This window comes from Triturus cristatus, chromosome 2_1 (assembly GCF_964204655.1).
Source record: "Triturus cristatus chromosome 2_1, aTriCri1.1, whole genome shotgun sequence".
NCBI lineage: Eukaryota > Metazoa > Chordata > Amphibia > Caudata > Salamandridae > Triturus > Triturus cristatus.
This window is the reverse complement of record NC_140581.1, coordinates 749,624,446-749,912,803: the sequence shown is the minus strand read 5'-3', so window position 1 is coordinate 749,912,803 and position 288,358 is coordinate 749,624,446. Positions and strand designations below refer to the sequence as shown.

General features: G+C 43.5%; 1 protein-coding gene across 4 annotated transcripts; it reads left to right on the top strand.

Annotated features, from left to right (window-relative positions):
• The first annotated feature begins 138,283 nt into the window (after positions 1 to 138,283).
• On the top strand, positions 138,284 to 267,384 carry ZNF608 (zinc finger protein 608). 4 transcript variants are annotated; one of them, XM_085632686.1, is made up of 10 exons: positions 138,284 to 139,557; positions 140,125 to 141,040; positions 205,989 to 206,244; positions 244,396 to 244,483; positions 250,530 to 252,981; positions 255,792 to 256,212; positions 257,018 to 257,193; positions 259,898 to 260,051; positions 264,635 to 264,713; positions 266,406 to 267,384. In XM_085632686.1, the coding sequence occupies exons 2-10, from the start codon at positions 140,351 to 140,353 to the stop codon at positions 266,410 to 266,412; spliced, it is 4,323 nt and encodes a 1,440-aa protein (XP_085488812.1). In that variant the 5' UTR covers positions 138,284 to 139,557; positions 140,125 to 140,350; the 3' UTR covers positions 266,413 to 267,384. The 4 variants fall into 4 exon arrangements, with proteins under 4 accessions (XP_085488812.1, XP_085488810.1, XP_085488811.1 ...); XM_085632684.1 differs by having other exon boundaries at positions 255,789 to 256,212; XM_085632685.1 differs by having other exon boundaries at positions 139,039 to 139,662; positions 255,789 to 256,212.
• The last annotated feature ends 20,974 nt before the right edge of the window (positions 267,385 to 288,358 follow it).

Genomic DNA, 288,358 nt, shown 5'->3' with positions numbered 1-288,358 from the left:
TTTATATATTTATTATTATAAAAAAAAGTTTGAAAAAAAATTAATAATGTTTTTGGTTGTTCTCTTAACTGCTGTGTGACTCTTTCTTGTTCTTATTAGTTATTTGATGGAGTCCACCATGGTGTTAAATTTTGGGGCACTTATCGCTGGAATACTGGTGATATCTGCAGTTTGCACCAACTTCTGAATAGTGTGTTAGATTTATCTCAACTTTACTTCCGTTAAAGTGCTGATAATGAAATGGAGAGTAGCCGTTCCCGTGCAAAAAGATAAGAGGTGCACCTTTGCGATTTATTCTAAATACTAAAATCCTATATTGTATTGCACTGAGGTATTGGCTGCAGTTACAGTGTACACACAATATCTATTAAGAAATCTCATTGTATTTATATTGATTGGGAATAGTGCGTCAGGTGCTGGATCTTGACGAGATACACTGCTCAGTTCGTATATTGTTGTGCACACGGAAAAAATCACATCACAACTTTCACACCAATTGCAATGCGAAACAAATTCTGGCGATAAGACACGTTAACACCAGGGATTTTACACCTGCTTCCTGCTGGTGTTAAGCAGGACAACTACCTGCACCATGAAAGGGAACACAGCCAGGAGCCACACCGGAACACCCACAGGTGCCATAGAGTCAATGAGCATGATACAGGGATACCCATGAGGGCCAGAAGACTCATCTCAACAACTCCAGGACCAATGCCCCCCAAACCCACATCTTAGTAAGTGTGTCCCTGTGGTTATTGTCTTAGCATGATAGGCACAAGCCCTGCAACATCACAGTGTGCTGTCACCTCAGCATTGGCAGTGTGCCAGGATGTGTAGCTACGTACGCATCCTCCTGCATGCACAACTGGCGTGTGCTGGTCTGTCGTTCACAGGTCAGTGCAGGGGTGTGCCTATCCGGCAAGGGGAACGGGGTGTCTCGGACATGTCCGTGTACAGGAAGTGCGGTAAGTATGTCTCTGTGTTCTGGTGTGGCCTGTTACAAGAGCCGCAGCAGTCGATGCTGTAAAGTGGCATGCACCACCTCCAAACGGCACTGTGATGTTGTAGTTGGAATGTAGCAGGACATGCGCAAATAGGCATTACAATGGCGTGCCATACGAGTGCACGAGATACAACAGCTCACCGTACAAAAGTGTGGGGGCTCGTGGGTGGGAGGAGCAGTCGTTTGCCAACATAACACTCAGTGAACTCGACCATGTGCCACATGCTGGGCATCTCTTCCATGATGACAACGGTCGCAGACATCCCACAGTACCAACGACTGGCCTTTGTACACATCCTGTATGAATGCAGCATGGTTTTCACTTCTATGCTCGTTCAGTGGTGTGATGTTGGCAGGTTGTGTGACTTGTGCTCCTTGTTTGTGTGTTTCGTTTTGGCCATCTCCCTCCCTCCCCCCACTCCCTGCTTCTTCCTCTTCCTAGTGCTGTTGTGTCTATAATTTTGTTGCTGCACACATAAATACATGTAAAGAATAAATTAGAATAGTTCCTTGATTCTTTTAGGTTTCAAAACTTCTCTATTGGTTTCTTTTTAATTTTCCATATGAACCGTTTTTTTTAATATTCAACAACACATAGAAGTCAGAAGTGCAACGTATTCTATCAACACACTTTCTAGAACATTCTATAATACGTGCAGGTTAAAAGTTCATCAATTTTTAAAAACTTTACGATATTTTTTTGTAACATTTTCTTGAACATTTAACGACACGTGCAGGTTAAAAGTTGACGATTGTTTTAAGTTCGAACAGTGCCTTCCAAATGCAAGTAGCAGGTGTGGTTGAGCTGAGCAAATGTTATCCTATGATATGTACTCCACGTTGAAACTGCTTTTTCTTAACCAATCACAAAGATGCTTTTCCACAAAACTAATGTGCACCCTACTTTTAAAAAAGAATGCTTTTCATGATATCTTCAGAGATAAGTTATAGATAGGAATTAGCATTTAAAAAACCTTTTAAATTCACTGAAAAAACCATAGGTTTCATGCACGATATAGTTAGGAATTGGCATTTAAAAAGCCTTTGAAATTCACTGAAAAAAAAAAGGTTTCAGGGGCATTATAGTTAGGAATTGGCATTTAAAAAACCTTAGAAATTCACTGAAAAAACCATAGGTTTCAGGGGTGTTATAGTTAGCTGGACATTTCCCTCGTACAAAACCCTAGAAATTCCCCTGTCATAGTTAGTTCAGCTAACTATAACTCGCGCCCCCGCAATGCACTGCTGATGACGTCACATATTACATCACTCATGACATGGTCAGTGACATCACTGATGACATCACTGATGACATCACTGATGACATCATCCATTGAGTATGTGTTTCTGAACAGTTTTATTATGTTTAATATATATAGGGAAAGGCCTGTTGAAAAATAAGTGGGTGTACAAGTGTGTGAATGGATGAGGTGCGTAACTGAGTCTATAAGCGAGTCATTAAATGTATCTTACTGCAGACTAGTGACTAAACTGTGTGAATGTCTGTATGTGTCTGTGTGTTGGTGTATATGTGGCTGCATGGTTTTGGGAATAGCTATACGAGTGTCTATATGGGTTATTGATTGGTTGTCTGAGTATCTGTATGGGTGCCTGAGTGTTTGTGTGGGTAGGGTGTGTGTGACTCTGTGACTAGATGTGTGAGTGGGTGATTCAGTGGGTGCATCTTTTTAAGAGTGCATCTGTGATGGACTGTATGGTTGGGTGAGTGTATGTATGGGTGTGTTAGTGATTGAATGTATATCTCAGTTGTACATGTGTCAGTAACTACATATGTGAAACGCAGTGTATATCTGTGTAAGAGTATATAACTATCTATATGTGAGAGTGTGTGATTTTGGGAGTGGCTGTATGCGCCATAGTGCAAGGATAACTGTGTCATGTGCTGTTTGTTTTTCTGCAGGAAGACACAGAATTTGTTAGTATTTTTATGAGTAAGTGAACTTGAGTGTTTTTAACTGTATAGGTGAGTAAATTTTACTGTGATTAATTATTTGCATGACTGACTAGATGTGTCCTTACCTCAATGGATGATTGACGGTGTGTGAGTGTCTATATAGGTGTATAAATGCACAGAGAGACTGTAAATATGAGTGACTGTACAGGTGAGTGAGTGGAGATGTATGTAGACCTAAAAGTCAATGAGTGGGTGAGTAGTTATTGGTATTGGAGTATCTATGGTTGTCAAAATGGCCGTCTGAAATTTTGAGTCGCTGTATCAAAGGTTATATTAGGGTGTGAGAAGATGCACTAATTTATCACATGGATGACGTCATCAGTGATGTCATCAGTGATGTCATTTGAGATGTCATCAGTGATGTCAACAGTGATGTCACTGACCATGTCATGAGTGATGTAATATGTGACGTCATCAGCAGTGCATTGCGGGGGCGCGAGCATGTAAACCCCGAGATGGACTACAATGGGATTAGGGAGGCAGAAGCCAAGGGGGTTGGGCCAGTAAATTGCTCCAATCAACGAGAATCTATGAACAACGAGCCTCCAGTTGGTAAACATCGAGATAGTGGAGCGGGCACTGAAGAAAGCCGTAAGGCTGAAACGCGTCTGCCCTAGCGTTTCGCTATTTTAAGTAACAACGAAGCCTTCGCTGCAATAAAGTTTCCTTTGCCATGGAGCATGTGTCGGACCCACTTCTTGAAATGGGATTGGTTTTTCATATATATATATATATATATATATATATATATATAAAAAAAAAAAAAAAAAAGTTGAGGCTCAATACTTGAAGTGAAGCTTTATTCAGCGTCCAAGTAACACAGCATGCTTCCCCTTCTGACGTTTCGGCACTGAATGGCCTTGTTCACAGGTGGGAATCAGATTGCGAAATGCTTTCATGCGTGCTTTTAAAGTTGTTACCTCACGTGACTTAGTATGAAAAATACAAATCCCATAGTGCCTTGTTGTAGCATCACAGAATAACAATCTGGAAATCCTCGTATATTACCTCCTTATTGGCAGTCTTTATAAGCACAGGCACATATGTAGGTGTGGAATCTTACAAGAAGACAGTCAGGTGAGTACATATCCGTAGTGTTGTAATTCTACATTTGGTTAGAAAAAGCTCCACATACCAGCACGATCGAAAAAGGAAATTCTCCCTTTCTCGAATCCCTTCCACACGCGCTCGTTTTTTCACTGTAGTAGCATTTCCTCAATAGGGCGAGTGCGTGAGTGGGTCATGCTCCTCCATTTAAAGCACAAAGTTCATTCTCCATTTCCGGAGCCCCCGACCCTTCAGGGCAGCCTCAATCGAAATGGGCACGGAGCAGCCCATCAATTCAACCAAAAAACAAAGTTGAGGCTCAATACTTGAAGTGAAGCTTTATTCAGCGTCCAAGTAACACAGCATGCTTCCCCTTCTGACGTTTCGGCACTGAATGGCCTTGTTCACAGGTGGGAATCAGATTGCGAAATGCTTTCATGCGTGCTTTTAAAGTTGTTACCTCACGTGACTTAGTATGAAAAATACAAATCCCATAGTGCCTTGTTGTAGCATCACAGAATAACAATCTGGAAATCCTCGTATATTACCTCCTTATTGGCAGTCTTTATAAGCACAGGCACATATGTAGGTGTGGAATCTTACAAGAAGACAGTCAGGTGAGTACATATCCGTAGTGTTGTAATTCTACATTTGGTTAGAAAAAGCTCCACATACCAGCACGATCGAAAAAGGAAATTCTCCCTTTCTCGAATCCCTTCCACACGCGCTCGTTTTTTCACTGTAGTAGCATTTCCTCAATAGGGCGAGTGCGTGAGTGGGTCATGCTCCTCCATTTAAAGCACAAAGTTCATTCTCCATTTCCGGAGCCCCCGACCCTTCAGGGCAGCCTCAATCGAAATGGGCACGGAGCAGCCCATCAATTCAACCAAAAAACAAAGTTGAGGCTCAATACTTGAAGTGAAGCTTTATTCAGCGTCCAAGTAACACAGCATGCTTCCCCTTCTGACGTTTCGGCACTGAATGGCCTTGTTCACAGGTGGGAATCAGATTGCGAAATGCTTTCATGCGTGCTTTTAAAGTTGTTACCTCACGTGACTTAGTATGAAAAATACAAATCCCATAGTGCCTTGTTGTAGCATCACAGAATAACAATCTGGAAATCCTCGTATATTACCTCCTTATTGGCAGTCTTTATAAGCACAGGCACATATGTAGGTGTGGAATCTTACAAGAAGACAGTCAGGTGAGTACATATCCGTAGTGTTGTAATTCTACATTTGGTTAGAAAAAGCTCCACATACCAGCACGATCGAAAAAGGAAATTCTCCCTTTCTCGAATCCCTTCCACACGCGCTCGTTTTTTCACTGTAGTAGCATTTCCTCAATAGGGCGAGTGCGTGAGTGGGTCATGCTCCTCCATTTAAAGCACAAAGTTCATTCTCCATTTCCGGAGCCCCCGACCCTTCAGGGCAGCCTCAATCGAAATGGGCACGGAGCAGCCCATCAATTCAACCAAAAAACAAAGTTGAGGCTCAATACTTGAAGTGAAGCTTCATTCAGCGTCCAAGTAACACAGCATGCTTCCCCTTCTGACGTTTCGGCACTGAATGGCCTTGTTCACAGGTGGGAATCAGATTGCGAAATGCTTTCATGCGTGCTTTTAAAGTTGTTACCTCACGTGACTTAGTATGAAAAATACAAATCCCATAGTGCCTTGTTGTAGCATCACAGAATAACAATCTGGAAATCCTCGTATATTACCTCCTTATTGGCAGTCTTTATAAGCACAGGCACATATGTAGGTGTGGAATCTTACAAGAAGACAGTCAGGTGAGTACATATCCGTAGTGTTGTAATTCTACATTTGGTTAGAAAAAGCTCCACATACCAGCACGATCGAAAAAGGAAATTCTCCCTTTCTCGAATCCCTTCCACACGCGCTCGTTTTTTCACTGTAGTAGCATTTCCTCAATAGGGCGAGTGCGTGAGTGGGTCATGCTCCTCCATTTAAAGCACAAAGTTCATTCTCCATTTCCGGAGCCCCCGACCCTTCAGGGCAGCCTCAATCGAAATGGGCACGGAGCAGCCCATCAATTCAACCAAAAAACAAAGTTGAGGCTCAATACTTGAAGTGAAGCTTTATTCAGCGTCCAAGTAACACAGCATGCTTCCCCTTCTGACGTTTCGGCACTGAATGGCCTTGTTCACAGGTGGGAATCAGATTGCGAAATGCTTTCATGCGTGCTTTTAAAGTTGTTACCTCACGTGACTTAGTATGAAAAATACAAATCCCATAGTGCCTTGTTGTAGCATCACAGAATAACAATCTGGAAATCCTCGTATATTACCTCCTTATTGGCAGTCTTTATAAGCACAGGCACATATGTAGGTGTGGAATCTTACAAGAAGACAGTCAGGTGAGTACATATCCGTAGTGTTGTAATTCTACATTTGGTTAGAAAAAGCTCCACATACCAGCACGATCGAAAAAGGAAATTCTCCCTTTCTCGAATCCCTTCCACACGCGCTCGTTTTTTCACTGTAGTAGCATTTCCTCAATAGGGCGAGTGCGTGAGTGGGTCATGCTCCTCCATTTAAAGCACAAAGTTCATTCTCCATTTCCGGAGCCCCCGACCCTTCAGGGCAGCCTCAATCGAAATGGGCACGGAGCAGCCCATCAATTCAACCAAAAAACAAAGTTGAGGCTCAATACTTGAAGTGAAGCTTTATTCAGCGTCCAAGTAACACAGCATGCTTCCCCTTCTGACGTTTCGGCACTGAATGGCCTTGTTCACAGGTGGGAATCAGACTGCGAAATGCTTTCATGCGTGCTTTTAAAGTTGTTACCTCACGTGACTTAGTATGAAAAATACAAATCCCATAGTGCCTTGTTGTAGCATCACAGAATAACAATCTGGAAATCCTCGTATATTACCTCCTTATTGGCAGTCTTTATAAGCACAGGCACATATGTAGGTGTGGAATCTTACAAGAAGACAGTCAGGTGAGTACATATCCGTAGTGTTGTAATTCTACATTTGGTTAGAAAAAGCTCCACATACCAGCACGATCGAAAAAGGAAATTCTCCCTTTCTCGAATCCCTTCCACACGCGCTCGTTTTTTTCACTGTAGTAGCATTTCCTCAATAGGGCGAGTGCGTGAGTGGGTCATGCTCCTCCATTTAAAGCACAAAGTTCATTCTCCATTTCCGGAGCCCCCGACCCTTCAGGGCAGCCTCAATCGAAATGGGCACGGAGCAGCCCATCAATTCAACCAAAAAACAAAGTTGAGGCTCAATACTTGAAGTGAAGCTTTATTCAGCGTCCAAGTAACACAGCATGCTTCCCCTTCTGACGTTTCGGCACTGAATGGCCTTGTTCACAGGTGGGAATCAGATTGCGAAATGCTTTCATGCGTGCTTTTAAAGTTGTTACCTCACGTGACTTAGTATGAAAAATACAAATCCCATAGTGCCTTGTTGTAGCATCACAGAATAACAATCTGGAAATCCTCGTATATTACCTCCTTATTGGCAGTCTTTATAAGCACAGGCACATATGTAGGTGTGGAACCTTACAAGAAGACAGTCAGGTGAGTACATATCCGTAGTGTTGTAATTCTACATTTGGTTAGAAAAAGCTCCACATACCAGCACGATCGAAAAAGGAAATTCTCCCTTTCTCGAATCCCTTCCACACGCGCTTGTTTTTTCACTGTAGTAGCATTTCCTCAATAGGGCGAGTGCGTGAGTGGGTCATGCTCCTCCATTTAAAGCACAAAGTTCATTCTCCATTTCCGGAGCCCCCGACCCTTCAGGGCAGCCTCAATCGAAATGGGCACGGAGCAGCCCATCAATTCAACCAAAAAACAAAGTTGAGGCTCAATACTTGAAGTGAAGCTTTATTCAGCGTCCAAGTAACACAGCATGCTTCCCCTTCTGACGTTTCGGCACTGAATGGCCTTGTTCACAGGTGGGAATCAGATTGCGAAATGCTTTCATGCGTGCTTTTAAAGTTGTTACCTCACGTGACTTAGTATGAAAAATACAAATCCCATAGTGCCTTGTTGTAGCATCACAGAATAACAATCTGGAAATCCTCGTATATTACCTCCTTATTGGCAGTCTTTATAAGCACAGGCACATATGTAGGTGTGGAACCTTACAAGAAGACAGTCAGGTGAGTACATATCCGTAGTGTTGTAATTCTACATTTGGTTAGAAAAAGCTCCACATACCAGCACGATCGAAAAAGGAAATTCTCCCTTTCTCGAATCCCTTCCACACGCGCTTGTTTTTTCACTGTAGTAGCATTTCCTCAATAGGGCGAGTGCGTGAGTGGGTCATGCTCCTCCATTTAAAGCACAAAGTTCATTCTCCATTTCCGGAGCCCCCGACCCTTCAGGGCAGCCTCAATCGAAATGGGCACGGAGCAGCCCATCAATTCAACCAAAAAACAAAGTTGAGGCTCAATACTTGAAGTGAAGCTTTATTCAGCGTCCAAGTAACACAGCATGCTTCCCCTTCTGACGTTTCGGCACTGAATGGCCTTGTTCACAGGTGGGAATCAGATTGCGAAATGCTTTCATGCGTGCTTTTAAAGTTGTTACCTCACGTGACTTAGTATGAAAAATACAAATCCCATAGTGCCTTGTTGTAGCATCACAGAATAACAATCTGGAAATCCTCGTATATTACCTCCTTATTGGCAGTCTTTATAAGCACAGGCACATATGTAGGTGTGGAATCTTACAAGAAGACAGTCAGGTGAGTACATATCCGTAGTGTTGTAATTCTACATTTGGTTAGAAAAAGCTCCACATACCAGCACGATCGAAAAAGGAAATTCTCCCTTTCTCGAATCCCTTCCACACGCGCTCGTTTTTTCACTGTAGTAGCATTTCCTCAATAGGGCGAGTGCGTGAGTGGGTCATGCTCCTCCATTTAAAGCACAAAGTTCATTCTCCATTTTTTACCTTTTCATGTTTCAGACCGTATACAAATCGGGTAAGAGCTCCCTGAATGCTCTGCTTTCTTAGCTTGGATGGCTTGTGCCATCACATAAATATTATGTTCAGCCCCCTGATGAAGGTAGCATACCTATTTCTGTTTTTTCTTTTCACCAAAACGCACATCAGCACAACTCTTCTGTTTTTTAAAAACAATTGTTGACAACAATAGACTGATTATATCGATATTTGTATAAGATATGCATTTATTTATCAATTTAGAGCTTCTTTGTATGCATTTCTATGCATATTGATGCCAATATATTATTGGTCAAAGAATATTGTATAATGAATGTCTGGGACTCTGAACAATGTTTTTAATGTATAGTTTGGATGGTTTTCCTAAGTATGATTGTGTATGGCTGGATTGATGTGTGAGTATGTGGTTGTTTTTGTTTTGCTTTAATAGGGAGCCAATAATAATTTAAAATTGAAGAAATGTTTAAAATAAATGACTATGTACCAAGCAATAACATATAATTTGATTAGATTTGTCTCATGCTATTAATTACTTACTGTGTATATACCTGTTATACCTTTTGTGGGACCGCCATGAAAAGGCTGTCAGAAACTGACGTCATATCTCTACTGCAGTGCCTTTTCATGCACAGCCTTCATTTTAGGGATTAGGCTCTGACCGTCGCCCGACGGGCAGCTTGGGCTTGTCAGAGGTGGCGGTCTTTCCTTCTGCCCAAACCACTCCAACCACTGGTATTGTAATCCGACGGTAAGATCGATACCCTGGACGTTGGGGGGACCGCCACCGACTGTCTGTAGGCGGCAGTCCACCCGGCATCTAATCCCGCCCTAAATGTGAAAACTCAGGTGTTCAAATTGACAATTACAGCACATTTCATGACTGTTTGTTATTTAACTCAAAAAGGATATGAACTGAGTCTACTTTTACCTATTGCAGGCATGTAAAAGTGTGATGAACAATGCTTTTAGTCTGCACTTGAAATGTTAGATGAGATCTTTTAATTTGGCAGGCATTAACTGAATGACCCTGAGCAGATATTTACCTGTGTGTGGTACGGAAAATAATAAATATTTCACTTATGATGTTAACAGGAAAACAATATAATTTTGTCTATGTCAATGGTGAAAGGGAGTATATATGGATTGCAAAATGGCACTCTTCAGGTAAGAAAGGCTGTTGTACAGCTGAAACACGTCCTGTCCGGAGTGACATCATTTAATAAAACATAAGTTAATTCTCTTCTGTCTCATAGTGTTGTTGCTTTCTCAAATGTGGAGATGATTTGACGTATTTTAAATGCACCATCAGCATTTAGATGCATGGCGACAGATACTGCAGCAGTTGACTATATCATCTACTGGCGGTCGCCAGTAGATAGTTATAGTTAGGACCGAGTTCCCATAGGAAATCTGAAAATTCTATTTTGAATAACTTTGGCGCCGGTTGACGAATCCTCGCGAAATTTTCAAAACTAATGGGGTGCTCCGCTCAGCTCCTACCCTGAAAGTCTCTGGGTGATTCGTCAAGCGGGGGCTGAGAAAAAAGGGGGGTCCCAAAACACGTTTTCCCCATGCATTTTCCCATAGGACCGTTAGTCGAAGGTACAGCCCGAACGGCTGAACAGAATTACTTTAAATTTGGCAAAGAGGTAGTCCTCAGGTCAGGCATGTGCCTTTTGCATATATGGTGTCAATCTGTTCAGTAGTTCCTGAGAAAATTGCAGTTAAAGTACATAAATATCTATATGCGCGCACCGTGCACGCACGGTGCCGTGCGCGAGCGTAATTCTGATTGGTGGTTAGATGTCAGTCAACATTCGAATCGGTGGAAATCAGGAAGTGTCGGACGCCATTTTGTGTGTGGCAGTGAAAAAGAAAGGTGGAGAACGTGAAAAGGGGGCGGGGTAGAGAGTTCCTCACCCCCTAGCCTTTGTCAGGGGGTCCCTGAAGGACCCCGAAGGGTGAAAAAAACATATATTTTTTTTTTAAATCACGGGGTGTGCGCACCGTGCGCGCACCATGCGCGCACCGTGAGCGCACGGTGAAAAACCTTTAAAAAAACAAACATTTTAAACTGTTTATAAGTTTATAGAAGATATTAACTATGCTGTTCAACTTTATGCAAATTCCACAAAAAAAAAGCTGAGCCATTCCATATTACAGGATACAGTCAATCTATAACTATATACATAGATAGTTTATTGTAGAATAAATATATAAAAAATATAGTAATACATACATAAATTAGCATTTAAAAAACCTTACCAATTCACTAAAAAAACCATAGGTTTCACACACGTTATAGTTAGAAATTAGCATTTAAAAAACCTTGCAAATTCACTTCAAAAACCATAGGTTTCACACACGTTATAGTTAGGAATTAGCATTTAAAAAACCTTGCAAATTCACTGAAAAAACCATAGGTTTCACACATGTTATATTTAGCTGGACATTTCACTCGTAAAAAACCATTGAAATTCCCCCGTTATAGTTAGTTCAGGTAACTATAACTCGCGCAACCGCAATCCACTGTTGATGACGTCACATATTACATCAATGATGAATTTGCAAGGTTTTTTAAATGCTAATTCCTAACTATAACGTGTGAAACCTATGGTTTTTTAAGTGAATATATATATATGTATATATTACCTACTGGCGGTCGCCAGTAGGTAGTTATAGTTAGGACCACGTTTCCATAGGAAAACCTCAACATTCTATTTTGAATAACTTTGGCGCCGGTCGACGAATCCTCGCGAATTTCTCAAAATAGGTGGGGCGCTACGCTCCGCTCCTACCCTGAAAGTCTCGGGGGGATCCGTCAAGCGGGGGCTGAGATAAAAGGGGGGTCCCAAAATGCGTTTTTCCCATGCATTTTTCCATAGGACCTTTAGAACGAGCTACAGCCCGAACGGCTGAACAGAATTACTCAAAATTTGGCAGAGAGGTAGTCCCTAGGTCAAGGAAGTGCCTTTTGTAGGTTTGGTGTAAATCTGTTCAGTAGATTCTGAGAAAATAGCCTTTAAATCAATATATATATCTGAGCCCGCTTACGGTACGCTTACCGTACGCTTACGGTAAGCGTACGGTGGCGTGCGCGAGCGCGATTCTGATTGGCTCTTAGATCTTAGTAAACATTCGAATCGGCCGAAACCAGGAAGCGGCGGCCGCCATTTTGTCTCTCGCACTGAGTGTTGTTTATCAAACATGATGGCCAAAAACATGTTATGGGGCTGTTTTGACAACTCCCTCCCACATAGTCATGTTGAGGGAGTCCACAAACATCCCCCAAGAGCAAAAACGGTTTTATTTTTTTTTCGGCAATTTCGCGGGGTACGCTTACCGTACGCTTACCGTAAGCGTACGGTAAAAAAATAAAAATAAAAAAAACACTATCCACACTTACCCCACCCCCTGTGCTTTTGGTGGCCAAAGGCCACCAAATGTACAGGGCTTATTAATAGGTAAAAAAAACTAAATTTTGGCAACATGAAATTATAAAATTGAAATAAAAAAAACACTATCCACATTGACGCCACCCCCTGTGCTTTTGGTTGCCAAAGGCCACCAAATGTACAGGGATTATTGAAGTTGATAAAAACCGTGCACGGAACGAACTGCGTTAAGTGGGCGCGCACGCCTCGAATGGCGTAAAGTAACTTAGCATTTAAAAAACCGTACAAATTCACTGAAAAAACCATAGGTTTCACACACGTTATAGTTAGGAATTAGCATTTAAAAAACCTTGCAAATTCACTGAAAAAACCATAGGTTTCACACATGTTATAGTTAGCGGAAATTTTACTGATAAAAAACCAGTGAAATTCCCCCGTTATAGTTAGTGCAGGCAACTATAACTCACGCGACCGCAATCTTCTGCTGATGACATATGTGTCTTTATGAAAAAAAAATATTTGTAATATATGTATAGCTAAAAATGTATGGAAGAAGACATGGGCATATAAGTGTCTAAATACAGTATTAGCATCAGCAGAGGATTGCGGTCGCGTGAGTTATAGTTGCCTGCACTAACTATAACGGGGGAATTTCACTGGTTTTTTATCAGTAAAATTTCCGCTAACTATAACATGTGTGAAACCTATGGTTTTTTCAGTGAATATATATATAAACAACTTCTCATGCTCGGTTGGTGAACAAGCCTGCAGGACAGGCGAAACGCGTCCAACGGCTGAACATTAAATCTGTTTATTTGCAATACAAGGCGTCGTCACCCTGTACTCAAGTATCGGCAGTTTGGAGATTTATATATATATATATATACAAGTGATCAAGGCCAGTCACGGCTGAAACGTGTTATGGCGGATTTGTGTGAGCAATAAATATTTGCACAGAATTTGGGTATGCACTCGTTATTCTCTTTGGAGGAGATTAAGAGTGGCGAGGTCTTTGGATATATATATAGATATATAAAGCTTTATACTTACCTGCTAAACACTTAGGGGCTGATTACGATGGAGGGAGGATCGACACTGCCATCCGCCCGCCATCGTAACCTGATTTACCTCCGCCATATTATAATGGCAGGAGTATCGTGGCGGACGCAAAGTGCGTCCGCCGCTTTTCCACCGGTCGGCAATCATTCCGATTGCCGGCCGGGTGGACTTGGGCCACAATATGGTGGCGGTGCCCAGCAGGCACCGCCATCCATATTATGAGTGAAGTGGAAGGCCTTTCCATGGTGGCGATGCCGCCATAGAAAGGCTGGTGGGGATGTGCTTTTGGGGCCCCCGGGAGGATGGCGGATGGAGGGTGCACTTGGGGGGTACCCATCGTACCCCCTTCCATTCCATACACATGGTGGCAGGCACCGCGCGGTTGTGGCAATCCGCCCGCCATCGTAACCTAATTTACCCCGCCATATTATAATGGCAGAGGGTATCGCAGCGGACGCAAAGTGCGTCTGCCACTTTTCCACCGGTCGGCAATCGTTCCGATTGCCGGCCGGGCGGACTTGGGCCACAATATGGTGGGCACCGCCATCCATATTATGATGAGTGCGGTGGAAGGCCTTTCCATGGTGGTGATGCCGCCATTTAAAGGCAGGTGGGCCCCCAGGGTGATGGGGGTGGGGGTGCACTTGCATTTCCATGCACAAGGTGGTTGTGCATGGAAATGCACACCATGGCACTTACAGCAGCACCCGCTGCAATGTCAAAAATGAGGAATGCGACCGCCAGCCGTGCTGGACCGCTACACATCTGGCGGCCGGTCTCAACACTGCGAGGATGGCGGGCGGATTCAGGTCCGCCCGCTATCCTAATAGGCCCCTTACTTTTTCATTGTAAAGGTATGCGTGGTAAAGGCATAAGCCTGGTAAAAACGTTCATTGTAAAGGCATGCGATGCGTGGTAAAGACGCTGTCTTTGTAATGAACAAGTTGTGAAGGCATCCATTGAAATAGCATGTGTGGTTTCATGTAAGTGAATGTTATTGTGAGTAATTGGTTTTTTTGTTTTTTTCCATTTTAATTTATATTTTAAATTTGTTTTTATTTTTTTAATTAATTAAGTATTTTTGCTGTGCACTGTAATTTATTATGTTTTATGTATTAAAACAATTTTAATAAATCATTTGAACTTTATTGTTATATGCAAGTCTTACAAAGTGCATCACTTTGTTTACTGTTGCTTAAATTGAAGTTGGAATAGTAAATATAACCTCTCCGAAGTCCAACGCTTTTCCTACTGTTGCTTAGACTGGAGAAGGGAATAGTAAATGTAACCTCTCTGAAGTCCAACACTTTCCCTACTGCTGTTTAGACTGGAGTGGAAATACTGAATCTAACCCTTCTGATGTTCATATCTTTTGCTAATGTTGCTTATAGTGGATTGGGAATGGAAAGTGTGACCCCTCCGAAGTCCAACACTTTCACTACTGTTGCTTAGACTGGAGTGGGAACAGCACATCTAACCCCTCCGAAGTGAAACGCTTTCCCTACTGTTGCTTAAATTGGAGTAGGAATAGTAAATCTAACCCATCCGAAGTCCAACCCTTTCCCTACTTTTGCTTAAATTGAATAGTAAATCTAACCCCTCTGAAGTTCAACTTTTTCCCTACTGTAGTTTAGAGTAGATTCGTGATATTTATTATATTGTTGTTTATTGTTATTATTTTTCAATGTGTTTTTGGTTAGAAATGTTTATGTTATTTGTAGAAAAATTGTCTTGCTTTACATCTTAAATTAATAAGTATATATATAAACATAGTAATTTATTTTTGTATTTGTTTTTTTTTAAATGTGTAAAACTATTACATTATTCTTAATATATGTTAAATAAATTGTTTTTGTTTCAAAATTAAATGTACAGCAAAAATAAATACATTTTATTTTAACGTGTACATTTTATTATTTTATTCATGGTAAATGGTTTTGTTGGTAGTATATATGTTTCTTGATTTTTTTATATTTATTTTACTGTTAATATTCAAACTTAAGATATTTCTCAAATTGTTTGTTAATTGTTGACATTTTAAAAAAATCATATATATATTAAATATGCTTAAAAATATATATACATATCATTTCTTTAAAATACACTATGATCATTAAATAAACATGTTATTACATTGAAAGAATAAACTCTTTTAAATGCACTATTTTAAAGTTGATATTTATTTTTAAACAACAATAGATTTACCTGTTTTGATCAATATTCTTATAAGCAATGTTTTTGTCATTAACATTATAAGTATATGACCACAATATCTTTGTTAACAATATTTTTTACACAATATTTCTGTCACTCAATATTTATGATTATGATGTTCTGTCAGGGATCTGTTCTATAATCAAATGGGCAACGACAACAAGCTTCGGAAGATTTGAGAAATATTAGAGACGTGGATAGAGTAGCAATGACACCTCAGACCAATTAGCATCAAGAGAGGTTCATGAAACAGTTGATAAACTTGGAAACTTTGAAATCTCATAGGTTTAATTGAGTAGAAATACTTGCAAGTGTGTTATGTGAATAAGAAACATTTTATTTGTTGTTTAGAAAAAATTGTTAATGGATTAGAACCTTAGCTCTTCAATACAAGTGCAGTTGTTGTAAATATTGAACGTTTCCTCTAATGCTCTGATCTTTATGTACTTTATTGCTTTTGGTGACCTTAGTGTTATTGCTTTGATTTTTCAAGTGCTTTATTTTAAGCGCTCTGATATTCTTGTGGTGAAATCCTCACTTAATAAAACCTGCAATAAATAAAAGAAATGACAACAATAAGCTGGTTACTTTTAGAGGAGGGTGGCAGAATTTCTCACTATATATAATTCCACTTAAGTGCCTCTGCCAAGAAACCTTGACACTTTGGATGAACATATTGTTCAAATAATACCATTGTCACACTAAAGCATGACTATCTAAATATGCCATATTTCACACATAAAATATTGTTTACAGAAGAAGAAGCAGACCACCTCATAGCAGACGAGTTTAGGCGCTTCCGCGGTTTATGGCCATAGGCATGTAGGCCATAGCAATGGGGTACAGTTTCAGGGCCAGCAGCAATTAAGCCACCAAACCATTGTGACACATCAAATATTTCTAGTATTCCCCTTTCTTAGTGATGGCATAAAGCTGCAGGAAGATTTGTTTGCTAGCGGCTGAAAGTGAGCACTGCTAATTTAAGGCTGGCCTCTGCCATGGTTTTTGGCTGACTGGGCTCTTAAATCGTACAAGAGCTCCGCAGTGATATTTTCCCTGTTAATAGTGATAAATAATTGTCAGAGGAATTTTAAAAACATATCTTGCTTATGGCTAGAATTATGACAGCATTTGTTGACATATCTAATATAAACAGTAAAGCCTAACACAATAACATAAACAAAGCAACATAACAACACAACCCATAAAAAGACCAAACACAACAAAACAGTCCAAACAGAATGCAACACAGAAACCGCAAAAGCATCACAATGCTGTAAGCCAGGACAAAAATACAGCAGCACACAATCACAACAAATATGCACAGACATTCTTGCCACACATCAGCTACTACATAAACCTGCATTCATAACACGGTGGTTGGGGGTGCTTGCACCAAGGACTGCCTTAACTTACCACCAAAGACATGAATTAGCTCCAGTCAAAATGTTTTGTGATCTGGCCTGAGGCATCTATCCTGCCTGGGCTCGCTACATCCCGCTCTGAATGTAAATATTTTGGACAGGCTTAACTCAGGGCACACTTTAATGTGTCCGATGAAGAGTGTTCGACAAGGAATCATTTCCAGCCGCTTCCCTGCAAAGAGCCTTCTGAGCTCACTATGCGTATTTATTTTGGAAGGACGCTTGGTGAGGTTAAATATTTGAGACGCAGCCATATTGTTGTAATATGTGGACAGCAGCGCTCCCCCTTCATATGCTAACATGCTAGAGTGTCTCTTTACTTCTGGCCAAGGTGTTCTGCTCTGTGTCCTCCATTAACTTAAACATAATCATTGTATGATTTCATATACTGATTAACTGGAGTTTATCACAGCAAGAATAAGTATGTATAATTAAACTAGTGTGGAAAATGTACAGAACATTTACAGCATGCACAGAAGTGTTTGTTACAGTGCAGAAGATTTATGCCACTAAAACGATGGTAAATTAAAATGCTTTGAAAGAAATTGCCAGTTCGTGTGAGGACACAGATGGATGCCATTTTGCATTAGAATCAGTTTGCCTCGGGCACACTGGAGAATATCACAGCAAACAGATAAACAAAAAGATGAATACGTTCCCTGGCTGTTTGTAATAATGTAAGCAAGCACAGTAGATCAAGTGAGTTTGAATTAAAAGACTATTTTCAAACAATGTCATTTAAAGTCAGACCTGTTACACGGAATAAATAAATAGGCTTGTTTTCCCTTTTTCAAAAGATCATAAATGGCTGCTTGACACGTAAATGATTCACTTGGCTAAACAATAACAAGAGCGGTAAGTGAAAAACGGAATATTGCATACTGGAGACAGCGGTGATTGTAGTTTTGATGTTATTTAACCACCAGTTCATTGCATTGTATTCAATTTGTTGTTTTTAGTGTTTATTGAGTTGTGCATTGTTTCTCCACAAAAGACTTTGGACCTAATTTCCGAAAGGGTTTGTATTGTAAAGCCTGGTGTGTACAAAATTGCAGCAGCGATGTGCTAAACTATGGGTACTCACAAACTTTTTCTCGGGGGCCAAAGAATCAGTCTGGTTTGTGGCCAAGGACCGCACCGATGAGCCTCCGGGAGGGTGCGGGGCTACTAGAGTAAAAACAAATCTTCAGTGTACAGGGCAGGAATGCAAGGGCCCTGTGCTGTACGGTGTATGAGGCACCTATGGTCACAGGACCGTTGTGTATCAGGCAGGGATGCTAAGGCCCTGTGCTGTAAGGTTCATGAGGCACGGATGGTCACTGAGATGTAGTGTATGGGGCAGGGGGGCAGGGGTAGTGTGCTGTACGAGGCAATGATGCATCACAGAGCTGTAGTGTATGGGCAGGGGTGCGAGGGCACTATACCGTGCATGCGATATGGCACAGATGAGTCCATGGGCTGCACATTTACCTAGGTATAGATTGGAAGCAGCAGTGCATGTGGCAGGGATATTAAAACCCTGGATCTGCACCTTTGAGAAAATAAATGAAAACTTGTTTTTTAAAGCAAGATTAATCTAGGTTGGTTAATATTACATGTAAGAGTCCACTCGCTAGTTCTGGGATGCCCTTTGAGTTGGTGGTCGAGTTGTATAAATATAGGTCCATTCATTTCATTCATTAATTCATGGTTGCCCGCAATCTACAGCTGGGAAGGGAGTCAATTATTAGTCAACTTCGCCCTCACTAGGGCACACGTCACTGGGTCACACTTGGACGCATTTCTACTCATTGTGTAAAGCGGGAACTCGGTGACTAAAATGGCACTACATTATTTTGAAAAACAGGGGGACCCCTACTAAACAAATATACTTGCCATGCATAGGGAAAATATAGGTTTTGTGTAAGAGAAACTATGGCAAGCTTCTAAATACAAAAAAGACTCATATGTTCTAGGCGTGAATACAAATCAATTATACAAAATTGTGCAAATCAACCACTACAACTATAAAGAAATATTTTCATTTTATTAATGTTGTACTTTTTTAAAAACAATTCATAAATTGAATGATCATTCATACAATACTTTTTTTCTCTTTCTTCATATGTTTTTTTTTTAAATACAGAAAGGAATATATTCATATACATATAGACTTATAACTAATAACAGAGACAGTTGTATGGGTTTCCAATCAGGATATTCAATGATGGTAACTAGCATGTATTAACATATCTGAAGGATGATGATTTGATGATGGCAAGCAGCAGAATAGAAAACTATGCGCGTTTCGGCACGGCTGCCTTCATCAGGATCACCGTCTATGCACATACATTGAAAATTTGAGGCTTGACAAAAGTGGCCGAGCTTTATTTGATATCAAGAATGTGACAGGACAAATGATCACTTGATGAAGCACACCTTAGGCTGTCCTAATATTATTCATATCTTCATAAATCGTGATTAAAGTCAATGTCGTTCTTATACACAAAGAAAGGAACTTTTTGTTCTCTCACGCTTTTGATAGGCGTGGTACCAATTTCACCCTGTAGAACAACTCTACCAGACCGCAGGTAAATTACAAACACTCATCCGGGTATATATAACGGAAACAAGATGTGGATCACTGAATTTCGGAAACTGCTAAAAATATCAAATCACAAAAGGGGAAAATACTATTAAGTTATAAGAGCTACACCTTTTGTAACGAAGGCACTTCTAGTGAAGGAACACATTCGAAATGCACAAAATATTACTTCATTGCTTGTTATGGTATGACCACCACCAAAGAAGATATTGTTGAAAGTGCAACAAAGCACAATCACCCTCCAAACATGAGTGAAATTCAAGATTCAACGCATAGAAAACCTAAAAAGGCTAATAATTAGAAACAGAAGAATTGCTCCGGAAATACCATGAATACAAATCCCTCAAAATGTAACAATACAACACACTAAGCAATATTTCTTACTACATGACAATGGAACACATGGGCGATGGTCTAAACATTGAAATTGTGTTCAGCACCATTTCCACAAATATACACCATACATGGGCTATACCGTAAAACAAATGTTTCTTTAATATATGCTTACTGCCAAACAAACAAAATGCAATCTGTAGCAAACTCTTAACACTAATTAAACAAAAAGATAAATAATTGAAATCCACAAATTCATTCTTGAGTTTAAAACAGCTATTATTTCCTAAATTCTAACACTGTACCCAAGCACAGCAATACTACTAGTGTATATGGTGACACCTACAGAAAATCGACGGTAAGTATAGTATATGCGACAAATGCAGAACTAGCGTCTGAAGTGAACTAAATTAATACCATTAGCCAGTATCTCTGTCATAGAAGTAACCAAACACTACAGCATGTTAATAGAATCCCCATACCACAGAAATGAAATAACCTCTCATCACTATTGTAATATTTTGAAGGCGCTTGGGTTGGGTGCCTGCACTGACAAGGACACAGGCACCAGTCCAAATTAACTTTCCAGCATTTGTATGATAGCACCATCTGTCAAGAAGCAAAACAAAAAATGGGCTGGTAGGGTGGTGCTGTTCTTTCGCAAAAACACATGGAAGAAGTCACCCTACACTCTATCAATATCTATAAATGCTCAAAAAATAACTAGGCTACTAAGAGCTAGGACTAAAGCACTTCCTTACCCAGCTAAAACCAAAAGCATCCAATCAAACTAAACAAATGCATCAAATGCTACCAAGAAAGTGTAATTATTCATTAATCTCTAAGGCCACCCCTACCTTGAAACAATTGCCAAACCTCTACTTCAAAAACATCACCAGAAAATAGCCCAAACTAAAATCTAACTTATAAACATTAAATAACAACTACCTCAACCATTTTATAAATAATACAATGTTACTTCATGTTATATCTCTGGAAAATAGAGCAAATTAGACACTATTAATTCAGAATGATACAAAATACCATAATTTATAAAAAATATTTTTTTAAATAACACACCAAACATGCTATAATATAGCACACATATCAAAAATACTACATAGTGTAACAAATTGAAATTACACATAATGCACCTACTCACTGCCCAATACAGCGACTCACACATCCAGTTACACAGACATACAGATACTTACACACCCACTCATATACCCATACAGCCATTCTCATACTCAGTCACTTATACAAATACCTACATACCTGCTCACTCACCCATACATTCATTCACACATCCAATCACTCACCCATGCAAATGTTCACACATCCACTCACTTACTCATAGATATACTAATACATCTACTCACTCATCTATAAAGTCACTGAGAGAAGTACATACTCTCCCATACAACTTCTCTCACACTCACTCACAGATACAGCCACTCACACACCCATTCACTCACCCATACAACTACTCACACACACACCCACTCACTCACCCATACTCCCACTTACACATCCATTCATGCACCCAAACACTTATGTACCCTGTCACTCACCCATACAGACATTTATGTACCTGCTCAGTCACCCATTCAGCCACTCATGCGCTTTGTCATTCACCATTTACAGCCACAGACACACCTGCACCCTCACCCATACAGTCACTCATTCATCCTCTCATTCACAATTACACCCACTTAAACATCAACTCACTCACCCATACAGATACTCACACAGCCACTCACTTACTGATACACCCACTGACAACCCCAGTCTTTCATATACACACTCACTCTTGTATACATCACTTACACACCCACTCACTCACCCATATAGAAACTCCCACAGCCACTTACCTTAGAATATATGTTTAACACTCATTACGTTTTAGAAAGCACTCACAATCACTGGATGATGTAATCATGGATGTAATCAGTGACGTTATTAGTGATGTCTTTGAGATGTCATCAGAGATGTCAGTTGTGATGTCATCAGTGATGTCTTGAGGGTTGTTTCTGACCTTGTCATGAGTGATGTAATATGCGAGGTCATAAACAGTGCATTGCTGGGGCATATGTTATAGTTAGCTGGGCTAACTATAACTGCTGAATTTTTCTGGGTTTCTACGAGTGAAATGTCAGTCTAACTATAACATCCCTGTAACTATTCACTGAAAAAAACAAAGATTACTGGGACGTTAAGTTAGGCTCAGGTTTCACCCGTACAAAACCAGAGAAAACCAACAGTTATAGTTAGCTGAGCTAATTATAACTCACATCACTGATGACATCTCAAATGGCATAACTGATGACATCATCCACAGAATCTCTGATGCACCCACTCACACCCCAATATAACCTTTCATACACCCACTCCAACTTTCACACTACTATTTTCAAAACCATTCATGCACCCATATCAAAACACACACCCACTCACTGATTCATAGGTCTAAACTCATATCAACTCAGTCACCCATACAGCCACTCATACACTAACTCACCCTCAAATGCAGCCACTGATATATCCACTCATACTCTGTCAGTCACCCATAGAGCTATTCACAAACCTACTCACTCACCCATAGGATGAATCACACAGCCACTTACTCACCTGTACAGTTATACACACACCCACTCACTTATTCATACAGATAGTAACACAAACTCACTCACCTGTACAGTCACTGGCACAAGCACACACTCACCCAAACAGCCACTCTCACAATCACTTACTCACACATACAGTCACTCATATGCTCTAACACTCACCGATACTGCCTTTCACATATGCAGTTACTCACCCGTATACCACTGACACTTCCATTCACTTACCAACACAGCCATACACACACTCAGCCACCCATAAAGCCCCTCACAGATGCACTCACTAACCCATACAGCCACTGACACACCCACTCACTCATCCATGCAGGCAGTCACACACACCCTCACCCACCCAAACAGGCACTCACACTGCCATACAGGTACTCAGACAACCAATCAATCATCCATACAGGAACTCACCTAACCACTCATCAACCCACATAGCCACTTAGACACCAACTGACAGACTGATACAGACATTTACACAAACTAGTCACTCACCCATACATTCACTGAGACACATAATCACTCGCTTATACAGTCAGTCATGCACCCACTTAATCACCCATACAGGCACTCATACACCCACAGATTCATTAATACACCTTGGTATATATATGTAACACTCATAAACCTTTTACAAACACTCACAGTCACTGGAAGATATCAGCAGTGATGTCATTTGAGATGTCATCAGTGATGTCACTGACCATGTCATGAGTGATGCAATATGTGAGGTCATAAGCAGTGTATTGCGGGAGCACCAGTTATAACTGCTGAAATACTCTGATTTTTTATGAGTGAACCCCGAGCATAACTATACCATCTCTGTAACCTTCAGTTTTTCAGTGAATTTCTAAGATTTTTTAAATTCCATTTCCTAACTATAACGAACCTGTAACCTTTGTTTTTTCAGTGAATTTCTATGGTTTTTTAACTAGTAGTCATGTTTGCAGAGTGGTGTAGAAAGTGGCTGGTCCTCCACCAGCTCTCAGGAATCCCGCTGTGTAGGACTTACAGGATGAACCAGGAGGGCTTCTTGGCCCCAAGGTCCCTCAGGAGTAAAGCAGACTTCATCCCCCAATCAGTATTGCACCACAAGCTGCATTTGCAAACTGGTGGAGAAAAGGGGCATGGCCGCTGAAGACCACGTAGCAATCCCTCTGTGTGGGACTTATTTGAAATAACAAGAGGGATAGTTGGCCCCCGAGGATGTCCCTAGGGACCAACTACACCTCCTATTACCTTCAGTAAGTCCCACAAAGCAGGATTGCTGAGACCTGATAGGAGGCCACGCCCTATTTCTCCACCACTTAGCAAACGCTCCTCCTGGTGCACTATTAGTAAAAGGATGAAGTCCCCTTGCCTATTGATGGTCCTTGGGGGCCAACTACACCTCCTGTTCTCTCCAGCAAGCCCCACACAGTGCGTTTGCTAAGAGGTTTTTGGTGGCCACACCCCATGTCTCCAACTCTCTAAAAACGCACCTCCTGGCACACTACTAGTTGAGGGATGAAGTCCCCTTGGCTCTTGAGGGCCCTTGGGGGTCAACTAGCCATCCTGTTATCTCCAGGACGCCCACACAGGTAGTTTGCTGAGAGGTCATCAGGGCCATGCCCCATTTCTCCACCACTCTACAAACATGCCTTCTGGTGCACTACTAATTGGGGAAAGAAGTCCACTTTACTCCTGAGGCCCTCAGGAGGTAAGTGGACCACATCCCCCCGCCAGCAGTTTGCTGAGAGGCTTGTTTGCAGAGTTATAGGGAAATGGGGTGTGGCCTCTGAACTCTTCTCAGCGATTCCAATGTGTGGAGCTCTTTGGAGGTGACAGGAGGCCTTGTTGACCCCTAAGGACCCTCAGCAGTGAAGGGGAGTTCATCCCCCAACCAGGAGCACACCAGGAGGTGCGTTTTCAGAGTTGAGGAGGTAGGGGGTGTGGCCTCTGGTGAGTCACCAGTTTTTTAAGGGATGGGAGCTGCCTGACCCCTCCTTCCCTGGACCATTTTGGGCCCCGAGAACCCCATTCCCGGGAGCCTGACCTATAAAAAAAAAAAAATTTAAATGGGAGGGGGACCCTATCTCCCAGGCCCTGGCCACTTCGGTGGGGAGCCCAGGGGATCAGGAATATACTTGCAGTCCCTGCCGGCTCCCACCTCCTGTGGGAGCCAGCACTGCTTTAACACGCAGGGAGCTGCTTACATGCAGGTCCCTGTGTGTAAAAGCAAAGTGTGCTCCGCTTTGAGCAAGTGAGAGCAAAATGCTCTTGTTTGCTCGAAGTGGAGCACACTGTTTGCTGTGGCTCCCGCCTTTCCATAGCAAACTGCAATGTCCAGGCGGTGGGCACCCTGAACATTGCTGGAACTGGCCATGGGAGGTGGCGGTCCCCAGGGCCATTTAGCACACCTGAAGTGGAGCCATGCAGCTCCCCTACAAAGTTAACTAAGCCCCGGTGAGGTGGTGGTCCCCGAGGGCCTGCAAGCGACCCCCCTTCATTAATGTATTTGTGCCCTGGGGAGGTGGGGGTCCCCGGGGCAGCAGGGGAGGCCCTACAGCCTCCCCCGCATTACTTAATAAAACAGTGTGCCTCAGGAAGCTGGTGATCCTGGGGGGGCTCATGAGACCTCCACTATTATCGACATTAGCACTGGGGAGGTGGGGGTCCCCGAAGCAGACAGGGTCCGTGAGGCCCCTCATATTGTTTTAATTAGCTCCAGGGAGGTGGTGGTTCCTGGGGCAGGGGGGTCTGCGAGGCCCCCCCCACATAATAGGAAATTGCCCCAGGAAGGTGGCAGTCCCTGGGCAGCAGGCGGGTCCAGTGGGCCCACCTGTATTCATTAAGAAAATAGCCCTGGGGATATGGCTGTCCCCAGGGATTTGATAAGCCCAAGGAGGGGGGCCCATGTGCCCTCTCCTATAATTTGCATATGTCTGCTTGACCTGGGCCATCCTGTGGTTATTTTAAAGCAAGCACGGGAGCCCGTGCTAGCTTTTTTTTTTTTATGTTCCAGCAGATTAGCGGATTCGCTGCAAAATGTTGAAAAAAATGCTATTTGGGACCCGCCTTTTTTCTCAGCCCTCGCTCGATGGATCACCCCAAAACTTCCCGCACAGCAGCTGAACCAAAAAGGGGACATTTTGTCAAATTTTTGTGGAGATTAGTCAAGCGGCACCAAAGTTATTGGCAAACAAAATGCTTTTTTGGTCTTAACTATAACTACCTACTTTATATTCACTGATAAAACCAAGGGTTACAGGGTCATTATAGTTACGCTGATATTTTACCCATACAAAATCGTAGTAATTCAACAGTTATAGCTATACTTATAGTTACAGTTATGTTAAGAAAGTATGACTCATTTCCTTAAGTTATGTAATTGCACGAGTTATGGTTTCTTCAGATAAGTCTAACGGTAAGTATAACTATAACTGCTGAATTTCTATGGTTTTGTATGGGTAAAATGTCAGCCTAACTCTAACAATCATGTAACCTTTTGTTTATTGAGTGGATTTCAGTTTTTTTTTTTTTTAACTGAGGTTTAAATCTGGGGAGAAACTACGGGTTTAAAATTTCATTTAAAAAAATACACAATTTTGGGTTCATAAAGGGTTCATAAAGGATCCATCAGGAACCCCTCTATGTGTCCTATGGGGTCAAGATACCTGTATCCTGACCCCTTGTATGTCTTTTACAGTGTATTTTCACTGGACCCGTCCGATCCACCCAAACAAATGGCACAACTTTTCATTTGGTCTACGGACAGCCAATCACGGCTTTCCTTTCCCCTCTGGATCCTCGGATCATCCGTGTGTGGTTCTGCTGAGTATTCGCCTCCCTATATAACTTTGTTTTTTAACTTTTAATATTTCTAAAACTACTGAATGGATTTACACCAAATAACTAAACACATGATCAGTGTGATCTGCGTAACCAAATCTAGCCAAATTTGATGTAATTCCGTTCAGCGGTTCAGGCTGTAGTTATGTTAAAACAATGCAAAATCCCAATATACTAAAATTGGGGAAAATCCTTAATGCAAAGAAAAGTACGTCCTGCAATGTTGGAAATATTTTACATATGAGGAAATTATGCGAGCACCTTATCAATGAAGGAAAAACTAGATAGAGAGAAACAACAGCAAATTCTACAACAAGCTAAAGCATTTGAATACGATGCTAAAAGAATACAGGAAAACATAGAACAAATAGATAGGGAATTCATACAGAGAAGTGTTTTGTATCTCAAATACAGAAAACAGGCCAAAATGAAGAAGACCCCATTTTAGCACACCTTTTGCATAAGCCACCTGGTATAATATGGCTCGACAACCTGCTCCCCCATTACCCCCAACAATGGATTCCTCCACCAGTGAGGAGCACTCTAAACGCACCTCCACCACCTTCTCCACCTGTTTCCATAGTGCCAAACGTTATTCTGTTTACACCTAATACTGGGATACTGCTGAATACCCAGATTGGGTCCAATATTATTAATACCCCTGTATTACAGACAGTTGGAGGGTCTGTCTCCTCCCATTCTGGTGACTTTACTCAATGGTCTCCCCTTTTTCAGTGGTCTGCAAGTTCTCATGATGCACAGGGTCAAGACCGATTTGCATATAGCTGGGTCTGAACTGGGGTGGTGAAGTGAGTTAAAGAACGATGATGGATTCAACCCAGATCTGTGACTGGGGGTGAGTGTTTGAAAAGTTTCAGCACTCCGTCCATCATCTCCTTGTGTTTGCTTTGTTCAACCTTAGTTGGCAGGGTATACACAGACGTGGGTCCCTTTCTCACTTTGCCAGTGGATTCAAGCTAGCCTGGCTGATGAGAGGTGTTACCCCAAAACCGATTCCAGGATGCTTGTTTCTGGTCCAGGGAAGACTTGGCGTGGCAGTCCAGGCTGGACTGTTCCCATGAGGCACTGCATTGGGACTGATTTGCATATAGCTGGGTCTGAACTGGGGTGGCAAAGTGAGCTAAAGAACGATGATAATTTCAACCCAAATCTGTGACTGGGGGTGAGTGCCTGAAAAGTTTCAGCGCTCCGTCCATCATCGCCCTGTGTTTGCTTTGTTTGCCCTAAGTTGGCAGGGTAACGCCAGACGTGGGTACCTTGCTCACTTTGCCACTGGATTCAAGCTAGCCTGGCTAATGAGGGGTGTTACCCCGAAACCGATTCCAGGATGTTTGTTTCCAGTCCAGGGAAGTCTTGGCTTGGAGTTCAGGATGGACTGCTCCCATGAGAGAGAGAGTCAAGGCTAATTTGCATATAGCTGGGTCTGAACTGGGGTGGCGAAGTGAGCTGAAGAACGATGATGGATTAAACCCAGATCTGCGACTGGGGGTGAGTGAAAAGTTTCAGGACTCCGTCCATCATCTCCTTGTGTTTACTTTGTTTGCCCTAAGTTGGCAGGGTATGCCCAGATGTGGGTCCTTTTCTCATTTTGCCACTGGTTCCAAGCTAGTCTGGTTGATGAAGGGTGTTACCCCGAAACCAGTCCCAGGATGCTTGTTTCCGGTCCAGGGAAGACTTGGCTTGGCAGTTCATGCTGGACCGTTCCCATGAGGCACAGGGTCAAGACTGATTTGCATATAGCTTGGTCTAAACTGGGGTGGCAAAGTGAGCTAAAGAACGATGATGGATTCAACCCAGATCAGTGACGGGGGGTGTGTATCTGAAAAGTTTCAACGCTTCGTCCATCATCTCCTTGTGTTTGCTTTTAATAGATGAATTCTACCAGACAGTTTTGTTTTACCTGTGGTCCAAATGGTACATGGACCAGCACATATTGGAGCAAGTGGGATAGTTTTTTTTTTTTTTTTTTGCAACTACTTAGTCTTGTTTTATTTAGTTATGTGTTTATTGTTTGTATGTTTTTTTTTAAACCGTTTATTACAAGACTCAAAAATATACAAATATGGGCCTACAACCTTCCGGCCGGCCGCTAGCAATGAGAGGAGCATACGATATACATTTATAAAACACGTGGTGCTGCGGAGGAGCATGCACAGGAGTTAACAGCGTTGAGAGCCACACCATCTCGACCCCACTATACGGTTTCATTTTAAATTTGAAGAACAACAAGAAAAACCAAACCCACAAGGCAATCCACAATCGGAAATAGCAGCACGTGCTCCCCTAGAGGGGGGATCCCAACCATCCACAGGAGTCTAAAGAGGGGGAAGAGATCAGGACTAGGGCTGGGGGAAACCCAGTGCCCGGTACTGGGGGATTGAGTCGGCTAAGGGGACGGGGCCGGCGACGGATCGGGCAATAACGGCGGAGCACAGATTCCCCCGCGGTAGGCGTTCCAGGGGCCCCATACTTTGCAAGTGGGATAGTTAACACAATTTTGAGAATATGGGAAAAGAATACAGTCAGAAAGGTGGCAATAGATTTTTGTAAAACTTGTATCATTTGTGTCGAATTGCAGTACCAACAGGTCATTTTCGTATGCCAGACTACCCCTTTGAATGCTTGCAGATGGATTTTATCCAGATGCCTCAAAGCAATGGGATGCGTTATGTGCTAGTTGTGATATGCAGTTTTAGCAGTTGGGTTGAGGCATTTCCCTTAAAAGACAATACAACTTTGAGTATGGCAAAAGTATTACTGAAGGAATATTTTGCAAGATTTTGCTTGCCCCAGAGCATTTGGAGTGACAATGGAGTACAGTTTTCAAATGAAATAATGTATTTGGTATGTAAAGGTTTAGGTATAAAGCAGAAATTCCATTTAGTTTATCACCCTACAGCTGCAAAGTTCATACAAAGGTGTAATGGAACACTGAAGAACAAGTTGTCAAAAACATGTGCATCTAGTGAATTGAGTTGGTTAGATGCACTGTCCTTAGCCTTGTTCTCCATGAGGACAACAGTAACAGTTAAGAATACATTTTCACCAAATGAATTGGTGATGGGTAGGCCGGCAAATGTCCATGGGTTTGCATCTCCATCGAAATTCTGTGATATGCCACATCCTGTATTGCTGTATTATTGTAAAGAACTAACTAACAAATTATCCGAAATTCGCCAACAGGTCAGAGACATCTGACACCCACCCATGGAAGGACAAGTGCATGTAATCATACCTGGGGACTGGGTGCTGACTACGAACTTTTTGAGAGAAATAGTTTGCAACCCTGGTGGAAAGGCCCCGTCCAGGTCTTTTTGACAACCCAGTCTGCAGTGACGTGTGACGGACATAAAAACTAGATCCATCTTTCTCATGTCAAAAGGAGATGGTTTGGGTCTCAGAAGACTGCCATTCCTGGACTAACAGACAACACACTTGCTACACCACACTACAATCTGCGTCCAAGAAGACTGAAGGATTAGATAGGAAAGTGCTTAGAACAGAACAAGCACCAACTGCCAGGTGCTCAAGAGTGCCATCTTTAACCCCTGAGAGATTGTCAATCAAATCATTGTTGCTAGCTCTGCAAAGCCCCTGCAAATCTCAAAACTTCATTTACACCACTTTCTATTATAAGGGTTTGCTTCCATCCTGTGGAAAATAAATATGGTAAGTCTATACACTCCATTCTTCTAATATTTAAAGATACAAATTGGTTATTGTGGACGACACCACTAGATAGTCTGAAGCTGTTCCTCTATGGAATGCCTATATGGTCACCCTGGCCAAAGTAACTATCAAGTTTTGGGAGGGTGCGGGGGGGCAGCGCGGTGGCGCGGTGCTCATGACGGAGCCACTCCGCCATGAGCTACGGTTGGGCTGTGCTCATGACGGAGTGGTTCCGTCATGACTCCGCCCACAGCGCTAATCGCCCGCACAGGCGGGGAATTAGCGTCGCGTGGGCGGCCCGGCCGCCAACGGCCGCAGCATGACGGAACCACTCCGTCATGAGCACACGGCAACCGTGGCTCATGACGGCGTGGTTCCGTCATGAGCACGGAACGAGTTAAGAGACTAACCTGTGCATTGAAGTTAGGAAAATAAGGTCACTGTAGACTATGGTTTTCTTGGAGATGCATCCCTTTGGCTGACCAGTCAATAATGTTGATCTATAGAAAGTAAGCATGTTAGAAACTAATGAAGATGAAAATTTGAAAAAAATTAAATAGATGTTTTTATAGTATTGATTATTTGCATTATGACATTTGCCTTAACCTTGTACCTCAATGTTCACTACACAGTACAAGTGATAATGGCTAAGACCACTTCTGGCTCACACCTATTACAAACAAATTAATATCTCACGAAAATGGTGGGTATGCATGAAACTTCCAGCACATACTGCAACAGGTATGCCATTTCTGTCTCTGTCATTAACTTATAATGATTCCTGTTTTATTCTTTTCTGGACAGTAGTGCGGTATTACATTGTAGATAGCATAGATTTCATGCAAGATTTTAGGGATAACATTATGGTCGCCACTTACTGTAATATAAGGGGAAAGAATTCACCTTGTAAAAGCCTTTTTAACACTTCCTTTATGTCCTACCGATATAAGGAATTCCTGACTAGATAGAACACTACTGCTCCATCCACTGATCCAGCCATTTCCTCCACACCCTCTCTCCAGGTAACTATGTCACCTGGGGAAATATGCCTATAATTTAATGGTTGCCTGTTTTTAGGTGGTAGAGTTTGCAAGGTTAGTTTTTTAAAGGCTAGTGTCTTTCATATTCACCGCGTCCTCTCACCAGGTGAAAGTATATACTTTATTTGTGGTTCCAAAGTTTACTTATGGCTGCCATCAGGGTGGGGGCGATCCTGCTATTTGGGATTGGCTCTTCCTCGCATTCGGGCCCGTCCGTCTGACCTTGAGTTTGCTAAATTTTAAACCTTTTATGGTTGCCACAAAAGAGACAGCTCAAACAGTTCCTTAGTAGATCAGACAGATACTCCTAGACAGCAGGCTTATGACGTTGGATCAGGAATACTACCTATAATTGGGATAGCTATGAATTCCTGTCGTATTATGAGATTGGGACGGTTATTGGAGGCTACGATAAATAAAACAATGTCAGTCTTAGATAATATAACAGTAGAAATGACTGCAATGGGTTCTGTTGTTTTACAAAACTGCATGGTCCTTGATATGCTACTTGCAGAACGTGGAGGAGTATGTAGGGTTTTGCATACTGAATGTTGCTGTTTTATACCGGACAATTCCCAAAAATATACATCAGGCTATTGAGGGCATGCATAGCATAGCCCAACAGGTACAATTGTTTGCAAATGAAGATATATCTTCCCTTTGGGATCGTATTACCTCATTCTTCACTAACTAGGGTGAGAAATTATTGATGATAGTGTTTGTAATAGGAAGTATGATATTAGGATGTAGCCTGTGTGTACAATTATTGCCAATGTGCTGTGGTATACCGTCTCCAACTTGCTGCCCTTCTCCCACACTTATGCGTCAGGCAAATGCAGCAATGGTTCAACAGTAGGAAGTCTTTATCTTAATGGAAATAGATGAATAATTATTTTTTAACCAGTGAAAAATTGTGAACAATTCAACTGAGGACACACTGATGGCTTGGGTTGGATGATACTGAAATGTTCAGAACTAATCTTCTAAGGGTCGATTGTGAAAAACGTATTTTCCCCATTAACCTGAACATCAGTTCTTCCGTTTTGTATTACCCCAAGTTAGTGAAATCACAAACTTTGGTGCCTTTCTATTTTGTTTCAAGTCAGCACAAACAGACTTGCTTTTGACCGTGTCTTCTCCACACCTTGTGTTGCTCTACCTGCTCTTTGCGCATCTAGGGCTTAGCAATGTCCACTTGTAATGTTTATATTGTGATTATTTGATTGTCTTTTTATGTATGGAAGGAACATACAATGCCCACTTGTAACGTTGTTACTCGTTTGTACAATTGTCTGTCAGGAACAAGTCATACCCTTGCTACCTAATCAGGAATTGTTGCTTCTGTAAATATTTTTCACATCCCCAGCCCATGCAACCTGTCTAAATGTCATTGCAGATCTTTGTACGATGTCCACCCTTGTCATGGCCCTTCTAGCACTGTGATTATGTGCACCCGCATGAATATTATTAAATATGAGTTACTTTGGCATACCTCCGACTAATGGCCTCTTTGTTTGTAAAGTGGATTCCACAATTGCATACAAAATAAAACATAATTAGCCTTTAAAATCACGTAAACATACTTTAGGAAATCCGCCTTTGCTGTGTGGTCACCCAACTTTATTGCTTTTTGCTGAACCCTATTTTATTGCTGGTTTTAAGACTACACACTGGGGCACTACTGTCCAGAGCCCAGTGTTTGTGCTCTGGCCCTAAATATGGAGAACCTGGCTAATCCCTGATTGGCATATTTAACTTTTCTATAAGGCCAAAATATCTGCTGCAGGAGTAAACCAATGGCATGATAAGTTAATTGTCACTTGTGGACAGCAGCACTGATTGTGCCACCCACTGGAGTGAAAATGGAAACATGACTTCTGGCCTACCCTGTGTACACTGCTTGCTGCAGTACAACCTAATAAAATAACCCATTTGACAAGTGAAATACTCCCTTTTAAATATTTGTAAGTCACTCCTATGTCAGCCTTTTAACCCACTAGGTAGTTTTATGGTATGTGGACCTGCTGTATGTGGCCTAGGGAGGAACCCTGAAAGACTGGACCTTCTCCCTCTTGCACGCAGCACAAAGATGTGGACTCCAAGGTTCAGTTGGCTGGCCGACTATGTGACTACAAGGAAATAACAAGCTGAATGAGACCTTTCCCTAAAATTACTCAGCTGACCAATGGCAACTGTACCTGGTCTGGCCCTGCTCTTGTTCTCTGCTCGACACCCTGTGATCATTACTTAGGTAACTAGTGCATATCAGGTAAATGCCACTGTAAATGCTGCAAAGAGAGCCATTGATGCTGTAAGCACATAAAGCTGCTGAACTCATGAAACATCTCATCATATCTGCCGCAGTAGCTCTAAATGTGGCAATTGGCACAGTAACTACTTCTCATGTGGCCCTTGCTGCTGTCACTTCAGTAAAGGTGACCATGGGTGCTGCTGTCACTGCAAATGAGGCAATTTGGGGATCACAGCATCCACACATTGAGGGGGACCGATCAACCAGGAGCTGGTGAAAGAAGATACACTTGATAGCCGAATTGAGCAACTGACCAGAGCATTCTGTGCTCATGCAGCTGAATCCATGGTGCGTTTAAAGCTCACACCAGTCCTCCAGCAGCGCACTGCGAAGAGAGCTGTAGATCAGCAATTGGCTCTTCTCAGGGGAGTAGCAAGAGTGCAACAAGCCCAAAAGCAAGCAAGAATAATTGGTCCTCTTGCTGTGGTCAGTAATTAAAAACATCCATAATTATAGTGTAGGTGACCCATCACAGTTCCAGGTTCCAGTGCCACTGCACCTGCGGTATTATTAATGACTACGCCCCTGGCTCAATCCCAGTCAAAATGCGGCTGAAAAGACAATGAGACTGACAGCCTGAACATCCGAATTGTAATGAGTCTTTGAAGCTACAAAGATAAAAGAGCATTGGAACTTAAAGTGATATTGTGAAGCACCGCTAAAGCATTCCTTCCTGCGAAGGGAATGTAACATATTTCCACCGGGGATAGCACTCTTGCATGGTGTATCCAAGTTCCCCAGTGGTGTGAGCCACAGAAGAATGACTTCTTTCTTCCGGGTGTGAGGAAACTTGAATTGAAAAGTTTAACAAATAAATCCGCTGCCTTTGAGCGATCTTTAGATCCTCTTTGATCTCTAGAATGGCCTGTCTCATAGCCGACAATGGACTGGAATCAGAACTTATCTCAGTGTAGGTTGACCCAAGCAAACTATCAAGTTTTGAGAATGATAACCAGTGAGTTCTGTCGACAATTCACCTCACTCCCCAAAGACTGTCCTTGTCTGTGCCAAATGGAATATATCAGATAACATCAAACACTGGAAGGGTAGGGGTATGTGTTTGAGAGAGAGAGAGAAAGAGAGAAAAAGGGAGAGACGGAGAGAGAGAGAGCGTTCCTGTAGAACCACTCTTTCTTATATTGTGTTTTTGGTCCCAATCTCAGTGAAGAGAAAGGAAAAGAGGAAACCACAGCACTATGACAAAGTCAAAAGAGAGTCCAGAGAGCAAGGTCGTCATAACAGGCAAGGAGGTTAAGGAATCATAAATTGAAAAGACAGTAGTATAACAATGCTAAAACAGAAACCTAAGAGCAAGTGCACAGTAGCAGGCAAAGGAGGTCAGAATACTGAGGAACCATAAAGTGGGAAAATAACAAAGGTGAGGGATGGAAATGACGAATGACTAGCAATAAACAAAGAACCAATACAACACAAAAGTTGTCCGGCTGCTTCTTAATGCCTTTGTGATGTTTGAATACTGTTTCTGCCTGTTATGACCCAGACATTCTAAAAGCAAATATAACCTCAATTGTTAATGTTATATTCAGTAAAAGGATACCTTCAACTGTGTGGACCCAAATGTAAAAATGTAACAACACACTCATGGGTTCTTACGATAGACTAGGACTTTTGGGTTTTGTATCATTTTATTCCTCCCTAGTCTAGGAATTCGACTTAGTGAATCAGGAAATAGAGAGGTTATTGAAAAGAGATGTGTTTATTAATTCTTCTTTTCACACAATGTACACAATATTTTTACACATATTCTTAGCATCAACAATTTGAGCCCAGGGGAGAACCTGAGTTTGATCCTCCTCCTAAGTGGCCCCATTCCTTTTGCTTAGAAATCTGATAAACATGCTCGACACATACAATAATTAAGGAACTGTTTTTACATCATGCACACACAAAAAAAGTGATGACAGAGTTGCATGTCACAGTTTTTATTAGTTCTCATGATGCATGCTATCCAAGTGTTTTTGATTCTCCTATCAATCAAGGGGGCTAGTAATACCTACACCCAGGTATACATAAGATATAACTTTTTCAGTTGAGCACGGTCCAATCCCTAGTGTTTGTATGTCAGAAGATGGTTGTCAGAAATATCATCTGGCATAAATATTCTATCAAAAATATCATGAACGAAAATAGTGTCCAACGGGTGCAAATTTTCTATTATTAACCTGAATGCGGACACAATTTTGTAAATTATATTTAGGCCATGATCTGTCAGGCCGCAATTGTTTATTCTAGTTGGATAGTGTCACCGCCTACTAGAGGGTAACATATATAACACTTGCACAGTGAACTTTATCCCTTGTAGTGAATGTTCAAGGTGATGTGATAATGTGCCTCCGAAGTGTAAACGTAAGCAGTGCGTTTTCAGTGAATGTTATCCTGTATGGTCGCACACACAAATGTATGTCAAAAGTCACTGTGTCTGAAAGAAAAGGCAATTTAAGAAATGTGAGCCTGTAAATGGTGATGTTTCTAACCGGGCTTATCCTGACCATGTGACAGTTCAAATGGCACACAATTCCCATTCCAGTAGCTTCAACCTGGAATCAGCAGCAAATTGCATACCCACTTGTACCACGCTCTGTCATATCGATAATTTGTGGTTGCGCAATGTGCAACCATGATTTTCATATGCAACAATGTTTACCTGCCCCTTCCATACCTTTTGAAGAAGGGGCAATGAATCAGGCAAAGTTCAGTGTTAGGTCTGAGCTGGTTTATGAAGCAGATGGGTTAAAAAAAATCTAAGCAAAATTAAAGCAGGCGGGACCATCTCTCTATGGATAAAAGTTATGACCAACAAAATGCATTTCGCAAGTTACTTGCTGAGTGATTACAGAACAGAAAACAGATGCTGGCAAAAATGAGAGGATCGATGTGGAAAGCCAAGGAGAGCGGAGTGTGCATGAATTGGAAAGCAGAGGCCTTTCCCCGCCGCTGCTGCCATGCACAGCAATCTGTGATTGTGTATTCTGAGAAAAAGATGAAGACGTGTCTTACTCGGCAGAGGAGGTTATATTTCAGCCTCGGGGAACCAGTGAAGAGCATTGCAAATCTATCCGGCGTGCTCCAGATTAAACTGCCCCCTGAAACAGAAGATTCTCCGCCAAACACTGCCTATAATGAATGAACACCTTGTGTTGCTACTGTGTGTAAATAATCTGCTTCCTTTGGCAAGCCTTGCCTACCTTGGCATGCCAGAAAAGGACAATTTCACTATTATTATTATTAATGAAACAGTTCAAGACAGTGGTCGAGAACAGGGCTGTCACATTTTGAATTAATGTATATTATTTGGAGAGTATGAACTATGCATTCTATTTATTTCACGGGTGTGATTTTAAAAGCATCACTTCTGTCATATGTCTGAGTGGTTTGTAAATCACACACATCAATCTCTTGTAATCAAAGTAGACGTGGTGTAACATTAATGATGTGCAAAAGATCACGTCTGAAACAGACAAACAGAAGGCCAATGTTGCCGTGTCCTTGGTAAAGAGCTGCAGAGCACAGAATGCTCTTACTCCGGGAGCAGCCAATAGGAAAGCATACCAGCACATTTCCATAATGATGATTGGCTGCCGGTCTGCCGACTCGACTGAGCCTGTGAACGGAATGAATTCAACATATAAAATGAGCTGTGAGGATTGGAAAAAAAGACAAGCCTTAAACAGTTTTTTTCCTGCTGACATTTCAGAACTGCAGGCTGTAAACGAGCTACACCACGCTACTTACTCCGAGCATCATGTAATCAAAAACTATCTTCTTCAAACAGATAAAAGACTATTGCATTCCACACACGAGCAAAACATTAAGTGCTGCTAAGCATTCTTAGTGTTCTGCCTTTGTGTTCGGAAGATTAATTTCAAAGCCGTGGTATAGTCATTGGCGGCGCGGGAGAGGGGAGGCCATTTTTATTAATTACATATTAGAGGCACTGCATTTGTAATCATTGTCAATAGCATTTACTTGCAGCGTTTTTAACATCCTTGCCAACTTGATCTTGAGTATATTCGATAATGTTTGTCATGCGTCTCGTAGCAACAGAAGCAAACTGTATTGCCATGAGTGGAGGTTTTGTTTAAACGGAAGGCAATGGATTCCTTGGAATTTAAGAGGTCTGTGATAATGAAATCATCTTGTGTTTACATGGAAGGCGATGTTTCAGTGACCAAGGAACCTGAAAAATGTGGCGTGCACCGCTCAGCGTCTTCCTTCCCACAAAGGTTCCACTTCTGAAAGCGAAACACTGCGTACATTCACGTGCACGCCCGTGTCCAAGTCCAGCGCGTGCTGTCATTCTATGTCAATTTCATGCGGGCTCTCTACGAGTCTCCTCTACAAAATGTCTGCATTCAGCACGCGGAGGTTGTACAGACTGTTCAGGCAAGGAGAACCATAAGTCAGTGAAGGGGCATTTTGTGGCAGGCACGACCAGCCTCTGACCAGGCTGTGCCCAGCCAACAGACTAGCTATTCACAGGCAGGCGTCCTCAGCCTGAAATTATGTGCTGACCAAAGCACACCACTTCCCGAGGACAACTCCCCATCCTCCGCTAAATGCAATCTGTCTCTCTCTCATTCCAATAATGTGGCAAATTACTGTAATTTTGCAACCAAGGAACAAGCCTAAGTCAAACGTGTCTAAACAGAATTTGACATACAGAGGCCATTCCCTAACATATAAAATATATATTTAAAGAAACGGCGAGGATTTCAGCAGAGCATTGCAGGCAAGGTTTATAGCTCGTTTTGTGACTGCCGGTTTGACCTGCCAAACCAGCGCTTACAGAGAATATTCTCTTTAGTGAAGCGAGAGAACAGCCGAGCAGCATTCACATCGCAATAAATCTTTTTTAGGAAAAATCTGGTGTTTGATGATAAACACATTTTAAGCTATTCTAAAAACTGTTTTTCTTTTCGTTTGAACTCCTCAGTGCATGAATTGCAGCAGATGAATGGATTCCTCCCAAGGGAATCTTGCCAGGCTTTTTAACAAGCGTTTACAGGCAAGCTGAAGTGCAGCCCTCTCCTCTTTTCCTCCAAGGCCAGGCAGCGAGCTTGTAAGAAGAGCATGCATAGCACAGATTCTGTCATACAAATAGGATGTTTTTTTCCCCAGTTCAGCCTATCAAGTGTGTACATGTTATTGACTTCATAGAATCATATGCTAAAATTCTAAATCATACCAGGTGAATGGGAATTAAGAACGGCACCACACAATGATGATTTAACTAACTCGGTGAATTGAAAATGTGGATTTAATTACAGGCTTGAGAGCTAGACTATTTACACTTCTTAATTCCACTTTTCAAATACCAGCAATAAACGCTAACAAGGAATAGACTATCGCATCTAAATCACAACACATAAAAAAGCCAAATAGCTTTCAAACACAATTAAAAAAGAATCGTTCTGTCTGTGGAGAAGTGTGGCTCAATGATTAGAGCGGCAGACCCTAATGCAGAGGTTTAGTGCGGGACCAGTGTTCAATACACCGCCTCGGCGGGTCTTGGGCTCAAAAATTCCACGGACCTGATAATTCTTGCCTCGGTGCCTATTCCAATCATGTTGTCCCACTCTGCAACTCTGGGCAATAGCTTGCTTAATCTCCACAACGCTAAGGATGCCTGGCCTCCACCTTGGGGGTGCCCAGGAGTGGACGCCTCACAGGGAAAGCCAGGATGGGTTCCACAGCGGTATTCGTTCAAGCGCCTTGAGACCCTTGCGGGTGAGTAGTGCGCTATACAAGTATCAAATTTCTCTCTCCTTACTTTTGCCCACCTATTGTACCTCACAGCCTCTCTCTCTACCTCTTCCAACCTCTCTATTTACCTATCTTACACTGTCTCAACTCCCTACATCAGCTCTCTCAATACACCCCTCTCTGCCCCACCACACTGTACCTCTTTTACGACCTTCTCGTTCTCTCTGTCTACCTCTTACCCTCTCTGTGAAGTCCAACTCAGTCTACGCCATGCCTTTCTGAACCACACTCGTTTCCATCTTACCTCTGCATCTATCCTTCATTTACCTCATATCTCCTTCAAACTCATCTCCCTTTACCAGCACTTCTCTCTCGCCTTCTCTGAACATCCCACCCTTTGCGACCTCTCTAAGCCCTTTCATTAAACTCTACCTCATTTCTTACACCTCTCATTATCTCATTTTAATCTATCGCTGTTCTCTTTCTTACTACATAACCTCTCATCTTATCTCACCATTCATTCACTAGCTCCCCTGACCTTTCCACCCCATCCTTATTCTACCTCTGTCACTCTCTACCACACCTCTCTCACTGCCTTACTACTTTCTGACTACCTCACTTTGTCTACCTCTTTTTCTTGCTCTATCATTACATTCTCTCTTTTCTCTCTGCATATCCTTTATTTGAACTCAATCTCCCCACCACTTCTCTCTCACCTCTCTCTAGGTATACCTCTCCATATCACCTGTCTCTACTTCCCAACTCTTTATCTACCACACCCTTTCTCTACCATTGTATCAACCTCATCTCTTTCTCACCTCTGTCGCTCTGCTTCATCTCTTTTCTCTCATCTCCTCTTTCTTTCTACTCTTCAGCAAACTCTTGATGCCTTTCTCCCTACCTCACCACTCATTCTGCCTCGCATTTCTAAGTACTGCTCTCGGTACCTAGCCTCTCAACCCGTCCACTTCTGCCCACTGCTTCTCGTTATCTTGACCTCATCTCTCTTTTACACTTGCCTCTACTTCTAGCTCATCCTCAATGCACTCCCATCTCGTCTCTAGCAATATCTAGTGCTGTACCTCGCTCTAAACCTTACTTATATTGCTGTCTTCATCTATGCTCTACCTCTTTGTATCTTTCTGGCTGCCTCACCTGGATTCTCTGCCTCATGTATACCTCATCTCTCTCACCATTCATTTTACCTCAGTGCCCTCCTTTCTCTCACGCCCCTCCCCATTTCTTTTAAGCAACGAAGTTAGAGTTCACTGTCTTGTGAGAAGCATACAGGTAAAGAGGAGTGGAGAGCATAAAATACTTAAGCCCTGATTTAGAATTTGGCAGATAAATACTCTGTCGCAAAGATGACTTGTATCCTGTCTGCAGTATTACAAGTGCCATAGAATATAAAGCACTTCTAATAAGGCAGGTGAGATTTCTGCCATTTTTGTCACGCAGTAACCCATTTGACCAACTGTAAGTGAAGCTTTTAGGTACAAAATTGTTAGATTTCATACAATGGAATGATAAAATCCGTTGAAGAGTAGTTGATTTTCACTATAGCAGCAAGAATGCATGTTTAACATGGATGTTTTGGTACTTACGAGTACCCTGTAATTAAATTGACTATTTAAGGTGCAATTTGTATATAACTCCTTTTAATATAATGCACGAGGCTCCTGATCATGCCTCTATTCGTCCTCGCCATGTTTTTACTTCCTTTGGAGGTTTCGATACTGAATTCAAGTAAAATGTTGCTGCAAGACAGAAAAAAAATCTAGATTCAAGTGCAGAAGGAAAAGGCATAATCTATGGTTGTTCAAGCTTTCTGTTTGACTGGCAGATGCTGGGCAGATGCTGGGCAGCTTCAGTTTTTAGTTGTCTTGTGTGCCCCATTTCTGAACTTTTATTGTATACTTCAATATTGTTTGTCATTGTGAGGTTCTGGGTTAGTTGAAAATGGGCAATATATAAAAAATTGCCCTGAACATGAGACTCCAAATGTATCATTCCCAGGATAAAAAAAAAAATCTTTAAAATGGCGCTGTTTAATCTCTGAAAACCGAAAGTTTCCAACGTTCCTGATTCAAATGTGAACATATACCCAATTTGCCTCATTTTCTCTCTTATTTTTAATGCTAAGGATGGAAAATGCCAGGGCGAGGAACAATAATTGATTTGTAACAATCTTTAATATAGAATTAGTTGAAAGCTTCCCAGTTTCTTCTTGCCTCAAGCAGGGTTCCAGCTTATTAATTGTGATGACTGCTGTGAAGAGAAGGAAGGGGGTAAAAAGTTCTAAGACAGAGGATACATGAAAGTGGGAGTGAGTGACTGGCAAATTATCTCAAGTGCACAATTTCATACATTGATAGGAGAAGAAATCCGTAATATTGGTGTAAGTGGGCTACTCTTGCTCACTTGGAACAATGCTGAACCACTAAAGAACTTCAAGTTGGGCGATGTTCTAGATTTGTGTTACAGTTTTCATTTGGTTCAATTGCAGGAACCCTGTGAGGGTGGTAAGACTGTTTTTAAAGGATTTGAGATAGTGTCAAAGCCATTAGTCATGTTATTATCAGCTTTGTCTGGAGTGCGGGAGCCTGCGAATGTAGTCGATAGAGAGAGTGGTTTACGCATATTATTAGTTATGCCAAACTTTACACTCTTTCATAATCATCACTTTAAGTAAATCAGTGGCTATGCCACCTGGCTGTGTTGTAATAAACTGTTTACCTCTGAGCTGGCAATAAACATAACAAATATTTGTTGAAAGAAATTGAGCAGATTATCAGCTATGCAAGGCATGTTTATTCCTGGGTGGAGATTCTAATACCGAGTGCAATAGATTACATTTAGGGCAATGATATCTGATTTCTTGTAATTAGGCTTGGGCTGTTCCCAAGCCAGAATGTATTAAAAATTAAAACAAAATCTACTCTACAGGTTCAATCCCTCACCCTCGGCTTGATTATGATTATTTGAGGTGAATAATGAGATAGTCTGAAGAGATTCCCGCCATTCAAGAACCGTGGACTGCTGTCAGAGCATGATAAGCTAGTAAATGTCATAATTAGTACTAAAGAGAAGGATCTCTGGGTAACCCTAGTAAAAGGGTGTAATGTACGACCTGCTAGGACCAGCTGAGATCTGGCTCAAGATAAGCTGGTGGAATGAGAATTACTCTTTTCCAGCACTGATTCTGACCCGTTTTCAATATTTGTACATCGCCATTACATGATCTTTTGAGAACCACGATACAAAAGATTCCAGGTCACCCACCTCTACCAAGGAGAAGGCAAAATAGGAGGTCTCATTTTCTTCAGTGCAAGAAAACATACATTTCAGTAAGGTGGCTCAAACCTTCTACAGACTGATAATCTGACTGTAATATAGCATGAGATAAAAATCTGTTACCATTGATATCCTTTTCATCTATCCACTGCTTTAACATTCTGGTCCCTAAAGCATAAAAAAAATCTGCGAAATATCGAAAATAACTCATTTTTTTCACTCAGAATGTAACACCACATTCTTCTAACTATTCCTTCTGTGGTTACTTACAAATAGCACATAAACAGATACAGTGCTTGTATTGTCAGTTGGCTGGCGTACTTTTAACTGCCCATTATCTACTGTGGACATTTTTTTGTTCCTTGCACTTGCAGACACTTGCATTAACCAGATTCAGGCTCTTGACATGTGGGCGCCACACTTTTGTACTGAGGAAGGCCACCAGTTTGGAACATTTTTCTTTTAGAGATTTTCTTGCAAATGGCCTTTCAACAGGCATTACAAAGCTCAAAACTTGGGTCACTTTGACCTTGATGCCTCTGGTCTCACGCCACACCGTGCCATCAACCACACTCATCACACTCTCCAGTCAAGAGCCCAAAAGTAAGTGTCTTACAGGTGTGGTGGAAGGAGGGGAGAGAAGAAGAGGACACGTGAAGCAGAAGCCATAATAAATGGATAAATGGAATCAGAACCTACTCCAGGGTTATTCCCCTTTTTGTATTAATTTCTGAACACTACCTAGTTCCGCCCCAACTGCAGAGTCTACCTATGGTAAAATATAGGGACATTTTTAAACATGTATTTGACAAGAAAATAAATAGTACAAATATTTTTATATTAAATATTAGTGTAAATTCGTTTTAAATATTTATCTTAAATGTAGAACAAAATTTAGAGATTGCTACAGAACTGTTAACATAATTCTGAATGAAAACTTTATTAAATGGATTGGTCCTCACAGATGGTTTCCATCAATGACTGGTTATATGGACATAGAAGCAATCCCACCAACAAGCTGACATTTGAGCTCATTAATCCTTATGGAGTATTCAAGTTGCTCTACGGTAAGGCTGTGCCCCACTCTTTACCCCCCCCCATTTCATGACTCACTATACTTTGCTGATAGGCCACTTTGAAACACATCAAATGGTATGACAGAATAACAGCGGCAACACCGATATGGCAGGTACATGATTGACTGAAACGGCAAAACTCTTAGGGTTCGTTCATTGGCCTTAATAGGTATTTTCACTCTCTGGAATGTTTGGACATGTAATTCTAGAAGGTGACAGTAGACTTTCATCTCCATAATTCACAATTTTATCTGTAACTGCAACTGAGACACGCCCTAGATTCATATGGAGCCAAACTCACTGCAATCCTCGAGTATAACCCCCTAGAGAGTAAATTAATATTAGAGGGGGATGGCCAGAGCAGCCCAGATGGTGGACGTGTCCTGAAGGCACCTCAGAGACCTCACCCATTATCCTTGTTAATCTGGCATCCAGGGTCCCCTTAAATCGTACCTGATCACTCGATTGCCCTCCTTGTCAGGTGCAAAGGCTGTCCCCCGATTGATGGCTTCCTGTGAGGTTGCTGAGAGAGTGCTCACTGCTGCGGCACTAGCTGCTCCTCCTCCATCTTACATTGTGGCGGCTTGCGGGCCAGAGGACTTGTACCCTGAGCCTGCCCCCTCCTGAGGCCTGCAGCCGTAGGAGATTCCTGGAGCGGCTGGTGAGGGACAGCAGAAAGGGGACTTGTTGTAACCTGTATTGTGATCATGTAATGTTAACATGATTACATCAGTGGCATGCGCTTTGTTTGCTTTCAGGCTATGTTCTAAGTTCTAGGGTAGAACGGATGATGTTTATGGCCAGTAAAAGACTCGGTTGGTCTAGGAGTCTGGAGCTGGGATGATGTCTGCCATTTGTTTTGTTCTTTCTGTTATTTTATTTCCTTCATTTAGCTTTTGTTTTTGTTTTGTTCAAAGGAGGGGGATGCGTTGTAACCTGTATTGTGATCATGTAATGTTAACATGATTACATCAGTGGCATGCGCTTTGTTTGCTTTCAGGCTATGTTCTAAGTTCTAGGGTAGAACGGATGATGTTTATGGCCAGTAAAAGACTCGGTTGGTCTAGGAGTCTGGAGCTGGGATGATGTCTGCTGTGCTGTTTAATTAAAGTCTTTCAAGCCTACAAACCTTTGTTTTTGAGATTTAATAGGACTGCTGTTCAAAGGTTTTACCATCTCCCGAGTGTGATCCTGCCTCTCATATGGCCTAACGGCCTGAGGCTGCGATGTGCCGCAGTGAGTCTTGGACTGGAGTGTGGCCCTGGTAGCATACAGGAGTTGCGATCGCGCTCTCCTGCTTTTATCCTTTTGACTGTGTCTGGTATCCGAGTGTCGCTGTGAGTGATAGCAGTAACGCTGACTCTGGCTGAACAATAGCGGCCTGTGTGCCCCCCCGATAGATACCCCAGCCTTCTGTGCCATTGTGATGCACGCCACAAGCACCAGGATGGCTCCCCTTGCTTCAGTCTCGGGGACTGTCCTGGTATTGAAGAGGCTACACTGGGCGGCCAGTTAGGGGCCGGATTTGCTGTAGTGGTGCTGTTGTTGCTTTTCCCCTCTTCCTCCCACTTTCGCCCCTTGCATTCCTCTGGGGGCGGTGAGCCTGTAGTGCCTTGGAGTTTAGTGAAGATTGCTCGCCTGGGGGACGCCTATGCGGGGGAGGTATCCCTAGTACTTGACACCCAAACTGAGCCCTGGTTTGCGGCGGGGTGTCCCTTCCTCTCTCCCCCCTTGTAAGGCTCTAACTGCCTAATCTGACACTGCTGAAGGGGACAGAAAGCCCCTTGTAATGACTAGACCTATATCCTACCTGTAGCTATAATACCTTCTACACCTGAAAGAGGAGGTGATCTAGCGGGTGTGTGACCCGGAGATTGGAGACATCACACACCTGTCTGTTGTTGTTGTAAATCACACCCTGGCCTGACGGCTCATGCTGTGCCTGGACTCAGGGGTTAGGTGGTCGGGGGACGTCGGCTCCTGATCTGATCATTCGGCCATCTAGGCCAGAGATTAATTAGGGGGCAACCTCCTCTCTCTCTGCTCGCTTTTTCTGCTGAAGTGACCCACAACGATATAGCAACTACTGGTTGCAGGACCTGGCCGCTCTTGTGTGCCGCAACGATGGGGAAAGATAAAATTCCGGTTCCGGGTTCTCTGTTGACAAGTTCACCACAAGTGCCACTGAGACCGACAAGAGACTTGCAAGTGGAGTCCAATTTTGAAGAGGTTGGTACTGATGTGCCTCTGTTGCTGCAAGACCTCCGCAATGTAGCTGGTTGAGTGACGAAGGTGGAGAGCCAGGTGTCCATCCTTAAAGATAACTCCTCCAACCTGGAAACCTAAATGAATACACTGCTTACAACCGTTCACACCTTGGAGGCCAGGGCTGAGGATGCCGAGAAGTGCTCCCACAGAGCACTCTCCGTTTGGTGGGTTATCCCATAGGAGTTGAGACCTCTCACCCAGAGACTTTTGTGGAGAACTGGTTGTGCTCCTGGATATTGGAGGATCTCAATCATCATAGTTTGTGGCAGAGCGGGGACATCGATACTTGGCACAACAACCTCCTCCCGGGACCCCTACCCGGCCTGGGAATGGGACACAGAACCAAGATCTCTGTGACAATACAAGCCTCTAGGTGATGATACACAGGTGGCACAGGATACCTCATGGCCGACAAACACTCACTCCCAGACCCGCACTCATCCTAAATCCAGGGGTAGGCGAGGGGGATGTGGACAATCCCCTGGTCCTTCGGAGACTGACTTTGTCATGTCCCTACCAGAGACGGAAGGCTCCTTTACTCCTTTGCCTCCCACTGATGTGCCGGAGATCGCCAACGATGCTGTTTCCAAAGATGAAGATCCGTTCATCGGGGCCAGTGTGAATCCAAACTGCTCCACCTGCCACCAAATATTAGCCCTTGTCCCAGGGTGCCTATTCTATGATGAATTATTTATTTTCAGATCCTACATAGGAGGAGGTCCACCCCAAATGGGCAGTTATTTTCTTTGCTTTTGTAGCAGGATGTTGGTAGGTGAAAGATGCTTCAGGGGTAGAAGTGTGGATTGGTTGGATAAAGTTGCTATGGGTTCTGAGTTTGTTTGTTAGCTTTTGTTTTCTTTGAGTTGCATGCTTCCGTTGATGCCTTGTCTTTCCCACTGCCCTGCTTGTGCTGCTGCCACCATGTGAATCCCCATTCCCCAGACTGCTCTCGTTATTTAGTTCAGTCTTATGTCCTGGAACTTGATCAGTCTATAAGACTGAATTAAACATACTGCAGTTCTTAAGTTCCGTTGCCGTCACACACCTGGAGTAGCTCTGTTACAGGAAACCCATCCCCAGGGCACCCAATGTCACTTTCTTTGTTGCTTCATTTACAACCTATACTCCTACTCCGGTTTCAAAAGGGGATCCAGAGAAACAGCCATCCTTCTCCATAAGAATTTTCCCCTAGCAGTTACCTGGATCCTACACAATCCCTTGGTTATATACATGGGCATGAATGTCACCCTGAAAGGGAAGCCCTGCAATTCCTTAAGTGTTTACACAACCCTTAAGCTGCACAGATAGACTTTTCATGACCTAACACGACTGATCACAAATTTACCACACAGGGTACTACTACTACTTGGAGGGGGACTTCAATGTTGTGACTGACCTAGTCTTGGACTTTTCTGGCCCTGTCTCTCATGACCTTCATGCCCTCTCCCAGTCTGGAACCCACATGACAGAGCTTATAGCCACACTAAGGCTTCTAATAAAATGATGTTCCACATTGATTACATATTTCTCCTGCTGTGGACATCTCTACCACGATGGTAACCTCTGTGCTCCCTTGGGGCATCTTGGACCACTGCCCCCTGCTTCTTCCGCTGGGAACCCCAAAATGCCATAGGCGACCCATGTGGCATCTTAGCGCATAGTTCCCTGTAGACGAGGGGCTAGTTGAACACGTGTCTAAGGAACATGACTTCTATTTTTGAGACCAATGCAGAGACAGTTCAAAGTGCCTGTACACTTTGGCAGCCAGCAAACTGACAATTAGAGGAGCGGCAAAGATTTATCTCAAATGTAAAGAAAAGGATAAACAATGCAACATAGTTAACCTCGAAACCTGTATACTTCATAATGAAACATTGGCTACGTTCTATGCCACTGAAGGGTTGACCCGACTATTGGCCCTAGATGCTGGCGCACAACCACCCAATGTATATAGGAACATGGCGATATAAGCTGGGTCCTCCTCTGTCGGCTGGTAACTAGGAACATTAGTTCGAGACTTATCTTTGCCCTGATCGATGCATCAAGGTCCTTGGTTACTACAGCTGAGCACATTGCGGCAGTATTTGCAGACTATTATGAGCAAGACTATGCCCATCACTCACGACCTCCTGATGAACAAGCCCAGACGTTGCTTGCGTAAATACCCCTCCCCCAGTCTGACATGGGTCCAGCAAAGGGCTCTATAAGAACTGATCACTGAGGAAGAGATCCAAGTGGCCATCCGAGATGGGTTCCCCCATGAGTATTACTCTACATTCTGTGAAATGTTAACACCCCCTATTCAGAGGCTGTGGGGAAGGGGGTTCTTCCCCCTAGGGACCAACCATCGACAGACTATGAGTCCTACCGTCCCATCTCCTTGATCAATGCAGACATCAAAATGTATGCCAAGATCCTGGAGATCAGGCTTCAGATAGTCCTTGGCACCCTGATTCACCCAGTTCAATGTGGCTTCAGGCCAGGCCACAGCACTAGGCACTTTCTACAGCGCTTGCATGAAGCCCTAGTTCATGCTGGTGAAATCAAGGGAGTAATGCCTTGATGCTTATTGATATACAAAAAGTATTCAACACTGTTGACTGGGATTATCTTAGGGTGGTGCCATGCTGGTTGGGGTTTGTCGTCCGATTTCAGGCAATGGAGTCCCTTTTGTATTCCCATCCAAAAACCCAAGACATGATCAACCATGTTTTGTCCCGTGAGTTTCCAAGCAGCCGTGGTTCTGGCAGGGCTCTCCCTGCTCCTCTTTGTTCTTGCCATCAAGCCCTTAGTGCCCTTGATCCACTGTGACGTGCAGATGAGTGGATGGCAATGGGAGGGGGCTTTCGAGGAAAGGATCTCATTATATGCTGACAATGTGCTCCTCTTCCTCGCAGATCCATCTGTCTCTGGTCCACGAGCCCTTAGGCTTCTCGGTATATTTAAGAACACCTCTGAACTCCAGCAGAATGAGGAGAAGCCATTTCTTGTGCCTTTGCAGGGAGACAGTGTGTCGTGTGACTGGCAGGTAGCCATTCCCATTCATCGCCTCAACTTTAAATATCTGAGTTTTCACACATCAACTCTGCCAGACCTCACTCGTGCCCTTAACCTTGCACCCCTTTTGAAGAGGACTAAAACTAACCTGGCACCATAGTGTGGTAAATATTCTTTTTACCGAAACTGAATTTCATACGGAATCCTTAAAATAAAGTAAAATAGCTCAGAATAACAAGAGGCAGAATCCGTGGTATAAGAGGTTTCTAAATGGGCTTTATTCCATCCAAAATGGCCGACTCGAGTCGCGGCCTTCAGGTTCCGTCACCACGAGGGTTCAGGAAGTGAAGTACAATACTTTATTGACAAGAAGTAACTTTTATAGGTCATACATTTACAATGAAACAAGTGCAGAAAGGCGTAACAATTGATAAGATAAATTAACATAGTGATACGTAATTGAAACTAGGCGTAATAAGGAGCAAAAAGAAACATGATTGGCTCTGATTATCTTACATAGGTGGATCTATACGATAATACTTAACATGGATGCGTGCGCAGCAGCATGACGTGTGATTGACGTGCAACTAGGGGGTGAAGGGGACTTGACATTTAGCTCTACATGTGGAGACGAGAAGTCTAGGGGGTCATGTCAACCTAATCCCAAATCATATCTAACATCCTATGTTTAGAGAACTATGTTATCCACAAGGAAGGACTCTCGGACAGAATCTATTCTATACTAACTGTATGTGCGTGTACAAGCGTCTAAGTGTCTATATGAGAAGCGAGGGGCAGAAAACTTTCCATGGCAACAGGGCTATGAATCACTTGCAGGAGGACGGAAAGGCTGAGTCCTTTGCTTGTGAGCTAAAGGAAATGTTTACCTAAATCACTAGACAGGAATGCATCGGCTGAAGAGCAAACTAGATAATTCGAAGGTGAAATACAGCTTCTTGGCAGGCAGGCGAAAACTGGCCGAGGCAGGCACCGTTAGCTGCACAGGGAGTAGGACAAAGTTCATGGATACAGATGCGAGCTCAAGCTGAAACTGTCAGAGACAGAGAGCAGGGAAAGGCTTTGAGGAAAGAATCGGGCCTACTTGCCTGAACTGTAAAAATGGAGTACCTTAGCCATATAAAGTCGGTGGCTTTTCATACTTAGGAATTGAATATCCAGCCCATTGATGGCGGATCTGACAGAGAACATGTCGACGGTAGACACACATATGTTTGCGTCTTGGAAACTGGAACTGGAGGGAACACACATGCATTTGTAACATGCATATAGAACCGTTGGGGTCCAAGATAGGGGACATAACTGATCAGGAAAATCCACATTTCCACATTCCCTCCTTGTCCCCTACTTGCCCTTCAAGAGATATCAATCTTCATTATTCCATCGATTTGCTCATGGAGCATCATTTCTTCTTCCTTCTTTTTCCGGCATTTTGAACGAGAACTTTGATATGGAATGCATGATGTGGCACACAGACCACAAATCGCTGGTCCACATTGCAGGCATAAACAACAACTGAAGAGCATAAGAAGGCCAATACCTAGGAAGGATAGAACTCTCCATCCCCAGGCTGATATCACACTCCAAAACCACCCGGACCACGTCCAAGTGCCTGGATTCTCGTGTATCTGGCTTACAATCTTATGAAGGCGTGTTATAGCTTTATATACAGATGGCGAATTTTCTGGTATGAATATGCAGCAGCTGGATCCGATGACCCTGCAAGCTCCGCCCCTATCGGCCAGGATGACGTCAAGGACAAGACGATTCTGGAGAACAAAAATTCTCATCACTGATTGTTCCTCTGTCAGATTGCCTAGGGCGGCTATAGTCTCGTTTACTACAGCTTCAAGAGTCTTGTTGAGTCTGCGTATCAGCTTACTATTTGATATTGTACCTATATAGGGAAAGATACCTTTATTGAAATCTACATACTTGTCCCATGCCGTCTCAGTATAATCGACAACTGGGAGATCTCTACGCTCTCTTTTGTGTACTAAATGAACATTTCGATAATAATCAGGGGGAGCTAGGAAAACAGGTGGCAAAAGGAATGCTATGTAACAGGTACCATCCCAATCTAGAGGCAGACGCATATATGCCGTCTGACCACATATAAAGTAAGAATGGCGAGAAGCTCTAAATGAAGATTTCCCTTGATCACTATATTCTACTGTAGTAACGCATTTGCTATGGCCCATGTGTATGGAACCAACTTTTCTCACACATAATTCACCCTTAACTGGAAATACTGACATAGTGGGCAGAATTAATTCAACTTCGGTTTTGACGTTCAAAATCATGAGATTAGGCGTAAAATTACCTAATTTATACACTTCATTTTCTAAATCAGTTCCTGTTCTACTGGGGTGACCCTCCTTATTAGGGTGACAGACTTTGAATAAAATTAGATTCAGATTTCCCCATATCCAATGTTGTTGATAAACTGCTGTGTCTGGGTCTATGGAATTTAGTAAACTAAACCATGCTCCACAGGAGCCATTGTGTGTGAACGGATGTGGAAAGAAAGGCAGAACTCCTTTGTTATTCTGATAGGGAGGGAGTCGGCCACACACCCAACAATTGGTGGCATTACTAGTCTGATGGGAATGATGTAACATACTAATGAAGGTGTTATTGCGCAGCGCAAGTCTATAAGATAATTCATGTGGCGGTAGGTCACTAAAAGAATGTTCAGCAGTAATATTATAAACATGTCTAGAAATAGGATGATATATGTGCAAAATCACACTCGTAATGATTATTAAAACACTCAATAAAAACAGAATTAATAATGTCCTCACACAGTAGCTACGCAGTGATTTACAATACGCCTGTCGTTTCAACATTTCTCTGGTATTTTCTCTACTCAGGTCCAAGGGATACATGTCAGAGACAATTCAACCGCTTCACCTTGGAGAGGACTTAAACAATCAAATTGCTCGACTGTTTGGGCCTAAGTTTTAATTTATAGTTCTGAGAGTCATTCCTTTCAACAAAGGGAAGTTTTGAATCAGTCTGTGAGGGAGTGCAGGGCACAGTGTCTATATCCGAGGATAGTCCATGAAATTTCTTAACATGGCTGGAATGTATCCATCCTTTGCGGCCCTCCACTTTCACGGCTGTTCTTGTGGTCAGCAGGACTAGCTTCGGTGTTTTCCACCTGGGCTCCAATTGGGTTTTCCGATCGAAATTCCTCACAAACACCAGATCCCCCGGAGCAACGTCATGGGGTTTCACCTCAGTGTTGTCAGGAAAAGCTGCAGCTACCTGTGAACGACAAGATTGTAGTGCAGACATCAAGGAAGCCAGGTAATCTGTCAGCATATTACAATTAACATCAGTTATTTTACGTGGTACAGGCGTCCCCCACATATTTGGTGGCCTTCCGAAGATCACCTCATACGGGGATAGCCCTGTTCGAGAGTGTGCTACCATTCTTATGTAAAATAGTGCAACTGGTAAGGCTACTATCCAGTCAACACCTTTCTCCTTACATATTTTAGACAATCTGATTTTCAAAATTTGATTATGTCGTTCCACGAGACCTGCTGCCTCGGGGTGTCGGACACAGTGGAATTTCCACTGATATCCCAACAAAAGTGAGACATGTTTCATTAATTCGGATGAGAAAGGCTGGCCGTTATCTGAATATACAACACGTGGTAGCCCGTACCGTGGGAAGAATTCTCGAACTAACTGTTTGGCAGTAGTCGGGGCCGTGTAATCTGATACTGGGTACGCCTCAGTCCATCGGGAGAGAGCGCAGACAACTACAAGAACATATTTGAATCCTCGACATCGTTCCATCTGGATATAATCCATTTGGAGCACTTCAAAAGGATGATCAAGAGTCTGGAATCCACCCTGTTCTACGGGAACACTTTTTCCCGGGTTGAACTGACAACATATCATACAGGTACGGACCTTTTGTTTAGCTGCTGCTCGTAAATGTTTATTGAACCAAATGTGTTGAATGCTATCTAGCATAGCTTTTTCTCCTAAATGCGCCGGGCTGTGAATTGTAGCTATAATGGCTTGGACCATAGAGTCAGGAAGAAACCATACAGATTTCTCCTTCGTCATCCATCCCTGATCTGTCTGGATCCCTCCTAGTTCAGTCCATTTCTTTAATTCTTCTGCAGTAGCATGTGTCTGTATGTCAATTACGTCAAGTGCGGGATCCTTAATTGTCATACACTGTGTTGGTGTCTGAACTATTGGCTTTGTCATGTCTAATGTGCGATTCTGAGCAGTCTGTTTAGCTGTTCTGTCAGCTAAATCATTGCCTTGAGAAATGATATCAGTAACCTTCGTGTGTGCTTTACATTTCATAATCGATATAGCAGTGGGTAGATGTATTGCGTCTAACAAGGCATGAATGAGGGGTCCGTGCTGAATGTGGGCACCATGGGAGGTTAAATAACCTCTCTCTCGCCACAGTACGCCGAAGTCGTGTACAACTCCGAATGCATAACGTGAGTCAGTGTATACATTAACTTTCTTATTTGTGGCTTGAATACAGGCTTGTGTTAGAGCAATAAGTTCTGCTGCTTGGGCTGACAAAGTATCTATACAATTTGTCTCAATAACTTCAGTGTCTGTTGTGACTGCATACGCGGCCACTAAATCTCCTGTACTTGTTCTCATGCACGATCCGTCTACATACAACGTCAGGTCTGGATCTAACAATGGAACGTCTGTCAAGTCTTGTCTAGGTTTCGTCTTTATTTCAATTATTTCAACACAATCATGAGCTAGTGGGTCTGTTCCAATTACAGGTAATAGTGTAGCAGGATTCAATGTATTACACCGTCGGATCTCTATGTGTGGTTGAAACAATGTCAGTTCATAACCGGTAAGTCTTGCTATGGTCAAGTGTTGTGTTTGTGTTCGGTTCACAAGAACCTCTACTGCATGTGGTACTTGTACTGTCAATGGATGTCCTAATACTATGGCATCGCTTTGTCTGATTGCTAAAGCTGTCGCCGCCACTGATTTCAGGCATGCAGGCAAAGCCTGAGCTACGGGATCTAATGTACTGGAAAAATAAGCACATGGCTTGCGTGATCCTGCTTGATCCTGAGTGAGTACTGACAAGGCAGTACCTTCACGTTCTGTAACAAAGAGTGTAAAATGTTTGCTATAACAGGGTGTTGCTAAAACAGGTGCTTGACATAAAGCTTCCTTTAGGCTTTCAAAAGCTTGTGTATGTTCCTGAGTCCAAGGGAGAACAGTCGATGTGGCTGCCTCCTGTGTGGTTAACTGAATGAGTGGTTTTGCTAGAAATGCGTACTGAGGGATCCACTGCCTACAATATGAAGTGAGGCCTATAAAAGCCCGCACTTCCTTTTGTGTCTGGGGTATTGACATGTTAGCAATTAACTGGATGCGGTCGGGTGTAAGCTGCCTTCCCTCCTTGGACAGCGAGTGACCAAGATAAATAACTCGCTGGACACAGAATTGCAGCTTAGAAGGAGACACCTTGTGCCCCTTGTCGGCTAGAAAATGTAAAACTGTCAGAGAAGCCTTTTCACATTCAGGTTCGCTTCTCGCGGTGATCAGCAGATCATCGACATATTGAAGCAGTGCAGTATTGACTGGCATGTGGATACTGTCAAGTTCTCGTTTCAGTGCTTGGCTGTAGATGCTGGGGCTTTCTGTGAATCCTTGGGGAGCGCGTGAGAATTTAAAGCTGCGCCCATTTAAACTGAATCCGAACAAATATTGGCTTTCCGGATCTATTGGGACGCTGAAAAAGGCATTCTTGAGATCAATTACAGTAAAGAATGTTGCTTCGGAATCAATTGCTGTCAATAATGATGATATATCAGGGACCACAGGAAATTGTGGTACAATGCACTTGTTTAGTTCACGCAAATCAATAACCAATCGGTATACTGGTGGGGCAGTAGGATCAGTTCGTTTAAGAATCGGAATTATCGGTGAATTACATACATTGGAGTCTGTTTCTACAACTACTCCCTGGGCAATTAGCTCATCAATGATTTTCAGCAAAGCCACTACAGCATCATGTGGTAACTTGTATTGTCGCATTCGTGGTAGTACCACTCCTGCTTTCAATGTGACTCGGTATGGTGTAATGTTCATGCAGCCAACATCCGTAGGGCCTTGTGCCCATAGATGTACTGGTAAAGTCTGTAGTCGGGGATCCATGTCCCTAGACACATAGTGACCTTTAAAATCACGTAGAAACAACCTTACTCCTTCCGGAGAACAACATATTATGGCTCCTAGTGCTTTCAGAGTTTTAATTCCTAACAGATTTTCTGGGCATGATTTAGTAAGCAATAAATCTGTAGTTCGTGTCAAAGGTCCTATCGTAAGTGGGAGAGGCTGTGATACTTCATTAACAATAGGTTTTCCTGAAAAACCAAGGGAAACATTTTGAGAGCCTGAGAGGGGTGCCCCTGGAACTTCACTACGTTTTATAGTTGTTCGACTTGCCCCTGTATCGAGTAAGAATTTTCTATCTTGACCTAACAATTCACTATGTACATACGGTCCTTCTTGATCTACAGGAATCTCGATGAGCGGTAAGTCAACTTCCCTCTCTAGGCTTGTTCATGCGTAACGCTGATACTCAGGATATTCATATTGTGCAGTCTGATACATTTGTCGTGTTGTGGTTTGTGTGGCAGTAGCAGGCAACGGTGGTGCAGCTGGCACAAACTGTATGGGCTGCTGTGAGGCTGGCATGGACTGTTGCTGAACTGGCATGGACTGTTGCTGAACTGGCATGGACTGTCCATGCTGCATAGCTCCTTGTTCATTCTGATCTTGTCTAACTAATCGTGGTCTCTCTTTTGCAATACCTGTAGCTATATTACGTTTCAGGACTGGACAATCGTGTACATAATGGCCTAGTTGCTTACAGTAATTGCAGGTTCCTTTTACAGGAGCTGCAGAATCACCAGAATGTGTCACACCCTTTTTGTGACCCTCTGCTGGTACTGTCTGAGAAACTAGCATTTTCATTTTTGTATCCTTCATGCGTCTATGCTCGTGTTCTTGTTCATCCCTAATTCTATTGTGATGATACTGTAACATTTGTAGCATTTGTGACGGAGTGTTACTTTGCCAGGTACTCTCGAATTTCAATATTCTATTCTTCACTGGAGGCAATGCATTTTCCACTAATTTTGTCACAAATAAATGTGGATATGAGTCACTACTTGCTTTTATACCACTGTTTATACCAAAACATTTTTCAAATCGAGCATAATAATCGCTTGTGTCTTCATCTTGCTTTTGTTTGCAGGCTGTGATTGCACCCCAATCTTCCTTTTTTGTAGTTAATAGACGTGGCAGTACCTGTACTAGTAAACCTGGTAGCAGTTTAACTTTATCCCCGAGCCCTGAACCTGCAGTTCGGGCCCTTTCTTCCTCTGCTAATGCTGTCCAGTCTATCTTTTGGTCTCCCACTTCCCACTCTTTTTCTTTCAGTTTTTCATAGATGCCAGCAGGCAAAAGCACCTTTAATATCGTCATAATATCAGGAAAGGTGTACTCTCCCATTAGTAACATGTCTTTAATTTCTCGGTGGAAACCCGCTGGGTCTTTGTCATGACTAGGTACTACTTTCTTCATTTCTAATAGTTCCATTTTTGATATGGGTGTGTAAACAAATACACGGTGAAACTCATTGTCTTCGCCTTTTATTGGGTGCACTTCTCGTAAAGGATTTTGTCTATCCATATAGTACGGCGTTCTTTCTCTGTGGGGCAGCGAGAGAGAATCGGATTTACAAAAAGGACATACTGTTTACGTGACACTAATATCTCTTTAATTAGCTTGTTACTAGAACCTCTCCATCTGTTCGTGAGTAGTTCCGTTAATATATCAGGTAAAGGACCAGGGTCAGCATGTTGGCTCTTATATAATATAAGGAGTTGCTGAATCATATAGATTCCAGCTAAACGTTGTTCGTCTGCACTGAGATTAAAAAACGTGTGTGCTACGGTCTCATCACCGTATTTTTCAGGACTGTCAATCCAGTGAACAGCTGATCTGGCTAATTCTTGCTCATCCATGGAATCGAGGAGGTGGTAACCCCTTCGTTCTCGTAGTATTTTATCTGCGGCTTGAAACAAATGTTCAGGAGACTTCAGATTTATTACAGGCGTCGGATACGTTCTGCTATTATTTGGGCATACAGAGTGTATGGGATCAGAAAAACATCTAGCATTTTCACAAGATCTTCCTCTGCCTACATAGGCTATGGTCTCTGACTGTCTTGCGGAATTCCCTGATTCGGACACTTCATCTTGCTCGAACTCGTCTGTTCCCAATCTTTCTTCATGAATACGCTCTATTTCTCTACGTATTTTTCGGCACATGGCTATTATACAATTTTGCTTATCGTGTCTCCCTTCTGATATATTCTGGCTCCATCTTGTAAGAATAAGCATTGCATTCGGGTCTACCCCCGGACGGTCTTGATTTCTGATCACACAGTTTATGAGGAAACGTAACAGTTCCCCCTGTATCTCTACTTTCTGGAATTCCATAGCTCTGTTAATACATCCTGGATCTCGTCCTGTTTGAACAAAATGGTATATGTTATCTAGATGCGTAGTCATTCCTGGTAACCTTGCTAAATACTCTGCGGCTCGCCTGATGCGTAATGATGCCAGGACCATTTCGTCCTCTTTACCAACCACCGGGTCATATCTACAATTTACAAGGAGTTCCTTAAGCGTACGTTCACTTACGAATTTAGGTGTACGTGAATGCGCTGATTCTTGAAAGACAAGTTTATTTATTCTGGGTGGTGTAAAGGTATTGCTAGCACCTCCCGTGGCCCCATCTGGGGCATCGGGTGTGAATGGGTTCGTTGAACGTGACACAGCAACTATGGGTGTCGATACCACTGTAGAATCGACTGCGGGGACAGATGTGCTTGCCGAAGCTTGTATCGGGACTTGCTGTTGCACGGGGTCGGATACCTGATCCTGACGTTGAACCCCTCCGCCAGACGGTCTATGTAGTGTGGCGTTAGTATACTCGGGAGCTGTGTCGTCTAGATATGAGGAAAGAAAAACATCTTCTGCGGTTCTGGGATGCCCTTTTTGATGTACCTTTATTGGAAATAACGGGGGTGGCAAGTCTTTTGGCATCCCTGGAACAGCCTTTGGTAGTCCTTCGGCTAGAAGGGGATACATACCATTCATAAGAGCATTTCTTTGTCTATTTACTTGTTCTGACTTCACTCGGATACCTTCCTCAATTAATAGATTTTCTTGAACTTTATTTGAACTTTCTTTACTCCTCTCTTCTTGTCTACGTGCTTTTTCTGTACGTCTATGAGATTCTTTACGCCATAACTCAACAGCGTCTTTCTGTGACTGTCTGACCTTTCTTTTCCATAACTCTTCCTCCACTTTCATGATGCACTCTGCATCCCAGGTTCCCGCTGCGGGCCACCTTTGACTTTCCGGCAATCCCTTGGTATAATCTACCCATAGATCAAGAAACAATATGGCATCTAAGCCATGCTTGTGGTACATAAAATGCCCTGGAGTGTCCCTAGGAGGAATAGGAACTGCTTCTTCGAGCACCCCTTTTTTGGTAGTAATCTGTCTTAACTTCGAGAAGAGCGGCATATTGACAACTGATCTGATACTTACTCTTGAATTCACTTAATACGAAAAACACAATAATGAACAGTGAACAAAGAACAATCATTCATACCACAATATGCAAGACATTTGAACACTTTAAACATTGAACATTAATCATTTTAACAATAACCGACAATGATGACAGTCTGCCTAACTAATCACCACGCTGAATTCTTGACAATAACTGAATACTTCGGAATACTTGATATACTGCTAAACAGTACATATACACTGCTAAACAGTGCAGACCGGATTTGTGTACCCAAATCCGTCTTGACCGGCACAACCTATGTGCGCGTCAACACGCCTCCTCGGCGATGGTACTCACCGAGTAGCTCCTTGAAACGGAAGGCCTCAGAGAATGGACAGGACTCGATAACTGCGGATAGCGGACCCTCTGGACATCGGGATTTCGAAAAACCTGGTGGGCTTCTGTATACCTCGGATCTTGCTCTCTCAGCTAGGCTCTGGTCGGGATACTTCGCACTTCTCACCGCCTCGTCTGGGTTGATCGCAGCCTCAGTCGCCCCCGCTTGACCGGAGGGAGCTTACAGGAAATCCTGCTGGTACGCGTTTATGGTCCGTCCAGCTGTGGCAGGAGACCGGGCCTGCAACGCACCGCCGGCGCGTGAGATGAGAAAGTGTCCCTGTTCGGGCGCCATTATGTGGTAAATATTCTTTTTACCGAAACTGAATTTCATACGGAATCCTTAAAATAAAGTAAAATAGCTCAGAATAACAAGAGGCAGAATCCGTGGTATAAGAGGTTTCTAAATGGGCTTTATTCCATCCAAAATGGCCGACTCGAGTCGCGGCCTTCAGGTTCCGTCACCACGAGGGTTCAGGAAGTGAAGTACAATACTTTATTGACAAGAAGTAACTTTTATAGGTCATACATTTACAATGAAACAAGTGCAGAAAGGCGTAACAATTGATAAGATAAATTAACATAGTGATACGTAATTGAAACTAGGCGTAATAAGGAGCAAAAAGAAACATGATTGGCTCTGATTATCTTACATAGGTGGATCTATACGATAATACTTAACATGGATGCGTGCGCAGCAGCATGACGTGTGATTGACGTGCAACTAGGGGGTGAAGGGGACTTGACATTTAGCTCTACATGTGGAGACGAGAAGTCTAGGGGGTCATGTCAACCTAATCCCAAATCATATCTAACATCCTATGTTTAGAGAACTATGTTATCCACAAGGAAGGACTCTCGGACAGAATCTATTCTATACTAACTGTATGTGCGTGTACAAGCGTCTAAGTGTCTATATGAGAAGCGAGGGGCAGAAAACTTTCCATGGCAACAGGGCTATGAATCACTTGCAGGAGGACGGAAAGGCTGAGTCCTTTGCTTGTGAGCTAAAGGAAATGTTTACCTAAATCACTAGACAGGAATGCATCGGCTGAAGAGCAAACTAGATAATTCGAAGGTGAAATACAGCTTCTTGGCAGGCAGGCGAAAACTGGCCGAGGCAGGCACCGTTAGCTGCACAGGGAGTAGGACAAAGTTCATGGATACAGATGCGAGCTCAAGCTGAAACTGTCAGAGACAGAGAGCAGGGAAAGGCTTTGAGGAAAGAATCGGGCCTACTTGCCTGAACTGTAAAAATGGAGTACCTTAGCCATATAAAGTCGGTGGCTTTTCATACTTAGGAATTGAATATCCAGCCCATTGATGGCGGATCTGACAGAGAACATGTCGACGGTAGACACACATATGTTTGCGTCTTGGAAACTGGAACTGGAGGGAACACACATGCATTTGTAACATGCATATAGAACCGTTAGGGTCCAAGATAGGGGACATAACTGATCAGGAAAATCCACATTTCCACAATAGCAACAACTACTCTTCAATCTTTTGAGGTGGGTCGCACTGCTAAAGATGATGATTTTACCTAAATTCTTATATATTCTGCAAAACTTCCCACTACATATTCCTAATACATGATTCACCGAGGTGGCAGCGATGTTCCCATCCTTTCTCGGGAGGGGCCATCCTCCCTGCATTGTCCATGCTAGTTGTTGCAGGTCAAGTCTATAAACGAGGCATTGGGGCGGTCCGTCCCATCTGTTAGTCATAAATGACTGGCTGACGAGTGGCTGGGACGATCCGGCGAACCAATTAGAAATGTATGGCCTTGGCCTTGATGGGGTGATGCAATATTTGTATTGCCGGCCACTTCCCCTCACTCTCCCAAAGATTATCAAAGTGATCCTATTGGTGTGGAGAGGTGTGTCGTATTTTTCAGGCCAGAATGGGTGCTTGACTCGTGGTGCGTCTGGAGGGTTTCCGTCACTGGGACTTCATAGGGATTACCGTGCTGGGGAATGTGTGACATGGGTCTACCATGTATTCATTTGACGATCTTCAGACTCAGTTTGCTCTCTCCTGCACCCAGTTCCATAAATATTTACAGGTGTGTTATGCCCTTGGGTGTTATGACGCTCACCTATGGGAACTCCCAGAATTTAGCCCCTTAGAGACCCAATTATTGATGGGTGGACTGGGCAGAGGGGTTAACTCCCAGCTATAGCGTGCCCTTAAAGCAAACACCCTGGAGACACTGGACCAAGTCAGGCAGCAGTGGGAGGGATGGATCGGGACCTGGAGGAAGTTGAATGGTGTAAGGCATGTACGGCTCCTAGGGAGCAAGCAATATCTGCATGCCTTTTCCTGGTTCAATTACACTACCTCCACCATACTTACATGAAACCCCAGCAACTGAGATACACAGGTATCTTTTCAGACCCCAGATGTGCCCACTGCAAATCTCCCATGGCAGACTTCTTTTTTTTATAAGGTCTGGCAGTGTCCGCGGATTGCAAGCTACTGGACCCGAATTAGTAATGCCCTCTCCACGATTCTGGACAAATTAATCATGTTGACTCCAAAACCCAACTGTTGGGGACAATGGATGACTTTGGGGGCGAGACTTATTGAGAGGTCTCCAAAAAGTGCTACCAGGCCAGCCTAGAACTACAGTGCATGTGCGCGCGCGCCGCGCTTGTCCGCAATTACTTTCACTTTTGCGGCCGCACGGCCGCTTGGCATAGCCAATAGGTCTCGCTTTTGGGACCTTATAAGTATTTAGTTATGCAACTGTTGCATGGCTAAACACTTATAAGGTCCCAAAGGCGAGACCTATTGGCTATGCCAATGCTTGTTTAAACATATAAACTAGTACATTTATTGTAAGAAGAGAGCGAGGGAGGCAGTTAATGGTTGTAATGTAGAACAAAAGTTGGTATTATGGTTTTTTAAACAGTTTTAGACCCCATACAGGTTGCTTCCTTGCGCGCACATCAGGGTGGTATTTTTATTTTTATAACATAGGTTTGAAAAAGAAAATTAAAGGTGATGTTTCTTTTTAACAGCCGCTTTATAAAAATATTTAAACAATTTAAAATATTTTGTGTCATGTTAGTTACAAATTCTCTAAACTCCAAGAAGTAAGAAGTAATTCTGGGCAAAAGAAAAAAAAGATTGCATTTCGATTTTGGTTTTTAGAAATTTTTAAAAGGGATGTAAACTTTTTTAAAGTAGATATTTTTACTAACATCATGTTTTTTTCCAAATTTTGGTGTACGGTTTGGATTGTGATTAAGGGGACGTAGGGGATGGATTTAAAAAACTTTTTTAACCCAAGAAAGAATTGTTTGGGGATTTCAACTTGGATTGTTCTCTTTTCTTTGTTGAATTACTTGTCATTTTTGGTGACTGGAGTTAAGGAAATCACCAAAAGTTGAAAAAGACTTCTGTAGGTAGGGTTTATACTTAATTTATTTTAAAAGGAATTCTAAAAAATGGCATTTTAAATCATTTAGAGTGTTGAATATATGCAAGATTATCTACGTACTCTGAAGCACTCATCAACGAAAATTGTTGAGTTTTGCTCTATAGTCTCTCTGACATTTCTTAACTTTGTTTTTAGAAACTCTGGGATTCAGAGTACATGACAAAAACTGTGCCATTTCCATTGCTTGGAAACTTCCCCTGTAACTCCAACAGAGGTGCTACTCAAAATTCAGGTGCTTATTCAATATTTATTTTGCAATTTGTATTCAGTGGCAACACCCAACATGGAATGCCAACACGTTTCGGCTTGCACCTTCAACCTGGTAGCCCCATGACCCACAACCATTTTGTTTGAAAAAGAAAAAAGGACTATCACATCCTCTTCACTTACTTCCTGTCCACAGCATCTAGACCACCTATCTTCGCGTCATGTCTCACAAGAGCAGCCACATTTTTAGTATTATTTGTTGCATACAGTGGCAGAATCTCCATAACCAGGTCCTATTTTCAACTTTTTCAAAATTTACAATAAATGGTATAGGTTAGGGTGGGGTTTACAAATACTGCTCATAAATGAATTATGCCTTCTTTCTATTGAAGTGTTTTGAGTTGAACCTCCCTCTGAGAAGGTGGAGTAACAGTTCCACCACTCAATTGGAAAACATGGTTTCCTTCTGTGGCCCTACCTGCCAATCCATGTATCTCCAAAGTAATTTAGAAGTGTTGCCAATTTGTCCTAATTTTGGATAAAAAATTGTGATTTTATATTTGAGTTGTAGAATTCGTCCACACATTCAAGAGGTACAAAACACAACACTGTATGTTTCTGAAGTTCATATTGCAGTTTACTGCTTGTCATGTATTCCTCAACTAAGGATTTTTCTTTTTTTTTCTCCTATATGCCTGGGGAAAGTGAAAACAATTCCTTGATTTTGGACATCTGGGCAAATGTTATTAAAAGTATTAATCTTTTGTAATTCAAAGTCAATTACTATTTTCCTAGGACTTTTGTTAATTGTTTTAGTTTTAATAACTGATAAAAATTCAGTATATGTAGAGGAATGTTTGTCTGGAAGTCAGTTATAAATTAAAGGGGTGTTAGTGTTATTTATATTTGTATGAATAGTATAAATTTGGGCAAATGGATGGGGTGTTGATTTAAAAGTTGATTTAAAAGTTCTATCCATCATCCAAATTTACTATTCCCAAGCTTACCTGTATTATGAATGGTGCAGCAAATTTGTATGCGTTTGGGTAGGTTTTCATTATCATATGTACCACTGATCACAAAGGTGCCGATTCCGATCCGTTAAAAATATTTACCGTCCGACTCGTATTCGTGTTTTTTGACGTACGAATCGTACAAGTCCCGTACAAACGGCGAAGTACGATTCGTACGTGAAAAATACATACGAATGACCTCGGAAAAAATCTACGAGACGTCCCTGGACAGTTTTACGTACGAGTCGTAAAACTGAAGTCCGAGCGCACAAGTACGATCCGTACCGGCGTCCCGAATACACAAGCGTATGGAAAATGTCCTGTACGGAGCGAACTTTGTATGACCCCTACCCCGGGTACACTTGTGCCCGGGGTACTAGTCGTACGGCCCCCCCAGCCTCCCATCCATCCCGCGTACCTCCGCACCATACCCCCAGCCCCCCGTATGTACGCGCCATACCCCCAGCCCCCCCGTATGTACGCGCCATACCGCCAACCCCCCGTATGTACGCGCCGTACCCCCAGTCCCCGTATGTATGCGCCATACCCCCAGCCCCCCGTATGTACGTGCCGTACCCCCAGCCCCCGTATGTACGTGCCGTACCCCCAGCCCCCCATATGTACGCACCGTACCCCCAGCCCCCCCGTATGTACGTGCCATAACCCCACCCCCGTATGTACGCGCCGTACCCCCAGCGCTATGCGCTGGGGGTATGGCACGTACATACAGGGGTGGGGGTATGGCGCATACATACGGGGGTGGGGGTATGGCGCGTACATACGGGGGGGCTGGGGGTACGGCACGTACATACGGGGGTGCGGGTACGGCGCATACATACGGGGGGCTGGGGGTACAGCGCGTACATACGGGTTGCTGGGTGTATGGCATGTACATACGGGGGGCTGGGGGTATGGCGCATACATACGGGGGGCTGGGGGTACGGCGCGTACCGGGTCCCCTTTTCCTCTTGCATCGCGGCGTACTGAGCTTTTCCGGCACTTTTTGGCTCCCGTAAAAATATAGCCGTGCGGAATGCTGTGGGTACGAATCGTAATTGCTGGTCCGTAAAACGCTACCTGACTCCGTGCGGACGTCGCGTACGCGCTGTCCAGGATCGGAATTGTATGTATTTTTTAGCCGCACGGTGTTTTTTACGATTCGTACGGAAATGGTATTTCTGTACGAATCGTACTTGCTGGTTTGTACGGTGGATTTCCCGGGTACGAGTCGTATGGAGAAAACGCTCCGTACGACCATTTGTACCCGGGTTTTACAGGATCGGAATCGGCACCAAAATAGTGGATCCTTGTTTTTATATGTTTAGTAAGGTTTAACCAAAATTTTCAGTAAAATAATTGTTGTAATCTGTGTTTTTGGGTGATCAAATATGTGACAAAAATTATATTTGTATTGTTAGTGTTTTTGATATGTTTGTGTAGTGTTGTGATGTTTCGTTTTGCGTTGTGTTGTTTTCTGTTGCACACATATACGCTGCAACAGTACTTTTTATGTTTGTATAAATGTTTCAGTATTTTTAAATACATTTGAGTAAATATATAAAATTATTTTTTCTAAAATAATCCTAATTTTTACCATTTACACAAAGGGTGGTAAAGATATGTGTGGCAAAGGCATGCGTGGTAATGTTTACTTTAATGTAATCCTGTGTATGTTTGTGAAAAAGATATGTGTGGTAAAGACATGCATGTTGGCGGAATATGCATTATAAAGACTGCGTAGTAAAGGCATGCATGATAAAGGCATGCGATATTCCGTAGGAGATTTGTGAAGAGAGACATAGGTCTCGACTACAACTCAGGTCCACCTCATACCGTTGCAGTCTCGGGACCGACCGACCTCCGGTCGGTGGTCCTGACACCGCTATTATGATGCGACTGCACATGGTGCGGTCGCATACTCCCATTTCTCTGGCAGCTTGTGTTACGGTCGTAAACCGTCCATAACACAAGCTCCCATGGAGAAACAAAGAGGCACCATAGGCTGCAAACAGAAGGTGGTCCCCAAACACGCTTTCCGACAGGCTTTCCATGTTAGAAAGCCCGGCATGGACAGCCTGTCGGGAACCATACATCGTAATCGGATGGCATAAAACGCCATCAATATGGATTATGGACTGGCTTCTGACTGGACGATGGGATCCTTGAGCTCATCGAAATCGAGCCGGAATGACCGGCCGGTTTCAATTCCAACCGGCTGTATTGTAATCAGCAGGTCAAAATTGAAACCGAAGATCTCTGTTGGAAAGCCTCTGACCTAAGGTCAGAGGCATTCCGACCAAGATCGTAATAGGCCCCATAGTATGGCACTGGAGGAACAACCATGCTCCCTCAATCACAAAGTGGACTAGCGGAATGAACCATTGCACCAACCTCGAGGAACTGGTATACAAACCTACTGTGGTACATAAGTAATATGTTAAACCCCAGGCCAATGTATGCCTGAAACATTATTTCTAATGCTTTTTATGAGTTGTGGAATTGTACTGTTATGTGTAGATATGTCAATTGTAAGGGTACTTGGGGATGGATCTCACCAACCTATGGCACATGTTTATGTAATGTTTTACTCAGATGCTATAAAATCAATAAAAAGAGTTATAAAAGAAAACCTTATTAAATGGAAATATATTAAAGTTATTTTTCTGAAGTTTAAATGGAAAAAAAACACCTAACGACAAAAAATTAATATGCTTTAGCAATTATTAAGAGTGACATACAGAAGTAATTAAAATTAATGTAGTTATATTTCAATAAACAGTATTGTTACTAATTCAAAATACAGTAATAAAATATTTTACTATTGAATAATAAATATGTACTCGATATTTGTATATATTGTTTAACATTAAATAACCATTGTTTATATTTTAACTATTTTTAATTCTTTAATTCAACATTATATCTTCTGGGGTTTATTTTAACTCACTACCCCCATTATTTTCTACGATATGGTGTTTAAGTACCAGAGGTTTGCCATGTGTGGTTTTGGACTTACTACTGTTTTTTTAGCAGTAACTTACACTCAGGTTTTGAAAATAAGCAAAAAGTAGTAACTTACTCAAAAGTGTAAGTAACTTTTGAGAATCAGGCTCATAATGTTTCACTTGTGGTTTTAAATTTCTACAATTTTAATGGTCACATTGCATTTATATTTGGGTGCACTTACATTTATCAATTAAACTACAGGTCCACAAAACTAGGAGAGGTGGGATTTAGTCCTTGGTTTTCCGTTAATAAATGACTCCCTGTTGTAAAGGTTCTATGCTTCAGTTTGGATTTTGTCTTGAAAAAACGTAATCAATTCTAGAGTTGCTGTCTTGGTTCACATCAAGAGAACCATTTGGCCAAAAGATTCTATATTTTTGTTAACTTCAGTCATGTCCTTTAATGATATCAGATCAAAGTCATTGAACATCACTGCCTGTGATTCAAAGTTTAAGGGTCATGTGTCATCGATTTGTGTGATATCAGCAGGCCTGTGATGTCACATCCCTACAGTAAAGGACACCCTTTCCTTCACTGAAGACCACATACAAAAACTCATTTCGGTATTTTCCACTGTTACCCTCAGCACCATTGCCAAACAGCAAAATGTTACTGAAAAATTATTCAGACTAAAAAAAACATGTAAGAACAGAGCTACATGGCCACTTTTTAGTTGAATACCTTAAAGCAGGTACTATATCGTGGGGACTTCAGATGAAAAATGTCCCAGTAATCTTCACAGAAGATCCCGAATATGAAAAGGTTTTAGTTATATCAGTACCAATTGCAACCGCAACCTAATGGTGCATACCATCGAGACAGCCCAGAGGATCTGTAAAAAAAAAACAGAAGAGATCGAGGAACAAATACAAGCCATACTTGACAACCACACAGTCTCTGAAGCCTAAGCCCTGATAGAAAAGATAGAAAAAGACATTTCCACCTTCAAAGACAACACCAATACCTTCAAAGTGAATAAATTCGAGAAAGATAAAATGGCATTCAATATCGAATCAGTTTATCCCTACTTGAATGAAGATTTTTATACAAAATCTGATTCAAGGAATCGGAATACCAAGGCCGTTCAAGACACAGATTCTTGACCTTTTCAGAAACATCCTCTTCACAACAGGGGATCCTGGCGCTGGAGAAGGGCCATAGAATCAGAATCAACAGAGGAAGTCCAACAACAAAAAACCTGACAACGATACAAACCACAACCGTGGGAAATGCGAACTCGTCGCCAATATTACAAGACATAAAGAAGTCATCTATTATAAATGTGGCCAACATAGCTCTCACTAAAGAACAAACAACGGTTTTAGAACTGGGCCTCACCTTTGTCCATTTAGTTAAACCTGATTTTATCACACTCAAGATGGAAGCCATGGAACTATTTAGAAAAATACACTTACGGACCTTCTTCCAAGATAAAGAAGAAATCATACAGACCGAAGCCACAGGCCTATGGAATAAATCTAAATGTTGTCCACCAATCTATAACATCCCCAAACATGTGGAAGCATTTGAACATGCTGTTCTATCCTCTCTCAATGTACTACAGAAGAACAAAGTCTTCATGCAGAGGAACATCTCACATCAACAAAGGTTGGCTATTAAATCTCTTAAGGAACAGAAAACAACAGTGATTAAACCTGCCGACAAAGGCGGAGCTGTAGTCTTATATATAAGGAAGCATACCAAGAAGGCAGAGGACATGTACACAATCCCCTGTGGTACCGCCGCATCCCACTAGACCCTACTAAAGAAATTCAAAACGAAATCGGAACAATTGTCAGCGAAGGTGTTGATGTGGGAATGTTGGGCCCAAAAGAAGCAGAGTATCTAATCAAAAAACACCCACGTACACCTGTAATGTACTTTCTACCAAAAGTTCATAAAAATGCTACACAGCCCAGAGGCCGACCAATTGTCTCTGGCTGCGAATCCATTTTAGAACCGCTTGCTAAATATGTGGACATATTTTTTAAAACATTTCAACCAGAAGTCCCCTCATACTTCAGGGATACCATGGAATTCATTAACAAAACAGAAGGCTTTGAATTGGATGCATCACGTCACATCCTAGTAACCTTAGACGTGGCCTCTTTATACACTCAAATCCCTCAAGAAGATGCCTTGGACTCCATTGAATTCTATTTGGAACAAAGACCCCGACCGCACAGGGTTCCCACGGAATTTATTCTCCGGCTTGCCTCTCTTTGTTTACGGAAAAACTTTTTAAAATTTGAGAATGATTTTTACATTCAAATCAAAGGGACAGCCATGGGTTGTCCCTTTGTTCCAGAAATGGCAGTACTATACATGGCCAGATATGAACACCACTACATCTACAACAATAATCCTTACAGAGAGAGAATCGTCAGATGGCACCGATATATTGACGATATTTGGTGCATCTGGGAAGGGTATGAGTCGATGTTAAAGGAGTTCCACACTTGGCTCAATAACCGCAATCCAGACATACAGTTCAGTCTGTCATACAGTAGAAGGAGCCTGACCTTCCTTGATGTGGAAGTTAAACCATCACCAGCGCGGCTAATCACGACCCTCCACACCAAGCCAACCAATAACATTATGCTAGTCAGCATCCAAAAAATGTGAAAGATAATTTACCTTATGGACAGTTTTTGCGCATCAGACGCAACTGCACCAGACGGGAGGACTATGAGCTCCATGCAGAAGCATTGATTGAAAAATGGAAGCACAGAGTGTACCCCAAAAAACTCCTGAAACATTCCATGAAGCGAGCCTGGTATACACCCAGAGAGCACTTGCTTATTAAAAATCACAAGCCACCGACAGAACGTTTGGTATGTGTCACCACATTTGGACCACATACCAACTTTTTCAAAAAGATCATTAAGAGCAATTGGCATTTAATAGAAGGCTCTATCAGGAACATGGGATCACCATTATTTGCCCTAAAAAAAGAATATTGGGCAACAGGCAGTCCGTGCCGTAGAATTAGAAGGTAGACGACCAGACACACTTCGCTCAATGCTCAACATGAAACCAGTAGAAGGACATCACAAGTGCGGCAACTGCTCAGTATGCAGTTTGACCATTGAAGGTACCAACTTCACAGATGGCCACACTAGTTGGCAACACACAGAATTCACAAACTGTAAAACCAGAAATGTGGTATACTATGCCCTTTCCAGAAGATTTACTTCGGCAAAACAACCCAAGAAGTCAAACAATGAATTATGCAACATCGTTCCAATATTAAAAATAGAATTCTTACAGCTCCCATGGTGAACCATTTTATTGAAGAATGCCATACAGACAGAGATCTAAAGTGGACAGTGCTCTGTGCTATAACGCCTAACCCTCGAGGGGGTGATCCTGAAAACTTGCTACTACGCAAAGAAGCCTACCTTATCATGAAATTCGACACAGATCTGAATGGGTTAAATGAAATGTCCGAGATTGCCAGATTATAGACATGACTATATGGTTTCAAATGAATAAGAGTCACTACACATGTAGGGACTCCAGTGACCACAATGCATTAGGTCACATTCACGGGATTTACTCCATTCCAAAAGTCCACTCCGGTGCTTACTTGCAACACCAGAATGCATATACCACACTACCTCATACACACCACTGGATTACCACCTCCTGGGATTGATTCCTTACGAAGTTTGAAACCAGGCAAGTTCCTCTCTGTTTGTATGAGGCAATAGCGCTTAGCTTGCATAATTAACTGCACCTGATTTCCAAACGGGCTTGTTTACTCATTCTTGATAATAGCGGTACACGTGAACCGCGGACACTGTTACTGTTTTATTTTTAAACATCTTCAAGCTCTGCGTGCCAGCAGCCACACGTGTAAGTTATAAACCAACTTGGCCCGTTTTAATGAAGCACTGGGGTGGGACCATTAGCCATCAAAACCGCTGATAGCGCGCGCCACCATAAACACACACGCATGTTAAAAATCAGTCTTTCAGCTCACCATGCAAATGTTTATATTCACTCATCATGAATGAGCACAAGTTCATTTAAAACTACAGCTGTCCTCTTGTAGCTTTTAATGGAAATGTTACCATGACGATTACAGTCTTTAACCCATTACAGATACTGAATTTGGTGAAGATTCAAATTGATATCGATAGAATACAGATCAGTACTCAGTCCAGGTAAGTTTTCAAATCACCCTTGTCATTTCACACAAAACCTTATTCCATAAAGAAAACCAGCATATATTTTGGATATTTTTTCTTAACAGGATACAACCACGTATTGATTCCTCATCAAACTCACTAATGAGGAGCACAGCCTGAATGAGGTACATTTTGAATAACTGTAGGATGTAACAATGAATAATACATATTTTGGCAGCCAGGTATCAGTAATACACACCTTGCTCTTTTGTTTTTCCTTTGAACAGACACCGCTATGTCCAGGTCCTGACGAAAACCCCATAATGGTTACGGGGTTGGAAACGCGTTGACCCCAGCATCTGGGATAAGACACTTCCAAATGCCTAAGGAGAAAGTTTACAAATAATTGTTCTCCTGTTACTAACACTTAGAATTAGAATTACAGGTCCCAGAGCTGCACACATAGGCATGAGACACTCTACATTTAAGGTCTGCACACCCCAGACATTCTCCGCCCAAGTGAGATTGTTCGGCTTTTAGTGTAGGACTGGTGTCTTATGCTTTGTCTACTAATGTGTACTTATTATTATTTTTTATGAATTGATGTATCACTCATGGATGTTTAATGTATGTATTGATGTGACAAGCTGTTCAAAACTTGTCAGAATTGAGGTTTGTTCTTTTTGGTGACATAACGTAAATGTATCTAAACATTTTTCTCAAAAGTAAAAAAAGAAAAGTGGAATAAATCACACAAGCTTGTGGATTAGCAACATCGGCTCGTCATTTGTTTAATTCTTAACGGATTTATGCAACTAGGTATCTTTTTGTATACAAAATATTAGTGGTCCTATCTAGTGGGTGCATGGACCCAAGTCTTCCGTAGGTTTCAAATCCCTACAACTGTCATTTTTGTGAAGTGACATACATGCACTTTTGGTCTTTCCTCAGTTCCATGATGCTTCAAAAAGCTTATGAAACCCTGCCGGCATTTCTCCGGGAGAGAAAAGAATCTGCCTGATCACCTACTTAGACACATGCTTTTTGTGGCTCAAGATTAGTCTCTTCTTGTTGATCATCCTTGCTTCTTCTCTTCTTCAACATCTATTGGTTGTAATCAATTGGCCGAAGTCAGAAACAGAATTCTTAGGGCTCGCAACTATTTCCCATGATGTTTTCTATTACTTACCAGTCCACAAAAGTATTCTCATAAAGTCTCAGAAATGTTGGTAATGTGTTTGATATCTCCCCTATCCCTAGCTCAGCTTGTAAGCCTTCTCGCTTCAGCTATTCAGATGATCCTTTCAGGACTGTCAGGAGTTTAAAGGCAAGATATTTGGAGACGGGCTGGGAATTAGTTACTAAGGCCCTTTACAATATCTTTGGGTCAATAAATTCAAACAGGCTAGACATTAGGGAATGTGGAAGAAAGGGTGCTGGAAAACCAAACTTTAGACTGTTAGGCTTTGTGGGGGAGGAGCTTCCGAGTCATAGGCCACTTATAGATAATTTGGGCCAGAGTGATATAAAATAAGCCTGGGCAAAGCACTATACTACGCTCGCGTAGTTTGTGAAGTTTGCGCTACTTCGCACTACGCGAATTGCACATAGCACAGTGCAAACACGCGTAGCATAGCGTAGCGTAGCGCAGTGGTCATTTTTTGCTTGCTCGCGGTCCTCAACGTCAAGTTGGCGACCGCGAGCAAGCAAAATTACATCCCGTCGAGACTTTTTCCTCGTTCGCTATCAGCAACATCAAGTTGCCGCTCGCGAGCGAGGAAAATAAACCTCCCGGCGAGCTTCTCAACGCAGGGAGGTCAGGTTTCTCATTGCGAGTGGTTGCGTATGCTCGCAACCGCTCGTGATGAGAAACTACCAGTCCGCATTGAGAAAGCTGCCGCTCGAGTAAAAATCTACTCGAACGGCAGAAAACGACCGCTTGCACTGTGGAAGATGCAGTTTGCACTGAGTGCACAGTGCGGACAAGCATCCGGCACAGTGCAATCAGTGCGAACAGCATCTTGCACAGTGCACTACGCAGTTTGCGAAGCTACATGTAGCTCGCGTAGTGCGAAGAGCACTTCGCGTAGCTACGCGTAGCGCTACTTCGCAAACTACGCCCAGGGTTATATAAAACACCTCTTCTCTAGGATCCCTTTGCCTGCCAGCAATTTGCAGTTTAATTTGCATCCCTCTTCAATAGTTTGTTCAAATACATAGCGTCCCACACTTTTGTTGTGTTCCTTTCCCTGTCTTGATGTTTGTTGGAATCAGTCTTACTCATTTGGAGTTGACCAGCTGTTGTTATGAGCTCTCTGATGACTGGGAGTCCTGGGAAGCAGTATCCAGATTGATGCTTGCTATATGTCCTGGGGAGCATAATCCAGGTCAATGCTGCCTTTCATGACTGTAACACCCACTCAAAATGTGTGTAAGTGTTTAGCTCCAAGAGAAATCAGACCACTTCTACAAGCTCCAACGCTACCTTTCTGTATACATGTAGATCCTCTTCACATCGCTATTCATTTGAGTGTGGGGTTTAACTATCAGCAAACGCTTGCCATACCAGAATGCTGATCAGTCACTCCACATCAGGTTTTATGATATGCGGTTTGCGACAAGCATGAACTGCAGCACCTGTCTTTCACCTTTCCTCATTTCCCCCATCTTCTTCGAGAGAGGCTACTGTATCTCAACCTCCTCTTGAGAGAGCTGAGGATAGCGGGTAATCTCAATTAATCCACATGTTCAACAGAAGCTTGACAAGAACTTTTACATTACAAGCTCCTTCAAAGTTTAAAAAGAAAAAGGTATTGTTACTCCTAGTCTAGTTCACTGAATCAGGAAAGCAATGTTCTTCATGCCTCGACAGCCAAGATTTCATATTAGAGTAAGATGCCTGCAATGGCAGCTAGGATGTGGTCAATTCTAGACTTGAGGAAGATGGTCCAGAGAAGAGTCCATATTGAACAATAACTGTTTGGAGCTTATAAAAGGCTTGTTTGCAATCAAACGTTTTCTCAAAGAAAGGAGCTAATGCTCAAAATGGACAAATCTTTTGCCGTCAGTTACATCAGTCATCTGGGAGGTATGAAATCATGTCCCCTAGCTCTTATGGCATGATGGTTCTGGGTGTTTTGTCTAGAACACAAAATATCAGCAACAGAGTGTCAGGATTCAGTCTGAGAGCAGGCAGACAATGAAGCATCAGGTTGAAACTAAGTTCTGTGGAAACTAAGGAGATTGGGAACACTAGACCACTTATTGCAGAAGTTACTCACACCCTGGGCCTGGGGTCATTTCATGGTTAATTGTGGTAGAACCACATTTAAGGCTACACATCGCTTCTACACTTTAACTGGCAATGTGTCATTAGTCACGCTGGCATTCTAGTTTCATACTACTTCACACTCGTATTATCACTCATGTTTGTTATTTACCTCTCAGTTACATCCCTTGGTATCAAAGATAGTTCCTTCCTCAGCCTTGCCCAATATTTTGAGTGCTGCCTCTGTTATTTTTGTTGTAGCTGCTGTCCGGTGTGTTTGCGGTAGCACCCTGGGGCTCTTACTGGATTCCAGGACAGCTTACAGCTTAAAACTCCATAAATCTATATGTATGTCACATTGTTGAACCGGCTGTTCAACCATACCTACCTGTTGTCCTATTTTTTTCCGGCTGGTTCAGACCTACCTGTCTCCACATCAATATAGAGTTGTACGATCCCTTGACTGATTCAATTCTATGCCGGACAGTGAGCTCCAGTCTGGTGTTTATCACCATCGCTTTATTTCTGTAGATTCCTATAGCTGGTAACAAATCCATCTCTGCTCACCAACACAGGCATTCCAAGAAGTGGCCTTACATCTTCAGAACCGGACACTCTGGAATATCTCTCAGTTCACACACTCTGCCGATTGGTATTCCAATCTGCCTCTATTATTCTCATAACATATTTTTGGACATTTTAAGCATTTTCCTACTGACTCAATAGAGATTCATATTCTACTTTTGTTTCCATCTTTTATTTGAATCCGTCAGGGAACCCTCACAATCTAGTTCTATCACAGTCTCAACAGGTTTTGGCCTGGAAAAGTTTGGACCTTCCTGAGTTATCTCATAATCTCATTTCAGCAAATGTCTATTTGGTTCTGAATTACCTAGTTCAACTAGGGCTGTATTTCACTATGTGCCTTGAAGATGCAATGGAGTTGTAACCCTGCTTTTTGCATCTCAGGTAAAGGGCCTAAGAATCAACAGGGTTTTGTTGACCAGTAGAATATATTGTAAAAGTAATCAGTCATTATATTTTGAACAGTTAGTATACCAACTCTGCTGCAAAGACACAAACTCTTTTCTCAATGTACAGGAAGGAGAACAGAAGTAGTGGAAGCAGTAACAACAATAGCAGACATGCCACTCCTCTCCCTCAGGAGAATGTTTTTAATACAGAATTCACAACCAGCATTTTGTGGCAAAGTGTGGAAGCCCAGATAAAACTTTCAGTCTCCTAGTGCCGTGACTAAAACTTTCCCACTGTACTACGTCTAGAAGTGAAGTTTGGGCGTTTGTGTGTCTGCGCATCGCTATGAATTACACACCTTCTTGGGGGTCTTTTTCAAGGATTTTTTATAACACTTGCTAACTTAACTGATCCAGTTTCTAAGAGCTCCTAATGTATACATATAAAAGGCTAAAGGCAATGGGGGCTTGTGAGGCCTAAGATTCTGTTTCATTCCAGTTCAATAATCAAGTTACCTGCTTTGTACACATGACTCACTAAAAGTAGGGATAGCAAGTAGAAAAGGATTACTCAAGGGTGTGATAGAGAAATAGCAACTCATATACAGCATAACACAGTATTGTCATATCTGTGTCTTTTCTAAAGGATAAGGGCTTGATTTAGAGGGCAATATGCAATTAAACCCTCACAATAACTTCACAATTCACAGTTCAATCCATTAACATGCTTCGTTCCCCCTACACTCACCTTACACCCCAATCAATTTACCCCCACCCTGCTGGCATCAAGGCGGCACTGGTCACACCTCAGACCAAACTTTTTGGTTCCTGAAAGTTTTTTGTAAGTACCCACATTTGAAGACTAACTAAGGCCTTGCACTGCAGGAGTCCCAAATTTATCAGCCGTCTGATTGAAAAACATGTCCCACGCCGCAACCTGCGGTCTGCTCATCTCAGGTTACTAACTATCCCAGTCATCAAACTCAAAAGCCAGGGAGGGTGCAGGTTCTCTTACCTTGCCCCGATTTTCTGGAACTCTCTACCGTTGGACATCAGGATGCAGGACAACTTGATGGGGTTTAGAAAGGCTCTCAAAACCTGGTTGTTTGCGCAAACCTACGCATAGCTCTTCCCGCCGTGACACACTCAACAATTAGCGCCATGAAAACTTATGGTGACCGTGCGCTTTATAAGCTCTTATTAACATAACACAACCCAATATATATGAGATAGTCGGTGAGCAACTGCACCTTGGGTAAATTATCAACCCTACAATGTTCAAGTAACTCCCTACTTCAACAATGTCATTATGAGACCTGTCTAATGCACCAAAGTTCACTGTTGATAATGTGTTTTCTTTGTAGGATAGACAAGTCGAGCTGGCAGCCTTAATTCAATGAGAACAACATGCACTAAAAAAACTCTTAGAGTGCATTAGTTCCATGTGCACTTAGGGCAATTCTCCTGCAATTAGAATTGAATTCTTTGAATGTGAGTTTTTCAGAATTGATCTGTCTGTTTTTATTTTTAAATTGGTAGAAGTGATACTTAGCAAATGTATAGATTTATGTGAAAATATATACTTATATAGCTCTCTATAGTTCTCGGACAGAGACAAATACTTTGTCCAGATGATAGCTCCGTGCATTCTTGCATTTGGAATACAAATGTGGATGACCTATACAGGGTTTATCTGACAAATATAGGAACCTGGTCATCAATACTGTAATCGATAGCTGAAAACTGTAGAAATGACTCACCTACTTTGAACAACAGGAAGGTGCCCATTTTACTCTTTGCTGAGGATTCTCTTTTCATCTCAAAGATGCCTATAATAATAATAATAATAATAATAAAACCACTTTTAGAGCGCCTGGTTACACTCAAGACGGTGTGTCCCCGCGCTTAGAATTGCTACTGCTCCCTGAAGAGGCCGAGGTCCGGAACAGGTCTAGATCCTAGGCTACAAAGAGACAATTATTAGCTTGGGAAAAGGTAAGTTTTTAATTTAAGTCTGAATCTCATTTCGGAGGGCTCCATGCGCAAGTCAAGAGGGAGATTGTTCCAGTGCTTACTCACTAGAGAGCGAAAGGAGCTACCTCCCATCCTAGTCTTGCGCACGCGAGGAAGCTGAAACAGCATCGCTCCAGCAGGTCTGAGGTACCGGGTGGGGCGATGGATAGTGAGAAGGTTTCGCAGGTAACCTGGACCTTTTCCCTGGGCAATGCAATGGGCAAAACAGAGTGCTTTAAACTTGATGCGCTCCTCAATAGGGAGCCAGATGTTTTCGTAATGCCGTTTTTCCAGATGCCCTGCGTGGAAGGTTGAGTACCAGGCGGGCGGCAGCATTTTGGACGCACTGTAATTGGTGTATGCCTTTTCTGCTTAGGCCTAGGAGTAGGGCGTTGCCGTAGTCCAAATGTGGGGTGACTAGGGCATGAATAAGTGTTTTCCTGGCACTGATGGGGAGCAGGTCGAGGACTTTATGGAGTGTTTTTAATATTCCAAAACATTTTCCCGTAATTTTGCTGATCTGTTGCTTGAAAGAAAGCTCTGCATCCAGCCAGATTCCAAGATTTCTAACGGAGTCCGCCGGGAGGGGGATCGCACCTAATTCTGTTGGCCACCAGGCCTACGACCAGGCAGAGGGGGACTTTCCAACCACCAACAGTTCTGTTTTATCGCCATTAAGGCGTAGGCAGTTGTTGTTCATCCACCCTGCCACAGACCGCATGCAGTTGGAAAAGTTCGTGGCATCCTCTGCCTGATTGTGGGTAAGTTTAATTATTAGTTGGGTATCGTCAGCATATGTGACGATATCCACACCGAAGGCTTCCACAATATGGGCTAGGGGCTCCATATAAAGATTAAACAGCGTAGGGCTCAGACTTGAGCCCTGTGGAACCCCATGTCTCAGCTTGCGAAGAGACGATTTGTGAGGAGGGCAGTGTACCTGAAAACTCCTGTTTTCTAGAAAGGATTCTATCCATTTCAGGGCTGATCCTTCTACTCCCAAGTCTGAGAGGCGAGACAGCAGCGTCGAGTGCAGCACGGTGTCAAAAGCTGCACTGAGTTCTAATAAAACCAACGCTGCCGCCTGCCCCTCATCTACAAGTTGTCTCAGACATTCTGTGGAGAAGAGAACCGCCGACTCTGTAGAGTGACCTGCTCTAAACCCTGACTGTGTGGAATGGAGAAGAGAGTTCTCCTCAACGAATTTCATGAGTTGACTGTTCACTACCTTCTCCACAACTTTCCCACAGAAGGGGAGGAGAGAGATAGGGCGGAGATTTTGTAGCTGGGAGATATGTATATTGTTTTTTTTTCAGGGGTATAACCTGTGCCGTTTTCCATACGTCAGGCACGTGGCACTCCTGAAAAGATAAGGTGATCAGGTGTTCAATCTGCTCAATCATACAATCAAAGACTCCTTTACAGCGATTGGGAGAGATCACATCAAGGGGAGAGCCAGACTGGATGCCGTTTACGATGGTAAGCAGATCTAGCCTCTCAGGAACTATAAAGCATGTCAGATGGGACTTGGTAGCAGCATCACTTCTCACTACCGAGTATTTAGTCGGCATGCTACCTGTAAAGGTGGCGTGTATTAAATCCACTTTTTTTTCGAAAAAATCTGCGATGTCATCACATAGTTCATTAGAGTAGGTATCTTGGGCCTCAAGTCTGGTTGGGACCGTGAGCTCTTTATAAATCGAGAAGAGTTCCTTGGTAGGATTTTTAGCAGATTCAATGCGTTCTTTAAAATGAGCGCCTTTGGCTGCTCTTACGAGTTTGTCATATGTTTTTAGTTCTCTTTTATAGTTCAGCTTATCCTCTGGATTATAATTTTTCCTCCATCCACGTTCAGTATTTTTATATTTGGCTTTAGCTTCTTTAAGTTCTTTGGAGAACCAGGGAGCAGTTTTAGTTTTCCTGGCGGGGGACCTGAGTGTCCATGGCGCTACTGTGTCCAGAGCCCTAGACATCCATTTTTCGTAATCAGCCCATGCCTTAATCAGGGTGTCGCTGGGAAGAGGGGATTCTTTAAGTAGAGCGGATCTAAAGTTTTCCTGCGTGAACTTCTTCCAGTCTCTACGTTTCTGAGGCCTAAGTTTGGTCATACTGCAATCCTGGGGGCCAATTTCAACATCGAATGGAATAACGAAATGATCTGACCGTATAATTTGCAGTGGTGTGGCAATTTTAATACCTTCCCAGTTAGCAAAAATGCGGTCTAAAAGGTGGCCCAGTTGATGCGACGGGGATGTAGATTGTAGTTTGAGCGACCGGGATTTCAGAGCATCCACCACAGCCTGTGCCTCCTTACAATTAGGATCCTCAAAGTGGAGATTGAGGTCTCCTAAAATGAGAAATTTCTTATACCGAAGTGCATGCTGAGTTATCAGCTCTGTCAGTTGATTGCCGAACTGTGAAGTCTTACCTGGAGGCCAGTATAAGAGGAGTCCATTAATAATATTTTTTGGGTTGGCTTTTATCGTAAAAAAAACACCTTCACTATTGGGCAATGTAGTCTTCTCTAAGGTACAATGTAGGTCGCTTTTGTAGATCATTGCCAATCCCCCACCTTTCTGCCTTTCTCTGTCAATTCTGAGCAGGCTGTATCCTGCGGGGACAGCTTCCAGAGTTTCAGGAGTTGAGGCTTCATCTAACCATGTCTCTGTTAGGAAGAGGACATCGAGATTTCCCTCTAGCACCAAGTCATATATCTCTAATTTGTGCTTTTTGAGGGATCTACAATTTAATAATGTCAGCTTCATATTTAACAGCATCGACTCATCCTTTCTCCCCCCACCAGTGGAAAAACGGCAGGTCGCACATTGTGGCATTGGAGGGTCCATTAACATGGTATGGCGGCAGCTATCTTCCATATTGGAGCGGAGGGCAAGTAGGTCACTTGTAGTGTACCTAATTTGTATTTTATTATTTCTATTATTGGAGATTAAAGGGGCAGGGGTACTGGCCCCGTGCCCCGATCGGCCGCGGACGGGCGCAGACGGGCTTGCCTTTGGCGCGCCGCCGTTGTGCATCACAACCCCTAAAGTGGTTAGGTCATGCCAGAATATAAAGTGACCTGAGCTTTAGAAGCAGTGCAATTTCAGTTAACAACTATGAACACATAGCAAAAAGTGCATCACATGAATCAAATGCCAAAGTTAATCATAAAATACATGTTCAAAATGTAAGAAAATTCTAAAATAGTTATATAAAATCATTAAACAACTGCTTTTAAAATTATTCTTCGCTTATACCAGGTTGCCTCTAAAGATTTACTTACAGCTAATACAATTTTAAAGGAGGTGCCAGTTTCTAAAGTCCTAACAGCTACCAGGTATCGGGTTATTCCCATATCACAGCATACAGGGTGAGTCCACTTGCGGCGAGATATCAAATACTCAGAGCAGAAAAACAATAAGTGCGATTCATTCTCATTGCCCTGGCCACACATGGGTCAAACCATAGACTCCTGTTTCTTGCCCTATTTTGGGTAAACGATCTTATAGGAAGAGTTTCCAAAACAAAATCGTAAATACAGGCTCTTGGCTTCCTGCAACCTTGCCTATGGGCCTGCAAATCTAAGTTAATAGATGTTTAGGTTTCTGCATGTCAAGGTGCCTTGAAGTAAATGTAAACACTACCAAATTTATGGTGCTGGGCAAGGGCATGAGATTAAAATGGTCATTCAAGTTGATAACAAGGTACTAGAAAGGGTAGATAACTTTGATAATCTAGGGGTGCGGTTCATGGAGAATTTTAAGTGGCTGGGTTAATCAAACAAGATCAGCCTTTTAATTGAGCACAGGTCGAATGCCATCATTCGGATGCATAAGCAAACAATCTCACATGTAGTCTCGTCAGTTTTGTAAATATATTGTGCTAAGGCTCAAGGGGCTGCACTCTATGGCGCTGAAAGATGGGGTAATGTGGATGTCCTACCTTTGGCCACTGCGGAAAACAATTTTGTGAGGAAATTGGTTTGCCTTCCATCCAGCAAACCCTTTATCCCACTGTACTTTGAGTTGGGGCTAAAAAGAATAGCAGACATGGCTGCATTAAAAATACCAGTTTACTGGGTTCGCCTATGGACCACCCCAAGCTAGGTGATTACAAGGATTCGCATGCAGAACTATTAAAGATCCCAGGTGCTAGGATGCTCCACTGGGTCAAATTTGTATGCATGTGGCTGGGGAATCGGGGGTTACATAGTTACTAGGCTGACCCTACAGGAATCAAAAAATCAGATATGAATGTACTTAAGGCTATGTATTGCCTATAGTGCCTATAGTAGCTCAATAGGTTCCCAAACCGATGCGTTCCTTGAACACAAACTTATCCCATCTTTGAGCAATATCTAGACTTAATACCTTCTTCTCAAGCCAAGAGCCTGTATTTACGATTTTGTTTTGGAAACTCTTCCTATAAGATCGTTTACCCAAAATAGGGCAAGAAACAGGAGTCTATGGTTTGACCCATGTGTGGCCAGGGCAATGAGAATGAATCGCACTTATTGTTTTTCTGCTCTGAGTATTTGATATATCGCCGCAAGTGGACTCACCCTGTATGCTGTGATATGGGAATAACCCGATACCTGGTAGCTGTTAGGACTTTAGAAACTGGCACCTCCTTTAAAATTGTATTAGCTGTAAGTAAATCTTTAGAGGCAACCTGGTATAAGCGAAGAATAATTTTAAAAGCAGTTGTTTAATGATTTTATATAACTATTTTAGAATTTTCTTACATTTTCAACATGTATTTTATGATTAACTTTGGCATTTGATTCATGTGATGCACTTTTTGCTATGTGTTCATAGTTGTTAACTGAAATTGCACTGCTTCTAAAGCTCAGGTCACTTTATATTCTGGCATGACCTAACCACTTTAGGGGTTGTGATGCACTATGTAATTAAGCAATTGGAATGTATGCTATGTGTTTTTTTAATCATTTAAATTATATGATTAGTTTTCTAAATGTCTACTATGGATGTTTACTTTGATGGTTGTAATAACCGAATAACGTTTATATGTATATATATATTCACTGAAAAAACCATAGGTTTCACACATGTTATAGTTAGCGGAAATTTTACTGATAAAAAACCAGTGAAATTCCCCCGTTATAGTTAGTGCAGGCAACTATAACTCACGCGACCGCAATCCTCTGCTGATGCTAATACTGTATTTAGACACTTATTTGCCCATGTCTTCTTCCATTAAATTTTAGCTTTACATATATTACAAATATTTTTTTTTCATAAAGACACTTTTGTCATCAGCAGAAGATTGCGGTCGCGTGAGTTATAGTTGCCTGCACTAACTATAACGGGGGAATTTCACTGGTTTTTTATCAGTAAAATTTCCGCTAACTATAACATGTGTGAAACCTATGGTTTTTTCAGTGAATTTGCAAGGTTTTTTAAATGCTAATTCCTAACTATAACGTGTGTGAAACCTATGGTTTTTTCAGTGAATTTGTACGGTTTTTTAAATGCTAAGTTACTTTACGCCATTCGAGGCGTGCGCGCCCACTTAACGCAGTTCGTTCCGTGCACGGTTTTTATCAACTTTAATAAGCCCTGTACATTTGGTGGCCTTCGGCCACCAAAAGCACAGGGGGTGGGGTCAATGTGGATAGTGTTTTTTTTATTTCAATTTTATAATTTCATGTTGCCAAAATTTAGTTTTTTTTACCTATCAATAAGCCCTGTACATTTGGTGGCCTTCGGCCACCAAAAGCACAGGGGGTGGGGTAAGTGTGGATAGTGTTTTTTTTATTTTTATTTTTTTACCGTACGCTTACCGTAAGCGTACGGTAAGCGTACCCCGCGAAATTGCCGAAAAAAAAATAAAACCGTTTTTGCTCTTGGGGGATGTTTGTGGACTCCCTCAACATGACTATGTGGGAGGGAGTTGTCAAAACAGCCCCGTAACATGTTTTTGGCCATCATGTTTGATAAACAACACTCAGTGCGAGAGACAAAATGGCGGCCGCCGCTTCCTGGTTTCGGCCGATTCGAATGTTTACTAAGATCTAAGAGCCAATCAGAATCGCGCTCGCGCACGCCACCGTACGCTTACCGTAAGCGTACGGTAAGCGTACGGTAAGCGGGCTCAGATATATATATTGATTTAAAGGCTATTTTCTCAGAATCTACTGAACAGATTTACACCAAACCTACAAAAGGCACTTCCTTGACCTAGGGACTACCTCTCTGCCAAATTTTGAGTAATTCTGTTCAGCCGTTCGGGCTGTAGCTCGTTCTAAAGGTCCTATGGAAAAATGCATGGGAAAAACGCGTTTTGGGACCCCCCTTTTATCTCAGCCCCCGCTTGACGGATCCCCCCGAGACTTTCAGGGTAGGAGCGGAGCGTAGCGCCCCACCTATTTTGAGAAATTCGCGAGGATTCGTCGACCGGCGCCAAAGTTATTCAAAATAGAATGTTGAGGTTTTCCTATGGAAACGTGGTCCTAACTATAACTACCTACTGGCGACCGCCAGTAGGTAATATATATATATATATATATATATATATAGAGAGAGAGAGAGAGAGAGAGAGAGAGAGATCTGCTATATGGTGCATTATTTGTATGATGAAACTGACGTTCTATGATGTGTAGTGTAAAATAGTGTCTATTATTGATATACTTAGTTATTTGATGTTCTCTCTAAAATATGTGTAAAAATTCCCACTAACTTTTTAAATAACATTTCTAATCTGACACATGATTTTTTAGGGTGCCCTCCTTTTGCACACTGAATAATTTATATCCCTTAAGGAGAAGTTTATGTCTTTCCCTCTCCACATTATCCCAGCTCGCCATTCATAGCCTTTCCTGCTTCCTGCAACCTTGCCTTGGAGCTCTCAGCGACTCCGAGAACCATGGGGCCGAGGGTCTCTTCCTAGCCGAATAACGAAAAGAAACAGGAGCCAACACATCAACCGCCGAGGAAATGGAAACCGTCCATTCAAGTGCAGCTGTGCTGACATCCTTTGCTGTCCCGGTAACTGCATTGGAAATTAAGGGAGCCAAGGTGTCATTGGAGATACTCCCATAATTGCGCCTAGGTTCTCTCTTACTAGGACCACTCAGCTTAGAATATGCGGGAGAGGCCAAAAGCTGCAATGGGACCGCTAAATGATCTGACCAGACCAACGGAACTGGTACATCTGTCGTCAGCCTTGAGTCATTAGAGAACACCCCATCCAGGATATGACCTGCCCTGTGTGTAGCACAGGTAACCAGTTGCTGGAAGCCACAAGCAGCCAGTGGCTCTAAAAGGGAAAGAGTCTCTCCAAAGTCTAAATTTTCCAGATGGAAATTGAAATCTCCCAAAACGGTAAGTTGGGCACAGCCAAAGTAGGGCTCAAGGAGATTAAACAGAGAATGGCTAAACTCCCCTCTAGGTCCTGGGGGTCTATAAATCAGTATGCCAGCAAAAGGGGCAGCCGACGGAGAAGTTATTAAAAAGTGTACGGCCTGCAGGGTGTCTGAGGGAGCGGATATGACAGAGATACGACATGAGTGGGAAGTCTTATAGAGGATCCCCAGACCACCTCCCCTACGCCCAACTCGATCCGACCTGAGCAGCGCATAACCCTCCGGGACAGCTTCCACCAGGTCAGGCCCCGAGGAATCAGATGCCCAAGTTTCGGTAATGAACACCCAGGAAGGCGATGTTATTCTTAACCAGAGATCTGGCATTAATGAGGAAGCCAGTTTCGATCGCAGGCATAGGGGGGGGAGGAGAGACTGAGGAAGGACAACCAGTGGCGGCACACTCTGGCTGCGCCATGGCGGTTCTGAAGGAACAGCAGCCAAACGTGGCATCGGTAAGAGACTCCGGGCGGCATGTAAAATGACATGCTAACTGCGGGGGTCTGAGGGCGAATAGCTCCTGATAAAGAAACTTAGAACTGACCTCTCTATCACCAATTTCTCCTGAAGGTTTCGTCCCTTGCCCGACTCCTTGCCCGTCCTTAGCGCGGACGGGCGCAGATGGGCGCAGACGGGCGCAGACGGGCTGGACTCTGGCGTGACTCCGGCGCGATTACGGCGCTCCCGCTGCGCGCCAACGCTGCGCGTAACCATACTTGGTTAATATAGGGATCTAGCGCGTCAGCCGAACAACTAGAGCGCAGACCAAAATGGCGCCCACCAAGTGACCGTTCCTACCCCCAAAATGAGAACCGCTGAAGCCGCGGTTGGGTCTGAAAAGTTTTATAATGCAGGTATGCGGACATATATAAAAACAGAGCAAAAAGTAACAGAAAATATCAGCACCATTCAACTAAAACAACAAAATTTTTAAAATGCTCTAATAGCAGGTACAGCGAGGACTTTGAAGAAGTATAGCGCCCAGTGCCAGGCGCTAAGCGTAGCGTGGCTAGCCTTGTCTAAGCCAACATATCCTTCGACCTTCAGAGATAGTGAAGAAGATGTGGGAGCCACGTCCTCCACATATCCATGGATAAACAAACATAAGACTCAAGTCTCACTGTAAAATGCACGTTTGTCTAACCAATGGAAAGGAAGGTGTTGATTTTTAATGAAGTCACAGGCAAATTGCATCCTTACACAGTGATCTGAGGATGATGAGGCCCTCCCATTGATGAATCCTTTGTTGCTGCAGTGCCATCTTAGCTTTTGAGTGCTGGCCTCGAATAGAGCTGGGATGCTTTGTTCTCCTCAAAGGATGTTTAAGCAGTCTTTGGTTTCATTTGTTGGTCTCATTTTATGAGCCTGTACAGTTACAACAGCATCACCTACAGAGAGGACTTTCTTGCTACAGACACTGCTCTACTGGCTGTTAGTTTTGAGCAATAAACTGTATTTGCATTTCCTGCTTTCCTCGCTTGGGTTCATTGGAATGTAGTTCTTGATGTTGTTTTATAAATCATGATAAAAAAATAAGCATAACATTAACTTCGTCTTTCATAATAGCAAGTGAGGAAGAACTGTGCTATTAATGTCTACCGGGGATCCGTAAATGAATCATAGTTGATAACATCCTCATTTTTCCCAATTTATGTCACACAAGTCACGTCACAACAAGCCACTTTCAAATGTGTTTGTGGCTTTAACGTTAAAAAATGTGACAGCTGACTAAGGTATTTTTACACATCAGAAAGTTTAGTGTACGTGTTTTTTTACTGAGAACTGTAAAATAAGCCAGACAAATGCAGCAAAAATGTTGACATATAATACTATTCATAACTAGACAAAGCAAATCAATGTACTTTTATGATTACCAAAAATATTCACCGTTTCAAATCAGTAAGATGTGAGGTGTGCTTGTACAATGCAACACCAAGAGAGCTCAGCAAAAACTGGGAGTGTTTTTATAATCAGTTAATGTTTGCAGCAGAAGTGTATTATGTAGCATTTTGAAGTTTGCCATACCATGTGAACAAGCAAGCAAATTACAAGGAAGCTTAGCTATAAAGCCAAAATGTTGAGTTAGTGCTCTAAGCGAATGCCGAAACCATAGAAGCAGGAGAGCTTAACATCTTTTGAGGAAGCATAGGAAATGACATTGACTACAAGCGAGTGTAGCACCACAGCTTAAAAACAGGTAACTCGGTAAAATACTCATTGGCATGAGGAGACTGCAGGAAGCAGAGACACAGACTCAAATCCCGAATAACGCCCAGAACCTCCGCTCCTCAATGACTCTTGAGCTGAACATATTAAAGTCACACCCTGTGTCCTGCTTTAAAAGACTCTGTTGCTTGCATCATCAGCAGAAACCAAAACAAATGAAAATATGTTCTGCACCCCAAAAGCTGGGGCACTAAAAGAAGCTTTATACATGTTACATTTGGGACAAATGTTTTGCACCAAAAACCCAGGACTGTTCCTGATAGGCCAAGACAGATGATACACATAGTAAAGACCCTTCACTTGAGGGCAGAGCTCAATTCCCAGCTGAGGTCTACTCAGTCTTTAAGGAGGTTCATAAAATCTGTATCAATTTTATTGTATAACTAATGTACCTACCTAAAGCACTTATGAACCAGCACCAGGGTATGAACGCTCCATAAATTAAAGGCAATGATGACGATATATTTCTGCTAAGATTCCCAAAAAGAAAAATGTCTTCATTACCAAAAATATGTGTTTTTGCATGTTGTCTGTGCAGTCTGCTTTTTCAAACTGGAGAAAAGAAATGCAACTCTTTGTCCATTTCTATCTCGGCGTGGATAGTACTGTGCTAATCCTATGCTTAAAGACTTTGATAGAAAAGCAGACATTTGAGGTGAGCAGATCTAGAGTGTCGCTGGTGTTGAGAGTGCTCTATACAGGAGCTGCTTTCCATCTAACCTTGAGAACTACCCAGAGTTCTCTGCTTCTTTTTTGCATATATATATATATATATATATATATATATATATATATAAAGTTTCCACCATGCAAGCCTGCTCGCGTGCACTCCATCCAAAGTGAACACCAATTCCGGGATTAGTCTAATAAATTGATACATTTACATAAAGCCCAGAAACAAATACACCCTACTCGTTTCGGCGTGAACCGCCTTGCTCACGGGTACTTTGATATTAAGTCACATCCAACATATAAACAAAACAGAAAAAGTTACGTACAACGTAACATGCGTAAACATCAACAGTGGACTAATTCCCCAATGCAAAAGGAGTCAGCCATCTTATAATGGTTTCGGATATTCAATGAATCATCTTCCTTCATAACCATAATTAATATAACGAAACGCTAATTCATTATTAACAGTTCACCTTCATGTAACTTATATCTCATCAGATATAACACATTCGGTAAGCAATTGGAAAAAATTATGCCAAATACTTGAGATCGTTGCCGAATGACACAGCTCTGTGGAGCTCTCTCTGACTAGCCCCTGACAGAGTCAGTTACAGTTATTATTATCACAATGGGGTAACCCAGTATCCCTCAGAACCTGGGCAGTTTATCAAAATGATACAAACGGTTCTGTCGGGTAAACAGTATTGCTTCTAGCAAAAAACCTTCATTGGTTTGTTTGTACGAACACACATAAAGACCATAAATAGTATTCAAAGCAGCTTTATGAATTGCATCATTCATGAATAACTACTTACAATGGCTGTCAAAAAATAACCGTGAAACATATTTGTGACAAAGTGACATATAGTGCTCAGTGCTGTGGTGAAAGGTGCGTAATATATACAGTGTGACTTATGGAGGTATCGATAATTTACAAAGGCCAGAAAAGCAAATATTTGAAACAGTCTGCAGACGGATTGAATAAGTCTTTATGCAGAGTCTTTTCAACTGATCCTTGAAAGAATGTCGACGTTTCAACCCAAGGTAGCGTTACTAGCTAGTCAATACGGGTCTTCATCAGGACAGGGAGTGACAGCCTATGAAATAGTAAGGAATATGGTCAAATGTGTTCAAGAATATGGATGCCGTGAAGATTCGACGCATGCAAGGTGAAAACTCACCAAAAAGGAGCCCAACGTAGCTCCTGGGGCGGGGTAGACAGATGAGCAAACAGGAGCAACTGTCTCCTGTAAGACGTGGCTAGGAGTCTAATTGAGAGAATAAAACTGTGTAAGACAGGGCCCTAGAATGGCTGTCAATTAAAGGAATTACCGGAAATGCGCTGGTGAACTCACCCGGTAATAAGATATATTCTCTCTCCGAATTTGTTCAAAAGGATGAGATTCATGGAGTTGGGTAACCTCTATGTCGTATTAGTGATCCCCCTGAAGTTCTGTATGGACAAGTGAAAGACAGTCAGAACCATACCATACCAAAAGGTCTGTTTGGTGAGCAGAAATGCTAAAAATGAATGAAAAGGGACTCACCCGCACAAGGGAATGAATCTCTTCCAAGGCGGCAAGGGGGGGCATGGGCAGCAAAAGTCTAATGTCCTCAGGACGAGCGAATCACACTGAGGTCCTGTGAAATAAATATAGCGGGAGCTTAGTCTTATATAATACCATCAAGTAGGGCGAGGTGTCTAGGTCGGGTGGGGCAGGGTGTATAGATCCGGATAATCTCCGCTCACCTTAAATGTCGGCCCGGCAGGGAGCAACTACTTCATGTCTGAGCGAGCGCAGGCAAGCGTCCTGTCTCTAGAGGAATCTGTCGGCGAGTGTTTGACAGACGCTGTCAATTAAATGACTGAGTGAGGCGCGTGTACGTGGCGTGAGCAACCGCGTCATGCGTTCGTTGCTAGGGGACGCTCGTTGTGTGGGAAACTGGCCGGGAATAGGTGATTACTGATTGTATTTGATGCACGTGGCTTAAGCAACTACGTCAGGCGTTCGTTGCTAGGAGACGCCTATAGTGCGCGAACCAACTGAGTGATTAATTGGATACCACAAATTCCTGAATAAATTAGTGTAACGGCGGTCTCATAATGGAGCGCGGAATCCTAAACGATTCGGAGACTAGCAAGGCTAGTGTGAATAAGTCGCGGTATATGAAAGTGAAATACCGCTTGTTTCCTAGTAAGCAATTATGGTGCTCGGCTCATGAGAATTAAGCATTGTATTGCCCCGCAGTGTCCTCTATCTTTATGAGAGTGCAATGTAAACAGTCGCGGTTGATATGAAAATTATACATATAGGAGGGAAGTTCATAAATTAAATTAAATTAATCCAGTAGTGGCTCTGTTTCATGTGTCTTCAATAAACATGTGACACGATCGTCGAATCTAAATGATCATGTGATTGATGTTAAAACATTGCCTATTACTACAACCAGGACTTTTCTGCATGTATTGTAGTATCATACATATAGACTATTCATGTATTAAAAGCATTACACACAGATTTGTAAAAGTTACGTTTAAAAGCATTCATCAAAGAGCAACATGCCAACATATTGCCGATACTTTGATTACTAAAGTAATACAGTAATCTAGAAAACTTAGTCTGAGACATAATGAAATACACGGGAAGGTTTGCGAGGCAAGAGTTGTCACAACATCTTCACAGTTTCTTCAATGTAGTTCAACCCGGTCTGTACCAAATCGGGCAAGTAAGAACATATACAACAAAGTAACGCGCCATCATGTAGCAGTTACTTGGGGTTCTCAAAATTTATACGGTAAACAGAGGGATGCAACATAATAGAATACTTCTGGAGATTAACAAGCTAAAGTTGCCCCATCTGCCTCGCAGTCTCCTCGATTTCGTTCAGCCCGGTCTGTACCGAGTTGAGCGAATGGATCCATCTACATTCTTTGTAGTTTAAGGCCACAGAGATTGCGCCTCCTCTAACATTAGGGCTAACCTTCTCTAGGATCCACCATTTAATACTGTCTGGAGGGTGATTGTGTGTCATAAAATGCTCGACCATGGGGGCGCCTTGCACTTTGCACCTTATTCTGCTCGTATGCTGAAGAATTCTAGCCTTTGCTTTCTGGATGGTTTGTCCTACATAGATAAGACCACAGGGACAAAGAATGGCATATATAACGTGCGAGCTATTGCAATTGGTGAAGTGGGGCAATTTGTATGTTTTGTTCTCATATGTGAAGCTAGTCCCCTCTTGGCAAAGGTCACATGCCTTACATTGCCCACATTTGTGGTGTCCGGACACAGGTGGTAGTCCAAAGTAGTTCCTTAGGTCAGGTTGTTTTGGTGGTTCAAGAAATGCTCTTACTATAGTGTCCTTGATATTTTTGCCCCGCTTAAATGCAAAGATGGGGTCCTGCTGAGTCATAAGCTCGCTTGCTACCAGGTTCCAGTATTTCTTTACGATTTTTTTGATGTCGTTACTTCTGGTATTGAATGTCGTGACACAGACGATATTGTTTTTTTCAGTGTCTTTAGCTTTGACCTCCAACAGTTGGTCTCGTGGACAGTACCAAGCGCGTTTTTTTGCTCGTTTCAGCAAACCCGTGGGATAACCTCTTTCCTTCAAACGATTTGTGAGGATATCAGATTCTTTAAAGAAATCGACTCTTCGAGTACAATTTCTTCTTAGTCTCAGGTATTGTCCGTAGGGCAAATTGTCTCTCAGATTACGAGGATGGTGTGAGTTGTATCTTAGCAGTGTATTTCTTTCCATGGGCTTTCGATAGAGGTCACAGTACAAGAGCCCTTCCTCCACTCGAAAAGTGAGATCCAAGAAATCTATTGACTCGTTGTTACTAGTTATTGTAAACTGAATGTCGTTGGACCTGGCATTAAGCCACTCATGAAAGTTATTCAACTCTCTGTTGTCACCAGACCACACCATGATGACGTCGTCGATGTAACGTTTCCATACCGCAATCTGGTTGAGGTATGGATTTTGGTGGCTGTACAAATGCTCCTCCTCATAGTGGTCCATAAAGATATTCGCCAAGCTCGGCGCATATGTGGATCCCATCGCCACACCTTTACACTGATAGTAAAACTGTTTCTGGAAAACAAAGTAATTCTTTTTCATTGCGATCTCTAAGAGTGTAATCAAGAAATCCGTTGGAATCCAGTGGGGTCTCTGTCGTTCATCCAGGGTGGTTCTGATGACCTCCAACGCTTTATCTTGAGGGATTGAAGTATACAGTGAAGAGACATCCAGTGTTACAAGCAGTTGTGTTTGTGTATCAAATTCCTGCCCCTCCAAAAGTTGTATAATGTGCATAGTGTCTCTAACAAAGGATTTTGTCTTTGGGACCCAGGGTTGCAAAAAATGGTCAATAAACTTGTTCAGTGGTTCCAAGATTGATCCGCAACCAGAGACAATCGGTCTACCTGGTGGTTTGACTAACCGCTTGTGCACCTTAGGTAACGTGTAGATTGTGGGGATTCGAGGTTCTTTTTTATTAAGGAAATCATGTTCCTTAATCATGCTCATCTGTCTACCCCGCCCCAGGAGCTACGTTGGGCTCCTTTTTGGTGAGTTTTCACCTTGTATGCGTCGAATCTTCACGGCATCCATATTCTTGAACACATTTGACCATATTCCTTACTATTTCATAGGCTGTCACTCCCTGTCCTGATGAAGACCCGTATTGACTAGCTAGTAACGCTACCTTGGGTTGAAACGTCGACATTCTTTCAAGGATCAGTTGAAAAGACTCTGCATAAAGACTTATTCAATCCGTCTGCAGACTGTTTCAAATATTTGCTTTTCTGGCCTTTGTAAATTATCGATACCTCCATAAGTCACACTGTATATATTACGCACCTTTCACCACAGCACTGAGCACTATATGTCACTTTGTCACAAATATGTTTCACGGTTATTTTTTGACAGCCATTGTAAGTAGTTATTCATGAATGATGCAATTCATAAAGCTGCTTTGAATACTATTTATGGTCTTTATGTGTGTTCGTACAAACAAACCAATGAAGGTTTTTTGCTAGAAGCAATACTGTTTACCCGACAGAACCGTTTGTATCATTTTGAGAGTCAGTTACAGAGCAGGAGGACAGAGCACGCTACCAATTGCCAATGTCTGGGGTATTTTGGATTGGCTAGGATGGAAGGTCGACCAGGCTGCTGGTTTCGAGCGTCTCCTGCAGGTGTAGGAGCTTCTGATGCTCTCTGTTAGGAGATACGTTCAAACATCTAGGCACACTACAACAGCACAGATTGGTCCTAAACTGACCGAGGGAAGCGGCAAGAGGAACAAATCATTGGTCGGTGCCCAGACAGCATTGATCGCAGCTGCGGGAGCCTGACGGCACATTGAGAGTGCAGCAGTAAAACAGAGTGTACAGCGGGGCAGGCTGGATTGAGAGCGGAGGTGGCTAAGAAAAAAATGCAGGGGAAAAAAGTAAACCCCACACCAGCTGCCTAGTATCTCGCCCCCTTCCATTGTGGATCTTTTGTGGCGACCATTGGGAGGAATAAGACTGTTAGATGAGCCCACGAAGGCCACTCCCATGACTAAACCTACAAAAGCTCAGGAAGAAGTTGAAATGGTTAAGGAATTGGATAAGGAAGCTGATCCGGCCCTTGACAGCAGCACCAAGACCTCCTGAGTAGCAGGGCAGTCCACTCCAGGTATAAAGGTAATGCAGTAGCGGCTGCTACAGGGCAGTACTGGTGTGGCAGGGAGCAGAGAAGAAGGAGGAGGGGGTAAAAAAACAAGAGGTAAAAACCACTTACCTGCAAGCCGCCTCCTCTCCTCTGTCTGACGTCTGATGCAGGATACCAGGACCACCACAGGCTTCCAGAATCCCCTATCCAATCATGACGCTGCTGGCAGCAGCATGTCAGCAGCGTCGTGATTCGTCTGAGCACTGTGGACAGGGACTGGGAGCCAGTGCATGTTCTCCACCTAGGCTCAAATACAGCTGGGTAGAGAACATGCTAAGTGCCCATGACTACATGGACGGCCCAAGATGGCCATCCAAAAAGTTGTGAGCACTTAAAAAGTGCTCACCACTCCTCCCTCTGCTGTGTGGGCAGCCCAGCCCCGCCCCGCACTTACAGCTGATGAATACAGGCCCCAGCTAGGCCCGCAGGACACAAGGGTTCGCTCTCCTGCAATGGAATCTATAAGGAAGTTGGCACGGAAACTGCAAAGTACAAAGACAAAGTTTATTAACCCTTAAGGGTGGTCCTACAATCCATACAACACCCTTCAGTATTGCATAGAGTAGCACAAAGAACTTGTGTACACGGTCCCCTTTTATACACAACAGAGGGGCTCATAAGTGGGTGGATACAACATAGGCGAAATCCAGTACCATTTAAGGACATTTTCGATACAAAACCAATATGTGGGCGGAGTAACCAATTTCCTGAGCCCGCGAAAACATGGTCAAGCAAGGACTAACTGATAACAGATGTGGTCAAGTCTGGGCATGCGCCAAACGGACAAAGGAGCTATTTATAGACTGTTACTAGGCAGATTGCAAGAGCAACTAACACGAAGATAGGACTCTTCTCGTGTTGAGCACGTGGAGACATGACAATACAAAATGGAGTCCAGACTTTAGTCAACATAACGTAAGAGACATGTTCTAAGGAGAGAGAATTCATGTCTTTAGTAAATGCTTAATCACATCGTCGTTTCAATTTACAACAGACGACCCTTTCAGCATTTACTGAAGACATCCGGTTTGTTAGAATAATCATCGTATATGTCAATTGTCATCATTTCTTCTACTTCTTTAGCTAAATGTTTCTGATAAGTGACATCGGCAATAGCTTTCTTATCGGGAATACAGAATGATACACATAAGGAACAGAGCAAGGGACCACATTGGACCACATTGGACACAAATGCAACAAGAAAACAGAACTGCTACAATAATACAGAGACCAGTTAAGACCTTCCACCCCCAAGCATGATCAATGCCCAAAACCATCCAGAAAAGGACCAAGTGCCATTTTCTGTATGGATCTCAGCCGCGATTTTATGCAGTTTATTGATAGCGCTATAAACTGATGGCGTATGATCAGGAATAAACACACAACAACTACTTCCGATAATTTTACATGCTCCACCTCGGTCGGCTAACATAACATCTAGCACCATACGATTCTGTAATGCAACAATTCTAGTAATCTGTAATTCTTCCGTAAGATTCCCAAGAGCAGCAGCAGTTTGGTTTGTCACAGCCTCTACCACTCTTGTTAACCTTCGAACTTTCCTACTATTTAGGGCGGCTCCAACGAAGAAAAACAATCCTAAATTAAAATCAATATACTGTTGCAGACTAGTGTCAGTCTGATCCACATCATCAATTGATAGAGTGCGTTTGTACCTATTTACAGTCACATTATTTAACAACTTCAAATCCTTATGATAAGATGCAGGTGCCAAGAATACAGGGGGCAATAGAAATGCCACATAACATACTCCGGACCAACCGGCTGGCAAACGGTAATAACCTTTATTTCCACATACGAAGTATGTATTATGGGATGCTAAAAAGGTACTGTTATTCAACCCGTCGATATTTAATATGGTAATGCAATCACTAACACCAACAGGAATATAACCCACACTCTGGACACACAGGTCCGCTTGAGCTTGTGCCACTTGAATCACAAATCTGTCTTTTCCCACAGTGTCTCTGGTGTTCGTGAAAATATAGGGAATCGATTCATTGTCTGGTCGATACTCTTCCCATTTCCAAATTGTCCCATTCGCTTGCGGATATCCATCTTTATCCTGATGACATTCTTTATTGAGTCTGAAGAGTAATCGTCCCACTGTGGGTTTCCGGGTGGCAAAAAGCAACGTGTACCATGCTCTACAAGAGCCATTATGAGAGAAAGGAAGAGGTATGAATGGCGTTCCTCCTTTCTTCTGATGAGCTGGCATCATACCACATATCCAACAGTTCGTAGCATTCGTGGCAACGTGGGTGTGATGCAACATCTGGATGAAAGTGTTATTCAAATAAGACTGACGATGCTTCAACTCCTGGTACGGTAGTGTATAAAAATAGTGCTCCTCAGGCACTGGAGTAGTCAACACAAGTAGCTTTCGAGCGGGAGTCACATCCTCCACAAACCATGTGGTTATCCCCACAATAGCTACAGTAAGCATAAAACCTGATGCACAAAGGATTTTCTTTTTCTCCATGCCAGAATAAAGAATCAATATCTTCCTGAAACTAAAAGGTTTGTCAGAACTCTTCCCCTTGGGCAGCGGTCGATTTCTTCACCAGCGGGCCAAGACGGGTGTCGCTACACTAATGCAGGGCTGATCCCCCCCCCTTGCCTCATTGGCTCTCCGTTTCACTAACCCAAGGGTCGTTCTGACAACATGTCCCGGTGCTGAAGAATTCACTTCCTTGGCCTGAGATGATATCGCTTTCCTCCAGGAGTCGCGTGGTCCGGGAAGAGCTCCTCAGTGTCGTTCGGTTCCCCAGCACGGCCTTTCTCTGCAGCCAGAATTTCTCGTTGATCGGTCAATACAGCAGGCTCCACCAATCCAGGCGGTACTTTGCGGCAGTGCAGGGAATGGATCCAATTCTTTCTGTTGGAAACTCGCACAGCCGTCCTCGTTGCAAGTAGGACCTGCTCAGGACCAACCCATCTCGGCTCCAAGCTGTTCGTCCTGTCAAAAATCTTCACCATGACATAGTCGCCAGGCCGGAGACTATGTCCTTCACCGGTGGACCGATCAAGGAGCGCCTCCCGGACCTGTTGATGAATAGAAACCAAGTTATCCGTTAACTGCGCCAGATAATCATTCATCATTACACAAGGTACATCATACACAGTCTTAGGTTTTGGTGGACCCCAAATATTCATTGGGCGTCCAAAGACAATCTCGTACGGTGTAAGACCGGTTCGAGAGTGCGGTATCGATCTAATTGACAATAACGCCAGCGGTAAAGCATCTGGCCAAGTCAAAGACGTCGAAGCTTGGTTTTTAGCGATCTTGAGCTTCAGTGTACCATTATACTTCTCGACTAGTCCCGCAGATTGAGGGTGAAACACTGCGTGAAACTTCTGGGTGATGCCCAGACCCTTCAAAACATACTTTATAACATCCGCTATAAAGTGGGGTCCGTTATCACTCCACAGAAGTCTGCAAACGCCATATCGGGGGAAGAACTCCTTCAATAGCATCTTGGCCGTAGTCATTGCAGTATTGTCTTTCGTAGGGTATGCCTCAACCCATTTACTGAAGGCACAAACCACTACTAGAACATACTTCAAATTGTTACAGCGCTCAACCTGGATATAGTCCATCTGCAGAACCTCAAAGGGTGCAGTAGGTGTCACAAATGCTCCTGCTGGAGTTCGAGTACCCTTTCCTGGGTTGTACCTCAGGCAAATCATACAGGTCTGCACCACCCTCTTTGCCGTGCTAGCAATCTCTGGATGCTCCCAGACTTGGGTAAGCAATTTTACAATTGCGGAAGCTCCAACATGTGCTAGCCCATGTGCCATCTGAACCATAGGTTGTACAAAAGCCGTGGGTAATTTCCATCTATCCATCTGCTTATTTCTCCAGCAACCCTCATCATCCAATTCTCCCTCACTGGACCATTGCTCCCGTTCTTTATCAGGAGCGGTCCTCTGTATTTCTCGCACTTCTTCCTTCGCATCGTGCCATCTTTCTACCTGTGACTTCACTACATACATGGCAGTAGCACCGGGCTGCATCGCAGTCTCCCGTGCCACCCGGTCTGCTAACGCATTCCCTTCTCCAACTTTATCGACTACTTTCCTATGGGCGCTACATTTAACGATGGCAATTTTCTTCGGATATGTCAATGCAGTTAAAAGATTGTGAACTAACTCCCCATGCATTATTTGTACTCCATGTGACGTTAAAAACCCTCTCTCCTTCCAGAGCAGGCCGAAATCGTGCGCTACTCCGAAGGCATACCGGCTATCTGTATAAACATTCACACACAATCCTGTACTGAGCTCACATGCTCGTGTTAATGCTATCAGTTCCGCTGCTTGAGCTGATTTCTGTGGTATGCGTGCTGTCTCCACTATTGTTTGCAATGTGGTGATTGCATACGCTGCTGAAGTCGTACCATCTGGTAGCTTCAGGCATGATCCGTCCACCCACAGTTCTCCATCTACATCTAGAAAGGGCGTATCCTGGAGATCAATACGACCCTTTGTTTGTTCCTCAGTCACAAGAATACAATCATGTGCTTTCTCTGCTTCAGACTGATTCTCGGGGTATGGCAACAATGTGGCCGGATTTAACGTTACGCACCTCTTTAACGTAATATGAGGAGCCAAAAGCGTCAGCACATATCCCGTTAAACGGGCACTGGTCAAATGCTGCGTCTTTGTCTGATTAAGCAGGGCATCAACAGCATGGGGGACTAATACCAACAGCTGATGAGATAACACAATTCCCTCGCTTTGGCGTATTGACACAGCTGTCGCCGCAACCGAACGAAAACAACCAGGCAATGCTCGGGCAACAGGGTCAAGTACAGCCGAAAAATATGCACACGGGCGCTGCTTGTCGCCGTGCATCTGCACCAAAACTGATAACGCACATCCATCTTTTTCATGCACATACAGCGAAAAAGGTTTTGTATAATCAGGAGTCCCTAACACTGGTGCTGAACAAAGGGCCTGTCGTAATTGCTGGAAAGCAGCATCACACTCATTTGACCAAGGAATCGTAATAGGTGTGTCTTTTGTCAAAAGGGCTAACAATGGTTTAGCTATGTGTGAAAACCCTAATATCCATTGCCTACAAAAAGAAACAAGTCCCAAAAATGCGCGCACGTCCTTCTGCGTGGACGGCGTCGGCGTGTCCAGAATTACTTGGATACGATCTGGTGTGAGTGCACGCCCCTCCTTAGACAAAAGGTGACCCAGATAAGTCACCTTTGGTCTACAGAACTGCAATTTCTTCCGAGATACTTTGTGATTGTGGGATGCCAAAAAGGAAAGCAAGGACAACGTACTCTTTTCACACAACTCCGGAGTGTCGGCCGCCAGCAAGATGTCATCGACATATTGAATGAGGGCGACACCCTCGGGCAGAACAAAGGAATCCAATTGTCTTTTCAAAGCTTGACTGTAAATGCTAGGGCTTTCTGTGTAGCCCTGAGGGATTCTACAAAATCGATAAGACCTATTATTTAGAGTGAAACCAAAAAGGTATCGGCTATCGGGATGAATAGGAATCGAAAAGAAGGCATTTTTCAAATCAATAACTGAAAACGTGGTCGCCGTAGGTGGGACCAAAGTAAGCAACGTCGTGATATCAGAAACCACCGGGTACTGAGGTATCACGACCTTGTTTACTTCTCTCAAATCAATTATAAACCGATAGACTTTGGCATCCGTATCCTTTTTCAAAATGGGTAGAATCGGGCTATTACAGACGTTGTAGGGAACTTCCTCCACTACTCCCACTTTAATCAAATCCTGCACAATCTGTATAAGAGCCTCCTCCCCCTCCTGGGAAATACGATACTGTGGGAGGCGTGGTAACACCGCCCCCTCCTGGACACTAATGTGAACAGGCGGAATCACCATCTGTCCCACATCAGTATCCGAAGTGGCCCACAAAGCACGAGGGAGGGTAGCTAACACCGCATCCTCTGCAACCACACACATCCGTTCAGACCGAGGGTAATTGTCATTTAATATCACCCGCACTCTGGCAGGGGAGCAGCGGATCGTAGCTCTGAAGTGCTTTAACATATCAAGGCCCATAATGTTGTCCGGCGTGTTCGGGGCAAGCAAAAACGGACAGGGTGCAGAAAAATAATCAACCTGAAATGTGAGGGGCCGCGAAAGAGGGCTTCGGGAGAGTGTACCGTCAAACCCTACCGATGTAACCATTAAGCCAGATGGGGGAGCCCTCGGAACCAATTGTTTAGACAGCGCACTACGAGTCGCTCCTGTATCCACTAGGAACTGATCAGTAGAACCCAAAACCTCAGCTGATACGTAAGGACCCTTCTGATCAACCGGCACCTCAACTGATTCTAACCCCCATCCAACGCATTCCTATGCATGCTGAGAATCATGGTACCCAGAGCGGTCAATCCCCGACACTTGATACTCGTTTTGTCGATCGAAAACATTAGGCCTATCTCGTTGCTGCCCGGCAGGGTCAAAACGAGCGTGATCGTTAGAATTCCCTCTAAAATTCGAGAAACCTCCTCTACCTCTCGGGCCACCCTGATTGTGTCCCTGACGCGAAGCATGCAACGCCGGGCAGTCTCTGGCCCAGTGTCCCGATTGCTTACAATACGCACATTGATTCCTGTTCAAATCAGATCGGCCCGAGGGAGGACCATAAAATCCTCCCCTACCTCTATTGACACCCCGACGGGGCGGACCATATACTTGCGCTAACATTACCTTCGTTTTTAAATCCTTCGATTTCTTCTCCTCCTGCCCCTTCGCTTCTTGCTCCTGACGCTCATAATACTGAGCTATAGTCAGGAGGGCTGTCGGGGTCGCAGAGGACCAAGAACTTTCACTCGCTTTTAGGCGGGCCGCGATCGCCGGTAGTAAATTCGTCACATATTTATCAGCAAAGAGGTGTCGACCCGTATCATCCGTAAGCGACTGACCACTAAAATCATGAAACGTCTCCTCAAAGCGCGTAAAGAAATCTGCAACTGATTCGTCAACTTTCTGCTTACACGAGGCTAGCATATTCCAGTCAATCTTTTTAGGGGGGATGATTGTCTTCAACTTAGTCAGAATAGCAGCAGGGAGATCTAAGATAATCTGAGGTGGTTTCTGCGCGGGCTTCCTCTCCCTATCCTCATCCTCAAGCTCAGACCACCGAGCCTTAAAAGCGGCAACATAATCCACCTTTCGCACAGATCGCCACATATCTGGTGGTAAAATAAGCCCAAAGAACAGATCTATATCTGCTAAGGTCATAGTACAAGAATTCAGGGCCCCCTCAACTTCTTCGTAGAAGGCCACTGGATTCTTGCGAGGATCAGGCAATGCATTTTTTAATGCCATGACATCAGCCCTATGCCAAGGAGTATAAACCCAATTGTACACAAAATATCCCTTAGCATCGGCAGAGGTAATATCCGAACTAGTCCCCGCTCCTTTAGGAGGAACATACAAAGGTGCCGCCTCTCGCATTGGTTTAGCATGCACTAGGTCGCTCTTATCTGACTGGGGGGGAGACGGCTGCTGGTCGTCCGCCTGCAAGGTCAAGCTCTCCTCTTCCTTGTTCCGGCGCGCTTTTTCCCGCAGTCGAAGCATTTCATCCCGTAGCGCAAACAGACGTCGGACCGCATCAGGCACCTGGGAGGGAGAGAAAGTACCATTACGCAGTGCTCTAGAATCCGACACTATCTCCTGCGGCTCAAAAACATCAGAATATTTCCGAAAGGCAGCAACCACTTCATCAGAGAAAACGGCAGCAAAATACACTTTCTCCCTATCCTGCCATCCTTCCAGATCCGGTAACAGCTCTGAAAACGACAGCTTATTTGAAACTGCACGATAAGAAAGTTTCCGAAGCTCACCCGAGCACTCAAGAGATAACATGGATCGCGTGTCTTTCTTATCTTTACCCGATCCAGAATCCTGAACTGTCGGAGCAGACGCACCTACATAGGGTGGCGGGGAACGATCTAATAGGAAAAAATCATCATCAAGATTAGTAAGGACAGGATAAAGAGGCTGCCGAACAGCATATTGACCCGACACTTGTAGCCTACGCTCCTTCTCTTGTCTCTCCGCCTGTTCTCTTTCCTCCCAACGCTTCGCTTCCTGTGCTCGCACATGATCATTCTTCCGTTGCTCTTTATCAAACAGCGCTTTCTCACGTTTCCCTCGCTCACGCACTTCCTTCACCCACAACCGCACACACTCAAACATATCCTGACGAGCACGCCGTTTACACATACACTGTTCCACATACTCAATCTTACGCATATCGAACGATCCATACAAAGGCCAACGCAACTCAGGATCCTTCTTGGTGTATTTCCTCCATATTGTGCTGTACATTATAGAGGAAAGACCATGCTTCACATACATATCCCTATTAGGAGTCCCCTCTGGGGGAGCTGGAGCAGATTCCTCGAGGTTTAACCGGTTTCCAAAGCAGCAGCACCACTTACGGAGTGCGCTAAAAGCAGGCATGTTCAAAAATAATGCAAAATATGCAGTATTATCAAAAATGGCACTTAAACGTTGTGCCGTTCAAAGTTACACAGTTCCGGAGAAATATCTCCACATTACCTGCCTATATGTGTTGCAACGCATATATTCTCACAATAGCCAATACAAGATATGACCGGTCATCACAAATCAAACTCAAATAGCCAACCCAGGCTTCAAAAACTCGGAGCAAGTACCGTACAACGGTTCTTACCAATCAAGAGTCCAGATTCCAACTGCCAAGCTCCAAAATTCGCCCAAACGGCTGTCACGGCAGGACCGACAGAAGAGGTCTCAGTCGAGGACCGGCGCCACCCAGATGGTCAGCTCGGAAGGGAAGGAAGAAAACCTCGGGATGCCAGGACTAAAGTGCCTCTGGCAGTGATCACATCCCCGGCCAAATTCCTCACCTTCGTCGCGACCAGTCCTTCGAGCATCCGAGTCGCCGATGAGCCCCACGTGACGGGCGCCAATTGATGAATACAGGCCCCAGCTAGGCCCGCAGGACACAAGGGTTCGCTCTCCTGCAATGGAATCTATAAGGAAGTTGGCACGGAAACTGCAAAGTACAAAGACAAAGTTTATTAACCCTTAAGGGTGGTCCTACAATCCATACAACACACTTCAGTATTGCATAGAGTAGCACAAAGAACTTGCGTACACGGTCCCCTTTTATACACAACAGAGGGGCTCATAAGTGGGTGGATACAACATAGGCGAAATCCATTACCATTTAAGGACATTTTCGATACAAAACCAATATGTGGGCGGAGTAACCAATTTCCTGAGCCCGCGAAAACATGGTCAAGCAAGGACTAACTGATAACAGATGTGGTCAAGTCTGGGCATGCGCCAAACGGACAAAGGAGCTATTTATAGACTGTTACTAGGCAGATTGCAAGAGCAACTAACACGAAGATAGGACTCTTCTCGTGTTGAGCACGTGGAGACATGACAATACAAAATGGAGTCCAGACTTTAGTCAACATAACGTAAGAGACATGTTCTAAGGAGAGAGAATTCATGTCTTTAGTAAATGCTTAATCACATCGTCGTTTCAATTTACAACACAGCTAGGACGAAAACATTTAATGATAATATCAGGGTGTTATTATCATGTTATTTTTCCTGTGGGGCGACGCTCCTGTGCCTTAACGGAGGAGCCACGGCTGAGGTAATGTGTACTACTCTCCATATAGCACCTGAGAGCACAGATGCGCTTTGCAATTAAGGGGAGGGTAGGTATGGAGATGCCTTTTCCCTTTTGACTTGAATGTTGAAACTCATGCAATGCCTAACCCGACCAGAAAGGGCTTTAAAGCACAGCGTCAGGGCAAAAGGGAAATAGCACCACTTAAAGCAGGGAAGCCCAAACCAGATGCTGCTGAACATTTTATTTCACTTTCCGATGAATGAGAGTGATCAGAAGATGATTTGGATCCAGAATCAAAGGACTCAGGGGAAGATTACTGCACTGAGTCTAGTGACATGTCCAGTTCATGGCTATCCCACAAACCTCATGGAAAGAGCAAAAGGCAGGGTGTTGGATTTGACTTGAAGTGGGACTACGCTCATAGTACACCGCCCCTGAAAAGAAAAGCTATGGGGGACCCTAGGTGTCCCACTATCATGTATCCACAGTCTCTGAAACTTATTTATCAAACTATCATGTCCCACAGGGATAAGATGTGCGCTGATAATCGGAGAGCCCGAATAGCGACTAGTAAATTACAGAGTTCAGTGCACATGGTAGCTTAATTGCAATGACAGATAGAATGAGCAGCCTGGAATTGAGGACTGCGGTGCTTTAAAGAGATGTGGTTGCTGCCAGGGATTCACAGAGGTTAGTGGATATCCAATGGAAGCTGGAGGACCGGAAAAAGGAGAAATAACCTACAGGTTCTCAGGGTACCGGAGGTAAAAGAGGGAGAAGATGCAAGATCTTTTCAGATCAATTTATTTCAGAAGGCCTTCCCGAAGATTCAGTGCTGCAACTGGTCATGAGATTCAGAGGGCCCATAGAACACCCATTGTGCAAAAACGGACCCGGGGAAGTCTAGAACAATTCTGGTTTATATTGGTAACGTTCTGCTGCACCAAGGAATTTTGGAGAAAGCGCAGCCAGATCTAAAACGCACCATGGACGACTGTTTATTCTTTGTTCGGCCTGACTTTTGTCATGCAACATTGGAACGGAGGTTGCGGCTTACGCAGTTAATTAAACCTTTCTAGGACAAGGGGGCGCAAGCTTTTCTGATCAATCCAGCAAAACTGAAAATAATTTGGAACAATAAGACACGGGCGTTCACATCCGAGATTAAGGCCCAGGAATTTTTGGAGGGCAAGAATCTGTAATGGGTGGTATGAGTTTGGATCCACAGATATGGAGTCGTCTTGAGGCGGCAAGAAGCATGATGTTGTAATGGGGAATTGGGCTGTGTATTCAATTGATTTAGTACAGGCATTAAAATGTGGTGGTGGTTACATGTGTCATATTAAATGTAAAGTATGATTAATAGCTGCAGGGCAGCTCCGGACAGGGAGATATGTCGTAATGAGTAGGCTATGGCTCTGCTGGCTCTGGGAGCTAGACAGGGGGAGCGCAACCATCTTCAGCAGGCTGGTTTGGTTGCTTCACATGGGTGGGGGGCTGAGGAAAAGGTGGACTGGGGCAGAATGGGGGACAGGAAGAGGGATGGGGATGGGTGGGGGTCACGCAAAGGGGAACGAAATTAGCATAATCATGTGGAAGTTGGAGGTGATCCAATTTTGGAACTTTGGGGATGTTACTTGTGGGCTGCGCTATTTGAGGTTATTCAGGATGAACTTCACTCTGGTATCTCTGAATACACGGGGATACATTGTCTATATCTTCATTTAATGTCTGCGGGCTGAATGACAAAAATAAGGGGTCAAAGGTGGATGAAATACTTAAAATATGGGGTCGAGCTATCATCTATGAGCAGGAGACTCATATGCCCTGGGCAAAGAGGGATCTACCACAGGTTAGGGGGTATTCTCTGGCAGCTTGTACATTACAAAGTGTCTGCACTAGAGGGGTGGCAATTTTGCTAACAAGAGGCCTTATTGAGTCTAAATGGAAGCTGACAGACAAACAAGGCAGATGGGTGACTATTGAATGTCAGATGGCAGGAATCAGATTTAACATCTGCTCGGTTTATGGCTCTAACTTAGCTGAGTCAGCCATTTGGGCAGAGCGGATGGTAGAGCTTGCTTCGTGGCCAACACCCTTGATAGTTTGCAGAGGCTTTAATATACACCTGGAAGTTGGTTTGAGTGATAGTAAAGCAAATAAGCATGTGGGGAGGAAGCTATTCAGTTTCAGAGCACTTACTCATTTTAAGAAAAGCCATGAGTTAGCAGATATTTGGGGGAAAAAAACGCCCTGGACCCTTCTCACATCCCCATCAAAAGTATGCCCGCATGGATTACTTTCTGGTTTCTCCAGGGTTGGTGTCCAACAAAGGGGCCGATTACGTTGTCGGGCAGAAAGCCTCTACCCGACATGCCTCAGAATCGGGACAGACCCACTCGCGGTCGTCAGTTCCGACTGGCGGATTAGGATGCAACCGAACACTGTTCGGTTGGAGTTCCATGTTTCCTATGGGAGCTCGTGTTCCACCCAACAACTGGCCATAACACCGGCTCCTACGGGGAAATCGGGTGTCTGCAGTAAACCCTGCACCCTGTCGCAGGCACTCCTTGGTGCCTGCCACACAGTGCAGGGTTTTACAGGGGGGTCCCTTAGGTACCCCCTCAGATATCAAACGTAGCCTGGGGGCCCTGCTGGGGTCCCCAAAGTCACTTTCAGACAGCCTTTCTGTGTCAGAAGTGCCAGCACGGAAAGGCTGTTGGAAATCAACATCGTAATCCCGAGGGCGGAAACGCTGTCCATAGTAGTGTATGATGCATTTCCGACTGACACAAATACTGCGCGAGTCGCTCCGAACTGATTCGGAATGACTGCGTGGTTTACAATCCGACCGCGAACATCGTAATCGGGCGGCCGGAATGTAAACCGACCGACTTGGTTGGAAGGGCTCTGCCCGACATCATAATCGGTCCCTCAGTCATTAAAATATTACCGAAAATGTTCTCTGATCATAGTCTTTAAGTTTTGAAACTCACTGGTCTGGGTATGGGTAAACCTCCATTTAGAAATGTTCAAAACATTTCTTCTGGCATTGGCTAAGGACGTGTGGGAGCTTCTTCCTATAACTAGAAGGGATCCCTCTGATTTCCGGACAAGGAACCAACATTATAGGTTTTTTTAGAAAAGGAAAGCCTTCAGAGAAACTGGTGGGCTTACAGACAATTATCTCTGATTTATTTGGACACTAAGGTGTACTCAAAGATCTTAGCAACTCCCTTGGGGAGGATTATAGTCCAGTTAGTCTCGCCATGGCAGTACAGGTTTATCCTCGGTCGGGCACAGCAGACCATGTAAAGCAAGCTATTGGTGTATTTGATATTGCTGCAATTACCGGAATCCCCTTTGCTATAATTCTTCTTCATGCCAAGAAGGCATTTGGCCTGGGGGTATTTCTGGAGGGCTCTTGAGTACAAGGGGTTTGGGGTAGGTATAGTGAAGGCTTTGAAGGAACTATATTACCATCCTTATACACAACTTCAAATTATGGGCCAAGAATCAGCAAAAAACTCAGATTTTGCAGGGTACAGACAGGGCTGTCCTTGTTCCCCTATTCTGTTTGTCTTGTATATCAACCCGCTAATAAGGAAAATGGTAAACGATCAGATGATTCAGCCAGTTAGGGTGAATGGCTTTGATACTAAAGTGTTAGCATACGCGGAAAACATAGTGCTGTTGTGTAGTTCCTACAAATCTAAATAGAATCTCCGCATTTAGACAACATAAACTAAGGGATTGGTGTCCAGATTGATTCCAGACACCCCCAAAGGATATGTTAGTCGGTAGACCAGCTAGCTCACAGTGCCACTATAAGCCCCACAACCTTACCAAGGAGCGAATAGTTTCTGGCAACTATCAAACAAGACAACCCTGACCTCAGGGATCATGGAAACAGTGTACTACTTTTCGCTCAGTCACTTGTGCTCACTTGTTCTCGGAGAGATATACAGACTAAACAGAGAGGAAATTTTTCAATGAACACTTATTGAACTAGCGTCACTCTAGCATAAAATACGTGTGCTGCAACAACCATTAGACAGAAACAGATAAATATACGATTATTAGCACCAACAGAGTAAATAAAAGGTAGAATTCTACCATGGTGCTAAAACAGAGAATATATGCAGGCACATAGATACATGGCAGTAATCATGAGTACTCCTACAATGCATCCCCTAACTAGATGTACCTAAGTGTACCTAGCATGTATGTAGGTGTATAGCCAAGAACCCCATAGGAAAGAGTCAACCCCATTACCTGATGGGAGAGAATGAAGGACCCCAATTTGATCTCGAGTTGGACACCCCGCAAGGAATGTCAGACCACTGCGTGTTGGAGTGTCTGCGTGCAGGGACTTCAGCGTCTTATGTCATCATGGAAGCTTCTCCTCTGGTTTGCCCAGCGAAGATGTGGTACTTATATACCCGAAAGGTACCCTCAGGCGTTTTACCTAGATGTGTCATGTACTGTGGGCCTGTCGTCCAAGGAAGGCAATAGCTGTGACTTTTGTACAGTGTTATTATGCAGACGTTGGTAATCCTGCTACGATACTAAGAATCCTCATGCATAATAAATTAGGCTAGTTTTCAAAGAAAACCACACACCAGTTATTCTGCACCTAACTAGGTAAAAGGTCTGCGCCAGAGCCATTATGTAGAGCAAGGTAGGACAAATGTAGGTAAACGGTCGTGCAGCTACATATGCCTATATTGGGGTACATTGGGGCTCATAACACCCACTCCTCATCCGACTGGTTGACAAAATTAACAAATGCTAAAATGTGCCTGTTTAAAAAGGATAAAAGACATTGCTAAAATATAAGTATAAAAACATCTAAAAACATGGTATGTGTTAAAAAACTATGCAAATTTTTCAGAATAAAAGCTCTATATGTCCTCTAAATAGTCAATATACTGTTAAACCAACTGAGCACGCAGAAAGCCATAATGCTCAGTGAGAGCAAGAGAGAAGAATAAAACAAAAATGATGTCGTCGATTTTTTATTTGTGTTGTTTTGGAAAAAGGAAGAATTGTTCCCATCACACAAAGAGCCAAATGTTTATGTGTCTTGTGTGGGAGATGCAACGTCACAGCTGTTTGCCTTCGCAGACGACGGTCCCTGTAACACCTCCTGGATCAGGTCAATGGAGCAAAGGTGATCTTCTCCAGGCCCCACAGCAGCCGCTGAAGAAGCACCCGACACCTGTGAGCCTGTTGTAGAGCCGGGGTCTATTCCGACGGGAGCTGAAGCATCTCATGGTGGCTCTAAGAATGCTGATATCAACATTGGAATACGCTGAGGACACTGCACTACATTGGCCTTTAATGGGTCCAGCAGTACGTCTACGTCCAGAGGCGCAAGCGATGGAAGTGTTAGACATATGTCCAGCACACATTTGTATCCGCAGAATAGGCAGCTGAGCACAGGTAAGACGCAATCAACCCAGACTGTTCTGAACAATAGGAACCAATGCTCGCTTAGCTCCCAAAGTCAAAGTGTGCCAGATGGAGAAACATGCATTCATGGCAACGTCACACCAAGAGTGCTTTTTCCATTTCTTTGGATGCTGGGACGTCCAATGCGTAGCAGGAAAATTAAAACCAGGATACCCACTACAAGTAGTAGGACCAGCAGAAGCCCTCCAAAAATGCTTCCCAACACAGATGTGTATAAATGATGGAATAACTCCAAAGATCAACTGAAAGGTGCTCAATAGTCTAGAACCTATGCTCTGAAGTAGGTGTCGTATCCCACTCGTATTAGACATGTTAAATATACTATCTCAGCTGAATACCTTGCAACCTGGAGATCAAAGTCTCTCAGCCTGAGGTTAAGGGGACATCCTTCTGTAAAAGCATGGCTTTCAGTATGCTCAGAGAATCAAACTGTATATGGGAAACATTTAATGAAGGCCATAGCGGCACCTCCCTGACTGCGTGGGTCGGTGGAAACACCTGGAACATACTGTGACTAAATATGCGATGCCTGGCAGCATCCCACAACAACCTTGATTATTCAACATCAAATAACTCCCATTCAAGAGCAGTTTGAACACCGAATTAATCACGGCAGCTGGGACCCTTTTAAGTGACACGATAAATTTGCAACTGAAGCATTACATGCTCCGTGAAGCATAATATCCTGACAAATTAGAGACCCACTTAAAGAACTTTCACAGTCTGAACCGCTGAGAAAAACCTCAGTGTCCCCATTCCTGCATCTAAATCTGTACGGTCATTCCCAAGATTCATGAATGTATTCCTTCCCCAACACTTCATACCTGCCTACTTGGTGATACTGTAGACAGTATTGACATTGGAATGTCATGACTGGCAGTGTAATATGATCATGGATTAATCATTCTTTGGAAGATGACTCAGCCATGGTAAAAGGTAATTGGTACAATTTTTCAATGTGCAGCATTGTATATTTTGCATCTCTTGTGCCATTTTTGTCTATCTTTCTGTTAGATTGTATGCAGAAAACAGAGACGTACTGTTGATATACTACCAGACCAGAGCGCAATGAGTGTAGCGTCCAGCTTAATAAGAGAATGGATCGCAATTGCGATTGCCAATGTTCAAGAATAGACAAATCCAGTTCTAGTATATCTATAGCAGAAGACACGATGTTGCACAGTGAATAAGTCCTGGAAGTCAGTGAGGTCATGCCGTTGTCGACCACAGCCAAAGCCTTTTTTAGGTTAACCCTGGTAATCTAACACAATCTCTCAGCAGCCTCCTGTTGTGAGATTTTCCATACTTTATTGTAGATAGCATATAAGAAGCATTTCTGACATGGTTTCTGGAGCTCTAACAAAGAATCCCTAAGATGAATGTCTACTGAGAGTAAGGATAAGTGTTGTTTCACCTGGGACATTGTTGAGGTTTTTAGCCATTCTAGGCATAATTTCCCAACACTGTAGGATGCTACCAACCCGAGTGTTCTGTTTGTACGTAACATAGGTCAGGCCTATGGATACTAAACCCTTCGGTTGTACCCCTGAATCTTGACTGACACCTATTTGTGTCGATAGGCCTGAGGAACTTCGATTTTCGATCACGATCGAATCGACCCGCCATTTTGTGGCCCGCCGCCATTTTGTGTTGCCATCACTCAGGCAGCACGGCGAACAAAGTCTATTCTGCTTTTTCTGTAGCCTGGTGTCGAAATACGCCCTCGGCCTCTATTTGCAAAGCTGGTGTTAGAACTAGCCGAGTACACTAATCCCTGTCTGGCTTTCCTAATCCCCGTCTCAACTATCTGTTGGCTCACACTATTCTTTCCTGACCTTATCTTATCGACTGGCCTTCACTGTCTCCTGCTCGTATTCTCTCGTTTCACGACTGTCCTCCAATACACACAAACGTATCTCACCACCTGCAAGTTAGTTATGAATCCGTAATGTATTAGCCTAAGGGTGGGGAGACAAACACAGTTGGAGGAGAGGTCTCTTCGAGTCTAAATAAATCCAATCTTCTAACGCCGACAAAGTGTCCCGTGTCTCTGTGTAGCGAAGCAGGTGAACTCCGGAGACCTTGGGCGTACCCTGCGCCGCCAGGCCCAAAAGGTTCTGGTTCTTCAGGCCAAACCAGCCATCCTTTCCAATTGGGGTGTGATGAATTGTATGAACCACCATGTATAATGTACAATGTCATCTAGCGTATCCTCATTATGTTGTGTATAGTTTTGCCACCCCTCAAAGTGTGTATGAGGGAATCTGGGGTGTGTTCATGTCCTTCGTTTTGACTAACCGAAGACAGGAAGTCTGTTGCACAGTGTCGTTCAGGAAGATAATTTGCTGTGGTATGAGGCATGCTCTAAATAAGGCCTCAGTGCCCTGAACTTGCCAATCTTTGGCCCCCCAGACAGATTTTGTGTCTATGGTGTCCCTCCAAAAGTCGAAACCCTGTAAAGACAGCTGGGAAATAAAGGAAGCACAGTATATCCGTTTGGTATTAGTGAGCATATTTTTCCTTGCAGGTGTAGGTGGAAGCTTGTAATAATAAGATGTCAGGTCTAAAGAGTCAAACCCAGAAAAATATGCAAGCTTCTGTGCAAATGTTTCTGAACTACCTTTCGGTTGTGCTGAGCAATGTTGCCATTGATGATAAGTGAAAACATTACGTGGGTTACTTGCTTTGTGCAAGAAGTGATGACCATAGTGTTGGTAACAATACATGGTGTCAAAATCAGATATATTATCATATAACTCATTACTGGAAAATGCAGCAGATTGTTCTAAATCAGCCAGCATATTATGTGCAGTTTCAAAGTCCGAGAAAGTACTGGAGGAGATGATATCACTTAAAGGAATTTTAAACAAATGTGGCATTTTCAAACATTCGGTTGGACCATATACATCATGTGCAACTCTATCCCAAACTATTCCTTCCGGAACTGGAACTGCTGTAATGTTCACTAAGGCCTGGTCTCTTTGTTCACGATGAGATAGATGTATGTGGTTTCAGGACCAAGTTCACATGTTGTACTGCGGAGCGTTCTGGGAGGTAATATCCATTCAAGAGCAGGAAAAAGACAGCTACTACACCTATCCAAAGGACTAGGAAAAGTAGACGAACTGCAATCCAGAGCTGTAACCAGGGAGAAACAAAGTAAGTCTTATTCAGCTAAAGGTAGAGATCATATATATTTTTTTCTTTGTGGGAATTAGCAGCTGGCGATGACTCAGGTTCACTCGGATCCAGAGAAAAGGTGAAAAAAATTGACGAAATAGCCAAACATTGTTCGATGTATCTTTGGTAGCTCAGCAGGTTTTGTAGAACTGACAGATGACACATTTCGAGACATATTCTGGAGATGTTGGTATTAGGCCACATTGAGATCTGTGTTTCATTTGTGTTTTGTTGTTGTTCAATTTCAACAGGCACGAGTTTCATTCCATTTTTGGTAACTTCATTACTTCATAGAGTAGACTCTTGAAAGGTTATTAATCTTTCTGTCTGAACTTCCTGTGTGGTAGTGAGAGGAGATCAGCGGCTACCCAGGAGCCCATGGGCCTGCTATTCAGTATCGGCCACGTAGTGTGGTTTGATTAGATCAATGGAGACAAATCTCTTTTCTTTCTTACCAGAAAGGGGCGGAAGATGTACTGTTCTTGTTGCTTCGACAGCCAGGACAGGTACAGGTGCTCTGTAAGATGGCCCAAATTATTTATTGTCCACAATCTTTTCTCTGGCCAGGTACCAATCTTCGGGACTCAGGCAGGTCTTGCCAAAACAGCTTTCGCTTCCCAAGTGGCAGTGCGTTTTACTTGGACGTTGCTTTGTAAAGCCCGGAATTCATAGAGTTCCAGTAAAACAGCCAAACGATCATTGAAATCAAATGCTTTTTCATCCGCAACTGTGCTGTCACAATCGAGATCGAGTACCCACATTCTAGTCCTAAACAGGACTTCCTATGAAGTACGGCCTTCTAGGGAACTTCTTGGCATGTTATTAAGTGCCTTCTGGACCCCATATAGGTGATTGACCCAACTGCCACCCGAGCCTAATAACTCGCTGCTAAGGATTGCCTTAAGTCCCATTTTTTCCTCTCCACAATCGAATTTCCCTCAGGATGATACTGAGAGGAGTACCGCAAGACCACACCCAAACGTCCCATGGCTTCTTTGTAAGCCTGAGAGCTTAACGCAGGGCCACAGTCAGAATGTAATGTGCCAATTGTGTATGTCCCTATAAAGATTCGCAATTCCTTTATAACAGTTAGAGCGTCAGCCGAGCACTGGAGCCAAACCCACAGGAATCTAGAGCATGAATCCACTGCCACCAAGATGTACTTGTAAGCCCCGTCAGATGCCAGAGGTCTGTCTGAAATCAGTAATGGTGTTTGTGGTGAACGTGCTACAGTGGTACCCTTCATCAGCTGACTGATGTTGCACTTAAGGACAAAGCCCTTGGTCTGCTTGGTAAGACCTGGCCACCAATAACGTTGTTTCAGTAGTGAAACTGTCGCAGTAATACCTGCATGTGCTGAACGCAGACCCTTGTTTGCAGCTAGAATTTAGCCTAATCTGCGATCCATGTTTGGTATTAGTCTATCCCCCACTACTGGAATTTGAGCATACTGAATGTTTTGCGCATATAACTTGTAGGAGCACTTGAGTGGAAAACCTTATGGCAAGGCTGAGCAGCTGTTACACGTAGCATTCACAGCTATCACCTGTCTGTCTATCTTTGTGCTAAAACTAGTGATTGCAGCAATGGCAGCAGTTCTCACTGTCGCCTTGGCAGCTTCATCAGCCAGTGAATTTCCTTCAAAGTGCACGCCAACACGCTGATAACTGAATGTGCGAATTACATGAGCCTTTGGCAAGCCTTTTTTCAGTTGTCACTTGTTCCCAAAGCATCTTGTGCTTTATTGTGCAATATTTGAAATCCCTAAACCCATTCTGGCCATAATAGGAAGATATTCATTGTATGGCTGGACACAGTAAAATAAATCGCACACAATAAGTGTGGGGAATTCCTCATCAGTATTTTTAGTGCCAGTATTGGGGCTTTTAGTTCTGCCAGCTATGCCGTGCAATCTCCTAGACTGTGTCTGCGTATTACTAGGACAGAACTTACAGTGACACATAAGGCCCTTTACAATCGCACATGTGGCGCTGTAGTGCTGTTTACTTCCTACGGCTGGCTGGGCAGATCCGCCAGTGTAAATTATGTATTCATACTGATCTAGAGGCATTATTTCATTCGGAAGAGGATATTCTTGTTCGTACAGTAAGAATGCTTGTGTTTTTAATGTAGAATCAAATTTGTAGTCTACCCATTCTATCCATCTCAGATGCAGTGCTTTTGTGTTTGGAATGCTTGCTTTTGTAACAGCCTCTAAGGTTGGTACTGGAGTCACGACAATTATTTGTTTCCCCTGCGCTAGTGCTCTTTCTCTCACTACAGCGGTCTGTATTGCTGTCAGTGTTTTTTCAGATGATGCAAAACGCATTTCTGCGTTTGTATACAAATGTGATTTGTATGCACTTGGTACCGTTTTGCCTTCATTGAAGGTTAGGTAGGTGTATCCGGATTGACCCGCTATTATACGGATCACCAAATTTGTGGTGTTTACACATGTGTGTAAGTGTTTGGACGTTATCATGTCAGCTCATAAGGAATAGAGAATTTGTGTGTGTTGCTGTGCCCAATGTCGGAAAGAAAAATCAGGTCTAATAAAGTTGTAGAAAGATTTTACTTTTTTTGCCTAATCCAAAATATATGTTCTGCCACAATTTAGGAATCCTAAAATGGACTGTAGGTTTTCAGAATCTTTGGAGGAGAGCACATTTTTCAACAAGATTAGATGCCAGGTTTTTCCCTTTACTTGAGAGCTCATATCCTAAAAATAGGACATTGAGGTGGGCAATTTTTGATTTTTTAACGTTAAATTTGCATCCCTCAGAGGCGAATCCCAGAATTATGTTGTTCACCCTGTCCAAATAATCCAATAATTCATTGTCTGTCAGATAAATATCATCTACATAGGACAATGCCTCTCATCAAAACTTGAAGTAACTCTGATACTCTTGCTGAGAACAACCCGGGGCTATTCTTATACACTTGGGACGGTCTACAAAATTGGCATTGTGAGCCTAGGGCCGAAAATGCTGTCAAATATCTGCTTTCAGGCACTATATTTTAGCAAAAGAATCTATTTGAGATATCTAGTGTTGTTTTGTATTTCTTCCACACAATGTTATTCATCAATGCGGCACTGTGTGCATTTTGTACTGCGAATTTTGTGAATGTGTTTAAATGCCACGTTGTATAGTCTAAAACTAGACGGTATAAATTGTTGGGTTTCTTTATGGTAAATAAAGGATCATTCATGGGAGAGGTGTAATTCTCAATCAAACCTTGGTATTCAAGTTGATCTAAGATCTCCCTGACTTGTTTTGCGTTATGTTTTATAGGGTACTGGTTTTGGCATGTAGTAGTAGTTTTAACTGGGATTTCATGGTGAGGCGACTCAGTATCCCACCCCACATGCTTGCAGTATAATGCAGGAGCTAGTGCAACTGCCCACTCCTGCGCGTATTAATGTTTTATTGATTCTGGAACTTGGGCGGAGAAGGCAGGTAATATTATGGCTTCTCCTTTTGGGTAGTCCATAACAAACTCAGTTGGCCAATCTTTTTCAGACAAAAAGATATTGTATCCATATATGTCAGGTTCTCCCAAAAGAGACCTTTCACTTTCCTGCATATGTCCCCTTCCAGTTAGAGGTATCTCTTATAAATGATGTGGAACACTTACCCTAATATCAGGCATTTCCACTGTGATATGTTCATTCAAGGCTGCTGTCACCAGAAATTCCATCAGCTTCTAGCGAGCTATTGTTACTTCTGTTACGCTGTCTAGCATCATCAGAGCTCATTCCCCCTTCAGTAGTTGAGTCCTCAGTACCCTGGGCATTTTTTATTTTAAGGCCAGCTACCTTCTTCTTTTTAAATTGAGGTTTACTTTTGGGTTTATCTTCTTGTTTGATAATGTAGTCTGAAGTGCGATGTGTGTCTCTTGGCAAGACTCGCTCTTCTGACCTGCGTTCAGACTGTCTTTCCCTCTCTGAGTTTTTGGATGAACCCTGTAAGGAATGAGAGGAACGTGTACCAGTATCCTAATACCCATCAGGTTTTTTAATATTGTCACGGTTTCTAAGGTTATATTTCCTGTCAGAGGGCTCCTGTTGAGGAGACCTTCCCTGTCATTGTGATGCATTCTGCTTATTTTTTTATTGTTTGTTCTCCCATTTCTTTTTAGAAGAATAGGGTGGTTCCATTGAGTTATCCTTTTAAGGATTACCCAATAGTTATGGTTTCCCAGGTCTAGCTCCCAGGTTATCTCTACCCAGCGAAGCATAGGTCTCTTCGATAATTTTAGGTAATTCCTGCTGTTGTTGTGCAGGAGTGCATTCCCTCAAGAGCTGGCGTATAGCCACCGCAGCTGCCTCTCCTTTTATGTTGGCTAACATAATTGTTGATACCTGGGCAAAATTAGCTATCAATGTCATCCCTAAGTCCTGGGTGGGTTCCGCTTCATACTCATTCTGTATATCTTTAAATACTTCTGGTAAGACTGCTACCGAGGGGGCACCATGCGTTCTGGTATAAACGGCAGCGAAAACTGTACCCCCAGTGGTGCAATCCTCTATTAGGGGAGCTATACCCATTTGCAAGCAGATTGTCAGTATTCTGTGTTTTTCTTGCAGGTCTTTGTGTGGAAACACTGTCTCAAGCTGTGCAATTTTCTGTGCTATCCAAAATGGCATTTGCTCACACTTACTGGGCATTCTTCCCATAATCGAGTTCAGTGTTTGTGGGGTGATTTTAGTTGCGGTCCCTTGTAGATGCCCTGCTTGAGTGACCCTTGTAGGTTGAAGTGCGAGTGTTCGCATAACAAACTGTGTAAGATTTCTGTAAAGTTGTAATATTTCTTTGTGAAGTGGACGTAAGTCTGCTGCTGGTAATGTATCTATCTTAAGATGTGGTGTGTATGCAGCTAGGACAGGCCAAGTCATTCCGTCTCTGCTTAGCTGAGAGATTCTCACTTTTTCTGTGGTATGTGGGAGGGTGCCTTTAAACCAATTTATATGCTCTTGGCAAGATAACAGGACTTCTAGGTCCTCCTATGGAGAATATTCTTCAGGTTGTTCATCTGGAGTATAAGTATGAAACGTATGTGTACGTGCATCTGCAGGTGGGAACTTAACCCAAGAAGAATAGAACATATTTGTTCTGAATGCCTCGTGTGCCTCAATCACGAAGGTAACAGTCCCACCTAATGTTGGGCGGCCAATATTTTCTTATTTTAGAGGAAGTGCATTTCTGCACTTTTATGAAATGTTTATAGTACCTTCCTGCTCTTCTTCCCTTGCATTTTCAGCGCTGTCCTGGACAGACATTGCAAAAAGAATTTCAAGGAAATAGAGATAAGGTTTTGGCACAATATAGGGAACTATACACCTTCAAGCTTAAAAAACCCACAGCCGATACATAGGTTATGCCTACTCAGCTGTGGCGGATTATCCCTACTCATTCCAGGCGTCTCTGGGTAAATGTGAGTAGGGGCAACGCCATGTCATGTAGTTCCTGCAAATCTATATAGGATGTGCGAGTTTAGACAACATAAACTAAGGGATTGGTGTCCAGACTGATTCCAGACACCCCCAAATGATATGTTAGTCTGTAGACCAGCTAGCTCACAGTGCCACTATAAGCCCCACAACCTGTCCAAGGAGATAATAATTTCTGGCAACTATCAAACATGACAACCCTAATCCCTCAGGGATTGTGGAAACAGTGTACTTCACTCAGTCACTCATGCTCACTTATTCTCAGACAGATATACAGAATAAATAGAGGAGACGATTTTCAATAAGAATTTACTGAACTAGCATAATTCTAGTATAAATGTGTGTGCTACAACAACAATTAGACAGAAACAGATATTTACGATTATAAGCACCAACAGAGTAAATAAAAGGTAGATGCTGCTAAAACAGTGAATATATACAGGCATATAGATACATGGTAGAAATCATGAGTACTCCTACGATGCAAACCTTAACTAGATGTACCCAAGTGCATTTATTTTTATTTATTTAAATAATTATAATGAAAAAATATGATGCAAACTTTAACTAGATGTATCTAAGTGTACCTAGCATGTATGTAGGTGTATAGCCAAGAATCCCCCTAGGAAAGAGCCAACCCCATTACCTGATGAGAGAGAACGAAGGACCCCAATTTGATCTCGAGTTGGACACCCCACAAGAAATGTCAGACCACTGCATGCTGGAGAGTCTGCGTGCAGGGACTTCAGCGTCTTATGTCATCATCGAAGCTTCTCCTCTGGTTTGCCCAGCGAAGATGTGGTACTTATATACCCGAAAGGTACCCTCAGGCGTTTTACCTAGATGTGTCATGTACTGTGGGCCTGTCGTCCAAGGATGGCAATAGCTGTGACTTTTGTACAGAGTTATTATGCAGACGTTGGTAATCCTGCTGCGATACTAAGAATCCTCATGCATAATAAATTAGGCTAGTTTTCAAAGAAAACCACACACCAGTTATTCTGCACCTAACTAGGTAAAAGGTCTGCGCCAGAGCCATTATGTAGAGCAAGGTAGGACAAATGTAGGTAAACAGTCATGCAGCTACCTATGCCTATATTGGGGTGCATTGGGGCTCATAACACCCACTCCTTATCCGACTGGATGACAAAATTAACAAATGCTAAAATGCGCCTGTTTAAAAAGCATAAAAGACATTGCTAAAATATAAGTATAAAAACATCTCAAAACATGGTATGTGTTAAAAAACTATGCAAAGTTTTCAGAAAAAAAGCGCTATATGTCCTCTAAATAGTCAATATACTGTTAGACCAACTGAGCACGCAGAAAGCCATAATGCTCAGTGAGAGCAAGAGAGAAAAATAAAACAAAAATGATGTCGTCGATTTTTTATTTGTGTTGTTTTGGGAAAGGGAAGAATTGTTCCCATCACACGGAGAGCCAAATGTTTATGTGTCCTGTGTGGGAGATGCAACATCACAGCTGTTTGCCTTCACAGACGACGGTCCCTGTAAGACCTCCTGGATCAGGTCAATGGAGCAAAGGTGATCTTCTCCAGGCCCCACAGCAGCCGCTGAAGAAGCCCCCGACACCTGTGAGCCTGTTGTAGAGCCGGGGTCTCGAGTTGGACACCCCACGAGGGATGTCAGACGACTGGGTGCTGGGGTATCTGCGTAGAGGGAGTTCAGCATCTTATGGAAGCTTCTCCTCTGGTTTGCCTAGTGAAGATATGGTACTTATACATTTGAAAGGTACCCTCAGGGGTTCTACCTAAATGTGTCATGGTACTGTGGGCATGTCGTCCAAGGATGACGATAGCGGTGACTTTTGTACAGAGTTATTATGCAGAAGATGGTAATCCCACTGTGATACTAAGAATCCTCATGCATAATAAATTAGGCTCGTTTTTAAAGAAAACCAGATGACTTTTATTCGGAACCTAACTAGGTAAAAGGTCAGTGCCACAGCCATTATGTAGAGCAAGGTAGGACAAATGTAGTTAAAAGGTTGTGCAGCTACCTATGCCTATATTGGGGTACATTGGGGCACCTAAAAGCGCTGCTAACTCCTGTTCCTCACACCACCCTCCCAGATGTGGAAAGATTGACAGAGTAATTTGAAGCACTTTCAGGGTACCACCTCAATGAGTGGAAAACTCAGATGATATGCACCAGCAATATTGACTTAATAGCCAACCGGAGAGTTGATAATGTCACATATCGGGGAATAAACATTACGGCGCAAGCAGATAGCAATTACAAAGTGAATCTAGAGCAGCTGTCAGGAAAGGCCAGCCAAGATCTCAGCAGGGCTAATGGGCTGCATCTTACTCTAGCTGGCAAAGTGCAATGTCCTGAAAATGGTGTTTTTGCCTAAAGTATTATACGTATTCGGCACTATAACCCTGGAACTGGAAGGACAGTGGCTTAAAAAGCTAAAAGGTATGTACACAAACTTTATGTGGCAATATTCAAGGGCACAATGGGCTTTAAAGTACATAGGGACATATTCCATTTTGCATTCCACAAATAGTGAATTTTAGGTACCCGCTATTTAGGGAATGCAAAATGGTATGTAAGAAAATAACGATTCCCTAATAGCGATTCGTACAAAGTCGCAATTGCAATTAGGGAATCATTATGAGGAAATGCTACTCTATTCATTCCTATAGGCCTTAAGGCCCGTAGGTGGGAATGGTTTTGCATTACCAAATTTGTGAGCCACCTGGATTATTAATGGGAGATCCCCAAGTATTTAAGAGTTAGCCATGGGTGGGGAAGCTGTGGGGTGCTTTCTAAGATACAATGAGACCAATTATAATGAAAAGGTAAGGCTTAAGGTAATCTCAGCAACGGTGAAGATCTGGGGTAGGGTTAAAAGAAGGATTGAAATTACTAAGTATAATTGCTATACTCATTTATGGTATTCTTTATTTCCAGCGGCATTTCTTGATGGCATATGCAGGGGGTATAAAAAGGCAGGGATCACCCGGGCGACAGATTTGTTTTATCAGGACCAATTGTGCTTCTTTTCCGATTTGCAGCAGGCTTTCGGCTTGAAAAAGGGTCTCTTTTTTTACATTTCTCAGTTTAGAGATTGCTTGAAAAAGCTGGTAAATGATTAGCTCTCACTTGGAAAAATACCCCCTTTAGATATGTTGCTATGCCAGGGTACCAAGATGAGACAGCTCTATGAACTAATGAACAGTATGGAGGTGGATGATGTTGATCATTATTGGGTTAAATGGTCCAAGAAATTGGAGGCTCAGAATCTAGATATTCGGACCTCAATAGAGGTAGGGTTGAAAGTACTGCTGACTGCTAGTCTCAAATCTCAACACTTTAAAACAATTTTTAGTTTATATTGCACACCAGCCACGTTGTTTACGTGGGGCAGAAGGGCTGATGACAAGTGCCCTCAGTGTGGGAATGGCCTCGCTGATTTGGTACATGTTTTATGATTGTGTAACACTAATCCCACTAAGAGAGGGCACTGAGTATTGATAGAATCGTTTTTTTAGAAGGGAGATACATCTCAGCTCATCTTTAATGTTATGTGGGGTCGACTTGGCTCTTATGGGGGATATGGGGCAGATTTATTTTATGGTTATTTTTACGGTTGTGGCAGGTCTTTTAATAGCAACCGTGTGGAAGGAATGCGATCCACCTAGAGTACAACAATAGCTTTCTCGGCTCATGAGTATGTATAATATGGAGAAAGCACTGTATAATTGTATGGAAAGGAGTGCTAGAAAACGGGAGGTGCAGATTTGGTCCCCCGTGACAATCTGGATTGAAGAGCGCTCTGGGTGTAGGGATCGGCTGGCTCCACAGCACGTGAATCTGAGATAGGTAGATATGTTTGATCTCCTCTCTCAAGGATGCTAAATGGAATATAGATCGTAACTCTTTCTATTTTAACCTGATGAAATCATTATGAGGAAAATGGCAGAATGTATTATGTTGTACTCTCACATGAAGTAGACGCTGTCAGCCATGTAAGAACTTTTAGTACCTTTATTCCAGTTGTACAGCAAGATGGTTCACAGGTACATCAAACAGGTAGTACAAGTAACAGGATAAGGTAAGTAGGGTAGCCCAGTGGTCAGTCCTTGGTACTATGTCACAGCAAACACCTTTGATGTATCAAACCCCACCAGGAGCAGCCTGCCTGCTGCTCAGCCCATCTGTAACTGTCATCTGTCACCCAGTCAGACTCCCAACGTTCTATGCATCACAGCATTCTCAACATTCTACTCCAAACACACGCTGTGGCTGAACAGCAGGAGAACTGGGAAACTGCAAGATATGAAATTACTATGCAGGGCATAACATATCCCCCTTCTTTTAAAATGAAAAACAAAAGTGACATTTGTACTATGGAAATGCAACAATGCAATATGAGCAAGCCATACACAAAAGAAAATACACTTGTAATTAAATAAATACAATAGATTGAGACAATAGGTAGCGTATAGCAAAAGGGGAACAAACCCGCATAAAGCACATATTGCCAAGTCTCAAACATAGCAAAATTACCCAAGAAAAGAATGAATCAAAACCAGGGATGTGCAAATAAGAACATCACGAGAGATAATGAACCATTCAAAGTAGAGAACGGATAAAATACAACAATTGTAAAAATTGAGTACAACAACCCATCCTCTCCCAAAAACAAAAATGAGAAAGTGTCATCGCGTTAGACAAAAGGTAACCACCTTGCCACTGTATTTGAGTCTAACTCCATGCATGCACATCCTGAGTAGGAAAAGACCTTGGAAAGCATGGGACCCAACCGACACATACCAACTCTATAGTACAATCCCTAAAGAAAGGGAACAAATGAAAAGCACAGTTCCTAGCATAAGAAACTCACCTACGTTGTGAAGATGACTAAAAGCAAACCTTCACTCCTCTTGTGAGGTACAAAAACTCGGGATTATGACCCTAAAAACCACCCTAATGAAAGGGTCTCAGACTATAACAATGAATATGGGACCACATAACTAAAAGATACACCCTGTGTAGGGGAACCGTACCCATAAATCTAAACCAACCCAGAGAGGGTAAAATGTTATGTTAACTGGTGGAAACCAAGAAAACATGACCCGCGTCCGGGTTACCATAAGAAACTAATCTGTAAACCTTGAATGGGAACAATACCCATAAACTCACCTTAGTAAAGGCTGCGTGTAACGTACTATGGAAAAGGGGTCGTACCCAAACCATGACCATCCCTCATGTAAGGGAACTGTGAGTAGAAAACCATGACACTCACCAACTCGCCTCAAAGGTCGCGTGTAACGCTTAATGTGTAACGAGACCACATGCCCACCCCAGAGCAGGGGTTTCAATGACTATGAATGGGAATTAGACAAACCATACCCATACTCATACTGCCCACTAACAACTACTATTAGAGCATCCCTTGCGTAAGGGCACTAAACCTGTGGAACTAGAACCACTGAGGACAACACCTCAACTTTACACTCACTACTAAACCTGGCATACATGTAGCTTCAGCCCAATAACAACACTAAATGGGCATCCCTAAACTAAGGGTACTGTAACTATGCAATGAGCGTAAACTGAACACATCCCTGAAATAAGAGATAAACCTGTGATTACCTCCCCAACATTACATTAGATGTCCCACACATATGAAGGGAAACAAAAACTGTGGAATATCACAATCCAAACGATATAACATAACATTTGCAAATACTTTATATGCACAACATCTTAAAACTGTATGCCACACCGGTGAGCGATCTCTCACCCGAAAACATTTCCACCGTTAGTGTTGTTAAATCACCAGTGCTCCAAATAGTCATACCATAATATTCAGCCCGAATGTTCTGAAGCAGGATCAATCTCTGAATTTAACTCTCTAAATGTCCATGTGAAGCGGGAACACAAATTCTGCCACCGGATACTTATAGATCTGAAAGAACCAAAAACTTCCACTCACCGCCGGTGTAACAAACGGGTCCATCTGTCCTCTGATAGATGATTCAAACAGCCCGCTCACAAGAGTTGAAACGACCAACTCGATCATCTTCCTGCTACATAAAACTTTATTGAAGAAACTGGGCTCGTGGAGAAACAAACAAAAAAAAAACTTGGTAGGCACAATTACGTGGTTGGCGAAATGGCTCGCGTCTCAAATGGCAATTACGTGGTTGGCAGACTATAAATGTTCATGACGCAAAATGGCGGCACGTTTTTACACGCCGCGTCGAGTGGCTCCCTGCTCCAGCGTGCACCAAGAATCGAAGATGGACACGACGTTGAAACTCTGAGGTAGGCACGCGCATAGCATGGCTCGCGCTACACATTTTGAAATAAGGCATCGGCGGTTGAACTGGCACCGCGATTTTAAGGTCTCAGAGAGAGCTCAAAAACAATTACCAACCAAAGAAAACGAGTCTCACCTGTTGCCATACTACTAGCCACTGCCATGAAGAAGCGTTAGTGAAGCTCCATAACGCACTCAGCTCTGTGTGATCTCTCCACGCTGATAAAGACCCAAAAATGCACTTTTTAAAACCAAATCGTTGTGAGAGGACACAACTGACCCACATGTATACACACCTTGTAGCTCCATGAGGCATGTATAAATCGTTTTTTCAGACACCTCTAAAGCACCTCCACATATAAGACTAGACTTGCGCTGCTTCCAAAGTGAACAGTAAATTTAAAGTCAGTCTTTAAGCACCTCCAAAGTAGCGCCAACACCAGGCATCATCAAAATAAGGCGCTAAACAGCAGTCCTTGTTTGTCTTGATCTTTGCTGCGCCTAAGTACTTGTAGATAAATTTTCCCAAGACATTGACTTTCCTTTTAGGCGCAGAACTTGTGGGTGTACGCACAACCACACTGTACAGCACTCTGTTGCAGGGGCTGTCCGATGTACAGGACACTGGTGGGGCTGCGAAGAGTGCTGTGCCACTTTCTTCTGTTGCTTGTGTCATCTTGAGTTACTTCTTTTGTTGCGCTGTTTGAAATTTCGTCTTCTAGTTCCTAGATCATCTTCAAGGGCATGTAGGGCAGTGAGTAAGTCTCCAACTCTCGCTCGTCGCCAAAAATATGTTGTACTCTCACATGAAGTAGACGCTGTCAGCCATGTAAGAACTTTTAGTACCTTTATTCCAGTTGTACAGCAAGATGGTTCACAGGTACATCAAACAGGTAGTACAAGTAACAGGATAAGGTAAGTAGGGTAGCCCAGTGGTCAGTCCTTGGTACTATGTCACAGCAAACACCTTTGATGTATCAAACCCCACCAGGAGCAGCCTGCCTGCTGCTCAGCCCATCTGTAACTGTCATCTGTCACTCAGTCAGACTCCCAACGTTCTATGCATCACAGCATTCTCAACATTCTACTCCAAACACACGCTGTGGCTGAACAGCAGGAGAACTGGGAAACTGCAAGATATGAAATTACTATGCAGGGCATAACATATTATTTAATTAATGCAAAATATATGGCGGTTTAATATATGTCCTCATGGCAGATGTTTGAATGAATTGAAGGATTATATTAAGCTCGAAAAATAAAAAGGTAAACTTTATTTTCTTCACTTAATAAAAATCCTTGCAAAAAAAGATGTAAAAGAAAAAGTGAATACATAACTGTAACAGATTAAAGGCCATAACCAAAGTTTCTGTGACCACACTAGTTTTGAAGGTTTATTAGGCAAGGTAAGGGAAGCGAGCAATTATAAGACCTAAACTGGCTTTCTGCCTTACTAGGCAACAAGCACCAGGGCTATATCTGGTGCCAAACTTTTCAGAGTTCGCCACCCATCTGGGCACCATAGTACAGATAAATGAGGTCCCATAACAGGCAGAGAGATACCAGACAAACTCCGCATTACATAAGCTTACAGTTACCCGTCAGAATAATGGGGTACCCTGAGGCCTCTTGGGTATTGGCCCTGTGGTAAGGACACACAGGTATAGACTTGAAGCACTCCATTGGGCTTTTTCTTGTGTTTGTTTTCTGTGACCAATGTCTTTTGGATTGCTATGTAACTTGCACCAAGATAAATGCCCAAAAAGGCAGTGCAAGATGGTCCGAACCATGTAATCATACATACCCCACCCAGAGGTCATCAAGCTTGGAGGGCTAAGAGCCTTCTCCTTCACATATCCAGATTCCTGACCAGCCATATGGGAGAGAGGATGTGTAAGCAAGTTGTGTATGCTAGCAGGGGAATGCAGTGCAAAATTCCTCCATGCCAAATGCTGTCAGGACCAGAGGCAAAGGTTATGTATTCTCTTCTTTGTTTTACTTTTACATCAGCCATGTAAACAAACAGAAAAACATGGATATATAATATTAAAAAATACAAATCCCAGAGTTCAAACACCCGGTATGTCATAATAGAACGTCCCATAACCATGAGCAGTCACATCAGTGTATAAACCAGTTGCATTACATTAACTCCACCTCCTCTTTACTGCTCGACGGCCACGTGAAGTATTTTCTCATCTTACTTCATTCATAGATTAGAGTTTTTATTATTAATTGTGCCTTTGCAATGTTCTTTGTTATTCACTGGATCCTTTTCATAGTGCAGCTTGGTTTTCTCTTTCCTTTCCCACTGCAGGCTTTTGTCAACTGTAATTATACTTGCGTGTCTTCTGCTGGTGCGCAACAGCCGATCCACCCGCTGCCATTTTAGATATCGGCTTTTGGCAGCTGACTTGAGCGGTGCACATCACAAGTCTCTCCTGTCTTCTCTCAGGCAAGAGCTCCTTTTGCCCTGAGCCTCATCTCAACAGCTTCTGCTGAACTTTACAAGCGCTCATCGGCCTCGCCTCACGCCCGCTGATCACACTTCTCAGTGCGTTGCTTCCCTTTCTGACCACACCCGTGATCCTCCCTCTGGGCTGTTCTTTTCAACAAGGTGAGCCTCCCTTTATTTCTTTGTTTCATGCTCTGAGTGAGACGCCTTTCCAGGGCTGTAAGACTTTATTATCCCTTAATGCCCTGACAGGGCTGTAATAATTACTGAAGACAGGTGGTAGCCTATGGGTGAACATTACTTCATTTCGATTCCATTGGTGCTCATTCAAGCCTCCAGCTCTATGTGTTTTTTGGATTTATAGACTTATTTGGATTAGTGGTGCTTGTGCACCCTGGAAATCCTACAAGTTGGTTGACATTTAAAGCAGGCAGTGATGTTACATTGCCATGGTCATCCCCTGTATAGACAAGGCTTGCTTGTAGCAGACGCGAGGTGTGCTTTTATAACACTAGAGCATCTACATAATGGGGACTTAAATTGATGTTGCTCATTGTGTTTTTACACTATGTCTTGGTCCATTCCGGTTGACCTGTCTACTGATTTGACGCAGGAAAGTGTTTCTGAGTTTAAGCTGGGCTCTGATAAAGAGGCTTTAGCTTGAGCCAAGCAAAATTATGTCCACAGGACCATCACAAAATCTTTGGGACCTTTGGCTGAGAAACTTCAGGTCTTTTTCAAAGGCATGCCCCTGACTCTGACTAAAGACGACCCGATTCGTCTGAGGCAGAAATCTGTTTCCTTCAAAACAATGTTCAAGGCGGACACCTTGGAACAATTGAAATAAGCCTACTTAAATTCTATGGGCACCTTCCCTGAAGAGGATGTGGCCGAGGACAATCCTGATAATATTACGCCCCTTAATGGGGATACAGATGCTTTTGTTGAGGAAGATGCTAGATCTTAGTTACCCGCCTTTAAGAAGCCTTTAGATACCGTGGCAGGCAAAGACCCATTGGGTTCCTCTCAGTCCCCTTTATTACACGACCTTTAATCCAGATGATATTGTTCATCTGCATTCCAGACTAGACACCATTCCCCAAGACTGCAGCCTACTTACAGTTTAGACTGTGCAAACCTTTCCCCAAGGAGGTCAAGAGCCACTAGAGCTTGGAACGTCCAGACCTACCTTAGAGGGAAAGGTGACTTTGACCCCTGACATCGACCCTAAACTTTCCAACTTCATGGGTATATTTGTTAAAGTCCCCAAGAAATGGATTGATTGATTCCTGGAAAGCTTGCCAGGATATACTTTAAATATGTCTGGCCCCTTGTCAAAAGTTTTAGATTTGACTCTCCTGGCAAAAGACAACAGTTGCCCTATTGACCCCTATATATTGGCTGGTTGGGCTCAACGACCTGGATGCTTGTTGGGCAATACTAACTGCGCATTGTATTATGAGTGTCACAGCTCTATCCTCCTTTGCATCGATCAGAAGCTCTAAAAGTTGACTACAACGAAGCCGGTCCCTTTGTGGATGGCCTCCTCTTTGGGAACCCCTTTGTTAGGGAGGTAGCTAAGTTTGTGAATATCTTTAGTCAAAGTCAAAGAACTTTATTTGCATAATTAATTAAAACTATTACAAAATACACATAGTGAATACAATTATAATAAATAAAATCTCTTTTTTTCCATTTTAAAAGGTAGTTAATACTGGAAATAAATAATAGGTCTTACTATCAGAAGATGTACTTATATTGTCCAGAATTTAAGAAAGGAGTTTCATTACTTCTTCGAAGAATTTAACTCCACGGCAAGCTAAAATAATCGAGGAGCCACTTAGCCAACAAGTGACTGCCTGTCTGCAAGATCGAATATTAAGCACATTTAAAATTTGTTTCAAAAATTGGCGTCTCTGTTTTATCAGGGCCGGGCATATACAGAAAAGATGATCCAAGGTTTCTGTATAATACCCGCAGAGACGGCATTGTTTCGTCTGGTGCGGCGGTTTCCAAGACGGTAATAGGTCTTTTGAGACATGCATCCCCATCCTATAAGCAATAAATACGTTTTTAAGATGGGCATTGAAGTGGGAAGCTAGGTAGGGCAAAGGTTTTGAGGGTCTGAAAGAGTTCATGATTGTCCAACCATGCCGACGTTTTGCCAATGTCTCTTTGTCTTCCATAAAAGATTTCCTTTTGGCCGCCGCATTAGCTAGTTTACTAAACAGTGCCTTTTCAGACCCTGATTTCCAGACTGAATCCAACTCCAGCATTTCCACACACTGTTTCAAATACTGACCCCAAATGGTCGGCTTTTCAGATTCTCCACGTTGTTTTATTTCCTCCCAACTTAGCCAATCCAGTGTGTCTGTGTGAGCAGATCGAAGTTTATTACAGAGTTTCACAAAACTGCTCATACTCCGATGTTTCTGGTTTTGCAGTCCGAATTCAAGCCTAACTTGTGCGGCCGAAGCAGATTTTGGCAGGGTGAAGACCGCTTTATAAATTTTGGTCTGTAAGATGTTTAGTAGATCGGCCTCCTTCCCACACCATGTTACCAAACCGTAGGATAAAGTCGGAATTATCTGGGCTGCCATTACTTTTAGTTGGTGGCTGTAGTTGGGGCAATCCATTTTAGCTTTTATGGAGCGATGGGCGAAGATAAGGGCTTGTGCCTTTGTTTTTAATGCTGTTTTGTGATCGTTGTGACTGCCTCCTTTTGTTATTATTAGGCCCAAATATTTATAGTTCTCTTGTTCTTTTACTGGTAACCCTTGTGCCGTCCATTTATATTTTAGTTTCTTCGGGTCAACCAGCCGGACAACTTTTGTCTTTTCTTTATTTAATTCCAGACTTTCCTTTTCCAAGTATGAAGTTAGTTTGTTAATGGCTCTTTGTAAACCGATTGGGGTTTTACTCAACAACACTATGTCGTCAGCATATTGGAGAAAGTGGATTGGGTTGTTAGCCAGGTGGGGGGATGACAATCAGCTGACTCGATTGCCCTAGGGAGGTCAGCCAGGAAGAGGTTGAAAAGGGTGGGTGCTAAAACACAGCCTTGTTTTAGACCTTCGTGCGTTGAGATGTATCCTGTTGTACAACCGCCATTTCCCAATTTCACCTTTGTCCAAGTATTTTCGTGTAAGGCTTGAATAGCTATTAAAAGCTGGAGAGGCAGCCCCCAATTCTCCAATTTACTCCATAAGCGCTCTCTATTTACTCGGTCGAAGGCGGACTTGATATCAATAAAACAAGCATATAGCCGCTTACCTTTTCCTGCGGCTTGATCTATAAGAATTGATAGGCAGGTTAAGTTTGTTATTGTTCCCATTCCTTGCCTGAATCCAGTTTGAAATTTTGGCATGATCTTTTTTTCTGAGATCCAAGCTTGTAGTTGTGCTAAAATGCAAGAGGCATATAATTTGGCCTCCACGTCTATTAGAGCTATCAGTCTATAGTTCGAGGGGTTTCGGTGATCACCGTTCTTAAAAATGGGATTGATGATACTCCCTTTCCAGGAGTTGGGTAACTCTGCATGTTTGAATATTTGGTTAAACATTGGTGCTAGTATCTCCGACCACAGGTCCGGGTCGTGCTTAAAAATTGCGTTTGGTAGCCCGTTGGGTCCAGCTGCCCCCTCTGTCCTTAGTCTTGAGATTATCAACCTTAGATTGTTTTTACAGGTTAGAGCATCTGCTTCTGTTATCCCATTCTCCAAGTATTCCTGCTTGAATTCCCCTTTACTGATTTTATTGACTCTTTTTGATTTCACTGCCCCGGGGATGTTGTTGTGACCCGCCTCCGTATTGCTGTATAGTGACATTACATGTCTAGACCATATGTCTGCTCCAACCCCCGCTTCCTGCTGGAGTTTAGACCCTTGATTAAGATCATTTATGATGCCCCAAAAGTCCCGATTGTTCGGATTTTTTCCCGAGATAAGCAATTTGTGCCAGATCGATTCTTTATATGCATACTTTGCCGCATTCAGAGCCTTCCTATAAGTGCACCTTGCTTTCCGCAGACTAGACATATTTGTCGTTAGTCCTGCTTTTTTTTGGTATGCCAGGGCCCGGACCTCCTTGGCCACTTTTCTTTTTTTTGTTCTGAGATCCATGTTGAACCACGGCTCCTTTTTGTTGCAGATTATTCTGTGGTTTCCTGAGCTTGCTGGGAACTTGTGTTGCAAAACCTGAATCAGTTGTTCCCAGTTGGATACTCTGTCCACCTCCTTTTGGGGTCCAAAGACAGCCACCTGGGCTTTGACTGTGTCCATAATTTTACCCAGACCCTCCCCACGCCATTTTATTTTTTTCAAGTTAAAGTTAGATGCGTGTTGCACTAAAGAGGTCATTGTTGGAGCAAAACTTGGAGCAGAATTCAAACTAATAATTTGAGGGAGATGGTCGCTTTCCACTCTGTCAACTATTCCAAACGCTTTAATCTTAGGAGTTAACTCATCACTTGTTATGGTGTAGTCAATTATTGATTGTGTCCTGCCACATAGATATGTGGCGGCAGCCGGCATGTCCTCCTTAATATTCCCGTTTAGAATTGACAAGCCGAGCTCTTTAAGGCTTGATGCTAACTGTTTTCCTCCCTTGTCTTCTTTGATCTTCACCCTCGCCTTGTTTTGGTCAATTAGGACGGTGTTGAAGTCACCTGATACGACCAAGGGGTACAGTGAGTAAGTCTTTTGCAGGAACTTGATTAATGATATCAGGGCCACGTGTTTTTCTTTCTGTGACTGTCTGTCGGGGTGGATATAGACATTAAGAATTATCAGTTTCCAAGGGTCCATCCCCGGCGACTGGTTTCCAGTTATTCTGATTACTTGGACCCACTTCAGCCCCACGTCTATCTCCTCAGGTGCCCAATTGAACTTAAGGGTTACGTATGTTGAAAGACCACCCCGAGGGTGGCCGTACGTGGCGACTCTTTCTGCATATATTTGAAATTCTTGGAAGCCTGGTATTGGGGATGATGCCATTTTCCAGGACTCCTGAGTCAATATTATTTCCTGTCGTTGAAAAAAGGCTTGGGTTTCATGGTCGTGGGCCATTTCTCGAAACCCATGGACATTCCATGAACAGATTGAGACTATGGGCTTCTTTTTTGCTTTCTGGCTTGGCCACGGATGGCGTGTAATCTCTGTGGATATCGAAACGGGGTTAGGTAGCTTTATTGCTCAAAACAGCGGGGATCCAGGACCAGTCCAATCTGTCTTTGTGATGACAATCCACTACTTGTACCTCTTGGGTTGTACTAAAAGGCTCTGGTGTAAAGGCCCTTGCACCTCGCAGACAAGTGGACGTTTGTCCTTTACTCTCTTTCTCCTTTACTTGATCCCTTCTACAACTTTGTAATGGGTATGGATATCTCGGGCGCTTGTGGCGTGTAATAGCAATTCCCCATGATTCGAACTGAGATCTTGCCAAATATATTCTGTCTGCCAGAACCTTTGAGGCCCATGTTGTCACTGTTTCTTCTGTATCTTTTTTATTTACGTTTTGCTGAAATTCCACGGAGAGGAGATCCTGGGAGGTGATACCTTTTAGATCCGATACTTCTTTGAACAGAGTCAACAGGTTGCCTCGATTCAGGACATCCTGACAACCCCTTGTCATGTATTCAGGAGTAAATATTAGTTTTTGCTCATATCGGTCCGGGTAATTCATTCCCACCTTGATTTTTGTATCGGTTTTGCCAGGGATAAGGTTACGAACTTGTGGGCTGGATCTGACGGACTTGAACGCTTGTTGTTCTTGCTCACACTGATCAGAATTTAATGCTTGATTCTGTATAAAGTCTGAGTTTTTTGTCCTCAGCTCTGGCGTATTTTGCTCCCTTTGTGGAAAAGAGTATTTGCGTTCTTTTTCTAAGATGGTAACCCGCACAGGGGTAAGGACAGCATTTTTTGAGACTATTGGTGCTACGCCGCTCGTTTTATCCCTATCGGGAAATGTAACGAATTGTTGGACGTTAGAGGTTACTATTGCTGGATTTTGAAACTCTTTATGAGTATTTTCTGTTATCAGACTGTTTATTGCCGAGGTTCGTATCCTACTGTGCTCCACGTGAGCTATGTTTTCTCCCCCATGAGATGGTTTTGCCTCGTTGTGTCCCCTGGCTTGTACTAAAGCGTGGTGGTTTATTATTGTAGTCTCTATGCATACGTCACTCATGGGCTGGTGTAGGCCTTGATCAACTTCTGGTCTGGGGCTTTCAACCCTGCGCGTGAGTGGCGGGTTTATTTTGTCACCTGGGTCTGCTGAGTGACCCTCACCTCCTGGTGCATCGTTCGAAAGGCTGAGGTTATTTTCGAGGTGGAATTTGTTTTTAAATATAGGGAAGATTTTCTCCGGAGCCCCGTAAGTTTGTTTCTTATATTTAAGCCTTGCTTTTCTCGCCCTTTTCCTTTCTCTCTTTGTTAGTATTTTCTTGGGGCTTGCTTGGGTTGTTGATTGAGATTCTTCGTTGCCCGGGGCAATTTCACTTGACCCACTTTCCTTTGCTGTTGGATCTAGGTCCGGTGTCAGTTTACTTTTTAAAGCCTTGCTCTTGAGTATTTGTGGTTTTTCCGAGGGAGGGGTTGTTTCTGGCTCCTGTCTATATGCTCGTGAAAGTTTGACCTCCCCTAAGATGTCCATCAAGATAGCCGGGAGATTTGTTAATTTTTCTATGATGATTCCACACCCACAGTTTTGCATTTGGTCGCTCCTGCCTCTGGTTTGATCTGGTATCCCCTGCGTTGAAAAAAGTGCGGAGATAGAATCCAATTTTGCGTTTATACCAGAAATGTGCCCCGCCATTAGTGTAATAAGGTCTATCTGGACTTCCATCTTGTTAGATTGGTAATTCAGCACCCTTATTGCCTGCTCTAGGGTGCTTAACAAGGATTGGGTCCATGCTGTTGCGGGCACTTGATTTTCTATATTACTTAGATCCTTTAGTTCTAAATCTGACATGTTCCCTGATGAAATTGTTATTGGCAATGGGGGACACGGGGGTTTCTGGGCGACCTGTGTAGTTGTGCGGTCGTTAATATCTGTTTTTTGTTGGTCCCTACTTTGGACAGGGCCTCGAGGTGTTGAAGCTAGCAAGCCCGGACCGGTGCCGGGTTTTACTCGTGAAGCTCTCTCTTGGGTATCAATATATTTTGTGATTCTCTCAGAGAGTTCCTCAAGGCAGAAATCGTTTGATAAGAATAGGGGGTTTGACCATGAGTCCGCTTCAGGCCCTGTAAGGATGGGTTGATTTTTGTGGCCTGAGTTTCCCTCATGAACATCCATATTTCCTATTATGAGGTCACCAACGTTAATGTTGTCGTCGCTTGTCATGGCTATAACCTCACCTATTCTTTGTGTCTGCCTAGGATTCTTTGTGAGGCCATTATCGTCCGTGATTCTTACGGTGCTTCTACCGTTGGTTTCTTTTGTGGCAACTGGGGTAACTGGGATGACAGCTGGGATGTTGGGGCAGTGCACTTGTGCGGCGGTCAACCCATATTTACTTTGCGGGGAACTCGTAGGAATTAATGGAATTGATGGAGTTGTTAGCATCTCCAGGTTAATACTTGGCTGGTTTGGCAAGTTTGATGGCTCAATAGGGCTTGGAAGGTTGGAGGCCTCTGCTGTTGGAGCATAGATCGTGCCAAAGGGTCTTTTAAATAGAAGAATTTTAGGAGACCGGGTTTCCGTCTGGGGTCTGGTCTAGACTCGGGGGTTGGAACCGATACCAGCTTTTCTCTTTTTACTGGTTCGTACCCCGGTTCTGATAAACTTTTTTCTTCCATTTTTGGCTTTCTTGTTTTCCGCTGGTTGGCGTGTTTTCCCCAATCTCATTTCCCCTTTCTGGGGGCCACACACCTTGGACCCTGGCAGGGGAGAAACTTGGCAAGTAATGTCCAAAATACTGACCAAAAATAACAATCCTTGATGGAGTAGGACTTTTTTTTTTTTTTTGGCCACCTCTCTTCCAGACACGGCTAGGCTCCTGTTTACTCTCTGGGGCTATCACACGATCCTTGTTTATTTATTTGTTTAATTGTCAATGAACTGGGTCAGGAATAAAAGGATTAGATCAGCTCGGCCTGGCCAGAGTTCAGAATGGAACAAATGTCAAGCAAATATCAAATGTGAGGTACAATAGAGTTGAGCGATGGGCTGTGCGCAGGGGTGGGCGGGGGCTAGGAGCGGGGGAGCGAGGAGCAGAGGACCGAAGAATAAACAAGTGCCCCTCCACTCTGCCCAGCTCTACCCGGCTCAGCTTGATTTCACTCACCGCTGGTCGCTCATTTCTCTAGCCTCTCCTCACCCCTCCTCACTCTTGAACGCACGCTGAAGTTTCGGGTGAAACAACCGCCTGTTCCTCTCCTCTTCTCTTCTCTCCCCTCCGGAGATGGCTGTGTTAGAAGCAGGGAAACAAGGTGACTCCTCGCTGATCCACGGTTTGGAACCGAGGTGAGGGCGGAGCCGGGGCCGAGACCGGAGCCGGAGCCTGAGCCCCGAGGAGCGGGGAGCAGGAAAGGGCGACCACCGTAACACCGTTCAACCCGATTTAGTTACCACCGGCCGGCGGATCTTGCGGTCGCGGCAACGGCTACGGCTCTTCGGCTCTACGGCTCCACGGCTCCACGGCTTACAGCGGGAACACAGCACACTGCGGCAGCAAACTGCGGGAAGCTCCTCCTCGTTACGCTAGTGTGAATATCTTTACTACCCTAGACAAAGCACTCTGAGATTTGTAGTTTATTATATATCCATGCATTTCTTTTTGTTTACGTTGTTGCTGTTAAAATAAAACAATAAAGAGAATGCATAATCTTCTCCTCCGTGTACTTAATAGAATTGAAAATTCTTGTACACAAATGCTAGAAGATTTTCGATTATAACACAATGTGCGAAGCAGGCTGTACTAAGCCAATAGTGGTGCACATCTTTTTGAACAGAGCCATCCCATTGGCTCTGCTGCAAAGAGAAGGATAATTGGTAGCAGCATAAATAAAGCAGACCAAGCCGGCCTGCGCCTAGCAGTTCCCATTTCTTTCTCACTTAAGTAGCTTGTGCCACGGATATTTTTCCATCTGGAAAGCTTTATGTTAAAAAGGGTGATATGGCTTCTTCTATTATAAACGAGCTCAAGAAACAAAAGACAGGCTTCAACAAAACACACTCAAATGGAGCAAAGAGGACAAGATGGACTCCATGCATTAGAAAGCGTGTTTATGTTTTTTAAATGGGTGAGGATGGGACTTCTGCAATTAGAGTGTCTCTGTTCAAACAGTCAGTCTTCACAATTCTAGGCAAAAGCAGCTGGTGCAGTAGACAATGTGAGTCTATGTGAAAGAAAGCAATGCATTACGGTCAGTTTCAACAAGCTACTGGCTCTACCTACTTCAGGCTCTCTGCCTGGATACAAGCCTGGTTCTACGTGAAGCGGATGGACCTGGCATGAAAACTGTTACCAATTGCCCTTTCTAGTGTGATTTCCCTCGACTTTTTGTTTTTCTCCTTCCCAGTTTTCCACTGATCTAGGTGCTAGCCTTAAGACTTTGAGCATGTTTGACACTGCTATTCAATGCCAAAGTGCTGTGCTTGTCATATATATACTGGTGATTGGTGAATACATGATTGGCTGAATACATGATTGGCTGATTCGAGTTAGCTGCAAGTCCCTTGTCTATCGGAAAGACATATAACCAGGGCATGAAACTTGAATGCAGCACTGGTTGTGCCATCCACTGAGGTAGCTTATCGATCATGCCACAGGTTGGCCTTGATGGAGTCTGTGTGCGCACGTTGCTGTTGCTCAGCATTTATAAAGCAACCAGCCACGGTTCTGCATGTCTCTTGCTATACTGAAGTTCTCCCTAGGGACAGGGTGCAGTGTTAGGAAGAGGTAGGGCATGTGTGCCGATGAGTTATATGCAAGGTTCATGAATAGCACTGGGTGGTGCGTTCGGTATGACAGGGCCAGCTTCTCGCATTGGCATGGGGGAATGTAGGGAAAGGCTACTGAGCAGAATCCCCAGTGTGCAGAGTAGTAACACTATAGTGTTTGGTATCAATGAGTTTGCAATGGGGAATCCTCTCCGGTAGTGTGAGTGGATTTGACGTAACGTGTGTGGAAATGTCACTTTGGGACAGTGGGCATTTCAATACCCAGGGCTCTGTGTGACTGCTGGCTTGTCTCCAATTCACATCTGGGTGCTGGAGGGGCAGTCACGTCTGTGCATTTCTGATAGAAGGGCATAAACTAGGCTCAGGGGAAACTGTGGACCTCTGATTCTGAGAACCCTCTCTGGGACTGTTACGTGGGGATGGAATTGGTGCCTGCATTCCAAAGGGCAGGGTCTTGGCCCCAGAAAAGACAGTGATCTAACCTCCTGAGGTAGGATGGCAGACAGGATAGAATTTAGAAAGGGCCTGCGCATTTTAAAGGTGGCCTTTTGAACTGATTGCATCTTCAAAGGCGATTGTGGGTATTACTACTGGGGCTCTCGCCTCAGAAGTTAAGAACGCTTTTGGATCTGAAACCATACTATGTTGGTACGATGCTTGGCCATCAATGGGAGGAATTAGGGCAGGAGGGACTGCAACTGGATTATCCGCAGACTTGTGGTGGCCTGGAGCTTGTCGTGCTCCAGGAAGGGGAAAATCACTTGATGTATTTTGTTTGGACGTTGCTGGCCTTCAACTAAGTGCCGACTGTCGTGGCCCAGGTCCCCAAGTACTCCCCAAGATCTTCCTGTCCACAAGATCCCAGGGACACAAAGGATCTCCCCATTTGCATGAGATCATAAGGACTGTGCAGGATGTAGAGGAAATGGGTGGAAGTGATCGGCATTTGGGACAAGACAATACTGATGTACACTGTCATGCAGAGGGGTGTGCTTGTAAAGATCTGCAGCCCACATGAGGTGCAGGAATTTGAGAAGCGTGGGGGGGAAGCTTACCAGAGTCCGAGGAACCTGTGTTTGCAACCAGGGGAACTGTGCTAGCTTGTAATCCAGAGCGTGTGGTGTTTGAGGAGTGTTGGTGGATCTGAGCTGGCAGCTGAGACTATCTTCGACCTTCAGATCGGGAAGATAAAAGTAACTGACATTGCAGCATCCGTCCGAGATCACTGGCTCCCTCTCCCTGGACACAAGGTACTTTGTAATTAAGAACGTTGTGATGGACCAAGGGGTTTTGTTGTGCCTTGTGGGCACCTACAGCTGCCTGTTGGGAGCTACAGTAGCTCGCACCTCGGCCTGAGGGGAAACACTTCTCCAGACTTGGAAGCATGCCAGCTTCCTGGGTCTTGACCTTTTGTCGGGCGGTGGGGATCCCACACTCGTGCAGGTGCCGCTGGGTGCCTGGAGGTCTAATCTGGATGGACAAAAGTAAGTAACTGTATTTCCGTGTTAGGTGGTTCCGCTAGTCTATTCAACGGGCGCCAGCACGGACAACATGTATCGTTGGCTGGTGTAGTTGAGCGACTGAGGGGCTGGGTCACGAGGCGTAGTCAAAGACCTATGATTTGTTAACCATTGGAAATTATAGGGCATGCGAGATTGAGAATGTTGTGTTTGTTGATTATGTCTGAATAGGGCATTTGTGGTTATGTTGTTCTGCTGCTAATGGGAACATTTGACAGTTTCATATAACTTAAGTATATATTCAATGTACAGATCGTTTTGATTTCAATATATATTGTGTTGATTTCAATGTGTGTGTGTGTGTGTGTGTGTGTAATACAAACACCAGTGTTTTATACATATGGTCTGGAGTCTTTTTGCAGCGTACGCAGTGAGTTGCGAGGGTGGTATTGTGCCACATTGACCACAAGGACAAGCCTGACTGCTCTGTGCCATGCTACCCAAGGGTGAGCACAGGTTATTGGACACATGTATCGTACTCATCCTATCTAGGACGGGGAATTCCTACTGGCTTCGATGTGTCCCAGTCAGCCAGATCCCACGGGGTCTAACACACCCTCTTCCTAGTCCTCAGATGCTTGCAATCTGAGTGGCTCTGGTCACCCCCCAGTATCCTGGCAGGTGACTGGCTCTACACAAGACCTACTGGTTTGCCGTGCAACAGCCTCTGCCCATACCCATTGGCCTGACATTTTACGGCATCTGCCCTAGCCCTGTTGAACTAGCATGTGATTGGCCCTGCCCCAGAGTCCTTAACCTGGAATGAGACTGGCTCTGCGATACCCCACTGATCAGGTTGGCATGTGAGATTATTCTGTTCCAACCCTGCTAACCTGGCCTCTGAATGCATCTATCCAGCCCTAATACCTGCCTTCTAATAGATTCTGTCAATCCTACTGAAAGGGTAAAGAACTGGCTCTTCCCAATCCCTGCCGACTGGCACTGTCATCCTGACTCAAAAAAAGGGCAGATTTCCAACTCAAATGTATTTTCCCATTCATAAAATCTTAGGGGGCGCCGGAGCGAGGCTCCGTGACTGGTGGGCTGGTATTGCCCACCATGCTGCCAGGCTTGGAAGAAGAGGCCGCCCCCAACCCCTAATGTGGTGACTGGCAAACCATGTGTTTGCACTTGCGGAGAAAGATATATTTTAGTTTGACAGCATATGTACAGCGGGGGGAGGCGGTGCCATTTTATTACGAAAACGTTTAATGCCACAAATTCATTTCAGACAGGCAGCGTTGTTTGTGCATGGATTAGCCTCCGCTCTACCCTGGCGTTTCCAGACCTCAGCTGCAGCCCTGCGGTGGCTCTCTGAGAAATGTTTCACATTCACCAATCGGCAGCCCAGCAAAAGCTAAGCTGGAAAGGAAACAAACACGGACTTGTGCTTTTTTTAAGCAGATCGGTATTTCCTTGATACGCTTGTCACCCATTTCTTTCCCTGTTTTGTTCTCACGACAACCAATTGAGCCTTTGATCCTCACGTGATGTGAAAGGCTCGCAGTGTAACAAAATAGCTGCTTTTAGACGGTTGGCTGGTGCTTAACCTACCCATCCCCCTCGCATCTCTTTCCTCTGCCCCAGCCTTTCCAGCACATTGCAGCTTTCTAGTCCTTCGCGGCGGTCCCGGAGAGCTGGAACACGTAAATAAACTTGGGGAGACCGTCAAGGAAGGTTAAATAAAGCGAACACGAAGCAGCCGCGTACACGTTGGGCACGTCTCTGGTGCTCGACTGTGCGGTGTAAAAACCGCATTAGGACCAGGGTGGCTCTGCCTGGTGCTTGCGTATTTTTCATCGGAGCCGCATGCTCATTTAGCGAAATACTAAACGAGACAAGAGGTTTTGCGGGGGCAGCCAGTAACAGCATGAATAACTTTTGAAGACGACTTCATTTCGCAAACGCCCCCGAGAAGAAATGTGTTTTCACGATGGCTGCTTTCTGGGAGCAGGCATGAGATCTGTCACAGAAGGGGTGTGTTTTGGGAAGAAAGGGGTGTAGGGCTGGAAGCAGAACCACAAAAAAAGTCACTTCCCTGTTTCGACAGCAGGAGGAATCCGGTCCGGATTTTCTGTTTTTTTCACCCTCGCCTCATCCGTCTCCCTCTCCCTTTCACTAATTTATCTCGATGTTAGCACATTCTGTCTTGTTACAACCGGACGCCCGTAGGTTTTCTTTCCTGGGAACGTTTAGTCTCGCGGCTAGGATGGCTCTGAGCAGTGCGGCTGGTGGAGAAAAGTGATTGGAGCTCCGCGAGGAAAGGGAAACGTGGAGGATACGAAAAAGAAACCATTTATTTCCTTTTTCTGCCTGTGGTATTTTTTCTTCCTTTGGTGCTTGTGTTTGTGGACTCCATTTGGGATCATCGACAGAGCTGGCTGGGGCTTTGGTTGCGAGCGCGGAGCCCCCGTCGCAAGCTGTGACATTGGGAAGGAGGCACAAAGAGGGAAATGCATGGAATGCGGGCTCAGGCGCAGAGCACTTGGAAGCGCTAGTGTGCGATCGCTATCTGACCGGGATGTGCTTGCTTTCTCCTTCATCACTGCTGTTGTGTCGATCTAAAATGAAGCGCATAGCCGCGGCTACGAGGGCCGAGCAAGGGCTTCTTGGCGTGCAGGTGTGACTGGACACCCACCACAAAATGTCAAGGAGGGATTAAAAGAAGGAAGGTGAGCATTATGCTGGGCAGTCAAGAGCCTATGGAAGGAGGGGCACCCACACTGACCTCAACCGAGCAGTGCCTGAGGCCAACTCGGTGCATTCCAATTTAAAGTGTATGTCTTCATCCTTTCTGTTTTGTGTCAGATTACTGTATTTACAGCGCCATGAGATCTAGGTTAATGCCAAATTGTGCAAAAGGTACCAGGGTGTAGCTTGGAAACAGCACAACAATTATGCAGTCTTCTCGGTTTGTTTAATCGTAGGGGTCATTTTTTAGGCAAATAATTTTTTTGTTCGTCACCGCAAAAAACGTGTTTTTGTCATTAATCTGTCAGGAATTTACTATGCTTCATTTGTATAACCTACTAGGTTTTTGAATATTGCCTAAGATTTGTATTTACATAAGTATTTGAATGTGTGGGGGAGGGGCGCCACTTGCAGTATTGGACTACAGACTTGTTAACTGGGACGGGAGAGGCAGATGCCACTACAAGATCATTTTTAATGTCAGGTGTACGTACACACAGTGTAATTTGTACACTTTAGTAATATTGTCACTTTTTTTTCACGCCCAGGGACTCTGGATCTCACCCTGGGATCGTCACCCGCGAGGAGGAAGAAAGGGTGTCTCTGCTGAAGACGGGCGGCCTGGAGCCCTGTCACCGCAGCTGGGATCAGAGACGAGGAATCACTTGCAACTGGGTGTTTTATTTCTCATTTTTTAAGGATATGTGAGCAAACCAACCCCGATTGACGAATGTCCGCGCTCTCTGCCCGGGGAGCTCTTCGGCTGTCTTCAGGATGTCAGTGAGCGCCTCGACTCTAGGGAAAGCGGTGGACCCGGGCGCGGTAGAGAGCTACGACAGCGGCGATGACTGGGAGATCGGCGTGGGCAATCTGATCATCGATTTGGACGCCGACCTGGAGAAGGACCGACAGAAGTTCGAGATGAGCCACCCCGGCGGGGGCCCGAAGGACTGCGGGCCGGCCGCGCACCCCGCCCTGCCCGACGGCCTAAAGTTCGCGCCCCCAGGAGGCGGCCACAAGGAGGCGGGCAAGTCCACCAAAGTGAGGAGAACTAAAATGGCCAAGGAGGCCAAAAACCACCTGCCTTCCGTCTCCCTCTACGGGATCCCCGAGATCAGCGGCAAGAGGCAGCAGCCGGAGAGCCACGCCGCCCCGGCCGTGAACGGCACGGCGAAGCCGGCCAAGGAGGAGCGGGCCGGCCGGGGCCGAGGCTGCCGCAGGGACAAGGAGCCGGGCCGGGCTTCTCGCAAGGACAAGCCGCAGGACGTGGGGCCGGCGGCCAGCCCGGCGAACGGGCACCTGCTGTACGGATTTGGGGCCGGGGGGAAGCCAGGCGGGAGCCCCTTCCACTGTGCCGTGGAGCTGGGCAGGAGCCCCGGCGAGCCGGCTACGAACGGCGCGGTCAAGGAGGAGGAAGGCGACGACGAGAGCCAGGGGCGCAGCAAGAAGCAGAAAACAGAGAAGGTGAGAAGTAGGCGCCGCGAAGTCGTGGTGGGTGGAAAATGGGGTTATTGTGAAGGGTTTCTGCACTGGCCGGTGTCAGTCGGGCTGGGGCAGTCAGTCCTTGCCACTCACTCACCGGCCTGTTCGCACATGGTGGGATTTTCCGGCGCGTCCGCCGACCCCTCCCAGCGCTACCCTTCACACGCTTCAGTTCCTGAATTAGCTCAGTAAGCAGCACCCAGGGGAGAGGTTGCTCTGTTTACATTCCACCCCGCCCCCAAATTAGAGCTTGTCCGCTCTGCAGCCGCTGGCTCAGTGCCAGCTCCCCCTCTTGGCCCCTCCGGACACCGAGTGGTGTTTATCCCACTGCGGCCCGCCCCTGCGGGGAGGGAGGAAGGAGGAGGGGAGCTCTCTGTCGTGTAAATAAAAAGTGCAGTCTCGGCGCGGCGAACAGTTTAGGGGACGGCCCCGGCAGGAGCGTGTAGGCTCCATGATGCAGCGCAGTCATTGTACCTGGTTCTGTTACCGCACGTGTGCCATGCTTACCGCATAGCCAGGTTCAATGACTGGGCTGCATGGAACTCGAGTGGGCAGTAGACTTCCCACCCGCCAATGTGTCATGTATTTGGGAGGAAGCAGGCTGGGTGCCAGACCAACGACTACCATCATCAGCTAAAATCCGCACATCTGTGGGATACCTTTAATTTATCTTGTACTTTCCAATGGGTGTTGACTTCTAACCATTTTTTTTTACATACCGTTCCGCATTGAATGAGAGGAATTTGTTGTTTGCGTTATTAATTATGCTTGTGATGTCACGCCAGGGTCTCTGGAGGTGTGAAGGGCCTGCTCGTCGTCCTCCCTCATTTTGGCAGGTGTCGACAGTATTTCTGGAATCTGATGCAATTAAATGCACTATGCCTAATGCCTTGAAACAAGCTTATCCATTTCATATGTTTTCCAAAAACCTGTTTAAAAACCGTGCCCCGCGGGCACATCTGTTTGCTCCTATCTTAATTTTCGAGTTCACTGTAGTCTCACTGAGTGGAGTAGAATGCCTGACATCACACGGATCTCTCACCCATCGCGTTCTGTACAGTAGGCTTTTCCTCGTGTTGCCAGCAGTCTTCAAATTGCAGTTCTTTAATCCTCCTTTAACTATCTGGATAAATTGCCCTAATCCACTCTGCACAAAGGCTGTGGTTAAGGAGTCAGAGTCATTTGACGGGATTCATTGGCTGCCCGGAATGTGGGAGGCACTGCCCTTTCGCCCCCCTTAGCCTTTTAATCTCCCAGCCAAATGTTCACATTCAACAGTTCTGTTTAGCTGGCGGTCAGCGCATGTCATTGTCTCCTCGGCTGCTGGCATGGCAACAGAGATTACACCGCCGGTCTCCTCCGGGGAGGGGGCGGGGGGGCTTTACCCTGCAGAAAAAGGGAAACCGAGACTGAAGCTATTGCAAACACCATTTCTGCCCAGGGATTGACAGTGTCAACACAGCGTATTATTTTATTCGGTGTTCTATGAATCATATTGCTCTTTCAGCATATAATGGTTGAAGTCACCCCTCCTCCCCGGGCCACACGCCAGGAATCCAAGCAGAGCCCTGCAGCGATGGGGCTGACTTTTCTACAGCCTCTGAAGTAGCCTTTCAGAACTGCTGATATCCCCTCTGCTTGTGGTAACGTCATAAGCAGCAGGGCGTTTGCTACAAGCATCTCGCATGGCGTACACTTGGCATTTTGTTTTTATTACAGCGTCTCGCGTTCTCCAATTTCTCATGGCCCAGGAATGTTTTGAGCAGAATGTACACAGCAGGTGTGGTGCCGACAAGTCAATGAGAAAAACTTGATGGGGGATGGGCCGCCACTTGCTATATAAAGGTTGTCAATGGCGCTTGGCGTTTATTTGTTTTGTTTCATTCTGTTTTTATAATGTTGCACGGTTGTCTCCTGGTGCTTATATAATGAAGACACGCATATAAGTCAATATTTACAAAGTGCCAAATCAGTGAGTTCTTAGCAACTGGGGCAGGCCCACTGTGCCCAGCCTTTTAGTACAGGCGCTCGTTTTCTTTTGTTTGTTTAGGTATAGGGCGCCGGTCTGTGTCTATATTTACTACTGATTGCACACTGTGATTTCCTTTTATCTGAAAGTGTAACTGTTGGATGTGTTTTGTATGTAGTAAAGCCATCACACGGTGTGGTGGCCAGCGTAGAACAAGAACCCTTCAGTCTGGCCTACCATTGGATCGCCATTTTTAAGAATTGGAAATGTTTTCACTCCTGTTACTGGATTTTTGTTTATTCTGTGTGAATATACCTGTGCAAATCGTTGTTGCCATGCGGACATTGAAGGTGCAGTGGGAGGTTATCACATGTGATCGGACAGCAGGCTATAATTATGTATTCAAAACATGTGGGCCAGAATTAGATGGAGACCATATTCTGTAATAATTATTAATCTTAATATGCTGAGCTTTTTAAAAATCACACGAATTTAAACGGCCATTAGCAAATTGCTTATGCATGTGCATCTTCGTGTTTTGATTATAATTTCATTATGCAGTTTGTGTCACCTTATCTTTCTTTTTGCCCTAGAGGATTTATACAGCCATATAAGAACCCTGGCCATAATGAGTATATTCTCAATGCTTACCTTTGAAATTAGTTCATATTGAACATTGTGGGAGTTTTTTTTATCTCATTCTTTATAGCATCAGTTGTGCTATCGGACCATTCACCAACATAGGTTTAATTGTCTGTGTGTGAATGTACTGAAGGTTAATGTTGTCTTTTGGAGTCCAAGAGTCAGTCATGTGGCGTAGAGTCCATGTATTTGGCCAACAAAACGAGTCTTACGTTTCCATAGCATGTAAGCTCAGGAGGTCCCCACAGGTCCCTTCTCCCAAGAATACCACGTGCCATGTTCCCGGCATGTGCCACAGCGACTGCTGTATAGAGTTCCTATTGCCAGCTCTGATACTTAGGTATGTGTTGTGGGTTTGAAAGGAGACAATGGAAAGTCTAATAAACACTGCAGGAGCACCAATGCATTGCTTAAGGCCAAGCCTTCATATTCACAGTTGTTTCTGTCAGTGTGCTGTGTATTTACTAGCTTTTTTTTTCCCAGTCAGATGGGCTCTGTGTCTCTTAGGTGATAATTTATTTTGCTCTATTCTGTTGCTTATAGTTGTGTCCCTTGAATGATCTCTCTTGTTCAAGCCAGTTACGATTGGAAACAATGTAATGGCGGTAAGGCAGGGTACGCTACAGGCATGTGTTCATTTCAAGGCCTACCTCCACCACTTAAGGCTAGTGGTGTTTTTGTGCTGAAAAAGTAACCCACAGGTAGTGACCAGCAACAAACCTTACAAGGTTGTGTGTGCATTTTAGACGCTGTGTTTGAGAACTACCTTCACCGATCGCTCATTGCGGAACACTTTATCTTGTTCAGCATGGTGTGTATATATAATTAATGTACCAGCATTGGCTTGTGAGCCTAAACTCTGCATAGTCTGTGATTCAATAACAGTTTATCTTTGGAACTGCTTCAGAGTCCTACTTAATCTACTGGTATTGGCAATAACAATGAATACTTTGCTCCATATATTATTAATATATTGTTATTAGTATTCAGGGTGCGTTTTGTGGAAGTTCCCCCCAGAACAGTGGTGATCACTTTGTAAGGTTTAAAGCTGATTGTCAAATAAACACTGGTAGGACGGTTAACAGTCCCCACTCTTCACATCTTCTGGAAGATGGATACATGTCCTTGATTCCCAAGTCCTTGACCCCTTTGGTGTTTGTTTTTATAGCCTTCATCATTGCAATCTTTAGATTGATTCTTTTGCTATATTTGGTGCAGTTGGATGTCTTTTAGATTTCTTATGTAAATACATTTGATGGGATTTCAGATAAGTGATAATCTGTGAAAGTTCAAACATTATAAGTTGCCTTCTAAACAATTAGAATATCATGGCGACTTGAAATGTTTTTGGAATACTCATGCAGTTTAATGTTGCAGCCCTTAAATTGCTATTCCTTTTGTCAGTGGTTTGTGAATGGTGGCGTTAAATTATAGAGTAGATGCATGGAGTTTATTTCCTTGATAGGGATGGATTGGAAAAAAGTGCTTTGAGTGGTTCCATAGTAAAACTATCCTGTTAGCTGTCATTATTGTTAATGACACCTTGTATTTCCCATCCTTATTTGTACCCATATTTTACAAACAAATGTGCAAATATGCATTGTGAAGATTTTTACTTTGCAGTGGGACAGTTTAAGCTGTGGATTTACCATTCAGAAACACAGTATTCTCTTTGCCTAAATGTAGCTGAGCTCCCTTGACCAGCTCTTATTGTTGTCAACAAGAGGTGGATAACAAGTGAGCTCTATGGTACTTTTGATGGAAAGAAGGATATCTGCAGAATACATTTCTTCCAGGATAACCCAGCGCAGGAAATAGTGCTCATGTAATTGAGGATACCTTGTCAAATCTGGATCCCCTGCAGACCACTGCCCAACTAGGATCTTCTTGCATTTACCTGACCTATTTGTTCCTCATCTCGCCGCTCTCTGTAACTAGCTCCTCTAAGATTCACAGTAATCCCTGACTGCTGAAAACATGCACAAGTTATTTTACTGTTAAAGGAAAAAAAAAACACCTTTCACATTCTTTTCCCTACTCCTTTCCAATTATTGGCCAATTTCTATACTCAACTGCTAAATTTGTGTACAAAATCATTTTTTAAAAACAGCTTACTACTTACCTGGAATCCAACTCTCTTCTGGATTTCATACAATCCAGTTTCCAGGCTTATTGTATTTCCGAAACCATGCTGGTCGCTGCCACTGATTGTGTCAGAAAGATCATGGTGCATTGGTTCTTTCAGACTTACCTACGACATTCAACACCATATCTAGTTCTATTCTGATAGAAAGACTTTTCAGAATTGGCATATGCCAAGCTGCCCTTAAGGGGCTGGCGTCTGTTCTAACTGAAAGGACACAAGCAGTATGCTCTGCGTCCCACATGTCTGCAGCCAAGCCACTCAGTCAAGGTTTTTTGTGGGCCTCATTTGTGGGTCCTACATTATTCAACATTTCCATACTGCCTTTGGTAAAAGTAGTTCTCTTTATTTTCAGAATGTAGGCATTCCTTTTAAATCATTGGCTCGGTTGCAAAGAACTCTAAGCTTGTCTGCCACGATGATCTTAAATGTACCCCCATCATGTCTGTACAGCTTCTTTTCTCCATACACTAACCTGACTTCCAGTCAGAAAAGAGGATTCTTTAAAACACTCTATTTGGAACACAAATATCTCTATGGTGCTGGCCTCAAGCATTTGTTCACCTCCATCTAGCCATATGTACCCTAAAGATCCCCTTGATCTGCTAAAACGGACCTCTGTTGTAGCATAGGGTGTGCTTTCTCTTACCTGGCTATTTTGAGATGGAATGAGCTGCCTTTCAATTTTGCGACCGGAAACTGTTTTTTGAGGATTAAAGAAAAAATTTACAATTTAGCTGTTTTCCTTTTGATAGTGTCTGTTTCCCCTTTTCCTTAATGAATTAGCACCAGGACTTCCTGTTCTGGGCAGCAGTGCGCTCTACACGCGTACTTAACACAACATTATTGGAATTTACTTGAATTTCTTCATCCAGTCAAGGTCGTGTCAACAAAGTCAGTTATGTTCTGCAGAAAAACAATCCAAATGGAATCATTTGTTGGTTTAATGGCGGCTACTAGCCGCCATGTCTCTTTGACAGTGGCCTGTTTGGTATTTCAAGGGTTACACTCTTGTCTTGTTGAAAAGAATCAACACCCTGTTAGTCTGATCTACTTAGAATCATAGTGTTGTACAAGGATATGAATGCCTTCCTGGAGCCTTAAGGAATGTACTCCCTCCTTCCTGCACATCACCAGGGGATGTGCGCCATCTCGAATAACCACCCCCATTGATTTGTCAGAGGTTCTTCAAACAGGAATACACTGAAGATGTCGTAGTAAATCAGTTCAACAAACTGTCTAGTTACATCAGCACATGGTGACTTTATTCAGATCTTACTTGTGTAATACTTCTGTATTGTGAGATGCGTGCTTAACACGCGTGGTAGCATCTTTAGGGATGCTCTGCTGTGCTTACAGTCGTGGCATTGTTCGGACGGTGTTGACAATGTAAAGAAAAGGGACCCCCTGCTAATCCTTCAGGTTACTAAGGCAGGGAAAATAACATCACTACGCAGAAACCTTAGGCAAGCGCAGCATTTACAATCTACTATCAATAAAGAGGAAAATATACAAAAGGGCAGCAAGAAAAGCATATGCAGGGTGTGTAACAGCAAGTGTTTTTATTATTACTTAACATTCAATAATTTATATAACATAAGTATTAACAAAATTAAAGACTTTTAAAGCAATTATTACCTCGAAAAACCATTTACCAATTGAATGCAAGGCACAGGAAGATTCATCATAACAAGACATGTGTTCAATAGAATGAAATATTGACCGTTTATCCATTTATTACACACTTAAATATTCTATGCATGACACTCCACTGCTATACATATTTCTCTTGTACTCTGCTTTCATGTGTGTGTGGTTTGTCCACTTCTTGCTAGTTTTGTAGTGTTCCCCGTCGCCGTACCTTGTTATCAGTACTGCGCAGCATCTTCAAGTACCTACTTGACATGCAGAGGCGCCAGGACGCAGAATCCTTGCATTATGCTGATAGCACGCACATCTGTTTAAAAGTCTGTGTCTACTGACCATCCAGCCTGTTTGTGGCATTCCAGCTGCCCCCATCTGTGCAGTGGAAAACGAGACACAGTGGTCGTGCTGTGAAAACTGCAATCTGAAATATCAGTCATATCTGGTTCGCATGTGCACAACCCAACTAAGAGCACCAAAGACAGACCCCCATTTTTGTCCCATTCAGATTTCAAAACAGATTCCCTTTCCATGGAGTTTGCAAGGCTGTTTCTACGGCATTTCCGGAGACCAATTGATGCATGGTTTCCAAAATCTATGCAACAAGATCACAGGTCCTGTTGGGGTTTAGGGCCACCCCTACTCTCAGAGCTGATGAGAAAAGAGCTCTGTAGAAGGCACCAGTCTTTAGAGCACTTGATGGAATTACACCCCTCCACACACACACACACCGTTGATTGCTAGACGGAATTCTCCTTTCAACAGCTGACATGCCAGACCGTTTTCTTTTGGCTGAGAACCTTGCCCCATCCAGGAACCTTAAGCATCACCACACTTGGGGACCGAGTAATATACTTTTGTTTTTTTTAAGGAATTTCGCTCTTATCTTGTTGCCCCTAGATTTAGACCAAATTCCATACTTTTTTAACAATTCCCAATGACAAGTGCACTCTGCAACTGTTATGGAAACCCTGACGTAGGAACATGTACATGTCCCTATGTATACAGGGATAAAACAAAAAGTGCAAACAACACTTGTGGCATTGTACCTGAAAGCATTTCCCCCCATAGGATAGGAAAATACGTGTTTCTCCCCAGACAGAAACCCTTTCCCCCTACAACACAGTTGCGTCTGCTACTGGACAGAAGTGGAGATGGGTAAGGAAATTAAAACAAAAATGCTTACCTGAGCGGACTGGCTGGCCGACCTCCGTCTCTCCTCAGTCCTCTTCCTTTCTTCTATCTCCGACAGCAGCAGGAAGCACCTGGAGCCCCAGGCTCTCCTAAGCCAATCACAACACTGCAATGAAGTGTTGTGATTGGTCGTGGACTGGGAGGCTTTGCATGTTCCTCACCAGCTGTGTAATGCATTCTAGTGGGAAACATTCTAAGTGCGTTTGACTGTTTTGCTGGCCTGCTTGGGCTGGCCAAGCAGTAATGTGCTCTTAAGGAACCAAGCAAACCACTCCTCCCCCTGCTCTGGCCAGCCCCACCCGAGAGCTACTGACTTCAATAGGAAAAATAAAATGATAACGGTACGTCATCATTTTATTTTTTCTTTTGAGCGGTGAGGCGACGCTCCTCTGCCTTAGCGGAGGAGCCGCCACTTCTGTAACATCTCCCTTTCCATTCCTACTCCAAGAGTGTTTTAACCCCTGCTCTTGGAAGGGGTACGTTTACTGTCATTTTTAGAGTTGTGAAAGTATTTCTAAATTGTTGTGGAATGGCCACAAACTTAAGGGAAAACAAATTATGCACTCTAGAGCCACCTGTCAACAATAGCAACGTTAAAACTTTTTTCATCACAGGTATGCTAGTCTTGCTGTGAATTGTGTTGCTGTCCAAATGTATGTTGTAGTGTACACTTGTTTGTGTGTGACACACAAAGTTCATTAATTGATTACAGAATAAATATGTTTTTCTGGGAGTACCTGTGGCCCCTCATAAATTCGTCCAGAAGTCAGGCACCGATTCCTTTACCTGTACCATTTTTGCTGATCCATTGGCAACCTGCTAATGAAGTATACAATTTGAGTAGGCTCAAAGGGTCTTTAATGTATTCTTGGGTTTAATCAAGTCCATGAAATGTCTATTAGATGCAACCTTCGGTATGAAATGTTAGTAATACACCATAAAACAAACTGAATAAAATACGACCTTGCTCATTTTTACATTCACACGAAAAATATTGTAAAAACCTTATACTTTGCCTTTGAACTTTCTTTTCCCCTGAAAAGGACGTGCTACTTGAGGACTGTTATATTCCAGAAACCATTAACTGTGTCGGGAATACATAGAACATCGCGCAGCAAATGCAAGTTGTATATAAGAGAAAGTATTGCATTCAGGCATGTAGATACTTGAAGTGTGTTTGAAGAAAAAACCCAGACACAGTTATTTCATGGCGGAATAAGGTCCTTATTGGCTATCTGGCCCTTTCTGCTCAGTACTCCTCGTTTCATAAGGAGCACCTTCTTGCTCTGCTTGAGACATTGAGATTTTAAAGCGTTAATAACTATTGTTCTGTTGAACAAGAACAGATTAGCATTGTTAATGTTCTTAATGTCCTCTTCTAAAGGACACTTGTGCGACATTGCTATTCAAGCTGGGTCAAAGGTTGGGGCACTTTGCCCAGGCCCAGCTTTTTTAGGTGACCCCTTTGACCTCAATGAGTGTGTTTCCACTTCCACTAATGAATTCCAGCGGGTGGCTAGTATAGAATATCAAACGATCAGTTCAGTTAGGCAATTTTTGTCCGATTATGAGAAGTGAAAAGATAATTAGATGTTCTTGACAAATGATTCCCTTGCACATTGTTGAATGATGTTAATTGCTTAATGAATAATCCTTTTATATAAGAGGTGGTGTCTACTGGCTGCACAAGGTTAAACAAGTTCTGCTTGTTGAACCGCTTCTTTTTATATTTGCACCAGTTGGTTTCTTGGGGTGCATTTGTTTTGATGATGCCATCGTTCTCCATCCAGATCAGGCTACTTCTAATACAGCACTATTTGGTTGAGATGTTGGAGCTTGAGTCATTTTTTTATAATGTTTAGCTTGACTGAATTATGAAGCCTTTGCCGAAAGGGCCCTATAAGATGTCTAGGATTCTAAGAGTGTGACATTATGTAGACCATGATAGACCGTAATTGATGCAACTTAACTCCTGGGTCTCCTGATAAGTTTCCCTCTGCCTACAAAAGCATGTGAGGATGCATTTGTGCCACATTATGATGTAAACGGATCTTCTGCATCAGGAGGAAGCTTCACTAGTCGCGGAGGTGGAGAAAACAGACAAGTTCAGGCTGTCACTTCACTTTTCTCTTTGGCTGCCTCTTCACGCTGGTCGTGAATTTACTAAAAATTCTTACATAATAATGACTGTATTATCTAACCTACAAACTCGTACTCCTCAGGAATCTCAAGGCTGACCGGAAGTAAAGACCCGCTCCACCTAAGCATCTTGGAAGGTGAAGAAATCAAAAACTTTGGAAAGCTGTGAATCCACTTCCACTCTTCTGCTGAAGTCATCTGCCCTGTGGACTGTTCTCCTTCATGGAAGTTTAATGCATGACTGTTCATGTCCTGCTGTAATCACCAACTTCAATCTTCTCCCTTTCCTCCACTTGCGGAATTGTTTTTGGCATCAAAAACGTTTTTCTATATTTCAGTTAATCAGAGTGGCTCAAGGCTGAGTTGAATTTCGAGAAAGAGAGATCCCCTAAGAAGCCTTAGACAGCAGGCATTTGTATTGCTTCTTGGTTCCTCCATAACTGAGGAATCTTGCGATTAAATGCGCGTTGTGCATGAAGTTAACTGTTGTGACTTTATTGCTTCACGCAGTGTAGAACGCAGCATCTTCTCTGTCATTAAAAAAATAGAATGAGTTGAGTTTGTAATAACTTTTATTCTGAATAACATGGTGGGTGTCTGTCCTTTAGGACTCCAGTCACCCCTTCTCACAGTCAGTAGGTTTGTGCTTCAAAAACAAACAATCTACTCGTATGTGTGTATAGATGGAGGTCAGAGTTATCTGTCGCAACCTCGGGCGAGTACAGTTGTGTCCAGCACACAGCTGTGCCTTGCTTTGCTCGAGCCTGGACAGCCTAAGAACAGTGGGTCAATCGGTGGCGGCGTCCTCCTGATGAGCTGGTTTCATCGCCCTCATGTTTCCGCCTTTTCCCTGATTTGCCTTTGACTGCACTCCGGGGTTGCAGTTCAGCGTCTTGTAAACAGTGACTGACCCTCCCATACTTGAGATAACCCCATCTGCGGCGGCCATTCGCATTGTTTGCAGTTGTGCTTGCAAATGAAGAGAACCACACAACACGGGGTAAGAGTTCAAGGAAAAAGGCATAATAAATGATTACTGCTTCGGTTCTTGAGGCTTTAAACCCAACCCTGAGGCCGGTCTTGCTGTATGATGGCGCACATCACATATGTGTTCAGGTGCCTTTACCTCCCAGTGTGTCTGTCCCGAGACCCTCGCCGCCCTCAAGTCAATACGGGTTGTGGCAGCAGCATCTGAGCCCCGGACAAAGGCTTTGTCTGTGGCCCTTTCTTGAGGCTAATGACTGGGCTTGTGCCGCCCTGAGATAAAAGGCATTATCTGCAAATGGCTGACAGGAAACAGACATGTTAATGGCGCAGCTCCAGGGAGGGGCTCGCCGCATCTCCGACAAAAGAAGGGAGCCGACCACTCCGGTTGTGTCATTAACGCACAATGACTTCTCTCTCCACGGGCTCGGTTATTGGCAAACTGTTTCCACAAACAAACACTCGACAGCCACTCTTGGGTAAGGCTGGTTTCTCCTCCCTTCTGCGCGCCGTGCAGGGTCGCGCCGTCGTCACAAAAACATATGAGCTGGCCGTCAGCGGGATGGTAATGGGAGCACATTACAGAGCGAGGCCCGCTTTGCTCACCACAACATCGCTTGGGATTGCAGGGTTTGGGGTAAGACTCTCTCCAACTCTAAGCGTTGAAATAATTGTAAATGAAAGCATCCTTTCTTTGTTTACCATTGTGTGCTTCATACCCTGACAAATGCCTCTCGTTTTTGATGAAACAGTAAGAAGTACTAGTCCTGAAAGCAGCTGTCTGTGGGGATGATGCAGTCCGGGGTGGGGGGGGGGGGGGGGGCAGCTCTGCCCCACGTCCTTGAAATAAGTTCATCCGCGGTGCGCACAATCTCCAGAGATGTTGATCATCTGCGAGCTTGGGTTATTTAGTCCCTAATCCATTAAGCATAACGCGAGCTGCTGGCAGTGATTGTAAAATCTCATCACATATTGTTATGGTAACCAAGAACTGCAGCGGATGCCGGCGCTGACACATCAAAGCTCCGATAATAGCGCTTACGTCGGATTTCTGAAACGCAGCCCCTGGGCATCCGAGCCTAGGCCCTTATATACCAACGCATTCCCCATAGACGCCGACGCAGTAAAACACGTTGATACATCAGGCCCTCCTTTCGTTCCGTTGATGTATGTTGCATGATGCAATTAGATCTGCCTAAAAGGGTTTCCAGGAATGAGACACATGCAAGCCGATGCATTGACTGCCTCCCCTCGGTGTATTTATATCTCTTAAGCTCTGATGCTATTGCCTCTGCTTGTTCGAGGAGATGTCACACTTTTGCCTGCTGTGCATCCAGTGACAGCACATTTTTCAATGGTGGATTGCGACTGACTGCAAGGGGCATTTACCAACAAAATGGGTGCATTATCGATTGGCGCGCTTACTGGGAGCGCCTGCCAGTCTAGGAGAAAAATGCTACTTTGGAAGCCATTTTATAAGCGTTTATGATATCTTGTTCTGGGTAGGTTGGTTTTAGACTTGATCTTGAATAGGTTGATTATTGTGACTCGCCTCTCGTAAGGCATTGTTTCTCAATAAGCACACCTGTCCAGTTGGGGCATTTTCAGTTCCTCCTCAAAATTTCTCCAACAAGCAATTTAAAAATGTGATCTTTTTAAAAGTCATTTTAAAATAGGTATGAGCATGCAGAGTCACCCAGTAGTAAAACCCAGTTTGGTTTTGAGTGTAGCCAGCAAGCCACCTGCATTGCCTGCCGCATCCACTCAGCCCCCGCTTGTCCCCCCTCACCCCACCTCCCTGGCCCAGACCCCTCATGCACCGCTCCATAGGGGACTTTGGATCATAACACACAACACTCAAACTCTAGCTGGGTCTACACAGCAACGGAAAACAGTAAAACGGCAATCGACAGACGGCTGACGGACGTGAACAGCGCAATAGTAACGCGCAGAGACGCAGTACTGATGAGATGGTGACAACCACTGCGGCATTAATGGCAGCAACGAAACGCAGCCTGCAACGCATTAAGGAGAACACGCAGGATAGCGGAAGAAAAACGCACAACAAATAACACACTGAAAAGTGATCATACCACTTGGGCAAACACGCGGAAGAGCGCAGAACGCAGAACAGCCAGACAAGCGATCACACCACCCGCCTAGCCTTGAGCTGCTGCCCTGCTAGTCCTGCTAGCCACAGCTGCTGATTTGCTCTTCAAATCACACAGGCTCGATGAGGTCAGGAAGAACGAGAGAGGCCATGCCACCCAGGACAAGGGGGAGAAAAGGAAACAAAATCCCAGCGATCAGCTCAGTATCAGAACAAAAGCTCATCGCAACAGATCAGGATCAAACTGAGACAATAGCACGGACGGGACTTACCGGTGTCACACGCTCTAACCAACCCAAGATCTACACAAAGTTCAACTTTCTAAGGGATGCAGGGTCAGTTCTTTATTCCAGTAGGGCAACCCTCCAAGGCCTGTAACCTCCACTGCTTCCCCTACAGTCACAAGTATATTTCCCAAACTTTCTGCCCCTGGACGAAGGCAGGGGGCCACAGCAACAAGGCTAGCAATCTCAGCTCAAGCCTCAATCACCAAAGAAACGCTTGGGAACTTAGGATTCTCCCCAATAAAAACTAGCCATCAGGGAAGTACTCAGGGGACTCCTACTGCAGAATATCAGCTTAAAAAAACAGCTGCACCGCTGCTACAACCTGACATCCGGGATGGGGACAGGGCGACCAAAAAAACCAAGATGAAAGCAACGCCGAAGATGACGCAAGGAGAGCAGATGGGGAACAAAACAGTGTAATCAATTCCAGCGCTACAATCAATATGATGACTAGCAGCCACAGCACCCCCATCAAAATAACTGATTCAGTAAACACAGAATCTCCAGCAATTTCACCACTCCTTGTTCAAGAGAGTCTGCTTACCCAACAAGGAGGAGCACATGCAGGGAAACTGGAACTGAAACAGAAAGAGGAGGGGAGGGTGATAATATCCTATTTAAACACACAAGAATGGGAAGATATGCTGGCCACTTATACATCAGATCAGGAACAGGAACAAAGGGTACACTCTCCCCAAGAGTTTCCTCGGGACTCACCTCCTACAGACCAGACCAAAAAAAGTCCAAAGGAGCGGGCGCAAATAAAGGAACAAAACGCTGGCACTTGGACCTCCCTATTGAATACAATTAAACTGGCCGTCGAAGCACTGCAATATCAGTCAGAAAAGATGGAGATCCAACTAACATTATTGAACACATTGGCTGTCTTTACTGCAGGCATCAACGAAAAATTGGGAAATCTGAACGGCCTGATAATAAGAGCGCAATCAAATGCCCACCTTAGCTGCAACTGTGACCAGGTCGTCGAAAAACTGTTACGCCCCTGCCCACAATGCTAAGTGGTCTGATAAGGACATCAAAAGCGCAACAGCAGGAAAACCAATGAAAGGCCAGGGCATGTCCAATAGCATGGAGGGAACAACCAATGGTAAACCAATCATCAATATATGTACAGACAACACTAATGTGGACACTGAGAAGACGGGAGGGTCAGATAACGGAGGACTACTAAAACTCAACGCCAAGAAACGTCGTCAACAGAAAAAGAGAGCACAACCAAAAGCTCCACACAAATTTAACAGCTTACTTCCCTATCTTTTCAGGTTCACATAACAAACGTGATGCCAACTTAGAAGATCGCCTCCAACTATCTGCTAACATCTCCCGGAACAGGGAGATGCCCCAAAACAGACATCCACAAGCAGGGCACACGCGGAAAGTGGAGAAGAAAATGGACAAGGACCCCCACCCAGGATCAACATAGAAAACAAAGGAGGTAAAAGACAAGACATTACAACCACCCCCACATAACAAATCCTGACAGAGCCACAACCAACAGGTAACACATTGCCAAGACGTGAGGGGAGAGACAAGGGTCTCATCCAATAAACTTGCACTCTTAAAACAGTCAAGTGGAGAGGCGTGCAACCCTGGGGCCGCAAGTTTGACTAAAACAAAGCCAAAAGTCACCAATACGAGATCTATCAATGGGCCCAAAAGAGAAGCTTGTGGAACGTCGGGTAGGCCAAACAAGGAGCCATTGCTCAGAGAGCTTAAAAGGCCTAGCATACCAACCAACGCTAGCCCTAGTTGGAGGTCACTGGAACAAGGGGCACAGGACGGGGGGCAAGACTCAAAACAAACATCCCCCATGTCAATAACATCTAAGGCAGACTCAAGAAAATCTATGGTAGAAGTACCAAGTAACCAAGAGGTAACACAGCTCAAAGAAGTAACTAGCTCCATACTTCTAACAAAATCGATGGCTACAGTAAATCCACAGTTGCCGGTAAAACAACCAGCAAGAACCAGACAACAAGAAACTGAGTTTTGGTTTTCTATCCTCTGTATATTTCTAAGGGACATCAGGATATGTTAAATCGAGGAAATATTCTAAGATTAATGAAGTCAATTCCTAATCTTGCTGGCATAAGGTCAAAGGATCTACTCTCCGTAGAGTTCATATACACTGCCAACCTTCAAAGCTCAGAGGCAACAAAGACAATGTGGAGTACAAGCAAAATTGCAGAGTCAATTCTAGCAGAACTGGGCATATTCCAAAACTGGGGCATTGACATTGCCCCCTTTCGAAAACCCGCCTACCCATTTCCACTACTAAGCAATGCAAGCCCTGGACCAAAAACACATCAAGCGCACTTAAACTGTGTACTTGGAGGCGCTCGAGGGAGATCACGACAACAGAGTGTCAGCAGCCAATGGGACCGACCAGAGATACCATCAAGGGCAGTCGCCTACACAAGCCAAGGGCTCAACAGGGAAACACTACCCTGTAACATAATCACACGCACAGGAAGACTGACGCTATTCACAAGATAGAGTCCACAGCAGGGTAAAGGAGTCCCCTCTTAGACTATGCTCGTGGAACATCAATGACTTAGCAAAAAAAATAGAGCACTCAGACTTCTTGAACTACGTCACAACCTTTGATATAATCTTGCTGCAAGAAACTTGGCTCACGGTTCCCCAGCACATAGAGGGTTACACATGCTTTGCCATATCAGCCGGCAGATTTGGTCACTGCTCTGGTGGGCTGGCCACGTATGTCTCTACGATGAGCATACCATCAGCAACTCTCATGGACTCGACGTCAAACGTAGCAATTGCAGTCACAATCACTGTCATCCTGGAGGAAGAAGAAACAGAGGTGTGCCTAATCAACTCGTATGTTCATCCCAAACGCAAAGCGAAAGATTAAAAAAAACTCACTAACCAAGTGGCTAAGTATGCCACAGAGATGGAAAATCTAATGTTTATCCTGACAGGGGACCTAAACCTTTATCTTATTTGCTCGGCAGAAGGGGAGGAGGTATCTGCTCAATCTGGAATCCATAATATCCCCTCACAATGTGTTCCACTGTATGGAAGGAAGAAATGCTGCAACAGTCGCTGTCTTGTTGACCTGGAACACCTAAACCTTTCGAGCACTAAACTGAAGATTCCCTGATAACTCTCCTCCAGTCGATTAATTTGACTCTGCAAAAGCAAACTCCATATTGGATTACACCTTCATAAGCCTCGCTCTGTTCTCCTACATTCTGGGGTTCAGAATCGGGGATAAGGGCGAGAGTGACCATCGCCCCCAGGAATTTCAACTAACAGTTACTGCATCTAGATCAATAAGGTCAGATGTAGTAACCGTGGGGCCTATTTTCACCTCCAAATTAAGAAGGATCAAATGTACAACAACAAACACAAATTCTAAGGCCGAAGCAGCAATTCAACCTTTTAACCCGCAAGCATCCAGCATAGATGACCAAATTGCCTACTGGGGACAGTTTACTACCATACTGCTAGAACAACGCGCAGATACTTTCCCTATAAAAAACAACGCTCGGAAAGCATGTGGAAAAAATAAAATTCAGAAAGACCAAAGAGTACAGCTCAAGTTCCTCAAAAAATCAATAAACTCAACTCTGCGCATGCTGAGAAGATTCACAGGGAACGCCAGCGCACGCTTATCCCTGAAGGACCAAAGGGCAGCACTAAAAGGATTGAACTGAACATCAATAGAGATCGTGAGAATGAAATATGGTCAAAACTCCTGTACGACACAAATTGTAACAATAGTGCCCGCTTTTGGAAAACTGTGAACGGGATTATGCGCCAACAACATAGGGGCATTGGGTCACACATCTCGGAAGCTAACTGGGTAAAATGTCTTGCTACACATTTCAGTAACCAATTAGAAAACGCCGGAGTACAAATGGTCAACAGCTGGACTCCAGAGGGCCAAGCCGGAGCAAGCAAAGCTGAGAAAAGGGAGCGGGAGCCTCCAGCCACAGAAAGCACATCATCCGGTGCAGCTAGATGCCCTCTGTCACTCATAATTAAAAAGCAGATCACCAAAGGGAGAAAAGAAGGAGCTCCGGGACCGAACGGCATTCCACCTGCCCTTTTCAAAGCAAAGAGTGAGGACTGGGAAGACATCCTGCAACCTCTCTTTTTGGAAGTCAGGCTGCTGAACAGAATTCCGGAATCTTGGAAGGGCTGGACAATAGTGCCAATTTACAAAAAAGGAGAGAAGGCTGAGCCCAACAACTATCGCCTAGTATCTCTGATAGATAATGAAGCGAAATACTTTCCGGGCATCATATTAGAGGAGCTTACATCCTGGGCTGAGGCGAATCAGATAATACCGCTGAATCAGACCGGGTTTCGCAAATGGCCAGCACATCAGCAAACATCCTCACAATCTCTCTAATAATCGACGCAGCAAAAGCCGCTAAGTTACCACTACACCTATGATTTATTGACTTTAGTGCTGCTTTTGATAATGTAGAGAGGGGCAGACTGTGGGGGAAACGGGCGCGATGGGGCATACCACAGCCCATTTTAAATATGCTGTCGCTTCAAGTACCTGGGTGCAGGTGAAATTAGGCGGTGGCACCCACCTTTCCTCGAAAATTCCCACAACAAAAGGACTGAAACAGGGTTGTGTGCTCGCACCAACCCTGTTCAACCTATTCATGGCCGACCTTCCAAAGGTGCTCGACGCCTGCAATTCCCATTCACCCAGGCTAGGAGGAAAAACATTGACCAATCTCATGTATGCAGACGACGTTGCTCTGCTTAGTCATACTTATGTCGGACTCCAACATCTACTGACCGAAATGCAGAACTACGCAACAGAAAACAACTTAATAATAAATCTGAGTAAGACTTAGACAATGTCAATAAACAACAAAAAGAACCTACAGAGGAATTGGTTCCTGGGCGGCACCAAACTCGATCCAGCTCAGGAGTACAAGTACCTAGGAGTCACATTCGATGAGGAAGGGACGTTCAGGCGCCAGAAAGAGGAAATAAGAAGGAAAGGTCTGTTGATCGCTCTAACGATGAAAAATCTGGCAAATAATTTGATGGGGCCGACAATGACCCCGCTCCTGAAGGTAGTCCAGGCTAAACTTCTCCCCTCAATTGCATACGGTAGCGAGGCAATGCGGGGAAGAGACACTAAGGAGCTGAATAACACGCAGGTCAAAGCCTACAGAACTATGTTCTGTCTTGCGCGCTATACATCACCTGCTCAAATAAGGTTGTAGTCCTGATATGGCGCGTACATCATCTGCTGGCATAAGATCAGAAGTGCCACTATAAATACGCTAAGTTACTTGCTGTGGCAAGACATACAGCACAGGGAGTCCTCCCAAGCTAGAAGCTACCTTCAGTTAGCCCTGGAATCTACCAAACTTACGGGGCTTTGGGATGCGCAACTCGGATATCTGAACTTCAAAAAACTAGTCTGGAAAAACATAAAACTAATTTCCTTGGTGGAGGACAAGGCAAGTTTCTCAAACAGATCACATGCCTGGATGACCCTTAACTCCTACAAAGCACTTGCCCCACAATCATTCTTTAATCAGGGTTATCCTAAGGCCATCAAAATGAACTTTTTAAGGCACAGACTAGGAATCTTTCTGTGTGCTCAGTATCTTCCACCATGGCTGAGGACAACAGCACAAGACACGTGCAGACTGTGTAACACCAAGAATGGCGACATTCTACACCTAATTTGCTTATGCAAGTAACTGCACCAAGCACGGCAACTGCTTCTAAAAGAACCTCTTAAACAGAAAGGCATCCGCACCAGGAGACAAGCAGTGCTGGCCTGCTTAAACCCTGAAAACACCCAACTGAACTGCAGATTGGTTACATTTCTTATGTTGGCTGAACAAAAAATGCCTCAAATATCAAAATATGCTCCATAAAGAATTGCTGCTGTAGGCTGTCCAGCAGACGGAAAGAGGCCCTAGCCGGTCACACGAAGGATAGTTTACCAGTAGCAGAGGGATAACATACTTAATACGACCTGACAAATGGGCAAGCATGGCTGAAGCATAAAATCGGAGTCTGCACCTCACAGCATCCAGCGAGCTAATAACATTCACTTATAACTACAACTAACTCTGATTTCAAACTGTAAAGAATTTTCTACCCTGGGTTTTAACTGCTTTTATCCGAAGATTTTTATTTTACAATTACAAAAACAAAAAAAAGGCAGCTATGGTGGATGAAATCATACTGAATGTCTGTTTAGAAATGTAACTGCTTTTATCTGAAGATTTTTCTTTCAAAATTACAAAAAACAAAAAAGGCAGCTATGGTAGATGAAAACCAAACTGAATGTCGGTTCGAAATCTTTTTCTTGTAACTGTCAATATTGCAATGGTTTTAGTCAACTATGCAATAATAAAGAAACTTGAAACAGTTGGGTTTCCAGAATATTACAAGAAGGAAGAGGGGGAGAAGCGTTTATGGACAAACTCTGCTTCCAAAATCAAACCAAAGAAATCCCATTAACCAGTTTGTTCTTGTGGATCTAAATCTTTTCACCAACAATTCTCTATAAAAAGGACCTTTCCCCAATTTTTTTTTCTTTGTTGAAGAGATATAGAACCACAAGAACAAATTGGTTAATTGGCTTTCTCTCAGTTTGGTTTTGATTTGAGGTTTCCAGAATAACCAACATGCAAATAATCCCAACAAATTGTATTATTTTTCATTTGACCATATTCATATGTATTATGAATAAACCTGGCTTGGTTTTACAGTTTAGTGAGCCCGGGTGCCCAGCACTATTGATGAAGGCTTTTTCAATGTTACATACACTGGCACTGCTGAGGATATAATAAATGGCACCTAGCATGGTACCTTTCCAATGGTGGCATGTGGTAGAGACTCGGACAAATGAGCTCTTCACATTGCAGTATCTCTTTTCTCATTACATAAAATGCTTTGGCAAGTCTTCCTTTCACCCTGGAGCACAATTTGTTTTGACCACCCAAGGGTTTGCTTTAAATTTGCCTTCTGAAGTTGGCATGTGCTTAGCTTTCCCAGTGATCCCGTGCATGTGCCAAAGGGAGTGTGTGCAGTCAGGCACTGCACTGTTCTTGTATGACCTTTTTAATGTCAAATCCTCTCGAACACCTTAAGCGACAGACCGAACAGAGGCGCAGAAGTGACCGCGCTAGCATCAACACCGAGGCCACACTTTCTTTTAGTAATGTGGCTAGTTTGTTTTTTTCTCGTACCACGCTTACTCCATAAATTTGCTCATGCTTGCCAGTACATATTCTTGCCCCAGTGCTGTGTGCATACATTTTAGAAGTGGATAATAAAGTATTCAGATACCTTTTCCGGTATTTTTTCTCTCTCTTATGGTTCCCGTCCAAACAGAATATTATTTTTTGGCCTGCTCTTGAGGGCAGTTGGAAATCTCGGAGCTGCAGGACTTTGATTTTTTTTGGTCACCTAGATTCCACTTCAAATAAACTTAAAATGCAAGCTGGACTTTGAAACGATTACACAGTATTTCAGATTCTAAAAGCAAAACCACATAAAAAAACATAGCCTGTTATCTGGCACTATTACAAGTCTATCACCTCACTGAATTGTGTGTCATTTGCCTGAACCATTCTTGCGTGCATATGCATTACAGTGAGTAGATTGAGACATACCATGTAATGTGGTGTACTTGCTAGACCGGTGCTTTACACCAGTTATGGTTCAAACCTACACATATGACTCATTTTTGGATGATCACTTCCTATACATATTTATAAAGTTATAGGCTGCTTTTACTGTAAGATCCTTGTATGCACATTGGTTGCACCATCGTGGGACTTGTCAGAAAGACAAAAATCTTTGTTCTTGTGAGGCACTTTCAGTTTCGACCCATATCTTTCTAAATTGCTTTTGCAATTGAATTATTCATAAACCATTGAAACGCAGATCGAGTCATCACAAAGCAAACTGAGCATGGAGCATTTTCATTCACACAGAGAAGGAATATAATTTCCTTCAAAATGTAAATTCTGTATTGGGACACTTGTGTTTTATTTGTTGAAAATGCTTTTATCTGGGAAGGCACTGTGGCCAAGGTTTGTTTAACAATGTGGACATCTCCCCCCCCCTCATGTTTAATGTAGGATATACTGTAGACGTAAGTCAGGCAACCGCCGAACCGTATTTTGATATACGGAAAAATATGGCTTAGATGAAGTTTTGTAATATTGTCTTTGCAATAGGCGTTATTCGTTTATTGAATCCGGTGGTGTTTCTAATTCTGTTTATGTTCAGCAGTTGGACACACATTCAATAATACATGCATGTTATAGACGCTTACTTGCAGTATTCAAATGTTTTCTGTAATATTATTTAATGTTTGGAGCTGTGATTTGCAACACCTCTTTTCAGAATCCAATTTGTGACTCCGATGAAGATTTGAACTTCTCTGTGTCCCTACAAACCAAAGTTTAGGCCTATTTCGGAGTATTGGAGGCAGTTTTGGAATTGTTTTCTTTGTTTTCTAAAGTGTGTAACTGGCTTGCAAGATTGGTCAGAGCTACTCTCTTGGCCACAGGTGATGTATGTAATGGATGTAATAAGAATTTTCATGTAACTTTAAAAATAGAAACTGAAATTCTGTACACGATAGTTGAACGCATGTGTTTTTGTGCATAAGTGTAGGAAGTTGTTCTGTGTTTCCGTTATTTCCTAATAGTGTTACCCAATCTGGCAGCTGTTTTTTTTCGCCGTCCTCCTCATTCAGTTGCATAGGGCTGGTATGTTCATTTGGAAGGGGTCCCCAAATACAGACTGAACATGAGTCGGTTGCCAGGATTTGGCTATCCATTTGACCTTCATGAAAATGACACCATGGAAGGCGTTTCACATACAGCTCTGCTGTGGTCTTAAACACTGACTTGGAGCAAATTCCAGTTTTGACACACAACAAAGATAATGATGCATGCAGTCTCCTGAAAGTTAGGTTACTGCATGCCTCGGAATATAAGGGGTGAAGGTTGGCATTCAGCATGTGGCCGCATGCTTAGAAAGTAGCAAAATATGCACACTTCATGTTGTGTCTGCAGTTTTCCGACTGGTTTGCACTTGTGTGATTCATCTGCAAAGTCTCCACACAGTAGTGTTTGTATTCAGTTCTCTCTTTTGTATGTTCACTGCGCCTCTCTGGGTGACATCAGCAGAAGCAATGGCCCGTCTGCTAAAAAGACACACAATGTGACCTATCCAAGCGGTATGACTGAATACCTCAGTAACAGCATCCTAGTAGAAGTTTCAAAGTTTCATGTTCACAAATAAAAAATACAAATATTTATTTTAAATGCTTAAGATTTGTCTATTTTTAGAAAGACCGGCAACCCATAATTAACACTGTCAAGTAACAAGGCAGCTACTGGCGGCGACCCAGAAGGGGGTGGCTTTAGTTCAAGGAACTTTATGGGCTTTGATGTGTTCTCCCTTTTCTTATTTCTCTGCTGGCTTCCCGTGACTGAAGGGTAACTTGAGAACACCTGCTAGCAATTTTCCTGCCCTCTCACAAGTATTTGTAATAACATTTAGGTCCTTAGCTGCACTGATCTCCCACAAGTCTTTCTAATTCTGGATTCAGTCATACGACCATGAAATAAAAGGTGTATATGTGGCGTTTCCCTTAAGAAACTCAATCTTTTACATGCTTCAATTAGCAGCAGAAAGAAGCGGCTTGGATTGGTCACACTTTTGTGAGCTCCTAGAAACCACTTTCTTTCATTCTCCGGATGAATGGCGGCCTGAGAGTTTCAAGCTTTCCTTCCCAGGAAAGCTTAAGGCACATCTGGCCTGCCACACTAGAAATTAATTGTGCTCGGTTTTCTATTTCAACATGAGACATGCATTCAAGTTCTCATAACTATTCTTTTATTATGAGAATTAAGCCCAGGGTACCCTCTAAAACGGCTCTTTTTGTTCAAATATTTGCTTCACAGCAGCAAAAGAACATTCAATTACATTATTTCTTCCTCATTGATGCCAGTTTACAATCACTGGGAAAATACTGCCATATGCCTCCTTGACATCCGAAACAAAGGTACTTGCACTGAACTGTTTATTTTTTCCAAGCAGAATTTATGATACATAAATAAAATACTTGCTTTGTAGGCCGTTCTCCCTCCTAGGCCGCGTTTTATGACTGTTGTTTAATTAAGGGTCATCTGTATGTTTCTGTAGCATGGGATGAATACTTTTACACTAATACTAGTTGTGTTGAGGTTTGATGGTCTTTTTCTATTTCTTACTTTGGCATTAATTCCCCTGCTTCAGTCAGATGACGGAGAAAGATAAAGATTATCTGACCACCTTTAGATTAAAATATATTTATTTCAGTAATAAGAAGATTGGTTGTCAACTCTTGGGTTTTCTTTTCAGCAGTGAGCAGTTGTTCGCACTGTTGACAGTCTTGAATCAGGGCACAGCTGCAGTTTCACTTCCTAGCCTAGACTAAATCTGTCATTGGGAAGGCATTCTGTCCTGGGTGGCATTGTTCACTGTCTGCTTCTTTGTCTGTTCTGCAGCCAGTTATCAGGGTCAGAAGACTACTGAAACAGTTGTCTGTGGTATGAAGCACAAATCAATTAGTTCTCCAGCTGCGAGGGAGGGCCCTGGACACGCCAACATGCATCCCAAGCCAAATCCCACTTCCGTAAATAGCCCACATTTGTAGGGTTGTCCTTTCCACATTTCATTTCAAAGTTGTTTCTGGACATATAAGCCTTAGTATTCCCAGAGATTGTAGACCTCTGACAACATTTTCTAATAATGTTTTAAAAAAGGAAGTTCCTGCGCTGAGGAATGCATATATATATTTTAAACTTATCGTGCTGGTTCAAGTTCTTCTACTTAGCCGAAAAAGTGGGAGGAAACCAATGTTGAATAGTTTGGCAACCTATTCACAAAGTTGAGAATTGAACCCTAAGAAGAATTCTGGACTTGTGCAGGTACAGTCAGCCTTAAAATGGATTAACACATTACCTCAGCATGGCAGAGCCAACCAAAAAAAAACACTCTCCAATTTAATGAGCAACACAGAGCTTGCTTATTGCAATCAACAATTTAGAATTGCTAAAAAGCACCATTTTCTCTGCATGCGAATCTTCCACTCTCACTCTTGCTTCATCAAGGAAGTCTTGTGGCCTTGATATCGCACATATCTCGTCTTAGATTTGCTGCCTCGTCTTAAGGCCAAGAGGGCCACGTGAATGGTGACATTCATGCACTGATTCTCTTCTGGTCTTTGCACGCAACTTTTATGGATTCTATAGACTTGGTTAGATAATTAGAGCAAAAGAACCGTGTCATTGTAAGGCGCGAGAAAAGGGACATGAATAGAATTACAACTAACTAAATGTTCTGCTTAAATGTTCGGGATGGGGTGGCTGCGTTTTGCTGGATGGGTGTGGGATGGCCTCAACAGAGTTGGGTGATAACATTTCAAAAATTATTGAGCAGCATTGGTCAAAAACTTTCAATCCTCTCTTGCAAGGGCCAGATTAGAATTAGTAATAAAAAATAAAAAAGAACTAGTCCCATATCAATTCTTAATAATAGTCTCTTTGGATTCCTTATAACATTTTCTTTGTGTGACTGCATTAGAAGAAACCCATTTCCCATTCTACATTCATTCCTTTTTATGAATGATGGCTGTGTGTATGTTTGAGGACAGCCGGGCAATAACATGCCCGACCAGTGGCACACTCGGCCAGTTTGGTGTCTACATTCTTTTTGAAATCTTTCAGCAGCTCTCCCCCATGCTGCTTCTCCAGATGTCCGGCACCAGGGTGGAAGCCAACCAGCTGTTTCTATTACAGCAACACTGAATTATTACACCGTCTTATTTGCGTTTGATGGCCAGATTTTTTCGTCTAGATATATTTGCACATATCCGATCATCTAGGGTTATTTTGCATACGTTTACAAAACTGTGCTCTATATAATATTTAACTTCAAGCTTCTTATCACTTCACTTTGCAACTTGTAACATTCTGGGATTTTTTTACTCCGTTCGTTTCTCCCTTCCCTCCCGAAACTCACGCTTTTATAGTGTCTTTTATTATCAAAATGTGACTAAGAAAACTGCGAGCACTATCAGCGAAACGCATTCATTTTCATGGAGTGCCCGTTTATTGCCTCGAGCGCTGTAAATCTGTCAGGCCTCCGCGAGCCTTTCACCTCGCGCTTCTCTCGCGCCAGCTCCCAGCCTGACAGGGCTCCCCAGAGGCCTCGTCCTAATCTGTTTTCAATTAGTTGCAAAATGGGACTAAAATTTCCCACATTAGGTCCGCTGTTTTCCTTGCACGAGTACATTTAAAAACAAATTATTGCTCTTGAATATTTAATTCTAGCCTTTGGATTCGGAGTAAGGAAGTGTTTGTGGCTTTTTAATGTGCTTCTCAGTACTGCTGCACAGACGTATGTCCTGGGTAAGGTGCGTCATACTCTGACACTTTTTTGAATCACGGCGTCATATTCTGACGCGTTTTTGAATCCCGGCGTCCACCAATACCGTCCCGTGTTGAAAAAATAAATAAAAAAAGTTACCTTTCTACCTTCATGAGTGGTAAAGTGGCATTAAATGCATTGCTTTTTTTCACTTCATGCGGTACTTGTACTTGTCAAGTCAGTCAGAACTGACATACTGACTTGTCTCAATGCATTTATATAGCGCGCGGACTGTACCATATTAGGGTCTCAAAGTGCCGTCTTCCAGAATTTACTCCTCCGATATCTGTAAAGAATTCCTCTATTCTGTGGCCAGAGAAGAAATCTGCTGAGGACAGAGGACCAGGAATCATAGCATGAGGACACACTCAATACCACTGTGGCTGGTGAATTCGTGTGTTATTTTTATCCTCGGTCCCTTTTTTAGGTTGTCTGTGTATTATGCTCGCACTATTCATGGTGAACCTATTGTATTCTACACCTTAAGGGGGTTGGGGCCAGTCCCTCTAAGCTAGGGACTTCTTTGCTTTCGAACCTTCAGCCACTCGCTTGCTGATATTGTCATTCACCCGTTGGTTTAGCCTCAGGAGTATTTTGGCATCAGTGTTTTTCTATTGGCTGCATAGGTGTTCTACACCTTAAGGGGGTTGGGGCCAGTCCCTCTAAGCTAGGGACTTCTGTACTTTCGAACCTTCAGCCACTAGCTTGCTGATACTGTCATTCCCCCGTTGGTTTAGCCTCGGGAGTATTTTGGCATCAGTGTTTTTCTATTGGCTGCATAGGTGTTCTACACCTTAAGGGGGTTGGGGCCAGTCCCTCTTAGCTAGGGACTTCTTTGCTTTCGAACCTTCAGCCACTCGCTTGCTGATATTGTCATTCACCCTTTGGTTTAGCCTCAGGAGTATTTTGGCATCAGTGTTTTTCTATTGGCTGCATAGGTGTTCTACACCTTGAGGGGGTTGGGGCCAGTCCCTCGAAGCTAGGGACTTCTGTACTTTCGAACCTTCAGCCAGTCGCTTGCTGATACTGTCATTCCCCCGTTGGTTTAGCCTCGGGAGTATTTTGGCATCCGTGTTTTTCTATTGGCTGCATAGGTGTTCTACACCTTGAGGGGGTTGGGGCCAGTCCCTCTAAGCTAGGGACTTCTGTACTTTCGAACCTTCAGCCAGTCGCTTGCTGATACTGTCATTCCCCCGTTGGTTTAGCCTCGGGAGTATTTTGGCATCCGTGTTTTTCTATTGGCTGCACAGGTGTTCTACACCTTAAGGGGGTTGGGGCCAGTCCCTCTAAGCTAGGGACTTCTGTACTTTCGAACCTTCAGCCACTAGCTTGCTGATACTGTCATTCACCCGTTGGTTTAGCCTCAGGAGTATTTTGGCATCAGTGTTTTTCTATTGGCTGCATAGGTGTTCTACACCTTGAGGGGGTTGGGGCCAGTCCCTCTAAGCTAGGGACTTCTGTACTTTCGAACCTTCAGCCAGTCGCTTGCTGATACTGTCATTCCCCCGTTGGTTTAGCCTCGGGAGTATTTTGGCATCAGTGTTTTTCTATTGGCTGCATAGGTGTTCTACACCTTGAGGGGGTTGGGGCCAGTCCCTCTAAGCTAGGGACTTCTGTACTTTCGAACCTTCAGCCACTAGCTTGCTGATACTGTCATTCCCCCGTTGGTTTAGCCTCAGGAGTATTTTGGCATCAGTGTTTTTCTATTGGCTGCATAGGTGTTCTACACCTTAAGGGGGTTGGGGCCAGTCCCTCTAAGCTAGGGACTTCTTTGCTTTCGAACCTTCAGCCACTCGCTTGCTGATATTGTCATTCCCCCGTTGGTTTAGCCTCAGGAGTATATTGGCTGCATAGGTGTGCCTTACGCTTCCATTAGAATAGTTGAGCAATTCATTTACAGTCCACGAGCAGTCCTTTAAAATTGGGGAGTGAGCATTGACAAAAGCATCTGAAAAATGGATGCTGCAAAAGAAAGCAAGCCGCCTTTTTTCTATGGCTTCATTTCTTTAAGATGCTTTTTATCTGTGATTTTCCCCTGTATGCAAACTAGCATAAAGTAACCACATACTTCAGCTCGGTTGTCTTTGCCAAAGCTTGTTCAAATTTGAGGGAATCCAAGCATTGCCCTGGAAAGAAAATTGATTAGGCCGACAAAGAATGAACTCCGGAGAAGAAACCAGGCGTGAAACATTGAGAAGGCACTGGCTGGTTAATTTAAAGTTTTGCTTCACTATGGTTTGAAATCAGCATTAAAACATGGCAAAGGGAATTGCAACGGGGATTCTTGTTGATTTGGGGTTGGTTGCTTGCAGAGAGGTTTGTGTGTTGAAACATGAATCTTACCCTGCAGGTTATTTTTATTCATACCATGTCTTTCGACTGTTCACAGTTCATTTCCAATCTGCGCGTTAGCTTGTCTGCTGCAGTGCTGTGTGTTTAGCTCTCAAGGATGGCACACAGTAGCCACACTTATAGGTGCAAATCTTTAATGGGGCTTAGCACTCTGCAGCTTGGCAGATTGATGGCAGCAGTAATAATAGACCAGAAGAGTTCCCCGGATGTCGGTGTGAGTAACTTGTTGAAGTCAGGACTTCTAAGCACCTGTTTTTTGAAAATGAAATCTGAAACTGTAAAAGTTGGGGGCGCTGAAGCAGGGTCAGTGTTGGTCTACCTTCAAACATAATAGTATATGAAGCAGGTTTATGTTTTTACCGCAGTTGAAAGATTAGGTCTCTTGGATTTATTTAACACCAAGGCTTTCTGGCTCCATTATGTGCTTTTCATATCTAGTGGAAACAAACTCTGTGCATGTGTGATTGATGCTTCAAAACTAAATTGGCTTCCAGAAATCCAAAGCAAGAAAACTATCAATTATTTTAATGCATCCAGATTTGTTATCAAGAGTACACCTTTTCCATTTGTACCATACTGTAGTTCTGTATTTTGTGTTAAATATTAATATTGTAATGGGCCATGATTTTTTTGTTTGTTGCTGAAATGACTAGAAGATACATTCATCGTTAGGGATAGTAAGAGAATAAAACATTCCCCGTGAGTGAATTAAAGCCTGCTGTATAAAAGGAATAAGAAGGTTCCTGGAAAGACGGGCAGCTCCACCCGCCACTCCGCTGTACTAATCTAGGGCATTCCCAGTGCGGGTTTCCCTGACTCGGAGCCTAATGCACTTGGGTATTTTTCCGCAGGGCAGCAGCACTTGTCACTGTCAACACACTAAATAATGCACTAATGGCCCAATGCTTTGTGCTTTTGTTGAGATGGCAGAGTGAAGGACGCGCACAAAGGAACCTTTGAAGGTTATCCCATGCTCTGCTTGATCTGGAGTAAAGATGGCATCCATAGCTCCGGTGAATCTGTACCAGCCTAGTAGAGCGAGCTCTGCTTTCTCACACTGGATGTTAAAAGGTGGGAATTCATTCAACCGCTGAGTGCTTTCCCACAATATGTTGGTGACTCTCCTTTTCGCCACTGGCTCCCACTTCAGGTACTGGTCCACCTTTATCGACTCGCCATTTCCTTGAAAAGATCTGTAATGGAAAGTAAATCCTTGGAATACACGGCTGTAGCCTGCTAATGCCTGTGCTTTGACAGCGCTACACAGGAAAGGGACACAGTATTTCTGGCCAAAGCTGGAGGTGTACATTTTTTAAGTGCATTTTCGTGTTAAGTGTGCTTGCACTGCTTCACACCTTTTTGCACAATAGACTAGAAACTACTATCTGGGACCACAAGACCAGTACTAGCCTGTCCAAACCGCAAGGCTGCTGCTACCTGCACTAGCAGACTTTAACTGCTCTGTCTATTGGTTGCAATGACATTGAGAAGGTGTGTATACTCATTGAATGTAATTTTTAACCACATTTCTCTGTGATGCATGTAACTCTTCTCTGGTGGCAGTGAAGGTGCAAAGTGCAGGTTCATTTTTAAAGTAGAGCTTTGACTCCTCCCTCATCCTAACTCAGACACATATCCTCTGCTCTTGCACTGCACCTGCAGTTTCCTTGCAGAAGTTTCCTTTCCTTCCTTCCCCTAGAACCCTAGACGCTCGGGTAGCTATGCAAACATGAGTAACCGTGAACAAATCAGACTTTGATTAACAAGATGCTTCTCTCACCAGAAATAAAACCACACTTCTCTCCTTCAAAAGTTCTCACAATTCATTGTTCAAATTAATAAGCGCTATTCCTCAGTGCTAGCTACTGCCCCCTCCTTCTCAACAAACCTGCCCCCCCCGCTGGGATTTGCCCTTGTGCCTCAGAAAAGGCTTGTGGCCCCCCAAAGGGACAAAGAGAAAACAAATGCTCTTAAAAAAAACAAAAAACGCTCCTTTACCTTGTCTGTGAAAGCTCAATTTGCTTGCCACAAAGCTTACCACCTCTACAAAGCAGAAACGTTCCTTCGTGAGCTAAGCTCACACGGGGTTACCAAAAACAACAAAGCACCTAAAAACTTTCCCATAAAATCACCACCGCGACCCTCTTTTCCTGCTTGGCCCCTCTCGCCTTCCGAAGCCGCCACAGAGGCTCAACCTATCGAGGACTCTTGGGTCAGGTGAAAACCCGAGCCTGTGCGGCTTCTGGCAGGGCAATGTAGCGAGGAGGGGGCCCACAATCAGCAGGCAGCATGTGGTTGCTTTGGAGGTGGGCCGTCCTGTGCACGACGACCGCATCTTCCCCTGCCACGAGCGGGAAACAAGAGACCTGCTTGCCGCCGTGTGGCCGCTTAAATATGTGCGGGATCAACCTGCGCTGCCCGAGAAGCACTTTATTGCTTCCGGGGCAGTGTCCACCAGGACCCAATCATTGGTGCCCACCCCCAAGTAGGACAGGGTGACTACGCCCCACTCTCGCGGGTGGCCCGCCATGGCTCTCTGCCATATCGCCTGCCCTCCCGAGGTGGGGAGAGCCTCTGTTATCCTAACTCAGACAAATATCTTTTGCTCTTGCACTGCACCTGCAGTTTGCCTGCAGCCCACAGGAATATCCACCCTACCTAGCTGCCTGACTCCTTTTAGGGGATAGCTATCAAACTGCCTTCTGACTACTGCTATCCCTGATTTACTCTTACTTCCTGACTAGGCACAACCAACCGTGGGTGTAACTTACTTTGACCACCAATTGGGGCATCTAATTGTTTCCTAGACATACTCCTACCCCACTTCTAAGTAATCCTACAGAAATCACAACCGTGCAACCTAGTGCACCAAAGGTGCTCCCGGATTAAACTCACAAGGACCGCAACTAGAATACTCAACCGTTCTCTGAATTGCACAAAGATAGCTCCTATGCAGAATCAACAAGGAACTGCTGTATCTGAGTTTCATCAAACTACATCAACTCTGCTCCTGGGTATACCTGATAGGACAGCTAAGGTAGCGTCTGACTCCTTGCTCAGGACACACATATTTCACTCCTGAGCAGAATCTACAAAGGACACTGTTGTGGGTTCCATATCCCTTGTTAACCTCTTCCATGCGGCGCCGATTCCCGCTCAGCGCTGACCGTTTCTTGCGCGGGCGTGGTCATGACGGAACGGTTCCGTCATGAGCACAGCTCAACCGACGCTCATGACGGAACCGTTCCGTCATGAGCACCGAAAAGGCTAAACGCAGAGCGGTACAACACTCTTGAGCTTCCGCACACGCTAATTATGTCTCCAGTTCCTTAACCCCTTCCCTGCGGGGGTAATTCGCCCACGGTGCGGGGGGGGGGGTCTGCGGCGCCGCTGTGCTCGTGAGGAGCTTAGCTCGCCACGACTCGCAGTAGAGTTGTGCTCATTACGAGCTGAGCTAGTCACAACCCCGCCCACTTATTAATTCGGGCGGGGAATTTATCGCACATGGGCGGGCCACAGCCGTTATGACAAGCTCAGCTCGTCATGAGCACAGCTCCAGTGTGACTCATGACGAGCTGAGCTCATCATGAGCATGGAAGGAGTTAACAATTACAACTGAACCTGTCCTTTTAGAACTACAGAAGAGACAGCAGACTAATACACCAAGCATGCATCACCACATAAGCTCTTCCAGCACTCATCCACCGTCATTCCTCTCCCCAACAAATACCTACTGCATGTTCAACTACTACCATTTACCCACATACTAATACTTTTCTTTCCATCCCCAAAATCTATCACATATATATACGCATCTCTATTCTCCTATCCTCTCTCATGCAGCCTGCCACGAGGAGCTATCCGTGGTATACTCGATGAGTTAGATGGTGCTACCTTTTAGATCACAAATAATAATCTATTGTCTTGTTATTGCATAATATACACCATCATGCCTTTTACATATCATATACCAATTATAGCCTACTAATAGATAGTAATCAAGATGTTCACTGCATACCTCTTGACGAAAGTTCACCTCTGTGTTTATCGTGAAGCAGTCTAAACAAAACATTTGGTAAGAATTTGCCTAGGTCGGCATAGCAACCTCAATAAAAGCAGCTTTGACAAAAAGCACCCGAGGTAAAATTCCTAGCTATTCATTAACCTGTTTGCACACATAACCAATCTCTATGTATGAATACCACTGGTATGCATGAGAATTGTTTTAAATTGCATGCCCCAAAACTGGAATAGCACAAACAACCCCCATCGTTTTTTATGACTATAGCTAACATTAGGTACTCAAAGGTAACATGTTATCTCTCTGGAAATGGAATCCATAACAGTGTTCCTAAGACCAGGTTTATCCAGTCTGTACAACTAAGTAACCCACTGATAAGAATGACACTAACTACACAAACTTCCATGCAAAGCCTATTAACAATTGCATGTCCTTACATTGGAATAACAATGATATCTCTGTTTGTGTCTAATAACTTAACACACTACTCACTGAGTACCCAGGAGTAGTAAGCCATATAGAAATGTCAATACCATATAACTGGTGCTCTTGAGTAGATTATTTGCATACATTGATGCGTATAGATGTAGGCATGTAATATTATGTACAATGGTGCTGGTGAACCCCCATTCCGCAAACCAAACACCATCATAGATGTGAAGGAGGAGCCGGCCTTCTTGCAGACCTGTGCTTCTTGCACTGGTGCTATGAAAGTACGCTTGTCACGATCCGTCTTAAATGAAACCGTGATGGCTTTACACATGCCTCATGTTTCTGTAACTCCTTCCGTATGTAATACAAACATTATATACTATGGTTTGTGAATGAAGGCCATGTGGTTGTACCTGATTACAGAAAAAAAATAATGATTAGAATTACCATGTATTGTAAGCCACTTGTAGGTCCTTCACCCCCTGCTCAAACATTTTCCTTTTTACTCCTGTTTTCATATCTCAGCGTCTTGAGGCAGAAAGCTACAGTGCGCCTTGGAAGCATTAGCGGCTTTTGTTGATAGCTTATGGTTTCATAAACTCTAAATGAGCTTATCGCCTTTTAACCGTCATGAGCATTAAATAATAGAGCAACCTAAGTGCCTTGGGGTTGGAAGGCGGCCAAACACCTAGAGAAAAGGAGAAGGACGTGAATGGTTTAATTGTACAGCAAATCATTTGTTTACAGATTAAGACCTATTTTTGTAGTCTATTGCTGTGGACAAGGAGGTTAAGAATGAGGCACTGCGGTACAAGGGGATGAATGATCGCCTTTATTTTTGGGAGGCCCGGTCTGCTGCTGCGGGCTCTCTCGCTGCCCCACCAGAGGAGGGATGGAAGGCATCAATAGTTCTGTGAAGAGGAGCCCATTGCTGGACTCTTAAAGGAACAAAGGGGGCCAGGGAGCAGGAGGGTTGGTATGACCTAGCAATGTGAAGGGAACCTGTCAAAGCTGGCCGCTTCCAGCTAAAGGGCACAGCTTGTTGGCAGGGTGAGATGGCGCCCTTTGTTTGACTGCCAAATTAAACAAGTGAAGAGAAATGCTCTTTCTCCATGGCAGCAAGTAGAATGCTTTCTCTCGCCTGCTTTGCGTTGGGGTACTTTTGCATTTTTACATAAATGTTCAACAAATAAAATAAGAGGCAGCCAGTAAAAGATACTCTTTATTTTCTGCTGCCTCGTTAATTGTAGCATTTGGATTGCTTCTGTAAGCCCATCTGTCATTGTTTTACTGGCATATTTTGAACAGGGAGTGTAATGTTGATGGCTTGCTGAGCTATTGGTGATGGGAAAAGCATTCGGTTTATCAGTGTCTTCAAGCATACCTTTCTCCCAGTTCCTCTTTAAACAAGCTAGAATGCAGAAAATAACAGAAAATAGAATTAAACATTCACAGTAATGATTATACTCTTACAATGGAGACAGAGGCTTTTTCACATGACATTCAATAGCCATGCCTACTACCCCTGACAAGACGTTGATGTTAGCAACTTTATTTGCCGTTGCGTTTTTTGTGCTTGGAAAACACCAGTTGCTGTCACATGGCAAAATAGGGTTTGGGAGACATTGAGGAGTAGCTCCACGCTGTCCCTGGAAGGAACGTGCTTCTGCCTTACAATGTGAACAGACACTTTTTTCTAATAGGCAATTGCCTAAAAAAGCAGTCTCGGAGGTGAGACCTAAAAATTGTGGTGATGTAAAACTATGGAGTCCTTGGAGTCAAATCTTAAATTTGTGCAGCAGAAAGGAGTGACTGGTTTGCTCCTCTGCGGCGCTCACTCTGCAATATCTCTGGGAGGGCAGGAGCACAACTGGTGTTAAATGCCAGAGGGGGGAGGTGTGCATTTCAGTGAAAGCCAGCAGAGGGCCTGGTCTCCTCCCACGGTGACACCCACGGCCACGATTGTAGGCCCCAGAGCTCTTGGTGCCACTGTGCCCTTTTACAAGTGAAGTTGCAGGGATTTTTCCTGGGCAAAGTTGATCTAAAGGTTGTGCAGGTCATTTACTCCCCGGAGAAGCATATCCAAATCCCCAACACCGGTGAGAATAAACAAAGTGGGGGGGAGCGGGCGTGGTGGAATCACAGATTACTGTAGTGGGTGGAGCAAGAAAGAATGCAGGGTGGAAGCAACACAAGGGTGTGGGTAGAAGAAGCAAACTAACAGGAAGAAAGTGCAATTTGAAGAACGGGTGAGAGAGCAACATGAACAGGTAGGGTAAAAAGCACAAAGGGGAGAGCTCAACATCAAGCACTGGCCGGGAGGAGAAGCACAGCTGGGCTGCAGCTGAAAAACACATGCACTGTGATGTAATGCCTAAACAAAAAGGAAACTGTAGCAACTGAAAAATAAGTAGTTGAAGAATGTAAGTAATCCTTCCGTGTTTCTTGGGAGGGATCAACACAAGAAGAGGAAAAAAACGCCCTCACAAGATCATCAATAAGAGGCAAGGAAATGAGAGTGACAATGAAGGTAAACAATATAAAGAAATGGGCGGACTCTTAACCCACTGTAAGCTGGCTATAAATGTCACAACATGCACTGTCGAGTAAGCGAGACTTAAAAAAATGGATACGCCAACTGTGCACTGTTTCTTGATTCTGCATAAAAGCTTGTCAAAAAAAGCAACATGTGGAATTTCAGAGCCAGACATGCTGGAACAATGTCATTAAAGGTCCAATGCACAAAAAGTAAAGTCAAGATATAAAACAACCCATTATTTATAGTCATAAAATTGAACCAATAGGATTGCTCAACAAAAGTAATCTAGAGCAAAGAACATTCTTTATCAAGTAGTACCCCTAATATTTTTTGCGGATGCAGCTGGGAAAGTGCCCAACAACACAAGATAAGAGGGTCCCTTGGGACCCTGAAGTGTCAGCATGACTTCAGTGTCAGTGTCTTGGATGCATTTTGTATGTAACACGCAGCGAAGCAGCCTGAAACAGGCTCAGAGGCATCATGCAGTTTCCGATATAAACAGGATATGTGCAGGAGAAAACGGCTATCCAGTGTAGAATAAGTAAGAACATATTCTAACAAAGAACAACCGGTATTAAAGAGGAACTTCAATTGATTGAATGCAGCATAAATATCAATTTTAATGCCATTTTTGTGATTAGTTTTCAAGGCCTAAACTACCAGTTAGCGCTCATTAAAATTAAGAAAGGTATGACGAGGTGAAAATGAAAATAAAACAGTAAAAGCATAACAAAGACTCACTGGAGTGGGCTCACAAAAATATCTCTGTGATTGGCTGTTTTGTGTCCTTCCTCTGCTACCCAGCCATATGCAAATAAGTCTTGACCCTACTCCCAGGATGCTTGTTTCCGGGCCAGGGAGGACCTGGCCTGGCAGTTCGGGCTGGACTCTTCCCATAGGGAGCCGGGTCAAGACTGATTTGCATATGGCTGTATGCAACTGGGGTGACATGGCAAGCAAAATAACAGTGGATTAAACCCTGATCTATGACTGGGGGTGAGTGTTTGAAAAGTTTCAAAACTCTGTCCATCATTTTATTTTGTGATGTTATAACTGAACCTCCCAGTTTTCCATTGTTAATAATTTCTGCAGATAAGTACAGGGAAGAAAGAATGTTTTTACTCACCAGTGTGATTTCCAAAAATTGCCAGATAAAAAAAATTGTCTTATTAACCACAACATATTATTCCAGGTCAATACCTGGGCAGATCGGCAGAATGGGGAGCTTAAAAAAGGTTATGAAACGTTTTAAAATAGGCTTGTATGTGAATTTGTTTGTACTATAACGCTAATATTTTCATGAGTGTATTGTGATATTATATTTGTCAGCCTTTAATGATAAAACTGACTAGCATTAAAGTCGGTGTATAATTTCAACTGTTAAATTAGGTAAATTTTAATTTGTTCATGAAAAACAATATATGGGTAGTACAAACATAAATGCTCAAAAATAAATCCCATAATAGCCCTTACTTTAATTTAAGAATTCGGTGTCCACCATTGTCACCTCAGCTGCCTAATATTTCACATTCACAACCCATTGCTTACAATAGAGGTATAACGAGCGAGACACTTACCTATAAGACAATTGTCCTTTGAAGGACGACGCCAAGATTGTGCCTTTATTGCACTGTACAGTCTATTGACTCGTTTCTCTCCCATTTCCTTAAGTAGCGACTATTCTCCGTGCTACTATGGCAGTAACCCTACCTTTGTGATCACAAATTGAGGCATAGTGATGATAGAGGTTTTGTGAAGATTTTTTCTATTTGAATATTACACAATGTTATGACTTTTGCCTCTCCATTAGCTGCATGCAGGCAACTGTCTTTGATTCCTTTTTGATGCTTTCATGTCATCCCTCTTGAAATCACAAGTCTGTGTTTGAAAGCTAACCCATTGACCATAAAGAACAGCCCCTGCTGTGGTGAAAGAGCCATTGCTGTAAAATGTGCTCTCATTACTTGATCAAGGTGATGTTTGAAGTCTTGTAGTCTGGTGCTTTTACCATCCCATCTAGGAAGCCATTCACCTTGTTAAATGCTCTTTTCTTTCCTAGTTATGAATGATTTCTTCTGTATGAGTTTTTCCTTTGTACTTTTAAGAATATGATTCTCTTCTTGGTGTTTACTCCCCGGTGATTACTTGTGTCATGTTTTTGTTGCCCATTTAAGCCCAGTTTTTCACATACTGGGGATATGGAACTCTTACATCTTCCTTCTTATGTTAAAACCTTATGCCTGTTAATTCTTATCATCATTTATTACCGTTCTCAAGTTTGCCAATCTATGTGTATTGGGGTCACTGGAATTTCATTCTTATCAATACCCATTAAATTAATCTTATGGATTTTAAATCTATTATTTTTAAAGCTGCCTACTATAGAAATGTACGATTTTTGCTACAGTAGCATATTTTATGCTCCTTTTTTCGTCCTGTTACCATATTAATCCTCCGCACGATGTTTCATGAGGATTTTGATTCAAAATTTAAACCTTTGGTATAATCCTGTACTGAGGATTTTTGTGGGTTTTTTGTAGTTCTGTGTAATCTATAGGGCTGACTGCCTTTCGCAGTTTTTTAATGTCAACAGCAAATGGTAGAAATAGCTGGCTAATATTTGAAATCGTATTAACCATTACCTAGACAAGTACTCCTCCTTAACTTTCAGATATGTAAATCCCAAATATTGTGGCATTTGAGATAAAAGCATTTCAAGGTGTCTGCTTGGTAGAAATAGCACTATCCCTAAAGGTATAATTTTTTTGCAAGTTTGCAATAAAAAACAGCATGAATGCTGTATTGGCCTTTGACATTTGACAAAGTGGACCATTTGAGACAATTGCCTCATAATAATGGCGACATTTCTAAAAGAGATCATCACATTATAATTGGTTATTTTGTGGACCAATTACCCCACTCTTTTTTAAGTCATACACAGGCGAAGTTGTGAGTCTTGTGAGTTAGTGCTACAGAATCGCATTCATTTGTCCTTTAGCAAGTACCAAATCCTAGTTTCACACACTGATATGTCACGTCTAAAGTGCATAAAATAGAATTCTGCTTAAATGGATCCAAAACTGGACTTCTTTATCCTGGGCTGCCAGAACACGGAGTAAGGTGATTTATTTGGAATGAAAATGTGGTAAGCTGATTTCTTTGCATTCTCAAAAAATTGGGAAATCAACAACTCTAAAAGTATAAAACCCACTGTCAACACAAAAAAAAGTTTTCGGATAACTGCTAAATAAGTGTTAAAAAGCCCACCTCTAATTGCATATGTTAGTAAATATTTTGTCTTGTATCCCATTACACACATAAAATGGACTTGACTTTTTCAGAAAAATCTACTTTTTTTTTTAATAAAAACTTTTTAGTGGGTTTGATTGATAAAATGTTGACAATTGAAAGCTAATTCAGTGCCACACCGCTTACTTTATACAATAAAATAACATAATTGCAAAACCTCATTCTGTACAGCATTATGTGGTCGGTATATAAAACACTATTTTAGATATATGTCGCATCGTAGTAAAGGCACATGTGGTCAAATTTGCATACATTGCTGGAGAAACGCATAAGCAGTTGGAATTAAACAATGTAGCTCTATTTAAAACTAATATTATTTGTGAAATTCAAGCCTGACCTCCTCCGTGCTGCTCACATGTACCTTATCGCTTACTTACCCTCATTATGTTGGTAATAACATTAATATTACCCTTTTGGCTACCCATGTCAAAAGTATTTCAGTGAGGTTGCATGTGCTACACTATGGCGGCAAATTATTGCCCTTCATATCATGGGAAAATCTGCTAAAACACCGCTATTCAGAGCAAGAACGTTGTAATCTTCTACGAAGAATGGTTTGCAACTTATTTTTTTATCCTTAATACTTACTAACTTCCGGTAGCGTGAGCCTGCTCCCTAACATGACCTGCAAACAACAATTGGCACATTTAAAGGCTCTAAATAAAAAACATTACACAAAATAATGAGATGTTCAAAGGCCCTAGAGAGATGCAGTGCTGGTCGTGTGTACGGGATTCTCCCCGTTCTCCCTATCAGTGGACACAGACTACTGATAGTGAACCAAGAACTGAACATGAATTCAGGCTGATTTGGTCTGCTTTCATGATAGGTGATGATTGATTGAGGTCGAAAAAGACCACCATTGTAGCAAATTTCACACTGTGTTGGTCTAACCCCAAGCCAGGTATTGAAAAAGACCACTAGTGTTCCAAAATGTGAAAAGGTTGAATGTAGTGAAGCCCTCTACCATCTCTCTTCCACACCCCTACGGACATCCCCAGTCCAGCTGAAAGCTATTATAATATAGTGGTCTTCTTAATATTTTGGTCACTTCTGTGTATTGATTGTTAGGCTTTACAATAATGGATGTATTAAAACTGTTAATAGGCTTGAAATTGTATGGCTAATTTTAGTTGACACTGAGAAGTGTCACTTCAGCTTTTCTAGGAAAGTAATTTTCAAATTAATGGAGTATTATTTAATAACTTAGCAAATATGGGCTGGGTTGAGAGAATAATGTTTTGCATTATGCAGAAACTTTCATCCTGTGTGCACCAGTGTGTGTGTGTGTGATAATTGGAAAGAGTACTGGGGAGAGAAGGAGTGTTTTTCTGTGGAGGATGTGGTTGGGAGTCTCAGAAAGGAGGATTATTTGCTTTTTTTGCTTGCCCACAAGGCCTGTGACTAATTTATTGAAAGAAGATTTGTATCCACATGGTTTCTTTAACTTGTAAAAGAGCTGCCTTGGGATGCAGTAGAAGGCGGGGGAGGGGTAAATGCTTTACACAGCGAGACACCACATGGAAGAACGGTTTAAAGTGGAAACAAAAGTAAGAGGAATTCCGTGGAACACTGGTTCGAGAAAAAACGTTAAATATTGTGTTTCTACCATTTAATTTGATACACCTCATGTCACAAATCCTCAGAGGGTGTGGGGCCTCAACCAGCAAGTTGTGAGATGGGCCGGTTTACTGCTGTTTTTCTCACACTTTTTGGATTAAAAAAAACTGCAAGATGCTCTCTGGGTCAAGTAAAAATGCATATATGCACTAATACCAACGCATGGCAAAGGAGTGTGACAACAATGAGGTGCTTCCATCGAGATCCATATCTGAGTATTCTGTATGTGCTAATTATTTTTGAGTGGAGTTGCATTCGCAGCGACCTTTGGCTGGCGGTGTAATGGCTTCTCAATCTGTGCAGCTCTCTCCACGCCGAGTTGTCAGCGATGATGATGTGTGGCTGCCCTGGTGAGACGGCAGCTGTGAATTTGAAAAGGATGGGACCGTGCAGAATGGTTCTTTTAAGGCGGTCATTAGCGCTGCATAAGTACAAGCCGCGCTCTCGGATAGCATTTATTCTTCACGCTTCCCTTCCTCGTTTTTGATGGCGCTCGCTCTCATTTGCCAAACACTGCATATCAATGAAGGGTTTATTGGAGTACAGCATTCAGCACCAGTGCCTTTAAAGTGTTTTTAACTGCGTGCGTTGCACATGGCTGCTCATTTCCATGCATATCTGAGGACAGCGAGAGAGTCCATGCAGTCTTGTGCTGTTCACGTCCTCTGGGTGAATCGCCCGGTGTGGAGAAGCTGTGTGTGCCCGTGGGTCATATGCAGCCTTCTCTCTCTCCATGGGGGGCCTTTCTGCCGACACCGCCTGCTTTTCCCATTCATGGTGCCCCTTCAGTACTGTTGGCCTTTCGCACAGCAGGCGATTGGTTCTCTGGGAAACACATGGCCATAAGAATTTTGAAGCAGTCGTTCAGTCGAAGTGCAACAGCGGAACTAGCCAATGCTCTGCAAAGTTTTATCTGTTGCTTTATGTTTTTAACCCATGCGTTTTATGCATTTTAGCCCCTTTTCTCCCTACAGAAGATTCTCTCGAGCTTGCAGCGTGGTAGGGGCAGCACAAAGTTAGTGGATTATCCACGTCTGCTGTAAAACATACTCTTTGTGTTGCCACTTGGGGTAATCTTTCAAATGTTGCTGAAGCAGAGATCGGCGCCCCCTTTTCTTGGCAGTAGTCGGGTCACAATGCGTGTAATACTTGGTATATTGACATATTCATGATTGCACTCAATGATTTTACCTTCCTCAGAACATTATCACTCTCCAAAGTGTGGAAAAGAAGGCAGTTGCAAATGGCTGCCAAGTTTCGCACCCACCAGAGCAGAAGGATGAAGTTAAAACAACAGCCCAAAACAATTGAAGGTAGAAAAAAGACTCACTTTGTGTAGCAGAGAGGAGTTTCAGCCATCTCTGTTTCTTAAATGGCAACTAAGGCCATGGGGAAGGAAGCAAGAGACGTGTATGCCTGCAAACAAACTGTGTGGCAGTGTTATCTGAGAACAAGGGGAAAGATGAGCACCAAGGAAAGTATGATATCCGATGGACAGACGGAGGGAGCAACAATAGAGAGCAGCAGAAGGGCCACTGCTAGCTGGTATGGGCAGTAAGAGGACAACAATTTGGTATGAGATTAAATGGGGAGTGATAATATTTGGAAATCATGGGTTAGCAGAGGGTGGGAGAACAGGAACTGTATTGTTTTCAGCGCCTGTTGTAGTACCATCCTCTGCGTCTCTGGGTGGCACATAAAGATGGGTGAAAAACATCAAAGGTTTATGCAACTTGTTGTTTTAGTCTCAATTCTAAAGTCCCATCAATGTAAACTTGAATTTGTTAATGAATTGTGTGACTCGAGATTGTTGCACTCTAAATTTACACATAATTCAATGCCTTGAAGTAACCGTAAGGAAAAATATATTTGCCGCATTTATTTTGCTGGCTGAAGTATCACTTGCCGGATCCTATCAGGTCTCAGAATGGTGTCATGTGGTGTATGCCAGACATGTTCTAATCAGAACCCAATTTCTCTGGGGCTGTGGCCATCCGTTGCACATAAAGAGACCTGAAGTAGCGTGAAAGATGAGTTTAGCCAGCCCCATGGTTTAGGTGATTGAGCAGTTTCCCAAACCAAAGCAAGGGTGCTCTTTTGACAGTTTCACGTTGGTGGTGTGTGTGCATGATTTGTTTTTGACATGGTTAACTGTATGATGTATGATACTTGAAGTATTCAGCAGCGCGATACCAATAATTGAATTTCTAAAGCAAACTTCTCATTATTTCATTCTACTGCAGCATTTAAGAGATTTAGGGCCTCATGTAGGTAAATAAATTTTACCGGTTCATAAATACCGAGCCGTACCGAATCGGTAAATTAGAACCGGTAAGTTATATGTAGGTAAAAATTCGGTAACAGTTACCGATTCGGTAACATTCGGTAAATACGAATCGGAATTCACCGAATCGGTAAATACCGAGGTGGTATCCACCGAATCGGTAAATACCGAGGTGGTATCCACCGAATCGGTAAATACCGAGGTGGTATTTAGCGAATCGGTAAATACCGAGGACACTACCACCTTCCCTTAACTAAGTAGCCAATATCATAATCATGTCATTATAGAAGGTCTCTCAGGCTTGAATAGGGGACCCCATACCTCAAAGATCAGCTTAGTGAAATCACATCACAGGAGCATCAGGAGTCTCCTCGCAGGAAGGCTCGTCTTCGGTCTGAATAATAAACATGACGTCTGAGATATGAAAAGCACCAACTGTCAGGTATGTGCAGCTGCGCGTGTGCCATGGCTAAATCGTGGGTCGAACAACCTAGAGTGGAAAACATGCATTGTGTAAAATTCCAGACTGTGTGTCACAGCATGTACAGACCAAGGTCGCTGCGCAGAGCTTGGGATGGGAACAACAGAATGCACTCGTCTGAAGGAAGTCTCGAGTCAGCAGTTTATTCAAGAAAGAACATGGAAACGCAGTGTTGTGTGCAAAGACACAAATATGGCTACATAACATTCAACGTGGTAATGCCAACTGAACAATGCATGTACGTATTCAGGGAGAACTCACTACACGCCCCCTTGAGCGAAGCAATATGTAATAGGCAAGAAAAGAGAGAACGCAGAGTTCAGTTTCGTCAGAGCAGAACAGGGCGTAACCAATGCAGCGCCAAAGTCCTACAGTCCAATTAATTGCAGCATACAATTCCAAAAAACACAATGCAAGTATAGTAAAAAACTCAAGCAGACCATCAGGAAGAGAAAAACGAGAATTAAAAGAAATAAATGTTGCGCCAGGGTGCTGTCCAGTAGCACAGGCGCAATGGACGACAATCCAGTTAATCCATGAATGTATAGGCAGCATATGTGGCCACGGCTTCCAACAAGCAATCGTTTTCAGGGCCACTAAAAGTCTCAGCCATCCAATTGAGTAAAGAAAAGGAACATACGTGTTCTCCAACCAACGGAGCCTCTAGCACAATCAGAGGGCACCCGGAATGTTCCTCCAAATAGCTCATGGACAAGAAGTCGTAGGCTGCCGCTGAGATGTCCCAATTACCCAGGATACCATGCGCCGCTCCACACGCCATGATCCGGACACCAGAACAGGACAACTCGTGAGACACTAAGGGCCGCATCAGTCGATCGAAATCCGGCACCGGAGACACCATGTTGGTCAAGCACAAATCCAGAGGCCATTCAAAGGGACAATCCAGGCAGTGTAATACAGGTTGTACGCAGGTGAAGTAGGAATACCTGAAGGATAATCCATAAGCCAGGCTCAAAGTCGCCAATGGCAAAGTACCATAGAAGTCAAGCATCCTATCACGAAGAAGATGCAGACGGGACAGGTGCTCGTGTGGCACAGAAGGAGCAGCCATTCCGTAGTATGAAAAGTAAAAGCAGCACACCTGCCACCAGCGCCAGAAGCAGCGGAACACCTCCAAAGATGCTCGAGAACAGTGAATGAACAAATGCCGGAATTACACCAAAAATTGTTTGGAAAGAGGTCACGAGACCCGAGCCCCACATGTTAGAAAAAATTGAGCCAGGCCGGTCGTGGACGAGGCATTGATAATACTTTGGATCAAAGAGCCGAAATGCAGGGGGAGGTCAGTATTCAGAGGCGCCTGTTCCTCAGTGCGCGTAGTAGCAACGTGAAGGACAAATATTTCACGAGAGGAAGTCAAAGGCACCTCTTTGTGGGACAATGGCGCTCTATTCTGCTCAACTTGTTGGACTCTGCTTTCAAGGTTGGAATCGAAGGCCAGATGGAAACATCCCGCCGCCCATGCAGGGGTGGAAAAAGAACAGTATTGCAGCAGACAACTTCATGCAAGACAGTTATGTACGGGATTACCACTCACATCCCGCAGCAAACTTCATTAATCATTATTAAATGAATACCGTTTGCAAGCACAGTGAAAGAAGGTGTAATCACAGGCACTGGGATACCTCGTAGGACGCACGCCAAAATCGGGGCTTGTACATTGCATGCGCCGTGTACTTGCATGTGCCTATTGTCTCATGTATGAATCCTAGAAGTGAGAGTGCTAGAGCTAATATCTATAACGGCTTAGGCCTTCTCCATGTTTGCTTGGTCAATAGCTCTCAGTCTGGAAGCCGCCTCACTGTGAGACAACTTGCAGACCTCGTTGTAAATAGCATACGCGCACCTTTTGGTTCTGCCACCCACGGGACCATTCACAATATCATTCCATTCGGTATGCACATTGATGGAGTGGGTGGACTTCCTGATCCTGTAGATGTGCTCTGTGTCAGCTGGTGGACAGAGTGGGATGTGTGTCCCATCAATGCAGCCAATATAATGGGGGAAGAAATTCCTGAAGGAACGGGACAGGCAACTCTGGGATACACCACCCACCGCAGCTGTCACCACCTGAGAAATGCCGGATGCCAGCAGATGTGGGCTGCAGAGCACCTGCACATGTGGGGGTATGGCGTGCGCCCTTCTTATTGGCTGGTCCAGGAGTGGGTGCGGGTCCCTGATTGAGTCCATGATGGTTTCGGGGTGTAGCCTGTACCTCTCATGTATCTCTGCATCAGTCAGCTGGAATAGTGTGATGCGCTGTCTGTGGATGCGTTCCTTCCGTCGCCAAACCCTCAGTCCTGCTGCCTGTAGACGTAGGCGCATTGCAATGACGTACATAGCTGCCAGGGTGTCCACGCTGTTGCATTTTGGGATTGCTTAGCTGCACTGTTGTTGGTTACCACCTGCTTTCAATCCGTGTTAATTACCGACTCTTATTTACCGATTTTCTTGGATTTCTTAATTACCGAGTGCTCCTACATGTCATTTTAACTTTTTACCACTTCATATTTACCACTTCATATTTACCGATTCGTTAATTATGTATTCGGTAAATATGAATCGGTATTTTAGCATTCGGTAACTATGAATCGGTATTTACCGCCTCATATTTACCGAAAATTGGTTTTTGGACTCCTACATCTCACTTGTCTGAATACCGGTCGGTAACGGCATATTTACCGAAAATCGGCCGTTACCGACCGGTATTTCGCTACCTACATGAGGCCCTAAGTTACTTGCTTTGCCCTTCCCTGCATATACCCTGGACAGATGGTATACCTGTTTCCTGGATTATCTTCGAGGGGTTCAGCTATATATGCTAGAAGACTGTTTTCTTGTTGCTATCTTTCTCGGGCTTGCCAAGATTTATTAAGGCGCACATGTTATATTGCTTTTATGCCCAAAAGTCATACATTTGATATCGCATTATGATCTTGAACAGTTTCACTGCATACAGAACAAAACGATCACTTTTATTTCGTGCTAACCCTGGAAATGTTTCGGGTTCCAGATGAAGGATGTTACCTTATCACACTGCGTTGGTGTAACATATAATGCAGGTTAAATTTGGGAAAACTGATGTTGTCTTTCTGTCTTGTCAATGAGCATTTGAGCCCTGGTTGCTGTTAGGCGCTGAAAATGTAGATCAGATAATAAAGCCAGGCATATCTAACACTATTTTTCTATTCTTAAAACCACGGATTCCATGTGTGTTTTTTTTCTCATCAGTTCTGTGACTTCTGTTTTCTTTTCTCGTTTTTTTGTTTTTTAGCTCATTTAGTCTTTCTCCTTTTGTTTGGGGTAAGGCTAGTGCTCCAGCTGCAGTTTTCCTGAGTGAATTGTTCCTTTGGCTCCCTTGCACTGTCTCTCCTATCTTATAGCCTTTCTGGTTTAAACTATGTGACATCAGACTTCAGTTTGCATTAAGCATTCAGATGTGACCTAACATAGCGAGAGACGGTTTGGAAAGTGCTGCATTAGTATGGACTTGGTAAGAAAGGACTTATGCTCTAGTCTGTTTTTAACAAGCGCCATGTTTCTATTGCTTCTTCGTCATGTTAATCAATCTGAGTTCTCTGATGTTGTAAAGTTGGCCTGTACTTTTGGGGGCAGGGCCATTGGTGGCAAAACTAGCAGAGCCTTGGATGATCAACCCAGCAAAGTAACCAATGAACATACCAACAGATCCACCGGTGATCAAACGTACCGAGCCACCGGCACTCTAACCAGCAGAGCCACCAGTTCACTGGTGATAAAACCAGTAGGTGCACCGGTAATCAAGCCAACAGTGATATCCAGCATGTTTGTTTCTCTACCTTGTAACTCAGTGGACTTGAAGCCAAATGTGGGGCTATGTCCTGTTGATGCCTGGTTGAAAACTCAACTTTTTTATCAATTAGAAAGTGTCTGGAGCTACCTTATTTGACCAGACGTGGAATATAATATTCTGATATTTAAAATTCTTTTAACTACTCCAGATAATTTCCTTGCTAAATGGGATTGACTGACGAACGTGTTACAGGCAAATGTAATATGGAGATGGCAGCAAGTGCTTTAAACACTTTTTAATGCCAGTTTCTAAAGATGTCTTGTTAAATTATACTTGCATGTATGTAGAGTGTGTGAAGTTGTACTGTAGAAAATCCAGAGTCGCTCCTTTAATTGTAAGGGTATCAAAATAGAAATCCGGTTTGAACCATTGTAAGAGGTGTATGTTCCACACCTACTGGTCATGAGATTTGATATATATATATATATGTTTTTTTTTTTATGTGGACACAATCTGAAGCCAGGCCGAGGCTGCATTGATTAAACTGCAAGAGTTGTGGCCCTTCACATGGGCATTTGCATACCAATGGTCAACATGTTCTGCTTCTTAATGTACTGTTCCGCTTCGTGAGTGCAACTTCGGGGAACAAACTGTGGCGTTTACAAAGTGCTCCTTTTGATATATGCCTTTCACCCTGGGCGTGTAAAGAAAATAGTGATATATGAGGAAGTGTTGGCAGATGCACTAAACAGTAATTTTTTTTTTTTAACTGTGCTCCGTGAAACAGCAAGCCTATTTAAAGTGATGGAATTCTACGTGTGCAATGCATGTACTTCGCTACCACAACGTAGTTATCAAATTGTTTAGAAAATTATGATATATTAAAACCTTTTTTTAAATGTTTTTTTTTTTATTTTATCACCCAATGCCTATGGTTTGTCTCACTTATGTAGGCCAGGCTTGTTAGATTTTTTTACATTAAAAAAAAAAAAAAAAAGAAATCCAATCGTAAACCCTTCCACGTGATTTGGAAAAACTCTATAAGGCTTTTAATGCAATTTCGATTTTTTTTTTTTTTTTTTAAGCATGTAATGGTATGTGGAAACTCATCGAATGTGGTGTTTTGTGTGTGCTCTTTTAAGGTCTTGCCTAGCTGACAGTGTAAGCTGTCTGCTTTGTGAAAAGACCCATTATTAGCTTAGGCTTAGAGCTAGGCCATTGCTCTCCATTGGTTGCCTTTATTGTCATTCTCATTTGCTTGCTTTTTATTTGTGAGCTTGTATGGGCTTTGCTTTCTCTTGTGTTTATCCCTCCCCTGCAGCGCGGCATCATTCCTTTTGCCCTTCCTCTATTCACTTTTCAGACACTACTTGTTTCTTTTTCGTAAGCACTCCGTGAGAGTGCATGTGTTTTTCAGCTGTCTTCCTCATATAGTTCTCTTCCCACCACGGTTTAATTCCATGTTGCTCTATACTCTGCAGTTACCCCTAGCCCATCTGTTTTGGGTTCGCATGTGTGTGCTTCTTCCCCTGCCTTGCTTTCTTACCAGTGCGCTTCTACCCCCAGCTCCACGTCCCTTTCTCTAGCTAGCCAATGTGCTTCTCTTCCCCATGCTTCTTCGATAACTTTATTTCGGTCGGAGACCATAAAAGCACAGAATAAATAACAAGAAAATTGCACATTTCATTAAAACAATAAATAATGTCAAGTTAATACAATAGTTAAAAATGTATTAAACTGATGTTATCAAAAAGACTCATTTGATAAAAGACAAAAGTGTTGAAAGAAAACTTTTCCTTCTGCGCCAAAACCCATATAAAAAGCGAGACATAGCAAAAACAATTGGGGGGTGAGTATCATATCTTAAGACCCTGCATGCGAGCATGCAGTGTCTAAACCCTAGGTTCTTGCAAATGGGAATGAGCCACTTTTTTCTTATTGAAAGGTATGCAGGACAGAAAAACAGGACATGGCATATGTCTTCACTGCTATGATTACATGCCGGACAGGCTGCATTTTCTGATCTTGCCCATTTGCAGGTGAATACTCTGAGCGGTAAGGTACCATACCTCAACTGCAAATAAAGCTTCCTAGCAAGAGACGGATAAATGACATCAAGGAAGGCCTCTGCTCTTGTTTCTAATTTTACTAGGAGAAACTCATTAGTGAGTTTCCCCAAGGAGCTTGAACCATGTAAGGTGGCTAATCTCAGCTCCCTTATATGGCCTCTTAGATCAGGTTTAGAAATCCGTATGCAGGCTACCTCCGGTAGTTCCCAGAGATCGGTCCTGCTGATCTTTATGCTAAGAGCCTTAATATGGGATAACCATGGAATGTTCTTACTTTTAATTAATGTCCAAACCTCTAAGAATTCCTCTCTGAAGGGTGCCAATTCATGCACCGTCCAGAGCCTTTTCCAGTAGAGTAAGGGTCGGAGAATTGCCAAGTCTTCAATTGGTTCTAGCCCCAGGTCAAGGCGTAGGGGAGTGAGCGGTGTGCTTACAGGAAGGCTCACAAGTCTTCTCATAAAGCCCTGCTCAACCAGGGTTAATTTGGCAAATTTTTTATGGCCCCATAATTCGGCCCCGTACAATGAAGCTGTTCTAGCTTGTAATCAATATATTTCAACTACCGGAGCTGCTGGTTTATATACTGAGGCTCGCTGGACCTTGCAAAGGCCCCCTGCTATTTGAGACAGCCTCAGCCATGATTTTGCGATTTGAGGTCCCCAATCAAAATTCTCGGTCAACGTAATTCCAAGGTACACAAAAGTCCTGACTCTCTCAAGGGGAGAGCCATTTAAGGTGGGATTTGGACGAGTCTGTTTTGGAGGATTAAAGATCATGAATTTAGTCTTTTCTAGATTAATCTCCAAGCCTCTGGAAGTACAAAATGCCAGGAAACCATCCAAGATGCGCTGGATGCCCGATGATGTTTTGGATATCAGCAAAGTATCATCGGCAAACATCAGAGCGGGCACTCTACCGGTAGCCAATCTGGGGGCGTCATTATTAGCTACATCAGCCAGGTGAGTAACAAGACCATTGATGTATAGGCTGAACAATGTTGGAGCCAAGACACACCCTTGGCGCACTCCCTTCCTAACGGGAAAGCGTGAGGATAAATCGCCATGTCTCCCGCATCTCACCTGGGCGTAGTTACCGCTGTGAAATCTGATTAAGATATCCAACAGGTAGGGTGGGAGACCCATTTCTGCCAGGACTTCCCATAGTTTTTCTCTTGGGACAAGATCAAAGGCAGCTCGCAGGTCTACAAAGATGAGGTAGAGACTGCCACCCTCTACTCTCACCGTTTTCCAATATAGAACCTGGAGCCGGAAGATCTGGTCAATGGTTGAAATCCCAGATCTGAACCCTGCCTGTAATGTAGTCAAGATGTTATTGTCATCCATCCATTCCTGGATTCTAGCCAAGATAATCCTGCCCATTAATTTCTGGGTGGTGTCAATAAGGCTAATTGGTCTATAATTAGCCGGCTTCAATGGGCAGCCTTTTTTAAATATGGGAACTATCTCCGCGCCCAACCAAGTATCTGGCAAGGCGGCCCCCATCAGAATGGAATTGAATAATACCACCAAATACAGGGCCCAGATTTTTGGTTGGGAGCGGAATAAGTCCGGTGGTATTTTATCTAGGCCAGGTGCTTTGTTAGAAAGGAGCTTATTTATTGCGGTTTCTGCTTCTTTAAGAGTGATGGCCACAGGGAGTTCTGTCACAGGAGTGGCTACACCCATCAAAGATGGTTGCGGCTGGCATACATGTGAAGGTGCTAAAATAGAGGAGCGAGGGTGAGTCTCAATATTAGATATACTAGAATCAATTCCTCTCATCAGACTAGACTCAAGAGACATATCAGTAGAAAGAAGGTCATCCGAATCCCCGTACAGTTCCCCAAAGTGAGATTCCCAGACTTGTGGAGCTATATTTACAACAAGGGGTGAAGCTACCCCATTCCCGTCAGAGTTCACAGTGGCCCAAAACGCCTTAGGGTCTCTACATATGAGAGCTAATCTTAGATCCTCCCATCTTTGCTCCTCCCAATCCCTCTTCCCCCTGGTGATAGCCTTCTTATAGTCTAGACGAAGTTTCTTTATATTGGCCCTGTCATTACCTTTAATTGCCGCAAGCAAGTCCTTTTTTGCTTTTCTGCAGGGTTCCTTATACCAGGGGTGTGACCTAGACTGGTGTTGTTTGTTTCCCACAGGGTTAAATAGGCCCCTCAGGTTATTAACTAGGTGAATATGGATCTTAGTTGAATCACTCAAGTTGTCTATACTTAGATCCCCCATTGCGGAAAGAGATGGCAAAACTGTCTGATAGACTTCCGCAAGTTTAGCAGGGGATTTCAGAAAATAGGGCCATTTTATTCTCCTCCTATTATTAGAAAGGAGTACTGGGAGTATTGGGCTATTTAAATTGGGAGGAGGGTTAGTTAGACCAAAACTGCCCGGTTTCAAAGTTAGAACAAGGGCATTATGGTCACTATCTTGTCTGAGGTGGATTTCGAACTCTAATAAGTTACCCCAATGTCTTGCCTCCATTAATATATAATCGATATTAGAGTTTTGGCCTGGTCTGTTGAACGTGGAAAGGCCTGGGCAATCGGGTTTCAATCTCCCATTACAGGCCCTTAGGGACAGTGCAAGAGATAAGGATTTAATTTGAAGGACGAGCGGAGTCCAGGCTCTGACAGGAGAGATCTGTGGTTCACAAATGTACCAGAACTGGTCTTCTTCGTCTGGCTCGCCCGTGTTAGGAGACTCGAGGGGTTCAAATTGGCAGTTAAAGTCGCCTCCTACTATTAATTGCGGTGGGGGGTCTAGAGACAATATAAAATGCTTTAATACATCTATTACACCAGATTCTTGGCCATTCTTGACTGGTCTAGAATAGACATTTATTAAAGCAACCGATGGTTTGTCTTTTAGGGTTAAGAGGACACATTGGACATCCAGGGAGTTAGTTGGAATCACAATTGCCTGAGCTCCCAAATGTGTCCCCACCCAAATTGAAAGACCACCCGAAGGCCTCCCTCTGCCACTTGTGGTTGCCAAAATGTCAAAAGTGGCATAACCAATCCTCGAATTTTCCTCAGTGGCCCAGGTTTCTTGCATGAGGCAGATGTCATGAGTACCTACAAAATCACTCCATTCCAAGTTAAATAACTTGTTTTTTATCCCTGCCACATTCCAGGACAATATTTTTATTCCCCCGCCTAGTGCTCTATTCCTATTTACTGGGTCGCCAGGCGTAGAATCTGTGCAGACTTCAGTAGTTTGAGGGTTTGTTGCTATTATGGTGCCCACAAGATTAACATTACACAGAAGATCATCGGGGGGAACAACCAAGTCTTCATAGGTGGTTTGTTTTGTTTCCGCTCTTGTGGTCAGGGGAGAAGATACTGACGGATATTCTAGAGTTCCACTCACATATCTATCCTTTTCTACGGCTGATTGGACGCCCATAACTTTGTCAGATTGGAGTACAGGGCTCAAGTTCACGACTGGTCAGTCCACCTCCTCCAACACACTGAATCTATTTTTTTGAGCAAAGAGTGACAACAAGGGCATATTCTGGGTCTCTTCCACTGATCTAGCGTACAATTTATTTTGGCCCCCCGCCCAACTTACACCCCTCATCTGCCCTACTCTATGCTGTGGGGCTGGGAAGAAATATGACAGATGTAATGGGATGATTTGAGTGTTAGGTCTAAAGGGTGTCCTGTTGCAGATATAATTTACAGCAAGTGGATGTCTAAAATTGACAATGACACAATTACCTATGATGGACTTAGGAGTAGGCCCAATCCAATCTAGTCTCCGAACACCCAGAATTTCTCCAGAGATGTTATAGGGGAGGGGGCTGTTTAAGTTGAACCAGTGCATACATTTGTTTTTTAGTTCCGAAAAATCCTCGTTCTTCCCTTTAGGTAGGGGGGGGACACCAGCAAGCACAACAACATACGGGAGAGATTCAGGTGGCAAGTCAATGCAGGGTGGTGCGGTGTTAAGTCCCTCAGTAGAAGTGTTTCTATGCTCTCTAGCTTGATTGTCTGGACATTTTTCCCCCGCATTGGTAATCTCCCTCTGTGTTCTGAAACTTTCTGGGTCTATGGTCCTAGTCAGAGAGATAGTTGTAGCGGGAACAATCATGTCAGCTATTTGAGGGGGAGCAGAGGAGGTTTCAGTGGCGGCGGAGACGTTGTTGTCGGCAAGAGCAGGACAAGGGGGGAAGTTTGTGGAGTCTGTGGACGGCTTGGTTTTACCAAAGCCGGCGTTGTTGATGGTAGAAACCAATCTGTCCAATCTAGAGAGGAGGGATTTAAAATGGGAACCAAGTAGATGTTCAATATGGGCCTGGAGATCTAAAATCATGTGAGTGGCCCACAGAGGAGCCTGCGTGGGGGACAAAGTAGAAGGAGTATCAATCGGTGCAGAGGAATTAATTGGAGGCTTATTTTTCCTTAGTGTTTTATTCTTCCCAACCCTAGGTTTCTTGACTAGATTACGAGTCGCTGGAGCCTTATTAGGAGGAAGGTGGGGTGGGGAGTTGGGAACCTGGAAGGCGTGCGTATCGCTGGTAGTGGGCTGTGCGCAGGGTAGATCAGCGAAGGAACAAATAAAAGAGGAATTAATATCAAGGGCGTTAGTTGTGGCAATTGACACATCCTCCACTATTTGAGAAGGGGGGGGAATTGCAGGAGTAATTGATAAACGCCGCTCTGTGTTTTCTATGGCCGAGGCCACGGCTCCAATTGTCTGCTGCAGCATTTTATCAATAGCTGTCAAGCTTGGGAGGGGTTGCGCAGTTGTAGTCTGTTGCCTAGTTGTTGGCCGTGAAGTAGATAGGCTAGGATTTTTACCATTGCGTTTCATGGTTACAAACAAAGTGTAAAATAAACACAATCGCGCAAAATATTACAGTAATTCCCTTAGGTGTTAACTAACACAAAACTGTGAGGGGAGATACCCATAAACTTGTAGTTCAGAATGTCAACCGATTCAAACACATAAGACGAGTCGGGGATTTGGAATGCGTATCAGGCTTGTGTCACAGTACCTTGATTGCTGCTATTTCCAGCTGCGATAATGTCAGTGGGGTGGCCCGGCCCGGCCTCTTGTGGCCACAGACGGCCCGCCCTCTGCCCGGGCTCAGCCCGGCGCCGCCAGCGCGCGTCCCGCGACGCAGAGGGAGCCTCTTTTTTTAATAGCACCTCCGGGCGCGCTGCTGGCCGGAAGGAAGGCAGGTAGGGAGCAGGGTATGACGGGAGCTGTAGTTCCTCCCCACTGCGGCCAACGAGGAAGTGGCGGCGAGGGGAACAACAGCGTCAGCAACCCGCAAGCGTCCTGGTGGTCCAGTGGTCTGCCCCCAGATGGTGTGCCTGGTGAGTCCGCCGCTAGTCCGGTTAGATGCCCTCCTTTCTCTCTCTGTCTTCTTTCCTCTGTTTTCTTCTAATTTCATCGATGTGTATCACCGCTGGTCCCACTGATGCTGCAGGGGGCTGGTGCCAGGGGGCGCAAAAGATCAAGACAGAAGCCCCGGCCTGTGTGGCTCTCGTGGCCCTCTCTCGCCACTGGAGGAATCGTAACTCCCTCGCCAAGCCGCACCTGCCACTTCAGCCACCGCGGGGACTCACCCGCCACCAGCAGCCTCCAGCCACCGCTGCAAAAGACGCCCTCGCAGCTCCTGCCTCTACGGGGTCTCGCCGCAGCTGGAAACACTCGGGCAGGAATACTCAGCAGCTCCTGCTCCCGCCTCACGCCGCCGGCTCTCCCGCCTGCCAACGAGGTCCAAGCCGAGGCCCTGGGCCGGGAACACAGAAGGTCCGCAGAGAGATGGAAGGAGCTCAAACGGTGCCCGGTAGACCCCCAGCGAGCAACGGCCGGCCGGGCGGAAAGGCTGAAGGCAGGTACAGGGAGCGGAGCCCTGAACACACTCGATCACGGCACCTGGCGTCCAGCAAACCGCAAAACCTGGGCGGGATTCCTAACACCCCTGCCTTGCTTTCTTACCAGTGCGCTTCTACCCCCAGCTCCACGTCCCTTTCTCTAGCTAGCCAATGTGCTTCTCTTCCCCATGCACTCCACGTTCCTCTCTCTCTCGCCCATGCTGATTCCTCCCCTTCGCGTTGCTTTCTCCACCCACACCTTGCTTGTTGCTTTAGCCACCCAACCATCTGGGTTGCTTCGCCCCACTTGTGTTGCTTCCTGTCACCCTTGCGACCTCTATCTTGCTTTTCTTCACCTGCACCTTCCATGCTGCTTCTCTCACCCACTTTAGGAAAAGATAAAATATTTTCACACTTTGTATTTTAATTAACCATCCTATTCATACCAGTAAAGAAAAGAAAGCATTTTGTAGGTCCAAGTATGTGTGCTGTGCCCACTTACAAAATTACTTTATTTTTTATTTTTTTATTTTCTTAGTTCGAAGCATACTAAACAGTGCAGCTATCCGGTTGCAAAGACATGTTGGCAACATGCTGAAGGCATCCTAGGAATTAATTCCTCCCATTGATTACCATTAGCTTTGTGTTTTGTCACTCACATTTGCTTGTTTTCTATTCTTCGACTTTATTTGCTTTAGCCCGTGCAACATGTATTTGACCCTTCCGTGGAGCATTGCCTGTTTCCACTCAGATTGGCTCCTTCTGTTCACCCACGATTGCTTGCCTTTCTTTTTCATAAAACACTCCATGAGAGTGCATATCTTTTCCAGCTGTCTTCCTGGTGTGTTTGTCCACCCACCCTAGCGATCCACGTTGTTCTATTGTCTGTGTGCTTCTCCCCTCCCCCAGCACTCCACCCTGTTCTGTCTCACTGTGTCAGGTCCGCCCAACCATATCTGTCATGCCCTCCTGTCCTCCACCTAGTGCTCCACGTTGTCCTTTTGCCTGTCTCCTGCTCGCCCCCACCCAGATTTCCACGCAGTCCTCTTATTCATGCCCATCTCCCCTTACCAGTCCTTAAAGTTGCCTCATTCCCCTTCCCCTGTGTGCCCTGAACACACTCTCCTGTTTTTTTTTTTTTTTTACACTTTTGGTGTTACTTTTTTTATTTACCAGTCAATCTCATATTCTGAGATGCTTTCTTTATTTTGTAGGCATGTGCATGCTTGTTGTCACGGGACTACAAAATGACGAGGCATCATAGTGCTTCTGAAGAGAAAAGAAAAAATATATACTAGTTTAGCCATGCACTAGATCCTATAGGCTAGACCTATTGGCTTTGCCAATGCGTGTTATCAAGGTAATAGAGATGTAATGAAGCCTTGAAAGTAAAATAAATAATGCATCTTGGCTCAGTGTGTTGGGAGGGGCGGGCCTGAGGCATGGGAGGGGGGAGTAGCAGTGCAACGTTTACCCCACTCCCTAAGTGCGCATTTGTCTTTTGGCCGGCCGACCAACGCACACATGCACACTTAGGTTTTCTCCAGCCCAGCTGCATTGAGCAGATGAGCTGGAAAACACACAGGCAGGGCGTCTTTCTTGCCTGCTCAGACCAATGCCCGCCCTGCTCTGCAGCATAAGGATTGGATGAGAGTCCTTTCCATGGGCTGCTGGGACCTCCCCCACAAAGAGGAGAGGCGGCGCCACGCTGAAGGCAGCCGGCGGATGAAGGTGTTTTATTTTATATTGTTGACCCAACCCCCTCCAACCCTGCGCGCGATGCCTCCTGCCTACCACCCTTTGCTTATGACTGCCGCCGCTGAATAAAAGCTACCTAGGTTAAATGAAAATCATCCTGAGCTACTTATATTGTCAGTGTTGTAATAATGACCACATCAGACAAGATTTCATTAGTGGCCACCACATGCAAATTTATCTGCAATAAACACGTCCGTGCATTAGGCAGGGTTTCCAGCAGCAATGTAAAAAAGGCTTTGCCAATTTAGAATGCCTTTGCATGGGTAATACATACTGATACAGTAGGTAGTAATGTTAGCAATTAGTCTACCCATTGCCACATCATTTATCACTTAATATTAGATTTAAATATATTTTGGAAATTCAACCTTTTTTTGCCAAACATCAGTATCAGTTTTGAAAATATGCACATTTTCATCTCAGATACACTATTTTTTAATATATGTTTGTATACATTAATTCAGCCAAACAAAAGCTAGTAATTTGTTAGGCTGGGCGGCATATGGGAGAGCTACTTGCAGGTAGCTGGAGAGCCACCAGCAGCTCTGCGCTCCTCGTTGGAGAAGCCCGCTTTTATGTATATAGGACTGAATACTGGGACACTGTCCGAGGGTTTATCCTCTAATTGTCCATATGATTGTTGATTGTGTATGGCTAACCGTGTGGAAAATACCCTTTTTGAGCACATTTGAATATCCTAGCTGTTGTACAGGCTTTGGATGTGTGTGTGGTGTTATTTTGTTTACGCTGTACCAGGTCATTATACAGAGCTTTATGTTTCTGGCCAGTATGTGAAGAAACAGGCTGAATTGTAAGCTTTGCCTAAAGAAACTATTCACAAACTTGCTTATTTTTTCATGTATCTTTACATTTTTGGCAGCCGGCGCTGGAATTTTGTAGGTGATATGCCAAATCGTGCCATTATCTAATGGCTCCATAGCTTCTCTTGTCCAGCTTGTGCCTGTTATACAGAGGTTTATGTTTCTGGCCAGTATGTGAAGAAACAGCCTGAATTGTAAGCTCTGCCTAAAGAAACTATTCACAAACTTGCTTATTTTTTCATGTATCTTTACATTTTTGGGAGCCGGCACTGGAATTTTGTAGGTGATATGCCAACTCGTGCCATTATCTAATGGCTCCATAGCGCCTCTTGTCCAGCTTGTGCCTGTTATACAGAGGTTTATGTTTCTGGCCAGTGTGTGAAGAAACAGCCTGAATTGTAAGCTTTGCCTAAAGAAACTATTCACAAACTTGCTTATTTTTTCATGTATCTTTACATTTTTGGGAGCCGGCACTGGAATTTTGTAGGTGATATGCCAAATCGTGCCATTATCTAATGGCTCCATAGCTTCTCTTGTCCAGCTTGTGCCTGTTATACAGAGGTTTATGTTTCTGGCCAGTATGTGAAGAAACAGCCTGAATTGTAAGCTTTGCCTAAAGAAACTATTCACAAACTTGCTTATTTTTATGTATCTTTACATTTTTGGGAGCCGGCGCTGGAATTTTGTAGGTGATATGCCAAATCGTGCCATTATCTAATGGCTTCATAGCTTCTCTTGTCCAGCTTGTGCCTGTTATACAGAGGTTTATGTTTCTGGCCAGTGTGTGAAGAAACAGCCTGAATTGTAAGCTTTGCCTAAAGAAACTATTCACAAACTTGCTTATTTTTTCATGTATCTTTACATTTTTTGGAGCCGGTGCTGGAATTTTGTAGGTGATATGCCAAATCGTGCCATTATCTAATGGCTCCATAGCTTCTCTTGTCCAGCTTGTGCCTGTTATACAGAGGTTTATGTTTCTGGCCAGTATGTGAAGAAACAGCCTGAATTGTAAGCTTTGCCTAAAGAAACTATTCACAAACTTGCTTATTTTTTATGTATCTTTACATTTTTGGGAGCCGGCACTGGAATTTTGTAGGTGATATGCCCACTCGTGCCATTATCTAATGGCTCCATAGCTTCTCTTGTCCAGCTTGTGCCTGTTATACAGAGGTTTATGTTTCTGGCCAGTATGTGAAGAAACAGCCTGAATTGTAAGCTTTGCCTAAAGAAACTATTCACAAACTTGCTTATTTTTTCATGTATCTTTACATTTTTGGGAGCCGGCGCTGGAATTTTGTAGGTGATATGCCAAATCGTGCCATTATCTAATGGCTCCATAGCTTCTCTTGTCCAGCTTGTGCCTGTTATACAGAGGTTTATGTTTCTGGCCAGTATGTGAAGAAACAGCCTGAATTGTAAGCTTTGCCTAAAGAAACTATTCACAAACTTGCTTATTTTTTCATGTATCTTTACATTTTTGGGAGCTGGTGCTGGAATTTTGTAGGTGGTATGCCAAATCGTGCCATTATCTAATGGCTCCATAGCTTCTCTTGTCCAGCTTGTGCCTGTTGATTCAACAATGAGGCCATTCTCCTTCAGTCATTGCAGATGCCTGGTCGCTTAGCCAGCTTCAGCCGTTGAAAAAATGCAGTGTAATTGGCAGCGCCATATTCTGAAGCTACTGCCAGCTTCTTCCATGGGCCTGCTTCAGCACAAGGGAAGAAAACGAGGCCTTGTTTTACTGACTGAATTATGCTGACAGGCCTTCGCCTCGCCCCTCCTCTTATTAATATTCCTTTTGATGTGAGCTTGTAAAACAGAGGATTGGCTGTTAATCCCCGGGATCTCAAGGGCTTTTGGCGCTGGCCCATAATTGATGTGTTTACATGGCTGTTTTCTGACTACTAATGATTAGACGGGCGATGTTATCCCACAGCTAACCCAGCCTTTCTTTAAACCAGACTTGATAAAATGCAATTTCATTTCCTCAAAGCGCCCATACACGTCTCCACCGTGTCTCTGAATCGCTCCAGGCATTTCGGGGTTTAGAACACTGCCGCCGATCACTTTTTTCAGTATATTTTGGCAAATGCGCGAAGGCTTGTAGATTACGACTTCATTTTACAGTTAATGTTTTTACCTTTTTTTATTTACTCTCAACGTCGTTGTCTTTGCCTTGTATAAAACTATGGAAAATATTCATATTTCCATAACCAGCGCTTTAGATTGTACATTCGTGTGGGATGAGAGAGTCTCTCGGAGGTGCAGCGGCTAGAAGAGAAGTGTGTGGTATGTAGGCCTTCCTGTGATGTGTATTTTAGCAATGCCTCTTAGTGCTGTAGTTCAATGACACTTTTATAGAGCGCATGTTGTCATTAGAAAGAGGTCCCAGTGCCGTTTGATAGTCTGGGCTATGACTTTCCAAACATTTGCATCGCAGACTGGGGGCTGGTGCTGCTCCACGGAGAAGTGTGGTTTAGTAGTGTGTGTATGTTTTTTTTGTTTGGGGCGAAAAGGGCCGGAAGGTCATTAAAAAATGCTTATTTGAAGCTGTCTCAACTGTTCAGTGTCCGGCATCTAACAAAAACGTTTTCACGACCCTGCTAAAAACAGGCCAGATGACTTCCCTCCGAGGTACATCCGGTCCTAATTAGCAGATATTTGCGGCAGTGCCGGGTTTCACGTCTTGACGTTGGGAGTTTCACTAGAACACGTGTGTGCTTTCCAGCGTTATCATAACCTTTTGATGCCAGACAAAGTAGCTGGTGCGGGAATCTGGGCTTATGAGGCAGGTTAATCATAAGTTGAGCTTTTACTGGAAGTCCGTGCAGAGCAATCGGCGGAAGTGTCGTGTGATGAAAGCTCCCGCTGGGTGTTATCTCAGCAGCTGCCCTTTGGATTGACAGTACACTCCAGATCTGTGTGCTGGTGCTGGTTCCCGTCATGTACCTACCTGGTAGTGATTGATGGTGACTTTTGAGATGGATCGCATATTTGTAACACAGTTTAGTGAGGCACATGATAGTGTTGTATGCCACTTGGGTGCTTAAAACTACTTTGTGGTCTTTCTTTATGTGCATTGGGACTTTTCTTCCACATAAAGATGCCTTGCTTCCTATGCCATCTAATTGAAACTCCCTCACAATGTCATTCCACCACATGTGTATGGCCTTCCACCCTGGTAACCGTTCAGAAGTGTCTCACCTAAGTCAATGGATTCTAATCAAAACTCAAGTCTGCAACATGTCACCAAACAGTTAGTGAGAAGCGGCACAGGTAACGACTCATGGCAGCAAAAGCCAAATGCTCACAGGGAGACAAGAAATCAGCTTAGTGAACTCACTGGGTTGGCAAAGTAAACTACTTGGGTTGGAGGCAGCAGCAGAATGGTAGTATTATTACTCTTGGCTACCTCTAAATGACGGTGCTGGATTCTTTTCGCACTAGTATTATGCTACATTGAAGCATACGTAAATGTTATGCATGCCATAAGCATATGAAAAAGCAGGATATTGTATGGGCGGCCGCTGTAACTCTCTTGCTTGTTAGAGGCTATTTGGTTGGTAGTGCTGGAAGGAATTTGCTCCCAAAGTCACCGACCCTGTCGGCGTACACAGAATAAACGTACTGTATGTCTGTAGCACAAAAATGTTTATTCATTCGCTTGAACCCCACAGACCACCCAACACAATCCAGATTCCAGTCCTGCAAGACTGAAGTACATTGTGGTCAAGACTCGTGTTATGACACCAACGCTAAATCTGCTGAAGTCAACTGTGCTGCCACTTTGTTTTCCTTGGCTTTCTAGTCTTTCTGTAGATAATGGCATTATGCTAAGCCTTTGCGTAAATCCTTGCTGTTGAGTTTAGGGTTTTCCAGTGGGAAATGTGCACAAATATAGATTCTGCCTATTTTGTACTTATAGAGGGGAATACTCTTATCAAGTGGGGCTCAAAGGGAACTCAGACGAGTTTTAATGTAGACATGCGGGCCTAAATCTGTGCTCCACGGTCCCCTGGGCCTACTCATGGGATGTGACTTTTTAGAAAATTACATAATATTAGCAGATTAATAAAGTGTATATGAATAAACAAGCAAAACTGAAAATTAAACATTTTAAAACACTTTACAAATGTTCAGGAATTTGAATTTGGAGTCGAAAAATTGTGTTTGTATCCTTATCCTGATACCTGGAAGGACTGCAAGTACAGCAAACGGAATCTAGTATGGTCGATTGGTGGCCTCAGTTGAAGCACTGATCTGCACCAAGAAAAAGAGAGTATGCATTAGGAGCAAGCAAGCTAGAGAGGTATGCTAAATTCTAGCCTGTTGCCTCGTCTCCTAGAAATAAAACCAAACTTTCAAAACACTAGAGCCTTCCCATTGAAATTTCGATGTATGTTCGCCTATGTTTTAGTTGTGAATTAAATAAAATATTTAGGAATTCGTGTATTTTTTAAATATACTTAGTTCTATGCTTGGAGTATTGTTTTGAGGTTTAAAACATATAAATTGTTTAGGCGGTGATCCTCTTCTTCCAGTAGGGATTCAGCGTTGGTCCACAGAAGTCAAAATGTTAAGAGCCGCTTTCGTGGGAAATGAGTCTGTTCTACTGCCTAATAAAGTGGAAGGATGGTTTCCTCCATTTCTGCCTACAGTATCATTGAGGTTGCCTGCTACCGAACGTTTGTGAAATGAAACTGGGACCAGCACAGCCACACTGATTTCAGATCTTCTTGGATGTGTCTGAATATGTCTACTACTTGGAGTATTCATAGCAAATAACGAGTTATTATGTTTTCAAATGGCCATCCCTGTTGGAAAGGACATCATTTGTGGCTACCACTCATACACACTTGCATATGGGAATAATCAAGCAAAACATTCAGGTGAGAGGCCGCAGACCGTCTTCTTTTGACATTATCTTTTCTTTGTTTGATTCACTCCCACCACCAGCTGTCATATGTTTTTCATTTGCACTGGAGATGGCTGCTGTACTGCTCTCCATAGTGAGGTATTAATGATTCCTCATAAAAATCAACCAAGCACACACCCTCTGCCGTCATATCCCATGTAAAGTGATCCTGTCTTTTGAGGAGGAGAGCATCCTGAGGTTTTTTAAATAGTGGATGCTAACCAGTGAAAATCTGCAAACCTACATCTTCCGCATGTGCCTGACGGGGAGTGGTCCTTGCATATAGGTTGACGGGGTACTGTTGTGTAGAGATTGGCAAATAAAGTACTGTTTCTACTGCGCTTGACTGTGGATGGAGTTTTTCTATCTGTGTCTTTTGCATATCGCTGATGTTGTATGGTCTCTGAGTGTTAAACATTGTGAACTGGGTTTTCAAAGTCTATGCACACTTAGTTTAGCTTCGAGGGGACACTACCAGTCCTCATTCACAGAAGCAAAATTCATTTCTGAAGCGCATTTCCACATTGGGGAATTGTGCCAGGATGGTGGAATTTCTGCTCTCTCAAGTTAGGCTAGTGGCATGTTCATGGGTGTTCTTTGGTGCATATACCTGCAAAAGTAGGTGACCAACTACAAACGTATAGGTTTGTGAAATGTATGAGTAATCACATTACCCCTATTGGTAGAGTCATACCCTGAAACGCATGCATAGTTACCATTGTCAAGGGTAGGAAAAAGGTTCTGTGCGGGGGTCTTGGGAGAGGATATGCGGTATATGGGAAGTTGGGCTCTACAAAGCTGACCCCAATGTTCTTCCTTTTACAAAACAAGCAGAAAAAGCTAGATGGGCAAATTCAATTTTTCATCCCATTTAAGCATGTGTTTTGTTGTATCATAGTCCAGACAGGGTATGCAGAGTTCTCCACCCATTGGAAATTCAGCATGCCTAAACTTTTGATTCCTGCTGAAAAACTTAAACTGGCTTTCATCCCACAAGCCCTCGTGGGTTTCATCCCACAAGCCCCCTGGCTTTCATCCCACAAGCCCTCGTGGGTTTCATCCCACAAGCCCCCCTGGGTTTCGTCCCACAAGCCCCCCTGGGTTTCGTCCCACAAGCCCCCCTGGGTTTCGTCCCACAAGCCCCCCTGGGTTTCATCCCACAAGCCCCCCTGGCTTTCATCCCACAAGCCCTCGTGGGTTTCATCCCACAAGCCCCCCTGGGTTTCGTCCCACAAGCCCCCCTGGGTTTCGTCCCACAAGCCCCCCTGGGTTTCGTCCCACAAGCCCCCCTGGGTTTCATCCCACAAGCCCCCCTGGCTTTCATCCCACAAGCCCTCGTGGGTTTCATCCCACAAGCCCCCCTGAGTTTCATCCCACAAGCCCCCCTGAGTTTCATCCCACAAGCCCCCCTGGGTTTCATCCCACAAGCCCCCGTGGGTTTCATCCCACAAGCCCCCCTGGCTTTCATCCCACAAGCCCCCGTGGGTTTCATCCCACAAGCCCCCCTGGCTTTCATCCCACAAGCCCTCGTGGGTTTCATCCCACAAGCCCCCCTGGGTTTCTTTGTGAATTACATTAAGGTTTGCTTCAAACGACAGAGCTGGCGAATGAGGGCTCTTTTACGCTGTGCTGTAGTGGTTTGTGGCCCAGACCTCACCAGAATCATGTGTTGTATCATTGAAGCATGGCGGAGTTTCATAAGCCTTACTCGCACTATGCCTTCATTGCATTCATGCAGACAGCCTTGTTAACGTAACCATGGTGATGGGAGTAGGGTCGATGGTCTTGTCTTCCAATGTTTGTGTTGCCTTGATTCGTCAGATGTGAAACGTCTGCATCCAGTCGGTGTGTTGAGCAGGAGTTATTTGTGTATTAGTTTAATTCAGATGCTGCAAGCGGCTTCTTTGCATGGCTGGTTACTTGCGCCCGAGCCGTTTGTAACTCGCTTTGAATAAGCCTGAACCGTGCGTGGCCTTAGCTGAGAGGCATGCGCCCTCGGGCTCCAGAAGAACCGGCGTTGTTTCCCTCCCCCACCTTATCAGTCAAAGGAGGGCATTTATCTTCCCAGCATCGGCTGAGGAAACAGGCCAGAGAAAACGTGCAGAGGCCTAACGACACTTTATTACCAGTTCGAAAGCAGGAAATGAAGTTCCTTAAACAGTCGGGTGGATCAAGGGCTGCGCAGAGCTTGGTATCTGTGCTGTGCCAAATGAACATCGGTTTGTGATTTCGTCTAACGGGGAGCATGAGCGCGCGGGAGCCCCTCCGCTCCCACAAATGGGACTGCGACACAGCTGACTGCTTCAGCTGTCTAATTGGGATCGCCTTCCTCTGTTGTTCGCTCTGTTCCTGAAGAGAACATTGTGTTCAGGAAAGCGCCGAGCCCTCGCCGTGCTGGGGAGTGTGGGAATGCGAGCGAGGGGCTTAAAACTGCCGAGCGACCCGTCGCCGAAGCAGCAGCGAAACGTGTCAGTCAAGGTGCATTAAAATGCTGCAAAAACAGGCGAGTACTTTGTTTGGAGGGAATTTCTGGAATTGTGGGGCGCCTGTGCGATGTCATTTCCATCATATTAGTCGATGAAACGCCTTTTCTGCGTCACAGCTGTGCAGGCTTTTCGGAAAGGCACGCCAGGGTCGTCGTCAGTACGGTTACAAATGTCCCAGCTGCTGTAATCCACGAGGTTTCTGATGTTGGGGGTGGTCTTAAATACTTTCTGTTTGCTCACTTTACTATTCTCTTGGTGCGACTGATGCCCCCATCGGGTCTGCTTTCACTCCTTGGTTTGTTTTCCGTTGGGTTTCCACTGACTGCCTACTCTGGTCCCCAGCTATAGCCAAAGCTTCCCACATGAATGTAACGGATGCTAATGGCCGTTATAGGCAACGACACTCTATTTCCTTAATCTCCCAGCAAGGCGCCGTTACCTTTACATAAATGAGCTCACTTCTGCTACCTATTTTTGAGGGTTAATGCTGTGCTAAAGTTGCAAGACTTGCTTTAGGGGGTACCACTGTCAGAGTGGTTTCTTGTAGGTGCTAGCGTGATTTCAGTTGACATGCAGTGGATGTGTTCTGGCCCTCTTGCAATAAATGTGTTTCTTCTTTCAGGTTGACCCTCTGTTTACAGTGCCTGCCCCTCCGCCACCGATTTCCAGCAGCATCCCACCTCAAATTCTGCCTTCCTATTTTTCTCCATCCTCCGCTAACATCGCGGCGCCAGTGGAGCAGCTCTTGGTACGGACTCGTTCAGTGGGTATCAACACTTGTGACGTCGGAATAGTGACAGAGCCTGAATGCCTTGGACCCTGTGAGCCGGGGACCAGCGTCAACCTGGAAGGAATCGTGTGGCACGAGACCGAAGAAGGTAATCACCGTTTCATATACTCGCTTTGCTATGGTATTATTTTTTTAATTGGATTGGTGTGCCACACTCCCTTATTTGTCTGGTGTGATTTATCATCAGCTCTTGGATGCTACATCTGGTGGGATGTTGTTGTATGTTCTAGCTGCTTTATTGCTATGTGTTATAACTATTTTCAGATGTGCTGCTATTAAATGATGTGGGTTTGCTTGCAGCAGTGTGCAAGTTTCCCATTTTGTTTTCATGCTTAGTGGCTTTCTTGAGAACAGTCATTTCTTGTGGTTACAGGCATGCTTTTGGGTAAAGTATTTTCCATCATACCATGATTTATTGGTTCCGCTTGTATAAAAGTTCCTAAAATTCAAGTCTCCTTCTTGGCGTGCCACTGCAATGAACCCGGTTGTGAAGCTCATCAGTTCTGTCATTTATATCAACACCCGTTGTGAGAGACCTGGAGAACACCTAGCAAATCCTGGGGCGTTTCTGAAGTAGAGGAGGGTGGATGGTTTGAGCCAGAAAGCCATGGATAAAAGATATGGAACTGGCTTTTCATGCTGCTGTCCACCTATGCAGGAAATATGAGTGTCTGAACAATGTTACCTATTATTTACTAGAGTTATGGATACATGTTTTTGTCAGACGTGAGCGGTCTTTAAAGAAGCAGTATTCTAAAGCTTCTCATGTCTGCTGTTTCACGTCACCCAGTTAGACATTTAAAGAGAGCACATTTGTTGTCTTTTTCCTCTGGGAGGTTTCCAAGAGTTTTTCTGAGCTGACACGCAAAGCTCATAGAAGAAATCACTCTATAAAACATGTGATTATTGTTAGTAGAGGTCATCAAATGTAAAACAGTGGCAGTGGCGTAAAACAGTGGAAGTGGCATATGGTGTTGGAGCACAGTTGTTTTTGACCCTTGCTTCCTTCCTCAATGACCCCAGTCATCACTCATGGATTTGATTTGAATGGAACTTGACACAATGATCTTGCACCAATACCAACCCGAACAGTTCACCCAGCATTATTATTCATATTGTAAAAAGCATTTTATTGGGCCACCCTTCTTTTCACTGGTGTTGCATAAATAAGGATTTGCAATCTTACGCTTTGAAATGCTTTTGATTAGCTACTGCTTAAAATAGTTTGATTTTTTTTTTGGTAACTGATGGGAAGACATCTGTTGTTTGCTTTACGTTTGATTTCATATTGGTCCCATATTTTCCAATTTTCACTTTGGCTGAGTGTTTTTTATTAACAAGAAGATCTGTCATGTTCATAGATCTTCTTTAACGTCTTTGAATGTTTCCCAATAATCTCTTATCCTAATCCAGTTTGACAGTACAAACAGGTTCTGGTGTCCATGTGTTCTTCTGAATCCTCTAGCAATATTTTTCTCCGCACTCTAACCAGCCAACTTGAGGGTATTCCTCCCAGTGTTAAAATTCATAGGGAAAATATGTATAGACAAATTTGTGTCTCTCTTGTGTCGAATTAGAGTAATGTATTTGTTGGGACGATTTTGAGTGACATATTCACGTATCACGTGGTGGAAGCAAGATCTCTTGAGAGTGGCCTTTAGGGACTTCATCCGCGGTCATCTTCGACTAGCACAACTTTCCTGGCAGTTTTTCGCAGGCCAGTCGCGGCTTACCACAAGTAACCTTCATTGGAGGACGCAGTCCACAATGTTGTGTTCTTAGCTTGAGCATTGCTTACTTTGCTACTGATTTTTGTGTAGAACATGCTGGCATGACTGTATTTCACAATGGCAACATCACAATCACTCTGAATTGAATGTTCTCTTTCTCTGAACCTTGAATGTTGTTGGCTGGACCATCAGGTGTAATTGTGGACTGGTATATGGTTCAGTGGCGTTGGTAAGTGTGGGGGCGGGGGGCTATGGATGCCCCTCTCTCAGTTGCATTAAGCAGGAGTTGCTGCTTGGAATTGCGTGGACCTCTGGCAGGCAGAATTTAGACAACGTGGTTTTCATTTTCATCAGACCTTGCACAGCAGATTTATAGGCAGACTTTATATCAAACTGAAAGTTGTTTCTTGAAATGTGCATTTAAATAATTGACTATAAGGCAATTTATATTTTATCGCCATTAAACCTAACTATTTAAAGCAAGTAAGACTATGACATGGTTTTGTCCAGTGTGTACAGCAATGAGCCTAATATAATACCACATACATTGGTGTATGACATTTGATTAAGATGGTTATATAATTCAGTGGAAAATTAATGACCTTTTATAAAATTGTGGCTTGCCGCTTAGTTCTGCCTTTTACTCCTGTTTGGCTTTGAGCTGCTTTATATTTTTTTGCGGTGTTGCCCAGATAAAGTAGCAGATACTGACGCAGAGGCTTTGGTGGCGGTCGTATTTTTAGGACAGAAAACAAAACCATACCATGTTTATTTTTTCTCAACAGTTCTGCCTGAGATATTTCTCAGCTCCGTGTTGACATGTGTTGAGTCTGTGTGCAGAAGAGTGTGTGGGAACAAAAACCCCAGCTGAAGCAACCATAACCCAATTTTCCCACCACCACCTGCTACACTCCCGCACCTCCCCCCACCGCCTCAGTTTAAGGTGCCTGGATTAGAAAGGAGGACCTCAGTCACCCTTCAAGAAGCAGTAACACATCCCTGTTTAAATAAACATGAAAGTGTGTTGAGGAATCCAGGGAAATGGTTGTTTGGAAGAGCGGGTGAGGGGCAGATAATTGCTTTTTAATTGGAGCTGGCTGGGCGTGACTCCAAGGAGCAGAGTGCAGAAACACAACCGGGAGGCTACAAGAGCTATTCAGATGTCAAACAGTGCTTTCCTATTTGCCTCTCTAACTGGTTCTTCTTAATATGGTAACTGTGTTTGTCTTTTAAACTCGACTCTTTTCCTGTGACGTTTTCAAGAATAAAGTGTCCATCTGTACTCGATTGAACAATAACCTAAACATTCTCTCATGCTTTGTATGTTCTTCGGGCCAACTTGAGCAAAAGGTATTTCTTCATAAGTGAGCCAGGTTTCACTGATTTGTTCCTCATGCCTTTTAATGACTGGTGTAATTAAGCTGTTGTTTTCTTTGTATTAAATTAATTTTCTCGTTAGATTTGCCCAAGTTGACGATTTTCTGTGTTTTAACAATTGACTTCGATATATTTTTTTGAAAAGTTTTTCAAAGCAGCTCGACTTTAATGATTAAAACTCTAGAACGCAATTATTTTATAATCAAAATAATGTAATGTTCATTGTGGTCAAATCCTTGACTGTTCGGTAATTATAGAAGCCACAGGATAGAGATGGTGCGGAGTGAGAACAACACAGGTGTATGTGTTTTATACAAGCCAAAACATTTTGAGAATTATCACTTGAAAAAAATGGGTTTCTATTATATTACAAACAGCATTAGTAGAACATTTCCAATAATCAGACCCCCAAGGAATTTGCAATCTGGTATGACAAAGTTTGCGGCATCCTAATTAATTAAAAAAATGAGGCACGAAAATGCAAAATTCTAGACGCCAAACTTCTGGCCATTCTTCTTCAGTGTGTCATCACCTAAGCCTTGCCAGCACCCAAGCTGTCATTTCTGATAGACTCTCACCTCACACCAGAGGCCACAAGAAATAAATGTTGATACCAGCTTCTTCACATGGCTATTGCGAACACTGTCCCAAATCCTTCATGCACTACCAGACAGAATCATCCCTGCCGTGGTACCATCTCTACTTGATTCCATCAACTGTAACTAGGCATACCACCCTACCTTACCTACTACTTTCAGGACATCCAGATCTCTGACACGTGGAAGGAGAAAACATTCTGTCCACACCTTAACCAACCAACCTACTGGTGCAACACACAATCATATTGAAAGCACTGAACACAGTACAACATGCACCTTAGTAAACAGTGCCATCTTTCTTAATTGGCAAGTTCTGCCACTCAATGCCCTCTCTACTCGCACAAAAGAGCTTGGGTGGCTGTGTCTGCAGTTGATGTGCAGCTAGGATCGTTAATTTCTTTGTAATTGAATTGTACATTATTTGTAGTAACTTCTTTATATAAAAATAGTTACATATCTGAATTTAAAAGTTGAACAAAATATATGCAGATCACTCCTCATTACCTCTACCCATCTGTGTTTCTAAGAACCATTTGGACTTCCTGAAAATCCTTGAAACGTGGCTGTTTCCTAACAAAAAAACCTGTCCTCTTGGTCACCTTTTGGGTGCCAGTGCCAAGAGGTCGCTCTGTTGGTAACAGAATGCTCTATAAAATAACATAATATGTTGAGACACAAAAAAAAGATTTTTTCTTTTGAATGAGATCTATGTTAAGAAATCAAATACATTTGAAGCAACCTTGAGTTTTGAGTAGGTGTGTTCCTAAAGGCCCATTGTATCCAGTGTGAAACTCTAAATACATGACTCCAGTTTCCTTTTAATGATGAAAAGTGAAGAGAAGGAAAATATTAGCATATTTAAAAAAAAAATATCCATAGCAGATCATTGAAAATAACACATTTAAAGTCGAGCTATGTTTGCAAAATTAAATCTAAAAACCTAAACTCATAAGTTATGGTTAGGACCACAAACCATAACTCGAGCAAACATGCAAACTGTAACACGGACTCCATATGGAGTGCTTATGCCCTCACACTATTTACTTCAATTAGTAACAACACCTACATGCTCAGCTTAATTAAATAACAATACATGCTCAAACCAATAAATGATAGTAGATAATAGAAGCCTTTTTCACAGTGTCACGGGCAATATGACATGTAACCTTCATATGTAAGATTATTTACAACATTTGTAATTACATCTGACGCAAGAAGGGTGAACTTAAGAGAATCACATCTCATGTGCAAGTTATGGCTGTGGACACAACCATAAGTTAAAAATGTCAGTATTTATTACGTTTGAATTTGTAACCATAACTCCACTTATCTGTGGTTTTGTTCCAGTGAGTTTTTAAGCAAAAAAACAAACAAAAAACATATGTTGATGTGTTGCAACCGGGGCTAACCATAACTACCTCCTTGTGACCTTTTGTTTTTTTCTATGATTTAAAAAAATATTATTTATATAAGCATATGCACATGTGCAGAGTGTCGTATTCTATTCATTAGTGTTGTTGAGTTTAGGTAGGGGCCATGATATATTAGAGACGAAAACTCTCTGATCATGCTGCTCCTCCTCTCCTTCAATATTTAGTAACAAAAAGCATATTATACTTTGCTTCTCTATCTATACGGTTTATATAATTCAGTTTTTCAGATTTATGGGTTTTAAAAGACGTGTTTTTCCAAATCCAGGATGCAGGAGGTTTAATTCACGATGGGACGTACCATCAATTTAAGGCAGCCCCATGACTATTATTGAAGTAGTTCTTCTGTACAATGTTAATGTAAAATGCAATCTGTGAGTGAGCAAACCGTGTTTGTATGATGTCAGTTTTGTTGTACTCTGGTAATAAATGACTGAATCTGTGTTTGCCAGTACAATAGTTTAAATGTGTTGTTAGAACACTTATTTTCGCGGGTTTCGTTTTTAGGCATTTTTCAGTCAAACATTATTTTTTGCAAGCAATTCCCAGCCTGGAACCCTCTTTGCCACTTAGAGGAAATCTTTGCTTTTTAAAGCCAGCATTTCTGTGGAATCCAATTCTGGGCGAAGCACTTTTGTGCTCTACCCTTGTCAGCAGCTCCAGTTTCTCAATCCCTTCTTGACTGTGGAGTTTTTGATATCTGGCGGGTCGCAGACAAAAGAGGCTAAATCTCTTGAAAATCTGTGGATAAAATAGTCCAATAGACATTTGTTTTGTAAGCTGAATGCTCTCAAGGTCCTTTCTCAAATGCCTGCCATGTTTTCCCATGCATGTTCGGTAATGTATCCCCGATTTTTCCTGCTCCCAGTGCTCTTTGTTGTGCTTGACAAAAGCTTTATGTGCCCATTGTTTTAGATGCGTGTGAAATATTTACGACTCTGCTTCCTTTCAGGAAAGGTCATTTAGAGAGTTTTGGGTAGCCTATTCGATATTGATCCTACTTCGTTGCCTGGGGGTTGCTGACCTCACATGAGTGGGCTTTAATTGCACATTTTCATTTTACCAGAACTCGTTTGTGGTCTGGTGCTCTGAGTCACTCGGCAACACACGATCTCCATGAGGAGAGTGGAAAGGCAAATACAGATTTTTTTTTTTTAATCAAGTGGTGTCCTTTTTCAGGCTCAAGTATTCACTTACAGGTTGCTTTTGATTGGAGGCAGCAGCACAGTAACCACGAGATGCACTGATGTGGCATTTGCACATCAACTGTGTGTATTTTACGCTCTACAGACACCCTTTGTCAAGAAGACAAAAATACGGTGCCAATACAAGACACTAATATGTCGTGCAGATATTTGTGGCCCTGTAATTAACAGGTTTGTGGAGTAAGAGGAATAGCATATGGTCTTCATCAAATAAATCCTCCTTTTCGCAGTTTACACCTGGTCTTATGTTTTCTGTTTACTTTTCAATAAATATGCAATGGCGGCTCCTCCGCTAAGGCGGAGGAGCGTCGCCCCACAAGAAAAATAAAATGATAATAACAATGTATTAGCATTTTATTTTTCACTATTCTCTGGTGTTGTAAAGGTGCGGGCAGGGCTGTGCTGGCCGCCGAGCAGGGGGAGGAGTGGTTTACACACTCTAAAGAGCGCATGACTGATTGGCCGGCCATCTTTGCCCGGCCAAACAGTCATGCGCACTTTGCATGTTCCCCACCAGGCTGCATTACACAGCCTGGTGGGGAACTTGTCCAGGCTCCCAGTCCCCATCTGAGCACCGAACTCTGGCGCTCAGACCAATCACAATGCTGCAGTAATGCAGCGTTGTGATTGGCTAGGGGACCCTGGGTGCTTCCTGCGTGAATCGTGGACAAAGAGGACGGAGAAGACCCGGCCGCCTTGAAGGTAGGTGCATTTTTTTTATTCCCCCCCCCCTCTGTTTCTACTTTTGTTTTTTAATACCTCCACCTCTACTATAAATACGCCTTGAATGTGAACCTAAAATTATAGATTTTCTTGGTTATCTGACCTAAGAACAATCAAGTTGTTTCAGTTACAATTTCGAATACATGGATTATTTGCTCTTTGTTGGGTATTAGATGCTTCCAGAAACATAGGAAGCTGGTCATTGGTAGAACAATTTAACTGGGTCTGCCAGACCTTGAAAGTTCTCTTAGAGATGATCGCATGACAATATCTAATAAGGTAGTTTGCAGCATAAGCTAAACATGTGAAAAATATTTAAGACCAGAGAGATACCAGAAATGATAGTTCTGTCCAAAGAAACAAAAGCTGTAACACATTTTATTTGACTTGTTGACAACGAGGGATCATGTTTAAAAAACAAAACAAAAACTTGAATGCCTGTGACAAGCCACTACAGATCAGTTTTGTCAGCGTTTTTTTTTTTACCAGAAAATGTTCTTTTTAGACCTAAATTGTTGACATTTAAAGTATATATTAATCCGATTTTAGAGGTGTTGTAGATGCAACTGAAATGCTCACTTTCAAAGATGTTGGATTTTTTTGGTGGCATGAAAGAGTTATGAGAAAAAGGCATCAATTGTAGGGCCTGAATTCTGTAAAAGAGATTTACATAACCATGTTTGAAAGGTCAAACAAAGTAATTTAAAATGTCCGCGTTTGCAAGTTACAGCAGTTGAACATGCGTTTAGAAAAGCAGCGAAGAGGTCAGATGAGGAGAATAATCCGATAAACAGTGGTGAAAACTTTGGTAGTATTCTATGCTCATAGGTAGGCAAGGCTCAACATGTAGAGAGGAGTATTGTGAGAGCATGAGGGCTATTGTGACGGCATGAGGAGATAGTATGCCACAAAAAAGAGAGTTGGCAATGCCCATTTACCTTGCACTTGACATTTAATTTGAAGTATAAGTTCTGTTATGATCTCGTACGTTAAAAGGTCGATATTACAGAGATGATCTGTCATGATGATGCATGGTTTACACTACATGTCCTATTGAGAATGGCCTAGAGTCTAATCTTACATGAGTCATAGGACAGAGGAAGAGCAGAAGTGCAGACGTGATAGAAATACTGCTCTGGGTGTTGTATACTGTGATGTAGAAGTAGAAAAGTAGCAAATTGTATGAAAGGGACAATTGCATCTCCAACCCACCTTATCAATACCAGCTCCCCTTGAAACCACAGCACCCGTTTGCAGAAAGCACAACCTGTAATAAAAGAGGAAGTGAGATGAAGTGTAGCAAAGCAGTTCCTCACTTTCACTATCACTTTGCTTTGTATAAGCCACCAGAATGAGTCTGCCCTTGAATCTTTTTTCACTCCGATATAAAAATTGGTCTCTGGCCAGATGAGACAAAACTATCTTAGAAGCAAAATGTACATTGCAACTTTTGCCCAGCATTTCAAGTAAAGACCTGTGATTTATGGACTGCTGTGCTTCTGAACAGCCCATTAACTGTCTCCTTTTGCTAAGACCTTAACCACACAAACTCTACTGTAAGATCCATATTTCAGAACCCACTTTCTATCCATAAACCCATCCACAATGCCACCCTCCGTCACAGTACTACAACTAACCACCTCGGGTCAATACCAAGGCTGATGTTATATGTGTGAGTTGAGCATAATAAAGATCAATCCGTTCAAGTCCCTAAAATCGGCATCAAAGACTAATGTTCACCAAAATGCAAGGACTCCCCAAACTACTTCATTTAAAAACACTTAGTGTATCAGACTAGCCTCTGACGTAGACCTACCTACCTGTCAAAGCCATACAGAGCCTTAAATAATAATTCCCTGGACATCTATAAAGATGCTTGAAGGCCACCCTCTTTATTCATTTATAGTCATGCTTGTAGTGTAGACTTCATCAGGGTTGTGGGGACGTAGACGAACACTTCACATTAACAACAATATTATCAAATACAATAGTGTAGAGAACCCCAATGAAAGCACATTAAAAGTAGAGTCTCCCTGAAGGAGATGCAGTATCGCTTGTCTAGAAGGTGGTGCTGAAAATATTCTTCATAAAGTACAACCATCCTTCTTCAAGATGATTTGTTTCTGATCTCTTTTAAAACCCATCAGATGTTTCATTTACTCTGTTTTTAGATCTAGATTTTGAATTCACAGCTTTGAAACAGACCTATGGCTTCAATCTACATGACATGGGCTTCGGGTCTGTTCTTTTCAAACGCTTTTTTTTTTTTCATACTGTCTGAGCCATTTGATTGAGATTTTGTCAATCACATCTTGGCTCAGTTCAGTTGAGTATTCATCTTTCACCTAATGATATTGGCTGTTTGCATGTTTCCTTCTGCCTCCTCTGCTAGCTCCCTAGCCTTTTTTTTGGCTATTTGGGGTAGTTAGAGCTTAGGGCCCCATAACTTTTGTCCACATAAGGTATCCATGCCAAAATTGTGTCCTTTTTTCCCAACATCCTGGCGACTCAAAAGGTACCCAAGGTTTGTGGATTTCCCTGGAGGGGACAGAGAAATTGGCCAAAATACAGCTACGTTTTGGGGGGAATATTGGGAAAAAAGTGCTGCAGAAGAAAGCATCCGTTTTTTCCCCTGCAAGAGGTATCAATGAAGGGCTTGTGATGCTAAAATCACCATCTACCCAGCTTTCAAGAACTTCTGTCAGAAAACCATCATTTTCAACACAGGTTTGGCATTTTACTGGGGCATAGCCGGTTTATTTATGTATTCCCCCATATTTTTTGTTCGTTCAACCTCCTTCCAGGTAGTGGTAGGAATAGGTGTGAAACCGATGGTGGATTCTGTAAAGCTATACACTTCTGAAAAGTAGACACAATTCTGAATTCAGCAAAGGGTCGTTTGTGTATCTCCTTCAAGATTTTTCTATTAACAGTTGAAATAAAAAATATTGAAATTTGTTTGGAAAAAATCAGCCATTTGTGCATACGTTTTTGCCTGTAATTTTTTTTATTAATATGACAGATTTTTTAAAACAGAATACCAGTACACCCGCTGGGCCCTTCTGGTTGAGGTGATGTATAGGGCTTGTAGGTTCACCAGATACCCGAAGTACCCAGAGCCAATAAATGAGCTGCACCTTGCTGTGGTTTTTCATTGTTTACTGGGTATACAGCAGTTCATTTGGTAACATATAAAGAGTGAAAAATAGGCATCAAACCTATGTATTTCTGAAATGGGAAAAAGATATGGAGTTTAGAAGCAGTGGTCATTTTCACATCTCTGCATTTGTGGGTATCCATACTAGCATGCGCATCAGAGGGCATTTTTCAAAATGACTTCTTTTTTACACACCATCTTACATTTGGAAGGCACAAATGCAGAGAAATGCAATTGTTAATAACACTTGTTTTACAGTCCTGTGTTCCCCTATGTCTCCCAATTAAAATGGTATCTCACTTGTGTGGGTAGACCTAGTGCCTGCGACAGCAAACAGCTCAGAACACAACATGGACACATCACATTTATCCACTGAAAACGGACCCTTTTTTTGCAATGTGCCTTGCTGTGGATTTTGGGCCATAGCTCAGCAGGCATCTAGGGAAACCTGTACATTAAGTAGACACCTACCTAGAATCCCTTCCACACCTCAAAAATTGGCTTAAAAAACAAACAAAACAAAAACACATTTTCCTCACATTTCTGTGATGGAAAGTTCTGAAATCTGTGGGGAGCCACAAACTTCCACCCACCCATTGTTCCGCCCAGACATTTCTGGAAGCTAGACACCCGGGGAAGTCCAGCGAGATGTAGCTTGTGAGGATCCCCTCAATGTTTTCTTACACAGAATCCCCTGCAAACCTCAAATTTAGCTTACAAAATCACGCTTTCCTCAATTTTTTGTGTGGGATGACCACGCTGGCACAAAGTTCCTACCACCCAGCATTCCCCTCGGTCTCCCGATAAAAATGATACCTCCCGTGTGTGGGCCTGCACCAGGGAAGGGCCAAAAACGTGTAGCAATTGAGCGGGTATCACAGTGTGTTCATGAGCACAATTCTTTTTAATACGTTTTAGGCTGACTCTGCTTTGGGCACCCACACAAGTGAGGTATCATTTCTATCGGGAGACCAAAGGGAACACTGGGTGGTAGAAAATTTGTGCCGGTGTGGTTATCACTGCCAGAAATGTGCGGAAAATGTTTTTGGTTTTTGTAACTAATTTTGAGGTTTACAGGGATTCTGTGTAAGAAACCTTGGGGGACCCATGTAACCCCAGATGCATCTTGTTCATCTTTGTTGCATCATCTGTAATATTGAAATGTTTCCCCATTAGTTCAGAAAATGCAGGCAAATCCTTTACAGCCATTTTGCAAGGCTTAAGTGTTCAATATGTGGTATGACATTGGATTTAAGCTAAATTAGCTGTAGGTGCAGTAATGCTATGATGAAAGGAGCAGCTGCTATAAAGGCCCATTTCCTCAAGCTGGAGTTATCTCTCAGGACATGTGTGAACTCAAATGTCTCCACAACGCATTCACACCTATCTAGCAAACATCAGATGTGTCTTGTTATGAGCCTGTTCTGTGTTCTTGTCACATTCACCACAATATGCCACAGTGTATGTTGATCCACTCTAAATGTCAATTTGATTTATGTATCATAGTTATGAACCTCATGAGGTTTTCTGTTTGAAATCATGCCCCAATTCAATTCTAGATAGATACACACAAATATTGACACATACTTGCTGGCTATGCTTGGTAAGATATGAAAAGCTGTTGAAGGCAGTGATGAACTCCTACCACTCCTTAAAATGTTACATGCGAAAGGTTCCCCGATTTAGGGAGAGGAGATGGGTGTGTTTTTCTACCGCCTAATTTCTTTAATCTGGTATGACCATGTTCTGCTTGATGATAAATGAGCATGCTTGTATGTATATGCATAAGTGTGTGCGTCGTACCTGTGAGTCATACACAGTAAATCTGTTTATAAATGTATTTTGTGAATCGTGCTTTAGTTTAGAAAGGCATCAGTTACTCAGCCTTTGTCCTTTCCCAACCCTGGTAGCTTTAAAAACACATTATTTTGTACTACATTCTAAGCCTATATTGTTTTTTGCTTTGATTGGACAGCTGACTCCGTGTTGAATCTCACACATATCTTGCGCTCATTACTAATATTAATAATCTCGGAGATGATTTCACATTGAGATTAATGAAGTCATTGTTTCAGTGCTGCAGATTCATTGCTCATAACTTTATTCCCCAGACTCGACGCTTTGTCTTAGCTCATTAGGTCCTGCCATCATGCTATCCCATCTAGCAAGGTGACCTAGCATAATAAGTAGCTGTTGCATATCACTGATGAGTTAAGCGCCGAAGCCAGGTCTTTGATATGCAGGCAAAAGCCGTGTAAACCTCCAACCAAACAAATCCTTACAAGGTCACATTCTTAGTTCTGGGTGATTAATGCCGCCTTTATGTACCGGGACTCTTAAGCAGTACAATCTGACAGATCCATTTGACTTATGGACTACTGTGGCACATGATTTAGGTCAGTGTAATGTACTTATGATATGTAGCCAAATGCTGTGTAAGGATTCTTTTTTCAATCCATAAATTAACAAGCTGTTGTAAATTCATTAAAGTATATCGGTGCCTCAAACTGCCGGGAGTTGAGAATGGGTTGGGTTAGCATGCCCAGATCTGTGTGGAAAGTGGATGTTAGGGCCGTGGAAAGGTCCTTGGCTCAGTCTTCTAAAGGTGTGGGGTGAAGGGTAGGTTTTGTACTCGGAGTCCAGTACTCCGCGGCTGTGTGTCCATTCTTGAAAATCTCGAACTGGTTGTAAAGGCTGAAATCCTGGCCGTGCTGATCATGTTTACCCATTCACGTTTACAAAAGTAGAATCTTGAAGCCTGTTTCTATGACTTTTTTGAGTCGTTCCTACAAACAGAATCATTTCCTTCCTATTTTTTTTTCCAGCAGCTAATAGGCCAAACAGATGGGAGAGCAGACCTGAAATAGCTGTGCTTGGCTGCCTGCCACCATTCTGTGAACTTTGATTTGTGCGGATATGTAACATTTTTATTATTCCCTTTTTGGAAGTGCCTGCCTGTAAGGCTTGGGAAAATTAATCCTTTGGTTTCCTGTGGAATACAGACTTGTAAAACAAATGTTCAAGCAGTGTGCTGTGTAGACTCTGCATTGTGTCGAGCTCTGTGTGTGACATCAGCAGGCCCTGTGACCTGTCAAAGGCTCAAGGAGTTTTCACAAGATTTCATTATTCATGGCCTATAAGAACATAAATACAGAAATGACAGATTTCAGAGACTGTGGGAAATTAGTTTGACTTCCTCATCTTATTTATGTATAAGAGGGTTGTCACTCATACAGCTTTGAATACCCCTTGTTCTCACATGACTTGTAAAATTGAAGGGCACATTTTTTTATGTGGAACCTTCCCCATTCCACCATCACGCTGTTTGTGATGTGCCTTTCTACGACCTTGGCATTTAAGAAGTGTCCATCAGGTGACAGTAAATGGATGTAGAATAATCCTGTATTCTGATTTGGTTTACACTTTTCGATTTGAGCGCCTGAGTAAATCTGTACTCGTTCACTGGACTATTTTTCAGCTACAGGAATTGCTGGATGTCTTTTCATTTTGAAAATTGTATTGATGTAGTTTACAATAAGACCTAATTAAAGATGTGGTTTTGAATGTGCAGTCAAAGTCAACCTTTACAAAATATAATAGACTATACCGTTTCGTTTTATAAGGCATTCGAGGTCATGTCAGACTTTATTAAAACTCCAGTGGGTTCTGCCTTCATTCAGCACTCACTTACTTCACTTACATTCGAGGGGTATTGACTTCCTTTAAAATACATGAGGAGTTGTACTGTCTTGCCTAGAGACAGCTTTTAGCTGTCTGTTGTTGTTAAAGACATGTTGTGAACAATATAAATACTTACAGTGAACTTTGGGTCATCCCATTGTTTGTTTGCTTGTTGGCTTCCTGTCACTCCTATTTGCATATTTCTTATTTACAGGAGTTTGTCCCTCCTCTGGTACACAGCTTTTTTACCATCTCTTTGTGTGGATCATTTGTATCGTTCCAGGGCTCACATCAGAGAACTACTTTTTTCTTTTTCTTTAAGCACTCCATAGGTGTACATGTGTATCCTTGCTCACTCTGCCATGTGCTGTTGCCCACCTCCCATCCCTGCCCTCTGCTCTGGCACGCTCCATGTTGCTGCCCACCCCTCCCAGCTCATCCATAAAAGCACAACAGCAGGTATATTTTTGCCAGGTCCCACTGCAGAGCAGTCTTTCTAATTATTTTGCTTTTATCTCCTGCCTCATGTTGTGTGAATGCCCATGCCGTGGCACTCCAAGGCAACATTTATGGTGGTGGGTTGGGGGTAAGGGGGTCGCTGGAAGGGCACCGACTCTTGCTCAGTCAGCAGTCATGTTCTTGTTAGTACTGTCAACTAGTATTTTGATTTTATAGGTAGACGAGGTGTAATAGGCTTGTTAAATGCAGGTTAAAGTTTCCTATGTGTAATTTGGAATATTAACGGCATAGTTGATAAAAAGTTAAAATAATCAATTTAGTGTTCACATTAAGAAAAGTGTGTACTTTTCATTCTGTATTTTAATTTTTCTTTCACTTTTGCAATAATGTTTTACAGCAAGCATTAGCAAAGCTAATGGCTTCGCACTCACATTATCATACCGAGACCTGTTGGCTTTGCTAATGCTTGTTTTGGATTTCCATGAGTGCACACAATCACTTCATCAAAAATGGCTTCCACCTTGAAGTTGAGCTTGGAATTGGAACTATTTGTAGGCTGAAGACTTTCAATCTAAGCACTATTTTTTTAAGTTGACAATATTTGGTGCACGTCTGTAATTATTCCCAAGTCCATATTTTAAATGGATTATTCATCTTGGTGTTTTGGCTTCAAGTTTCCTACAACTCTTCGCTGTTGTAAGTTTCACTTTTTAGGCTAGAGCCTGACGAGCATCCAGGAGTGACCTATGTTTTGAAATACTGTTCAATGAACAAAAAAGGGGTGCGTGTTCTCATCCCGTTGAACCTTTCCTTTGCCTTTGACATTGGTAGTCCTCAGTTCTGCTAATAATGCGTAATAACCTTTTAGGAACTATTAAACCTTTCCTTCTTTCAGTAAAGCGTAGATTCATATGTGCACGGTGTATCGTTGCCCCTTTTAGCCGACGCTAAGGTTCTCTGTGGTCTATTCTCTTCTTAAGTGTGTACATCAGACCTCAATGAGATATATCAAATGTTATCAGGTCACCCCTTGTCAGGGTGCTGTAAACATATCTCTAACTTGATGCCTCACAACTGACTGGCGCTGAACCTTAGATAAAACTCGCTCAACACCTAGGAGTCCAGTGGTCTTATTCCCTGAAGTCTATCTCTATGCAGTCATGCTAAGGGTATTGAAAAGCTGTAGCTACATGCTATTGCAATTAGAATTTAGTTTAATTGCCTGTAAATTACAAGAGGCTGTGCCAACCTTGGCCATGCAAATCCTAAAATAATTATTTTAAACGTTGACAATACAGGATTACCAATTGCTAAGCACCTGCTGGACTCCAGAGAACCCCATACTGTGCATGGTGCTTAGGCTAGCTTCTTATGCTATCCCATTTGTTATGTCCATTTTACACTGTCTGTTAGCTAGGTTATTTACTAGACCACTGCTGCAGCCGAAGACCTTTGGATCCCCACAGGTGTCACAACTGTTCTAGTCAATATTGCTGATAAGTGATGATTTCAGCTACATCGCCTCCAAGTTCTCTCCAGAAATACATAGATTCCCAGGTTCATAATTGTTCTCAAGTACTACAAAATTCTGCGTTGTAATCACGCATGAAATGGTTGTTCTGTCAAAGGGGATCTCTGTTGTAGGATTGTGCTAAGGTAGTTGCCAACACTGTACGTTTCCTAATATATAAATGTGTGTTCAACCACTCAGTATAAAACTTTGTTTGCCACGCATTACTTTAAATTCAGTTAGAACAAATTGTAAGTTTTTACATTACTGTTTTTCAAATTTCTAACTTATTACTGGTGGAGCAGAGCAAACATATGTACCTCTAATGCCATACATACACTTCATGAATATTTGTTCTGAAATATAAAACTGAGGTCTTTTGATTGTCTTGACTATTGCTGACTTCATAATTGAGTAGTATTTTCCTCCGATTACAGCTTGGACTTCTAGCTGCCCAAACCATAAATGTGGGCTGTTGTCTAATCGAGAGCTATCGATTAGAGGGCAAGCTTAGATGGTTTGCCCAGCAGCTGTATAGCAAAACTCCCCCCCTCCCCCCCCCCCCACACACACACACACACACATTATGCTGTCCATGGCCTGCTCCCACATTTTTTGGGGGAGTTTTATTCACCGCGAACTCAGCACAGGAAGGTATCAATGGCAGCAAAAGTTAATGCCATCGCCTCAGCCTTCGAATCATCTTATTCATCTCGCCCTTCCATAGAGTGAAAATTGTATTTTAGTGCCATCAAACATGGCTTTCCGCAAGCTTGTATCTAAACATGTTTAGTATTCATGTATTTGTATGCAACATTTATTAACTTCATCATGAGAAAATGTTTGGAAGGTAGGTGGTGGTGGTGAGATGGCTGAGAATGTCATTCTAGGTTTGGATTGTATTCCCTGAGAAAGCGGCACACAATTTTATGCTGAGAAATAATGTTGTTTGTTCCTGTGCGAAAGCCTGAAATATTGGAACTTCATGGCTCTTCAGAACGGCCAGTAAAATCTTTGTTTTTTCTAGGTAACGATTTTCGGAAATTAAACTGTAAAATGAAAGAGGTGCTTGCCAGAAGGTGCCAAAAATCTGAAAAGATACAAATTGTATAAAAATATTTTTGGAGGATGTTTTTAGCTCCCAGCCGATCCTTAGACATTAATAACTTGACTCACAGTCCATTCATGCGTGACCCTTGTTCTCATATTTGCTTTCTGATCAGGATTTATGATCTTTGCCCTTTAGACATATTCAGTTTTCTAACTGAAATAGAACACTAGCTGTCAAGATAACCATACCGCAAAAATCTCCATCTCTACACAGTTTGCAATTTATTCTACTAGGTTTTGAATCGCATTATGAGCAGTAATTGCACATTATTCCCGCTCTCAGTTACACTTTCCTTGATTGAACCAGGTAACGTGGAGTTTAATTGCTGGCTTTCAGAAACAGTCTGTTTCAGACCTGACATTGTAAGTAGAAAGGACGATAGAATTGTGTGCTTGTAAATGAGTCCTTATGTTAAAGATCAGAGAGCGGGCAAGGAGTGAGAATATAAGTGGGAGACCAAACGAGAGGGCGAGAAATGGAGAGAAGATGACGTATGCAGCGAGATAGAAGGTGGGTGAGAGGGCGAGATGTTGTCTTACAAGTCAGTGTCCGTGGATGGTAAAGCCAAGGCTTCTATTGGGGGGCAGAGCAGCAGGGGGAGGAGGGAGAGATCGCCACCGGCTCATGCATAATTGACATAGACCGCTGTCTTTTTCTGATTTTCCTTTCAAAACTGCAGCGCATATGTATTTGTGTTTTTGCTTTCCATTCACGTAGATCTCCAGCTGGAAAAAGCTGGTGTGTACAATACACTCTGCCTTCAACTGACACTTCTCATAAATTGCAACAGAAACACTGCTATCAGCAGCTTAATAGCAGGTAGAATAAAGCTCTACATATCAACTCTCAGCAGGATTCAGAAACTATGGTTACCACATTTCCAGCGAAGAACAAAGGCTCGGGGGTGGAGGGAGTTTCAGTACAGGAAAGGCTGGAACAATAATCAAAATATATCCTTTACTGGCTTCCCTTTGAAAGGGCTGACTCCCTTAACGTGTGCTCGCTCTATACCCTACCAACCCATGAATTTATGTCTGAATGTGTCAGCCGGACAGCAACAGTAAACACTCTACGCTATTGGTTTAAGACACTGTTCCTTTGCACAGCTAGGAAAAGGCTACAACTGTAGATCCCTTGCAGGCTGCTTGCATGTTGTCTGTGCCCAATCCCAATGATGTGCTTGTAGTACTGTCAAACACCATCTTGGCATCTAAGTGCATAGAATTGACTGTTCAAAGCATTTAGCAACCTTTATGGAGGTTGGAATTGTTAGCACTGAAGGAATGTGATGCTTGAGAGGACAGTCTGGTGCTTTCTGCTGATTTCTCCCTTCCTATCCATGCACTGATGTATACTACCGTCGATCCAATCAGCAATGATTATTTAGGAGTGTCATTTTTCGGTGATTCCTTATTACATAAAAAATGGGTGCTATGTTCACTACAAAGAAATCTCATTTCTACATTGCAAACCTCTCATGTTTTTGCAGTTGCGTTTTGACTGTTGCTCATCATATCACAGCTGCACTTGTGGACCTGCACTATTGTGCTTCTGACTTGTTTGTGCAAGACAACATTTAAAAAGTCCACACCTCCTGTTATATTTAGGAAAAGCTGAGTTTCCTGTTCTAATGTTGAAAACAAGCCATATTTAACAGTAAAAAACCCACTCGATTTGAGCCAATATTGTCACATTTAAACTGATCTGTTTTGAATATACGTGAAAAAGGTCAGACTTCAAGGTATCAGTGATGACGGGCCTGTTTGTTCTGTATTTGCCTTGTACAAAATATTTTCTAATAGTATAACTTTGATGTTTGGATTGCTCTGTTCATTTGAAGACGTTTGCAAACGTTAATCTGTCAATTTCACACCCTGTCAAGGTCAATTTAGGCTTTATCCGTGATGCTCAGACTGAGGATCCCTTCTTTGTCCTGTGATGGTAAAGCATTCCTCAGCTGTACTTTCAGCCTCGATCCTAATCGGAGCACGAGTGGTTCCTTGCTATGAGGCAGCAGCTTCTGCTAGCTTGTGCGGTGGGAGCATGGCCAGCGCGAACCTCCGACGCCTGGGTATGTTCAGAAGCAGCACCCAAACACTGCTCCCATTAAGCAATTGCAGATCGTAAGAATCTGAGCTTTAATGTGTTTGGGGAAGGCCTGAAAGTAGTGCTTATCTGAACCCACAGCCCTTCGTCCTGGGTTACTTCTAGCACTGGCATCAACTGCATGTTCATGCACACGCATCAGCACATGTCCGCTCATTGCCCATTGCAGCCTTCTGTGTTTTGGGTGGGGAGTCGGTGCAGAATTGCTTCTCCTCGAGTTGTCCCTTTTTGACGGCAGTGTGCTGGCAGGCGTCTCCTAAGATTGTATATGGACATTGCAAGATATACCATTTAGCAATTTGAATACATTCACACTGCACGTGCTCCAGTCACTGTTCTGGGACAGCAAATGCTCCTTATTTTTTTTTTGTTTGCTGAAAGGCAGTTACCAGTGAGGGGCTGGTTGGTCTCCAGGATGCTGATGCTATCCGGAGGTACCATGGCTTCCGAACAGAGGTACGTTTTTGAGGAGCGCGTCTGTGTTAAGGATACCGATGGGTTTTACTCCATCTGCCACAGCATTTGATTGCAAATGATTTGGCCTCTTCAGAGCACGGATTCGTCTCAGACAAGCGCCTGTTATCCACGCTCCCATCTTTTCTTTGTTATTGCAGTAATAGGCTGCCCATTTGTTAGACATTTTGCGGCGGATGCCCTGCTGATCCGTCAGTCCAGAAGAAACATTGCCTGTTCTTCTTCTTGTCTGATGCGTCCTAGCATCTTTGTGCCCAGAGACTATATGTACTGGAATAGCCTTCCGCCTTATGTCTGTAAGAACGGGATCTATCGGTTAGAATACGTGGAGAAAATGTCGTGTCTGCATTTCACATGTATGTTTAATGTAAGTGAGGCCATTATTTTGTGATTTAATTATCAGCAGAGTATAAAATGAAAACCATCATTGTGTTTCGCATGGCTTTGCCTCGATTTGCATAAAATGAATCTGCATATTTGAGCATTAGGTTAAATAATTTAAAAGCTCATAGAAATCAATTTCCGCTAATATAAATGCGATTAGACAAACCACGGATTTAGACTTCTGAACAGCGCCTAGCACTCGCTTCATATCTCCTCATTGTATTGTCCAGTTTCCTTGGTAAATTCGGGGACAGGGCCAACAGGGTATAATATACTGACCGGTACAGCAGGGCATAATATCCTGACAGGTACAGCAGGATATAATATCCTGACCGGTACAGCAGGGTATAATATTCTAACAGGTACAGCAGGGTATAATATCCTGACAGGTACAGCAGGGTATAATATCCTGACAGGTACAGCAGGGCATAATATCCTGACAGGTACAGGAGGATATAATATCCTGACAGGTACAGCAGTGTATAATATCCTGACAGGTACAGCAGGGCATAATATCCTGACAGGTACAGCAGGGCATAATATCCTGACAGGTAAAGCAGGATATAATATCCTGACATGTACAGCAGGGTATAATATCCTGACAGCTACAGCATGGTATAATATTCTGCTACACTGCCAGCTTTATGATGAAAGCCTCTTTAATCCCACCAATGCCTCCATCAGCACTGTCAATGGAGTAGTGGCAAAGGTGGCCCTCGATCTCGAACCCACTGCATTTCAGAGCGATAATTCAATACCAGGGTAATGTTGTTACAGCAGTGTGCAGTATTTACTACGTGAGCTTTAGTATCCCAACTATTCTGAGTTTTGCATTGTGGAATGGGGGATAACATGCTCATATCACACGTTTTTGTCCCAGTCCGACTAATCAAAGTCTCCAGGTTTCCCTTCGGAAAAGAAATGTGGGTAAAAGCATGCAGAATGTGGTAAATCTAGCATATTTTGGAATTCCACTTAGTTTGCACCCAGTTTGGGATTCCTGCTGGTTCAAGAATGAGTCCAATACGTCTCTTGCTTGAGCACATGAGTTTCTGTGTCTACCCAGTATTTTTGAGAAGAGAAAGGGGGGAGGTGGTGTGAAAAGTAATGCCATTGTTCGCAGCATTGGATATGACCGTTGGCAGCAGCATTGAATGCGACCATCTGTGTCCACAAAGGCCTTTGACAAAAGTAGTCTGCTAGCTGTGTGCACAATGCGATTTTTGCAATTGCAACACTTGATACCCAGTTTCTTGTTTCTACAGTTCATCTGGCATTTGTTGATGTAAGTAGTTGGTAAAACAAGGTAGAGTTTGCATTGCCATGCACCGATTCGCTGTTCTGTTAGCTGATCGTGATGACAGCAGAACATATTAATTTCCTGCTTCATTGCACATCTTTCTAGGGAAAGCAGGAACATAATAATAGGCTCGGTGGAAATGGAGCCGGTGTCATGGCTCTGATGTCAATGAGGCACTATCCTTTGACATGTCTCAACAGAACCATTCTGTAATATTTAAAGAGTTGCCTGTAGTACATAGAATTGCCACGCTGTTGAGGTCTGTGAGTCGATCCTATTGCTTTCCGGTTGATTTGGAAGTGCATGCTGATGAACTGAGTGACAAATGCCCGCTGCTATTCACCGTGTAGTTATGGTGACATGAAAAGGAGGTGGCGAGGCCGCTGAATTTGAAGTAAGCTTCTCTAGCAGGATGACTGCTGAAAGGACATGCCACTGTTTCCATGAATTTACCAAGAGAGAGCTGACTTCTATAGGTTTATTCAAATCACTTCTTTATGAGAATACACAAACTATATCACAAATTGAAATTAAAGTTGACATTATAAAGTTTCAGTAAATATGAAAGCCGGTATGGTACACTGTTTGATCAATTGATCAGATTGCAGCATGGGAGTACGGAGATTGGGACCGGGCTATGCCATTTGACATGCTGTACCATTGTAATTACACCACTGTTTGTGTGACTGATACAATAAACTGAAAATTGGGAGTACTAAAAAAAAGACCACAATTTCTGAAAATGTTCTTTACGCTCACTTGAAGAAATAAAATGGAGGTCCAAAGTTTCTATCAATTTTGTGCTAGCATGAAAAACAACATCCCCTTAGATGTTGCATGAAAAGGACACATTAGATATGTCGGGAAACTGTTGTTAGGAAATAGGGGATTTTTCATATTCGGAGCTCAAAGGAGATTAGTATGTTTTATCAGGAGACAGCCGTGATAAAGCATTTGAGTCCCTCACACCAGTCATCCCATGGAATATTCCAACAGTGATGCCTTGCGGCTGAAAATATGTTTGAGGAAAGTCAGTAGCACGTGGTGTGTACCTGGCAGAGGGTAACCAGTATTTTTGAAGGAAGGGCAAGTGGTCACACCAAAATTAGGAATTCCATAAAGAAAGCAAAATGTGGCTACAATAATGCAAAAGATAATTCCTTATTGCGTAGAGGATCATGCTGACAATAGTTGTAGCTGTTCCCTCCATTGGGTAGCTGTTTCTCTGATGGTCCAGAAAGTAGGCACATGCACAATTTACAATAGGGTAGCTGTCCCACGGAAACCTTGGACTTGCCATAACCTCAGTAGAGCGCAGGGAAAAAGAAATTTGAACAATGGCTGGCATAGAATTTGTCAGGCCTAATGTAAGGAAGTTGAAAACTGTCAGGCAGCCTTGAGTGATTAGTTCGCACACAGCACTCCTCAGTACAAAGTAAACATGTCCCTGCCTCTCGAGAGAAGGGAGGGTGTGGCACTGGGGACAAAGCACTTCATCTGATGGAGCGGAGAAGGAGTTATAAAATAGACCACAGTGCAGACAATTACTTTTACAGGTGATGAGCCTCAGTTCCCAGGTATAGTAGGTTCTATCATGACTTTAAAAAGTGTGACAAGAAGTACATTTTCTTTGCTCACTTTATACTTTTGAATGTGTATGCATTCTAAAGAGCTCTTTCTTTACTTTCTGCTTGTTCTTGCTATCAAACGGGTGAGGACTATTATGTGTAATGTCTACCAACAGCAATGCATTAAAACAAGTTTATCCTGAGAAGCTTGCCTTCTTTATCATTCGTGTTCTGGAAAGCTGATTTAACACTGCATAACGTTGAAGGATAGCTGCAACCCGTCATTTCCATCATCTTTTTGCCTGTCAGTTGCAGTTTTCATTCAGCTGTCACTCCAGTTTAATATGGTAGCAAGTCTTATGTTTTTTGTGTGCTGGCAGCTTTTCTGACTAGATGGCTATGGAAGAAAAGCACACTGACTTCAGGTCCATGATCAGTCTGTCAGTAAGACTTTCCTTGGAGTTGTGATGAAAGGGTGCCGGAAAATCACCTCAGTGAAATGCCACAGCTGTGTCTCCTGGAAGAGCATTATATACAACAAGCATTGGCAAAGCCAGTAGGTCTTGCCCTTGGTAGAGCTTTTGACATTGGCCTCAGGTGGGGTGTGGCTGACGATGAAGGAGGGGTGCATAACGGGATAATTTGAAGGAGCACTATGAAGACTGGGGCGTGTGAGCCGAAGGAGGAAGAAAAAAAGTACAAGAGAGGAAAATGAGACTGTGGGAAGGAGGGAAAAAAGCTAGAGAGGAGAAAAAGGAAGAAGGAGAGAAAGACAGAGTGGTGATGTTAAGGGAGAAACGGAGAGAGAGTGGAAGTGTATTAAAAAAACAAAATTATATGGTAATGAAAGCATTGGAGTGTAGCATGGGAACAAAGCAATAAAAAAACATTAAAACAGCAGCATCATGAAAAGACACTGATACACGTAGAGATGGATACGAGAGAAGAAACAGACGGGATGGAGGGTGGGGGGGGGGGAGAAGAAACTGGGTACAATGGTGATAAGTTAAATATGTTTTTTTTTTAAAGGAAGCCCCACCACCTTCACCATGCTAAAAACGAAGCATAAACCACCAGACATAGAACTGTACAACTTCCTAAAAATCAGAACAGCCCTGACAAAAGCGAAATTAGCAAAGCACAAGCCATCAATCATTAAATACATGACGAATCTCAACAGAATAGGCCATCAGGTATCACATCTCTACAAGCTATTACGCCCCAGCTCCACCAAAATTAATGACAAAGCAGCCACATACTGGTAAAAACAACTCAACACCACACTCAGCAAGAGAGAACTCTATCTCTTCTGGGCCTCCCCCTCACAAAACAAAATCTCCCCAGTATTAGCACAGACAGAATTCTGGCTACTACACAAGATGTACTGGACACCAGCTCACCTGGCGGCGCTGGGCCTCAGGGAAAATGACCTGTGCTGGATCTCTTACTGACAGCGGCAGTGAAAATAGTACTCACCAAATGGAAAGATACAACCAAGGCAACTTTCAAGGGTTGGCTCAACTGGGTGACGTATCTCAGAGGCGCCGACAGCACTGCCCTGCGGAACTCCCCATGGAGACAAACCTTCAGGGGAATGTGGGCTTCCTTGGACGAGTTCCTGGACACCTAGGAGACCCCGTGAGCAGACCTAGAAAAAGGGCCCAAATGGCCTTAAACAACACCCCCACAAGATCAGTACGCAAAACGAAGGAAGTCTTCTTTTCTCTCCCTTATTCTCTATCCTTTCCCTTTTCACTCATTCTTATCCTCTTAGCGGGACAGTGGATAGGGGGACAGCCAAACATATATACTATGTAACTGTATCCTCAATAAACACAGCCAGTTCGGGCTGCCACCCTGTAACGACAAAGCGTTGAGGACTATATATGCAAAAATCAATAAAATATGTTGAAATTTAAAAAAAGCTAAGGAGAAGGCCGCAAAGAAGAGCGACAATGATGAAGCGAGAGCATATGTGCTAGGCATGCTTTCGCAGGCTCAAACTAAAAAGGGGCACATAATTATTCTCCAACGGTACTGCACTGCATACCTGCAAGGGAAGTATGATAGACAGGAGTATTCGATAAGTAGTGTCAGCAGCAGCGTAGGTACAGAACTTTCAGCAATGCGGCCAGTGTGATCAAAGTTGGATGCAGAGGGCACCTTGTTACGAAACGAGATGTGTTGGTTTGCACCAGAATATATTCTGCTGTTGTGCTTTCGCAAACTGCTTGAAGAAATATGTGCGCCAAGAAAGAAGCGTGCATGTTGAAATCTGCAGTAACAATTCAGGCCTTTTCTCTGCCTAGATAACCAGGAAAAAGTTCCCAAATTTTAAGCGTGCCATCAGGAGAATCCAGGCTCATGTGAGGATGAGGCAAGGACAGCATAATTACTGAGCACCTACGAAAGCTGTGCTCTTTGTTCAACGACATTACTGTTAAAAGATGTGCATCATGCAGCAGAAAGCAGAACTTAGACGCAAACTGGGAGCTTGTACTCGTTTGCTGGCTGTATTGAGGGGGCATTTAATCAGGAAACAAATGCACCAGTGGAAGAAAGCTGCATCTGTCCTTCAAGCCCAATATAGGATGCAATGTGCATAACGGCAGCATACCGAAGATACAGAGCATGGAAAGCCCTTAAAATGAAAGACAACGCAGCACTGAAAATTGAGACTGTTTTTAGAGCTTACTGTGCTCAGGAAAATTGTCTCTTAAACTTGACAGCATGCCTCATAATTCAGAAGCTTACTAGGGCCTACCTTATTTCTAAAAGACTCCCTTTCTTGAAGGTGAAGAAGACTTCAGTGTGCCTACAAGCAGCTTACCCAGGCTAAGTTGTCTGTAGCAAATCCAAAGGCAACATACGTCTGCTGTGGTGCTTCAGTCCTCCTACAGGAAGGTTGTGGCTCCAAAACAGTTTGCTTCCACTTAATAAAGACGTATGCATAAGATGTTGCAACATCGTGCTGTTTTAGTGTGACCAAAGAAGATAACCGACCACATGTATGTTACTCTTATGTGTGATATGCATATTTGTTAAAATAAATAAATGCAAAATTATCGTAAGTTTATCCGTTTATCTTAATACCATAAGGATTTTTTTGGGTGGTTAACTCCAAGGCAGAAGGACGAGTGCCTTTTATTTACCACATTGAAGCTGTGCGGATGTGAAATGCTTACCGTCTTCAATTTTTCTCGATTACATTGAATTTTAGGGACTTTTTGGCCTATTTATGAAAAAACGTGCTGACTTTACCAATTCCTGCCAGTTTGGCTAATATGGCCCTGCTTTCAGACCAGAAGGCTGCATGGTGGTCTTGTTTTCGGGTGCTGGGAGCGGAGGTTGTCCTGTGGCAGTGCTCTCTCTGCCTGATACCTTAGCCATACAAGTCTTGTTGTAATTCCAGCTGTCAGAGCTGCGGTGTCTGTAATATTCCACTCAGTGGGAGAAGTTTGTGAGTATCTATATGGTTAAATACAGCAGCTATGTTGGGTCATAGCAATCAAGAGTTTCATAATTGCTGGAGGTTCTGGTTTTTATAGAAAGCTAATTTAATAGAAGTTCACCTATCTCATGCAGCTCCAGGCATTTTAAGAGGATTAAAGGAACAATGTGCAATCTTCGCATAACAGAAATTCACGTCTTAACAATTTGCCTGAGATGCCTTTAGGGTGACTCAGATCCTAACTATCCATACTATCTCTTTAGACTTGTAAAATAAGAAAATCGGCTTCTGAAATATTGATTGCCAGTAATTGCCAAGACCACTGACTCCCTGAAGGGTAAAATAAAAACAGGACTTGAGTGCAGATAAGTAGGTCATGGCTCTTACTTGCTGTACACACACACACACACACACACACTTATATCACTCCACATTCTCGCCGGTTCGAAACTTGCTCCATTTGTATTATTTTTCTTTGGTAAACATGAAGTATTTTCAAATGTGTGTTATTTTATCGTTGGCGATGCGTCATGTGTTGCGATTATTCATGCCTTACTCTCTGGTACCTTTACTATGGTCAAAGCCTTGACTGCTCACAGTGTGCCTTTCTTCTCCTGGAGATGTGGGCCCAGTACAGGTCATCACAGGAAACCATATAGGATCCTACTGGTTTTATTAAATTAGTCATTTTGAAGCCATCATATTGGCCCAAAATTTGGCCTTTTGTTTTGAAAATCTCATACACATTACTATGCTTATCCTGGGAAATTACATTACATCTCAGATGCCAGCAGTCCATGCCACTGTTCTTGCTTATTTAGATCCCAATTTTCATACTTCAATTAGAATATGCTCATGGTGGAAATTCATGTCTTGTGCATTCCGATCCTTACTTCTTCACTCTCTTATGCAGAGGACCAGGGAATATGTTGAAGAACATTGTAGTAATGACTGATCAGTTTGACTCCATATGCATTACTTCATTTTTCTCAGAGTGAACTCCACTTACCAGCAGCACCCTTTGGCTTTTATCACTCAATTATAGACTCGTCAAGTGAAAATGTAGTAACTGGCCTCCCAGCCAAGATAGTTTTCCATATTGCAAGACTTCTACTTCGGATGTAATCCTCCAGGTTGGAGAACAAGCATAGTGTAGCAGTGCCCCCCCCCCATCTCTCTCTCTTCTACTCTCACTTCCTGTCTTTATCTTTCTATTTCTTCCTTGAACCGCTCTATGAGTTTTCAATGTATCCATATTCTAGAACACAGCCCTCCATTGAAAGGACTCCAAATATTTGAAAAAGAAATTCAACATATGTTTTTCAAAAACATGTCCAAATCCTCCACAGCACATTAAGGGTATGGTCCAGTCACACATTGATTTCTATTTTTTAAGCTGATGAATATGGATTTCAGAACTTTATTTCTAGGCTGCTTGTTTTTACTGTTTATTCAGGATTGTACAATCCTTTGGTTTTGGCCTGGGTCATTGTGAAAGCAACTGCCTCTCATTAGCAGAGCCCGGATTATCGATGCCAGCATTTTTTTTGATTCGCCATTATCCTGTTTATCAATTTTGCTGTTCTTTAGCTAGCTTTCGGACTTGTTTCTGCATCTTTGACTGATCCTAGTGACAGGTGCTGTTCCTTATACTTCAGTACCTTTTTCCAAGGTCAGCAAGACCACTTGGCTCTTGCAGAGTTGAAACACATTATCTCTGCAGAAATGTCACTGTTCAATGTGCATGGGAGTAGGAGGAGGAGGGGTTTGCCACTGGGCTGGCGGGGAATGTTAATGGTTCAGACCTCTATGTAGCACACGGGGCTGTAGCTTCAGGTCACAAGGCTATGGGTCGACTTCCTAAAATCTGGGAGCTGGGGTGGGGCAGGACCATGACAGGTGTGCGGTAGTGCAGAGGTCAGGTATCGGAGCTCAGGATGCTGGTTGTTTCACACCTGCGTGAATGGATGGAATGAAAAGCTGTACCAGAGTGCTGAGTGACCAAACATGGAACCAACAAGTGTAAATAACGAAGTGTGGTGCTTCTATAGATTGCGTTAAAAATGTGTGAAATTCTTAAAGGATTCGGAAATTTCTAATCATAAAAATATGATTTTAATACCTGTATTCTTGCAAATTGTGTAAATTAAAAAATGGTTTGTGTTTGTTGTCGGTTTTAATGAACATGACCTGTGCAAAGAATCCACACTTTCGAATTATCACGCAGACTGCTGACAAGAAGAGGGGAGGGGGAGATCCGAACTGGGCGCATCCCTGTCTGTGCACATTTACTGTAGATGAACTAGTCAAACCTCTCAAGTCATACTGAATAATGATTACATAAGCAAATGCTACAAAACCATTCTTGAGGTGAATGTGCTGCTTCCTGTATGGCACATGATGGGTATTTTTTTTTTCTGGAACATATTACAAAGGAATGTCAGACAACAATAACTTCTTTCTACTAAATAAACAGACCATTATACTATAACACACTGGTCTACCCAGCACGTCCTTGTCTTGTGCAAATTGTTTTTTGAGTCAAATGTCAGAAGAATGTTGATGTTTTATTTGTGTTGAACTGACATTGCAAGAGTAACTGAATTGCTGTTCGCAGCTATTTTACTCTCTCTCTTATTGATTGGTAGCTTGCTGTATAATGTGTTGACATTTGGCATCTAATTTGGCTTATTGTCTCAGGATTGTTTGGCACAAGATCACAGCATTGATGTATTTTAGACGTACTGCATGATGGTCTTTCTCCTCCGGCATTATATAAACATTTTGACCACTACTCCTCGCTCAGACCTTAGTAATGTTTAATCCAGTGTCATATTTTCAGAATTGAAAGATTTTCAGTTCTAATTATTCACAACAATATTTTTGGTTTTACTCATTTAGCTGGCACTGCTAACAAGCACTGGCAAAAACAAAAGGGATACAATTACAAAAAACTTACAGGGAGGCACCAAAATACTGGTCAGGTAGCATGCTTTGTGAAGCAGAGGATTCTGGTTCACATAATTTAAGCATTGCAATGAAACACTTACGCCATGCAGTTGCAGCCGGCATGACTCGCAGGTGGGGGGGGCCGTGGGGTCGCAGGAGGAGGGGGGTCGCACAGGGAGGAGGGGGGATAATATAAAAAAAATGTAATGTAACTTACCATCTCCTCCGGTCACGTTGCGTTGCGTCTCCTATCTATACAGGAAGCAGGCAGCCTCCCTCCCCTCCCCTAAGTCAATCACTCCTCCGGTCACGTTGCGTTGCGTCTCCTATCTATACAGGAAGCAGGCAGCCTCCCTCCCCTCCCCTAAGCCAATCACAACGCTGCAATGGCAGCGTTGTGATTGCCTAGGGCGCTGACCCTACAGACGTCTATGGGGAGGCCATTTTCTCTATGTAGGCTGCATGCAGCCTACACAGAGAAAATGAAGAGTATGCACGACTGGTTTGGTCGGCCCTGAGGCCGACCAAACAGCGCCCACAACAGTGGGCTAACCACTCCTCCCCTGCCTGGAGCAGGACCACCCACCATTCTGCCCCCAACCAAACCCTGCCTTCTGCTTTCTCGCAGTGCAAGAAGCAGAAACATAAAATCGTATTCAAAATACCATTTTATGTTTCTGCTACTCACACTGCAAGAAAGCAGTGGGGCGATGCTCCTACGCCCACGTGGAGTAGCCACCCCTGGCGCCATGCCTCTTGGAAATGATTCCCAGTTAGGCCATACTCCCTTGCAAAGATAGCACTGGGAGCCAGTGGCGTAACACAGGCCCCTGCAGCCCCCAAGGACGCGGGGGGGGGCCCTCAGCACAGAACTCTAGCCAAAGAGCTCTTCTTGATTAAATCCGGAGCCGGCCTCTCCATGTAGCTTTCAGGGGGGGCTCTCAAATGTACTTGCCTTACGCCACTGCTGGGAGTGATAAGTTCAGACACAGTCTCTGTCACAGTTTTAGGCTGAGGGGTGTCTTAAGTACTTAGAGGTTAGGCAGACGTATTTTACCCCATTAAACTGAGGTAAATGGATGCCTGTCACAGAAACTGTCAAGGCACACGCTGCTTTTGCCTGGAAATGTAGTAGCATCTGTTGACATGCCTAAATAACAAAACATAACACAATAACACTGCCTTATGTGCCACCAAGAAAATGAGAGAGCAACTCAAATATTTGATGATGTGGACTCCAGTGTTTGCTTGCTGCCTCTGGTGCCTTGGTTATATTAGATGTGAAGCTGAGTGTTTTCAAAATACTGATAAATAAGGATACTCTGTCTTGTAATGGGCTTCAGGAAAATCGATGTATTCGTCCTGCCTTTATACACTTTTAAACAATGAAGGCGACATTTCACCTATTTTTTTTGTACCAAAATTTCTCGTTTTTTCTGTGTCTAAAGTACGTCAAGCCATTGTGCACCATCACCTTCGGTAAAAGTAATATTTTTGCCTTTTCAACTGAAAAAATATCTTTGAAAATGAGCATTGGGGCTACAATCCGACCTTAGCGTGTTCCTGCAGTAATCCCGCCTTTTTGAACACACCTCGCTTTTCTTGATCTTGCCTCAAGGAAGGGCTTGTGCTAATGGACAAGGGAAGTGCATGAAATGCAGCAAAAGCTGCTTTTAGCTGACCAGTACGCTTGGTATTGACCAGCTGTCTTTTCATGAGGAAGAAATAAATGGCAGTGAATAAGCTGGAGTCTAGTTTTCCAAGAAGTGCAACGATTTTCCCAAATCGATACTGCTCATCAGGCTTCAGAACAAAGGCTGCGGGCCCTGTGACAGTGATGGAAGCGCGGTGGGCCGTTTGTGTATTAAAGCGACGCGGGCCCGTGGGGGGCGGAGCCTCCCTGCCTGCGGCTTTTCCAGCAGGCTCTGCCCTGGATTCAGTGGGGGCCCTTCTTTCAAAAATAAAAAAATAAAGATTGGTAGCCCTGGGCCTCCATTTGTGTGACAAATTAATAGTATGAAACAGCGTCATTTGTAAACACTCTTTATTCCATAGAAACATCAGTTGTCAAACATGCAAAGCACCGACTTTGCATGCACTGGGCTCCCAGCTAGGAATATAATTCATCCTCTGAGGCTTAGTTTCCGAATCGACAATACCGTAAGGGGGAGAGTTTGTAAATCAGAAGTGGCATTTGTGCACAGACAGCCAGTCTTTCTTCCAGAATTCGAGAAATGGCCTGAAAGTGAACCGAGGAGGCTGCCCTGTTGGAGGGGCTGTAATTAAGAGATGCCTCCGCTGCAGCCACCTACGGTGCTTGTCTGTGGAAACCAGCAATTTCTGCCCTCCCCCGCCCTTTCATCTCCCGCCCAAGGCGCCTTCATAGCGCACTGCATCAACAGCAGAGCAATATGCCTGTGCGGCCTGTGACTTTTGTGGCCGTGCAGTGGGGCAGAACGGCTGCCATTAGGCCGCGTCTGCGAGCCCGCCCATCTCCTGAGCTCCATTGCAGCGCCTTGTTTGCTCAGATAAAGCCCAGTGTTCAGGGTGACTAATCGCGGCCATGTGTTCCAGATGGTTTGATTACAGGATGTGGTTAAAGTGACTCTTCAAACACTGGGCCCAGCAGCGGGGCTGCCTCTGAAGACGTCCCCACGCCGCCGCTGACGGTCACCTGACCCTCATTCCACACCCAGGCCTGCTGGCCCGGGCACCTGCCCGAGGTGCCCCCGGGGCCCGCTCCACTCCACAACAGGCTTTCTTCGGCTAATTGGCCTCGCGCCCACATGGAAAACCGCGTGAATGGGAACATTTTTGATGAGTGCGGTAAACAGTCATGCTGTGGGTGTTTTTGTCTGTCATTTCGAACTTCTCGTTAAAAAAATACTTTTTGACAGCTGAAGAAACAAATCTCTTGGAGTTTACTTGCTTAATGCAAGGAAGTGTTTTATTTTGATTAGTCGTTTTAAAGAGCAGTGTAGGGGACACACTGATAATGGGGTGCATCGGATTTTTATACATCAGATCCTCAAACCAGTAAAGTCTGCTTCTTATTGCAGAATTGCTTTTATTTAAGTGAACAGGTTTGTGGTAACGCTTTACCACCCACAGTGAAAAGCAACAAGACATGTTGTAAGATCACATCCTAATCCGTTGCATTGGCAGTGCTGGGACTGGTTAAGTACCAGGCAAGTCTTTATTTACTAGTTATTTGAAGCAGCTTCCAGACTTGTTCACTCGCTTGCTTGCTTTGTTGCTGCATCTATGCACAGCCAAGGTTGTGTGGTTCGCTGCATCTATGCACAGCCAAGCTTGTGTGGTTCGCTTCATCTATGCACAGCCAAGCTTGTGTGGTTCGCTGCATCTATGCACAGCCAAGCTTGTGTGGTTCGCTTCATCTATGCACAGCCAAGGTTGTGTGGTTCGCTTCATCTATGCACAGCCAAGGTTGTGTGGTTCGCTGCATCTATGCACAGCCAAGCTTGTGTGGTTCGCTTCATCTATGCACAGCCAAGGTTGTGTGGTTCGCTTCATCTATGCACAGCCAAGGTTGTGTGGTTCGCTTCATCTATGCACAGCCAAGGTTGTGTGGTTCGCTGCATCTATGCACAGCCAAGCTTGGGTGGTTCGCTTCATCTATGCACAGCTAAGGTTGTGTGGTTATGAAAGCAGTCCATTGACTGAGGCATTCCGAAGGGAGACCTGCCTGCTATCTGTACACAGATATACTTGTTTCTCGTTTGCGCTGAGGAATTACTGTTTAGCAATAGTCATCTGGCAATTGAGCTACCTGGAAATCCACATTCAGAACAATTCCAGCTTGTTTCTCTCAAACGGCATTGGTCCTGTGCACATGTTACAGAATTGCACCTTAGGGCTTGCCCACTCTTCAGCACTCTGTTGCTTTCTACCTAGGTTCATTCATGCTAAAAAAAAATACAGACACACACTACATATTTTGAATGCTCTCTTGGACATGAATTGCACTTTTGGAAACCCTTTGATTAGATGTGCTTCGTAATTCTGTCACTGGGAGCCTGGTTTAACCCCCCATAATACACCTCTGGTGCCAGATGTGTATTGGTGAACTCAGTGCTGGCATTGTATGCTCTATGCTGGTAGGCAAGGGAATATGATAATGAGCACGGCCTGCCAAAAATCCTTGACTGGTATTTATTGCCCTGGCATGTGTTTTTATGAACTCTCATCAAAAACTGCTTCCATATGATGAGTTTTCATGCCTAAAGAGATGTGCCCTGGAGGGCTAGTGGCCCCCTTCCAACAATACTGAAACACTCCTTCTTTGTCCCACGACTTTTCAAATTCATGATTGCAACACAGCCATGTAATATGTGAGTTCATATTATATGGAATACTTTGCCTTGAAGAGATCATTCTCAAGCTTTGGTTCAACTGCAGAAAGTTTTGAGCGGTTTTGGTGTTACTAAGAATGTTGTTTTTCTTTCCCGCGAGCATAGACTGAGCAGGGCTGCCGCCCCCATTTGTTTTCCTTTCTTCATATTTTCTTTTCAGTTGGATTGAAACAACTGTGATTGGAGAAATACGTTTTCCAAATATGCCAGCTTTTCTAGGTGTTCTGATTGCACTATTAGCAATTACAAAATGAGAGACTCCTGCGGTTGTGAGTCATCCCAGTGTTGCGTGAGCAGCAGGAAGGACGCTCACATTGTTATCACAACTTCACTGAAAATATTAAAAGAACTGTTAGTAGCAAACATGAGTTTGTTCATTGGTCAAGCAGACCGTTCAGTGTGGTACACAACTCTTAGTGAAGCGGCATCTCCGTGCGTTTCCTTACTGTCCTGCACAAGGTGGCAAGTTAGAGCTTGGGATCCAGAGGATGCCCAAATTGTGAGAACAGCACAGTTAAAAACTGCATTAAAGATGTGTATTTACGCACCTTGTCGTACGTTTCTTTATCCTTTAGAACTGAACGCATTGGATATGTGAAATGATTGACAAGATTAGTTTGGCCTGGGCCGCCATGGCTCATACATGATGATATTTTGGTTGAGTCTAAGGATGTTATTTTGGAGGACGGATTTGCTTCATAGCTGAGTGGTCAGAGCCCTTCATCCCACTGGTGGTTGGGCTGTTTAATCATCTGAGTCTGCAGCCCGTGGATTGACTTTACAAAGGGATTTGGAACGTGGATTGTGTTTGTCTCTCCTGCGAGGCGGAGAACGCGCATAATACCACCAATGCATGTCCCCTATTATTTGCGTGACGTTATTCCTACAATAAATGCTCTCAATATGAAAAAAGATGTTTTACGGTTCAATGTGCTGCTCCACGCCATGCTTTTACGTTAACTGGTACCAGGCTATGCAGCTTGACTCTGTCACCTGGAATGTAGAAGACCATTGGGCCAGAGATTATGTTTCTCCTTATTGGCTCTCAATCTGAATGAAGCTCAGCTGATATGCATTTGATCCCATGTTCAGTCTGTGAGCACTTAGTAACCTAATTGCCAATTGCCACGTCTGAGCCGTTTGGCCTCCGGGACAAGCCGATGGGCAAGGGTTTACAGACCACAAAGGCTACCTTTGTATAGGTTGCTTTAGTTTTGACTTACAGCTCCATCTGTCCCATGTTTTTGGCGCTTTAGAACTGGTTATCACAACTGGGACATTTCTCAGAGACAGAAAGCCTCGTGTGTTTCCAACAACGAACACTGGTATGGTTCATGGAGTCCCATCTCCGGCAGCAAATGTTGCTTGTCAGCTCTGGGTCTTTTTGGGTTCCTGCTGATGAGGCCTTACAGGTCTCTGAAGTAATTTGCCATTCATTTTACGACATCAAAATGAACCATTCTCTTGTGACTTTCCTCCTGAAATGGCCCTTTCATTTTCATATCTGTCCCGAGAGTGACCCTCACGGGGAATGTGAAGAGTTTATGATAGTTTTCCAAGCACGGCGGGAAGGGGGCTGTTTTAATTACAGCTGCCGAGTAGTAAAATCCAGATAGTCTGCGAGGTCAGGTCATTGTAACTAATAAAACCTACTGCAAGGCAAGGTCTCTGTAACTACGATCAGCTTACTTCCCACGGAATGCCCTCCTTGCAGTAGTTCCAAGAAATGATTAGGGTTTTTATACTTTGTGCTACACGAATAAACCTACAACCTTCATAGCCCTCATAATAAACCTAGAACACTCTGGTCATCCCTTCATAGCCCTCATAACTTTATATTATTTTATATTGAAGAAATGTGATATTGCAGTGGCCCAAATGCTCCAAGACGCACTACCACCGAGTGTGTTCACATGCATCCCTTAATTCACGTTTAGCTGGAGTTTTACAAAATTCAAGTCTGCACTCGATAGATTTAAGAGGTGATGGCCAGCAGTCTTCAGAAAGTGCTAATACTGGCCTCAGCAACATCTCGAGCCATTGTTTTGCGGGAAAGACAGCCTCATTTTTAAACCTGTTTTGTGGCTGAATAGTTTCTTTCATTGTAGGTTTATAAAGCTTTGCATTGTATTCCAAACAATAACACGGGGTTTTAGGCGCAGGCAAGATGCCGTTTGGGAGACAATAACCTTTCAGCACGCTTGACCGGCCTTGTTAGTGCAAACAAGCCCGTGTTTGATTTACAGAGTCAGGGAGAATTGGACAAGCTGCTCATTGTGCGGATTATGCGTGCCTGCCTGATAAGGCCGCGTTTGCATATGCATGCACGTTCGCCCACCCTGCCCCCTCCCCCTCCCCCCGGCGTGCCGTGCTGCTGCATCATTTATTTTTCCCTTTCTAGTCATAGTGATTTCTTAGTCTGAGCAGCTTGACCAATCCCGTGCACGCGCTCCCTGCCGCAGCTGGCCAATCCGAGCTCCGCTTTTGTTGGCAATGCGAAACCCCGAAGGGGGGTGGGGCGGGGAGCAATAACAAAAGCCTCTCAGTGCTGACAAATGTTAAGTGTCTGTGCAAGCTTTGCCTGTTTCTAATTTTATTGCCTCGGGAATTGAGTCCTTGTTGTTTCTTTTGTGTTAGCATTCCACCATTTCTTAAATCACACTACACGTTGTGCTACTTTAGAGGCCTTGCAACAGGGCCATTCGGTGGGTTACATCACCAGCACAATCGCAGCAACCTCCAGGCAGTGGGATATTCCAGTTCAGTAAATGTTGTTCTCTGTAAGCAGCTGGGAAAATCCCTGGCTGCGTGATTATGACAGAAGACAGAATCTGAAAAACGAGTATTTCTTTCTGCTGCTTTTAATTTATGTGTTTTTTCCTGTGGTTGGTAATGAAATATGGGGCAACAAAAAAGAGGAACTGCTAAGGACCTTCGCATACCTGTGAAGCGTTCAGCTGTACGCGCTTGGTTAAACATATCTCTATAATTCGTTGTCCTTGACGTTCCACTGCACTCAGAATGATTCTGTTTTTTTGGTATGACGTCGGGCGTTGATATTTTTAAGATCGTCAGCAAAGCACTACAGGTTGCTTTTATGTATGTGTCAAATCGTGAGAAACGCAGAGTGGGAGCCTGCCTCCTCGCAGTGGAGACAGATGTTAGTTAGGCCGGTCTAAAATATTTTCAACTTAATCACTTCCTTCCATCGTACCTGGGGCTTCAGCACTTCAAACGCTTGCTTTTGTCATAAGCTCGGGGGAAATGAACCGCGTGCAGCAAATAAAATGCAGTGGCAGTCCATTGACCACGCAGCTTCAATTTACCCATTTTCCAACTATAAAAGAAGTTGCCCTTTTTCCAACTGCATTTTGAGCTGTGACCATCTAGAATGTGTTTGCGGGGGGGGGGGGGGGGGGGGGGCATTTTGACACCAGAGAAGGGCTTCTATGGGAATTCTCCAGGGCATATTATCAAACCCATTATCGCCTCTTTAGCTGCAGTTTTCTGCCGCTAAAGCGGCGATAATTTTAACGCCGATTCTTGATAATATGCCCATTAGAACCGTTTAAATACAGGCTAGCAATTGTTGGTAACTGACCGGTGACATTTTCGCCTGGGTGATCAAATGGAGCGCCATAGAATCCAGGCGGAGCGGTTTCGGTCTGTTGTATGTTTAGTCAAGTTGAGAGCTAATGATTGCATGACCTCAGGTGACGTCTGCTGTTATTTGTGCACCCCAGTACCTTTATTCCGGCTTAATTAACCTGTATGAGGCGAGGTAGTGTAGCCTCTGAAGGGCCACCTATTAAATCAGCTGTTAAAGCATGAATGTTATATCCAGCTACTTATGTGTAGTTCTCATCAGGAGGGGGTTGAGAACAAAGCGTTTTGTTTTTAAAACGGCTGTTGATTTAATGCGTCAATGTATATGACTAAGTGCCTCTTTCGAATGTGCTTGTTGTTCCTTAATACATTAAATACGTGTATACTGAAATATATATATTTCAGTATACACATATTTAATGTATATATATGTATATTTAAGTCTAGATGCATATTATATATATATATATATATATAACCTGCATGTATACTGAAATGTACATATATATACTTTAAATATGTGTATACTGAAATATATATATACACATTAAATACGTGTATACTGAAATCTGTATATTTCAGTATACCCGTATTTAATGTATTAAGGCACAAGCACGTTCGAGAGAGGCACTGAGTCATATACATTGACGCATTAAATCAACAGCCGTTTTAAAAACAAAACGCTTTGTTCTCAGTCCCCTCCTGATGTAGCCTCTCCTAGGCAGTGTTCGGTTTGTGCTGGCCGGCTGCCAAACAAAAGCAATTACGTGTAATAATAGCAAAATTAAGAGCCGAGTGTTACCGTTTTACAGCGGGGCCTGGGCAGCAGCCATTTCCTTCTGTCGACGCTATCTTGCTTTCGCACTTTCATACACACAAACACACTCGCACAGAGACCATATCCTGTGGGCTTTAACTTGTGGTCACTAAAACCAGAAAAGAGGAAGAAAAGGGCCCTGAGCGCGTGAAAGCGTGTAGGATTTATTTATTCTTTTGTGTGTTAAGTGGGTTTTAAAACGGAGTCTCTGTTTGCCCTTCATCTGCAGGTGTCCTTGTGGTGAATGTAACATGGCGGAACAAGACGTATGTGGGGACCCTGCTGGACTGCACAAAGCACGACTGGGCGCCTCCCAGGTACGGCCGGGTGAATTCTGTCTACTACGAGAGGGAGAGTGGGTTCTAAGCTTGTCTTGGTTGTGCAAATGCTATACAAACGTTTAATGTAGCGAGGCCTTGCAGAAACCTCGGTGTCTGTTTTTTGTTCTAATCACTAATGTATGCTGCCAGCTTTATCGTGCTTTTTTGTGTGACCAAAGAAGATAACCGACCACAACATGTGTGTTACTTTTATGTGTCATATACATATTTAAATAGATTTGTTAAAATAAATATTTGCAAAGTTCTCGTAATACCATAAGGTTTTTTTTTTTGGTGGTGAACTCCAAGGCAGAAGGACGAGTGCCTTTTAACTACCACTTTCAAGCCGAGCGGATGTGAAATGCTTACCGTCTTGAGTTTTTCTCATTTACATTGAATTATAGGGACTTTCTGGCCTATTTATAAAAAATCATGCTGACTTTACCAATTCCTGCCAGTTTGGCTAATACGGCCCTGCTTTCAGACCAGGAGGCTGCATTGTTTCCTCATTTTGCGAGTTTTGAGCTAGTGCTCCGCCTGACGCCCCTAGCCATACAAGTCTTGTTGCAATTCCAGCTGTCAGAACAGGGGTGAGCCCATCACACCGGGCTGGCGAGGGAAATCTGGCGATCTGCTCCCTGATGAGCAGCGAACAGCTCCCCCCCCCCCCCCCCCCCGCACCCACGTGCGAAGTTTACATCGAATTTGTCACATTCGCGCAAGTACAAAAAAAGAGTTACAAAGAAAAGAGGATGGGTGGGATGGGAAAAGCAAATGGTAAAATGAGATGCAGCATGAACAGGACTGATGAGGAGAGTAATGAAGGACGAGAGAAAGAAATGCCAGAAAAGGCGTAAGAGTGATTTAAAAAAAAAAAAGTCTGCAATTTAAGCAGAAAAACGGTGAAAACGAGGGCACTAGGAAGCGAATGACAGTTGCAGAGCACATTAAACCATGGAAAGAACGGGATGAAAGGAGAAATAAAAGAAAAACAAGTGAATATTTCCTGCCAGGAATAGAATGTAAAAATAAAAAGACTGAAAAAATAAAAACAAGGGGAAAATAAATGAAAGGAGGGACTGTAGATAAAAAAGGAACACACGTTAAAAAGAAGAGTCAGCTAGGAGAGAAATGGGGAAACACGAGAAGAGTCAAACATAAGGGGGAAACAATCCGGCTTTGAAGGTTGCAGGTTAAAAAATGCAAAAGACATTGAATCACTCTACAGTTCATACATTCCAATTCTTTCATTCTGGATTTATTTGTGCAGTCCTTGCCTACCAATTGTAGTAGGCTGTATTAGTTAAGGCATGTACTGCAAGCATGTAGTTGCAACTTGTAGGTCACAATTTTCAATGCTGGTGAGCTAGCTCTCTTGGTGTAGTGCAGTGGTTACCAAACTTTTGCCACCCGCAGCTCCCTTGACCCATTGGCCATTGCCCATGACTCCCCACTGTTACTTTTTATGGAGGGTGGGGGGGATGTAAGCCTGACCTCGGGAGTGCTTGCATTTTTCTCTCTGAAAATAATTGGGATGCAGCTGATGAAGGTTTTATATTCATAAACGCAGGGTGTTTTAAAAAAAATATTAATGAGGCGGCACCTCTAATAAAATATTCCTAGTTACACTTCTTTGCCCATGCCTTTTATTGAGTACCCACTCAAACTTTTTTTATCCCACTTAAAGTGCTAGACAGCATATAGATAGGCCTCATTGCTAAAGTGTTTCTGCGCTTGAAAAATATTTGCATGCACTTCCATTGCTACCCATGTCATACGTGCCAACACACCTGTCTCAGCAGGGTGGATCACGATTTTTTAAACCACATACAGCTTTATTGTGCTGTCTCCTCCTTCAAATCAATGTAAGCAAAATACATTCACCAGATGTTTTTTTTTTTAACGTCCCTCTTTCTTGCTTCCAAATGTTGGCATTATGCTGTATATGGTGTTTTACTTCCCTAAGCTCAAGAAGAGAGCAGGCCTGTCTGGAAATGTGTGTACACTGAAAGAAATGTGTACTGGAAGTACCTATGCTTCAAGTACAAATGTCAATATTTAATAATACTCAGTGTGTTTAATAGACAGGACAACTGTACTTTCCTGATAACTTGCATTGGTGTAAAATGCCTTTGGAAAAAAATGAAACTATTAAAGAGTCTAACAAAATAAATATGGCATCTTCCGCTTACTTTGGAAGCATTGGAACGTGGGGTTCCAGTGAAATATGGAGGTCATCTCCCTCGACAGTCCATCAATTAAGCACTACGTTTACAGCTTTAAGCATGTCGCAAATCATCAACATCATGCGCTTAAGTCTGATTATATTCAACTGAAGCCAACAGACCCTTCAACATTAAATGCATTTTAAAGTGCTTGGTGCGCGGCTCCCCTGGGTAGGTGAGACGGCTCTCCAGGGAGCCACGGTGCACAGTTTGGGAACCACTAGTGTAGTGCACTAGCAGTGAGCTCCTTATGCCAGTGTCCTATAGTAAAAAGATAAAGTTTAAACACAACTGAAATATTAACCGTAGTAATGGACCATTGCCACACGAAGGACAACCCCAAAGTCTGACCACCGTAGTCCACCCACATGGGAGACTTTTTATGGATCTTGCCTTGGAGTCTTCTTCCTTAAGGTGGTCCTTTGAGAAAGGCAGATGTGCCACCTGCAGAAGCTGCAGATAATGTAACTCTCACCCAACCACATGTAAATTATGCATGTTCCAGCATTGTTGCTGGAATGGATGGCCGCCTCTTCATCCACATGTTAAAATTGGACTCCTATTTTCACATTTTAACATGGTAGCTTGCAGTAATTATACGTGTTGAAGATGATAATCACCTGTTTCATTATTTCTAAAAGCAGCTCTGTTATCTTAATTGTGCCATACATGCTATCTAGAACCACATTAAACAGAGTAACTAAACCAATGTTTAGAAAAATGAAAAAAATGTTTTAATACATAATCATTTTGCAAAAAAGCTCTCCTAAACCCTATTAGGTGCAAACATTAAGTAAACATAGAATTTATATGCTATATTATTCCATCGCATATCCTCTCAGGGAGTAAACTAAGCTATTATTGGATAAAAATGTAAGGTAAGATTATTCAGTTATTAGACCGCACATACCTATGGCAGTGGTATCAGTTTCACAAACCAACTAAGTAAATAAATGATTTCTGTTAGGATTAGCTATATGTAAATGTTTTGTGTATAGCTATCCGAAATGCTGAAGTAATCAGCCTTGCTGGATCTATATTTGATATCCTTTGCAAAGGTGATGTATTTGGCGTTTGTTGTTGCAAATCTGCAGCCAATTATTCATGACAGTTGTGGTTTTACTATTTGGCTAGGTTTAACAAAAGCCTTTTTTCAAAGTACGTATGCTTTTACTACTTTGCTTGAAAATTAGTATGATCTTTACAATGCATTAAAACACATAGAAGACGGGGAGGAGCCAAGATGGCGACCGGAGCAGACGCTTGAGCGCCCGGCTCCGCCGGCCCTTGGCCTCGGACTATCATCCTGATTCCTATCCTCGCCGATTTTCGAGGTGCAACGTGCGCGACGACGCGCTGACCGCGCCGCCGCTTTCCCGGAGTCTGAGCCCGCCCGGATGCCGGAGCTCTTGGTGCCTTTGTTCTCCGCGCTGGACCCCTGCTCCATTGTGGCCTTGGCCGGCCCCCTGGAAGCTCCGCAGTCACTGGACCCCCGGCGCAAATCTGAGCCCCGCGGCCCCGATCCCGCCTCACACCACGGACTGTCGCCAGACGAGCCGGGGGAGAGACGCCCGGACACCTCCTTCACCTTTCACCTGACGGGCTGGAGCTATAGGGTAAGCCCCGGTGTGGCGGGTCTCCTGCCCCGCTCTGTGGCCCGCGCTGTGGAAGGCTGCAGACCCCCTTCTTCTATTGCCTAGTCGGCTGCAAAGAGAGTCCGAGGGAGGGGAAGCGACTGTTGGCTTTCACCTGTTGCGGCGCAGACCTGCGGGGAATTGCCTCCTTGTTACGATCCCCCCCCTGGCCACTGTACCGTTCAGCGGTAAAACATGGCGTTGATTGCCTGCTCGCTGCTGGGGGGTGATGCTCCGGTCTCGCCCGCTGCCCGCTTCGCCCTCCCTCTACCAGACTCCAGCTCCACAGTGCCGTCCCGGATTGCTGCCGATGTGGGGGCGCAGCTTCCGCTGACATGCGGCTCCGTTCTGGCTGCCCTGCGGGACTTTCGTCTGCAATTGTGTGATGGCTTGCAAACGCTGAGTGAGCGGTTCGACTCCATACTGTCGGCTGCGGGTCGTGAGCGCCCCGTTTGTTCTCAACAAGACGTGGGTCTGCCAGTGCTTCTGTCCTCTTGCGGGGACGCAACGACTGGGTATAACCGTGCTACACTGGTGTCTGCATCTGGCTTTCCCGGCACCCAGGATCAATCGATCTCCTGCTCAATTGTGGACACTTTGTTTCCCCGTTCATTGCTGCCTGCTTTGTTGTTGCCTGCCTCACCGCGCCCGCAAGAGTATCCAGCTGAGCGACACCTGACGTCCTCGAGGAACCGTTCACGGTGGCCTACGGCTTCTTTTATGTGGAACTCCTGTACTTTACAGGCCAGGTCTGGATTTTATATGGTGCACAAGGGGACCTCAATAGATGATCGGCGGCCATTTTGTGACTCTACTTCTCCATCTTCTCCCCAGCGGCCATATTGTCTTTGTCTGCACGGGCTGCGGGGCCTTCATGTGGGGGCTAGTCTAATCTTACGCCCGCGATCGGGCCAGGGCTAGATTGATTTCTATCACCATGGTTTCACGGATGGGCTGGACTGGGACTGGAACTGTCTGCATATGTTGTGCGCACTCGTCGCGAATTGTCTGCCTTCATTATATTGTTGTGACACGTTATCTTCACACGACCGCCTTTGTGTGTAGTGGGTTCTCAGTGTGTGGAGACGTAGTTGGCCGGTGGCTTCGGGCGCTCCGAGGGTACGTGGGCTCCTCCCCGCTTTCTTCTTTGTTTTCTTATTTTCTTTCCTTTATTCCTACTTTCTCTCTTGTCTATATTTCGGGTTCATTGGGCGACAGGCACTATGCTGGGGGGGGGGGGCAGGCCGTAGCCTCCGCATTGGTGTAGGGTGGGGGGGTAATTTACTGTTTCTTTTTAGTTCTATGGGCCTTTTTCTTCTATGTCTCTGCGCTCTCCTTGTTTCCGATTCGGGGTCCGGGTGTGGGGTGGATTGAGTGGGGGCGGCTTTGGAGGGGTGCGTATTTACTCATGTGACTATCCTGTTATATAACTGCATCGCCTCACTGTCTGAGATTTTCTATGGCCGTTTTTAATGATGCTGCTGCTCTCCCGTGTGATGAAGCCATCTTGCGGACTCGAATCTCCTTGGTTCTATCCTCTACTGACTTTTTCCTCGATAAAATTATTTTGAAAACCTTAAAATTAACCTTCACTTCTCCTTCCCCTGGTGTCAAGGATCTCTCCAGTGTATAACTCCTGAATCGTTGCTAATCTTGACCATTGATGCACAGGGGATGTAATGTTTGTCTCAGTGCTTAACCGTTTTGTGGCCGGCCTGATGGTTGTAGGCCCTTTGTTCTTTTAATATGCACAAATAAAGGTTTTTTAAAAAAAAAAAAAAAAAACACATAGAACAAACTCAACAAAACATTGACTCTTAACAGATTAATTACTGAAATGCATGTTTTCCGCAGTTCTTGAGCCTCTCACTTTTACACCTTAAATAACTTTAAATTGTCTTTAACTCACCCTTTCTAAATATTCCAGATGATGTGCTCCCTCTTCTTTATGAAGTACGCCTATCAATAGCTCCTATTTTATTTTACACGCTTATTTTCAGGTATTACTTGAGAGCTCACTGGAATATCTTTCCTTGAACTTAGCACGCTTCTCTTTACAGTTGTTGCCGTGTTTATTTTGTCTTTCCCTTTATTTGTGACTATTATTACTTGTTCTTGTCAATTGTAATATTACTTCCACTTGCATTTTTTTGTTTTTTACATTTGTTATTTATTTACCCCAAGGTTTTGCGAATCACCAACAAGTGACCTTGAAATGCGAGGTGGTCGAGGAAGAGGAAAAAGAGCCAGGTCAGCGGCAGCCCCACTTCCACCTGGGAGTGAAAACGGCTTTAGTGAGTCAAGAGGGCTGCAGAACAAGAACCGGGGTGGTGCTAATGGCAAGGGAAGACGGGGCAGCCTTAACACGAGTGGACGACGGACACCCCCAACCTGTTCACTTGAGGATGTTAAAACGAGCCCCTCTGCTGCTAACAAAAGGAAAAATAAGCCTGCAATGGAGCTAGACTTGAACTCCAGTTCAGAGGACATTAAAACTGGAAAGCGCATACGCACCAACTCAAGGAGCACTCCAACCACGCCACAGGGCAAAACTGAAACAACTTTTTTGGACCATGGACGTACCTCGCCAATACTGATTGATTGCCCACACCCAAACTGCAACAAAAAATACAAGCACATCAATGGGCTGCGGTATCACCAGGCTCATGCACACTTAGACTCAGAGAGCAAATTGGAGTTTGAGCCGGACAGTGAGGAAAAAGTTTCAGACTGTGAGGAAGCACTAAGTAATGCAGCACTTGAAAGCAGTGAGCCAAGCACAACTTTAACAAACTTTGATCAGATAAAAGCACCAACATCTCCAAGCTCACTAAGCACCCCAGGGACACCCAAGGGTAAGAGGGAACTGATAAACAATAGTCATAGCCCTGTTATCAGTTCTAAAACTGGTAAGAATTCTGGCAAAAAAAAGGTAATGAGCAGCGAGTTGAACAGCCTCCCTGTTATATCGAATATGACAGTGACGTTGGAAAATTGTTCAGTGGCGGAAGGAACGTTAGCTACTGAAATGCCTAAACTGGAAGCCGAAGGGTTAATAGACAAGAAAAATGTGGGAGATAAAGTGAAAAAACCTAATAACTGTAAAATGGATAAAAACCTTTCAAAACTTAAAGCCACCAGGCCCATTGCTCCCGCCCCAGCTCCCACCCCTCCTCAACTAATTGCTATACCCACTGCAGCCTTTACAACTACCACTACAGGGACAATACCAGGATTGCCCTCACTAACAACAACCGTTGTTCAGGCAACACCAAAGAGTCCTCCTTTAAAACCTATTCAACCAAAGCCTACGATTATGGGAGAGCCAAGCACTGTAAACCCAGCTCTTGCCTCACTCAAGGACAAAAAGAAAAAAGAGAAAAGAAAGTTAAAGGACAAAGAAAGTAAAGAAGCGGGCAGCCCTAAGGCTGATGCTAAGCCGGGAAAGCCAGAGGACTCAAAAGCATCGGGCAAAGAGATAGCCGGGCATTTTCTCAAGGAGCACCTCAGCAAAAATGAAGTGCTAACCAATGGACTGTGTGAGACCCCTGAGAGCCGAATGGCAAGTATTAAGGCAGAGGCTGATAAGGTTTATACTTTCACCGACAATGCACCGAGTCCCTCCATCGGGAGCGGCTGCAGGGTAGAGAATGGCCCAGTGGTAAATGGCCAGTCCCCCGTAGCAGCACTACATGCTTTGACTCCAAATGGCGGGGAAAGTTCTACAACGAAAACTAACAGCCCCGCTTACTCTGACATTTCTGACGCTGCTGATGATGGTGGCTCTGACAGCAGGTCAGAGGGTATAAGGTCTAAAACCAGTTCTCCAACAGATATCCTTGCCACTAAGGACAGTGTGGTGAAAGGGCTCCCTGTTACCCCTGCACAATCTCCACAAGTAAAAGAATCTCCTTCTCCCTATTACCATGGCTATGATCCATATTATTCACCTAGTTACATGCACTCTGGACAACCCGGGATGCCCACTGCTGCAAACAATGGCACTCCGCCAGGAATGAAGGTCAAAAAGGATTCTGATGGAGAAATAGAAAAAAAGGAGAAGCTTGAGCCCCAGGAGTCCAAGAAAACTGAAAGCAATCCTTGCAATCTACCGCCTCAGCATCAATCAGTTATAACACAAAGGCACCCTGCACTTGCACAGTCACTTTACTACGGTCAGTATGCGTATGGACTTTATATGGACCAAAAGTCTCTTATGGCTTCAAACCCTGCCTACAGGCAGCAGTATGAGAAGTACTACGAGGATCAGAGGTTAGCCGAGCAGAAATTGGCACAAAGTGGGAGAGACTGTGAACGGAAAAGTGAGCCCCCACAAAACGAGCCAGGGAAGGAGGAAAACAAGCAGAAAAGCATCCCATCTGCTACCATCTCAAAAGCTCCTTCCACTCCAGAGCCCGGCAAAAATAACACTAAAATGGGGTCAGCAGTCCCTAACAAAACTGATGACAGGGGGAAATCGCCAATGTTGACACATCATCACCAGCCACTTCAATCCGACAGTTACAAAGCCAAACAAATGGAGAACCACCAGCTCATTAAAGAGGCTGTGGAATTGAAACCTGTTATGGACTCTATGAAGCAGACAGGAGTAGATCCTACCATAAGATATAAGCAGGTAAAAATGAAGGGTGTGTTGTGTGTTTTTTAATCATATTAGGCTCAACTGTAGCATGCATATTGACTGCTGAACACCATCAAATTCCGTCTTTTATGTAGAGGGTGTAATCCCTAATCTACTTGACGCAAAGCAGTTTCTGAAGAGGCACTTGTATTTTAACTGTGTTTATTTGCTTATGCGAGAGCATTGAGAATAAATGTTTTTTGTATGAGATCTTTTAGATAATATTTTAAATTTTTAAACTAAAGGCAGTGACACATCACCCAGTTTCGTTAAGTAATAAAAAGATGGAACCCCATCAGCACGTTCACTAGGAATACAAACAAATCTATTTTATGAGGAGTTGATGCACGCAAGTCTGTTGTGTGTTACAGTAGTCTGGACATATGTTTTTTTCCCCTCAATCCGTATTTTACATAATTGTAACCGCAGATTTTACTGGTGTTTCATTTAACTGACGTGCTTGTTTCAAGGTAAAAAGCTCAGCAATGAATGCCTTTCATAATTGTGGATTTTATATTTAGTTTCTTTTGCTTTTCTTAAAGCCTTAGATCAGAACCGTGCCCCCAGTTTTAACAAATCTTATTTGCTTTTGCATTTGAGCTCATATTTGAGACCCGATACTGTATTTTTCTTCACCTCTGTATAATTTTATAACAGGAGTAATATTGCCTTTTAAAATGTTAAATGTGTCGTACTCTGTGTTTGTAAAAGTATGTCGGACAATAAAGGGATGTTTATTTTAGACCATTTGCGAAGCTATGCCATTTGCGTAGTCAATTGATTTCGTGACTTTGTGTAATTTAAATATAATTATCGTATTTTAATTAAATATATCCAAGCCCAAGAGCAGATGCAAATTAGCGAGTTCTGTCTGCTGAGCCCTTAGATAAATTGTGCTAATAACCAAGTGCATGATTGCACTAGCGCTATACCACTGAGCTTGTAATGCGAAATTGGAGCTTCCAGCCTGTGGACGATATTGTGGACTACACTTCAAACATGGGGTGTGCTTAGAGAAGGGTACAACAGTTTTCTCTCATTGAGCCTGGTGCCAGTCATGTTCTGTAGATGTAGGCCTAGCTATCCCTTTGTAACACCAAAGCCAGGTCTACTAATGCCTTAAAGAAGCAGCTATTGGCAAAGCCAGTAGATTATCTCAAGCCAATCCCTGAAGGTTCTGGGTCAAAATAATCCAATGGCTGAACGAGGTTTATTCAAATACACTTAAAGTAAGCATAGCATGAAGTACGAACGCCGTCAATACTTCAAACGCCATATATTATGTAAAAGAATCTTAAAAGTGCTGGAACCACACATTTAATGAGTCCTTTGTGAGCAGAGCCTGATTTTAGCACCCACATAAAAATGTTTTCCTGGTAAATAAATAATTAAAGACCTGAAATAAACTTTAGCTACAGTTGTACACAATTTGTATTTAAACATAAATTCATGGTATTAAGTAATGCACAAACCATGTGTCTTTAGTTTCAACATCTTGTGAAGTCTTTAATCGATTCATTTTATATGGTTTAATCTTCTTATAGAATATCTATTGTGGTAGTGGTAAATTGCCACGGCTGTACAAAGGGCTGCTTCCGGTCCTCTTCCTATATCTTAATTTCCCCAAACCTTACACCCCACCTCCCCTCCCCTCCCGATGAACATTATACTGCAGCACAGCAGACCCTGGTAGCTTGGCTGTTCTTAAAACCAGGAACTTCAGAAACTGATGAAAATAATTCATCAACTAAGACGTCTACAAAATTTGCAATATATTCCAATAGAATTGGATGCTGATGTGTATTGCTGTAGAGAAGGTATCGCACAGCAGATTGGTTGGTATGTGGGCACCAGAGCAGTAATGCACCATGTGGTTTTATTTCACTTTAACATTTTTTATTTTAAATAAATAATATTAACTTCTTTATTTCATATTCTTAAAATGGATGGGATTTTAAATCAATGAACGATATCTGTAACTATCCTTCCAACCCTCAAACAACATTTTTTCTCAGTTGACACTGTAGAAGGTGTGTAGTTTTAACATCCATATCTACCTAATGATGGTAGTAGCAACCGTCCTCTATGTGACCGATAGTAGGAATGAAGCATTAGAAATTGCATTTGACATAAGCCTTCATTATAAGAATCGAGTTCAGAAGTATGAGATAGATTTTGGTCTGTTTCATCAAGCAAGTTAAATATGAATGTTTCTTGGGAGTCACTAGCAAATCCCCACCTATGTTGTTGTGCCCCGGATTATGTTGAGTTATGACTGTTGAATTTCAGAGGAAAACCAAAAAGTAATGAGAGGGTTGCTTGGAATAATCCAGCTGTTGCTAATTACTGTGTGCTGCAATAAAGTCCATAATTTTTCTGCCCACAGTGCTGCCTCAGGAAGCAGCCGTATGCAAATTAGGCTTGGTCCTAGTCCAATATAAACAGTCGAGCCTGAACTGCCAGGCAACATCTCTTCTGAACAGGAAAGGAACACAAGCAACCATAGGCAGTTGTCAGCCTATCCAGGGCTCATCAGTAAGGTGCAGCTTGAGTCCTAAGGCACAGTGAGTGCAGGATCCATGTCAGGCCAGTTTTATTATGCTGGGTATGATGCAATAGGAAACAATTGATGAATTATTGTAGCAGCAGTGCACATTTAAAGTGCACAAAATAGCAGATTTGTGTTAAGTATTAGGAAGTTCTGCCTTATGAAAATTATGTTTGATGTCAAACCCTGTACTCTGCCCCTCATCGCTATAAACAAGCCTCACATTAAAAACAAAATGTTTTTGCATTCTTAGCAGGAGCCAGAATCGAGATCATGGCATCACTATGTGTATCAGCCAAAGTATCCAGAACTGCAAAAATCTGAGGAGATGGATCGTGAGAAAAAATCAAAAGAAGAGATTCTCAGAAAGACTCCTAGCAAGGAAAGCGTTGTGCCTATTCCTCCAGTCACTTTACCAAGCACGAAAGAGGATATGAAAGAGCCAAAGCGGCCGGATTCCGTATCGGTGGAGGACAGCAAAAATAAGAACGAAGATCGAAAGACTCCAGTAAATTGGAAAGACTCGCGAAGTGCCAGAGTGAATGTTTCCTCACCGATGAGCCAGCATCAATCATATATTCAGTATTTGCACTCTTCTTATCCATATACGCAGATGTATGACCCCAACCATCCAACCTATCGTGCAGTGTCTCCTGTCTTGATGCACAGTTATCAAGGTATGTGCTTTGTAATAGCTGTGTGAAATTTGCACACAGGTGTAATACGTTGCATCACTGATTTTTGGGGTTGAACACAAATGTAAACCTTTGTTGACCTTTATTAAGCCAGTACAGAACTAAAGGATCATAGAGGAATAATACTTGTTTACAGACTTGGTATTTGTAAAATGCTAGAGTTTCCATTTACTGTCTCAATAAGTCCCAAAAGTCGAATTTTGTTGGTTGAATAACAGACATTAGCTAGTGCATTCTCTTTAACCCCTTCCCTGCTCATGACGGAACCACTCCGTCATGAGCCACGGGCGCCGTGTGCTCATGACGGAGTGGTTCCGTCATGCTGCGGCCGTTGGCGGCCGCTCCGCCCACGCGGCGCTAATTCCCCGCCTGTGCGGGCGATTAGCGCAGTGGGCGGAGTTGTGACGGAACCACTCCGTCATGAGCACAGCGCGCCCGTGACTCATGACGGAGGGGTTCCGTCACGAGCATGGGGGCGCCGCGCTGCCCCCAAACCCCCCCCAGCGCCGCGGCAAAATTCGTGCCGCGGTGAAGGGGTTAAAAAATATCTTAGCCGTTTACTAAACCATTATACTTGCTTTTGCCTTCACTTATGAAAAACCCATACATTTAGGAAGTGCCTGCAAGATGCTCTATGTATCTGGGTAGATTATCTGACCAGAAGTCTGAAGATTGATAAAGTTCCCAGTCACTTCTTTGATTTACATGGCAATCCTAAATTGTAATTTGATTTGGCAGTCAACCCTCATGAAGCCAGCGAATCATGACGTTTCTTAATTCTCTGCAGGGGCATATCTGTCTTCAGGATTTCATCACTATCCTGTTTATGGGAAGATGTCAGGGAGAGAAGAGCAGGAGAAGGCCAGCACCAGCCCCAGCATCAGTGCAAAATCAACCACTGAATCAAAAGCACTGGATCTGCTTCAGCAGCATGCGAACCAGTATCGCGGCAAGTCCCCTGCGGTAAGGAAGGAATCTCCGAATTACATACAATAATTCTGTTGCACGATTGTGGTATGAACGTGGTGCATGAGTATGCCATTGGGCGTCCTTTGAAATGCTTCTTTCTGCATGCATTGTTGAGTCAAAGAGGGATAATCTCAATTCATGTTAGCTGGAATTTAAGGCATTTTTAAAACTAGCTATCTGCCTATTTACTTAGAAATAGTGTTACTAGAAACTTCTAGTAAGCTACATTCCGGCAATTCTTAAGCGCATTCCTTGTACGTGTTGCTGTGTTGTCATTTTTCAAGGACGTGTGATAGGAAAGAATAAAGCAGTCCTTTCTAGCCCTTACCTGGGGCTGTAGTGGAGGTTAATATTTTCCCTTGAATAAATGATTGTTTCCTTAGACCCAAACCTCAGATATCTAGTGCTACCTTAGTGAGTTTGTTTGCTCTTCTCAAACTAATAATTCGGCCAGTTACTCCTCTGTCAGGTATGCATACAAGAAAAGCATTATGTCCTAGCAGTTACACAGTGGGGAGGGAGTATGTTTCAACTCCTGCAACTTATTTTAAATAAAATGAAGCAGTGTTGGCCTGGGAAATAGTCTGTGCTGACAGGTCATTTGCCCATCATTGCAGGGAACTGCTCCAAATCCAGAGCTAACCAGTCTACTTTGGGTGACCTTAAGTCCGTGCTGTATGGTGCCAAAATATTGTAACCAACCTAACATCCGACAGAAATTGTGTTGTCTTAAATATCGCACCATAGAAAGTATACGCCCCAAAATTATATTTTGTAAACTGTATTTAGGACATGCAGTTTTGGCAAAGTTTTTTTGGTACCCACATTCAGACATAAAACCACTCATTATGTTTTCAGTTAATGGTTTGTATTCTTTAACTTTAGGTTTTTGTTTGTTTGCAAACTTCAGTCCATTGTTGTTGATCAGTTTCTTATTTTCGGACATTTCCATGTTCTTCTTGAGACTTGACAGGGTCGTAGTTTTATGCAATTTTTAAATGTTTTGTTGAGCATGAAGCAGACGGTTTGAGGTATCGTAGCATTATGCAGTTGTTACATTCAGCACACTACATCTATGCACACCCTTAGGCAAGCACATGTGATATATGGCTGTTTTGCCATTGCTATATGAATTTCTCCATCATGAATATTTTATAATGGCTAACTCGCCCATTACAGTGTAAGATTACATTAAGAACTGCATATTCTGCACACCCCCGCCGACTTACAGGGGTCAGGTTACATGGACATGGAAAAAACGTTGTCTTGTGGCAGCAGTCTCACATGTATGCTACTATACCTAGGTAGAAATAGTAGCAAAGGACTTTAGAAGAAGAGTGTTGGCACCGTGGACTGCCCTGAATCTAAGGTGTCCTGAATGCTTTCAAACATAACTTCGCTTGTTTAGGTGTATTATGATTGTATTGTTTGTTAGGTTTTTTTCTCTCTCACCATGCGTTGTGGTTCCCTACACAGAAGCGTCATTGTTCTTAGTAAGTATTTCAACATAACATTAAGTGCTGTGTCAGCAAAAAGCAGGCGCAGGCATGGAAAGGATAGCAGGTGTGCTTACCGTGTTAGGCACAACTGAGGATGCAGACTCAATCTCCCACCTGAAAACTGTACTCCAGATATTGATGTGCGTTAAGCACACAATACTATAAGCATGAACTCCCAAAAGGCACACTCCTCCTGGTTTTATACTTAAATCTTCCAGCATATGTTGCAGTTATTTTAGAAAGACTGTGGAGGTCTACAAAGTAGGCTCGTAAATAAAAAGTAATAGCTGAAAGTAGAAATATTTATTAAATATGCCAGTATCTGGGTTAAATATTAGGAAATTGATGACTGAATGTAGTTTATTACAGTGATTCCCATATAATCTAAACTGGGCAGTGGTAATGCACTACAAATGCATGTCTTTATAGTAGCAGTGCGTTTACACAGCAAAGTATCCAAAGATCAGCAAGAGAAGTACTTCCATGGGAAGTGGGTGTGATATGGGGGACTTCTGAGGTTTCTGATCATGTAGTTCTAATTTACCATCAGTGCAATTTATGAAAGTCTGAACTATCTCACTTAAAGGTGTTGTGGGTCCTTAACCTTTTATGCATTGTACATGTTAAAAAGGGTTTAAATAAAGTGCTAGTCATGAGGTCTCTTTCATCCATCATAAATGTAAAGCTTGTTTAGGAACATTTACCAATTGTAAGCAAAGAGTAAATGTAACTTGGTCCTTGCATCCACATTTGTGCATTAATGGGAGTATGACAGACCTGGTTCACACCTAAATATAACAAAAAAATATATAACACAAATACTTTTGTTATTTCTGAATGTTGCGTACTTATTGATTTTCAAGGAAGAGCTTGGGAAGGGATGATTTCATCAAGTTTGGGGGAGAGATGTTTCTAAAAAAACGTTTTGATATCATACCTGGGATTGTAGGATCAGAGATTACCCTCAGATGTGGTGGGAGCAAGTCCCAGATTCTGAGTTTACATCCAAAGAAACCTTTCTTTATCACTGGCTACTTTTGAATTTAGCAGTTTCCAGGCACTGTATGTCATTTCTACAAAGTAATAAGTTTGAGATAATTATATAAATGTGTGCGAGTCAACTGCTATGTATGGACCACAACCTTCACCATGTGAAAGATGCTAGTATGAAATATTAATGTATATTTTTGTATCCTTAGCCTGCAGAAAAAGCTTCAGTGGAACGAGAACGAGAAGCTGAGCGGGAGAGAGATCGACACTCTCCATTTGGCCAGCGACACCTACATACACATCATCATACGCATGTTGGAATGGGCTACCCTCTTATACCTGGCCAATATGATCCTTTTCAAGGTGTGTAGGACTTTGAACTAGATTAATGTTTCTGTGGGTTTTAGAGTAAGAATAATGCTGTTTGTGTTATCATAATTCCACACACTGGCTTAAGGTGTAATAGCTAGCTCAAAGTACATGATGCGTGTGTTTATATCTAGATCTCTCTATTTATTTCACGCTCACACTCTCTCTACATATGTATATGTAGAGAGAGTGTGTGTTATGATTCTGCATCAAAACAAAAAAATGAAATTCACAATTTATGGTTAGCACTGCAAATGCATAACTAGCACAACAAAGATGCAATCCAAAATTCACATATGAAATGCAATGCTGATGACCTCAACTTTGATCTGACAAAATCCTATTACAAATAATTAGATTACATGCATATTTCCATTAACATATGTCACTTAAGGTATAACCTTACCTTAATCGTTGGCTTTTCATTGAACTTTTATTTTTTTGATCATATATGTTAGAAATGGGGTCCCTAATTGGTAGTAGTTTGCACCCTGTTCAAGTAGGGACCCACACTCTAGTCAGTGTAGGTGTAGGACATGCTAAGTTTACCTGTGCTCACCCTCGGGTAGCTTGGCACATAGCAGTCATTCTAAACTAAAGAGGCAATGTGTAAAGTGTTTGTGCACACAGTAACACTGTGAAAACACCACAAACGCACTCCACACCAATTTAGAAAAATAGCCAATATTTAGCTGAATAAAACAAGACCTGGATGATAAAAATCCAACATACACAAGTCAAGATGTGAATCTTTCAATATCAAATGTAATTATAGTGTTTAGAAAACAATTGCTTCAACTGGGGCTATTTGGTCGTGCTTGATCTGGACAAATCCAGACATTCCGTCCGACGGCGATGGAGCGAGGACCAGCTACAAGAGTCGTATGGATCCTGGTACAGTACGTTGCATGCATCACAAAGTCAAAGACGGTGCGATGTGCAGAGGAGCAGAGGCGTCACGAAGGTCAGGTGATGTTGGTTCCTTACTGCTATGCAGGTCATGGGCACGCTGGTACTCGTGGACGATGCATTGCGCAAAGGAGGTGGGGCGTCACTGTAACAGAGTGAGGCGTCTATTCCTGAAGGCGGTTATAAACCACCGGGCCGCAGGTGCTGTGTCCGAGTCGGAGCAGTGTGTCTCAGACTTCGGAGAAGCGGTGCCCGAGACTCATGCAGCGGCGGTACTTCTGAGGCACTGCAACACCGTCGGGGCTTGCACTGTAAGTCGCAGTTATTGTGTGGCGCACTCAGCGAGCTTTCGGTTTGATAGCTAGCTCAAAGGTCAGGGGACCACGGCTGTGGATCAGGCAGCAGCAATGCATCAATTTGGCAGGGATGCACCGGTTCCGAAGTGACGCTTGGAGTCAGTGCGTCAGTTTCTTGGTTGCAGCATCAGAATCACCTCAAAGGGTCCAGAACTAGGTTTGGCACCCCTTGGCAGGTCAGGACTCACAGCAGAGGAGCCCAGGCGCTGGTAGCAAGATGGAGGTGAAGTCTTTGATTTCCCTGAGACTTCAAGATGCAAGTTCAACTCAAGCACTCAGAGAAATTTTACAAAGCAGGATGCAGAGAGCAAAGTCCAGTCCTCGCACCCCCAGGCAAGAAACAGCAAACAGGCCAACACATCAAAGCAAGCAGCAATGTGGCAGTCCCTCCTGGCAGTCCAACAGCTCTTTTTCATGGCAGAATGGCCTCAGTCCAGAAGTGTTTCTAGTTTTAGGGTGTCCGAATTCCAGTGCGTATACCCAATTTGGCCTTTGAAGTAGGGGGACTTCAAAGAAAGGACTTTGTAGTGCACAAGTACCTGCCCTTTGTGACCATGGTTCCAGACACACTACAGGGGGTAAGCAGTTATTTGTGTGGGGACATGCGCAGCCCTATTTTTATGCGTGTCAGCTCCTCCCATCACTCTAGCTCAGGAAGACCCATCAGCCTGGTGATGGGACATCGGGATATGCAAGGCTCTCTTTGTGTGTGCCTTTTTAGAGTGAATTCACAAGCCCAACTGTCATCTAACCCAGTTGTGTTGTCTAGGGACAAGCAGAGGCACCGAATGGTTAAAGTAAGAAAATGTCAACCATCTTAAAAGTGGCATTTTCAGATCTGCAATTTAAAAAACAACTTCACTAAAAGATGCGTTTTAAAATTGAGTCCAGAGACAACAATCTGCTATTTTCGATCAGCTCCTGATTGGAAGATACTAGTGTAAAATGCTATAGGGCACCTTCAGTGCTAACCTATGGGTGAGATAGGCCTTGCTGTAGTGAAAATGCGAATTGTTTTCAAAAGGAGGGACATGTGCTTTTAAGTATGTCCTGGTAGTGACCAGGATATACTTAAAAGCACATGTCCCACCTTTTAACTACATAGCACCCGGCCTCTGGGGCTACCTAGGGCCTAACTTAGGGGTGCCTTGCATGTAGTAAAAGGGCAGGTTTAGGCCCGGCAAGTTGTACTTGCCAGGTCGGCATGGCAGTTAAAAACAGCGCACACAGTCTCTTCAGTGGCAGGCCTGAGACACTTCTGGAGGTCCACTCATGTGGGTGATACAATCAGTGCTGCAAGCCCACTTGTAGCATTTGGTTTACAAGCCCTATGCACATTTAGTGCACTGTTGAGGGCTACACTAGTAAATCAAATATACCAGTCATGGAGAAACCAAATGCCATCACATTTTAGACACAGAGCACATACACTTTAGCACTGTTCAGTACGGGTCAAGTGTCCAGAGTCCAAACAACAACAAAAACTAAGTCCAGCACACAATCAAAGACAGTAGACCAGAAGCAAAAAGACAGGGGAAACCACACCAAAGATGACTTGCCTAACAATATATCACACATATAGTTCCCTGTGCTCAACCCTCGGTGGATGGCCCATCCCTGCTTTTGGCTGTCCATTGAGAAAGTTCACTACAAAGTCTTACAGGCCAAACCACTGTGCGTGCCATGTACAGCCACCTCCCTTGGCCATGTCGAGTGGTTGTTGGCCACTGGTGGCCAGTTGCTGCTGCACATTACTGCAGTATCTGGCCAATGGGCCAATCCCTAATCCGCACAGATGGATACACGGTGTGGCCGCAGGGTCTGGCTATCGACCAAACCCTGTGCCCACCCCCTGCTGACAGCCAACTGCTGTATGTGGGTGCTGTTAAAGTGTAGCTGTAGTAAGGTAAAATATTATTTTTTCAACATCGAGCATTCTTAGGTCCATCATGGTGGTGGTACGTTTTTTTCTGCAATGGTGGTACGTTTTTTTCTGCCTAACGTGTGACTTCATGAGCGACTGAGTATTAAAAGGCCAAAGTGATCGTAAATTATCTCATTTAGCTATTTCGTAATTTTAATTAAGAACACTTTAAAGTAGCATTAGTCAATTTCTTCAGAGTTTAGTGTGCCATGGACACCTCCCCCTTAAATCGGATACCTTTTGAGGCTGTTCTTAAAATTCAACATTAGCATGAGGTATCTTATTATATATGAATAATAACCACTTTATGAACTTCACTGCTTTAGTAGTTGGCGAATATTTAAGACTGCCTACATTTTACCTCAGTCATTATCAATGAAACATTATGAGTAAGAGCTGCATTGCTTCCTTGCTGATGACTTTAAGAAAGTAGGTCACGTCAGTGTTGTTGGCAATGATGGATGCGATGGAGGTCAGTAGATGAGATAAGCAAGTGAATGAAACCAGTCGCAGTATTCAGAAGGATCTGATACAAATGGATAGATTAGTGTGCAGACAGGTGAAACAACAATCATGTGTAGGGAAGAATAAAAATGGGTAATGATACAGATGAAGAAATGGAAATGAGTGGATCGCACAGGACGGGTCAGACAAACCACAGTATTTTAAATACCACATCAGATATCCATAGTGACAAGCATTCGCATGAAATTAATGCCATTGGAGATTATTTGCACATTTAGTGGTCACTCTGAAAAGCCAACTGGACTATGGACCTCGGTAGGTAGACGATGTCTGCTCTGATATTTATAGAATGGACCATATAGAGGTCGGAGATATACCATGTATGGTCATGTATACTAATGCATATAGACTAGGTCATAACGCCCTCTTATTTGGCCTCACAGGAAATGTTTTCAATGTTACCTTTTGTGTCAAAGGACGTTTAAGGCCTCTTATACAAATAAAATCGCATGATAAGCACACTTTAGAAATCCTGCATTTAAGTTTGAGAATGTCAAGGGTTTTGATGAGCCCCCAGTTGTGAAATGTTCAGTTTGAAAAAGTTGTGAGGGAAACCTACACCTCTGAAATGAAATTAGTTTTTAACATCATTTTAAGTCCATAATTTATTAGAATCTGTAACTAGATTTCCACGCCTATTATTCCCTTTCACTGTCTTAGATGAAATCAGAGTGTGTATTTCAGTAGTATCAAACAAAAATTGGTTGCTTATCCTAAAATGTGTATTTTGTTCAAATTCTCTTTGAGGACATTTTAAAATGAGAATGAGGTAAACTGCATCAATATGCCAACTAATCCATTTGTTTCCTGTGCATGGTGTGAGCCTCATGCTCTGTGTTTACGGCTATTTCCTTTTCCTACAGGGTTGACCTCAGCTGCCCTTGTAACCCAGCAGGTCGCTGCTCAGGCTTCTGCATCGGGTATATTTCCTGCACAAAGACGGTAAATATCTGCAGTTTGGTTCTGTTGCTAGAGCTGCTTGTAGCAGAGGGCAGAAAAAAAGCATGTTGTTTTAATTGGAGGCCTGTATGCCTGAGATAACTAATGTTGTGATCTTTTTATTGTGATGTTATTCTTCTGCGCGTGACATACAGCTGTGAAACTAATACTGTAATCATAATATAGATATTTACATCTACTAATCAGACTACTTGTTTACTCGGATTTTCGAGAACAGCATATAAATCTTTGCATTGCCGAGGAATATCAGGACATTATTAAAATAAATATGCCTCCAGCTGCAAATTAAGTAAATTTGAAACATAGCCATAAAATAATAACCACCGTAATTGTGACCAGTGCGGAAGGATTAAATGTTTCCTGTTCTCATAAAAAGGCAAAATGGATTTAGTCCTGCGCTTTGTTTTTTTTTTATATAATGACGGAAAATGGAGCAATAGAATTATCATTGGCCGTTTCCATGCCATGTTTTGCATGGTGTGCTGTCTGCTGGCACATGCCGGTTTGGGATGTGCAATTGCTGTTTTATTTTGTTTGTTTTTCTACACCGGGAAATTGTATTCCCTCTGGAAAATACTTTTTCCTTGCACCCCTACTAAATAGCCCCCCGTAAGAACGAAGTCTTACTTTTACAGGAGAAATTGTATATTGTTTATGCTTTTTCCCGGGGAAGAAACTGCCTGCAAAAGCTTTATATAAGCCCAAGTGCTTATTGCATTTTGTTTGGATCCCCTCTGTAACGCCTTTTTCATGCCACTCATAAATTGTTATGCAGCTAGTCACTATATTGACTGCAGTAAGATTAACTGCACTGCTAAAGGCGTAAATGTCCAAAGATCCTGATTCAATGAATCTAAGCAATTATGACTGCGTGCACTTTTTTTTGTGTACCTTAGTTCAATTTAAGTGCAGAGAAAAGTTTGTGATGAGACCGTAATTAGATATCTAGCCAAACCTAAAGCAATTTTATAAGCTGCGGTGGATAGGTGTTTTTAGGTTTGCTTGGCAGCGCATTGGTATTGTTACCAGTTCACATAGAGTGGACGTTGCATCAGCCCAGATGAATATTTCCCTTTCACCTCGTGTTGGCTGTTTGGTGTATTTTCCCCGCCTTCTAGAAAGTGTTTCCACTGGAATGCATCAGGGGCTACTTTACATCTGATAATCGCAATCATCACACTGATTCTCAGTTTCAGTATTTTATCTCCTTTATTCATTCTGTATAGAAATCACATATTTTGTTACTTTTATCCAAACGTAGCAAAGCCTATATGTCTGGTTTTAAAAAGTGCTAAGTTTGATGAATGCCTGTGTTTACATGAGTTAGCACATTAAACCCAGAGCAGTTTTTCCCAATGTTTGTTAGTAGTAAGCCCCACTCTGATATATACCTTTATTGCCCTATTGAGTCTGGCAGCTTTTTAGGAAGTACTCAGCTAAAGGTCTTAAGACCATTATTTGTTCAGCATCCTTCTGTGGTCGTCCTACAGACATTATTGGACAGAGTTCAGATTTAGGGTTCATGACATTGCCCTTGCCGTCAAGTATGTTGAACTTGCCTCCTTGTTGTTTAACTTATATAAGAACCCACAACCATTCAGTTAAATCTTGTTTTATGATGCTTTTTTAAAACTGTATTTCAAATAATCTAACATTTTTTTATTTTTTTTGTAGGGAGTGAAGACAATGGAAATGTACATTTGTCATGTGACTGGATCACATGGAAAAGCGCTTTATTATAGACATCAGTTACATGGTGTTCATTTGAGATGCCTTAATGGCAGGCAAAAACCAGTCATTTAAATTTTTGTAAATTACAGATTTTATAACAGAGTAAAAAATGTTGCTGTAATTAGACCTCTGTACATACATATATATACATATGTATACTTATATGTAGGTGTATGTACATGTGTATATACATGTACATATACTTATATATTCTTTATTTTTTTTGTATTGGTAACCAGGCGCGTGCACACACAGGGTCTGCTGCTAAATTGCAAGCCACACAATAATGGAAAATATATTTGTCATGGTTGAAAAGTGTTAGCCACAAATGGCTGTTTGTATAAATTTTTGTAAATAGGTAACATTATGTATCGGTGTGCCTGAGTCTTGCATACTCTTCCAATATTGCCCACAATCTCTCAGAGAGGCTAACTGTGATGATGACACTTTGGTACAATTTAGATGTCTATTTGGTGGTGCCTATTAAGATGCATCCGTGTAAAATGTTACTGTATTCACTGTTTCCTTGTTATTGTGAATTGTGAAGAATATACATTGAAGGGCATGGGTTTGCCAGAACCACAAAAACTGTGTTGTACATTATGTATAAATTAAAAATGTGGAAATAATTAGCATCTGTGAATAATAAAATATCTCTTTAAAAGATTCTTGAATGGCAAATAACCCAATAGCCTGCATACCAGAAGACATCTGTGATTGTTCTATTACTTGAATAGTCCTGCAGTCTTTTTTAATGTTTACAATTATCCAGTTTTAGAAGAGAGACTTTAATGCCATTGCCTGGTTACTTGTTTTATGCTGTAATCTAGTTTATTTTATGTAAAATGTATATTGAATGCTTTCTTTTTTTATACCTGCCTTAAATAATTTGGCAATCAGAATTAAAAAGTTGTTTTTGTAATGAGTGTGTGTTGTCCTTCCTTTGACTTGGCACAAGATGTTGAAATGTTAATACAGTGATTTTATGATAAAGAGACAATTTGCCGGTGTAGTGGGTTTGCTGGCTGTGCCCATGCCGGGTTTTCCCCACGTTCTACTCTCCCTCACCTAAAGATGTTGCAACCCACGTGCAGGGAAGGAGGGTGCTAAGGGTTAGGGCATTTCAAAATAAATTGAGTATATAAGAATGGGGTGTACCCTCAAAAAAGAAGACCAAATGCAAGAAAAAGCCCAGCTTCAATGGATATGGGCCAAAGAAGACCAACACAGCTTTATCTGCAGGCTGTAGGTATACACGTTTTTAGTATTGCTGGCCATTCTTTCCCGAGGGGAACAGTAGATGCCAGTACAAAATTAAACTGGTACAGAGGCACGCAGAGCATGTGGATACCCATAAAACTGCCAATAGGTAGAGATTTCATTATGAGGAGCTCCTTGGCAGACCGTGCACACCAACGAGTTCCAGACACTGAAAAGTCTTAAAACATAATTTTAAACAGAAAACTTAAATACCATCAGAGGTTGACTGTTCCCGCAAAAGGCCCTTTTCCTGTTTAATTGGGCATATCATTTCCTTATGACCAGTTCTAAAAATTATTTTCTCTTCTAACTTCCTCACATTTTGCTCTTAGTAAATTCATGCTCTTTCTGCTAATATCCCCCCTCCCCGCCCACATGGAGCAGACTTCACTACCCATTAGAAGATAACAGAAAAATGTAAAGAAATACAATAAAACCTACAGCATGGGAATGTTTTCTATCAAATTTGTTGTCCATCCATTCATAAATACACCCTTTGTCCAGTCCCAGCAGCACAGGTCAGAAAGCTAATGCAACTGATGCAAAGTCCATCTTCTAACTTGCATGTCACAAGTTCCATTGCACAGTAAGGTAGAATGGTATGCAATACCTGACTTGACAGCAAATGAGACACAGAAACCTGCAGTTCTAGCTAGCAGGGTTAAACAAATGGCTGGAGCAGCATGCTGTAAACAAAAAAGAGAGAGGACCTCTTAACAGACTAGTTCCAAACTTGAGGGTAAAGGCTAGAACAATTCACAAGAGTCCAAGGAGGGACATAGAATTAGGTTCTGAGGAAGAACAAAAAGATACGGGAGGATGGGGCAGTTCCTCCAAGCCAACAGTGAGTAATGGTTCTAGATTTCGCAAGAGGGACACTATAAAAGGGATTCGTCAGGTGAAAGGCTCCATACACCTTTACCCTTTACAGTGAGTTTATCCAGTATTGGGGTATCTTTCATAGATTCACATGCCTGAATCATTCCCCGTCGCCGAGGCGGGAGTCCCCGGTAAATAAAAAAGTAGTGCCAAAATGCTAGTAGCAGTAGTAGGCCCAAAGAAAAGGCCCAAAGCCTGTATCTTAGCAGCCTATCTACCTCATTATGCAAAAAGAACCAAGAATTTGGTAACAACCAATCAGACACCAGCACCCTTCTAGAACCCTCTCAGCAGAGCCAGTTCTCCTCAGATTTTCACCGCACGTCGTGTGGAAGGGAGTTTCCCTTAGTGCCTCTCAGTTTTCTTTCAACTTGCTTCAGCATGTCAGACAAGAAGGCTTTATTTAAGTCCTGCAGGACCTGCACCAAGAAGAGAGTCCATGTTGATGATCAACATGTAGACTGCATCTACTGCCTCTACCCTAAACATGAGGCAAAAGATTGCAAGATTTGCCGCACCTTCCCTACAAAAACTCTCAGGGATAGGGAGGCGAGAGTGCTTTTGTGGCTTAAATCCTCTTCGGCTGAGGAGGATGACAAAGCCTCTACTTCTAGCAAGAGAGCTAGATCGCAGGACAGCTCTTCCAGCGATGGGAAGAAGCGTCAGAAATCGCATCATTCTACTTCTGATGCGCACTCTCCTCAGGAATCTACAGTCAAGCAAACTGTGAGTAAAAGCCTTTCAAAATCTTTGGCTTACTCTCAATCTTCAGTTTCTGTCACCTCGTCTGCTTCTTCATTGACGCAAACATTCACGACGAAGGCGCTTACCTCACCTATTATGTCTACGAAGGTTACTATCCTCTCAAAGAAGCACACCGTCGAGGGGTCGTCGACGAAGTCCTCGTCGACGAAGTCAGCAGTACCGCTGTCGACGATTCCGCCATTAAAAAGCCTGTCGACGTCGAGCTCGTCGACGAAGAGCTCGTCGACGAAGATTCCTTCGTCGACGAAGATCCCGTCGACGAAGAGCTCGTCGACGTCGAGCCCGTCGACGAAGAGCTCGTCGACGAAGATTCCATCGACGAAGACCCCGTCGACGTCGAGCCCGTCGACGAAGGGCTCGTCGACGAAGATACCGTCGACGACGGCTCCGTCGACGACGGCTCCGTCGACGACGAGCCAGTCGACGACGAGCGCACCATCTACGATACCGTCGACGATCCCGTCTACCACAGCCCCGTCGACGACGACCTCGTCGACGATGATTTCTACTCCAGTTTCCACCAGGACTTTTCAACTAAAGTCTTTTCAAAGGCAGGACATTTCACCGCTTACTCCCTCGCATCTCCTGGAAACTTATGTTGAAGATGATGATTATGTGGATGACGAGGACGAAGGGCCCTTTGGGGTTGCTCGCCACCCTTCGGAACTGCACATTAAATGTCAGGAGGACGATGAGGATGAGGATTATCAAGGGCATTACTATCAGGAAGACATAATCGTTCCGCACCATAGACCCTGCTACACACAAACTCGTAGGAATGAGATGTCACATCTGCCCCCTACGTTGATACAAGACCTACAGGCCATGCTTGCAGATTATAAGCAGCGTTTTCCACCGCAGCCAAATGTTCCACAGGTTCCACAGACTGCGCCGCAGCCGGACCCATTGCCTCTGCCTGAGGGTCCAGCCCCAATGCCTCAACTGCCTGATCCTCCACAGGACCCGCATCAGGATACAACCTCGGAGGAGGAATACGAAGAGGGCGAGTTGCCAGACCCAGCAGACCCTTGGGATTCATATATAATCCCTATGCCTTCGCCACCTACCCCTCTACCATCTGATTCGCCTCCAGAAGATATAGGGGGGTTCCATAACCTTATGCAGCGAGCTGCGACCAGGTTCAACTTGCCGGTTACCATTGAGCAGTCTGACTGTTTTCTGCATGATTTTAAGGAGGAGTCAAGGAAGGTTACGAGAGCTATCCCTATCATTGACTATATTTGGAAAGAAGGGGTTAAAATCATGAAAAACCCGGCATCAGTACCAGCGGTGCTTCCACGGATTGACAAAAAATACCGTGCTCCAGCCGACAGTCCCTCTTGTCTCACTGGTCAACCGCGTCCAGACTCGGTTATATCTCAGGCAGCCCAACAAAAGTCTAAGAATCCGGCAGCACCGGTCACTACACCACCGGATAGGGAAGGACGCCGACTGGATCTAATTGGGAAAAAATTTTCAACTATGGCAGCTGCTTCCATCAGGGCAGCCAATTCCCTAGCGATAATTGGGCGTTATGACCGCCAGATGTGGTCAGAAATGGCAAGCTTTATCGACCTCATCCCAGAGGATAACAGGCAAGACGCTCGAAAGATTTTGTTGGAGGGTGAGCGTGCAGACTCAGAGACTATCGACTGCGCACTGGATATTGCGAATACTAACTTTCGCCAGTTGGCTGGGGCTGCGGTTCTTAGGCGCCAGGGTTGGCTGAAAGCTACCACGTTCAGACCAGAGGTCCAGACAAAAATATTGGACATGGCCTATGATGGCGAATCATTGTTTGGAAAGCACATAGATGATGCGCTCCAAGCAATTAAAACGGATACCGATACTGCAAGATCGTTGGGCTCCTTACAATACAAAAGAGGTACCTTCAGAGGAGCAAGGGGCCGTGGATTTTCTTCCAGAGGAAGTTATCATACCCAACAAAATAGGTACCAGCCTCAGTATCGGCAATCATATCAGTCTTCCTACAGACAGACCAATACATCTGGTTTCTCTCGTCAAGGCGGACGAAAAAGATCGCAGAATCAGGGAAGAGACACCTCACGGAAGCAATGATTTCTGCAGGGCGCCTTTCACTCCTTTTCCCCTCCCTGTGGGTGCAAAAATTTCAACTTTTGCGACCAGGTGGCAAGAAATTACGTCGGACCAGTGGGTTCTGGACCTGATTCACAACGGTCATACCTTAGAGTTTGTCACCAAACCACCCAACAAACCACCCAAGGGACCCCCTCCCCCTCGTCTTCACTTACTATTCAAGGAAGCTTTAACAATGCTCCTCAAGAACGCAATCGAGAAGGTTCCTGCGCTTCAAAAGGGGACAGGTTTCTATTCCCGCTTTTTTCTCATCAAGAAGAAATCAGGGGAGTGGCGCCCAATCTTAGACCTTCGCAATCTGAACAGATTCCTCAAGAAGCAGGGATTTCGCATGGTCACTCTGGCGGAAATTCTAGGTTGCCTCAACGAGGGAGATTTTCTAGCTTCCTTAGATATGGAAGACGCTTACTTTCACATCCCAATACATCCGAAGCATCGCAAGTATCTTCGATTCACAGTGGCTGGCGCCCATTACCAGTTCAAGGTGCTCCCGTTTGGGTTAAAATCTGCCCCAAGGATCTTTACGAAGTGCCTAGCTCCAGTGGCAGCAGTGTTGCGCTCCCAAGGAATCCAAGTCTTTCCGTATTTAGACGACTGGCTAATAAAGGGTCCTTCGGAAAGATCAGTCAAGACTGCTGTGACAACATCTCTTCGTCTGTTCCATTCTCTGGGGCTTACGATCAACAGGAGCAAATCTCAATTACAACCAAGGCAGATCCTTCCTTTTTTGGGCGCGCTGTTAGATACCGTCCGCTGCAAGGCATTCTTGTCTCACGAACGGCAGGTTCGTCTTCAAAACTTAGCAATCCGAATTTCCAAAAGAAAGTCAGTTTCTGTCCGGATGTTCGCGTCGCTGCTAGGGATGTGCTCCTCTGCAATACACCTCGTTCCTCTGGCGCGGCTCCGCATGCGACCCTTGCAGGAGGAGTTACACCTTCAGTGGCAGCAGGTGAAGGGCACCTTCGACGACATCATCAGAGTCACTTCAGGCATGAAGAGCGCTCTACGTTGGTGGTCCCATGTTCCCAACTTATCAGAAGGACTTACTTTCATTCAGAAAATTCCAGACTTTGTCCTCACTACCGATGCTTCCATGGAAGGATGGGGAGGTCATCTCCAAGATTTACAGATACAGGGGAAGTGGTCCCCAGAGTACAAAAACAAACACATCAACAGTCTGGAATTGCGAGCAATTTTTCTGTCTCTGCAAGCTTTCCTTCCAAGGATTGCAGGTTCTTCGGTTCTGATTCGAACCGACAATACTACCAGCATGTTCTACGTGAACAAACAAGGAGGAACAAGATCAGCAACTTTGTCCACGGAAGCTCAGGAGTTGTGGGAATGGGTCACACTCCACAACATAACCCTCAGAGCAGAACATGTCAGAGGTCTCTGCAATACATTAGCGGACACGCTCAGCAGATCCCAATCAGATTGCCACGAATGGGAGCTAGAGCAAGCTCAGGTGCTCAGAATATTCAGAGCTTGGGGAACACCACCGCTGGATTTGTTCGCCACGAAGGAGAACAAGAAATGCCGCTTCTATGCCAGCGGATACCCTCAACAGGGCTCAAGGGGGAATGCCCTGTCCATGCGATGGTCAGGGATTTGTGCTTACGCTTTTCCCCCGATACCCCTGATACCGAGGGTCATACGCAAGATGAAGTTGGAGGGCTGTCGTCTCATCTTGATTGCACCCAGATGGCCACGCCAATACTGGTTTCAGGAGCTCCTATTGCTATCACAGGACCAGCCGATCAGTCTTCGCCCGACGCCCACAATGCTGTCAAGGAACAAGGGTCAGGTTCTCCACCCGGACCCTCAGTCCCTACATTTACACACATGGCTCCTGACTTCTTAGAGTTTAAGGACCTGGATATCCCTCAGGACTGTAGGGATATATTAACAAAATCACGAGCTCAGAGCACGATAAAAACTTACCGTCTAAAATGGAAACGGTTTTGCTGCTGGTGTGAAGCAAACCAGGTGCACCCGGTGGATGACCCTGCAGAAAAGATCCTTCCTTACTTGTTACACCTGGCAAGATCTGGGCTTTCTTTCCCTTCAGTCAAGGTCCACTTAGCTGCACTTTCAAGATTCAGAAGGGGTGCTCATGGCCCTTCTCTTTGTTCATCCTCTTTAATTAAACAGTTTATGAAAGGACTATTCCGAGAGTTTCCTCCGGTCAGACTTCCGCCACCGGAATGGGAACTCAACACAGTCCTATTACAGTTAATGAAGCATCCATTCGAGCCCATCCACAAGGCTGACCTAAAATTCCTTACATGGAAGGTTGCTTTACTTCTGGCTTTAACATCAGCTCGAAGAGTGAGTGAGATTCAGGCGTTTACTGTAAAGGAACCTTTTCTACGCTTCACTCAAGACTACGTGCACCTCCGAACTAATCCAACGTTTATACCTAAGGTGCCTTCACAATTTCATCTTAATGAACCAGTGACGTTAAAGACTTTCTTTCCTAATCCATCCACCCCAGTGGAACGAGCCTTACATTCTCTCGATATCAAGAGATGTCTTAAATTCTATCTTCTGAAAACAAAGAACCTCAGAAAGTCTGATCAATTATTCGTGGCTTATGGCCAAACTACTCTGGGAAAGGCGGTTACAAAATCCACCATTGCCAGATGGATAGCATCTACAATACTTTTCTGCCATGACAAGGCTCACAGGCCTCTGTTGAGGAAACCCAAGGCCCATTCCACGAGGACAGTAGCAGCGTCTACAGCATTGTTTGCTGGTGTGACTCTAGAAAATATCTGCCGTGCTGCGACATGGAAAAATGTCCACACGTTTACCAGACATTACTGCCTCCAATCTACGCATCGTGATGATGCAGCAGTTGGGCAAGCTGTACTACGACATCTGTTTCTTTGAGATACCTTCAGGTACCCTTTTTTCATATTTTGATATGTAAGATGTTGATATCTTTAATATAACAATGCAATGTGTTACAATGATGATTTGCTTTCATGTTAACATGCTTTTCTCTTTATAGATGGCATATTTTGAATTTTAAGATCTTTTCTTATACCTCTTGTTACAAGCTGTGGATGCAATTAGGGAGTATCAGCACTAGTCTCCCGCCATCCGCAAACGACTGTATACTTGGTATACTGCTCGCTATTCTGATTCAGGCATGTGAATCTATGAAAGATACCCCAATACTGGATAAGAAAACAAGTTACTTACCTGTAACTACAGTTATCCAGTATTGGTATCTTTCATAGATTCACATGCACCCACCCTCCTCCCCGTAGAGTCAGTTCTATATAATTTGGGAGGTTCACTTCCCACTTGTGCTACGAAAATCTGAGGAGAACTGGCTCTGCTGAGAGGGTTCTAGAAGGGTGCTGGTGTCTGATTGGTTGTTACCAAATTCTTGGTTCTTTTTGCATAATGAGGTAGATAGGCTGCTAAGATACAGGCTTTGGGCCTTTTCTTTGGGCCTACTACTGCTACTAGCATTTTGGCACTACTTTTTTATTTACCGGGGACTCCCGCCTCGGCGACGGGGAATGATTCAGGCATGTGAATCTATGAAAGATACCAATACTGGATAACTGTAGTTACAGGTAAGTAACTTGTTTTCATCTTGACTATAGGTGCAGGGATCTGTGAGATCCTCATGGCACTCTACGTCAAAACAATTGGCATTTGGGAAATGATGTTCAGGTGCTCTAAAGCACTTCCATCCAAATATAATTGGATTGCTGTTGTGCATATCAATGAGACAAACATTCCTGCCATGAGGAATATAGGTTCTTATAGGACTATGTTTGTGAGGTAGTTTCTTGAATCTGAGGAGATACTCACTGGTGCCAGTGGCACAGGTTTGATAGCCTGTGGGGATGACCTGGTGTACCCAATTGCCTGAGTTGTGGTTTAAATCAATGGCAAGGCGGCCATGGTAAGTTGGGGTGGGAGAGTATCAAGATGCTGGATGTCTCTTCAGCAGCAATTAGATTGCACCAGCTTAGTCCCAGGATCAGAAGCCTACATGGCTTGGACCACATCAGTTGTGTTGAACAGAGAACAGTCTGCACGCCTGTCTCAGGAAGTGACTGGGGCAATCTTTTATTTGCCAGGACCACAGGAGGGTAGTGAGTGGATCAAGATAGACGCTAAGAAGGCTCAGCCCATAGCACCTATCGCTCCTGCTTCAAAGGGACAGTGTTTCACCTGAAGTGTACTACTTCCTACAATTGAAGCAGGCCTGTGTTCTAGTCTGCGTCACTAACAGAGCTGCAGAAGATGTTTGCTGCTGGAGGGCCAACCCAGGAGGAGTTCTGCCAGGCAAAAGGTAAGAGCTCTACACTTGTGTGACTTCAGAAGGATGTTCAGGATTAGATGAGCAGGGTAGTGGTTAGAAGGCATTATGTTGGATGTGAGGATGGACAGCTAGATGGTGATCCCATGGATCCAGAATTATGAGCTAGCAAGAGGCTTGTGATTCACCTAGAACTCAGGAACGTCCTATTGTCACAGGCCCACAGAGTGCCTTTAGCAAGTCGTGAACAAAAAAGACCCAGGATAGGTTGGACTATTTTTTTCTATTGGTCAGGAATGCGCCTAGACACAGTGCGCTTCATTAGAATCTGTCCTGCTTGCAAATTGAATGGTAGCTCTGGAATCAAGATCAAAGCGCCATTAGTGCCACTGCCAGGAAAAGGTGTTCCATTTGAGTGAGTGGGCATTGCCGTTGTTGGTCCATTTACTCCCTCAGCATCAGGCCACAAGTTTATATTCATTCTGGTGGATCATGCCACCTGGTAACCGGAGGTGGTACCTCTTGAGAGCACAAATGCTAAGGTAGAAGCAAGGGCACTCCTTGGATCTTTTCAGTGCTAGGAGTTTCTCAGACCGTGATTTCCAATAGATCTAGGAAGCTGGTGCTACTGCCACTTATCCTTGGCATACAACCCACAAGCTTATGAATCAGTAAAAATATGTATTAAGACCCTTAAGAGCATGATGAGAACTTGGACAAAGAACATCAGGGGGAAGTGGGATCTTTTCCTGCCATGTCTCCTATTAGCTTGCAAAGAAAGTCCACAGAAGAGCTAGGTCTGTTCCCTTCTAATTGCTATTTGGGCACCCAGTGCTTGGCCCACTAACCTTATTGTCAGATTTCAGGTCTTAGCAAACAGTGAATCTGGCGTAGGCCTAGTCTGTGGTGAAGATTGTTGATATTAGGACAGTGAAAACTAAAGAGGCAATAAAGCCCTTGGCGGCTATTTTTGGTTTTGCTGTCCAGAGTTTTGCCTCAAGTGTTCGAGCACTTCTTATGGCCATCATGCTGCCCTGACCCTACTTAAACGAGGGCTGTACGCTGATGCAAGCATAAGGTTGTGGTACATTTTAATCACTAATACTTTAAAACATATAATTTAACTCATTGCATTGCAGTTGTTTTTCTGTTGCTGTGTTAGCGAGAGGTGCTAATGTTTTTGAGACCTTTTGGGCGTTTCTGGTGACTGTGTATTTTACTATAGGCTCATTTGAAGAGCAGAGCCTAGAAGCTGTTGGCTGGCATTTTGGTTTTGCATTCCAAAGGCTTTGCATGTGCTCTAATGTTGTCGCGTGGTCGATAGGGACATTGTCGACATCGCTAAGTTTGCATGAGCCCAGCAACCATGAGGCTGCTTTTGCGCACGTAACTACATGGCTTTATTTTTGCAAGACTCTGTTTATGCCTTTCACATGAGAACCGTCTGCTTGGTTTGTTCGCTGCCTGTTCCTGGAGTTTAGTCTGAACACTTTGGGCAGGGTCGATAAATGGTGCCCCTTGTTCAGTTCTGGTCAGTCCCTGGCACCTAGACAAAACATGCTAACACAGCTGCTGCTGGAAACTCGTGCTTTACTATTTTGGGGATACATGTTTAAGTAACACACACTTGGAGAGAAGGGTTTCCAGGGTGAAGAGCAATGCGGTTTCTATGATGTGGCTATACCATCTAGGCACTAAGGTATGGGGTCTGCTGACAAAGCCCAGAGATCTTCTATTATATAAAAAAAAGCTTCTTCTTACCAAGGAGAGGGTGGTTAGGCCTTATAGTCCTTTATCCACTGTCGTTTATATGATGACATCTCCCTTTATGATATATGGCCTTGCTGCAATGCTAACTGTGTTACGTTTTTGCATTTTGCTGCTGGTTGTGGCTCGTATACTGCGCTTTAGAGCACAATAGTTAAAATAAACATTTTTAACTATATTCGTATCTCAGTCAGTTCTTATTGGGGATATGTACGAGAGAGTGTGCGAAAAGGAGTATCTTGTAACCATGATTCCTGAGAGATCCGGTAGTGTTGTGTTCTGGGGTGTCTAATCATTTGCATCCTCATGAGTGTGTAGGAGAGCGAGTGAGACACTATAGCTAGTCGGTCCTGGGTTCGTGGGCACTAAGGTGGTGGGAAGGCTTAGCCCCTATACACCGAGGTCCCATATTCCTACGCATAGTTCTGTGTATGTGCAGAATCCCTGCAATATGTCACCACCAACGTTTGGTCTGGTACGTGTTCGCGAGACCCCTGAGTAGTGCTTGTATGTGTCCATAATACCCTCTCACCAGTTTCCAGATACGTCCGTGGTGTGAGTGCTTAGCTTCCTATATTTGAAGTTTATAGGTTTTTCAAGCTTGGATTTGAAAAGGTTCTTCTTAGTCTTTGGACCCGCTTTTGCGCTACCATTTATTAGTTCCTTATACTTCTCTTCTTATGGTGGTGGCTATTGCGGCCTCAAACCGCACGGCGGTCATAGCTTATTTGACGCAGAATGGAGTCCCTAATGGAGGGACAGATTTCATTTTTGTAGTCGAGGCGGATGCAGCATACGGCTTCGAGGTTTTCTACTCTTGGGTTACCTTTCCGGCGGTGGATGGGAATGACAATTTTTTTCACAAATATACCTCCTCCGCTGTCCTGCGAGATTATCGCCCATATGGATCAATTGCAGTTCCGTTGACAGCTTGGCAGTACACCATATGGTTTAATGGCACCCTACCTCACCCTGTTTCAGTGGTCCGTTTACGCCCCTCATCAGTCGATGAGGCCACGTGGCCCGTTTTTGCTGGGTTTACACAACATCCAAATTACCTTCATGTTCCTATTGTAGACCTACGACAATTGCATACATCATTGATGCATATACATAGGGCTGTAATACAGTTTGTCACATAATTTGCAAGTGGCACTGCCTAGAGCTGCTGCACAACCACTGGGACATGGTGGTGGTCTCATTATAAGTCCCATCATGATTAATTCAGTGATGGGTAAACGTCCTCAGAAGAGGAACTACAGCCAAGATGGTCGATAGGTGAGGAGATCCCGGCTAGGTATTGCCTTTTTGGCTCAAATCCCCGCGAATCTGCATCCTCCTTGGTCCTCTTTTACCCACCTGGGCTTTCCTTGAACTGCAGTCCTTCCGATTCATCAATCTGGCCGTGGCGGATGACCAGTGGAGCGTGGCTTTGACGGCAGAGCAGACGGCTGCCTAGTCGTGTCCGCCCGACAACGTGACAACGAATATAACCTTCGCTGCACATCAATTAATCTGACAAGACCTGGCATTAGTTTCGGTATCCGCATGCTGTGGGGCATTTTCCGTAACCATCTAGTATCGGTTGTGCAAAGCAGTGATCGAGTGGAGCAGCCTTGAATTACCCAGGTCGGAGGCCCTCTCACTGAGCACAAGATGGCGGCGCTTGCTCCAAAACGGAGCTCCGGTTTTCCTCCTCGTGCACGGATTTCGGTCAGAGTTCAACACAAGACTCAACGGGGCATGCACCATACAAGGCACTCTGCAATTTCGGTCTCTTTGAGCCCTGTATGTTCAGAGGCACGCCTCGGTTCTCTCAACTCTGCATGTCCCTAAGATGGCGACCGCTCAAAAATGCGATGGTCTTAAAATGGCTGACGAAGAACTACAGTGATTGCGGCATTGTCGATGAAACAGCAAGGGGCCTGAATTCCATTCCGAGTGCCGTCGCCGGAGGTTCATGGCGACCTCACTTTCTTCGCTAAGGTATAGTTTTCCACCACAGATATACAGTATGATCTTAACGTTTCGGCGATCATTGCCTGAACGGCCTGACCCTAAGATGGCGACCATTTGTGAAGTGCGAGGAACGCTTCTCCTTCCCCTGCTGGGCTGCTCATTGTAATCCTATGTTCATGGGCAAGTGTTTCAGTTGCGGTGCCTGTTTATAGGGTGTGATCTATTGCTGAGCCGTTCTCACCTGACACCGCGTTTCTCATGAGTGCTGAGCCTCACCTTAGGATGACGCCTGTGTTTTGGAACTTGGAGTATTTGATGAGTGATGTGATCATCCGTGATCAGCACTGGAGCTGCTGCAAAACTCATAAGTGTTACAACAAACAAATGATGGACGGAATGCTGACAATGCAGACATTCTCCCCCAGTCAAGAGATCTGGGTTAAATCCATCGTTCTTTTGCCCACTACGCCACCCCAGTTTAGACATGGCCATATGCAAATCAGTCTTGACCCTGTGCCTCATGGGAACAGTCCAGCCCGAACTGCCAAGCCATGTCTTCCCTGGACCGGAATCAAGCATCCTAGGACCGGTTTCTGGCTATCAGCCGTCATCAGCCAGGATAGCTTGACTCCAGTGGCGTAGTGAGCACGGGTCCCACGTCTGGGAATACCCATCCCACTTAGGGCGAAAAGCGTTACAACAAACAAAACTCATAAGTGGCCTTACTCTACCCCCAATCTCCCTAAAGTATGTTGAATTAACAAAGATTATTGCTAAAGTATATACATCCTTGGGACGCAATAACCTGGGTATTAAACCTTTTACTCAAACACAACAAAAGACCCAACCTGAGAAAGATGTGCGTCCAATCTTTCCTAAAAAGAATTGGAATAGAGATCAGCAACAGCAGAAGCAGGGTTTGCGTGCAGGTTCATCGACACCTGAAACATCTAAGCCTAGATATGATTTGCGTGACCGCTCTAAAATTAAGAAACCGGAAAGGTTTCAAGTTCCTGATCCCCGCTCTCCTCATTCATTACAGGACTCGTTGGATTCGCAGTTCGGTGGTGGAGAGCGACAGGTTCGCAGACAAGGTGAGACCACTCAGCAAAGACGTGATCCGCCATGCCAGTTTGACATGAAAGCCAAACCGGAGGAACTGCCTCCTTTTCAGGCCCCATTTCAAAATAAGAAAGTTGCAGCTTTGACAGCAAAGTATGCCTCAAACGGTGAGAACCCTGCTCCTCGATTGGAGATGGGCGGTGAAACTCCTCGACAGCGCGCCAGAAGTTACCATAGTGCGGGAGGCACTCCATCCATGTCTGGAGGCGAGAGCAACTGATACTTTCATCACAGTTGAAACAGCAGACACATGAGTTGCACCCCCTGATAGACTTTATGAGATAGAACTCCAAATTGAGGGACATATTAAACGTACTGTTAAGGGAATCTTTTGGGATAACTTTACCTCCTCCTATGACATGTTGTTGGGGAGACAGATTGGCCTCCTCCATTTGTGTTGTTTTTACCCGAGGGGAAGATGTAATACTCCAGAGTTTTCCCGCTACGTCTCTGAAGAGCCTAAACATGCCTAAGCTGCGGAATGGGCTTTGACCCTATCGCCGGCTGTGTCTCATAATCAGGTGGGCTGGGATAAACATTTGCTGGCACATGAAATACCTTTACGTTCTATGCTCCAGCTGCAGGCGCAATATCCGATCAGACGTGAAGCAAAAGCATCAGTTAGTGAAATTTTGACACGATTGGAATATCGGTGTGTCATTGAACCCTGTGTTTCATCCATGAATAATCCTCTCTTTCTGATATTGAAACTGGACGGTTCATATCATATAGTTTTGGATTACAGACAGTTGAACAGTCACATTCGTACATTTGCAGTACAAAACACACACAGCTCTGTGTTAGTGAATAACATTGTTTGTAAAAATTACAAAACAACCCTGGATATATCCAATGGTTTTTATAGTCCTAATTTAACCCCTGGCAGCCTTGATTTGACAGCATTTACCACGGTCGGCAATCAGAAGCACTTTATGCGTTTGCCTATGGGCTATAGAACCAGTCCCGCGGCTTTTGCTGTGCGTGTTTTGTCTTTATTACACACCATTGACCCTGATGCGTTCTCATACGTCGATGATATTTATTTGATGGATGATGAATTCATCCCGCATCGGGTGTGAGTGGATCGCATCATTCTTTCTTTCGCAGACTTTGGTTACAAATTTAATTTTGCCAAGTCACACATCACTTGTTTGAAGGTTCTCTTTTTGGCTATGTGCTCAATAATGAAGGTTGGGGTTGGCACCCCACTTTCTGGAGAAGTGTGCACAATTGCAACCACCGTCTACATTTAAAAAATTACAATCTTTGCTGGGATTTTTGAATTTCGGGCGAACTTACATTCCTGATTATGCCCAGCGTATAACCGCTATATGCGTTGATACAACCCTCTTTTTCGTCTGCCAGCTGGCTTCCGGGAACATACCTCGATTCTTCGGTCTTTGTAGTCTGATCTGCTTGCGATCAACTTCTTGTTAACACGTGATAATTCTACGAACTTGGTCATAAGAATTGTGCCAGGGACGGTAGGTTTCCCTTATTTGACATTGAATGAAGGTGACACAGTACCAATTGCATACAAATCGCATCTGTACACATCAGCGGAAATGGGGTTTTCCACAGTTGAAAACTTTTTGACAGCAGTCCAGATGGCGATTCTGAAAGAACGCTCTCTGGTGCAGGGTAAACACATTCTTATGGTCTTGCCAGTCCCTACTCTGGAAGCAGTGACTAAGGTGAGTGTACCGAATTCGAAGGCTTTGCATCCCAGTTGGATACAATTGGCGAGTTCTTTGACATCGGCTGATGTCACTTTTATCTTTGATCCCTCATTGCAGACACAGGAGTTTTACAATATGAACATCCGCCTCCGTTGTCGTTGCTTCCTTTGGATCAGTACAAATGTATCACCTATACCGAGGGGTCTGGTCAACCGGCCGTCTGGTCTAAGCATGCTTATTCAGCGGCTTGCGCTATTGTGTCTGGCTCAATTATAAATGGTGAATTGAAATCTTCTATAGTCCATACCCAGGTACTTAGAGATTGTACGGCACAACTGGCGGAGCTTGGATTTTAGCTCTAGAATTCGCGGATTCTGATGTGAACACTCTTGTTGTGTGTGATTCTTACTACTATGTACAAGCTTTGAATGATAATTTATTCTTTTGGTCTCAGAAGGATTATCGAGACTCTAAAGGTAGCGCAATAAAGCATAAGACGCTTTGGGTCCGAGTGGCGGAACTTAAGGAACGTTTGCCGCACACACAGGTTATTCATGCTCTTGGCCATCAGCGTGTGGGAACACATGCTGTTGGTAATTCTTTGGCTGATGAGGCAGCCACATCTGCAGTAGTCACATGTTCAGTAGCAGCAGATACTAGGTCCATGACTAAAATTGATATTGATATTCTTGCGGTGATAGCTGCAATGGAGGGTGGGATAGACTGCCCACAAGGTTCCCCTTCTAAGTATTCTTATCATTTGTCAGTTGAGCAAGTCCCATTGGCTACGATACCGTCTGTGGGGGATCGGCTGATTCCCAACGTGAACCCCAGACTTCCTTTGATCATAGCCACACATGAAGGCATGGCTTCTGCACATGCCGGAGTGTCTGCAACTGTTTCTGTTTTACAGCAACATTATTGGTGGCGTGGTCTATACAAACAAACCCGTAATTATGTGCTGTCTTGTGACATTTGTCAACAGATTAAACCATCTATAGTTGCATGCCCACCACATACACTGCTTTACATTTCAAATCAACCGTTTGGTTGTATTTATCTTGATCACTTCGGTCCTTTGACTTTGGACTCTGCAAATAAATATATTTTGGTTGCAGTGGATTTGTGCACTAGATTCCTTTGGATTTGGCCACAACGCAGTGCTGATGCTCGAAATGTCATTAGAGACTTGCGTGTATTTGTCGGGACTTTTGCCTGTGGTTCCTTCCATTCTGACCAAGGTCCAGCGTTTGCCTCTAAGGCATGCAAGGACGCAATGAGGTCTTTGGGGGTGCAGCTGCAGTTTTCGTCTCCATTCAGGCTTGAGGGCAATTCTTTAGTGGAGCGAAGGAACCCATTCTTTGACAGCTAGAGTCTTAGGTACCTGCAGAAGTTGTCTGACTCATTTGTATGGGGTTCAACGTGCACTAAGTAATCTCCCAAGAAGATCTGGGTATGCGGAACACATACGAAATGCTCTTTGGCATTAAAATGTTTGTGCCAGACCTTGATGGTCTACACGTTGTGGTGGCTGCTGCAACATTTGACATAGATGACCATTCTACTATGTTGCAGGAACTACAACATACCCGTGACGTACTGCCTAGCAATAATTCACCTTCGTCCACTGTAGCGGCGATGCTGATTCCTCTTGCTGGCTGGCTTCCTAAAGTTGGTGATCTGGTCTGAGAAAATCTGGAGAGCTAAAAGGAATTTGGTCCCTCTTATCGTGCACCTGTCCCACTTCTTGCATTGAAGGGTACCCGAACAGTGATTTTGCCTCCTTTGCATGGTCGCAAGGACAACAGATTTATTTCAATTGACAATGTCAGGCTGCACCATGTGGCCAATGCTGGATGGTGTGACTCCCAGTATTCTAAGCTGAACTGTTTCGCTGAATTCGATGGCTCCATGTTCTTTGAAGAACAGTGTTAGAGTGCTTTTGATTGCCCTCACACTGCCCTGCCCCTACTTAAACAAGGGTGATGTGAGTACATTCAGGGGGCATGCAAAAGGCAAGCCCTTCTGCAACCAAACTGACCCAGGGGCCAGGGACCTGGATCTTCCATATCAGAATCTCTTAGGTACTCCTCAGAGGCTTTGCGGGCTCTCTGTCCCACAACTATGCCAAAGTACAGACACGATGTGTCACTTGAAGAGATTACGAATAACTACCTTAAATGTGGTTGGAAATCTAACCGCAACATGGTCTCCACCCTTCACTTGACAATCCATTCCCCGACCTTGGCTGACAGACAAATTAATTTTCAGTTATTTTCTTTGAATTGCCCGTCCTTTTAAAATCTCTGAGTTTATCAGAGAGTATACCCTAAATGCCTTTTTAGGTCTCTCCAAGGCAGTGTTTGTGCTGTCTAATCAAGACGTGCTGTATTCAGGTATGTACTTGAATCGCCGCCCATCTTTTCAACTGGTTCCTCTTACTGTCCTTTGTAAATGGTGGCTTTTGATTTGTGAATAGGCTTAGTAGTACCTTCTTAGTACCTCCTTTTCCCCTTTGGTAACCTCCCATGAGAACTGCCCTGTAGCATGTGCTGTTACTAAGTATGTTTTATTTCCAGTCTGGGAGCACTATTCTCTTAAATGACTTTCTCCTATTGCACACACGACATGCTTTCCTGCAACTCCTTATGTTTTTTTAAAGCAGTGTGGCATGACGCACTTCATCTTATCATATGTTTTTGGTTCAACAATGGCGGCTGCGCCATTAATGCTGCACATGCCCTGATATATTTTTTTGAAAGCAGCGCTGTACGCTGCACTTTATTATAATTTTTTTTTAAAGCAGCGCTTGATTTTTATTTTATCACCAGCACAGCACACTTCGGGCCATATGTAGGTAGCCTAATACCGGTCGGTAATGGCCGATTTTCGGTAAATATACCGTTACCGACCGGTATTTAGGCTTTTGCTATGTAGGGGGAACATTTCAGGATTCGGTAATTTACCAAATCGGTAAAATTACCGAATCGGTAATTTTACCGATTCGGTAAATACCGAATCCTGAAATGAGATGTAGGTGACACTCAAATGAGTGATGTGTAGGGAAAATAATTTGGTATTTAGCACCAAATATATGTTGGTGCTAAATACCGAATTCATTGCAAAAAGCAATATTTTGCTGGACTAACAGTGCCATGTGGCAGACATACATGCCCTTAGGGCATGTATGTGTGCCACATGTGCACACATGCAGGAATCAGGGGTGCAACAGGGTGTCAATGTGACACCCTGCCACCCTTGAATGTGCTCCCCCCATTACCGAATCGGTATTTACCGATTCGGTAATGAGGCATACCTTCCCATTGATTCAATCAATGGGAAGGTATGCCTCATTACCGAATCGGTAAATACCGATTCGGTAATTACCGAATTTCTCCGATTCGGTAATATTTACCGAATGATTACCTACATACGAGTTACCACTTCTTAAATACCGAATCGGTAAAGTTCGGTATTTAAGAAGTGGTAACTTGTATGCTACCTACATATGGCCCTACATGTTGAACAATGGAAATATGTATGGGCGCCGCGCTTTAGGTTTCAGCATGACAGCCGCTTTCATATTAACAACAAAGGCATTGCACTTTATGTTGCAGCACAGCGCTCACTTTTCATTCTTCCTCTCCTGTGTCACTGCCCCGTCCTCCGCCCCCTACACAGACTTAAATATACACAGACACAGCGCTTTTGGTTTCTGCATGGCGCCCACTTTTATATTAACAACACGGTTGTTGCACTTTAGGTCTCAACACGGTGCTCGCTTACATTGTTCCCCACTAAGCTGCCACGCCACTTCCCTTCTTTCCCACAACTGTCCTACAAACTATTTCAGTCCATTGGTGCTTCCTGCTTACACATACACTTCCATACATTATAGCAGGCACTTCCTTTAAAAAAAATACTCCTCTGCAAATAAAAAACATTAATAAAAAAATTGTCATTTATAACTAGAGCGCCTGGTTTTATGGTATTAATTTTTTTGCCATTTCCGTCTGTATTTATCCATATTTATTTTTTGCACATTTTATCTACATTTATCCATATTTATTTTGGGTGTTGTGGAAAAACTAAGCTGAAATTAGTATATTTCCACATTTATTTAACCGATAAATATGCACTCATGCTTGAATGTCTGCCAGGTTTCGGTGCTGTGACCACCCGCAGAAAATAAATCATTGGACTTGTATCAAAATATGCAAATTTCAGTATCAACCATGTGCATATCTGCTACAGTTAAAGCCTCTTTACTAAAATTCCTTTTTTTTAACCTCCTTATCTAGCAATCTATACATCTATTGGCCTGGCAGTCATGGCAGACAGTATTTAGAATTACTCAAAAACCAACCCAATTTCCGTTTTTATCCACATTAAAAAATATATACAGACAAGATAATTAATTTTTTCTGTCTGTATTTATCAGTAAAAATCTGTAAAAACGGAAAACAGGGAGCCTTATTTATAACACAAATAGCTCTAACCTGTTTCTTACTGAAACTTGGCTTAGCGAACCGTCCCTGCCTGACATTGCTCTAGCTTTTCCGGAGCATTATAGAATCTTAATACAAAGATCGCAGTGGAGGGCAAGAAGGAGAAATTGTAATTATTTTAAAGCTATATTTTCTTGTTGCATGGAACCAAAATAGCCGCCAAGAGCTTCATTGCCTTGTTAGTTTCCATTGTCCTATTCTCAACAATCTTCACCACAGACTAGGCCTACACCAGATTAATTGTTTGCTGAGCCTGAACTCTGACGATCAGGTTAGTGGGCAAAGCACTGGATGCCCAAATAGCAATTAGAAGGGAACAGACCTAGTTCTTCTGTGGAGTTTCTTTGTAAGCCAATAAGAGGCATGGCAGGAAAAGATCCCACTTCCCCCTGATGTTTTTTGGCCAAGTTCTCATCATGCTCTTAATAAATATTTTCACCAACTCATTAGCTTGCAGGTTGTATGGTGCTCGGTTTCCTTGGTCTGTGGAGTCCCTAACCTCTATTTCAAGCCTATTGCCCTTGGTACATTCCCCAACTCATCTAGCAAGGCATAGCCTCGATCCTGTTTTTTCAACGTAGATTATCTTTCGGTGGCTAGCCCAATTGCTTTACAGTGGACAGACCACTTTGCAGTCCATATATCACTTAAAATTCAACAAGTTGTGTATGCTACACCAGATCTGCTTAGGAGGTACAGACCGTGGGCTAAATTGAATACAGAAATGCTAAGTTTGTGCTTACAGGAAGAAGGTGCTATCACTTTGGGCATTTAAAAAAAAGGAAGCCAAAGCTGTTAATACATGGCTTTGTGCTTCTGTAGATACAGTCCTGCTGTTTAGGGTAGGATAAAAAAAGCCATATGCCTGCCCCCTGGTTGAATGCTTTACTGCTGGTACTTAAGAAAGACTGTAAGCAAGTAGAACAGGCATGTTGTAAGTCTTATGGGGATGAGGCCAAATCTAAACTCAAGGCAGCCATTAAGGAATATTCTAAAGCCTTTCATATATCACAGGCAAACTATTACTCTAATAAAATTTTAAATGCACATAGCTCATCTAAGGAGCGCTTTGAGATCATGTATTCTTTGTTAGATACGATTTAAGCGTCCTTGTCTATATCTCTTTCACAGCATATCTAGGAGGTGTTGCCAAGTTTTTATATAATAAGGTCACTGACCTCTATTCTTCTTTGGTTGGTTCTGGTGATGTGGGACCGAAGTTTGCTCAAAGCAGTTCTCAGACTTTGGTCCAGACAAAGGTTCATCTACTTACCTCTATTATGCTTGAGTCTTTGAAGAATTCAATTAAATCTGGATCTCCGTGAGATCCTCTTTCTTCTGAGTTTATGCGTATCCCCACTTTTTGAGTCTCCTAAATTCCTCCTTAAGGGAAGGCAAGGTTCCCTCTGTTTGGAAACATGCCATGGTAGTCCCTTTGATTAAAATATTCCACTCTTGATGCTAATGTATGGGCCAATTTGTGACCCATTGCTCTTCTGCCAATGTACGATAAGATCGTGGAAAATCACGTCACTGGCCAGCTCAAAAGCTGTT

Excerpts from the sequence above, each read along its gene's own strand:
- ZNF608 (XM_085632684.1), top strand. The coding sequence starts at position 140,351 with ATGTCAGTGAGCGCCTCGACTCTAGGGAAAGCGGTGGACCCGGGCGCG. Across the intron at positions 206,245-244,395 it reads GTGGCACGAGACCGAAGAAG|GTGTCCTTGTGGTGAATGTA; the intron begins GTAATCACCGTT and ends CTTCATCTGCAG. Across the intron at positions 256,213-257,017 it reads CTTGATGCACAGTTATCAAG|GGGCATATCTGTCTTCAGGA; the intron begins GTATGTGCTTTG and ends AATTCTCTGCAG.